General features: G+C 40.5%; 3 protein-coding genes across 3 annotated transcripts; 2 read left to right on the forward strand and 1 right to left on the reverse strand.

Moving 5' to 3' along the window:
* Positions 1-16,167: 16,167 nt before the first annotated feature.
* Positions 16,168-214,238, forward strand: PHEX (phosphate regulating endopeptidase X-linked). Its single transcript, XM_059910108.1, has 22 exons — positions 16,168-16,285; positions 21,372-21,440; positions 27,796-27,957; positions 53,501-53,587; positions 56,265-56,491; positions 64,240-64,308; positions 66,845-66,961; positions 70,135-70,218; positions 71,694-71,839; positions 79,305-79,398; positions 81,563-81,691; positions 108,537-108,638; positions 148,771-148,848; positions 157,906-158,009; positions 167,298-167,356; positions 187,483-187,537; positions 194,908-194,975; positions 197,147-197,277; positions 204,547-204,612; positions 205,643-205,747; positions 209,813-209,889; positions 213,029-214,238. The coding sequence occupies exons 1-22, from the start codon at positions 16,168-16,170 to the stop codon at positions 213,129-213,131; spliced, it is 2,250 nt and encodes a 749-aa protein (XP_059766091.1). The 3' UTR covers positions 213,132-214,238.
* LOC132357684 (small ribosomal subunit protein eS19-like) lies at positions 160,418-160,925 on the reverse strand. Its single transcript, XM_059911352.1, has one exon. It carries the CDS (start codon positions 160,896-160,898, stop codon positions 160,461-160,463), a length of 438 nt encoding a protein of 145 aa, XP_059767335.1. The 5' UTR covers positions 160,899-160,925; the 3' UTR covers positions 160,418-160,460.
* A 20,057-nt stretch (positions 214,239-234,295) lies between the features above and the next one.
* CBLL2 (Cbl proto-oncogene like 2) lies at positions 234,296-235,791 on the forward strand. Its single transcript, XM_059911720.1, is given in 6 exon segments — positions 234,296-234,321; positions 234,392-234,468; positions 234,471-234,670; positions 234,673-234,917; positions 234,919-235,127; positions 235,130-235,791. Coding segments are annotated over 6 exon segments (1,419 nt in total).
* Positions 235,792-288,358: the final 52,567 nt, after the last annotated feature.

The following is a 288,358-nucleotide window of genomic DNA, read 5'->3' on the forward strand; positions in this document are numbered from 1 at the left end:
TTAGGTAAATTTGTTTATTTCTGTGGAGGCTAAAACCAGAACAAATTTTAATTCGTTCTTGGGTCTTTTGCAAGTTTATTCAAAATACAACGAAGAATAAGGGGAAGGATTAGAGGTTACACGATTCAGTCCTGACGTTGTACTGGAACAGCTTTCAGGAGCACTTATTGGCCACTTTTGCCGCAGCCTCCGTGGAGGGAGTCCTGGAACACAATGTTTGGGATATATTTAGGGCAATGTGTAGAGAAAAGAACATGTGGGCACCCTCTTAAGCAGCAAAGAAAAATGAGCAGAAAACAGCAGCTCAAAAGCAACAGGGCACTGTGAGGGCTGCTGGAAATAGAAGCATGAAGGAGTAAGTGTAGACTAAGGTGAAGGCTATAAGGAAAGCACACGTGTTTCAGGTAAGGGATGAGTAGGGATGGAGGTGATTTACTGCAAGTGCTTTATAAAGCACCAAACATTTACAAGAAGACAGCAAAACCTAATACATTTGACCCTTGATAATGTGGGGGCTAGGGGCTCTGACCCCGCACACAGTTGAAAATCCAAGTATGACTTACAGTCGGCCCTCGGTATCTGCAGTTCTGCATCCTCAGATTCAACCAACTCCGGTGTAGTATTGTAGTATTTACCACTGAAAAAATCTGCATACAAGTGGGCCCGTGCAGTTGAAAGGTATTGTTCAAGGGTCAGCTGTACTATTTTTCTCTTCTACAGCTCTATAAAAAGAGAAACTCTTAGATTTTCCATCAACCAAAAGGCCATCAGGCCCCTCCAGTCTTATTGCTCCCCCACCAGAAAGTTATCTGGGATGGTGTTATGGGCTGAGTTGTCCCCCCAAAAGATGTTGAAGTCCTAACCTCCAGTACCTGTGCATGTGACCTTATTTGGAAATAGGGTCTTTGAAGATGATCGAGTTAAGATGAGGTCATTAGGGTGGGCCCTTATCCAATGACTGGTATCCTTATAAAAGGGAAATTTGGACCAAGAAACACGTATGATGTGAAAACACAGGCAGAATACCATTCTACAAGCCAAGGAATGCCTAAGGAGAAAAGCATGGAACCGATTCCCCCTCACAGCCCTCAGAAGGAATCAACCCTGCCAACACCTTGATTTCTTTTCTTTCTTTTTTTTTTATTGAACTATGGTTGCTGTTCAATCTTATATGTTACAGGTGTACAATATAGTGATTCACAATTTTTAAAGGTTGTACTCCATTTATAGTTATTATAATATATTGGCTATATTCACCATGTTGTACAATATATCCTTATATCTTATTTTATACCTAACAGTTTGTACCTCTTACTCCCCTCCCCCTATTTTGCCCCTCCCTCTTCCCTCTCCCCACTGGTAACCACTAGTTTGTTCTCCATATCTATGATTTAGCTTCTGTTTTTGTTATATACATTCATTTGTTGTCTGTTTCTTTTTTATTATATTCACTAGTTTGTTTAATTTTTTAGATTCCAGATATAAGTGATATCATACAGTATTTGTCTCTCTGACTTATTTCACTTAGCATAAAGTCCTCCAGGTCCATCCATGTTGCTGCAAATGGCAAAATTTCCTTCTTTCTTATGGCTCAGTAATATTCCATTGTGTATATATATATACCACATCTTCTTTTCGATTTATCTGTTGATGGACACAGGTTGCTTCCATATCTTGGCAATTATAAATAATGCTGCTATGAATATTGGGGTACATGTATCTTTTTGAATTAGTATTTTTATTTTTTTCAGATATATACCCAGGAGTGGAATTGCTGGGTCATATGGTAATTCTATTTTCAGTTTTTTGAGGAACCTCTATACTGTTTTCCACAGTGGCTGCACAAATTTACATTCCCACCAACACTGTACAAGGATTCCCTTTTCTCCACATCCTCACCAACATTCGTTATTTCCGACACCTTGATTTCTTTTTTTTTAAATTTTATTGAAGTATAGTTGATTTACAATGTTGTGCTAATTTCTGCTGTACAGCAAAGTGACTCAGTTATACATAAATATGCATTCTTTTTTTAATATCCTTTCCATTATGGTTTACCATAGGGTACTAAAGATCGTCTGTGCTATATAGTAGGGCCTTGTTGTTTATCCATCCTATATATAACAGTTTGCATCTGCTAATCCAAAACTCCCATTCCTTCCCTCCCCCCTCCCCCTCCCCCTTGGCAACCACAAATCTGATTTTTATGTCTGTGAGTCTGTTTCTGTTTTGTAGATATGTTGATTTGTGTCATATTTTAGATTCCACATATAAGTGATATCATATGGTATTTTTCTCTTTCTGACTTACTTCACTTAGTATGATCATCTCTAGGTCCATCTATGTTGCTGCAAATGGCATTTTTTTTATGGCTGAGTAGTATTCCATTATGTATATATTCCACATCTTCTTTATCCATTCATCTGTCGATGGACATTTAGGTTGATTCCATGTCTTAGCTATTGCAAATAGTGCTGCTATGAACATAGGGGTGCATGTATCTTTTCAAATTATAGTTTTGTCTGGGTATATGCCCAGGAGTGGGATTGCTGGATCATATGGCAACTCTATTTTTAGTTTTTTGAGGAACCTCCATACTGTTTTCCATAGTAGCTGCACCAATCCGACACCTTGATTTCTGACTTCTGGCCTCTAGAACTGTGAGACAATACATTTCTGTTGTTTAGGTCACCCAGTTTGTGGTACTTTGTTACATTAGCCCCAGGAAAGTAATACAGATGATCTTCAAAATAGATGGCAGAAGGAGGAGTGTTTATGTACTAATCAGCTATTATTGCAGTAATACTGCATAACAAGCAAACTTGACATTTCAACAGCTTATAGCAGCAAGTATTGATTTCTCTCTCACCCATCTGTGGTTGCCTGGGGTTCAGCTGATCCAGGCTGGGCTCTGCTGGGCTCTGCTCTAAGCTGTTAAGTTGGGTCGAGGTCTGCTCCACATGTGTCTCCTCCTCCTTGGACCAGTGGCTATGTTCTCCTGGTGAAAGATGGGGGTGCAAGAGGGCGAGCACCATGATGCAGGCATATTTTCAGCCTCTCTCTGTGCCGTGTCTGTCACTGTCCCATTGGTCAAAGCACATTGCATGGCCAAGCCCAAGGCTGAGAGGCAAGGAAGTATGCTCTGTCAACCACGAAGCCGTGGCCAGGATATGGATGACAGGAGAGTGAGGAATTGAGAACAATAATTTAATCTACCACATTTGACTTAAGAATTTAATGTAAAACCCAAGGAGTGCTTTATGTCTCCTGTTCAGAATTCATGGTGTTTAAGGAAAGAAGAAAATGTCTTATTGAGAGATAGCACAGATTATCCACCTTGACTCTTGACAAATGTGTGGAGACTGAATCTTGTAGCCCTGTATGGCACTTGGAGTGAAGCAGTCAAGAGAAGACCTCCTATTAGCAAAGAGATTACTAAAGCCTTTGAAGCAAATAACCAAAAGCACTAACAGGTACCTCATAAGTAAAATAATACTGTGAATTTCACAGACATCCTACACTGGTATGAGATGTCAAAGTCTGTGCCTTCCTGGAAGGAACGTTGTTCTGGAAACTTAGGAAGGGTGCCATTTGGAGAACATATTCTCCTGGTAATTGGGAAGCCTGAAACAGAAGACTGAATTGTATTTGCTCCTTGGACATGGAAGTCAAGAGTTACAAGCATTCTTCCTTCTCTCCACTCCTTGCTTTTGTAGTAGTATCAAGACTGGCTTGAGAAATCATCCTAATTTTCCAGGCATAAAGTCAGTAGTGCTTCACACATACTTAGTGATGTTACAATTTACTCATCACATTCAGGACAAGCCATGCCGACTCCTGAAAAAAACTATTTACTCATGGGATGCAGGATGTGAAAGTGGGCCCAGACCACTGGATTCATATCCTGGCTCTCCCACATCCTGGCTCTGGGGCCTTGGCCCTCTGTGCATCTGTAAAATAGGGATAATAATGGCTCCTTTGTCTTATTCCGTTTGTGCTGCTATAATAATACCATAGACTGGGTGGCTTATAAATAACAGAAATTTATTTCTCACACTTCTAGAGTGTGGGAAATCCAAGATGTTGTGCTAGCAGATTTGGCATCTGGTGAAGACCCTCTTCCTTATTGATGGCTGTCTTTGTTCTGTGCCCTCACACGGCAGATGGGTCAAGGGAGCTGTCCGGAGTCTCTTTTATAAGGGCACTAATCCTATTCATGAGGGCTTTACCCTCGTGACCTAGTCACCTCCCAAGGGCCTCGCCTCCTAATACCATCTCATTGGGGGTTAGGATTCCAGCATATGAACTTGGGGGACACGTAAATATTCAATCTATAGCAACCTTCTTCTGGACTATTATGAGGATCAAATGAAAGAATCCATGCTTAGAGTGGTGCCTGGCACAGACTAAGTGCTCAAATGTTAGCTTTTATTATTTACCAGCAAGTATCAGCTTTCAAAAATGAAATTTTTGAAAATTTCATTTGTAAATTCAGAATCAGAAATTATACTAATGCAACCAAACTGCCTGCTATGTTAAGCTACTGCTGCTTTTAAGAGAAATCAGGTGATGGAACGTTTGCTTCTCCAGGCTTCAACTTTATTAGATGTTGCCAAATTGCTTTCCAAACTGGGGTAACAATTTACACACTTAAGATCAGGGCATGAGAATTGAAGTCGCTCCATTGCCAACACTTGGCATTGTTAGACTTTAAGTTTTTGCCAGTCTGGAGGTGTGAAATGGTAACTTATTGTGGTTTAAATTTTCATCACCTGATTTTGAATGAGGTTGGGCACATTTTTATAAGTTAATTGGCCAGTCAGTATTCCTCTTTGGAAAAATGCCTGTCTTCTGCCCATTGGCTATTGGGTTTTTACTTTCTCATTGATCTATTGTGTTTACATCTTCAGGATGATAATCCTGTGTTGCTTATATTGTTACAAGTATCTACTCCCAATCTGCCCTTGTCAAATCTTTTTAAGATGCCCTTTGCTTTAATTACATTTTATAATCATCAGGAGACTAGCTTTGGCTATGCTTGGTCTTTTCATTTCTTAATGGTATTTTCTGATGCACACGAGTTTTTTATTTGAGTGTAGTCAAAATTTGTCAGTCTGTTTCCTTTATGGTTTCTGTTTATTGTGTTTTTTTTAAGAAACCTTTCCCTACCTAGTCTGATTTTATCATATATATATATATTTTTTCTTTTTTTTCCAGTATTTTAAACTTTTGCTTTTCATAATTAGGTCTTTCATTTAGCTGGCATTCCCCACCCCATTTTTTTGGTAGCATGTGAGGAAGGTTTTTTGTTTTTGTTTTGTGTTTTTGGTATGCTATGAATTGTAAGGGTATTTTTTTCCATTGTGATCACTACTTATCCCAATACCCTTGATTAAATTGTCCATTCATTCCCCAGTGATTTGAAATGCATTTGTTGTCCTACATTAAGTTACTCATTTATTCATGGGCCTGTTTCTGGGTCCAACACTTTTGAGAAAGTGATAGTTGGTGGGACTATGCCAGAAATGTACTTTTAAAAGATATGCAGATGGCCACAGAATGCCAATGGATTGTATTTCTTTCTAGAATATTAACAAAAAGAAAAATATGTTGAGCACAGTCTAGATGAAATTTCTTTATCATGGCCTACTATACAATTTATTTTTAAACATTAAACATTTAAATGAACAGCTAAGTTACATGGGATCGGTTATAGGCTAAATAATTGCATTATAACAAATTACCGAAGATGCTCTGAATAAAACATTTGATCAAATGTTGTAGTTATACCTGAGATTATTAAGTTTGTGGACAGAACACTTCAGCATATGAAATCTACCAAAAAGAAGCTGTATCTTGGGAACAATTCAAATGCTAGTAAATGTGTTAAGCCAGGCCCCATGCACCATCTTAAAAAAGAAACATGACTTGGTTGGTGATGATCACGAAATTGTGCTTAGCTAAGCAACAAAATCCACGTGGTTATCTGTCTTTTTTTCTTTTTTAATTTTATTTATTTATGGCTGCCTTTGGTCTTTGTTCCTGCACGCGGGCTTTCTCAAGTTGCGGCGAGCGGGGGCTACTACTCATTGCAGTGCGTGGGCTTCTCACTGCGGTGGCTTCTCTTGTTGCGGAGCACAGCCTCTAGGCGCACAGGCTTCAGTAGTTGTGGCACGTGCACTCAGTAGTTGTGGCTCGCGGGCTCTAGAAAGCAGGCTCAGTAGTTGTGGTGCACGGGCTTAGTTGCTCCGTGGCATGTGGGATCTTCCCGGACCAGGGCTCGAACCCGTGTCCCCTGCAATGGCAGGTGGATTCTTAACCACTGCGCCACCAGGGAAGTCCTTATCTGTCTTTGTTCATACTTTATAACCCATCTATTCCCAAAAGTGATCAGAGGCCGCTCACAGTGTTGAAACGCATTTAAAAGAGGAGATGAAAGGCATCAGCTGCCATATTGTGTTGACCACTTATAGCAATGCCATTCAGAATGATTCCCTCCTAAGCATTTCCAGGATCTGATGTCTTTTCAATTTCGCCTCTGAAAAATAACCTTGGATTAAATGCAGTGTTGTACAGTTTCTCAAAGCATAGCCAAAGCTAGTCTCCTGATGATTACAAAATGTAATTAAAACAAAGTGCCTCTTAAAAAAGATTTCACAGGGGCATGCCTCGTCAGTCTTGTCTTTGCCACTAAGTTCTGGGAGTTCTCTGTATGTCAGTCCCTACCTGGTGGGATTTGAATGAAATCATCCAGGATCATCTTATATCTAGACTTTCTAATTTTTAGATTCTAAACTCTATAGTGGTAATGCACTGGGTTAATTCACTTCTGTGGGGAACTGATTCTGATATTCTGTATGCCAGAATAACACTCAATACTGTGTAGTTCATGAGGGCAACAAGGTGATCATTTGTTTATTCAATAACATTATGGGTACTTCCATGGGTCAGGCCCTGGTGGGGTACCGAGCAAACCGAGATGATTGAAGGCCCTCAAAAATGTTCCCCAATCTACTTGGGGAGACTGACTCACAGACATAAAATAACGGGCTGGTGTTTCATGATCCTGCATTGTGTGCCCCGTGGACATTTGAAACAATGCAAGTAACAATCTAAAATGGCCAGAAAGGAACAGAGGAAGGAGGGAGGGAGTGTTTTTCAGCACTGGAACGGAAACTCTGATGGTTAGGTGGATGATACAGTGAAGGGATAGCTGTATATTTTCCAGGTTTCTTTTTTTTTTCTTTTTTTTATTCATCATCATTTCAGATAGAAATGTTTAAGGGAAACAGCAGGGAAGGGCTGCCAGGAACATAGCAATTTGGTTTACCGAGATCATTATATTTAGTACTTTAATGTCTAGCTTTTGAGGTGGGGGTGAGGGGTGTTGAATTTAAGAAAAAGTAAACAGTTGTTCTTAATTATACCATACCACGGGACTTGGTGTGCTAGCTTCAAACAAAAATAATGCAGCCTTTTCACCATTACAGGAACGTCAGTGATTAAACAGAATCGATCGTCTGAGTGGTTATGACTGGGAGTTATTACAGTTAAATAATGCTAAGCCTTTGAGATGAGCAGTAAACTCCAAATGGAATTCATGGCTAATAATATCAGCGAGGCAGTCTATTGTGTAATGTCGTATTTATCACCTCCTTAGGAAGACAAATTATCTTTCCTGTTGGCATAATGTATTACATTTTTGAAATTCATATATCACCTGATGAATTTTATACAATACTGACACAATAAAATGTTCCTGGAATTCGACACGTTGAAAAACACTGTCTCCTTAAACAAATGAACTTGCATAAATTATTTAAGAATGCCTAACTGAGGTCTTTTCCTTTTGCCTTTCACTGTCAAGGCCCTCAGTTGCAGTTGGTAGATCATCCCCAATAGCTGAGGTCTATATGTCTCTTCTTTAAAAAAAAATTCTTGTAGTTTAAATCTATTTGGGTAGGTTGGATGTGAAAGGGTTTAAATTGTAAGCTGTGTGATAAGGACTACAGTTTTGCCCTGAGAACTGGTCAAGAGGGGACCTGCCCTGGGTGCTGGTTTCAAGAGGGCTTCACTCTGGCTCTCCTCCAGCTGTGCCCCTCGCCACCAGGGACGGGTCCGAAGTGCCAAGGGGCTGTGCCTCTGCCCCCTTCTAGAACACAGTTTGTATCCCCGAGACATGAAATGTCCTGTCCAAACTGCTTAGTGCCCATTTCCAGGGCCCGTGGGGGCCTCCTCAGTTTATCATCCCACAGCCTGATGGATGATGGAAGGTTCTGCCCGCACTCGGGGGGCTTCTGGTGGTGGTGGGGGTGGGAGCAGAGAAAAGGGGGTGCCAATGTGTTTTTGCATGGAACTTCACAGAGTCTGTGAATTTTGAATTGGAGCGTGGCTTTCCAGGTGGGTAAGAGGTATATTTACAAGTTAGGAGGACAGAATGTACTTGATTTAACAGTTTGTAGCCTGATTTCCAGCTTTAAATGATATGTGGATGGACCTGCATTTGTACTCTTGTCTCACAATGTAGAAATGAGCTTGAGGAACTGTATTATAATTTTTAAAAAATACGGATAGTGAGTACTCATTATGTTTGGAAGAATAATGGCAAATATTATATTGTGTCAAACGAGCTCTTTTTAGAGTAAACTTTCAAATGCATTACAGAACTGAAAATTATCAGTTGAAATGTCAAAATCTTACCTTAGTTTCCTTCCTCCATTTGTAGAAGATACCCTATTTAATGTGCACCCATCTTTTTTTTTCCTTTCCACTGAGAATTCTATTGGCAGAAAGTTCTAGAGAACAGGGATATGTCTTCATTTGATAAAAACCAGGCTTGCTGCACCCAGAGAGCACTTGACATTAAGGAATCCAACGGTGAGTTATGGCAGAGGAGATGTGAACAAGACGCGTCAGCGAATATCTTGAAAGAAATGATTTCCTTCTTGTCCTTGATCATGTCTAGTAACTTCAGCGAAAGGCTCCGTTCTTTCTCCTCTCTAGTCCTTTCTCTTCATCCGGCTGCAGAATCACATTCTAAATCTCCAGCTTCTGTCATCTCATTGGGATTTCAGCTGCATTCAACCTGCAATGTTAAATGCCTTCTCCCTCCGGTCCCAGAGGTGAAAAGCTGTCCAGACCATGATCCCAGCCCTCAAGCAGCTCAGAGATGAGAGGAAGCAGACAGGTGTATGTTCTCACCTGGCTGTTCTTACTACCAATGGGAACACAACCAACTAGGATTGGAGAACCGCGAGGGTCTGTGGTGAAGAGAAGAGGCCAGAAAAGAGGGACCTTGTTGTGGTTTTCATTTGCATTTCCTTAGTGACTAATGAAGTTGAGCCCTTTTTCATATGTTTATTGGTCCCTTGGATAACCTCCTTTTGAAGTGTCTGTTCAAGTCTTTGGTCCACTTTTTTTCTTGGGTGTTTTTTTTTTTTTTTATAAATTTATTTTATTTTTGGCTGCGTTGGGTCTTCGTTGCTGCACGCGGCTTTCTCTAGTTGCAGCGAGCGGGGGCTACTCTTCATTGCGGTGGGTGGGCTTCTCATTGCGGTGGCTTCTCTTGTTGCAGAGCATGGGCTCTAGGCGCGTGGGCTTCAGTAGTTGTGGTGCATGGGCTCAGTAGTTGTGGCTCACGGGCTCTAGAGCGCAGGCTCAGTAGGTGTGGCGCACGGGCTTAGCTGCTCCATGGCATGTGGGATCTTCCTGGACCAGGGCTCGAACCCGTGTCCCCTGCATTGGCAGGCTGATTCTTAACCACTGCGCCACCAGGGAAGTCCCCTGCCTTGCTTTCTGAAGCATTCACTCTTAGAGCCTAGCGGCCCGTGGGAGCCTTAAACTGATACTCGCCCCTCATACAAGTGCGTGCCCTAGATGACAGCCTGCAGAGACACAAGCAAAGGGAAGTTCCTGATATGACTTCCCCAGCAGCCTTTGTGATTAACAGTCTCCCTGCCTCCCAGGGCCGGCCCCCTTGTTGCCTCTTAGATAAGACCCCTGTGGAGCTCACCACAACCCTGCTCTTTTTGGTTTGAATTGATCAATCTGGCCTTACTCAGGAACCCCAAAGCACTCTACCCGAGGACCCTAAGAGGCACACACCCCAGTGCGGCCCCTCGAGGTGTGCTGTGTACTTCCTCTTGTGGTCTTTTGTTGAACCCTCTGGCACGCTGTGCTCTACCTCACAATTGTTAACAGAGTCATAACAGCCTGCCACAGCAGGGGCCACTGAGACTGGCCCCAGCCGCCTGGTCAGCACCATGCCATACTGGTTGTTAAATATTTTGAATGTCATCCTTGGTTTCAATACCTAAGTTTAATGTTTAGTTTTGTTAGTTCTTGAGTTCACCTTACTATTGATACATTGTAAAGAGATTCAGTGGTTTCTCTAAGCCAGTGGTTCTCAAAATGTGGTCCTCCGACCAATGGTATTAGCATCGCCTGGGAACTCGTTAGAAATGCAGATTTCCAACCATCCTAGACCTACTGGATCAGACACTCTAGGGATAGAGCCCAGCAGTCTGCATTTTAACCAGCCCTCTAGAAGATTCTGGTGCCTGACCATTCACATTTGAGAATTGCTTCTCTATATGCCTCTTGCCTTCATAAACATCTGAGTAAGCCGTCCTTGAGCAGTTGTCTGTAATTAATCAAAGACGTTCAAACTTCTATAGGTTAGTAGTCTAACTGAGGGGTCAGAGTGGGTCTGATCAATTTGAGGATGTAGTATGTAAGCACTAGTTGGATGAATAGTTATTACATTTTAATAGAAGCGTTATGCAGTAGAGTGCTTTGGAAAAAATCTCATGGGTTTTGTAGCTGTTAATCATTTTTTTATTCTCTATATTTTATGATTTTTTGACATCTTGACTCCTTTCAGACCCAGGGAGGGACTGCCCCTCCAAGGGTTAGCTAATTCCTAAACATAGTGAATGACTTGCCTTCTACCATGCCTCTGAAATGCAAACCAACCAATCCCAAGTCCATGCCCCCACCTGCCTCCTTTTATCAGGCTTGTGCAGTATCCAGGACACTGTCCCCCTGCCCTAATTCACCCCAGGGCCGGGTACTGGGCAACTAGAGCCCACTCTTATAGACCAGAGCCTGCTGAAATTATTCCAGTTCTAAACCTGCTCAGTTGCTTACCCTGCCTCGCCCATTTCTTCCCTTGAAAACCACAATAAAGGCTTTTGCTCATACTTTCCCCTCACCCCTTCTGCCGTCTGACCAACCCTGGTGCTTCCTCTTGCAGCCCTCTGTGACGTGGCATGCCACTTCCTCTTGAAAACTGTGAGTAACACTCTTCTTTTGAAGCCTGTCTCCGTGTCCTTCATCTTATCATACGTGTTTAGAAAAAATCCCGGGTACCTCTCAAAACAGGAGCCAGACAGATTTGAGTTCCAGCTGGGCTCTGTCATTTACCCATCAGGTGACCCTGGGAATATTACTTATCTTCTGCCAGCTTCAGTGTCCTTATCTTCAAAACCTGTGAAAAGATTCCTATATCATAGAACTGCCGTAAGGACTGATGATAATATACATAAAAGGAGGGCATACTGAAGAAATAGTAGCTGTATGGTCCAGGAGGTGAGAAAATCAGGGAGTAAAAGTCCCCTTTAGGCTCAGAAGTAAACAAGTACAATTCATGGATAGATACCTTTCAAATTTATATATCTTTCCTAATGTTCAGTTACTAGCAGCAGGAAATCAGGAGATACTTTATGTATTGCTATTTTTGTTCCCCAACTCAAAAAAAAATTTTTCCCCCATATTAAGTTATGCCTGCTGTTCCTGTTAAGGAAATAAAACGTGATAACTAATCTTTTTAACAAGAGAATTAGAGGAAGCATAGTTTATCATCGCTTTTCCTCAGCTCAAGTGTCTTTTTGATATGCTATACCTACCTCTGCTAATTACCTGAGATAGATAAACAAAGTTATCAAGAAACATGGCACAGAGAAAAGAGGTTGGAATTTGAAATCCCGCAGGCCTTAAGACAAATACCTGCTATGTGACCTTGGGCAAATCACTTAATAGCTCCAAACTTGAGTTTCCTCATCTGCAAAAGGACACAGAACACCTAGCTAAGAAAGATGTTTAAAAAGATCAGATATAATGTAAGTAATGAGTCCCTTTAGTGGAAGGCCTGGGACTTGAACCTTCCCTAATCTGAGGGACCTGCCAACGAATAACAGAGCCCTGCCACAGCTCCCAGCTCTGAGTTTTCAGCATTTAGCTTCTCTCTCCCTCTTTTCCCTTCACTCCCTCCCTCCTCCTTCCAGGGGATGGATGAGTACATTTTTCAGGATTTGAATCATTTCCTTCCTTCTCACTGAAATTGTGGCCCACATGGGATTTTACTGCCGGAAACAGAAGACCCCAAACATCCAAGTAATGACCAGATGCACTCATGTCTAGCATAGACTCGTTTTCAGTTGTCCTCCCGGCCACTGGAGTTGGGCTGAGATTGCAGGAATCACTTATCTCTGGATAAATAATCTCACCTGTGAGTCCTGCAGGAAGAGACGTAAATGCCCAGGCAAGTCCCCTCTTGGGGTGGGGTTTGGCCTACCTGGAAGCGTTCCTTTTATTCCTCAAGCTGTCCATTCTTGTTGGTCCTCCTTCTGGAAGTCTTCCCAACAAGTCTACCACCCAGATATTTCTGTTTCTTTGGACATTTACTGACCTTTAGTGTTCTGTAACTAAGTTGCCAAGGCTTTTGCATGTTTTCCTGCCCAAGCCCAGCTTCCCAGTCTGGAATCTCTGGCATGGCTTCTTCATCTTCCCTCACGGGCCTTGCACAGGACCACGTGCCTGAGAAAAGCTTGAGAAACTTCTGTTGATTCATTCATTGATTTCAGTTAAGGCTCCTGAGAGTCCTGGAGCTTCTTAATTGAAACAGTTGGGTGGGTGCAGACCAGACTATTAACAGACTTACCTGCATAGTGACTTTTCATTTAACTCATTTTTACAGCTATTGAGAAATTATAAAAGTTTTTTGACAATGCCCACCCCTTTTTATACCAGAACAATGACTTTTCACTTCAAAACACACTAAGTAATATGCTGTAGTTTCAGAAGCACAGTTTCAGGCAAAGACACGTCGACCAATTTCCTTGACGCAACAGCTTGTATTTAGAGAATATCAAATGGAACAATTTTGAGAAGCAGGTCAAGTGTGGATGACCATTTTGCTTTGTGTATGTGTGCCGTGTGGGTGGTCTGAAGAGGCAGCATCTTTTGTTGCTCCTTAGTCCAGGGATTGGTAAACTTTTCTGGAAAGGGCCAGAGAGTAAATATTCTAAGCTTCACATAATATCTGTGTCACAGACCTACTCAACTTTGACTTTGTAGCATGAAAGCAATCATAGATAGATACATTAACAAATGGGCATGACTTTGTTCCAATAAAACTTTACTTACAAAAACAGGCAGTGGGCCACGTGCCCTAGTTTGCAGATCCCTGCTTTTGTCTCTTGTGAGCACTCATTAATTCTCTGTGCTTTGAACTTCTCTATTTTGCTCTAAAGGGTTTTTTCTGTGCCGCAACTTTATTTTTAAGTGCAGTTTGAGCGCAAAATAATCGTCATCTCTGAAAAGGTTGAAAAATTAACGCAGAAAATGGCACAGAATGAGGAATGCACTTGATGGTGAATGATTCACCTGTACCCTTTCTTCTACCAATCCCCACCCACTCTCAAGTCTTCCTCAGTCCTTTGGTGAGTAAAACAAACCTTCATTACATTAGGTGAACATACTGTATTTATTTTTGACATTTTGAAATAGACTTATTTTCATTGTTCAATTAATACATTTTTCTGTCTGCATTTGCATATCTTCATTTGGGATGGAATGCATCCTAATTTTCCTGTTACAACTAATGGAGGCATTTTTTGGTTTAATGGCTTTTCACTTAGCAGTTGAGTGTTCAGGAATGAATTCACGATGTTAAGTGATGGATAGGTGTGCTTCAGGGTAAGTCCCAATTGCCCTCGTCTCTGGGGAAACTGCCAGTCCAAGGTTTCCAGCCGGCAACCCACGATCACCGCTGCATGTCAGTCTGGACCTGGAAAGGTGTGAGGAGATTTGAAGAAGGAAGGAAAGAGGGAAGAAGTGGGTCCTGGTGTCATGCTTATGTGGATGTCCTTTCCCCTGTGCACAGGGTATGGCAGTGATCCCCCTCGCTATCTTTCCATTTCCTGCTTTTCCTGTGTCACCTGAGGCCAGTCCTTGGGCCTCAGTTTTCTTAGGGGCACAACAGAGATAAAAATACCTTTGCTAGCAAGTATATAGGTTTACCATGAGGTTAAAATGGGATATGAAAGTGCTATACCTGTGTGAAGTGTCATTATCATCTGAGCATTTAGAAGGAATTAGAAGGCTGAAAGACCCCCAGACACTAGCATCTGAGGTTCCTGAAGTTGCTTTTTAAGAGTAAGTGGCTGAGGCTAACTTGTGTAATTTTCATTGCTCCTATTTCTCCCTTCACTGTTGCGGACCATGAACTGTGGCTGATGGGCTGCAGCACTGAACTTGATGGATGTGATTCCTGACCTCATGGAGCTCACAGTCTAAAAAGTAGTATGGAGTCAAGTCCAAAAACTCTTGGGAGGATCCCATCCTAGAAGCCAAAGGCCTGCTAGGATGTGTTATTGGAACAACAATAACAACATCCACAGCTAATGAGCACATAATGTCTACAACATACCGTGATGTCATAATTTGGACAAAGGCTTATTCTTTCTGGTTTGGGGGCAACATGAAATGAGCAGAAGGTAAGGTAGGATGTGTTACAGGCTGTGAGCGTGAGCCCATGTTATACTGGACTCCTCAGTGTCTGCTGAGCCCTGGTGTGATGCCTCCCAAGCCAAAGGCAGAAGTTTTGCATGAGAGAAGTGCTCTCCTGGTTTCTCGATGTAGCTGAATTCTCCAGCTCCACTCCCACTGTCCTGTGACCTCCAGCAAAACAAAAACAGGTGGGTGGTAACTGTGCTGTGAATTAATGATATCTATATCATTGGATCATAAAATCGATATCATTTTAATAACACTGAAATATCAGTTGCCCTGCCCCGTGAAGAAAGCAGATTTTTATAATTTAAATTGTTAGTATCAATATAATCCAAGAAATCAAAGACCCAGTCATTAATCAGTCTTTCCAGTGAGACGGATCACCTCTGAATTCATCCTGGGGAATCTGCTGAGACCGGAGCTTGATGAAAACACAAAAACGTACTAACCAATGGTGGGGCTGGAGGACACAATACACAGGTGCACTTTTCATCAAAACATGCAGGGAAAAACCCTTTTGCCATATCTTTTGTGCTGGCTAATAAGCTTAATTCGAACACTTACTAGCCTTTTGTACAATTCTTAGCACCACGGGAAGGAAGTGCTTTTCCTTCTTCCTTAAAAAAAGTTCCAGTCCAAACCATCAGCCTCTGTAGGTTGTCTTAATTGCTACTTTGCACTGCGCTGGGCTATGACTCTGATTTTTGGCACATGCTGTCATACACAAACTTCCTAAAATAAAATGCTCCAGGATATCCCAGGGACTCTTAGAAGGCTTTAAAAAGGGACTCGCACACTGAAAGACTATCTTTGATGAAGACAGTTCAGGCGAGCAGAATGATTATTGCCAAAGAATTATGTGATTCTTTGAGATCTTGAAGTGGGTCGGAAGAATCCTTGCCACCTAACTTATCATGGTTTGGGGGAGTTTGACAAGAATCCAGTTTTGATAAAGACAATCGTTTTTTCCTCCCCAAGTGACTATACATTTAAATAGCTAAAACATCTGTTCAGTAACATAGTAAAACATGTACACTCGGAACGCCTGAGAGAAGAGCCTGCCGAACAATCGGTTGAGAGGGGGAGCGCCGTGTTGCTGGGGGGAGAGCACCAAGATAAAGCAACCACTGTTTGTTTTGTCTGGTCAGGGGGAAAGCCAAGGCAACCAATATTTTTGGGTTTCTTTTATTTCATTTGTGAAGAAGTATTTGAGAAAGGGTGGCGAGAGGACATATCCTGATGGGCTTTTTTTTAACCTGTCCATTAGTAGAAGAGCATGAGAACCTTGGATGTCAACGCCTAACAGACTCTTGAGACCAGCCACCAAACCCCAAAAAGCGACTTTCTTCTTGCCTGGCCCTTACATCTCTCCCAATGGATGCAGAGACAGGGAGCAGCGTGGAGAGTGGGAAGACGGCCAACAGAGGCACTCGAATCGCCCTGGCCGTGTTCGTTGGTGGCACCCTGGTGCTGGGCACGGTCCTCTTTCTAGGTAAGTGGAACTGGGCTAGTGCAGTGGTTTCCTTGTGCTGTATTCTGGCAAACCTGGTCAGGATGCAGGTGGAGGGCTGTTTGCTTGTGTTAGCAGGTGGTGCATCCTTAGTTTCTATTAAATATGCAAATGAAAGGAAGCTTTTTCTTTAGGAGAGTAAATAAATAAAAACTCCCAAGTACCAAATGCATAGTCCAGAATGTGAAGTGGGTATAAAGTGGATTCGAGTGGCTAGAGGATTTGGTTGCATCGGGCAAACATTTTTTATGCATTACATTTAGCAAAATGAGTGTTTATGAATTCATAGTCAGATACTTTGATTTATTTTGTGAGGAAAGACTTTACATTGTGATCAAACCATGCTGGAATTTCTTTCCATTTGATTTTTGTCAGTGTTTGCCTGAATGAATCATGAAATTTAACTCACAAAATACAAATCAGTCTTTAAAAATGCACCGTTAATGATATTCTTCAATTCCTTTCTAATCCAGTGACTCTGGTGGAATACAAAATTTAACTCTGCCTTTCTCTTAGATTTAAAAACTAATATGAAGGAAAACAGAGGTTTTCCTCCTAAGATTTGAAAGGTATTGTGATTCATTGATTTTAATGACTTTTGGTGAGAATGATGTACCCAGAGAGTATATATGATGTTAAGCATATTCTTATGAGACAGAACAAAATAGAAAGGGGAGAGGAATGTTCTAAAATTTTAGGCATTTTGAATCTTTGACTCTTCGCCTTTGTATTTTTCTCATACGGCCCATACTGTTTCATTAGCTTGAAAGTCATGTAGGACCAAGCCCTATATTTAGGAGAGTCTAGGTGCAGTTTGAAATGTAGCAAGCCTGGGAACATACCTTGGCATAGGCAGGATGCAGGAGGCCATGTTTATCTTGGCAGGGGAAAACCAGTAATTAAACTTTAAAAGAGTTAGGGTTGGGTGGTTGAAAACTCTGCTAAAACGAGCAAACCACCTTTCCATGTTTTCTGTGGCTGAAGATTTAGGGAATTAGATGGGTTTATTGCTTTCTGGTACAGCTAAACCTCCTACTCCTGCAACTGAAATTGAGGCTCTCGAAAACTGGTGTGAGATTTCTTGGCACTTGGGGTTTAGGCAAGTGTCCTATCCTGAAATTCAAAACTGGAGGAAAAATGATATGGGCATGTCAAGGGAGTATGTACTATGTGGGAAGTGACTACAAAGTTAGACTGTTTGTGTTTTGCAAACACTCCCAAACTTAAAAATCCAAATGATTATTGTTTATGTAAAAATATGTGCTCTTTTTAATGACGTTACTGCTGCTTGAAGCTTTTTTGAAATTCCTCTCTTATGATTACATTCTGAGGCTGTAGCATATTATCAGAATGTTCTTGATGGCAGCAAATCTTTTTTTTTTTCTTTGGGCCACACTGATCTTAGTTCCCTGACCAAGGATCGAACCCAGGCCCTCTGCTGTGAAAGTGTGGAGTCCTAACCACTAGGCCACTGGGGAATTCCAAATCTTTGTTCCTTGAGAGAAGATGATTCTTTGGGATCAGCTCTGAAGTTTTTAGAGCACAGTAAAATTCATCAAGCCAGGCGATGCTATTATCGGTAAGGAGGCCTGCCTAAGATAGGAAAAATAACTTTCCAGTGTGCCCAATAACTTGTGGCCTCCCTCAGCCTTCGCTACTCAAAGTGTGGTCTGCGGACCAGCAGTCTTAGCATCACTTGGGAGCCTGAACTCCACCCCAGACCTACTGATTCAGAATCTGCATTTTCACAAGATCCCCAGGTGATTCATTTGCAAATTAAAGTTTGAGAAGTATTGCTTCAGGTGACCATGTCCTTTTGGATGACTACATTCAGAGACATTTGCTTTTAAATAAATGCACACTCTCAAATGAAAAAATAAATGATATTTTTGTCAAATGTCTCTGCACTATTTCTGACTCCCTTCCTTCCCTCCTCTCCTTTTCACTGCCTAGTTCCACAGGCTCTGCCACCCGCCTCCACCCTGCACCTAGCAAAGTCCTTGTCTCAAAATCTCCTGGGACCCGCCAGCCAGTGCTCTTTATGACAGTATTCTGGTTAAGGGCCTCTTCTCTTCAAGGCACTTCCGGGTAAACTTTGTGGTATATTTTTCTGCCTATATAAGTTCAGTCACATGTCTGCAATTTCTGGCATTCCTCCTTCTCTCTTATTTGTATTTTAGGCTCTGGGGTAATCTCTTTTTTAAAACCTTAGTCCTTATACAGTAAGAGTGATAGCCACTGGCCTTGGGGTGGTTTCAGAGAACTCAGAGCCCTAGGATTTAAGACCTTATATGCCTATACCCAGTTTATTTTATTGTATTTCATTTTTTTCTTTTAGATTTATTTTTTATTCAGGTAACATTGGTTTATAACATTATATAAATTTGATGTGTACAATACTTTCAGCTTTCTGGGCCATGCTGTCTCTGTTGTGGCTACCCGACTATGTTGTAGCACAAAAGCAACCATAAACAATATGTACACAAATGGGCATGGCTGTATTCCCGTACAACTCGATTTCTGGACATTGAAATTTAAATTTCGGATCATTTTCACATGCCATGAAATATTCTTCTTATGATTTTTTCCAACCATTAAAAAATGTAAAAAACATTCTTAGCTCACAGACCATTCAGAAAGAGGCAGTGGACTGGACTTGGCCCACAGGTCATAGTTTGCTGACCCCCACTTTATGGTCATTCTCATGCTCGTGTGGATGATGTCACTGCATTCTGAAGTCATTTCTGCTGCTTATAGACTAATCTAAAATGAGAAACCAAAGTGCTCTTTAAGTTTTTTAAAAAGCCCCTAACCAGCAAAAAGTAACATTTTCATTTTTTATAGTAGAAATATTTTTTTGTTGTCTCTGTTTTATTCACTTAAACCTTCACATTGTCTGGGCTTGTTGAACCTTCTTTATTTACAGGGTCTTAAGATAACCCCCCCATGGAAATGATGCTCTTCCTTCAGAGACTGGGTTTGTCTGCGTCCTAATTAATTTAACTTAAACTTTTCTTTTACTCATCATCAGGTAAAGATATTTGATTTTAGTTTTGCTACCTTAGAGGTTTTCGGTCAATAATTATTTTCCATGAAAGAAATAACTCCTTAAAACTTTAAAAAATGAGATATAATTTACATATAACATTATTATATTGGTTTCAGGTGTACAACATAATGATTCAATAGTTGTATATATTGCGAAATGATCACCATGATAAGTCTAGTTAACATCTGTCACCTCACAGTTACGTATTTTTTTTCTTGTGATGAGAACTTTTAAGATCTACTCTCTTATCAACTTCGAAATATACAACGGAGTATTACTAACCATAGTCACCAGGCTGTATGTTACATCCCCATGACCTATTTATTTTAGAACTGGAAGTTTGTATCTTGAAAGGAATGTCTTTAACTATTTTATTATCTTTTTTTCTAAAATAAAATAAGGCTAGTATCAAGAAGGTATTGTCCAGAATCATAAAATATTATTATTTACAATAAAGTTTGTTTTTCCACTGTAAAAAAAGACACATGCTCCTTAAAGAACATTTGGTAACCATATAGAAGTAGACTGAAGGGAAAATTTACTCCATGGTTCTACCACCAAGGCATATTGAAATATTCCATACTAATCTTTATGTTCCACATATATATTTTTACCTTTTTTTTGCTTTCTAAAGGAATCAAAATATAACTTTACGACAAGATACTTCTTTTCTTAAAAATAGGCCTGAGATGTTTGTTCCATAGACAGTTTTCTTGAATCTCTAATGTAACACAGGTAAAAAGACTGTTTGGAGGATGAATGTGGGTTAATAAATAACTCAAGTTGCCACACTGGTAAGTGATGTACAGGTCTTCCATCTCTAGCAGAAATATAGATACCGCCATACTTTCTGATCCTGTTTCTCTATTGAGGGTGCTATGAAAGGCCTTGTCCCCCCTTTACCCGCCACCATCCATCTCCCCATGGCCACATTTCCAAATGATTCCTTATTTCTGCTCACAGAGTACAGCAATAATGAATTCTCCACAATTTCCTTGGCTACCAGAAATATTTTCGAAGTCTAAACTCACATCTGCTAATGCCCAGGTGCTACCTGAAGTTTACAAATAGGACACCCTTCTATAGTTCTGCAGAAATCCATTTAGATAAAGTTACCAGCCAGATGGGGGAAATTAAGCCATTGATGAAAAGCTACTTCTGTCTTACAGGGTTTTTGTTGGGTTTTGTTTTGGTGGAAGTAGTTGGAAGCTTGGTCCACCAAGCTGCATCTGTCTGGTAGATGCATCTGTCTGGCTGGGCCTGGTGGGAGGAGGGTGTGTGGGGTACGGGGCAGGCAGATAATGACTCTCTTGATAGATGACTGAGTTATATACGATATATTTTTACTCTTCCCCCTTTTACGGGCCGTATCTGTATGGGTGGTTTAGATAAGACGCAGAACTTTAAATGCCACCTATGCTAGCTTTTTCCTTCCACTCTGGATTTGGTCCAAATGACACAGTCTATAAGTTTCAATTTTCCCATCACTAAAATGAGAATGTAGTTGTAAACAAAAAGTGAAATTATGAGACTTAAACCACAGATAATCAGAGATAGAAGAGACTTCAGAGATCATTTAACCCAGTGGTTCTCAAACTTGAGCCTGCATCAGAATCACCGGGAGGCCTTGTTAAAACGCAAATGGCTGGGCCCCGCCCACAGAGTTTCTGAGTCAGAAGGTCTGGGTGGGGCTCGGTCATTTGCATTTCTAATTAGCTCCCAGGTGATGTTGCTGTGCTGCCCCTGCCCTGGGGACCCCACTCTAAGAAGCACTGGTCTAGTTGTGTCTTATGTTCAAGAGAACCAAGTTTGAGAGCAACCAAGAGTCTCACCAAGGTTACTTAGCTAGTGACCAGAGTCTGGTTCTGTGACTCTGAACCAAGTGGATTTTTGAATTCGGTGTCAACACAGGGAAGGATGAACTGACAGCAAATGTCTCGCATATGTGCCTGACGGTGGGTTACTTGGTGGTGGTCTGCTGCAAGCCAGTCATCTCTTTATTTTGGTCTGTTTTTTCAGTGAGTCAAGGTTTCTTAAGCCTCCAAGCTAAGCCGGAGTACTGCCTGAAGCCAGAATGCATCGAAGCTGGTAAGTCAGTTTTCCATCCTATGTCAAGTTATGATTATGGTACCTTGGTGAGTGGAAGAGAAAACAGGCGGTATTTTTAGTATTTTGTGTGCTTGAGGTTTACCAGGTATGAAATGCAATTCTGATGAAATTTTAAATTTTCTTTCAGACTTGGTGTGAAGTTGTGGAACGTAGGTTTCCTGTTTTCTTTTTCCTTGCAATGAAACAGCTGTGCGGTATTCCAAATCATTATAAGGAAATCAGGAAGAGGTGTGGAAGGCTGAATGGCCTCTCTTAAGACCTGGAGACCTTGGCCTTCGTATCTCCTTAGGTGGATATAGATTCCCATTTATCTCAAGTAGTCTTTCTGTATCTTCTGGTCAGTGGGTCTGGCCTGTCTGCGTCTAAGCAGGGACCCTCTGTAAACCGATACTTCCACTGTCACCTGGAATCTCTTTGGGTCCTTCTATTTCACGTTACAAGTCAAATTTTTCTTGAGGTGACAGGCTGTGTATCAGTGGGTACCCCAAAGTGAAGACGAGCGGTTAAAGTTGCCTCAGTTTTGCAACATCTATCAGTTTTGCCCTCCATAAACCAGTGTTAGGGCCTAGAGTTGCAGGACCTGGATCCCAGCCCCACTCCCATTTTTAAGTGGCCAGGGACACGAGTGTGTGTTTTCCAAGGGGAAAGTGATGGGATAAGTTAAGCACATGGTCCTTTCACTTTCCTCTTGGCCTTAAGAGAAGAGATTAATGAATTATTGCACCAAATATTTGTTGCACTCCAGGCACTGAGTTAGGTTCTAGGAATATAGCAGTGAGGCTGAATGACCAGGTAAGGGAAGAAAGACAAACACCCAAGGGAATTAATGGACAAGAAAAATATCAGCTGGTGGTACATGTTATGCAGAAAATTTAAAAAAATAGAATAATGTGGTGGCAAGTGACAGGATGGCCAGATTGCAAAGTCTGAGGAAATGACATTGAAGGGGCCCTTTGAATAATGAGAAGGGAGTGCTGTGTGAAGATGGAGGAAAGGGCTTTCCAGGTGGGGGGAACAGCTGGGGCAAAGGTCCCGTAGAGGAAAGAGCTTGGGGGACTTGAGGAATGGGAAGAGCCTCTGGGTAAGGGGCAGGATGCAGGTGATCAGGGTCAGTAGGGAACCCAGGCGCCAGCAAGTTTGAGGTTTTCCTAAGTGCGCTCAGAAGCCTCTGGAGGGATTTAAGAGAGACACAAGATCTTATTAGCCTTCAAAAAGATCTCTCTGTGGAGAGCTCGACGCTGGGGAGTCTTTTGGGGTGGAGGAGAGACCACAGGGAGCAAGAATGGAAGAAGGTTGCTCAGGCAGGTGGTTATTTCGGCAAGCCAGGTGAGAAGTGCTGTCAAGATGCTGTCTTGAATTCAAGATATGGGAAGGGAGACAAGAGGGTTTAGGAGATAGAGAGCTTGCTAAAGGATTGGATGTGGGCTGCAAGAAAATTCAGAGAATCAAAGTGATACTTAGATTTTTGGTGGTGCTTGGGTGGTGGCATTTATTGAGATGGAAAAGACTTAGGTGAAAGGGCTTTTAGACTCTGAGGCCTTATACAAAGGTACTAGCTTAGACAGTTGTGTTATTAGAGTTCTTTTTTTAAAATTTATTTTTTTATTGAAGTATAGTTGAATTACAATGTGTTAGTTACTGCTGTACAGCAAAGTGACTCAATTATACATATATATATATATATTCTTTTTCATAGTCTTTTCTATTATGGTTTATCACAGAATATTGAATATAGTTCCCTGTGCTGTACAGTAGGACCTCGTTGTCCATCCATTCTATATGTACCAGTTTGCATCTGCTAATCCCAAACTTGCATTCCTACCCTCTCCCACCCTCCTCCCCGTTGGCAACCACCAGTCTATTCTAATAGAGTTCTTTTTTAAAAAATATTTATTTATTTATTTGGTTGTGCTGGGTCTTTAGTTGCAGCAGGTGGGCTCCTTAGTTGCGGCACGTGGGCTCCTTAGTTGCAGCATGCATGTGGGATCTAGTTCCCTGACCAGGGATCGAACCTGGGCCCCCTGCATTGGGAGCGCGGAATCTTAACCACTGCGCCACCAGGCAAGTCCCTTGTCCCATTCTTAAGTGATCAACATAGAGATATATATATATATATATATATATATATTTTTTTTTTTTTTTTTAAACCGGGCACTATGTTAAGTGACTTACATGTGCCATCTCATAAAAATCTTCATAAGAACCGCATGAAGTTGGTGCTATCACCCGGCCCAATTGCACATGAGGGAATGTAGGCTTCTAGGAGCTAAATAACTTGCTCCGGGTCACATCCTGAGTTAGCAGCAGGGCTGGGCTTCAAGTTCATGTGTGACTCCTCTCCATCTGTGCCTGTGTGCCAGAGGCCATGCCAGGAAACTCTCTTGGACCCTGGTCCTGTCTTGCTCTTTTTTCATAACATTAGACCTACTAGAGTCTAGGGACTAGACAACTGTTTCAGCTTTTTGATCTCGTCGCAGAAAGGATGAGAAAGATGTGGGAATCCCCAGGTCCTTTCCTGCTCCCAGCGGAGCAGCTGACCTAGGGATTTCTCCAGTGGAGCAAGGGGGACCTGGCGTCGGGTGGGGCACCAGGTGGGACTATCAGAGGACAGGTTTTAGACTTGACGTCACCTTGTGCTTCGTCTGTGGAACAGTTTTTGCAGATGTGTGAAATTAAAAATTTTGAACTCAAACTCAAATTGAAACCCTAAGTCAACTTTTCGTACGGAGTGCCACTTATTTCATGAGTTTTGTCTCTTTATTACGAATCATAATACTGCAAAAGTAAAGCTTGAAGAATGACATTGATTATGTCGCCTCCTGCCAGCTAGTGTTTTCCCTTGCTGCCCTCTTTTTAGTTTTCACCTTGGCGGCTGGCTTTCTAATATTGAAAAAGATACTTCTGCTGTTTCTGCCGCAAAACGCTCACCAGGGCTGCAGTCCTCTTCACTGTAACGTGGGCGCCGCTGTGCGCCGCGTCGGCGCCGCGTGATTGCTGCGTGGGCGCCGCTGTGCGCCGCGTCGGCGCCGCGTGAGTGCTGCGTGGGCGCCGCGTGATTGCTGCGTGGGCGCCGCTGTGCGCCGCGTGAGTGTTGCGTGGGCGCCTCGTGAGTGCTGCGTGGGCGCCGCTGTGCGCTGCGTGGGCGCCGCGTGAGTGCTGCGTGGGCGCCGCTGTGCGCTGCGTGCTGGCAGGATAAAGTTCGGGAGAGCGACGTTCGGGACTTTTTGCGAGCAGGTGCCAATCTTTTCCGAGATGGCTTCTCTCCTTGACTTTCCTTTTCTCCTCTTCTGTATTTCCATCTATCCTAATCCCTCTTTCAGAATAAGGGGTGGAGGAAGAATACAAAGAAACGAGGAAACAAGGAAAGGGCGTGCTAATGATAGTGGATAAGGCCAGAGAAGTTGACGAGTGTGAGACATGATCTATCTGGCCAAGTACAGGCCATGTGATCTGGGCTAAATATATAAACCATCCTAAGCTCAGTTTCACCATCTGTAAAATGGGAATAAGAGCTTTTATTTATCATACTGGTTGTGAGACTAGAAGAAAATAATGTTGGTGGTAGTACTAGTAATCCAGGTCCACAATGCCATATCCTTTACCCTGTACCCAGAGAGCGTTGTAATGCTCAGTTGGCAAGACTGGACCCGAGCTCAGTTCCTGTGATGGCAAAACTGGATCTTAACTCATGTGAGGCTGTTTTAGACTTTGTTCATCCCACTTAAGAGAATAGCATAGTTCCTGGCACAGAAGAAACGCTCAATATTAGTGATTTTATTGTTACCCCCTCCCCCCCAGCCCTGATTAAACTTAAAAAGTCAGGCTGGTATGAGTGGTGTCTCCACTTCTACTAGATAAACACTAGCTGGAGACTGAATAACAATTTACCTTATATGCATTGACTTGAGGGAATACATAGCTTGGCCTTTCACAGATTTCCTTCATTATCATATTTCTTTTATTAAAACAAGACTCTGTGGTTTTTCTCCATGGAGCTGAGTAGGGGGAGAGGAGTTTTGGTGTCTTGACAGCTATGGTCCCTTGCAATTTGAAGTCACAGTTCCCTTGCAGAAAGTGCAGCCCTGTGCCCAGCTGTGAATTGTGAATGCTGAATTGAGAGGCTGAAGCTGGAGTTTTTCCACTTAGTGGGCTCAGTTCCAAATTCAGTGTGAGCGATGTATTCCCCCACTTTATACCAGGGCTGAGGTCAGAGCTGATCTTGCAGTTTAGGTACCTGCAAGAATACTGAGGAGATGGGATACATTTGAGGGTTGGGGGCAGGGGGAGGCTTGGGAAGGTGGCCAGAAAACAACGTGCTTATGTGAATAAAAATGTGTGTGAGGGTTCCTCTATGTGACTCTAAATATTGTGTGGGACTGAAACTTGTATGGTCCATGTTCCTGAGGTGTCCCATAGCAGATTCATTCTGTGGCTGCACAACCAGAATAACCACAAATATAAACTAAAATGAAGATTTTATGTGTCCTAGCAAATTTGCATATTAAATATTAATGATAAAATAGTAGCAGTAAGTAAAATTGTAATTGGAGACAACCTAATTAATTCTGAAAGATGAAAATATTAAGTTAATTTAAAATTTATCAACCTTAGATTCTAAACCAATTTTTTTCTTTTTGGATGTGGAAGGATTGAGCATGATGGGGATTTTTGAAGTTCTATAGAGATTAGGTTGTTTGTATATTATTAGCTTCATCAAAGACAAAAAGCTGTTTGAAATTTTCATAGAAAGTCTAGGCTAGAGAAATATGTAGCCTTACTTTTAAACCTGGAGGAACCACACACATAACCAAACTGTAATATGTGCATCTAAATTTATGCAGATTATATTTTTTTGGCAAGTCATTCAAGTTTAGCTGATAACTCATTGAGTTTTCATTACTTCAAACATAAATGTATTCTGGCATTAATTAATTATGAATATCACCCAGGATGTCATCTTTCCAAGGTCATTAAAATATTGGCCGCCTTTTTAAAAAAAAAATCATTTGGTGCATATCTTTATGCTAGAGTGGTAGCCAGCAGTTGGAAGGGAGTTGGAGTTCAATATTAGGAATTTTGGGACCTTCTCATTTTGTAATGAAAGACTTTTTTTTTTTTTTTGAAAGACTTTTTTTTAAAGCTCATGGATACATATTTAAGTATGAACAAACTTCCTACCGATTGACTATCTTCCATATATAATCGAGTGTGGCCTTAAGAAAGAGGAAAAGATGGCAGATCAGTCTATCGTGTCTTTCTGTTAACTCATACAAATACCCAGTTCTGCCCCTAGACTTGGGCAAGAGGGGCCCCTGCCCTGGGCCCCTCATTTAGAATGTTACACTTTGCTCTGGCCATGCCTCTCCCCTCCTCAACCCAGAATTCCCTGCAAGATGGCCCCAAGCCTCCTTTTAGGGCCTGTTTGGGTCTCTTCCAGGGCTTCATTCCTCTGAGAGCTGCCCTGAATGTCAAGGGGCTCAAGGATCCATACCTGGCCCTCCAGGTCTTTATAAAGGTATATTGTAAATAGATATTGTCAACATTTAGGTATTACATGTGGGCTTCTGTTTCAGTTAGCCTTTGTTGTGGAACAAACCACCCCAAACCTTAAAGGCCTGAAACAAGAGTGATTTAATATTTCTTCTGATGCCTTGGGTTTGGTGGGGTTCCTCTGCTGAGACTGCCTAGGCTCATTCATACAGCTGCATTCAGTTGGAGGGTCGCCTGGCCTGGAAGGTCCATGATAGTTTCAGTCACACGTCTGGCGGTTGGTGGTGGCTTGGTTCTTCTTCACATGGCCTTACCTCCTCCAGGAGATTCTTCAAAGGGCAGTCTCAGGGCTCCAAAGGGATTTAACGTGGAAGGTGAAAGGCCTCCTAAGGCCTAGTTTTGAAACTCATGAAAAGTTACTCTGCCACTTTCTGTTGGTCAAAGCAAGTCACAAGGCCAGCCCAGATTCATGGCAGGGCAAATAGATCCTGGTGGCAAGAGTGGGAAAGTCACCTTGCAGAAGGATGAAAGGAATGGAAGGAAATGTCACACGCGTCCCGGCAAACAATTTACCTGATACTCCATTTGTATTCCTGTTCCAGGTCCCACAGATGTTAGGGGTGCTCCTGCAAAAACCAGTAACAATAATATGACTAAACTTTTATCCACTCACTCTGAATGTAATAGTTTAATATAGTGAAGTTGATTCAGGGCATCATTTGAGGGGAAATGTAAAAGCCAAGGCTTGGGAACCGGTTGATATGAAATCATTGTTTAATTTGGAAGAGACCAGTACACAATGTTCAGTGCTTGTCATTAATCCTATGATTTTCTTTTTAAATAGCTGCTTCCATCTTGAGTAAAGTAAATCTGTCTGTGGACCCTTGTGATAATTTCTTCCGGTTTGCTTGTGATGGCTGGATAAACAGTAATCCAATTCCTGAAGATATGCCAAGCTATGGGATTTATCCTTGGCTGAGACGTAATGTCGACCTCAAGTTGAAGGGTAAGTTTCTACTTGGGTTTGGTGATGCGCTTTACAGAGAGCAGTATTTGACAAGAAAAACATAGTTTTGGATTTGAGGCATGACTGCTCACTCTTTAACTATACTAAATTCACTTCCAAGATTTTTTAAAGTGGAAGATTGAAAGGAAAGTTGTGGAATTTTAATCTTTCAGATCTCAGTGCAAGCCTAGTGTAGCTCATTATGTTCACATTTGATAATAGTAAGTTCTGCTGCTAAAGGATAAATAGCATTTGATTGAGGTTGGGAGCAAAGGAATAGTTAATGAAAACCGCGTTATATTGGTATACTTATTCATCTGTTATGTTCAGAACAAACTTCATCACTTGCTCACTGTGTCCTGGATTTTCATGGTTTACAAAATGTACTTAACACTTCATTGTCTTTTGACATCACTTTTGAGAACTCTGGATGACCTTGTGTTTGTCATGTTGTTCCTGTTAACTTCGAAGTTGGCTCTGGGGAGACTATCCTTCCCCCATGGCCTCTCAAGCAATGACAAGCTCACACACACATACTCACATATGCGTGCATGCACACATACTCTTCAAAAGTTGGAAGTATCTTTTGCTGGGGGATCTTCTGCTCACAATTGGTCTAATTTTTATGCTGAGTTATTGGAGAAAACCACTTCAGAACGCAAGTAGGGAGATTTCAAGGCCAGGTAAGGTGAGTGTTTTGAGAAGGCAAAAATAGTATATATTTTTTTCACTTTCTTATAACTGAGCTATGCCATATAACTTGCATTCCGTAACACACCTAAAAGAATTTCTGAAAATTTTTGAGAATCATCATTTTTCTATCTTCTCCATATCCTTTTCCCCAAGATTTTAAGAATTAAGTTCATTAATTTTAATGAAAATTAAATACGTATCAACTTATATATATGTTATAACATCTGAAACCATTGGCAAAATAGATACCTATTGTCACTGTAAGGAAAAATGTGCTTAAATTTCACAACTAGGTATAAATCATATGGACTTACATTTTCTACTAGAAGGCTGAAACTTAGTCTTCATAAGTTATAAATGAGAATTTGCAAGAATGTCAGAGTTTTCCCATAACCCAACAGGTGAGATTCCTGTTCTGTGGAACTGTAAATAGGACCTTGAAGAATGAATTTACTGAGACTTATTTCCCTGTAGGATATTAACTCGTGTCGGTCCTTTACCTACCATTCTTGCCTGTTTCCTGTTTCTCTTCTCTGGCTTCTTTTCTTCCTAGACAGAGAGGTGTGTGCGTGTGTGCACACGTACACACACACAATTGGAGAAATATCAATGAAGGATAAGAAAAAGTCAATATTTCCAGATAGGTGATCCTTTTATATTAGTTATAGCCCAAAGATTTCTATCTTCAGGGCATGAAGCAGTTATAATAAGTTAAAGGATTTCTGGGAATGTCTTATTGTAAAAACTAAAATCAGTATCGATGGGCTTTGTTTGAGGAAGACATGGTATATGGGCTAAAAATCATAGCAGTAAGAGTAAATTGTTCAGAGCAGCACAAGTTTTTTTTTTTCTACTTTGAAAAATGAAAAAATTTTATTTCCAAGCTCGGTCGTGAAGGTAAAAAGGAGCAAAAATAACATGCAAAAAGTAAAAAGAAAGTCACGCATAAATCCACCCCTAGAAATAACTGCTAATAAAGCAATTGGGTATATATCTTTCCAGGTGTTTTTTTCCATGTGTGGGTGGGTACATATGCATAATCTCATGCACAGCCATATATTTTAAAAAATAAAAAATAGCTGATATTATGCATGCTGCTCTGTCACCTGCTGTAACACGTAATGTATTCCTCATAGACATGGATTATGTCAGTAGATATCTTTCCTTATTATAAGTAACACTATAATAATACCTAAGTTTACACATCTTTATGGCCTTATCTAAATGTATCCTTAGGATAAATTCCCAGATATGAAATTGTTGTGTTGAAAGAGTATTCATCTTTCATTTTTGTTGCATATAGCAGAATCGCCCTTTAGAAAGTTATTTTTAGGTCTTCATATATTTTCTTGCTGTTTTAAATGGTTACTTTTCTCAATCACCTGTTTCTTTTTGTGGTATAAAGTAGGGGTCAGCAAACTGTGGCCCGTGGGCCAAATCCAGCCCACTGCCTATTTTTGTAAATAAAAGTTTTTTTGAAAGACAGCCACATCCATTCATTTATGCATTATCAATGGCTGCTTTTGCACCACAAAGGCAGAGTTGAGTAGTTGCATATAGAGACCATATGACCCATAAAGCCCATATAACCTGCAAAGCCTAAAATATTTACTCTCTGACCTTAATGGAAAAAGTTTGCCAACTCCTGATGCCTGTTGTAAAGCTTTGATATATCTATATTGGATCTAGGTAGAACTATTTTATTAATTGATAGCTATTTGGTGGGTTTTTGGGATTTTTTGATAGGTAATCATAAAATTAAATAATTATAATTTTTGTCTCTCCCTTTTACTATATTGACTAGAGTCTCAGAATAATGTTGAATTATAGCAATGATAATGGGTGTAATTTTCTTTTTTTTTTTTAGTAAATTTATTTTATTTATTTATTTTTGGCTGCATTGGGTCTTCATTGCTGTGTGCGGGCTTTCTCTAGTTGCAGTGAGCGGGGGCTACTCTTTGTTTCGGTGTGCGGGCTTCTCATTTCAGTGGCTTCTCTTGTTGCGGAGCGTGGGCTCTAGGCGCGCAGGCTTCAGTAGCTGTGGCACGTGGGCTCAGTAGTTGTGGCTCGTGGATTCTAGAGCGCAGGCTCGGTAGTTGTGGCACACGGGCTTAGTTGCTCTGCAGCATGTGAGATCTTCCCGGACTGGGGCTCGAACCCATGTCCCCTGCATTGGCAGGCGGACTCTTAACCACTGTGCCACCAGGGAAGCTGGGTATAATTTTCTTATTCCTAACTTGGGTGGTAATGCCTCTAGCATTCCCCCCAATATATTTTTTCTTTGTTTCTAACATTTTTTATTGTGTTCTGTTATTCCTAGTTTGCAAAAAGGTATTGCTCAAGAAAAATCTCTTCACTGTTTATCAGGAGACTCACATGGAGTATCTCTTTTAACTTCTCTAGATTTTCTCATGCTAAATTAACCTTATAATCTTGAAATAAATCCTGCTTATGAATGGTTTATTATTTTAAGACATTGCTTAAGAATTGAATAAGCTAGTATTTTGTTATATTTGTGTCAGTATTTATGATTCATATTGGTCCATGGATTTTTGTGTGCTAGGTTTGTCAAATTCTGTTATCAAGATTGTGCTGGCCTTGTGAAACAAAATGGGAGGCTCCCCATATATTTCTATGCTCTGGGAAAGACGCAGAAAAATAAATCTCAAGTTATTTTGTGACAAGCCCTGTAAAGGATGAATTAAAATATCAGTCATAGGGCTCTTGCTACAAGTGCCAAGAAGGAGAGCAAATGGTGGAGTAGGGTCTCTTTTTAAATTAGTATCATCTTGTTCCAGATGCATGTGCTTGAAATATAAAATATGTATTCTTTAAACTTTTAAATTTTGAGGTAATTCAGACTTAAAAGTTGAAGGAATAGCACAAAGAACTCCCATATACCCTTTACCCAGATTTCCTGATTGTTACTGTTTTGCTGTACTGTATTGGCTTTATCATACTATTCTTTCATTCTCTCTATCTATAAATGTATAGATTAGAAATATGTAAATATATAGATGATACTGATACACAGATTTATAGATACATATCTTTCTGAACTCTGCAAGTATGTTGCACATAATTAGGTATTCTTAAAGTGTATAAATAGAGCTTTTCAAATATCAGGGGTGCTGACAATCTTATTTTTTAAACACTAGACATTTATTTATTTATTTAGCATGCAAGTTGTTTATTTTGGGAAGTGATCCCAGGAAATAGAGGTGGGGGACCGGGAAGAGTGAAAGATGGAAGGGAGGAAAAGTGAATCCAAGAATTAAACACTAGTCTTTAAATTCTATCTATATGTCTTTATTCTATATCTATCTATGTATCTGTGTATCTCTCAGTCTGTCTACTTATCTATCTAACCATCCAGGTGATACAAGCTCATTGTAGATCAGCTATAAATGACTAACGAGGAGAAACATACTTCAGATCCCAATACCTGGTGATAACTTTTTAAATGCAAATATAAATGTAAAATTATATGTATATCTCAAAAGGGATCATATATTCTATTTTTATAATCTGTTATTTTTACTTGACACGTTAACATGTTTTCAGGTCAATAAAATAGATCTATACCATCATTTGCCATGACTACTTTGTATGGATATACTACAGTTTGTTTCATCAATTCATGTATTGCCATTTAGGTGGTTTCCAAATTTTTTCCTCATTGTAAGCCACTCAGAGCCTGAGTTTTGATGCCACAGAGTTGGATTTGAATCCTGGTTCCCTTTCATTTCTCCTCTGTGTCACTTTTGGTCAATTACTTAGCTTACCTAGCTCAGCTTTTTTATCTTTCAAATGGAGATAAGAATACCCATTTCATAGGATTTGTGAGGACTAAAGGACATGACCTATATAAATTACCCAGTCTAGTTCCTGGCATATAGCAGGCCCTCAATTAATATTTGTCCTTTGCTCCTCCATTTTGTCTCAAAGATAGTTCTAAGGCTCATGAAGTAGTGTCTGTCAGATGCTTTACATTTTATTCTGGTCTTATCCTCTGTAAATATCATGTGCTTTCAAAAGTATTGAATACAGTCTAGATATTTTTCCTCACCCTTGATAAAAAAGAGAGAACATCCAAAAATAAAACGCAATACGACCAATCAAAAGAATACCATTTTCTTATGGCTGATAGAGAACACACAGAAACGGCTGTCCAATTTGTGAAATAAAATGGATTTGACAGACCTGGCTGATGAAAAATTGCCCTCTATTGAAGTCAGCAACCTGGCTTCATGAATTTTTTCTTTAAATGGCATATAAGACTCAGATTTCTACTTGGCAAATAAAATTATTTCTTGTTCTCTCCAAGAATTAGGATTTGTTTTTTTAAAAAAGGCTGAATGTAGTCATGTGTTTGAATGTCTTAAAATTTCCCTCCTACAAAACCTCCCAAATTTGTTTTCATGTGACCATGAAGATGACACAGCATGCACTGCTTATGAACGAACAGACGAAAATTTTGCAAATGAGCACTTATGAAACATGAGGCAGTGAGTGAGATAGAACACTTGTGTCAAACAGAAGACAGATGACTCAGGGTAGGGCCAGCTCATCTCTATTATGGAATAGCGATCTTTGCCAATAGTTTATAAAGAAACGCAGTATATTATTATGTTTAAGCACAGACAGCACCAGCAGAACAGTAAGATGAAGTAGGGTCTGTGCATTAATGGGCAGAGAAAGATGATCGTGATTCATAGATTGGTTATTTATTTGTAAATACCTGCTGGCTGAGATTTAAATGATTCTCATAATTAAATAACCCCCCTATAATCTTGTTTTTCCTATTAGTGATCCTAGCCAAATCATCTTTTACAGATATTAAAAAGCTGAAAACTTCAGTTCAGCTCCTGTAAAGTCATTTGATAATTAGAAAGTTCAGATCGTTGAAGACATAGTGAATTGTGTCATTTTCCTCATACAATGAACATGGTATAATGATGTACCAGATTGAGCCTTGACATCATTAAGCTCTTTGAAACAAATGATGTCAGACTAGAAAAAACAAAACAGGGATGTGGTGAGGAAGTGCTAAGGAGCAGCCAGCCACTGTGGTGTGCTTTTTATTCCTGGTGAAAACTCAGCCCCTGTAAGTCTCATTGAATCTGCTATATAGACTGAGTGCGCCCACTCAGAGCAGATTCCTGTTTTTCTGACCATGCTGGCTCTTTTTCACGTGGCCATACAGGACGCAACAAATTGCCAGTTTATACATACATCGTTATCGGTCCTGTGTGCATAGAGGGGTGCTGTGTAAAGACTTGGGCCTGTATCGCAGACTTTTAGAATGTGAAATGAAATGATTTTACCTGAAAAGTTTTGTTGTTGTTCCCATTTTTCCTAATTGCAGTACCCCATTTGAGCCTGGGTAGGATGGGAGTGTGGGTGCGTGAAATGTGAGGAAGGGGAAAGAAGTCACATTTTAAAAAGTTTAGTAATTTCCTGTTAGGAGACATTCACTTCAAATACGGAAATGAATTTCTTCCTGAAGGCTCTGTGAAAAATGTGCATTTAGCTTTAGGACAAGACCTCTTTCTAAATAGCTTAAGGAAGTAAAGAGGCCGTGAGAATGGCCACCATGTGTAAAAGCTTGTGTTCTGGTAGTTCCGACAGTCAGCATTTTAGATTTTCTTCTTGTGTATCCATTTCTACCCCCAGTGCATGTCCTTGTCTTACTTTTTGACTCCTACCTGTTCCAATCTTTTTATTTTATGATCCGATCTTTTCCCCTGTGGCTTTAATGTAGCTTTTAAAACTTTTGTAGTGGTTAATACTAGACATAAGTTGGGTACACTTGATAAGAACCAGATCTTTACATTCATTCTGAGTTGTATACTCTTTAATTTGGGGGAAATGTGCTCGCTTCAAATAGATTGAAATACACAGCATTTTGATTGTATTAGTCTGTGAACACAGGACTATTTTCTGAGCTTTTACATTTTTCCTGGCACCAATTGCTTTTAGTCACAAGTAACAGAAACATCAACTCAGACTGACCCAAACAATAAAGAAGATTTGTTGGCTCGTGTAACCAAAATATCTAGTAATCATGTGGACTTCAGGTAAGGGTTGATCTAGCAGCTGAACCATCCCATTAAAGATCACATTTCTTTCTTTGTCTCTACTCTGACATCCACTGTCTCATGCTTTCTAAGTCTGCTTGGTCATAAGGTTGTTGCCAATAGCAATCAGAATTTAGACTTCCTCATTCACATCCAGCAAGAGGTATTGTGTTAGGCATAGGAGGATGCAGAAGTTAATGAGGCTCCCAAGACTACCATGTGGAAATTAAAAATCTGCACATCACAAACTATTTCAATAGGTACTGTAATCAAGACTCTAGAGGGAATTCTCTGGTGGTCCAGTGGTCAGGACTTGGCACTGGGTTCGATCCCTGGTCTGGGAACTAAGATCCCACAAGCCACGAGGTGCAGCCAAAAAAAAATAAATAAAAGACTCTAGAGCTACACTGTTCAATACCGTAGCCACTAGCCACATGTGGCTTTCGAGCACTTGAAATATGGCTAGCTGGAATTGAGATGTGCTGTAAGTGTGAAATACACACCAAATTTCAGAGACTTCATTTAGAAAACATGTAAAATATCTCACTAATAAACTGATGATTTATTTCATCAATTACATATGGAAATGATATTTTTAAGGTACATTGGGTTAAATAAAATATATTATTAAACATAATCTCACCTGTTTTATTTTACTTATTCAAATATAGCTACAAGGAAATTAACAAGTATGTATTTGGCTCAGATAATATTTCTATCAGACAATGCTGCTCTAGAGGCCTGAATAGGCCATTAGAAAGGTGAGCTATCTGTGAATAAATTCAAATTTATTTCACTGATAGAGAAGGATCAGAGAACACCTTTATTTAATAATTTTAAAAATTATTTATTTATTTATTTTTGGCTGTGTTGGGTCTTCGTTGCCGTGCGCGGGCTTTCTCTAGTTGCGGCGAGTGGGGGCTACTCTTTGTTGCAGCACGCGGGCTTCTCATTGGGGTGGCTTCTGTTGTTGTGGAGCACAGGCTCTAGGCACACAGGCTTCAGTAGTTGTGGTGCGTGGGCTCTAGAGCACAGGCTCAGTAGTTGTGGAGCACGGGCTCAGTTGCTCCGTGGCATGTGGAATCTTCCCGGACCAGGGCTCGAACCCGTGTCCCCTGCATTGGGAGGCGGATTATTAACTACTGCGCCACCAGGGAAGCCTGAGAACACCTTTTTTAAAAATAGTTCTCTACTCCCAAAAAAAAAAAAAAAAAATAGTTCTCTACTCCCATCTCCAGTCCCCCTCTATCCTGTTACCCTATTAGTGTCCTCTGTGGTACTTAAAACCATCTGAAATTATCTCATTTGTATACTTGCTTACTTATTTTTCTCATTATGCTTGCTCCCCTCCCTTCCCCCTCTCCCCCCATGGTAAATTTTCTGAGAGCCAGAATCTTGTCCATTTTGGGCTTCACTGTAACCCAGCACCCAGCATAGTGCCTGGCATATAGTTGTTGCTCAGAAAATACTTATTGAAGAAAAGGATCGTGCCCGCTGTATGTGGCTGGATGCAGGGTGGGCATGGCTGGCGGGCGGGCGGGCGGGGGTGGCTTTGTCTTCTCCTCTTTCTCCCCCCTTCTGAGCCCGGGGCCCTGCATGCTGTCCCAGAAGAGCCGTGAGTTGCAACCAGAGCTTGCCCCTGACAGGAGAGGAAGGGTATTGTCAGTTCTTCATTTGTGTTCTAGGTTTCAGGAAGGCAGGACGGGGGAGTGGACAGTGCAGCAGGCTAGAGCCCTTCTTGGGCCTCCAGGACTCCCTGGCGGTGTGATCTTGTGTAAGTTACAACGAGGAAAATAAGAACTCACAGGATGGCGGTCAAGTTTGGGCTCTGAAAAGAAACTGTGACTCTGCCACTTATTGGCTATATGACCATAGGCAAACCACTTCCTTCTGAGTCTCAGTTTCTTATCTGGCAACACTGTTGGATTAATTCAGTGAGATGCATCGAAAGTCTTCTAACAGGGTTTGATAAGTGACATCTGTTATTACTGCTAATTTCATGAGGATTAAATGAACATTTTAAAAGCACTTGGCCCATAGTGGACGCTTAAGAAATGCTAGTTTCCTAATCAAATAAAAAGTAGAACTTTAATAGATAAGAAAATTTAACAGTATTATTAAAGTAAAATATTGTGATCTAGTTTTTCCCAAAAGTCTCATCATTCCTGTAAACGAGGCAGCTGGTCCTGAAAGAAACAAACCTAGGGGTGAAAACAATAGGTTAGGATATTTGTGTATTCCCAACTTTTATTGCCGGATCTTGGTCATGACCGGAAACCCTGGAAGGTCTTGCTAATCTAACTTGTCAGACAAAACACTCATTGGTGTATGTGAGTTTTAAATCTCTCCTGTAGGGAAAGAGAGAAGAGGAAAGGGGAATTGGTGAAAATAAGAAGTGTCATCTTAGGCTGCTCTAGATCTTCTTTAGATACCACTATTTTTTGTTGTTGTTGTTCTTGTTGTTTATACCAATTTCCCGTCTCTCTTTTCTTTTCCTCATCCCTAGGGGATCTTTAACTTAGACCCATGTCCCCCTCAAGAGAGCTGTCGATAGAATTCAGGGACTTGAATAGGAAAAAAAAAATGCATCTTTATTTTCACTAACCTTTGATGGAACTTTAGCATTTTCTTTAATTCTGACTGTAGGCTACAAACTCTGGTATTATTAGCTGTGACTTTGTTACCAATGGGAATCATCATTTTTAAAAATCTTAATACAGATGTTGCAGGTATCTTGAAATATTATGTACATACATCACCACTTCAAAATCATAGTAGTGGCTAGACTCGATGCTAGATCTGATTTAATGAGTTAATGAAGTAGTGCATATATCATGATGTCAAACAGCAAAACATCTGTTTTGTTAACTGTGTTTTGAAATAACCGGTTTCCATTGTAAACCTATGTTTCTTATCTTATGTTCTTATAGATAATATTTTGAGAATAGCCCATAGGTTGAGAACAGCCCATAGATGTATGGCACAAAAAAGAGTAAGAACCCCTGCCTATGTAAAGATTGCTGGGGCACGCCTCGAGAGGTATAGTTTTATTTCACTTCAGCCTTTCAGTGCATCCTAATTCAGGTGTTTTGAGTGGAGACAGCTATTACATGGACCCACTGGTCCACTCATACCCAAATATTTGAACAGTCCACTGTCTAGAATCCCTGGGTAATGAGCACATTACCAACAGTTAATAGGTGTTTATAATGATATTAGATGAAACCGGAGATAGGTGTTTGGAGATTTGTGCCAGTGCCAAGCCTTGAACTGATTAAGTGCAAGCTTTATGGGATTACCTATGCCACAGAACAAATATATTTATAGATGAAATTATTATCTATTACCACATACCTATTATGAAAGCAGAGAGTTAAAGGTCAGTGCCCAACTAGAGATGATACAGCCTTTGTCATAGTGTAGTTAAAAATATTTATAAACAGTGCAAATGATTGAAAGTAGTAATATACAAAGTAGTGTCTTCATTCATAAGTACATATTATGTGGTGTATGAAAGAGCTCGCTTGTTGTCTGATCTTGAAGACAGGGACTCTTGTTTGAACTTGGAATGGCAGCGGGTGGAGGGGGGCTGTGAATCTGGAGGTGCTGGAGTGAGGTTCCAAGGAGAAGAGCGAATCAGTATAACTTGGCTCTGTTGGAAGGAAGGAATGAGCAGGGCTGTTGGTGAGAGATGACAAGAGTGAGATGGGCGGATGAAGGATGTCAGAATCCATTTGTGAGATTTTTGACTTGGGGCAAGGAAGCTGAGGTTTCTGAAAGGTGGAGCGACAGCCTGGAAATGCTATGCATGGGACTCTAGACTGAAAAAAAAAGAGTGGAAAAACAGATGAGGGGGCATGTTTGTAGTATAAATATTGCAATACATTATGAAAAGTTTCCTGCTAGTTAGCTTGAATGTTGTAGGAAGATAGAAACATTTTACTTTAGAAGATTGTCAACTAAATTTGGGATCTTTTGACTAAATAAAAGTTTTTTGGCATGACTAATGACACAGGATATTTGCATCCTGAGAAAGACATATATATACCTACAGTGACACTTCTCAACCTGCCCACACCCAGGCCCTATTTTGCATGGTTGGTGTGTGTAATGTATTTTACTTTGTAGTTGTTCAAAAGAGTTGCATATTTTTGAAAAGCCACTTCCTGAAAGAGGATGACTGGGAAGGGAAGAAAAATCCTAGCTGGCTTTGGTGGTAACAGTTCGGAGGCGTACCCACGTGAGCTTTGTGGTAGCGATTCCTGAAGCTCCTACACGGCCCCACGTGTTCCTGCTTTTGGTTGCCAGAAGCCGGGATAATAACGGAGCTGAGAATATGGGATTTTTGCAGGAACTTCCAAGGGTCATCCAGATTTCACAGCAGAAGCAGGTGACTCAGATTTCCTGGGCCTTGAAACCTGTGTCTTAGAGAAATGGGACAATCGCTTACCTTTACTATACTCCTAGTTGGTCAGTGGCAAAACTCAGGCACCAGAAAAATTAAAAAGTTGATGGCACACAAATGCATGGCCAAACGGAGTTGAAAATTTCATTCTCGCATTTCCAAACTGCCTGATGAGATGATTTCAGCTGTGCCCTCATCCTCAATTCTGAGAACTTTTCAACTGCAACTTGAAGGTGTGGATGGGTTGAGCATCTTTACAATGTGGAAAAATCCCCATTTCTCCCCTGATTTACTAATAAAGGGGGTATTTCTACTCATTACTGTGAAGTGAGCCTTTGACAGATCCCCCCCCCCCCCCCCGCAAAATTCGTAAGAGTACATCACACAGAGCAGGCCCTAACAGTCTAGGCACTTAATAGAGGTGACCTTATTTAATAATACCCTTGTTACCATTTGTTGAACTCTCTAAACTGAACTCCCAACAAGCCTGTAAGATGGAAGGTTTATCTACATTTTGGGAATGAGGAAATAGAAGTAGCCGAGCAATACAATCAATAACCAGCCCAAGATCACACGGCTAATAGGCGATGGAGCTAGGATTAGAATTCAGCTTATTTTGACCCTTAGCACCTGGTAAAACCCCTGAAAACTAGGAAGGTGGTATTATCCCATTTTACAGTTGTGAAAATTGCAGCTTGGAGAGGTTAAGTAATTCATTCATATTCACACAGCTAGTGACCTAAAAAGTCATCTTCCAGAGCAGTGATGTCCAAAAGAAATGTAATGAGTCACAAATGCAACTCACATGTAATTTTACATTTTCTAATAACTACATTAAAGTAAAAAGGAAACAGGTGAAATTATGTATTTTATCTAACCCAGCATATCCAAAATATTGTCACTTCATGGAATCAATATAAAAAAACTTATCTGTGAGACATTTTACATTTTTTCTTGCCTACTAAGTCCTTGAAATCCAGTACGCATCTTACACTTGCAACATGTGTCCTTGTGGACCAGTCATATTTCAGGTGCTCAACAGCCCCTTGCGACTACCCGTTTCTGAATTGGACAGGGCAGTTCTAGACCAGTGCTTCTCAACCCCAGCTGCACACTGAAATCACAGGGGAGCTTGAAAGACACAGATGCCTGGGTCCCATCCTCAGAGGTTTTGATGTAATTGGTCTGGGGTGGTACAGCCTGGCTTCCGGTTTTTTAACCACCCTTCCCCTGCAGGTGGTTCTAATGTGCGGCCAAGTTTGAGAACCTACTCAAGTGTGATGTCCAGTCTAACTAACCAAATAGAGAACTGTAGCCACTGTCTACTGGAGAAGGTTCTGTGCGTTTTCTGAAACGAGAACCATTCAAAATAACCACTCCGGCAGTATGCTTTGCTAGTGCACATTAAAGACTGTTGGGCAATGCCCTAATTTATTAATTTCTCTCAATTTACATTTCCCAACATTTTGACCAAGTCCTGGAATAATGTAAGGAAAGAGATTTCTTTTTCCCCCCCTTGACTACGCACTGCTCTGGATACACAACAGTGCGAATAAATTAAGACATAAAAATTCAGTTATTTTAATTGAGGTCAAAGGTGTTCGTGTCAGTCTGGAATCTCTGAGCTGTGGAGAAGAGGAATTTGGGATTTGAAAGCTGCAGGTCGTTGCCAGAATGAAACATGTCTGGTGGAGACCGTGTGGGAAGTGCTGGGTGAGGAAAGGAGGCCGTTGTGGCTCCGGCTGAGGTCTGAAGGCTGCACAGCCCACGCTGTGGCAGGACGCCCACGAAGCTGCCCTTGCCAGAGGTCTCACGCCTGCCTCCCCGCTCAGCCAGACTGGTATTCTTGCCCCTGAGACCTGGATGTGAGGCCCAGCATTCAGGAACTAAAATGTCTCATCTCACCGGAGGTTCAGTTGTCCTTAAAATGCTTTTGCAGTCATTTGGAATAATTTTTCTCTTGCCTTCTTTTATTTAAATTGAAACACAGCTTGAATATTCTGGACACATTTATTATTTCCCAGGAGGAAAAATACTGGGTCTTCTGTGGTGGTGATGCTATAGTGACATGCAGTTTTGTTGGTTATATTTATTTGACTTAAAATTAAGCAGGAGAACACACAAACACTGCTGTCTTTCATAACCTCAACTAAATTAGTACCATATTTCATTGAATCAAAAAGACTGTCAACTGCAAGGTGCACCACTATTTCATGTATGCTAAGTAAGACTAAGCTATTACACAGTGGTTTCTTAGCACTTGGATTTTTATTTTATGTTCATTGAAAGTTTTTTACACTTAGACATTAATTTTTATCACATGTTAGTCTTTTGCATTAATTAAAAAGGAAAACGCAAGCAGAAGAGATGGGTTAAGGTATTCCTAAAACTTCCTCACAGTATTTTTGATTTCAAACCATCAGTACTTTTGTTTTCTCACAAAACACTGTCCTCTTTCCATCAATAACGGCAGTGATTCAGCATTTCTTTAAAATGTGTTCCCAGTCATCTCAGGCATTTTCCTCCAAGACTGCCTTTTTGGATATACAGTAAGTTTTAATTTCATAGCCAAACTGTAGTGAAATCTTTCTGAAGATGAGTTAAGCGATAATTTCCTAGCCAGGCAACCAACTCATTTGAAGTGCTGACAATAAGAACTGCTAGATCAAGGTCACACATGGGCAGGCAATGGCATCTACATTGTGACTGTGCCTGGCTGACAGTTTTAAGATGAATTCCAATTTCAGAGATGTTAAGATGTAAAAAAAAAAACGTGCTTCTTAGATTTCATGAAACATGGTATGTAAATTGTATTCCTAATAATCCAGATTCCCCAGCTGCTTGTCACATCCACCTTGTTTATGTACTTTTGAACAATTTCAATGAGATTTGCCTGCTGTTCCCTCCTCAGCACACCTAGGCTTTCATGTGCAATGGTGTATAAGCCAAACTCCCCCACTTCCTTCTACTCCACTTTGCAGCTGGAGTACAGAGTACAAAGCTGTACTTTGATACCATTCTTCTCAACCTTGAATGTGTACATGGATCACCTGGGAATCTTGTTAAAGTGCAGATTCTGTTTCAGTAGGTCTGAGAAGGGACATGAGAGTCTGCATTTCTGGCAAGTTCTTAGGTGAGGCCCACACTGCTGTTCCAGGGACCGCATGTTGAGCAGCCAGGCTTTGCTGCATCTAAGGACATGGTGTGGCATTAAAGAAATGCAGCACCTCTCCAGGGTGCGTGGGTGGTTTGTTTTTCCTTCATTTATATTATTATTTTGTTGAAAACCTGTATAATGCAAATGTCATTGTATTGGGTAAGAACAAAGATTTCTTAGGATGAAAAGAAAACAGGAATTTTATATGTCCTCTCTTATGGTACAGGGAGAGGTATTTCTTCCCCTTAATTTGTTTTCTGAGAGATTTGTTCATTTGGTTTTCCCTTGCCTTTCTCCTCAAAAAACTTGGGCAACTTGAATTTATTAGGAAATCTGCATGTAATTGCAGATTAATAACCTACCCATTAATACCACATTAGTTCATTGTGATTAATAGCATCTGTGTGAATACTTAATGAATTAGTAATGACGGACTATTTGCTTTAAAGTGTCAAGAGAACATTCCATGTAAAAAGGCACTACCCATAACAGGAAAATTAATTATAGGCTGGTTGGATAATAACTTGTCACAAACAAGATATGTTTGTTTGGAAAGCCTTATCGGTGTTGATATTTGCACAGTGAGAGATACTTTTTAAAACATGCATGGACCTTTTAATTTATAAAATGAGAGGGGAATTTTATTTTCAACAACAGTTAAGATAGGTATGGGAGCTTATATTTATGAGAGAGAAACACACACTCACAAATATGTGCTCGTACACTCACAAGTTTGCCTGTGTCACTAACCAGACTTCCTGTAGTGACCTTTTAGATTGAGTTCCAAATTGAACTGCTTCTCCTACCTGCTGTCTATTCTGAATTCATAAATTCACTTCCCCAAGGCCCAAGCGTTTCTTGTTACTAATTTTATTCCTTTAGCAAATCATTTGTTTTCTCTATGGTTCCTCATTCTAATTCTGTGATGTTGCCATCATTGTTTATTTCTGTCTTTGCCCTACATCTGAGGAAGCGAAGGTCAGGAAAATTATGTGAGTTGCCCAAACCAATCCAGCCATATAATTTGTCCCCCACAGATTATGGGTCTAGCATTTCAAATGTCTCCAAATTTAACCCAGGCGGAAAGAGCTGCATGAGCAGAGGCTCTGTCCAGCTGGTGCCTTTGAGGAAACCCAAGAAGCCCAGTGTGACTGGAGCTCAGAGTTGGAAGGGAATGGGGACACGAGACAAAACTGAAGAGAGAGGAGGGACCAGAGCACATAGGCCTTGTAGGCTGTTTAAAGATTTTAGCTTCTGTCCTCGGGCAGTGGGAAGCCGTTTGTAAATGTCATGTCAGGGGGTGCCGATGAGCGATGCATTTTGCCAGAGCGCGCCGGCTGCATGGCTCGGAGGAGGAAGTTGATGTACGGAGATCAGTTCTGAAGGCCCCAGCATGCTGTTCTGTTTTCTAGCTTGGGATCCAGATGAAGGTAGAGTTTGTCTTCCTTGTTACAGAAAACCTCAAGCATTATTGGGTATCCTTTTCTCTCCTTTCTTCTCCTTTCAGCATGAAGGGTCATTGTGTCTTCTCTGTAGCCCCCCTTGTTTTTGAAACACTCCCAGACACCTGGAAGAATCAGCTAGGGGAGCTGCAGCCACAGCCAGTGGGTGCGGAAGTTAACTTTTGTCCCACCAGCCCTCTTGCCCTTTTGGGTCCTCTGCTTGTGCCAAGGATGCTACTGCTTCCTTTTTTTTTTGCAGGAGAGGATTCTGGACAGAGAAAGAAAAGAGAGCCCAGCTCTGAACCCCTCACTGTCAGAAACCCAGTTTTAGAGGGGCAGCTGCCCTTGACCACACACTGTGGTTTGAATAGCCAAGAATAGAACCTCTGCTGCTCTCACCTCCTCATGGAAGGTGGGAGTGAAAACAGGGGTTAGTTGGGAAGTGGCTTTTTAAACCTATGTTTACAGTGTTTTGATGCCGCTGTCATAGATGAGAGAGGAATCATGAAGTCTGGAGCTCAGATTTTTTAGGATTTCAGGGATGCAATATTTATCCCACTCTTCCTCTCCGTAGGGTGTGGTATAAGCAGGAGTTGAAAATAGCTATCCTGTGTTGTTTTTCTCATTTGGAAGTCTTTCTGGCATAGTGCTGATTTTTTTTTTCTTAAACCAGTGAATCGACTCTCACCTCAAACACATATTGCATTTCATCTTTAAGAAAGGAGCTTTTCAAAGCCGGGTTTTTCAGAACTGAGGACTAAGACCTAAATGGGCCAATGCAAGGAGAGTGTTTCCAGGACAAAACAAAGTAACGTTCTCCTTGAAGAATGTTGACGTTGAATTAAAATGGAGCTACAGAGTGAGGAAACCAGCAAAGAAAGGGTAAAGCTTCTGATCTGACATTGGGTCAGGTGGGGAATGGGAGAGGAGGAAATCTGGGCTGGTGATGTCCTGGGGTCACAGGCATCAAGAAGGACTGCTGATAACTGTCAACTATACCTTAGTAAAGCTGTGGGGGAAGGAGGGCTGGTGAGTGCTGTTGGTTGAAAGTAGTGGTTCTCAAAGTACGTTTCTCCACCTGCAGTATAAGCATTACCTGGGAATTTGTTTGAAATGCAAACTCCTGGCCCCCACCCCAGAGCTATTGAATCAGACACTCTGGCAGAAGGACCCAACACTCTGTGTTTTAACAATCCCCTCTGACAAACCCACAGCCAACATAATACTCAATGGTGAAAAGCTGAAAGCCTTCTCGCTAAAATCTGGAACAAGACAAGAATGCCCACTCTTACCACTTCTATTCAACCGAGTATGCCCACTCTCACCACTTCTAGTCAACATAGTATTGGAAGTCCTAGCCACAGCAATCATAGAAGAAAAAGGAATAAAAGGTATCCAAATTGGAAGAGAAGAGGTAAAATTGTCAACATATGCAGATGACATATTATATATAGAAAACCCTAAAGACTCCACACCAAAACTACTAGAACTGATAAATGAATTCAGCAATCTTGTAGAAGGATACAAGATTGACATTTGTTACATTTCTGTTACATTTCTTTACACTAACATTGAAATATCAGAAAGGGAAAGTTAAAAAAAAAATCCCTTTTAAAATCGCATAAAAAAATACTTAGGAATAAACCTGACCAAGGAGGTGGAATACTTATGCTGCGGACTATAAAGCATTGATAAAGGAAATTAAAGATGATTCAAAGAAATGGAAAGCTATCCCATGCTCTTGGGTTGGAATAATTAATATTATTAAAATGGCCACACTACTCAAAGCAATCTACACATTTAATGTGATCCCTATCAAATTACCCATGACGTTTTTCACAGAACTAGAACAAATAATCCTAAAATGTATATGGAACTTTAAAAGACCCAGATTTGCCAAAGCAATCCTGAGGAAAAAGAACAAAGCTGGAGGCATAACCCTTCCGGACTTCAAACAATACTACAAAGCTACGGTAATTAAAACAGCGTGGTATTGGCACAAAAACAGACATATGGATCAATGAAACAGAATAGAGAGCCCAGAAATAAACCCACACATCTACAATCTTTGACAAAGGAGACAAGAATAAACAATGGAGAAAAGACAGTCTTTTCAGCAAGTGGTGTTGGGAAAGCTGGAAAGGTGAAGTTAGAACACCCTCTCACCATACACAAAAATAAATTCAAAATGGCTTAAAGACTTAAATATAAGACATGACACCATAGAACTTCTAGAAGAGAATATAGGCAGAACATTCTCTGACATAAACGTACCAGTGTTTCTTAGGTCAGTCTCCCAAGGCAATAGAAGTAAAAACAGAAGTAAACAAATGGGACCTAATCAAACTTATAAGCTTTTGCACAGCAAAGGAAACCAAAAACAAAAAGACAACCTGCTGGGCGAAAATATTTGCAAATGATGTGACCGACAAGGGCTTAATTTCCCAAATATACAAACAGCTCATACAACTCAATAACAAAAAAAAACCCAATCAAAAAAATGGGCAGAAGACCTAAATAGACATTTCTCCAAAGAAGACATACACATGGCCAACAGGCAGATGAAAAGATGCTCAACATCACTAATTATTAGAGAAATGCAAGTCAAAACTATAATGAGGTACCACCTCACACCAGTCAGAATAGCCATCATTAAAAAGCCTACAAATAACAAATGCTGGAGTGGGTGTGGAGGAAAGGGAACCCTCCTACACTGTTGATGGGAATGTAAATTGGTGCAGGCACTATGGAAAACAGTGTGGAGACTCCTTCAAAAACTAAAATAGAGTTGCCATATGATCCAGCAATCCCACTCCTGGGCCTATATCTGGAGAAAACTCTAACTTGAAAAAGGTACATGCACCCAACGTTCTTAGCACTGTTTACAATAGCCAAGACATGGAAACAAATGTCCATTGACAGATGAATGAATAAAGAAGATGTGGTATATATACACAATGGAATACTACTCAGCCATAAAAAAGGATGAAATAATGCCATTTACAGCAACATGGATGGACCTAGAGGTTATACCAAGTGAAGTAAGTCAGAAAGAGAAAGAGAAATACCATATAATATTACTTATGTGTGGAATCTAAAATATAACACAAATGAACTTATTTATGAAACAGAAACAGACTCACAGACCTAGAAAACAAACTTATGGTTACCAAAGGGGAAAGGGTTGGGGGGGGGGCAGGGATAAACTAGTTTAGGATTAGCAGAAACAAACTACCATATATAAAATAGATAAACAACTAGGTCCAACTGTATAGCACAGGGAACTATATTCAATATCCTGTAATAAGCCATAATGGAAAAGAATATGAAAGAGAATATATATGTGAATAACTGAATCACTTTGCTGTACACCAGAAACTAACAGAACATTGTAAATCAACTATACCTCAATTAAAACAAAAGCGAAAACAAGCCCCTCTGATGATACTGATGCATGCTCAAGTTTGGAAACCACTGGTTTAGACTAGGACATAATGTGAAGTCAAGCTTTAGGGACCAGCTAATTTTGTTTTGATCTAACCTCACCAGGCCTCCTACCTATGACTAGGAGCATCAGGAGTGTGTGTCACTGGTCACAAAGCTGGTTACAGGGCAAAGGGGGTAGATGGCTCAGCACAGGGTCACTCCACCACTGCAAAAACCAGTCTTGATATAACCAGAGAAGGCATTTCTTCCAGTTATGATGGAGAGCTCTGTCAAGAAAGTCCATGAGGACTGCCTCTGGTTTAGCCACCTGGGGGCCTTGTTCTCACATAGGAAAGTGACTTGCGGAATTTTACTGGGTACCTGACGGTCAGATGAGCAGGAGTCAGGGACCTGGGTCCAAATCCAAGCTCTAACTTTTACTAGCTGAGTTTCCTTGGACAAGTTATGACAGTTCTTGCCTGTAGACTAGGGTTAATGATACATGCTGCTTAGGGTTGGTGGGGGATTAATTGAGGTCATGTACAATATACCTGGCACAGAGCAGGTGCTTAATAAATGAATGCTGTCACCAGGGTCCTTGGATGTCTCAGGACTGCTCAGGAAGGACCACTGCGGGGGGTATGTAACCATACATGGCCTTTTCTTGTAATGTTAAGATGGTAGAAATAGGCAGGAAAAATGTAATTAAGATATGTACTATAGGAAAAAAAAACTGAAGATGAATTTTAATGACTCTAAGTTCAGCACAGACCTTACATTGAATTATCTGCTAAGATTCAAATTATCTAAATAGGAAAGCTATTTTTATGAGTTAAAATATTATATTGGCAGATTCATTGTAATGCTATGCTATCAAAGAGTGATGTTAAAATTTAAATTATTTTGAAGTGTGACCCTGGTAAGTGTAATCCTTAAAAATTCACTTATAAGTGCACATAATAAAAGAGTTAGCTTCTGTGAGACTTTTGTAGTGTCTGGCAGTTGTATAAAATTGATTTCATTATGGACAAAGAGGTCTTTTGTGTTAAAAGGGGAATATTTTTATGTTATTTGGTAACCCATGATTTAGATTGACGAGTTAGAGGTTTTTAATGCCCCTAAAATAATCTCTGCCCCTTTTTCTTAAGCTAATGCCAACCAACAATTATCACTTATGAGATGATCATAAAAAATGAACAGAGAAAAGCATTCTGACAGCTTCTCTACCTATGTTTGGGTGGGAGTTTTCCAGAAGAATGAGAAGTATCAGCTCTTATTGTCTTTTCAGTATGTCAAACAGACTCAGTTAATCCCATGCTTGACCGGCTATGGGGCTGAGGAACTGCAAAGTCGAGTGTCACACAATTCGTCTGGAAACATGAGGGTTATGGGATCCACGGACCATGACTTCGTTAACTTGAATTTTATTTTTTAATGAGAATAACAATGAGCTTTGCAAGCTGATTTAGAGTCTCCACATCTAACTGCATTAGAACTTAATACCCATGAAGTGTGAGTTAGAAAAATGAAATTTTTCAGTACGGTAAATAAACTGAGGAGGCTGGAAACCAGATTGAAGTCTGTAGCCTGGAAAATCAACGGAGACTAAAAATAGTAAGATTAGAGGCGACATTCAACCATGGACCAGCCAAAGGTGGTTTTCGTGTACCACCAAAGGAGAAACCAGGCCATTATATGATAGGTTTAAAAAAATATGTGTCTAGAGAACATTCTGTTTCTTATGTAGGTGTGGAAGGGCACACCTTCCCTTAAAATGTAGATTTGGTTTTCCAAAGTTTTGATTTTTCATGTTTTTTCTCTCGCTAGAATTAAGAGGACACTCCCACTGATTTCTAAGGGAAATGCTGGCATAATCTACATGAAATTGAGAATTCACCTTGATGACATTTGACTGAAGGCTTTAGAATGCAGTTGCTGTTTCTAAATATTAAGCAAATCAGGCAAAGAGCTCCAGCGAGCTCTTAGCAAGTAGCCAGAGGATCCCCTTTAGAATAGTCACATAAAAGGATTACAGGGTCCGGAGGAAGAACACAAAGGAGCGTGTTTTGAAATAGTCCTTATGCTCTGGGAGCCATCTTGTTTAAATGGCGTCACCTTAACACTGAGGTTCTTGGTAGGTGTTTGCTCACAGGCCTAAAACTTTGTGCGTGTGGAGTTTTTGAAAACAGTATTAGTTGGGAAAGTCCTAAATATTGCAGAAACTCCAGATGACTGGCCTGAGCTGTGTGTGACTGTCGTGAGCTCTTGACTTACCAGGGGACTGCCACGTCCTTAGGAGTATCGTTTTTCTTTGTTTGGAATTCCCTCTTCTTATTCCAGAGCTCTCAGTAAAGGCCCTGTCTGAGCAGGAGAACGTGGAATGAGTGAGTAGAATTGATAGTCCTGTCTGGCTTCTGCGGTTAAAGGAGGTTGAATGCCAGTAAGTATCCCCTCCCTCCCCCCCCGCCATAGAAGAGCAGGGAAGTGGAAGTGGATGGTCAACCCGAGACCACTGGTGAAACGAGACTTAGGTAGCTTAAAAACCAGTATTCACAAAAACAGATGAAATCTTGGATCTCATTGTATGATATGCGGACTGCAATGTGAGAAAAGGAGATTATGGATGTTAGTATAATCAGGACATTGCTGATTATAAAAAGAAATAAAATAAGTCCAGTTTCTCACATTTCATTTGGGCGAAAAACTCTCTCAGACTTTCCTTGACAGAAATTCAACTCGGCAAACATTGAATACCAACCGTGCCAAGCGCTAAGCCCTGGGTGTTCAAAGATGGATATGACTCAGTCCCTGACCCAGAGAGCACTTAATCTAATGGAGAATAGCCATGGTTAATGCCGATTTTATGCACTAAAAGTATTTTTTGGTGATAATATTTGAGGCCCAATGACCAAAAATACCTTCTTTATTAAAATTCTCACATGATTCGTCCCCTGTGAGGCCAAGCCTGTGTTACAAAGGCATGGGCAAAAGCAATTTCTATGTGGACTGTAGATCCAAATGTGAAACAGTAAAGATTCTAGAGGAGAACATTAGACACTATCTTCATGACCTCAGGGTAGGCAAAGATTTCTTAAATAGCACACAAAATATGCTTACCAAAGATGGAAAAAGTGTCACATTAGACTACATTAAAATAATTTCAGTTCATTACATGATACCATTAAGAAAGTGAAGTCTGGGGAATGGAAGAAGACTTTGCAATACAAATATTCAACAAAGGATTTATGTGTAGAATATATAAAGAACTTCTATAAATTAATAAGAAAAAAGGTAGATTACCAATAGAAATGTGGGAAATAGAGTTGAGTAAGCACTTCACAAAAGCGGATGTTGGTTGTCTTGATTGGAGATAGTGACTGGAAGGGAGCACAAGGGGCTCCAGGGGTTCTGGTCATAATGTTGGTTATGTTGGTTATGTGGGTGGTTATGTGGTTTTACTCTGTGAAAATCCTTCAAATTATGATCGGTGCACTTTTCTGTAGGTATGTTATAATTTCATTGAGAAAGTGTACATAAAGAAAAGGCCTTGTGGTCTAGGATGAGGAATGTGGCAAAGTATTTTCAGACGTTATCTCTTGTTGGAGCATTGCCTCTACTATGGAAGCAGAGGAAATGTTGAGAGCATGGGCTTTTGCTTGGTTGTCAGGGCAGGTCCAGTTTGTGTAAGGGTCCTACACAAGGAGTGCCAATGTCTTGGGTTAGCAGAAGGCCTTTGGCTACCAATATCCTGAGAAGGGAGGAGGAAAAAACATTTATGGAGAAAGCACTAGAAACAAGCTTGATTACAATTTCGTGTAGAGCTAACTCAGCCTGGAAGCCTGTTTAAGCCACCATTGATTGATCACTTACCATGTATTGCGGCATTGAGATAGGGACTTTCTGTGCATTAAAATATTTGATCCTCACCACAACCCTGGAAGGTAGGTGCTATTATTTGTCCAGATTTACAAATGAAGAAACTGGGGCTTAGGGAGAGTAAGTAACTTGCTTAAGTTCCAGCTAGAAAGTAGCAGCAAGCTGCAACTGGAACCCACATCTTTGTGATTGAAAGCTCACCCCCTTGACTCTGTGTATTATTTTGCCTTTTTGGGGGGCAAAACCAATTTTATTTGAGCATAGTGAGAAGAAAAAATAATTACCCTGTATACACACACACACACATATATCAAATTTTGATGATCCATAGGCACTTTGAAACTGATCAAGTCTGAGGTTTGTTGTACTACAGGTTATGAACTGGAGCTTTCCTCTTCTGTTGTAACATGGTTAGGAACACCTGGATGGGGGTGAGAGGAGACTGAGAAATCTTCCAAGAAACAATACAGATTATCATGGGAATACACTTATATGGGTGACCCATGAGCCCTTCTCAGTGCTTTAGGGACATTGTAATAACCTGAGTAATTGCCTTTGATAGGCTTTGTTTTCTGCTCATTAATGACTCTCCAGGTTAGATTTTATACTTCTTACCACTAATTGAAATACAGAGATACATAAAATGGATGCAGCCAACTGATTGTCACAACACTGTCTGCATATCAACGTTCTCCTGCCTGCTTGGGTTTGAAGAGAAGGAGAGGAGAAGGGAAAGGGTATGATAAGGAACCTGTGTTAGCTGAATTTGTTTCAAAAGCCAAATTCTGGTACAGAAGCCAGAATTTTGACACATAAAAATTATTGATATTTGTGCACCGTTAGGGTTTGGGGATTGCCCTACTTAGCATATACATGTCCTTTTTTCCCCTTCTCGTGATACACAGAGCACCTTGGGTACACACTCAGGTACATATTTAGTATTTTGAGTTCTTTTGTTCCATGGCTTATTTTTGTTCCCCAGGATGTTCATGTTTGCAGCCTGTGGAGTGTTTATAGCATCACAATAACATTGCATCCCCAAATGAAATTTGGATTACTTACTTTCAAATGTGTCTCCCCAGCAATCCAATGACTGTGGAAGCAATATGGTGGAAAGGCACATTATCTGATTTGAATAGAAATATATGTGGGTATGATTTTAGAGATTTCTGTTTATTAAAAAAAGAAATCTTCTTTTATCCTTGGGGCTAGTTATCCCACTTTTATTGCTGTGATAATACACAAGAAAGAAACAAGTTGAAATAATTGAAAATGCCCACATCGAGCTCAACTTATTTAGTTTATCTTAGTTATATGTACTTGTTTGATGTACAGATGCTTATAGAAAATTGGACAGAAGCTCTGGGTTCCTTTTTTTTTGAAATGTAGAACTTCTCGTTTAGAAGTAGATTCTGCTTTAGGGACTATGTAATTATTTATTAATTTGATTAGCACTGTACATTATATCTTGAAGCTATTCAAAGTACTGTAGGAGCATCTGTTGTACCATCATTGGGAGGCTGGTAGGTTGTTTCAGAAATAAATACCAAATGCCTTGACAACTGCAGTTTGACATAGCTCGATGTAGGCAGTGCCATGGTGCTGTGTGGAAATTCTTAGTCTTGGCTTCATGTTGGTAAATTGATATTCTCAGGTACATCCAAGGTGTTATTTTGTGGGGAGGGTAGTTTTTGTTGAGTCTTGGCTTTCCTAGTTCCTTATTTAATGAAATAGTGACAGCTGTCATTTTCTACCTTCAAACAGTAGCATCAGTGATTTTATAAACAGAAAATCATTTTCCAGGTGGGCTTGTGTCCATTGCTGGCAACCATTTTATATACATGGCCTCATTTTAAATGGCTAGGACTTTGAATGTGTAAATGGGCAAGTTTTCAGGCAGTTTGGGTAGGCTTTACATTCTTGCTTCTCCATTTCCTGTCTAAACAACGTCTTCCGTGTCCACAGCATGTTTATGCAACATTGAATAAAACTTCTAATGGGAAATTTCTTACAGGTGACCTCCCTGAGAGGCTGGGCTGTGAAGAAATCTTAAGAAACCCGACCCTGATGAAATTGCCTCCGTTGAGAATATTACTCAGTGCAGAAACAAGGAATAGAATTCAGTTATTTTTGGTTCTTGAAAAAATGAATTCTGGGTTTTTTTGTGTGTAGGTGGCAGAAAACATTAACCCCGGCAGAAGGTCCAGTCTCAGTTGGAAATTGAACTTTTGGTTTCTTTGAATTAGGAGAACCTTGGAGAAGAGGATGTTAAAATATTTTTTATTTGAACCTCAAGCAACTTGGAATCGGTTCTGCTGTCTGCATATCTTTTATAGATGTATCTTTTCCAGGGTTGTCTGTCTCTACATGTAATTTTCTGGAGGCTGGGACTGATTATCAAATGACCTCCAACTCAGCATCACCTGTGGCTGGATACTAATGAATCCTTTTTTAACCTTCCTAGCACTTTTGGAGAAATCAATCAGTAGAAGGCGGGACACCGAAGCCATACAGAAAGCCAAAATCCTTTATTCATCTTGCATGAATGAGAGTGAGTAATAAAGAAAATAAATAAAATAATTTACCACCCTTATTTTTCAGAGTTCTATTAATGCTTAAAGATATTGTTTAAGGAAAAAGAGAACTACTAAGAATTCTACTAATATTTAAAGGTGTTGCTTAAAGAAAGGAGCTATTTTCCAAGACTGGATTTTGACTACCCCTGCCTTTTTAAAAAAAATTCATTAATTAATTAAATTTTGGCTGTGTTGGGTCTTTGTTGCTGCGCTGGCTTTCTCTAGTTGCGGTGAGCGGGGGCTACTCTTCGTTGCGGTGCGCGGGCTTCTCATTGTGGTGGCTTCTCTTGTTGCGGAGCACGGGCTCTAGGCACACAGGCTTCAGCAGTTGTGGCTCGCGGGCTCTAGAGCACGGGCTCAGTAGTTGTGGCGCATGGGCTTAGTTGCTCTGCGGCATGTGGGATCTTCCCGGACCAGGGCTCGAACCCGTGTCGCCTGCATTGGCAGGCAGATTCTTAACCACTGCACCACCAGGGAAGTCCCTGACTACCCCTGTCATTTTTTTTTTGGAATTTTATTTTATTTTTAATACAGCAGGTTCTTCTTAGTTATCTATTTTATACATATTAGTATAATATGAGATGGTGAGATGAATTGGGAGATTGGGATTGACATATATATGTATAAAATAGATAACTACCTCACTCTGTATGATAGTCTCTAGGTCCATCCATGTCTCTACAAATGACCCAATTTCGTTCCTTTTTATGGCTGAGTAATATTCCATTGTATATATGTACCACATCTTCTTTATCCGTTCGTTTGTCGATGGGCATTTAGGTTGCTTCCATGACCTGGCTATTGTAAATAGTGCTGCAATGAACATTGGGGTGTATGTGTCTTTTTGAATTATGGTTTTCTCTGGATATATGCCCAGTAGTGGGATTGCTGGGTCATATGGTACTTCTATTTTTAGTTTTTTAAGGAACCTCCATACTGTTCTCCATAGTGGCTGTATCCATTTACATTCCCACCAACAGTGCAAGAGGGTTCCCTTTTCTCCACACCCTCTCCAGCATTTGTTGCTTGTAGATTTTCTGATGATGGCCATTCTGACTGGTGTGAGGTGATACCTCATTGTAGATTGATTTGCATTTCTTTAATGATTAGTGATGTTGAGCATCCTTTCATGTGTTTGTTGGCAATCTGTATGTCTTCTTTGGAGAAATGTCTATTTAGGTCTTCTGCCCATTTTTTGATTGTGTTTTTTTTTTTTTTTTTTAATATTGAGCTGCATGAGCTGTTTATATATTTTGGAGATTAACCCTTTGTCCATTGATTTGTTTGCAAATATTTTCTCCCATTCTGAGGGTTGTCTTTTTGTCTTGTTTATAGTTTCCTTTGCTGTGCAAAGGTTTTTAAGTTTCATTAGGTCCCATTTGTTTATTTTTGGTTTTATTTCCATTATTCTAGGAGGTGGGTCAAAAAAGATCTTGCTGTGATTTATGTCAAAGAGTGTTCTTCCTATGTTTTCCTCTAAGAGTTTTATAGTGTCCGGTCTTACATTTAGGTCTGAAATCCATTTTGAGTTTATTTTTGTGTATGGTGTTAGGGAGTGTTCTAATTTCATTCTTTTACATGTAGCTGTCCAGTTTTCCCAGCACCACTTACTGAAGAGACTGTCTTTTCTCCATTGTATATCCTCACCTCCTTTGTCATAGATTAGTTGACCATAGGTGCGTGGGTTTATCTCTGGGCTTTCTATCCTCTTCCATTGATCTATATTTCTGTTTTTGTGCCAGTACCATATTTTCTTGATTGACTACCTCCATCTTAATGTTTTGTTGATTGATGGAGAAACTAAGAAAATTTTATTTCAGTGGTTGGGTTGGATTCTTTAGGTATCAGTTACTCCATGGGAAACTTGGGTAGGGTCAGAAGGGCAAACCATATTGCATGTGGTACAGAAACCAGAATCTGGAGGCTAGGTCTGGTTTGAGAAGGACATAGTAACACTCCTTCTCAAACCAGACCTATGTCCTTTGGAACCTCCTGGGGCCTAGAGTAATCCAGATTCCCAGGCGGGCCAGGCTCCTTCTGCTTCTCCATCAGCCTAACAGGCATCTTTGTTGAGCACTTTAGGCCCCTCTCAGCATCTTGGGTCTGATTGGAGTTAAAAGAGACACCTGACGTTTTACCTGGTACACTTTCTCAAGGCTATTGCAGGAAGAAGCCAGTGCCTCTGGGAAGTGTGTTAACTTGTTTAGGTTTTGGGGTATTATTTGGTGAGCTGGAAGAGGGCACTAAAAGATGATGAAAGAATCTGAAGCAGTAATTCATTTTTGTTGGGGAGTGATTAGTTTTATTGAGCAGTTTCCTTTAGTTAGGATTGTTTCTTAGTTTTGCAGAGTGTTCTCAGCTTAACATTGCTCATTGGCTTGGGTCAGTATAGTGAACCCATCTTTTATTGTTGGGAATATTGGGCAGGTTCCCTAGTCAGCTCTCCTGGCAAGAACATCAGGTTTAGACAGTCACACTGAAGTATGAGTCATAGGTAGGTCTGTTTCTGTGGTTATGCTCAGTCCACTGCACCTCTCCCTAAAAAGTTAGGTTGGGACTTTACTGGAATTTTCTCTTGAGAAGATACACTTGCTTTCTAGTTTGGTAATCCAGTTTGCAATTCTAACTCTCTTCATATTTGCTCCCTTTCAGAAGCAATCGAAAAAGCGGATGCCAAGCCATTGTTACATATCCTGCGGCACTCACCTTTCCGCTGGCCTGTGCTCGAATCTAATATCGGTCCTGAAGGGGTTTGGTCAGAGAGAAAGTTCAGCCTTCTTCAGACACTTGCGACGTTTCGTGGCCAGTACAGCAATTCTGTGTTCATTCGTTTGTATGTGTCCTCTGATGACAAGGTGTCCAACGAACACGTCTTGAAGGTATAGTGAGGACTCCTTCATCATGCTTGTTTAGTCCAAGGTTAGCCTTTTTGGGTTGCCTTCTCAAGGAGAGAGACTCATACCACCTTAGTGAAATGATAAGGTTAAAAATTCTGTTAAACGTTAGGATCTAGACTGTTCCCTGCCCACCCCCCACCTCCCCACCCCCCCAGATTTGCAGATTGTAAATCATGAACACACTGTTTTTGTCAGCCTTTCAAGAAACCGGTGAGTGAGTTTCAACTGATCTGTGACCTGGCTCTCGAATATCTACCCTGAGCATGTGTAGGGCCCCTTAATTCTGGTGGGGAGAGATGAGCAAAGACTTTCTGAACTCTGCTCTTCCTCTCCCCCTCATTCCCCTGACCAAGGAGCGAACACGTGCTATAGTTCATTGTTTTCCTTCACTAACATCTTGTGTACATGCCTAATATTTCATTGTCAAGTTGTCTTGAATCTCTTGTCCTTCCTTTCAAAAGATAAGGCAAAACTTGTTCTAAGTGCTTGGTTGCATTTTCTGTTGGGAGAGTAAACATCTCTTCCATAAAGGAATGGGCCATGAGGACATACCCTGAGGTGGAGTATTACATTGGTAAAATCAGGAGACTGTCAGAAAACTGCCAACAGTGGAAGATTCATCAGTCACAGAACTTGGCAAGAATGCAAATAGCACTTTTCAAATTGTTTTGTCTTTTGAGTCTATTTTTTTTTTTTTTTTTTTTTTGCTTCTGTGGTTACTTTAGTAATGAAAATTTTGTTGAACCGCTGATTTTTTCCCCCAATTCTGTTCTTTGTTAAACCAGAAAATATTAATGATATATTGATGTTTAAATCATAGAAATTTAAAACCTTTAGAGTGTATTATCCTCTCCTGATATAAGTCAACTTTTAAAACTCTATACCCTGGAGTTTATTTTTTGATTTATACCAAGGGGCTGGCAAATTTTTTTCTGTAAAGGACCAGATAGGAAATATTTTAGGCTGTGTGGGCCATATTATCTCTGTCTCAACTACTCAACTCTGCTGTTATAGCTGGTAAAGCAGCTGTAGGCAGTATGTACATAAATGGGTGTGGCTGTATGGCGTGCTGGCCTGCAGGCTGGAGTTTGTCCCTCTCTAGCTTAGACAATGGCAGTCTCAATAAAAAAATCTTTAGTCACTGAAAGAATTCCCATCTCCTCAAGAGGAAATTCTTAGTTACAGAGACAGCTGTATTTCTGTGCTGGGTGATGGAACAACAACATGACACTGAGATGTATTCTAATGCTTTCAGGATAAGACATGCTCTTCAATGCTCTACAATCATGGTGATGGTCCAGTTGACCTCTGTCCCATGGTGATAGATTACTCGCTTAAAAACAAACAAACAAACCAGGTTTTAAAACTCTCATTCTTAATTTCAGAACTATTATGGTATCCCTTCCAAACACTTTAAATGGTGTTTTGAAGTAAGTTGGAGACTGTCTTTCAAACTTAAGTTTATGTACTCTATTGCATGATAGATCTTGATTTCCACACAGGTTAATTAATTGCAAATGGTAACCATTTCAGTTTTCACCAATTTCTGGATCTAGTGTAAGAACTGAATTCATTTAAACATTTTATTATGGAAAATAATACAAATAAAAGTAAAAAGAATAGTACTACAAACTCCCGTGTACTCATCAACCCACCTTCAACAGCCAGCAACTTTTGGCTGTTCTTGTTTCATCTGACATACCTCCTTTTGGAGAGGAGGCTGGAACATTGTGTAGCAAATCCAAGGTATAATATCATTGCACTGATAAATACATCAGTGTTTATCTAATGGAAAGGACTATTACAACAACCAAAAAAGTAATTGTAATTCCATAGTTAACATCTAATACCTGGCGAATTTTCAGTTTTCCTGATTGTCTCAAACATGTCCTTTAAAAAAATTAAGCAGTTGGTCTTTGATTCAGGTTCCAAATAAGAATCACATGCGCATTTGGTTGACACATCTATTTTAATCTATTGCATACTAGATTTGACTGATTTCAGGGTAACGTAATAGCTAATGAGAGAAAATTCTTGTTTATAGGAGAATCACAGCTTTAAAAATGCAGGAGAAATAATAGAATTTAAAAGTTAGCATTTTTTAAAATCCCTGATGAAAAAAAGAATTAAGGCAACTATCACCAGTAGCTGCTAAAGCTATTAGATGAATGGTTGATGGAGAAATTCAGGATAGAGAGACCAGACTGACATCAAATGAACCCAGATATTAATGGTAGCATTGCTAGAAGTTGGAAAACCAGATTTTGTGTGCCTCCTGATACCATGCAGTGGGAAACATATGCTATCACCAATGATGCCAAAAGAAAAGGAAAAAAAAATGAACTTGGATCTAATCAAGCCCGTAGTTTTTAACACCAGCTTACAGGAAACACGGGGAATAGAGGATCACGGCAATCAATTTTTAACAGCTTGCCTTGCACACTTAATATTCAATTAAACTGATCCTAGAAACACTGAACTGTCAATAACAGAACACTTTCCAAGTGTAAGGAGCCACTCATGTGCTTACTACCGGTCTCTTCTGCCAAGATGGCAGCTTCCTCCAAACTGATGTGTTTGAGCATGGCCTGGCATTTGAGTGCAGTGTGCATTTGCTTTAGTTATGTCCCTGTTTGTACCATTTTATATGAGTGGATATTCACACACCTGAATTAACAAAATAGAGCTACAGTCTTTCTAATCATGACAGAGCTGCTAGAAGTTCAAGCATGTGTCTAGATATTGGTAGGAAAAGCTTTCTTCTGAGATCTGCATAAAACCCAGTGAACCTGATAACAAAAACTAGTGTATCTGTGGCTGCCAATGTTGTAGAATTTGTGGGTGTTGCTTTTGTTAGAAATAGTTAAAACTATAAAAAAATCTAATTGAATATTTGGAGCCCTTGAAGCACCTTTTTAGTTTTGTGGAACATAGTTTGAAAACCACGGCCATAGTGGAGAAAAAAGTATGCTTTGGTGTTAAAGAGATTGAGGTTTGTGGTTTGGCTTTGTGACTTACTCACTGAACGTGTGTGCAGATTGTTTCACTTCTCCCAGTTTCATTGTCCCCATGTGGAATGAAGGGTGAATTAGAATTTACTTTTCACTGTTGCTGTGAGATTTAAATAGGATGAATTTGGTGCCAATTTACAGGATAGATGCTGGTACACAGTAGCACATGACAAAAGGTACCTTTCTCTTAAAGCATGACCAGGCAACTGGTCAGAACCATTTGGGGAATGTTTCTCTTCAATTTCTGTGCCAAACATGTGTCTCAGATCTCAAGTTCAGATGTGCGAGAAATAGGCATTTTCTTTAGTCAGTCAGTCTCATCTCTGACTCTGAGCTCCCACCCCCACCTTTTAGTTGGAAACTGAACCAGTCTGGGCCCTTCCCCACTTCCCGGCTACTCCATTTCTCAGCCTTCTCCTAGGGTATTGGGAGACCCTCTGATCATCAGTTATGTGTTTCTGAAAAGAAACCTGCCATCCCAGCCCAGGTAGCCACTTCAGGTGTTCCTCTCTGCTGCTGGAGCCCTGGGCCTCCCAACTCCCTCTCAATCCTGCCATTTCTAGGGGCATTGATGGGTCCTGCTCATGAGAAACTTCGACTTCTTTGGCTGCCTAGAAGATCCTCTTTCTGCTCTGGGAGAACTCTCTCTTACCCCCAAACTCTTCTCCCTCAATGTATTTAGACTTCCTTTTCCATCACATTCTATTTTCCTCAATGTTCTTGGGTTTTCTAATCCCACAAACCTGTGGGGATAAGAAAAGGGACTCCTTTGGGAAGGCACGGCACTGTGAGCGTACTGCTGGGTGAGCAGGTGGTGCCTTTGGGTGCCTTTCCAACGGGCAGGTGGCAAGCAGGGGTTGCTCAAACCCACACAGTGGTCCTCTGTGAAGTTCCCCTGTGGCAAGATGGCACAGGATTTGCCACAGACTTAAATGGGAGAAAGGAAACAAATACAGGAAACGACAGATTAATGCCTCCGATCATATCTCACTACATGTGTTTGGGTTTATTTTGTGTAAGGAGATATCAAGAATGAGAATTTAAAGGACAATAAAAGACTTTTGAATATACCTGGTCCTGAAAGAGTGTTCGGAAGGCCAGGGTTGTCTCAGTATGTGTTACCAGAACAGTGACCTGAAGTGATCATCACCCAGTGCCTGCATTTGTGTGACTCTTAGCAAAATCCGTAAGGATGATAAGGAGAGACTGTCTTGGAAATGAAGTTGTTTCTAACTTTTTTGTCCTTTTCCTGCATCATACTGTGTGAGATGTTTCTTTTTGTATTACTGTTTTGTTTCCTAACCTGTGGTGTATTGCAGTCAGAGAAAAAATTCGTATTTCCTTTCAATGTATCAGAGTTCCTAAATATATATTATACTTTCTACTTGTAATATTAAGATCAGTTATAAATGCAAGGATTGAAAAACCTCAGACAACATAGTGTCCTAATATTGGCCTCTTGAGAAAGTCTTTTGCCTCAAGAGTTTATCTGGTTCTAATGAGATTTAGTTGACTGACCTTATTCAATCTGTTTGGTGTATTTAAGATGTTCCCTAGAAACTGTAGCAATCTGAAGGTTTAAAACAGGTCCGGTAACTTCACTTGAATCATCTAAACTTTTACAATAAGTGGATTTAACTTCATTTCATCAGAGGGAAGCTTTGGCTTTCTTGATATTGTCTACACAGTTTCCTTCCCTTTGAGACTGAAGCTCAAAAAATTCTCCAAGTGATCTAAATCTAATTGAAACCCAAAGTGTCTTAATCATAATATTATGTTTCATGTTCCTGGCTTACTTAATTTTTGGAAGAAATGGTGGTATATTGGGAATTGGAATAGGATGAAGCCAGGCTGGCTTGTGATTTGGTTGTTTGGGGCCAGTTAGCGAAGAAGATTGAACACAATAATTTGAGGTTTTTAGCAATACACCCAGGCAAGATGGATGTTATGAAAACATCTTTTTCCCCCAATTTACTTAACTTTTTAAATGTGTGAATAAGATTTCAGGTAGAAAATCTGCTGTTGCGTTCAGTTTTATTCAGTCTTTGGGCAGTTGCTGATACTCAAGAAAACAGAAAGAACAACCGTAGATTTAGAGGAGGTTCTGGAACTTAAAAATTTTTTATTTAAAAATTTATATACAGTTAAATTCACTTTTTTTAAAATTCACTTTTTGTGAAGCACAAGTCTGTAAGTTTTTACAAATGCATGGAGTCATGTAATCACCACCATAAGAAAGAGAATAGTCCCATCACTCCCTCAAAATTTACCTCGTGTTGCCCCTTTGTAGTCATCCACTCTCCCCATCCCCAAACCCTGTTCTCCATCCCTACAGTTTTGCCTCTTTTGGAATGTGATTAAAATTTGCCCACGCTGTTGCATGTATCAGTAGTTCATTCCTTTTTATGAGTGAGTAGTAGTCCATTGTGTATCACAGTTTATCCATTTGCCAGTTGAAGAACATTTGGATTGTTTCTAGTTTGGGGCAATAATGAATAAAGTTACATGCAGGTTTTTGCATGAGCATAAGTTTCATTTCTCTTGGGTAAATAGCTAGGAAGTGAGATTGCTGGGTCACATGTAGGTGTATGTTCAATTTTACAAGAAACCGTCAAACCAATTTCCAAAGTGGCTGTCATGTTGCATTCCCAACAACAGTGTGTGAATGATCTAGTTTTTCTACATCCTCACCAGCACTTGGCATTGTAAGTTTTTTGTTTTTGTTTTTTTTGGCCATCCTAGTACATGTATAGTGGTGTTCCATTGTGGGTTTAGTTTACATTTTGCTAATGACTAGTGATGTTCAGCATCTTTTCATGAATTTATTTTCCATTTGAGTATTTTTTTTGGTGAAGTGTTTGTTCAGATCTTTTGTCCAGTTTTAAATTGGGTTGTTTGTTTTCTTATTGAGTTGTGAGGACTCTTTATATATGCTGGATACAAGTCCTTTGTCATATATGTGATTTTCAAATTTTTTCTCCCTGTCTGTAGCTTGTCTTTTTCATTCTCTTAACAGTGTCTTTCACAGAGCAAAAATATTTAATGATGATGAACTCCAATTTATTTTTTCTTTTATGGATCTGATTTTGGTGTCTAAGAACTCTTTGTCTAACCCCAGGTCAAAGATTTTCCCCTATGTTTTCTCCTAGAAGTTTTATAGTGTTAGGTTTTACATGTAGGTCTATGATCCATTTTGTTTTTTTTTTTTTTTAGATTTATTTTTATTTATTTATTTATTTATTTATTTTATTGGCTGCGTTGGGTCTTCCGTTGCTGTGCGCTGGTGTTCTCTAGTTGCAGAGAGCGGGGGTTACTCTTCGTTGTGGTGCGAGGGCTTTTCATTGCAGTGGCTTCTCTTGTTGTGGAGCACAGGCTCTAGGCGCGCGGGCTTCAGTAGTTGTGGCTCACTGGCTCAAGAGCGCAGGCTCAGTAGTTGTGGCACACGGGCTTAGTTGCTCCGTGGCATGTGGGATCTTCCTGGACCAGGGCTCGAACCCGTGTTCCCTGCATTGGCAGGCGGATTCTTAACCACTGCGCCACCAGGGAAGCCCTATGATCCATTTTGAATTAATTTTTGTACAAGTTGTGAGGTGTGGGTTGAGATTCATTTTTTTTTTTTGGCAGATGGATGTCTGATTGTTGTAGCTCATTTTCTGAAAAGACTATTCTTCCCTTTGATCGCCTTTAAGGTGCTGAAAGTTTTTTTTTTAAATTTTTAAAAATATTTATTTTCTTTAATTTTTTGGCTGCATCAGGTCTTAGTGGTGGCACGCAGGATCTTCGTTGTGGCATGCGGGACGTTTTGTTGTGGTGAGGGCTTCTCTTGTTGTGGCATGTGGGTTTTCTCTCTCTAGTTGTGGTGCTCAGGCTCCAGGGCACTTGGGCTCTATAGTTTGCAGCACGCGGGTGCTCTCGTTGAGGCGTGCGAGCTCAGTAGTTGTGGCGCATAGGCTTAGCTGCCCCACAGCATGTGGGATCTTAGTCCCGTGACCAGGGATCAAACCCACATCCCCTGCATTGGAAGGCGAATTCTTTACCACTGGACCACCAGCAAAGTCCCACTGCTGAAAGTTTTAGTTCAAGAAATTATGCTATACTTTTCTATAATAATAATTCTAGATATTTAGTTGTCTGATTATTGTTTGTATTTTTATCACCTATCTTAAACTTTCCAGAGAGGGTTCTAAAGTTTGCAAAGATTTCTCAAAACAAAATCATTATTGATTCCTTTCCAAAAAAAATGGTGCAATACAGTATTTTAGGGAGAGGGAGGTGGACAGTCTGGTTAATCAGCTTTATGTGGATCTGGTGATGGAAGACAATGATTCTCCTCTGAGCTCTGCCTAACTGTGTTACCTTGGGGAAGTCACATGACTTCTTTGGATTTCGTTTCTCCACCCACCAAATAAGGGGGAAAATAAGATAATCTCTAAGACCTATTCCAACTCAAATATTATAGCTTTGATGCTATTCAGTACTGTTAGAAACTCAAAAGGGTTAGAAACCATGAATCAGGGGAGGAGGGGCAGGTCTCTGATACTTTATAATGGTCATTGCTGAAGTGCCTACTTGCATGTAGCTCTGATTGCATTGAATTGTTTTTGTAATGGTAACACATGCTCTAAATATGGCTGGTATGCAGATCTCATGACTCTTGTTAATAACATGGTACTTAAGAATTTACAGTGCAAGCAAATGCTTTGTTTTTTGTTTCAACAGCTGGACCAAGCAGCGCTCTCCCTAGCCGTGAGGGAAGACTACCTTGATAATAGCACAGAAGCCAAGTCTGTAAGTTTTACTCATTCAACTCTGTACCTTGTCAGGCATTGTTGGGTTCATAAGTTGTTCTGAAATTCCCAACTCTTTACTAGAATTGAGCAGTGTGGGTGTTTGATGACCATATTCCCAATGTAGGAAGCAAAGGCCTTTCATTTCGGCAGATAAATGACACTCCCTGTTTTCTGGAAGTCTGAAAATGAAGGCTGTATGAGTTCCTGTGCTCAGTGCCCTCATGACCAAGCTGGGAAGACAGCACACCCAAATTGAGTAACCAAAGAATGAGCTTGCAGCCATTCCTCAGAAGTGCAGAGAGCTCACAGTATATTGCAGAAGCATGGGCATGGACACCCAGTCGACCAGTGGTTCCCAAATTGTGCTGCTTAAGAATCACCTGGGAAGCTTCTATTAAATGTCGATTCTTGGGCCTCAGCAATGGAAAGTCGGATTTAGTAGACTTGAAGTGAGGCCCAGGCATCTTTTTTTAACTGGTGCCCCAGGTTAATTTAAGGTTAATGAGAACCAGATGGGATCAATCTGGTCAGACTTCTTGGGTTGGCTTGGAAACCTAGTAGTTTCCTGGAGGTTGGATTAGAGCTGGTTCATTCCTAACACTTTCAATTCATTTTGGAACCTCTGTTGAACTTCCAAAGGAGCCTCAGACCCAGGGGAACCTTGACCAGGGAGTGCTCGGGTTTCTGGCCTAGCCTGAGGATGCAGGAACTTCGACAGGGAAGTGCTGGCTCTCAGTGGAAGTCCCTGCTCCTTTGCTGATAGGAAAGCCTATATCTAGAAGGCTCTGGAGGGCAGGAAGCTAGCCAAGATCCTAGGCAACTTTCTGGCTGAGGACACTCATGGAAGAAGGTTGGCGAGTTTTCCTTCTTGAAAGTGGACAGAATGAACTTTTGCCAATCTGGGGCACCTCTGTTTCTGCTGGGGTCACCACCCTACAAGCAGCCGTGCTTGAAATCTTGTCCCTGTCCTGTAACCAATCAGTCCTGTAAACTCTGCCTTCAAAGTTATCTCTTCCACCTCGTCCCTCCTTTCTGTCCTTACTGCCCTCGGGCAGATCCCTGTTAAGTCTCCTTTTAGCTGTTCCCTCCCCCCCTCATTCCATTGCCTCCTTTGCACCACCACTTGACAAGTTCTCTTGTCAAAGTACAGCTCCCAGAGTGCTTTTGCTCACAAGCTAGGCTCCAAATTCCTTAGAGGGAGGGAGTTCAAGGCCTCTTCATGACCTGGTCCCAAACCACCTTTGCTGTCTCACCTATTTTTATTCTGCCCCCAACAAAGCAGCTTGCACACCTCACAGGAGGACTCCTCACCGCTTCTGAACCAGTCTCCTTTAACTGCTATGTCCCCGGTTTCTTGAGGCTGGAATTTTCCAGTTCTTGAGTTTCTAAGCACTCAGCAGCTTTTTTAAGGACCTCATTTTGGTCTTGCTAGTGTTACAGTTATTAATGACGTGTTTATCTCCCTCACAGGGTCACAATGAGAACCAGACTCAAGTATTATTTAGTTTTTCGTCTGTACCTCCCATGTGCACAGAAGGCCTAGCGAGACATCGCGCATATGTATTGGTTGAATAAATATTTTTGGAATTGAACCGGGAATTGCAAAACATTTCTAACTAAGACTATTCGTGAAGATTGCTTACTGATTCAACAAATAATTATTAAGGGCCTGCTATATGCCAAGCACAATGCAGGTCTCGAGGTCATAAACATCATAAGAATAGCTATGCAAAATCAAGGTTACGTTAGGAAATCTTATTCCCATAGCATGACTATGAAACAGTTTAATACCCGGTGTATTGAGTTCTCACAAGTATATCTGGAAGGAGAGGTGACCGCCAACAAGATTCCTCAGCTCCCACAAAGTAAGGTCCCCCTCTCCAGTAGTATGTGAATAGCCTGAAAATGGGTTTATGAACATGCAGGGAGGAAATTCTATATTTGCTAGGTTTCTCTTCATCATTCTTCTCTTCTTTCCCTTCTTTTTTCCCTGAGCTAGTGAGGAGAACTCTGTAAAAACCACACAAAACTGAAAAGACATAGGGCCTCGATCACTGGTCTTTGGTTTTTAGTGTGGAGGTGGGTAAATTGAGCTGGAAGAGAGTAAATCACAGTTCCCATTAGTCTTCATGGATCATGCCTCCTGCTTTTAGTGACAGTTCTTTCCCATTATTTTATTAAAGTGTCACTTGCCCGGAAAGAGGAGTCTGACCTTTAACTATCTATTCTGGGCTCATTTGTAGATGTTTCATGTATCCATAATATCGCTAGTTGCCAGAAAACTAATTCTCTTGATCCTTGGTGGCCAGACATTTCTGTCTCTCGTGGAAACAGTACCCAAGTAGCCATCATTCTTCTTTGTCCCAAAGTGGTAGGTGAGTGGTTGGTATTGCATGATGCCTGTACCATACTTCGAGTACAGAGTGAAAATGAAGGGCATTTATTTCCACTTGCTGTTTCTGCTCTTCCGTGTCCCTGAAACATACTTCCTAATAGGCTGATGTCATGGTCACTTGCTTCTTTATCTCTTACAGTATCGGGATGCCCTTTACAAGTTCATGGTGGATACTGCCGTGCTTTTGGGAGCTAATAGCTCCCGAGCAGAGCATGATATGAAGTCGGTGCTTAGGTTGGAAATTAAGATAGCTGAGGTAAATCTTAATCTAAAATCTGTTTTTTTTTTCTTCTCTTTATTTTAAAGGCAATATATCTTGAATGAAAATATATATTAAAAAAATCATTCTGTGGCATTGTTCTTTGGGTTCAAGGTAGAACTTATAGCATCCCCCTCTGGGAAGTAACAGGAAGAAAAACCATGACAGAAAGAAGAGCTCTTCATTCCTTCTACCTCTCTGCTTGAAGCCCATTCAGTGTCCACATGCTGCTCAGCTGTGGCCAAAGAATAGCAGCAGGGAGAGACTCTATGTTTTCCTAGAGGAACTCCTGTTTGGCCTCAACTGAAGAATATATATTTGATAAATCGTTATTGATTTGGCTTGAGTGGAAGCTTATTTTTAGTCTAGTCTACTCTTTACACCATTCCTACTCAGAAGTCAATCTGATCTAAGATACGGGCTTTGGGAAGTCTATCCACCCATACTGGACACATAATTTGATGTAGAAAGTGTATAGGGCAGGCTGGTAAGCATTTATTAGCTTCCTTTCTAGTGCTACTTTGTACCTACCCCTGGTTTTCATTCTTTTCTTGCCCCACTCTAATGAATGTCATTGTGTCATATGCTGTGTTCTGTGTAAGTCACCTTTTAAATTTTTTCAGGCTCATGGTGGAGGCAAAAAGATACAAGAACAAACTTGAGGGAGAATAATCAGAAATCCTAAATGGTTAGCTTTGTTCAAAGAATAACTTTTCTAGGAGAACAAAGAATAAAATCTCTATACATTCCCAGGACTGGAGGGAACAAATATGGTGAAATTTGCTTGTGGAGATACATTGTAGTGAGAAAAAGGATACTTTTGTCAAGGAGTGGTTGCATGTAGGTTGGTAGTCTTCTATAACAGAAGTTGGTAAAAATCCTGAAGTGCATGGGAGTCCAAGTGTTGCTTGGTTTTGTGTTTGGCGCAGTGCGGTGGGGTGTTGAAGTGAGGAGTAGGCTGATAGGGTCAGGAGGAATTGGCCTCTTGGCTGCGGTGGTGTACATGTGTATCTTTCTCTAGACCCCTAGTTGCAGAGCAAAAAGTTCATCCCTGCATGTCACCTTTGAAGACTGCAGAGACTGCTGCAGATGTTCTGGAGTCAAAGACTGTGCTTCTAAACCGGTCTCGAGGCCATCTGGATTCCCTTCCCAGGCAAATAGGAGACACAGCAATCTAATTTGGACCGAAGCTCTGATACAGCGGGAAAGGCCTTGCCTTGAGCCAGGGATCTGGACCAAAAAGGGAACTAAAAACAGCTGGGCTGAGGCAAGACTGGGAATTATCAAGAGGTTAAATGAAGTGACAAATCCATGGGGTGGGGGAGTAGCTGGCAGAGAGCTGAAAACAGCTCTGAGGTCAGAGGGCTCCAGCCTGGGCCTGCAAGGCTGAGTAGAGGGAGGAGGAGAGTGAACGTGCTCTGAGGAATGACTTATTAACAAATCGAGCCAGGAGACTGCTTTTGAGTTATAGGAAGTCTCTCCTGTGGAGGGTGAGGAGGGAGAAGCTGAGGACACTGAAGCATTTAGAAAAGAGGGGGTAGATGTCTGCCACTCAGCCTTCTGTGATTTTGTCTTGACAAATCCATGGTGTGTGGGTTTTTGGCCAGCCGGTAATGCTTATATGTGTCTCTTACATCCCAGGTCACTAGGGACCTTCAGAATTAGTGGGCACATCATCCTAGGGAAACTTCTAAAGCTGGGGAGACAGGACAGCATAGTCAAACCCCCCCAAAAGTTCTTGTAAACACAGCCATGGAAGTGTGCATTCAGCCATTCCCAGCTAGGGATGTGTGCATAAGGGGAGGTCTTGTTGATGGCGTGGCCCTTGGGATTAGAGCCAAGTGGAGTTTTTTTTGCTTTTTGTTTTTTTAAAATTTATTTATTTTATTTATTTATTTTTGGCTGTGTTGGGTCTTCATTGCTGCGCGCAGGCTTTCTCTAGTTGCGGCGAGCGGGGGCTACTCTTTGTTGTGGTGCGCGAGCTTCTCATTGTGGTGGCTTCTCTTGTTGCAGAGGATGGGCTCTAGGCATGTGGGCTTCAGTAGTTGTGGCTCACAGGCTCAGTAGTTGTGGCTTATGGGCTCTAGAGTGCAGGCTCAGTAGTTGTGGCACACGGGCTTAGTTGCTCCGCAGCATGTGGTATCTTCCCGGACCAGGGCTCGAACCCGTGTCCCCTGAATTGGCATTCTTAACTACTGCACCACTGGGGAAGCCCCCAAGTGGAGTTTAATTGGAAAGACTTGAAAAAGAAAACGAATCATAGGCAAAGTGTTGAATTACGGTTCAAACCATGAGGGTGGTGTTGATGGGTAGGGGAGTCCTGTGTGAGTTGGAAGGTGGCAAGTTTAATGCAAGGGAGTCAGATGATGGATGGTCTTAAGGCAAAATCATGATGTGCTCAGGGGCGTGGGGAGCTACTGCCTGTCCACGGAAGTGATTAAGATGGCCCTTGAGGAAGATGATTGTTGTTGCTCTTCTCAGACTAAACATGGCAGAGGCTAGAAGCTTAGATTTGGTGTTGCCAAAATGGCCAAGAGCATAAGTATTGGGAATGGAGGAGTGTGAAGAGTCAGGGCTGTAGATGCAGACTTGGCAATATGTCTGGGTGGTAACTGAACCCATACCCCTAGCACTGGGGCCAGGGGAATCTCAAGGCCAGAGAAACCAGAGGGAAGAGAGGAAGTGAGGGAATGAGCTGTTGACAGAATGGTCACAGGTGGCAGTGGTGTCCAGATAGTCTAGTGCTCTTCAGTGAGAATGTTCCCTTAGGGATGAAGGGGTGGTCTGTAGTCCATGAACTATGGAGGTCATTACCTGGACCCCACAGGTGAAGGTGGGATGTTTGTCTCAATTGCTCAACGTTAGTTTGGCTGTGAAGCCCGAGCCAGTAACAGATTTTGCCCATCCGCATTATAGGAATGGGAGGGATTCGAGTAGTTATTTTTGTACCTAGGACAATGTTTCACACTGAGCGGGACAGCAAAGTTTCTTTTTATTTTCTTAATCTTGCCTGAAGTGATAGCTTTTTTTCCTCTCTCCCAGATTCGGCACCACACCAAAATCTTGAAAAAGTTTATGATACTATGCAGATGTTTTGGCACATGTAGAAAGTAGTCATGCAGTAAGAAATGGTTCATTTGAAAAAAATAACCAAAGTCTCTTTCCAACAGATAATGATTCCACATGAAAACCGAACCAGTGAGGCCATGTACAACAAAATGAACATTTCCCAACTGAGTGCTATGATTCCCCAGGTTGGTGAAAATGATCCAGGAAATTGTATCTTAACTGGTCATTTGACAAGCGATTCTGTTTCACCTGTGTGTAAAATTTTGGCTCGTAAAACCTACCATTGGTCTTCTTGCTCATCATCATCTTTGTCAGTCATCACATAAAATATCCCTTGTCTGTGCATCAGGATGCTTTCTGCTATAGGGAATAGAAAACTTTTCCAAGAGTGGCTTAAAAACTTCAAGCCCGTTTTCTAATATGACAGAAAAGTCTAGACATAGGTGGCTGTTGGTGTTGGTTTAGCTGTTGCACAATGTTGTCAAAGATCCAAGTTCTTTCTTTCCATTCCACTCTTCTTAGTGTGTTGGCTTTTTGACTTCACGTTTGATGACTCAAGGTTGTAAGGTGGCTGCCACAGCTGCATATGTCACATCTGCCATCAGGGCAGGAAGAAGTTGGAAGCACCAGTATGGGCCATGTCTACCTCTTCTACCAGGAAAAACCAAAGCCTTTCTAGGTGTCTTCCCTTTATTTCTTATCAAGTAGGATTGGGGCACGTGGCCATCCCTACCTACAGGCTAGGCTGGGCAAGTGAGTGACTGTTTTTCCTTTTCAATAGTGGAGGCAGGCAAGGGAGGAAAAGAAGAGAAAAAGACTGGGGATGACTTTTGGGGTAGCCAGGTAAGAACGCCAAGATAGTGATGCTATGAAGAGGGGAAACATGTTACTTTTTGTTGCTGCTTGTTTCCCTCTGTGTAAGAAAGGCTATGCCAGAGGGAAGAGCAGAAGTGTAATGGGGCATCTGTGTCTGTGTGGACAGGAGAGTGAATGAGTAGGGAGTAGGGGAGAGTGCAGGGAGAAGGGAGGTGAGGGCTAGCGCAGGAGGGAGGGAGCGTGCAGGGAGAAGGGAGGTGAGGGCTAGCGCAGGAGGGAGGGAGCGTGCAGGGAGAAGGGAGGTGAGGGCTAGCGCAGGAGGGAGGGAGCGTGCGGGGAGAAGGGAGGTGAGGGCTAGCGCAGGAGGGAGGGAGCGTGCAGGGAGAAGGGAGGTGAGGGCTAGCGCAGGAGGGAGGGAGCGTGCGGGGAGAAGGGAGGTGAGGGCTAGCGCAGGAGGGAGGGAGAGTGCAAGAAGGAAGGAGGGAGAGCTCAGGAGAGAAGGGAGAGGAAGGAAGAGAGGGAGGGGGAGAGTAGAGGAGGCAGGGGGAGTGCTGGAGGGGCCAGGGGAGCGAGTGTGCACGTTACCGGGGGAGTGTGTGTGTGCATGTGTGGTGCATACGCAGACGGTACAGAGCACATATTCCATTTACGATTCAGGCAGTAGGTCTGGTCTGGGTGGCAGTGATCAGGAATTTATTTTCTAGATTTGAGCAGTTGAATGTTTAATTATTTGGTCTGAAGTCACAAGCAGTGGATTACGTTCAGCTGACTCTATTTGCCTTTCTCCTTGATTGTTGCCCCCCAGAGGTTTTCTCACTATGTTTTTTTTTCTCTCTCTCCTCAGTTTGACTGGCTGGACTTCATCAAGAAGGTCATCGATGTCAGACTCTACCCCGAACTGAAAGACATTGGCCCCTCAGAGAATGTGGTGGTCCGTGTCCCTCAGTACTTCAAGGATTTGTTTAGGATATTAGGCTCTGAGAGGAAGAAGTAAGAGCTTCCTTGTGCATTTTACTGTGACTTTTATTTTTCCTTTTAAATTATAACGTCTTCCGTCTCATGTCCTTTGAAAACTGTTTTTAAAGAAAGTTACATCAAAAGAGTCTTAGGGAAAGTCGTGGTGCCCTTTGTGACAAATGGGCCGAAACCATCATCTGGGGTAATTTATTTGCTATGATGACAACAAATACGCAGTGTTTTTGCCCCTTATTTCTAGTCTTTCTCCATATTTTCTCTCTAAAAGCCTAAATTGTTTATTAGTTTTGGGAACTAGTCATATAATGATGTTATTTTCTGAACTTTCTATATGAACATCTTTGTTTTCCCCCAGTTCATTCTTGGTCCTTTGCTGTTTTTTTCTGGTTTCTTTTAAGCCATTAAGTCACTTTGTGGCAATAAACCAAAGTACCAGTATTGAAAAGACATAAGATCACTCTGAGAACTGTAGAAAAATTGGACTGATGAAACAACTTCAGGAACTGTCAGGTTTTTCTTTTATTTATTTATTTATTTTTGGCTGCGTTGCGTCTTTGTTGCAGTGCGCAGGCTTCTCATTGCAGTGGTTTCTCTTGTTGCGGGGCATAGGCTTTAGGCGCGCAGGCTTCAGTAGTTGTGGCACATGGGCTTAGTTGCTCTATGGCATGTGGGAGCTTCCCAGACCAGGGCTCGAACCCGTGTCCCCTGCATTGGCAGGTGGATTCTTAACCACTGCACCACCAGGGAAGGCCTTGTCAGGTTTTTCTTAAAGAATGTTTTAGAATTTGTTGCTTTGTTCCTTTAGCACTACAAAACAAGGAAATGCTAAAAATGTCCAAGAAAGAGAATTTTTTTTTATTGAAGTAGAGTTGATTTACAGTGTTGTGTTTTACTCCTGTACAGCAAAGTGGTTCAGTTATACATACATATACATTCTTTTTTTTATATTCTTTCCCATTATGGTTTATCATAGGATACTGAATATAGTTCTCTGTGCTCTACGGTAAGCCCTTGTTGTTTATGCATTCCATGTATAAAAGCTCATGTCTGCTCACCCCAACCCCCCACTCCAGCCCTCCCCCAACCCCCTCCCCCTTGGCAGCCACCAGTCTGTTCTCCACGTCCGTGACTCTGTTTCATAGATGGGTTGACTTGTGTCATATTTTAGATCAGGAAAGAGAATTTTACATCCTCATGAAGCCATTCACATTTGACTACAGAAAATGAAGCACAGGAAGGTCAAATAGTTCACAAAGACAGCTTAATAGGCTAATTGCCGGGCCATGATTAAAAATCATACTTTCTTATTTGGACTTAGACAAGGCTATGTTACCAGGAATTGTGTTGGAAAAAAGGCACCTGCAGAAGTCCTAGGAATAAAATTTAGCATCCATCCCCACCTATGAAAACACTTAGACACTTTTGAAGAGCTGTTCATTTTAAGATGCTATTTTCTTATGATAAAAACAATATGTGTTCATTGAAGAAGGCATACAGAAAAGTAAACATGCAGAAAAGCGAGAGTAGAAATAATAAATTCACTTCAGATTCTTTGTGAGGTAGAGCCTTGCTATTCCAAGTGTGGTCTGTGGACCAGTAATGCCAGCAGCATCACCTTGGGCCCTTGGTAAAAATACAGATTCCAAGGGCCCTCCTCCTTAGAGGCTGATGCAGTAGATCTGGGGTGAGGCCCAGAAATCTGTATTTTAACAAGCACCCCAGGAATCTTATGATTAGTTTTTTGGGAGACTCACTGCTTTAGAAAACTTTTTCATATGTACTTCCTAGCTCTGAAATACTATAAAATATGACCCAAATGATTTTGTACTCCTATGCCATTGAGTTACTTCAGCACATTTTAAATGGTGGTGCTAATTTCTGTTGAAAGATGGAATTTGCCATGCTGTATATGCATCCTTCAGCACCTAGTGAGTTGGTTTCTTCTAGTGTCTGTGTTATCTTCAGTTGTAAATTAGTAGGTACTTTTGGAAATTGTATTAATTTTATTTCCACAAAAGCATAATTTACAATCAGGGGATAGATTGGGCCTTGGTTTACTGTATTAGATAATCTCTTTGGTGGTGATTACACTTTAGAATTGCAGGACCTGTCATGACAAAGGGACCAAGAAAGACCATGATTGGAGGAAGACTTTAATCTGGTTCTTGACAAAATGATAACTTAGACAGATGTAAACATAGTGAACTATAGTGTAAGAAAATATAGATAGAAAAATTAACTGCAGACATTATGTACATAACATAAATGACCTGCAGATGTTATGAAGCTTCAGTTTTAAATAAAGACAAAAACCAAATCTCTGTCACATAGTTTACTCTTCAGCAACCAATTCCTCAAAAACAACTTGTATTCTGTGTATGTTTATGAGATTTCAAAACACTATATGCTTCTTGAGAATTTTGATAACACTTTATTTGCATGGCACAGTATGGTTTTTAGACTGCTAATCATCTTTGATCCTCACTTGTGTTGTGGCACAAGAGTGGTCAAGGAAATGTGCCCTTGGGTTCCCTAGTTACTATATTAGTCAGGACATACCAATCACTGTAATTAGCACCTCTAAACTCTTATTGGCTTGTACAATGAAAATTGTACTCTCTGCTCCTGGAATGTCCAACATGGGTGTCCCTGTAAGGCAGCTTTCCTCCAAGTAGGGACTCGGGAACCCAGGCTCCTTCCATCTTGTGGTTCTGCCTTCCTCTGGCTTTTTGGAATCCTCTCCATTCAGCCAGTGGATGGGGAAAGAGAGAGAATGGAGGATTGCAAGGAGGTTTTGTGGGAAGGCCTAGAAGTGGAATGTGTCACTTCAACCCATATTCCATTGACCAGAACTCAGCCACATGACCCATTTAACTGCAAGAGAAGCTGGGCAATATAGTCTAGCTTCGTGCCCAGGAGCAAAATATCAAAGAACTTACCTAATTTTCTGGTTTGCTCCTCTCCCTCATCTCCACGACTCAGTGAGTATCTGATGGTGGGCACTCCTGTAATTGCTTTTGTAACTTCAAGGCCTAGCATGGTACTTCTCACATAGAAGATACTTCCTAAAAATTTCTAAAAGTTAACCGATGGCCCAATGCCCACTGTGCAGGAGGTGACATAGGAGCAGAACCCCAAAGGATAAGGAGGAATTTTCCAGGTAGGGGAGAGTGGAAAAGGGGGATGTTGAGCATGTTGGGTGATGGGACTAGCATTAACTTGGATGTTGCCTTCAAGGCAACAGTTTCCGGACTTCCCTGGCGGTCCAGTGGTTAAAACTCCGCACGTCCACTGCAGCGGGCATGGGTTCGATCCCTGGTCGGGGAACTAAGATCCCACATGCTGTGCAGTGCATCCAAAAAAAGAAAAAAAAAAAAAAGAGGCAACAGTTTCTGATTCAGTAGATCTTGGGGGAGGCCCAGGAATTTTCTAACAAGTTCTCAGGTGATGGTGAAGCTGCATACCTCTGGGCCGCCTCTAGGATTTAGGAAGGTCTCTTTGGCTTTGAGAACCTTCGAGAGGTACCTGCTTGGCTTACCTCAGGTGGCTTGACTCAGAGGAGCAAATGCAAGCTGTGGAATCTGAAGACCCAAATGTTAGTCCTGGAATTGACCCATACTTATAAGTCCTTTGACCTCTGACCTTTGTTTTATTTATCTGAAAATTGGAATAATAATAATAACCACCCCATAGCATCATCATGAGGATCAAAAAAGGTCTTTATGATCTCTTAAATGCAATACAAATGTAAGCTGTCACTAATTGAAAGCAAGGGGCAGGAAAATCTTCTTAAAAAAAAAAAAATCTTCCTAGTCAGAGGCTTTGGGAAATGATTTCATGCTGCTCTCTTAGTGGTGGATTCTCTCCTGAGATGCTTTGCTTTCCTCTACTTTATTTATTGCCATTTGGGGAAATTACCATACTGCTAAAAATGCTTTTTGAAAAAAAAGATGTGTTATTTTTCAAGGACTGTTGCCGAGTCTTATTTTTGTTTTTTGATACATCTGAGCCTTAAGTGGCAGTAATTCAGTCGTTACGGTCAGATCTGTTCCTGGCGTGGTAATATTAGCACCCCCAAGCTGTGCTCCCCAGCGTTCTGCCGGTGTACTTACAGCACGCTGGGGCAGCGCATCAGCGCCGTTGCCTCACCGTGCCAGCTTCCCCGGTTCCGTCTTCCAGCTCTCAGAGGTCTTTGTGTGCTATCGTCTCGGTCATGCCTTGCTTATGAAGGCCTCACACACTGTTCTTTCTTCATACCCTCAGATTTCTGTGAAGTGTGGTTGTCGGAGTGTTTTGGGGTCTCTGTGACTGGACAGGAAATCTTTGTGGAACTAGAGGTGTTAATCCCTCACTGTGTGGCATGGGGAAAAGCGCAGAGGCTTTAAGAGTCAGACACACGTTGGTCTGGTCTAGCCTCCACTGCTTATTACACCTGTTCTCCAACTTGGTTGCACATTGGACTTAGCTGGGGGGGATTTAAAAACAATATTTATCGTGGGTCTCACCCTAGAGATACTGATTTAATTGGTCTGGAGTGGCCTGGGCATCTGGACTTTTAAAACTCCCCAGGTGATTCTACTAAGTTGGAGACCGACTGATTATGGGATCATGAGGCGTTACTTAATGGTTGTAGGCGTCAAGTTTCCTTTTATGTAAAATGCGTACAATAACATCTCTCCTATAGCAATGCTGTGGGAGTTATAGATAATATGGGATGCCTTAAGCGGTGTGATTTTAAGGGAGCAGGAAACGCCGAAAAATCTAAAACCCCAACATACTTGCATCATGCTGCCTCTTCTACCGCCAGCATCAGGCCACATCCTAACAACTTCCCCAGTTGATCTGGCTCATCACAGACCCCTTGAGGGAATAGCTTCTGAATTCACGTAAGCGTACCTGCTGGCCACGGACCTCCTTTGAATCTCTACTTACGGAGCCAGCATAGCTCTCACAGCCCAAAAGCAGTATTTTAAGGTTGAAGAACATACAGACCTTGTGTTAGGGTTGGGCTCTGCCCCTTTAACATTCTAGATTTTGGACCCTAATTGCAGCCTGTGTGTTCCCTGCTGTAGCTGGCCTTTCTGCCTATAGCTCTGAGTGATGGCCCTCAGCATCCCCTCCAACACAGAAGCTATTCCTGCATTATTCAGCCTGTCCACAGTTCATGTTCCTGCTTCACACCCTGAAGCCTTCATAGCCCAAGCCCCGTCCCTCTCCCGAGGCCTACTCTCACCCCTCAGGTTGAGGTGTGCACTCTCCCCAGCCCAGGGTCTGGCATGCACTTTTGGGTGCTGGGGTCTCCAGATCATTATTTCTGTGCTTGCCTGGTTCCCTGCTTGGCTAAAAGACCCAGGAGATCAGGGGTATAGCTTTCTCCCCTGTCCATCTCCCCAGCACCTAGAACTATTAGTACATATCGGGTGCTCAGGATGTGCTGAATGAGTGAATGAAAGAAGGGTTCCTTATGTACTTACCGTGTATCCCATTCAATTAAAAACCCCATTTTTCACGAACAAGCTGAAATCTGAAGTTCCGTGTCCCCCAGCTACACTCTAAGTTCTCTGAATGTAGGTGCTGAGTTCCTATTTCTTTACATTCCTCATGGCATCTGGGATGATACTTGGCCAACAGTAGGTGCTCAGTGAGCACTTCTTGTCTTTCTCAGGATTAGGGATGTGAACTCAAAAGGTCCAAAGGAATGACCTAAAACTACATGTTTATTATAGTGCCTCAAAAGAGCATGGACAAGGGCTAGATTTTGCTGATGAGAGTGGTGGTCTCCGAGGGGAAGTGTGCGTACCTCAACAAGATCCACTGGGTCTGAGAAGAAACTTTTAGAACTTCTATATCTCTTTATTCTTTCCATTGAAAAAATAACTAGGCTATATTGAGTTTTGCTATATAGATGGCCATGGACCCTTCATTTGATCTGCATGGCACATATGAGGCAAGACAGTGTTACCTTCACTGGTTAGTCTTTATTCCATATATTAAAAATAATCTCAAGTCATTTACATATACCTGTAGATTTATGAATTTTATTATTGGTTTAATCCTCACAAAATGGACAAGTGATTTAAAAAATTCTTGTAGAGAAACAGGAATTGAAGCTATTACTAATTGTATAAGCACAAAGTGAATGGGAAAAAAATGGCAGAAGTGGCCCTTCGCCCACTCTAGTTACGCCATCTTGGTTGGCCAGATGACAAGGTAAAAACAATGGTGTTCTAACCAGATCTGGGAAGGATATGGTCAAAATATTTTGAAATACTCAAGACAACCATATGAGATGTTGATTTACATTGACTGTCATTGTATTAACCTAATCCTATATGGATAATGTGTCTTGAAGAATTAAAAGTGTTTGAAAGATTAACTAAGGAGTTTGGAAAATATCTTCATTTCATTTTATCTTTCAAAATGTCTATTTCTATATTTGTGAAAAACGTTCCTGATATGTTAGTCCTTTAGTATATCTCTATATAAATTAAAATGACTATACATATCTTGGGTGTGTATGCTGAAATACATTTAATTGCTAAGAGTGCATATCCACTGGGTTAGGATGCCACGCAAATGAGAGTGTGGGTTGTTCTTGATGGGCCAGTTGCCATCATCATGTCACACTGCTCTCACATGGCTGGCTGACCGAGAGCCCTCTCAGGAATGTGTGTTATTAGTCACCATGGTAATGGCACAGCTGGGAGGGGATGGGTCATTAAAAATTCATCATCACTATTGAGTTAGAAATTAACTCAGATCACACATCCTTCTAAGGTCAGGGCATGTTTTGCTTATAGAAAAAAGGCAACACTTAAGAAAATGTAACGGATTTTTAAAAATATGTATTATGGACATTACATGAGCGTATGGGGTTGTTCATATATTTGGAAGTGAACAGTAATGAAAACTGGAATTTACTCTGTCAAACATTTTGTTACTTATTTTAACTTCACAATAGCCCTGTAAGGTAGGGATCATTCTCATTGTATGACAGAGATAAAATCAACGAGCTTAAGTGACTTGCCCAAACTCCCACATCTAGTAGGTTTGCAGCCAGGGTGCATATCTACATAATTGGTATTAGCCAATATATTGCATTTTGTTTCCAAAAGGTAAGAATTCATCTGCATTTTATCAAGTCACCTAATAATTGGAAGTTCTTGACAATTTCTAGACATGAAAGGCTGGGTAACAGTGGACTCCATGTCCTGAGTGGGAAAGCAAAATGTTCACGCTAAGGCCTGGGGCTGGAATTTTCATATCATCTATCTGTATTAGGTGGTGAAAAGCAAGCCAATTTTGGTTGAGCTTATTGACACTGTATCATCTTATGTCATTACTCAAGTGAAAGTTCTGCAGTTTTGTATGAGCAAGAGGTCCCTCCATGGAGCTTTGCCAACAGATTTTCCCAGGGTGCTCTGCAGAGCATCAGATATCAAATTCAACACAACAAATGTGCTTCTCTTTCTGTTAACAGGACAGTTGCCAACTATTTGGTGTGGAGGATGGTTTATTCCAGAATTCCAAACCTAAGCAGGCGCTTTCAGTATAGGTGGCTGGAATTCTCACGGGTACGTTTTAAGAAGATTGCAGTGTTACATCACTGGATAACTTCACATGCCGGAACAGTCTGTATATTAACTAATCCAATAAAAATCATCTTCAGGGATTGGATGAAACAATCCAATTGTTTAAACAGAGGGAGTTTTGCAGCTCGAACTCTATTTTTTTTTTTTTGGCTTTATTTCTTTTTATTGAGGTAAACCTTACATACAGTAAGGTACACTCAAGCTCTTCTTTGATGAGGCTATATAGAGATATTGAGGGCAATACTTGGGACCACCATGTTGTTTTCGCTCTCCCCTTATCAGTTTATTCCCCTTTCCCCCAGTGTTTTTAAGTGGGTCACTGTAATTATAATTTTAATATTTCTTAGTGATATATTTGTAACTGTCTTTCATTTTCAGTATTCTGAATATTCAAAATATGCATGATATAAGTATTAGATGGTAAAGTTTCATCTTTAATTTAGGGGTAGAGGTTTGTCTTTAACTCTACCTTGATCTTCAGTCTTTTAGTTTTTCCTAATTCTACTAGGCCAAAGAGGCCTAAATTTAGTCTCCTCTGAGATGTGGCTCAACTGCCTGAAACACTTTTCTTCTCCCCCTCCTCACCCAGCTCTGTGATCTTTGCTCCTCTCCCACTCTTGTTCTCCTCTTAACTTACATAGGTGTTACTCTTTGTTTCAGACGCTTTTGTCTGAGTAATTCTCTTACTAATACAGGACTTAAGGATTTTGTGGCTTTTTTTTTTACATTTAAGAATTTTGTGACTTTAAAAAATATTTTAAGTTAATTTTATCTCAATTTGGAGTTAAGTAATGGCAAATTTTGTAAGCTATACTTTCATTTAACAGACATTTTAGTTACTAGAGAAAGTGATAAGTAGAGAAGTTCTTAGTGGGTCATTACTCTTGAGTAGTAGCACAATTATTTTGGATACATTTTGGCCCTTAAAGTCACTAGAGTATTGAGCTTTATAGAGAACATCATAAAACAACTATATATGTTGAGGTCATATCAAAGGGTTAAGCTACAAAAAAGGTAGATTATATATATGTGTCTGTGTGTATTTTTAACTCCCATGGATCACATAAAAGATGGTACCCAGCTGCTTTCCACCCCCACTGTGAAGAGAATAGAGAGGTGTAAGAAGTAGTGTGTGAAAATTTGAGGTTAGGTATGAAGGGATGTTTCTTGAGCATAACGTGCTAAATATAATACTGAATCGCCAAAGAAGATTGTAGGATCTCTTTCTCTAGAAGTTTTAAAAATAGATTCATTCATTCCTTACCTCTGAGAGTGGTTGTGTTATCAGAAAGTAGAGGAAGAATGGATGAACTTCATTGTTAATCCCATTTGCTCTGAACCAACAACCTGGGTCTAACATCGTTCAAGGGATGCCTCCAGCCACCATTCTCAGAGCCTCCCTCCCTTGCTGTCTGCCTTCACTTTGCATTTTGAGTGCTCCAAACTCCCAACCTGCAAGGGCAACTTAAACGATATTTATTTCTTTGCTTTCATCCCCCAAGAGTAAACCTTTGAGCCTTCCAAGTCCTGCTTTGGAACTTCCTTACTTGTTTGTAAGTGTTTTCTTGAAATGGTTTAATTGGGACAGATGAGAAAAACATTGACATCTATTTTATACTTGGTCACCAGTGTGTTCTGTTATGACACAGTGTAAATATGCTTCCTGGGTTGTTCATGGTGGGCATATTTTCCTGGTCTGTCTTGTGAGTGTACTTCCCAGAGCAAGGAAACCCTCACTGGGTAGGAGCTTGATCACCTACTGATGTTAGACCTTTCTTGGTGGAACCTTAGTTCTCAGTAGATATTAACTACCATCTGGACACTTGGACAGCATCCCCTCACATCCCTGTTAACTGCAGAAAAGCTATGCTATTGTCCAAATCCTTTGTTTAATGGGGAAAATTGGAAGGAAAGGAGGAATACATTATTATCCACTCTTAAAATATTTTCACTTAGTTTTAAATATAATGGGACAAGCAGAATATTTTTCTTCGTCCGATTTTACCTTTGGTTTACTATCTGACACATGTATATGGGTTGGGGCCTGCAGTGTTTTGTAGACTGTTTCCTTCAGGTTGTTTGAACTTTTTTTCAGTCGTTGGTTTTATCCAAGTGAAGCTCAATCTGGATCGATTATCTCCCACAGGTAATCCAGGGTACCACAACTTTGTTGCCTCAGTGGGACAAATGTGTCAACTTTATTGAAAGTACCCTCCCTTATGTTGTTGGAAAAATGTTTGTGGATGTACACTTCCAGGAAGACAAGAAGGAGGTGGTAAGTGCTGCTCCCCAGCTGGTAAAAACAAGGGCGGTTAACCAGATCTGACATGGATATGGTCAGCAGGCCAACATCAGCCTTCTAGCTCTTCAAGTGACGAATCTAGATCACAGTTTTGCTTCAAAGAGGAATTCCTGCAGTACCATATTAATTGAAAGCTCAAACTCAAATGTAGAATGTTATCATGAAAATTAAGAAAATTTAGAAATGAGAAAACAGCATGAAATCATGCCTTAAAGAGTCAGAATTTCTCCTGTAGAGATTAAATGTGTTAGGTCAATGCTTAGGAAAAAAGAGGACCTAAATAATTTTAGGATTGGATATTTGAACTATTGTAATTACAAAAGGTAGAGATTTTGTAGTCAGATTTCTTTGTTTTACAGATGAGGAAGCTGGAGACCCAGTGATGAAGTGGTTTGTAATATATTTAACAACTTTTCTTTTTTTGCCAATTTTATTTATTTATTTTTTGTTCTTCAAAATAAGCAACTTTTTAAAAAATTGAAGTATAGTTGATTTACAACGTTGTGTTAGTTTCTGGTGTACAGCAAAGTGATACAGTTATGTGTATAATAGTTATATATATAATATATATAGTATAATGTAATAATTAGTGATGTTGAGCATCTTTTCATGTGCCTATTGGCCATCTGTGGAGAAATGTCAATTTAGGTCTTCTGCCCATTTTTTGGTTGGGTTGAAAACAAACAATTTTTTTATTGAAGTATAGTTGATTTACAGTGTATTAGTTTTGGGTATACAGCAAAGTGATTCAGTTATACATACATATATATCTATTCTTTTTCAGATTCTTTTCCATCATAGGTTATTACGAGATATTGAGTATAATTCCCTGTGCTATGCAGTAGGACCTTGTTGTTTATCTATTTTATATATATATTAGTGTGTATCTGTTAATCCCAAACTCCTAATTTATCCCTCTCTCCTTTCCCCTTTGGTAAACATAAGTTTGTTTTCTATGTCTGTGAGTCTATTTCTGTTTTGTAAATAAGTTGATTTGTATCATTTTTTTGGAGTTCACATATAAGTGATATCATATGGTATTTGTCTTTCTTCTGTCTTCACTTACTTCACTTAGTATGATAATCTCTAGGTCCATCCATGTTGCTGCAAATGGCATTATTTCATTCTTTTTTATGGCTGAGTAGTATTCCATCATGTGTATGTGTGTGTGTGTGTGTGTGTGTGTGTGTGTGTGTGTGTGTGTGTACACCACATCTTCTTTATTCATTCATCCGTCGATGGACACTAGGGTTGCTTCCATGTCTCGACTATTGTAAATAGTGCTATTATGAACATTGGGTTGCATGTATCTTTTTGAATTAGAGTTTTCTCTGGATATATGCCCAGGAGTGGGATTGCTGGATCATATGGTAGTTCTATTTTTAGTTTTTTAAGGAACCTCCATACTGTTCTCCATAGTGACTGCACTAATTTACATTCCCACCAACAGTGTAGGAGGGTTCCCTTTTCTCCACACCCTCTCATATTTAACAACTATTAAGTAGCTTAGAAACAGAAACAAAATGCAGGGATTTTTTCCCCCTTTCCTTATGCTGTCTTCTAAAAACTAGAGATGTGACATTTATTTCACAGAAAGCACTGTCAATTTTTTTCATAAGCTTAAAAAGAAATCCTTTTATTTTGTAAATTTCTAAACATATATGGAAAGAGCATTGTAATCAACTTCCATGTTGATTACACCCATGATCTGTGGCTATTCGTAATTGTCGTAGTGGTGTTAATGGCCCAACCAGATAAATCCACTAATAAAAGGTGAGGTTTAATTTCATTCATTTACTCAACAAATATTTGTTGAACATCTGTTATATACCAAGCACTGTTCTAGGCACTTGGGATACAGCAGAGAACAAAGATCCCTGACCTCATTGAGAAGACATTCTATTGGTGAGGGTAGACAAAAAAAATCAATACAATGCATACATTAACAAGTGTATTAGAAGATGATAAGGACTCTGGAAGAGAGAAGAATGAGATCAGGGTAAAGACAAATCGGGAGCGCTGGAAGGTATGAATATGTGGGGTGGATTGTAGGGTTAAATAGGATGATCAAGGAAAGCCTCATTGTGAAGATGACATTTGGCAAAGATTTGAAGGAGGTGAGAGAATTAGATATGGCATCTATCTGGGGGAAGAGTGTTCTAAGCAGATGGAACAGTTAGTGCAAAATCCCTGAGGCAGTGATGTGCCTGGAGAGGTCAGGGAAGAGCAGGGAGGTCCACGTGGCTGGAGCAGGGTGAATGAGGGTGAGAGAAGTAGGCACTGAGGTCAGAGCAATAGCAGGGATGGTGTGGCGTTTTATAAGACTTGTAGAACATTGTAAGAATGTTGGCTTTTACGCTGAGTGAAGTGGGGAGCTAATGCAGGCTTTTTAGCAGAGGCCTGATGTGACTTGACTTATGTTGAGAGGATCGCCCTGGCTGCTGTGTTGAGAAGAGATTGTATCAGGTCAAGAATAGAAGCAGGGAGGCCAATTAGGAGACTATCAGAGGGACCAGGCCAGAGATGTTGGTGGCTTGGACCAGATGGTAGCAGTGGAACTTGTGAGAAGGGGTTGTATTCTGAATACATTCTGAAGGATAGAACCGGCGCAGTTTGCTGACAGATTTGTTGAGGGATCTGAGAGTAAGAGTTCTGAGTCTGATTAAATGGAAATACGGAGGTGCTATTAACTGAGAAGAGGAATACTGTGGGGAGGATCAGGTTTGGAAGGGAAGATCAGGAGTTCCGTTTTGGCCATGTTGAATTTGAGATGTTATCAGACTTCAGGTGGAGATGTCATGGAGGCAGTAGGGTATGTGAGTCTTGAGTTTAGGACAGAGGTTGGGGTTGAAGGTTGGAGGAGAGAGGAGGAGTGAAACGGTTGTCCAGGGGAGTGGGAGACTGAGTAAACTGAGGAAATGTAGTATGGCTGCTCTAGGTGAAGTTGGAGGTCATGAATTTTAAAAAGTCTTCTCATTTTGGCTGTGTTCTTCTCCATGTGTTTCAGCTACACTGGAGGAGAGGGTCTATTTTAAAATAGAAATTTCAATTTAGCTAGGTTTTTGGTTTTGTTTGATGTGCATTTTCTTTGTGAAGAATTATATTTTACAAATGGCATGAAGCAGAATATCTAGGTATGACTAACTAACGGAGGGGAGGAAAAATAATTTTTTCTCTACTCTTCTAGGTTCTTGTCTGAGACCGTCCTGTAATAAAAGATCAATAGGAGAAAAACAAACAAGTTTAATAACATGTGTACCTCTTCTACTCAGGAAAACTGAGTAACTCCCAGAAATGGCCCAAGCTACCACCTTAAATTCCAAGTCCAGCTAAAGACGAAATAAGACGTTGAGCACTGGGAGAAGCCAGTTATGGGCACCAGACAAAATGCAGTAAATAAGGGTATGGCTGTTATGAAGATTTAAGTCCTTGCCTTCTCCATTGATAAGAGTTTCTAGAGATTTAGTCATCCTCCTCTTGGTACAGAGAGGGAGACACCCTTACAATGGAGATTACCCTTATAAATGTTAATTTCTCTCACAAAAGGGTGATTTCTACTGTTTTCAGGACAATTCCTGTGTCTGCAGCCTCTCAAAAATAATCAGCCCCAAATAATCGATATGCCAAAGGGGCATATTTTGGGATGGTATATTTTGCTTCCCTTCACTAATAACAATCCATCGTAGTCAGTCAGATATGAATATGTAAGCACCTTGGATGCAGGTGGTCATTAAACATTGAATTTAAAGGCAAAGAAATAAAAAAGTCTGTTAAGCCATGATAATTCCACTGGTTGGTATTATGTGTTGATATGTATTACAACTATGTATTATGTGCTGAGGTTTGCTTTGGAATGCCATACATCTAAGCACATTTACTTGGATTTTTTTTCTGTCTTTTGATACTTTGGAGAATTGTATGCCAAGTTCGAGACTTTATAGTTGAACCTGAAAGTACTCTTCTTGTAAATAATTCCACTGAAGAATTAATGTCTTATTTCAAAAAACTGAATATTCCCATTGTGTTTTCTTTCACTCCTTGGTCGGAGTAAATGGATTGAGAATTTATCAGATAATCACAGTGGTAACATTATAAGCCCTGGGAAGGATATAAAAACAATTAAGGGATAATGGAGGTGTTTTTATATAGCAGGATTTTTTTTTTTGGCAGTAGAAGAATTTTAAGTAATACGAAAGGTATGTGGATTAATTTGTTTGTCTCAGTTTTGGTGTGAAAGTCCCTTTTTCATGTGTCAGGATGTGACAAGTAAAGTTGATTTTGGCACTTCCCCCCTTATTTTGATGTACATGGGGCGTGAAGGTAGTGTGATAGTTACACGGATACTCATTTATTTTACATAAAATTATTTGCCTCCCTTAAGCAGAAGCTATTTGCCTCAGGGAATACTTAAGTTGGAAACTTATAAGAGTAATATCTGGCTTTTTATAGCCGTGTTACAGGGCTCTCATCCAAGAACCACCTGGAACCACTGATTTACTTGAAAAACATTCTTTATTATTAGCTACAATCCAAAGAGAAAAACAAAAATATCCCCAATGGGACAAATTCCAGAGACACTAACTCAGAGGGGTGGCTGCCATTGTTTTATTTTCAAAAACAGTTGTTAAGCAAATGAATGCAGTCAGAAGGTTAAACTTCAGGTACTTCTCAAACTTTAATGTGTACAGGAATCACTGAAGGATCTGGTGGTTAAAATGCAAAATCTCATTGCCTTTTAACTGGGTCTGGGGTAGGACCCAAGAATTTGCATAACAAGCTCCCAAGCAGTGCTGACACTGCTGGTCTAGGGACCACACTTGGAGTAGCAAGGCCTTTGCACCATTCATTTGTTTGCAGTTACCACCAAAAAACAGCTCTGGCGAGAGATTAACCAAGATGGCGGAGTAGAAGGACGTGCTGTCACTCCCTCTTGCGAGAGCACCAGAATCACAACTGACTGCTGGACCATCATTGACAGGAAGACCCTGGACTTCACCAAGGAGGATACCCCACGTCCAAGGACAGAGGAGAAGCCACAGTGAGACGGTAGGAGGGGCGCAAGCAGAGTAAAATCAAACCCCGTAACTGCTGGGTGGGTGACTCACAGACTGGCGAACACTTATACCACAGAAGTCCACCCACTGGAGTAAAGGTTCTGAGCCCCACGTCAGGCTTCCCAACCTGGGGGTCAGGCAACGGGAGGAGGAATTCCTAGAGAATCAGACTTTGAAGCCTAGTGGGAATTGGATTGCAGGACTTTGACGGGACTGGGGGAAACAGAGACCCCACTCTTGGAGGGCACACACAAAGTAATGTGTGCATCAGGACCCAGGGGAAGGAGCAGTGAGCCTGGGGGAGACTGAACCAGACCTACCTGCTGGTGTTGGGGGGTCTCCTGCGGAGGCGAGTGGTGGCTCTGTTTCACCGTGGGGATGGGGACACTGGCAGCAGAGGTTCTGGGAGGTTCTCCTTGGCGTGAGCCCTCCCAGAGTCTGCCATTAACCCCACCAAAGAGCACGGGTAGGCTCCAGTGTTGGGTTGCCTCAGGCAAAACAGCCAACAGGGAGGGAACCCAGCCCCACCCATCAACAGTCAAGTGGATTAAGGTTTTACTGAGCTCTGACCGCCACAGCAACAGGGAGGGAACCCAGCCCCACCCATCAACAGTCAAGTGGATTAAGGTTTTACTGAGCTCTGACCGCCACAGCAACAGTCAGCTCTACCCACCACCAGAGCCTCCCATCAAGCCTCTTAGATAGCCTCAACCACCAGAGGGCAGACAACAGAAGCAAGAAAAACTATAATCCTGCAGCCTGTGGACCAAAAACCACAGTTACAGAAAGATAGAGAAGATGAAAAGGCAGAGGGCTATGTACCAGATGAAGGAACAAGAAAAAACCCCAGAAAAACAACTAAATGAAGTGGAGATAGGCAACCTTCCAGAAAAAGAATTCAGAATAATGATAGTGAAGATGATCCAGGACCTTGGAATAAGAATGGAGGCAAAGATTGAGAAGATGCAAGAAATGATTAACAAAGACCTAGAAGAATTAAAGAACAAACAAACAGAGATGACCAATACAATAACTGAAATGAAAACTACACTAGAAGGAATCAATAGCAGAATAACTGAGGCAGAAGAACGGATAAGTGACCTGGAAGACAGAATGATGGAATTCACTGCTGCGGAACAGACTAAAGAAAAAAGAATGAAAAGAAATGAAGACAGCCTAAGAGACCTCTGGGACAACATTAAACGCAACAACATTCGCATTATAGGGGTCCCAGAAGGAGAAGAGAGAGAGAAAGGACCAGAGAAAATATTTGAAGAGATTATAGTCGAAAACTTCCCTAACATGGGAAAGGAAATAGCCACCCAAGTCCAGGAAGCGCAGAGAGTCCCATACAGGATAAACCCAAGGAGAAACACGCCGAGACACATAGTAATCAAAGTGGCAAAAATTAAAGACAAAGAAAAATTATTGAAAGCAGCAAGGGAAAAACGACAAATAACATACAAGGGAACTCCCATAAGGTTAACAGCTGATTTCTCAGCAGAAACTCTGCAAGCCAGAAGGGAGTGGCATGATATACTTAAAGTGATGAAAGGGAAGAACCTACAACCAAGATTACTCTACCCGGCAAGGATCTCATTTAGATTTGATGGAGAAATCAAAAGCTTTACAGACAAGCAAAAGCTAAGAGAATTCAGCACCACCAAACCAGCTCTACAACAAATGCTAAAGGAACTTCTCTAAGTGGGAAACACAAGAGAAGAAAAGGACCTACAAAAACAAACCCAAAACAATTAAGAAAATGGTCATAGGAACATACATATCGATAATTACCTTAAACGTGAATGGATTAAATGCCCCAACCAAAAGACATAGACTGGCTGAATGGATACAAAAACAAGACCCATATATATGCTGTCTACAAGAGACCCACTTTAGACCTAGGGACACATACAGACTGAAAGTGATGGGATGGAAAAAGATATTCCATGCAAATGGAAATCAAAAGAAAGCTGGAGTAGCTATACTCATATCAGATAAAATAGACTTTAAATTAAAGAATGTTACAAGAGACAAGGAAGGACACTACATAATGATCCAGGGATCAATCCAAGAAGAAGATATAACAATTATAAATATATATGCACCCAACATAGGAGCACCTCAATACATGAGGCAACTGCTAACAGCTATAAAAGAGGAAATCGACAGTAACACAATAATAGTGGGGGACTTTAACACCTCACTTACACCAATGGATAGATCATCCAAAATGAAAATAAATAAGGAAACAGAAGCTTTAAATGACACAATAGACCAGATAGATTTAATTGATATATATCGGACATTCCATCCAAAAACAGCAGATTACACGTTCTTCTCAAGTGCGCACGGAACATTCTCCAAGATAGATCACATCTTGGGTCACAAATCAAGCCTCAGTAAATTTAAGAAAATTGAAATCATATCAAGCATCTTTTCTGACCACAACGCTATGAGATTAGAAATGAATTACAGGGAAAAAAACGTAAAAAGGACAAACACATGGAGGCTAAACAATACGTTACTAAATAACCAAGAGATCACTGAAGAAATCAAAGAGGAAATATCAAAAAATACCTAGAGACAAATGACAATGAAAACACGACGACCCAAAACCTATGGGATGCAGCAAAAGCAGTTCTAAGAGGGAAGTTTATAGCTATACAAGCCTACCTAAAGAAACAAGAAAAAGCTCAAGTAAACAATCTAACCTTACACTTAAAGAAACTAGAGAAAGAAGAACAAACAAAACCCAAAGTTAGCAGAAGGAAAGAAATCATAAAGATCAGAGCAGAAATAAATGAAATAGAAACAAAGAAAACAATAGCAAAGATCAATAAAACTAAAAGTTGGTTCTTTGAGAAGATAAACAAAATTGATAAGCCATTAGCCAGACTCATCAAGAAAAAGAGGGAGAGGACTCAAATCAATAAAATCAGAAATGAAAAAGGAGAAGTTACAACAGACACTGCAGAAATACAAAGCATCCTAAGAGACTACTACAAGCAACTTTATGCCAATAAAATGGACAACCTGGAAGAAATGGACAAATTCTTAGAAAGGTATAACCTTCCAAGACTGAACCAGGAAGAAATAGAAAATATGAACAGACCAATCACAAGTAATGAAATTGAAACTGTGATTAAAAATCTTCCAACAAACAAAAGTCCAGGACCAGATGGCTTCACAGGTGAATTCTATCAAACATTTAGAGAAGAGCTAACACCCATCCTTCTCAAACTCTTCCAAAAAATTGCAGAGGAAGGAACACTCCCAAACTCATTCTATGAGGCCACCATCACCCTGATACCAAAACCAGACAAAGACACTACAAAAAAAGAAAATTACAGACCAATATCACTGATGAATATAGATGCAAAAATCCTCAACAAAATACTAGCAAACAGAATCCAACAACACATTAAAAGGATCATACACCACGATCAAGTGGGATTTATCCCAGGGATGCAAGGATTCTTCAATATACGCAAATCAATCAATGTGATACACCATATTAACAAATTGAAGAATAAAAACCATATGATCATCTCAATAGATGCAGAAAAAGCTTTTGACAAAATTCAACACCCATTTCTGATAAAAACTCTCCAGAAAGTGGGCATAGAGGGAACCTACCTCAACATAATAAAGGCCATATATGACAAACCCACAGCAAACACCATTCTCAATGGTGAAAAACTGAAAGCATTTCCTCTAAGATCAGGAACGAGACAAGGATGTCCACTCTCACCACTATTATTCAACATAGTTTTGGAAGTCCTAGCCACGGCAATCAGAGAAGAAAAAGAAATAAAAGGAATACAAATTGGAAAAGAAGAAGTAAAACTGTCACTGTTTGCGGATGACATGATACTATACATAGAGAATCCTAAAACTGCCACCAGAAAACTGCTAGAGCTAATTAATGAATATGGTAAAGTTGCAGGATACAAAATTAATGCACAGAAATCTCTTGCATTCCTATACACTAATGATGAAAAATCTGAAAGAGAAATTATGGAAACACTCCCATTTACCATTGCAACAAAAAGAATAAAATACCTAGGAATAAACCTACCTAGGGAGACAAAAGACCTGTATGCAGAAAACTATAAGACACTGATGAAAGAAATTAAAGATGATACCAACAGATGGAGAGATATACCATGTTCTTGGATTGGAAGAATCAACATTGTGAAAATGAGTATACTACCCAAAGCAATCTACAGATTCAATGCAATCCCTATCAAATTACCAATGGCATTTTTTACGGAGCTAGAACAAATCATCTTAAAATTTGTATGGAGACACAAAAGACCCCGAATAGCCAAAGCAGTCTTGAGGCAAAAAAATGGAGCTGGAGGAATCAGACTCCCTGACTTCAGACTATACTACAAAGCTACAGTAATCAAGACAATATGGTACTGGCACAAAAACAGAAACATAGATCAATGGAACAAGATAGAAAGCCCAGAGATTAACCCACGCACCTATGGTCAACTAATCTATGACAAAGGAGGCAAAGATATACAATGGAGAAAAGACAGTCTCTTCAATAAGTGGTGCTGGGAAAACTGGACAGCTACATGTAAAAGAATGAAATTAGAATACTCCCTAACACCATACACAAAAATAAACTCAAAATGGATTAGAGACCTAAATATAAGACTGGACACTATAAAACTCTTAGAGGAAAACATAGGAAGAACACTCTTTGACATAAATCACAGCAAGATCTTTTTTGATCCACCTCCTAGAGTAATGGAAATAAAAACAAAAATAAACAAATGGGACCTAATGAAACTTCAAAGCTTTTGCACAGCAAAGGAAACCATAAACAAGACGAAAAGACAACCCTCAGAATGGGAGAAAATATTTGCAAATGAATCAACGGACAAAGGATTAATCTCCAAAATATATAAACAGCTCATTCAGCTCAATATCAAAGAAACAAACACCCCAATCCAAAAATGGGCAGAAGACCTAAATAGACATTTCTCCAAAGAAGACATACAGATGGCCACGAAGCACATGAAAAGATGCTCAACATCACTAATTATTAGAGAAATGCAAATCAAAACTACAATGAGGTATCACCTCACTCCTGTTAGAATGGGCATCAGCAGAAAATCTACAAACAACAAATGCTGGAGAGGGTGTGGTGAAAAGGGAACCCTCTTGCACTGTTGGTGGGAATGTAAATTGATACAGCCACTATGGAGAACAATATGGAGGTTCCTTAAAAAACTAAAAATAGAATTACCATATGACCCAGCAATCCCACTACTGGGCATATACCCAGAGAAAACCGTAATTCAAAAAGACACATGCACCCGAATGTTCATTGCAGCACTATTTACAATAGCCAGGTCATGGAAGCAACCTAAATGCCCATCAACAGATGAATGGATAAAGAAGATGTGGTACATATATACAATGGAATATTACTCAGCCATAAAAAGGAACGAAATTGAGTCATTTGTTGAGACGTGGATGGATCTAGAGACTGTCATACAGAGTGAAGTAAGTCAGAAAGAGAAAAACAAATATCGTATATTAATGCATGTATGCGGAACCTAGAAAAATGGTACAGATGAGCCAGTTTGCAGGGCAGAAGTTGAGACACAGATGTAGAGAATGGACATATGGACACCAAGGGGGGAAAACTGCGGTGGGGTGGGGATGGTGGTGTGCTGAATTGGGCGATTGGGATTGACATGTATACACTGATGTGTATAAAACTGATGCCTAATAAGAACCTGCAGTATAAAAAAACAAACAACTAATACTAAACTTTCATTGGGTTATTTGTATGGAAACATGTTAATATAAATGTTTCAGACATTACATGAAATTTCTAAAAATCTTATATTTGTATTTGTATGGAAATATGTATGGAAATATGTTAATATAAATGTTTCAGACATTAAAAAAAAAAAAAAAAAAAAAAAAAACAGCTCTGGCAATTCACGTGAGCAGGGCAGGCATTTGACTCAGGGCAGCAGTACATCGTTTACTAACGCCTGTTGCATTAGTGCAAGTAATCGCTTCAATTTTCAGATCATAGAAAATTTCCCTGATTCAAATTGCTTTAAGTGGACTGTGCCAAACCCCGTGTGAGGGCCTTCAGGCTACTTTTTAGTTCTGCTTTTTGTTGTTGTTTTTTTCCTCTGAGCTATTTAGTTTTCCTTTGAACAGTGGTACCTGGGTTCCTCTAAGAGACTTTATGCTTCTCAGTATTTCTGTTTTTACAGCCTCTTTTTTTTAAAATAAATTTATTTTTTTGGGCTGCGTCGGGTCTTCGTTGCTGTGTGCAGGCTTTCTCTAGTTGCAGCGAGCGGGCGCTACTCTTCGTTGCGGTGCACGGGCTTCTCCTTGCGGTGGCTTCTCTTGTTGCGGAGCACGGGCTCTAGGTGTGTGGGCTTCAGTAGTTGTGGCTCGTGGGCTCTAGAGCGCAGGCTCAGTAGTTGTGGCACACGGGCTTAGTTGCTCCACGGCATGTGGGATCTTCCCGGACCAGGGCTCGAACCCGTGTCCCCTGCATTGGCAGGCAGATTCTTAACCACTGCGCCACCAGGGAAGCCCCCTGGTTTTTGGTTTTTTGAGAGAAGTCAGAAATATGGACTTGTATGTGAAATATCCTACATTTTAAATCTTGTTCAATACTTTGGAGGCCAAACTGAATATGTCCTTGGAATACCATTTTGTGCCTTTTACACTAACATTTTCTCTCCAGTTTTCAGACCCAAAGTCATGACCGTGTCTGTCAGAGAACTTTTTAAGTTTTGTAATCTTATTTAGAAGATCATGCATAGTTTAAAAATACAGCATATTAGCTAAACATTTAACAAGTTGCTTTTGTGGAAAGTTATATGAAGGGTATGAAAGTAGAACTCTCTCAGAGAATCCATGGTGTATTGTCACTGTAAATAGAGATGATGCTGTCATCCTACTGTGACAAACCCTGATCTGTAGGCTCATGACCTAAATGACAGGAGAGAGATTTAAGGGTATGTGTGTATGTGGCGAGGGATGTCTAAAGTTGTTACTTGTTTTTCTCTTCCATTTTTAAATTATTAATGATAATTTATATCTGTAACGTATGAGTAAATGCCCCAGATAGATATCAGTGTCCACGGTGGGCACATGAAGATCCCAACGATGGCTATATAATGTTTTAAAAATCTGATGATGATAATAAGGTAGCTATCTTTTACTGAGTTTTAGTTGGATGTCTGGTACGCATTCTATAAGAGCTTTCGATGCGTTAACTCATTTAGTCCTCACGGTGGCCCTGTAATTGCTATTACTGCCCTCATGTTTCCAGATGAGGACACTGAGGCTCAAAGAGTTTAAGTAAATTCCCCAAGGTCACACAGCCTGAAAATGCTTTAGGTGGGGTTCAAGTCCAGACAGTCTAGCTTTAAGTCAGTGTTCTGTTCCCTTGCTTCTCTCTGAAAAACACTTGAATCTTCACCATTTTTATGACTGGCATGAGGAGACCAGTCATAATGAAGAGACTTCTTAGTGGCTTGTCCTATGACTGATTCACCCTTATCAGGAAATTACTTATTCATGTATTAAGATCTTACACAAATAAAAGGCACATATTTCCTATTTCTTAGCATTTTAGAGGTAGGGAACAGTTGGAATAGGTTTTGCTTCTAGTAGCATTCTAATATTTTAAAGACAAATAGAGTGAAAGCTTAATCAGTTCAGGTCTAACCAGGTGACATTGCATTTTTTTGTGTTCATAGAATTTTCAGAAGAAACAGGGAAAGAGTAAGAAACAAGCTGATTATCAGAGATTTCATCTAAGAACAACATTTGAGGTTCATCTTTGGCTCAGTCCACACACTGAGCTCAATTTCCAGTATTTTCTACATGTATCATTCTGAGGAGTGATCCCTGGTGCTTGGAATGATGACCTAAGGCTCTGTAAGATTTCTTCATCAAAACAGTCTTTAAAATGTTTACCGTTTTTTGGGAGTTACTAAGGCAGAAACGTAAACATACACGTCAAAGAACAATTCTCTATCGTGTTGATGCAAAGGAGAAAAAGACCTTTCTGCTTTATGCTTTGAATTGTAGTTTCTAGAAAATTCAAGGAAATTGGAATTCCCATTTGAACATTTTGGCTGAGCTGAGTTATTAAACCACATAATTTTATTTCATTATAGATACTCTGTCCCCAAATTACTTATCTTTATTCATATATCTCAGCTCTGCCAATAGGCATTTTATTGCTGTTCTCTCAAATTATCTGTTTTTGTTGTAGGGTGAACCCTATTAAAGAAAAAAATATTCTGATACTTGTTAAAATGATAAGGAAGCCTTTATTCAGGACTATTGCAAAGGGTGTCAAGACTTTCAAAGTAGGAGAGAGAGATCAGGCTCAACTGTGAACATGGCAGAGACAGCCGGGGGTTGGCCAAGGAGCAGGGTGAAGGAGGCAGTGGATGGAAAATGACTTAAGAGGAAATGTTCAAAGGTCAGGGGACTTTTTCTGAAGGCAGGCCAGGGTGCACAGATATCAAGGGTGGGGGATAAGGAATCTGACAGATATGGAGGGTGCTCAGATATCAAGTGTGGAGGGGGTTCTCTCTAAACTGACTTACCGGGATTCTTGCTAAAACTGGGCTGTGCAGGCCTGGCACAGGGCTTAGAGGAACCTGACTAAAGGTTGGTCAGCGAGAGAGTTTTTGTCAACATTCAAATCAAAGATAAAGTCACTGGTCTCCTATTATACATTAAAACATTCTGTATGCAGAAGGTTAATTTAGTTAAAGAGGAACAAATCTTTTATTATACTTTAGATTGAGATTTTATTAAGTGAAGAATTAAAGCTTTATTTACTGTGTAAAACAATTCACTGATTTCTCCTGTACTCTAGTAGCTGATTCCTTTTTCTCTTTATGGTAAGGACATCCTTCATGTCCCCAAGTAATGCCATGGATGACCTAGAGTATCTTCTAATTTTCTGAGTGCTCTGCATGAGCAATTCTGGTAGTAATTCCTATCCCAAGAACGGGTTTCTCCTCCCATCCCATGCTGCTGCAGCTGGTGCCGAAGACTTAAGTACCCACATGGGTCCAATTGCAGTGGTGGAGTTTGAACTTGCAACCTCCATGCACTAGGAGTTCACCTCATTAGTTAGCCAAGATAATTGAATTGATGTACTGCCATTAATATTCAAGTTCTCCAATTCCCTTGCTCACCGTTTTTCTCAGTGGTTGAATAAATGAGATGTAACTCTAACGTTAGTGGCAGAAGTCACTTGAAAGTCAGTGTCATGCATCATAGCAATGCCTTTATACCGAGGGGTTCTTGGTTCCTTACAGATGCTGTTACAAGAGTTGCTCTCAGTATAGCCATTGTACTGATAAAGATAAAGCTCCCTTCAACACAAGTCATGCAAAGTAAAGGATATTCTATCTGGCTATCAAGTGTCTCTGTTTCCGTTTGCCTAGGCAATGGTGTCAGCTATTATATCAATCAGTTTCTCTGGGTCTTTGCAGAAGATCCGTTTGAATTAAGGCAAAACAAACTGATTTGAGTTTTAAAGGGCTTTTAAAATACAGTTATAAAATATTGACCTTATTAAGAAGTTACATCTGATTTTCTGAAAACTTGCATTAGCATCTCATAGCCCAGCTCTGTTCTTATCATCTTGGGCAAATTATCCTCTTTGTTTCTCTACCTTCCTGTTTATGAATGGTACACAAGGTTTTGCTGCTATAGTAATGCTGTGTAACACTCAGCCACAAAACGTCAGTGGCCTTCACCAATTAACAGTTAATGTTGATGCACCTGGAGTTGGTTGGTGGTTCCCCTGGGCAGCTCTGCTTATTTTGGCTTGGTTTGTCTAATGTCTGGGGGTTGGCTGGTCTAGGCTGGCTTCAGCAGAGGTGGCCAGGATGACTTGGCTCTACTCCAAGTATTTTACTTCCTTCAGCCGGCTAGCCTGGGCACGTTCTCATAGCGATGGCAGAGGTGCAAGTGAGCAGGCGGAGACACGTGAGGCTTCCTGAGGCCCAGGCTCAGGACTGGCATAGTGTCATGTCTGCATTCTGTTCACCAAAGCAAGCCACAAGGCCAGTCCAGAATGACAGAGCGGGGAAATAGACTCTGCCTTTTTAGTGAAAGGTCCCACAGCAAAGGGCATGGATAGAGGAATGGGGGTATAGAGTTAAAAGCCATCGTTGCAGTGAATCATAGATAGGGATACAAACAGTACCTACTTCGCTGTTTTGTGATGAGGACTGAGTGAGACAATCCACGTAGAAGGCTTAGCACATGCCTGGTGCATAGTGAGTGCCCAGTGAATGTCAGCTACTGTTATTACTGTGTGCCATGCCTAAGATTAATCATGAAGAGAGAATGCATACTATCAAAGAACTGTGGCAACTCTCCTGCATTGAGATCTCTTCTTTCTGATTTTTCTTCAAAAGAGTGAGCGTGAGGGAGGTACCTGGGTGTTTTGCTGTTCCTAGTCCTGCATATATGCCCAGTGTAGTAGCTTTCAGTTGGGATAAAGATCCTTTTACGGCTAGTGCCCTAGCCACATTCCAGAACCTGCCCTATCATTTAATGCTAAATCTGGCTCATAAGAGAGTCTCATGCAACTATTCAAGGAGCCAAATATAATTTCTATAACAGATCCAGGTTTCACAACTCTCTACGGGCTAAATCTTATTACAGCAAATGTCGTTAAGACCCCAATCCTGACAGCTCTTTTTAAGCAACCTTTGGTAAAATGACATCCAGCAAAACAAGTAATTCAGAAAGGTCATTGGGAATTCTTTTGAAATAAGTGTGGACACTACTCTTGCCCTTGTCCTTGAGTGTGCTGCCACGATGATGACACATTTGGCCCGCCTTTCTTGTTTGTTGTCTCTATCTCTGGATAACATTGGACACTGTTGCCTTTGCCACTTATTATCGGCCACAGTCTTGTCAAGTAGATCTGATCAGGCCTGTGGGCTGCGGGCACCCTGTCCTGGAAATTCATTGGCTGAAAGAAAGCACTTAGGCCCTCCAACAGAGCAGAGTTTTGGATGTGACCAGGGAGAATTCCTTGCTGGAGGGAGTTTACCCACAACCAAAAGCTAGACCATTATGAGACTGGTTAACTTCTAAATATTATTCTGGTTTCTGATCCGTTCCCTCGAAGAGTAGGAAAGTGGGAAACAGAAAAAGATGAGTTAGAAAATCAGAGCACAGTCTCTCTGTTCATATCCAGTAAATAGGATTTTACTCTTATTACCTCCCCCCCAGCCTTATGTTTTTTGATAAGAGGACATGCTAAACTCCTGCCCCAACAGACTAACATGCTTTATAGCATGTCTGGGGCCCAAATAACTTGACATTTTTTTCTTTCGCCAACATTTTAAATAGCTATGCAAGTTTGTTAATCCTGACAAACTGGTATGATTTGTTTTATCATACCAGCTTGCTTGGCTGCCAGAAACTGAGGGTTTTCTAACTATCCTTAGTTTTTCTGGCTTTACCACCTCTCCCACCTTAACATGGGTCTCTTCTTTACTTCTTATTTCAATGCCATTATTTTATATATATATATATATATATATATATATATATATTTTCATTATTATATTTTTATCAGGAGCCAATTCAAAGTTGTTTTCATAAATACAGTATAAATAATGAGTCAGTGGATAGTTAACATTTATTAGTGCATTGATTTATTTAATGTCTGTGTTTCTAGTGAAGTGACAGTTGCCAGAAAGAAAAGTTTTAGGAACTTCCCTTAGGTTTCAGCCTATTTCTTCCAGGTTAACCACATGAATTATTGATAATAATTTTTGTTTTTCACATTCACTCATCAAGTGGTTATAATTTAAGGAACCATGTCTTGCTCTAGACCAATGAGGAGACTGGAGACTTTTTAATCTTATGTTTTATTAAGATATTACTTATAATTTCTGAATATATTAAAGAGGAAAATCTCTTCAACATTATGCTTTTATTTAAGAATTTCATTAAAATTACTTTAAGATTAATGCATATAATAACCTTGAAGATTGTTTTTCTTCTTTAAGAACTCTATCAGCCTATAGCTATTTCTATCAGATATATAATATATATGTATATACATATATATATTTTTAAACCATTCTTAGCCATCTGTTCTGTACCACGTTGGCATCATCAACCTCAGAATGGACTGGGCTAACTTACTGAGTCACTTGAGTTCCACTGAAGTTTATATTTGGAATAACTGCTGGAATAACTGTTATACATTAGCATGTATAAAAGATATTTGATTAAATTTCATTTCTTTGCTAGATACCAACTGGAGGTTTTGAAAACATAAATCAACTTCTATTTATTGAACATCTGCTACATGTATCGTATGAGATATGAAATCATACCATGTGAAAAATCATATCATGTAAGATGTGGAATCATAAAACTAACAGTGGTGAGATATGAAATCATAAAACTAACAACTTTAAATTTGCAGAACACCGTAGGGGAAGAAAAATTATTTTTCCCTTTAACCTCCTAGGTTCTTGGCTAAGATCCCTCTGTAATAAAAAGACAGATTAACAGGAGAAAGAGAGAAGTTTAATAACATGTATACCTCCTGTATACATGAGAGAGACCCAGGAAAACTGAGTAACTCCCCAAAATGGCCCAAGTCATCACCTTAAATACCATCTCCAGCTAAAGTCAAAAGATGTTGTTGTCGGGGGAGGGAAGCCAGTTATGGGAGGTTACCAAAGCACGGTAAACAAGGGTAAGGTTGTTATACAGATTTAAGTTTTGACTTCTCCACTGGTAAGAGTTTCTAGAGATTTAGTCATGACATCTTCCTGGTACAGAGAGGGAGACACCCTTTCAAATGGAGGTTTCCCTTGTAAATGTAAATGTCTCTTACAAAAGGGTAACTTCTCTGTTTTCTGAGCTTTTTCTAATCTGCTGTTCCTTAAAAATAATCAGCCTAAAATATAAAATAATCCTCATGCCAAAGAGGTATGTTTTGGGGTGGCAAATTCTGCTCCCCTTCAACACTTTTTAGTTGCCTTACATATCCATGATCTCATTCGATCTAAATCATGATTCCTGTCTTCGAAGCTTATGGATTTCTTGGGGAGATCAAATAAATATAAATGGCAACTAAACACACACCTATATTGTTCTGAATATAAGCCTAATAGGAACTCAGAGAAGGGACTGAAAGTGTGGGTTTAAGTGTTTTGGATTCATTGGTATGAGGTAGGATCTGAGTTGGCCCTGTAGGATTTCTTTGTCACCAGAGACAAAGCTTTGAAGGAAACTACAACTGACAGTGGGGTGAACTGACCCCTTTTGTTAGCAAGCCGAACTCGATGTGCAGTAAAGTCAGTCTACAGACACTGAGTTGTGGTGAAGGGAAGTGCAGCATTTATTTGCAGGGAGAATGGGCAGCTAATGCTCAAAAGACCTGTACTCCTTGATGGCTTTTGGGCAAGGGTTTTTATTTTACTAATTTATTTATTTATTTATTTACATTTATTGTGCACTTTATTTCTGTTATTATTACATTGTAATATATAATGAAATAATTTTACAACTCACCATAATGCAGAATTGGTGGGAGCCCTGAGCTTGTTCTCCTGCAACTAGATGGTCCCATCTGGGAGTGATGGGAGACAGTGACACCCAAAGTGTGTTGCTTCTGTCCAGTCTACTCCGTAAGATGCAGCTTAACCGTCACTTGCCACTCACTGATAGGGTTTTGATACGAGTCTGCAAGCAGTTGATTTATTATGGTCTCTGTGCAGTCAAACCTCTCTGCTACTGATCATCTGTATTTGCAGCCGCTCCCCAGCACTAGCATCACTGCCTCAGCCCCACCTCAGATCACCAGGCATTAGATTCTCACAAGGAGCGCACAGCCTAGATCCCTCGCATCTGCAGTTCACAGTAGGGTTGGGCAAGGGTTTTTAAATGCAACATTAGGGGTGAGGGCGCTGTGGACATTCTTCTGATTGGTTGTTGGTGAGGTAACAGGGTGATGTTTTGAGAATCTTAAGCATCAGTCTTCTGGTTCCATCCAATCTGAGGTCTGCATGCTTGTGGTCAGCAGTTTCCATCTGGTGGGGTTCTGGTTTCTGTAAACCAACTCAAAGATATGTGTCAGATTGTTATCTGTATCCCTTGAGGAGGAACTAGGAGTCCTTTGACTCTGTTTTATGGCTGAAATATTGTGTAAGCTATCGTAACTTTTTGCTTGATTGCTTTGACTTTGTTTCTGCATTCCCTCACTTTTCTAATTATTAACTGCTTAAATTTGCTCTTTGGAACTCAGGGGAAGGCCAGCAAGACTAAAGCTTTTTTTCCAAACAAGAAGTGGGGGACACGGAGGGGGTCTGTCACCAGGAAGGCCATGCAGGGTCCTGCTTGGTTTCACATCTTCTCAAAGCAGTATTAGCATATGTCCCTTTAAATGCATTAATAGGACCATCTTGACCCATATATATAGAACACAAAGTTCCTATGTCCGTGTGAGGGGAGGGAGGATAAGGAGAGGTCAAAAGAAGAGCAGGTGAGGTAATTTTAATGCACTAAGATAGGAGAATCTCATTTAAGAAAACCTTTCCTGGAAGGGGACCAGGTGTATGCATATGTGTATGTGACTCACCAGTGTCTGATGTCTGATGTAGAATGCTGTGGGCAAAACCCTGGAGTGCAAAGAATGAAAAGGGGAGCCCACTTTTAAATAGCATTGGTTGAGGGAAAGAACTAAAAACTGCCCATATACTGACCAAATAAACTGTATTTTCTCAGTGTGGGTCCATAAAATCTGAGATAAGTAGATGCTTAACAAAATGCTGCTTTACTTGGAGGGCTCTTATTCTGAATGTGGCAGATTTTACCATAATAACATTTGAGTTAATTTTTATATGTCATATTTTGATTTTTAACTCTAAATAAATATTTTCTATGGATAACTTCACCTTATGACTTCAACTTTAAGTGATTTCTATTAATGTTATATGCTGGCTGGTTGGGGCATTAGGTCAAGGTTTGGTGAAGAAATAATATTTCTGTCTTCTTATTTAAAAATCACATCAGGCTTTTGCTGCCTCAGGGAGCATGACTTGACTGAAGGCATTGTTATTATGTGATGCTGTAGAGTAGTCTAAAGATAAAAATCAGAAGTGTTCAGTGATTTATCTTCCTAGTTCCAGCATACTAAAATCATTATTTCTCTTATTTGCATTGACATGCCAACCAATGACATTAATCACCTTCAAAGATTTCCCTTGTTCTTAAAGTCTGCTGGGGTAGTTCAGCATCATTTCACAAAAACTGTTATATATTAAATTTGTAGAGTGGTCAAAAAGAAAGAATTGAGAACCTGTGATGAGGCCTGGGAGGGGAATGGTGGTCTCAGAGGACTAGGGCAGAGACCAGCTGAGGATCACAGGGAAAGAAAAGAGGAAAATGATTACAGTCATCTCTCGGTATCGGCGGGCGATTGGTTCCAGGACTCCCTGCAGATAACCAAAATCCGCGGATGCTCGATTGCCTTATATAAAATGGTGTAGTATTTGCATATAACCTACACACATTAAGTCCTTTAAAATGGACTTAATTTTTCTTTTTACAGCAGTTTTAAGTTTATAACATGGGGAGGAAAAAAAATCTTTCCTCTGTCCTTCTAGGTTCTTGGCTGAGCCCTCCCTATCATAAAAGGACAGAGTAACAGGAGAAAAACAGAAGTTTAATAACATGTATACCTCCTGCATACATGAGAGCAAGCCAGGGAAACTGAGTAACTTTCCAAAATGGCCCAAACCATTGCCTTAAATACCATCTCCAGCTGAAGACAAAAGAAGATGTTGGGGAGTGGGGTGGGGGCTGGGGGGACAGTTGAGGGAGGTTATTGGGAAAAGCACAGTAAACAAAGGTCTGGCTGTTATGCAGACTTAAGTTCATGCCTTCTCCATCAATAAGAGTTTCTAGAGATTTAGTCAACTTGCTCTTCCTGATACAGAAAGGGAGATGCGGAGGTTTCCCTTATAAATGCAAATGTTTCTTCCAAGAGGGTAACCTCTTGGTTTTTAGCGCTTATTTTGTGTGCTGTTTCTTAAAAATAGTCAGTTCGAGATAATCCTTAAGCCAAAGAGACATGTTTTGGGATGGCATATTCTCTCCTTCAACAACAAAATTGAGAGGAAGGTATAGAGATTTCGTGGAATGGCGATTTCCTCGGTTCTTGCCCTTCTCAAGGGAAAGAATTCAGTCAGGAGGCGTAGAGCAGTTTTAAGTAGCAAGAGTTCAGTTAAGCAGAGCAAAAGTACACTCCCGAGAAAGCAGGAGCGCGGGCTGTCTGGAAACCAGAAGCAGCCCCGCAGTGGGGTAGGGCCGTGTTTTGTAGAGTGGTGGTCCCTCCCTGTGTCCTGTGTTATTTGACTGACAAATCGATTGACAGCTTTAGGTTATGTAACTTTCCTGCTAGTAGGCAGGCACTTACCCATAAGCACCCAAGCAGAACCCATGGGGTGGGGCGGGGAAGCAAACGCCGCAATGCTCAGTTATTACAAATGAGGCATAATGAACCCTGGGTTACCTTGAGTCACCTTTTAGGTCTTGGTGCGCCTGCGTCAACCTGTGCTGGCGGTTTTGTCTTGCTTGGTCCTGGTATGGCTGGAAACCTAGCAGTGGTCCTTGACCACGAGAGGGAGGATCTCTGGGCATGCTCCAACCACCGGTGTCCAGGTAGGGGAGGGAAAGACGAACCGTCCAGGATGGGGCAGGACCCTCTCATGTCTGACTAGCTACCTAACACTCCTGCCCCTGACACATGCATAGTTTCTCTCATTAACATCACTCACTTTTTTTTTTTTAAACTGAAGGTGAACCTACATTGACACATCATTATCACCCAAAGTATATAGTTTACCTTAGAGTTCACTCTTGTACATTCTGTGGGTTTGAACAAATGTATGATGACATGAATCTATCATTATAATATCATACAGAGTATTTTCACCGCCCTGAAAATTCTCTGTGCTCTGCCTGCTTCTCTCTCCCCACCCCCACCCCACAACCACTGATCTTTTTATTGCCTCCATAGTTTTGCCTTTTCTGGATGTGGTATCATTGGAATCATACAGCATGTAGCCTTTTCAGATTGGTTTCTTTCAGTTAGTAATATGCACTTCAGGTTTCTCCATGTCTTCTCATGGCTTGATAGCTCATTTCTTTTTAGCACTGAGTAATATTCCATTGTCTGGATGTACCACAGCTTGTTTAGCCGGTCACCTACTGAAGGACACCATAGTTGCTTCCAAGATTTGGCAAGTATCAATAAAGTCGCTATAAACATCTGGGTGCAGGCTTTTGGGTGGACATAAGTTTCCATCTCCTTTGGGTAAATACCAGGGAATGTGATTGCTGGATTGTATGGTGAAAGTATGTTTAGTTTTGTAAAAAAGCTACCAAACTGTCTTCCACAATGGCTCTCCTATTTTTCCTTCCCACCAGCAATGAGTGAGAGCCCCTGTTGCTCCACATCCTCTCCAGCACTTGGTATTGTCAGTGTTGTGGATTTGGGCAGTTCTAATAGGTGTGTAGTGCTATCTCATTGTTTTAGTTTGCATTTCCCTCATGACATGTGATGTGAAACATCTTTTCTTATGTTTCTTTGCCATCTGTATGTCTTCTTTAGTGTGATGTCTGTTAAGGTCTTTGGCTCATTTTTTAATCAGGTTTTTCGTTTTCTTCTTGTTGAATGTCCGTCAGTACATAAACACAGGTAAATCTCTCACATGGGCAACTACCACAACAGCAGCAGCAACAAACAAATGCACACAACCCAAACTCAGAACCCTCAGAACCCTCTCTTAGCCCTGTATCCACTTGTACCCTGTCTTTGCTTTCTCTCTTTCATAGACAGACTCCTCGACTGGGTCGTGCAGACTTGATGTGTCCACTTCCCAGTGAGGTCTGGCCTTTGTCTTCACCTGTCTTCCTCTTCCAACATTCGAAGTCTTAGAAAATGGTGACTATAGTTTGTAATACTCTATTGTATATTTGAAAGTTGCTAAGAGAGTAGATCTTAAAAGTTCTCATCTCAAGGGAAAAAAAATACTCAATGTTTGGTTGAAACGGAGCAAGACTCTGCGGGGCCCTCCCCGGTATAAATCTTTTCCGTGTCCCGCGTTTCTTATTCGCAGGAAAAAGGCTTCAGCCTCCTTGACCTTCCCTGAGTTCCCAAGGGCAGCTTCAAACAGTTGCTAAGCAGGGAAGGGAGGGAATGCAGAAACAAAGGAGGAGCAATAAGGAGACAACAGTGCAGCAGGGTCCTGGTTCCTCCTCAAGGAATATACATAACAATACATCTTTGAGTTCTTCTGCAGGAAATAAGGCCCCCACCCAGGTGGAGGATGATAACTCCAGGCTGAGCACAGGATTCCTGGAGCACCGCCCTGTTACCTCACCACCAACCAGTCAGAAGAAAGCCATACACCCTGGAGCCCTCACCCCAAATTTTGCCTATAAATACTTCTCCCTGAAAACTGTTGGGGAGTTCGGGGTTTTTTGAGCATGAGCCACTCGTTCTCCTTGCTCGGCCCTGCAGTAAACCTTTCTCTGCTCTAGACTCCGATGTTTCAGATTGTTTGGCCTCACTGTGTGTTGGGCACATGAACTTCTGTTTGGTAACATGGTGATGGGTATTAACTAGACTTATTATGGTGATCATTTCATAATATATACAAATATCAAATCATTATGTTGTGTACCTGAAACTAATATATGTCAATTATAACTCAATTTTTTAAAATGCCAAAAAAAAAAAAAAAAAAGAAAAGAAAATGGTGGCAGTATCCCTCTGGTTGCCTGTGCCTGAAGCCTGGGAATTAATCCGACTGTTCCCACCCTTTCCTCACCTCCCCACATAAAATTAATCACCTGGTTCCATTGATTCAGTCACTGAATCTCTCGCAAATTAATGCACCCATTTCTTTCCATCCCTATTGCCCCTCCCTAGTTTGGGAAGATACTGTTTCTCTTTTTATGTGAAGGTGACAGGCTGGCTGATGTGTGTTGCTGCATGATGATGTTGGGGAGGAAGAAATATTCCTCTCCCCTTCTAAATTCTTCTGGCTGATCTAAGAACTTAATTGATGTGATAGAGGGTGACAGCAGAAAATCAAACAAAGTTAAGTAACATATATACATGGGAGAGACCGGGGAAAACTAAGCAACTTGCCAAAATGGCCAAAGCCCTCACCTTATATACCATCTTCAGCTAAAGACAAAAGAAGATGTTGGGGGTGAAGAGAGTCAGTTATGGGGCAATACTAGGAAAAGTGCAGTAAAGGACGGTGATTGTGATGAAGATTTAAGTCGATGACTTCTCCATTGATAGGAGTTTCTGGAGATTTAGTCATCCTCCTCTTCCAGGTACAGAGAGGGAGACACCCTTCAAATGGAGATTTACCTTACAAATGGAGATATTTCTTACAAAAGGGCAACTGCTATTTGCTTTTCAGATCCCTTCCTATGCCTGCTGTTCTCTGAAGATAACCAGCTTAAAACAATTGATATGCCAAAGAGACATATTTTAGGGTGGCAAATTTTGCTCCCCTACAGTGATGTCATAAAGACTTAGGGGTGCTGGTGACTGCAGAGGCAAAAGATCTAGGCCCTGAAGATTTCCTTGTTGTTTTAGCACCCTCCTTCTGTGGGTTTTCTGTTTGAAATGGTCACTGCTGCATCTCTCTCTGTTTTCTTCTACTTTCCTGGCATTTTCCTCTGATTTCTGAGGGACACCTCTGTTGCTCCTGGAAATTCTGACCTCACAACTGTCATTTACCTCTGAGGTCAGGTCCTGGCTCTGACCCTTCCCAGCTGAAAGAGCTGGAAGAGATCATGGACTCTCTATTTCTCTCTCTCTCTTTTCAAAAATATTTATTTATTTGTTTGGCTGCGCCAGGTCTTAGTTGTGGCACGTGGGATCTTCGTTGCGGCGTGTGGGATCTTCGTTGCGGTATGCAGGATCTTTAGTTGTGGCATTTGGGATCTTTTAGTTGCAGCATGAGGAATCTTTAGTTGCGGCATGCAAACTCTGAGTTGCGGCATGCGAACTCTTAGTTGCGGCATGTGGGATCTAGTTCCCTGACCAGGGATCGAACCCAGGCCCCCTGCATTGGGAGTGCAGAGTCTTAGCCACTGGATCGCCAGGAAAGTCCTGATCATGGACTCTCTTGACTCCTAATTTCCTTATGTGTAAAATAAGTGGCTTCCCTACACCAGTGAGTCTTCATCCTGGCTGCACATTAGAATCACCTGGAGGGGCTTTGAAACCTCCCAGTGCTCAGGCCTCACTCTGCCACAATGACATCAGCATTGTTTAAAGCTCCCCCCGCCACCCCCCAACCAGAGACCCCAGTGTACAGACAAGGTTGAGAGAACCAGTGACTTAATGATTTTAAAGGACCTTTGCTCTTCTGTCATTTCATGCCTTTATCATGCCCCAATCTCAAGTTGAGATTTCTTTTCTCTTAATGTTTTTACTAAGTTAGGAAGAAATAGCTGTGAAGTACCCCGGCCTCCATCTGCTGTTTGTTCTTATTTACATACAATGGAACCCAGCCCACTGATTTCCAGCTCTTATTCCCTTACAACTGTTATTGAACTGAAAACATAGCTGAAAACTTATTAAACAGAAAAAAATCTATTTTGAGCTTTGTGCTGACAATTCATTATAGAACCAAGGAAACATCTAAATTTCTTTCCTTCTAGAATTAATGCTAAAAGTGGATTTACAACTCCATAATTTCAAATGAAAATTTTCATTCTGGTGCCAAGCCTAGTATTATATTCTTTCTTGAGTGTCCTATTAGGAAAAATGAAGCATCTGTGTAGGAGAATGGAATTTCGATTGGTTTGCACCCATAGACAAGCAGAGCCTCCCCAGACTGCTCCACGTGGGCTGCTGAAGTTAAGTGTTAGCATCTCTCTCCCCCAGTCCTCTCTGCTGACCCACAGATGCTGGAAGAAAAGCCAGGGCAAACACATCATCACTGTAGGTGTGGTCTTGCTCTTGGAACACTTTGAAACAGGGCTTTCAGAAGACAGTGTTTCTGTAGCAGTCCCCTTGAGACCTAACCATTTTAGACTTGAAATAGCATAAGACTTTTCTGAGCTGTCAGAGGGGAGAGAGGGGAGTAGGAAGATGACAGAGAACAGCCACGCATTTGGTTTAACCACTGGCACTAATTTGGAGATAACTGGGGTCTTGACATAAGTGATTCATATTGAGAAGTGTCTAGGGTGCTGGCTCTCCCTGCCTGTTTCTCTGTTAACAGTATCTTTTTCAACCGTTCACTCACTTTCTTCTGCAATACCTGTCTGAAGTACACAGCCCATGCCTTTGCTTTTTTCTCTCAAGCCCTTATTAACCTATTGAAATTAGTTGCTGCAACCCTGATATGGGTGCACTAATTCAGTAGCTACGGGTAAGTTATTAGTCATAGCCTATGGCGAGTTCCTTTCCTCCTGTAATCCTTTTACAACTGGGCCATCACATTGTTCTCAAGGAAAGAAATGGTTAGTTTTCTTCTAGCAATGGGGGGAAAAGGCTTTTTCCTGGGAAAAGAAATGCTGCCAGAGCATGGAGTCAAGCTTAAAGGAGCCTCTTCCCCACTGTGTTTAGCATTGGACTATTTATCGTGGCCCAGAGAAGCTTGTCTGAAGCTTCTTGGTTTTGACCTGCTTCTTTGGGTATTTCCTTATAGATGGAGGAATTGATTGAGGGTGTTCGATGGGCCTTTATTGACATGCTGGAGAAAGAAAATGAGTGGATGGATGCAGGGACAAAAAGGAAAGCCAAAGAAAAGGTAAGGATTCCTTTTGATGAAAAAAAATGACTTCCGGTTTAATGGATTTTCATGCTCCCCATTGACTGTGTAGTGGATTTTTATATTGACTGAGCTGTTGACTTCAAATGACCCCAGAGTTAGGTGTCTGTTTTGGGATGAATACAGAGATTTTATTACCAGGAGGTAAGAGAAAATAAGATCTGACTTTTTCAAACTGCGTTTTCAAACACCTTGTAATTCAGCCTTTCCTTCTCTCCTAATTGCCGTCTGTAAGAGCCACATGGCTTGCTGCCCAGCGAATTTTGCCATTAAACCATCATTGGCTATGGCAGAATGCAGAGCAGTGGGGAGCCAGGGGGAGCAGCTGGCAGAAGAGCCCTCAAGGCACAAAGAAGAAAAACCCATATTAGCTGTGTGTCCTGCTCCATGCACGATGTGTGCTAATGTCCTCAGGCAAATCCTCTACTGTAACCAAGCAGATCTACTTCCTAACCCATCATTTTGTACAAATGATCCAAATAGCATGCTTATAAACTGTAGACCAATAGTAGACCATTGCGTAGGAATACAAAAACATTTCCTAATAGAAGCGGACACTTGCTAGGCCTTGTAAAACTTTCTGGCAACAAGATAAGGGGATAAGTGAGAAAGTATTAGCAGCCTTGCTGTTTAGAAATAAAGAATGGGACCCATCTTGAATTCTAGGTATTCTGATGGAGCTGGAGCTTGCATGGGTGGGAAACGCCTGCTACATTCTTTTTTTTTTTTTTTTTAACATCTTTATTGGAGTATAATTGCTTTACAATGGTGTGTTAGTTTCGGCTGTATAACGAAGTGAATCAGCTATACATAAACATATATCCCCATATCTCCTCTCTCTTGCATCTCTCTCCCACCCTCCCTATCCCACCCCTCTAGGTGGTCACAAAGCACTGAGCTGATCTCCCTGTGCTATGCGGCTGCTTCCCACTACCTATCTATTTTACATTTGGTAGTGTATATATGTCCATGACACTCTCTCACTTCCTCCCGGCTCACCCTTCCCCCTCCCCGTGTCCTCAAATCCATTTTCTACGTCTGCGTCTTTATTCCTGTCCTGCCCCTAGGTTCTTCAGAACCTTTTTTTTTTTTTTAAGATTCTATATATATGTGTTAGTATACGGTATTTGTTTTTCTCTTTCTGACTTACTTCACTCTGTATGACGGACTCTAGGTCCATCCACCTCACTACAAATAACTCAATTTCGTTTCTTTTTATGGCTGAGTGATATTCCATTGTATATATGTGCCACATCTTCTTTATCCATTCGTCTGTCAGTGGACACTTAGGTTGCTTCCATGTCCTGGCTATTGTAAATAGAGCTGCAATGAACATTTTGGTACATGACTCTTTCTGAATTATGGTTTTCTCAGGGTATATGCCCAGTAGTGGGATTGCTGGGTCGTATGGTAGTTCTATTTTTAGTTTTTTAAGGAACCTCCATACTGTTCTCCATAGTGGCTGTATCAATTTATATTCCCACCAACAGTGCAAGAGGGGGTTCCCTTTTCTCCACACCCTCTCCACCATTTATTGTTTGTAGATTTTTTGATGATGGCCATTCTGACTGGTGTGAGGTGATACCTCATTGTAGTTTTGATTTGCATTTCTCTAACGATTAGTGATGTTGAGCATTCTTTCATGTGTTTGTTGGCAATCTGTATATCTTCTTTGGAGAAATGTCTATTTAGGTCTTCTGCCCATTTTTGGATTGGGTTGGTTTTTTTTTTTTTGATATTGAGCTGCATGAGCTGCCTGTATATTTTGGAGATTAATCCTTTGTCAGTTGCTTTGTTTGCAAATATTTTCTCCCATTCTGAGGGTTGTCTTTTGGTCTTGTTTATGTTTTTCTTTGCTGTGCAAAAGCTTTTAAGTTTCATTCAGTCTATTTTTTTTGTTGTTTTTATTTCCATTTCTCTAGGAGGTGGGTCAAAAAGGATCTTCCTGTGATGAATGTCGTAGAGTGTTCTGCCTATGTTTTCCTCTAAGAGTTTGATAGTGTCTGGCCTTACATTTAGGTCTTTAGTCCATTTTGAGTTTATTTTTGTGTATGGAGTCAGGGAGTGTTCTAATTTCATTCTTTTACATGTAGCTGTCCGGTTTTCCGAGCACCACTTATTGAAGAGGCTGTCTTTTCTCCATTGTATATTCTTGCCTCCTTTTTCAAAGATAAGGCGACCATATGTGTGTGGCTTTATTTCTGGGCTTTCTATCCTGTTCCATTGATCAATATTTCTGTTATTGTGCCAGTACCATACTGTCTTGATTACTGTAGCTTTGTAGTATAGTCTTAAGTCAGGGAGCCTGATTCCTCCAGCTCCCTTTTTCTTTCTCAAGATTGCTTTGGCTATTCAGGGTCTTTTGTGTTTCAATACAAATTGTGAAATTTTTTGTTCTTGTTCTGTGAAAAATGCCATTGGTAGTTTGATAGGGATTGCATTGAATCTGTAGATTGCTTTGGGTAGTAGAGTCATTTTCACAGTGTTGATTCTTCCAATCCAAGAACATGGTATATCTCTCCATCTGTTTGTATCCTCTTTAATTTCTTTCATCAGTGTCTTATAGTTTTCTGCATACAGGTCTTTTGTCTCCCTAGGTAGGTTTATTTCTAGGTATTTTATTCTTTTTGTTGCAGTGGTAAATGGGAGTGTTTCCTTAATTTCTCTTCCAGATTTTCATCATTAGTGTATAGGAATACAAGAGATTTATGTGCCTTAATTTTATATCCTGCTACTTTACCAAATTCCTTGATTAGCTCTAGTAGTTTTAAGGTAGCATCTTTAGGATTCTCTATGTATAGTATCATATCATCTGCAAACAGTGACAGTTTTACTTCTTCTTTTCCGATTTGGATTTCTTTTATTTCTTTTTCTTCTCTGATTGCTGTGGCCTGCTACATTCTTAATGGATGCTGCTCTTCAGCTGGGAGACTGAACTTAGGAGCATTTCTTCTTTAGAGAGGCATTTTTGAAACTTACTGATGATAGCAGTCACCTGGGGTGCCTGGACTGTGTCTAGCTTTCTGGGCTCCTCCCTAGCAAGGTCTGATTTAGTGGATTGAGGGTGCAGTCTGAACATCTGTGATTTTAACCAGTCTCCTTGGTGATTCTTATCCTTAGGCAGGCTTCAGGACCTCTGCTTAGAGTCATACTGAGTCATGCTGAGCACAAAATTTTTTGCATTATGGTCAAGGAACAAAGAAGGAGAGGGTTTTCAGAGCAGGGAAACTACTCTGTATGATACCATAATTGTGGATACATATCATTATACATTTGTCCAAACCTGTAGAACGTGCAGCACTGAGAGTGAACCATAATGTAAACTATGGACTCTGGGTGATAATGATGTGTCAATGCAGGTTCATCGATTGTAACAAATGTCCCACTCTGGTGGGGGATGTTGATAATGGGGGAGGTTGTGTATGAGTGGGGGCCGGGATTATATAGGAACTCTGTACTTTCTGCTCAATTTTGCTGTGACCCTAAAACTGCTCTAAAAAAGTCTATTAAAGAAGAAAAGAGGTCAACATTCTGGCAATGCTTAGCCTTGTTTAATGGAGAATGTGCAGAGGTTTAGCACAGATATTTTCTAGAGCTTTAATACTCCCGAGGTGGATAAGCATTGCCCTCGATATTTTTGTCAGTAGACACGAAAAGACTGTTCAATGTTTCACAGTGAGGAAAGAACTTGGGTGGCAGTGGCAGGGGTGGGGGGGTGGTGTTGGAGGAAGACAGAGGGTAAGTTTGATTTTTTCCCCCTTTGAGAACCTGTCAGAGCTGTCTTAAGTCATGTAAGGCACAAGCTGTTGAAGGCAGGAGCATGCGGGCTGTGATGAGAAGCTCTCCAGATGGTAGGTGAAACTTTGTGCATCAACATACTGTTGTTGTCGTTTGAATGCTTCATTTATTTGCTGGGCTAGCTTATGATATCCGGAACAGAGCATGTCTTGCACTGGGCAGTTGAGAGCCCAGCACACTGGGGACTCTTGATCCTAGCCTGACCCCTTGTGGACTGAGGGCCACCGGTGTGGACGGTGGGGTGGAGTGGTGAGTGGTGTGTGCGTGTTATGAATGGATGGATACCAGGGGAATGCTCTGGGGACCCTAGTCATTTTTTAAAAAATTATGGCTGGTGATTGCCTTAGGGGGATCTTCTGGGTTGCATAAGGGAGTGGGTGCTTTTCAGTTGGGCCTTCTAGGCAAGTAGCCATGGGTCCTTCCTGAAGGAGGATTATTCCCAGTCCTTCTAATATTAGACACATTCTTGTTTGCCCCCTGAGTTGCTCTCCAGTCTTATAAATTTTTTCAAGGAGAGCCCTCACTTTTTCTTCTAAAAGCACTCTTTGAACGCTCCACTGTCTTTGAGCTGAGTTCAACCTGCCAGGAACTCAAACTAGTTCCTCGACAGGTGCAAATATCAAAGGTAGTTGTCCTGCTGGATGTCACCAGGTTCCCTGAGTATATCTTGAATTTCAGACTTCAGAGCAGTTCCTTTTTTTTTTTTTTAAATTTAATTTTTTTTAACATCTTTATTGGAGGATAATTGCTTTACAATGTTGTGTTAGTTTCTGCTGTATAACAAAGTGAATCAGCTATACGTATACATATATCTCCATATCCCCTCCCCCTTGCGTCTCTCTCCCACCCTCCCTATCCCACCCCTCTAGGTGGTCACAAAGCACCGAGCTGATCTCCCTGTGCTATGTGGCTGCTTCACACTAGCTAGCTGTTTTACATTTGGTAGTGTATATATGTCCATGCCACTACTCTCTCACTTCGTCCCAGCTTACCCTTCCCCCTCCCCGTGTCCTCAAGTCCATTCTCTATGTCTGCACCTTTATTCCTGTCCTGCCCCTAGGTTCTTCAGAGCCATTTTTTTTTTTAAGATTCCATATATATGTGTTAGCATATGGTATTTGATTTTCTCTTTCTGACTTACTTCACTCTGTATGACAGGCTCTAGGTCCATCCATCTCACTACAAATAACTCAATTTCGTTTCTTTTTATGGCTGAGTAATGTTCCATTGTATATATGTGCCACATCTTCTTTATCCATTCATCTGTCGATGGATACTTAGGTTGCTTCCACGTCCTGGCTATTGTAAATAGAGCTGCCATGAACACTGTGGTACATGACTCTTTTTGAATTATGGTTTTCTCAGGGTATATGCCCAGTAGTGGGATTGCTGGGTCATATGGTAGTTCTATTTTTAGTTTTCTAAGGAACCTCCATACTGTTCTCCATAGTGGCTGTATCAACTTACATTCCCACCAACAGTGTTGGAGGGTTCCCTTTTCTCCACACCATCTCCAGCATTTGTTGTATGTAGATTTTTTGGTGATGGCCATTCTGACTGGTGTGAGGTGATACCTCATTGTAGCTTTTTTTTCTTTTTTAAAATTAATTAATTTATTTTTGGCTGTGTTGGGTCTTCGTTGCTGTGCGTGGGTTTTCTCTGGTTGGGACGAGCGGGGGCTACTCTTTGTTGCAGTGCGCGGGCTTCTCATTGCGGTGGCTTCTCTCGTTCCAGAGCACGGGCTCTAGGCACGTGGGCTTCAGTAGTTGTGGCACGCAGGCTCTAGGTCTCAGGCTCAGTAGTTGTGGCACACGGGCTTAGTTGTTCCGCGGCATGTGGGATCTTCCTGCACCAGGGCTCGAACCCGTGTCGCCTGCATTGGGAGGCGGATTCTTAACCACTGCGCCACCAGGGAAGTCCCCCACTGTAGTTTTGATTTGCATTTCTCTAATGATTAGTGATGTTGAGCATCCTTTCATGTGTTTGTTGGCAATCTGTATATCTTCTTTGGAGAAATGTCTGTTAAGGTGTTCTGCCCAGTTTTGGATTGGGTTGTTTGTTTTTTTGATGTTGAGCTGCATGAGCAACTTGTATATTTTGGAGATTAATCCTTTGTCAGTGGCTTCGTTTAGAGCAGTTCTTTTAATGAGAGGTGAGAAAGAGGGAGTGTTGTCTAAGAATTTCCGGCAGTTCTCCAAGGCAAGTCGGGCTCTGGACCCCAGAAGATGTGGGTTTTCTTTTTACAAATTAAATGAACATGGAACATATAGGGTAAGATAATCAAAAGACAAAGTACAGACTGGGAAAATATTTGCAATGCATATAATTTACATATCAAAAAAAAATGAACATGGAGATCTGGAAATGACCTCTGGGTGGAGCTCATAGCACTCACAAAGACATTTAGAGAGCTGGAGGCTCTTATGCAGCTTTCTGCTATGGGGCTGTTTTTGAAAAATTATTTTTTTTCTTGCCCTTTTTCTAGGCTGTCCTTGATTTGATTGCCTTTTAGTAGTCAACAAGAAAGGAGAGGCTCTGCCTAATAATTTCTTGAATCTTAGATGGAAACCTCTGACTATCTTAGGGCTTTGTCTTTCTCATACTGAGTAGCCCCTGCGTTAAGACAGGATTTGCCTGCATTTGCAGTGGAGGTGAATGATTTGCCTGCTCTTCTGGTGTGACTTGGCGCTGTTCTTAGGGCATGTGTTGTATGCAGTATATCACCCAGGCGGAAGATTTCTCATCAGTAATAGTGCCCACACTGGGCCAGCGCTGAGTCACTTGGCAACCCATTGGGAAAGCTGGAAAAATGTTGCAATTTGTGAGGGGGAGAAGCTTTCCTTTCTCTCACAGTCAGGCTCTGGTCTGCAGCTAATTACAGTGCCTCCTAAGGGGTATTGACCTCAGCATTCCCTAGTGACCTGCCTCCTGAACAGGGAGGGTCCAGATGCCTGCAGTGGGCTGAGGCCTAACACCCTGGCTTTTGTGGTGGTTACTCCAGTCTCAGAATGGAAGCGTGGGGATGTGGCCTTGTCGTGCTCTTTGCTAAGGGTGATTACTGTAAAAGATAAACAAGGATGCCTCTGCTTCCGTGAATGAAGGGTAGATTTGTTATCTCTATCTCCCTGCCTTTCCCCTCTCATTTCTCAGGAGGTCATGAGTAGTTTTGTGTTGTGAAACCAACAGTGTAGGTTTCGAACTGGAAATTTAGTATGGTCAAATAAGCACCAATTTTTGTTTAGGATTCTATGTTCCCTGCAAGCATATGATCTTATTATAAACAAGCAGCAAAGGACAGGAGGCCTGTTAATTTTTTCTGGCTATCGTAGCTGTTGAATGAGTGTAAGGTGATACAAACTATTTTGGGGGGTATCTTCTAGAAGATTTGCCTTTTCCAGAACAGGGTAGGAGGGTCTCAAGGTCACTACACTACGTAATGATTGTGAGTCCTGGCAGGAAGGGATGCAGCACTGCCTTTGGCTGCCCTGGTGGTGGGAACCAGGCTTATGCTGGTGAGCTCTGTGGCAGATCAGGAGGAACTTGGCTGGTGCCCAGCTGGATTCGATTCTGTAGCCAAAAGCTGGATTCTTTCTAAAATATTTGTTTGTGCTCTTTGCCCCGTGACCTTTGTTTGCCAGGCCACCCCTAGAGAAAAAGACCCTGATGGAACTCCTAGGAAGGCAGTGTCCTCAGGATGCTGTGAGTGCCTTAACCTTAGCCATAGCAGGTACAGAGGGTTCCCAAGAAGTCTGTCTCATGGTCCCATCAACATGAGCATGTGACTCCCAGGCACGTGCTTTGGGCGAGGTGGGAAGAGTTTTCCTACAGAGGGCCAAACAGAAATTTAGCTCACCTCTTTGGCTTTGTCTCTGTTGGGCAGGGAAAATAACCTTTCCTTCCATCCTTCTAAGTTCTTAACTTGGGTCCATGTAAAAAAAGATAGATTAACAAGAGAAAAGCAAACAAGTTCATTAACATGTATATCTCATACACATGTGAGAGAAACTCAGAGAAATGAGTAACTCAGAGAAGTGGCTTAGAACTCCGGCTTATATGTCATCTAAACCAAAGGACAATAAATTTGTAGAGAAAGAAGAAGAAAAAGGGAAAGTAGTTTTAGACTTCCAAAAGTGGCAGATGGTGGGAATGTAAATATATGGGAAACTAGTGGTAGATACAGGCTAGTTAGTTGTTCTGTAGATTCCTCTGCTGCTGTCTCCAGGCCTATAAGGTGTAAAGTTGTCTCAGTGATTCACTTTTGTCCTCCCTCACAGAGAGGGGAGGAGGGACAACTTTGAAAATTTATGTCCTTTTAGGCAAATTGGGGGGAGAGCAGGAGCTTTTCTTGTATCCACTGCTTCTCAATTGCCTTCAGCTCAAAATAATTTTTATGTCAGAGAGGCATATTTTGGGGTGTAATTCTGGTTTCCTTTATCTTTAAGCTCTGCCCAGCCCTAGGTGTTGGATTTGCCCCAGGTATCCAGCATGGACCAACCATGTTGGTGTCCTGCCCACGTCTGAGCCCAGTGGTTCTCGGGGTGTGCTTCTAGACCAGCAGCAGCAGCCTCCCTGGGGACTCATTAGAGATGCAGATTTTCAGGACCACCCCGACCCGGTGAGCGGAGTGGGGGGGCACTAACTGCCCTTGCCATCACCATTTCACTGCACACCTGTCTGACTTCAGCTGCCAGCACCTGCATTTTCCCCAACAGCTTTCTGTTCCCACTGGCGCGTGCTAGGCCACTCACACAGAGGGCCCAAAGGTCCGGGAAGTGAGCACAACCCAGTGATTGCCCTAGCCCCCTCCTCCCTCGAGTGTGTTCTGCCCAGGCTCCCGGAGTTTCCCCAGTGGGGTAAGCTCTAGTCGCTCACACTGACAGCTGGCTCCATAAGATACCCTTTGCTGACTGCCTGTCTTCCTCTGCTCACCTCCCCAGCCCCCTCCCAGTGTTTGGTGTCTCGTTCACGTCCCAGATGAACTGCTTGCACTCCAGTCCTTGTCTCGGATCTGTACCTGGGGGCTCCCCAACTAGGACACAGCCTCTGGGGTGTGACTTTTCCCGTCCTTCCTCTCCTTAAGGTGACAACGCATTTCACTGCATCTCGATGCTAGCACCGCTTCAGCAAATTCAATTCCACAGACTTTTCCAGAACCAACAGCGTGCCAGGTACTGGGCTAGGAGCTGCATGTTCAGAGATGATCAGTTGCAGTCCCTTTTCTACAGGGGTTTTCACACTGCTAGGAGAGCACAGCGGTGATACGGATTCTGAGAAGATGAGGGGAAGTCTTAATGTGATGGAGACACAGACTGGTCCTGGGGTTCTAGAGGAGGAAGCCTGTAAGGAGCCCAGACACCCTGTGTGAGGGCACCCGACTTGGGGTGCCCACTCTGCCACCTCTTCCTTGTCACAGCCCTTGTCCCTGCAGCCTGTGAGCATGGCTTCTTGCTCTTCCTTACTTATTAATCCCAACAACTTTGCATCCAGCTGTCACTTTCCCTTGGTACCTTCACTTCTGCTTCATCTCACGTATTGCTTTTAAATTGCTTTGTAGAAGAAAAGAAAGGGAAGGGCTTGTGTCAAACTGTGTCCTGCCCTTGCCTGTGACAGATTCAAGCCTGTTTGTGTAGGTGCTTAAGAATGCAGTCACCCCAGTTCCTGCATCCACTCCAGCGCTCACCTAGGAACACACAGGGACTGACAAAATAGCATGTGAACCATCTTTCAGGCTCCCCGCCACTCCCTCTGGATCTCTGGCTCACACTTGCCGCCATCTTGAGCTTGCTGGCACTCTCTGGCTCTGTGTCTCTCCGTCTCTCTCACATGCACAGACAGGCCAAGGTAGTGGCCTTCACACTTGTATCTCCTCTCCCTCACTGACCCCAACAGGAAGTACAGTACAGAAGCTTACAGACTCTGGAGAAAGACTGCCTGGGCTCAGAGCCAGTGTCTACCACTTATTAGCTGTATGACCCTTTGGAAATTACTTCACCTTTCTGACCCTCAGTTTTCACATCTGTAAAATGGTGAGATTAGTATGTACCTCAGAGATTTTTTATGAGGAGTTATATACTTCAGGTATTTAGAAGAGCGCCTGGAGCGTGAGAAAGCCTCTCCAAGTGTGTTCAGCTGTTTCTTCCAAACTGTTGTCCTGTGCAGGAGGGGAGACTTTGGCCGCACTGACTGGTGAGAGATGCTAAGTGAGGTTCTGTGTGTCTGGGTCATTGTGTTTTCCTCTGGGCTAGGAAGGTAGATGACATAAGACCACAGTCTCTGAGGTCCCTCTTAGCCCTTAGGTGCTTTGACGCGTTTTGTCAGAACACTGTCCTTCTCCTTATGTATCACCCCCGCCCCACCCCTGCACGGCAGCCCCTCCTGAGAGGGTGATGGGAGGGGGGGGGGACCTTGCTTTTCTCTGTGGAGTTTGGATTTTCTTGTTTTAAGCAAATTCAGTGTTATCTTTGTGATATACCTTTTAAATACAAAAGCAAATATTTGGTGTAAGTAGCAGTTTGCTGCACATAGTTATCAGAGGCATATTATACCTGATACCTTGTTGGAGTGAGGTTACTTTAATCAGGTTTCGGTGTTCTACATAGAGCCTCAAGGAAATGTTGTTTTGGGCAGTGTTATAGGTCATTGGTTCTCATACTCGAGGTGCATTGGCACCATCTGGAGGGCTTGTTAAAACATAGATTGCCAGGCCTTACCCCCCAGAGCTTCTGAGTCAGTAGCTCTGAGGTGGGGCCTGGGAATTTACATATCTGACAAGTTCTTGGCGATGCTGTTGGTCTGAGGCCAACACTTTGAGAGCTCCGGGTTATTAGCGGTGAAAGCTCCCTTACACCAAGGTTGTATTGCTTGAACTAGATGATGTTTATTAAGTGACTACTTCCCTTACCCCTTACAGGAATTCCTTACAGGAACCCCTGTTCACCATCTCTCACGGGGCAGTGCCCTGAGTGAGTGCTGGGACGCCCACAACCCAACCAGGCCACCCACCATTGTTGCTCCAGCTGCTAAAAAGCCCTTCTTGTTACAGATCCAAAGGCTCCTTCTTGGTCACTTCCACCCCTTGACTCCATGTCTGTCCTCAGGAACTATGCAGAATATATCTTCCACATAAAAGTCCTTCCAGTATTTGAAGATGTTTAAATGTTTTTCTATTTCAGACAAAACATCTCTAATGTTCCTCATTAAATTAACAAGCATTATATGCCAGGCTAGATGTTCTAAATGCTTTACAAATATTAACTACATCAATGCCATGATATCTGTGTGAGGTTGGTCAAATCGTTTCATTTGGCAGATGAGAAAACTGTAGCACAGAGAGGGCAAGCAGGCTTGCTCAAGGTCACACAGTCAGTAGGCGGAAGAGCTGGGACTTAATCCCTGGCAGTCTGGTTTCAGAGTCTGTGCTTTCATCCGCAGTGCCAGTGGGTCTCTAAGTGTGGCCCTCAGACCAGCAGCGTCGGCATCACCTAGGAACTAGCTAAAAGTGCAGCTTCTTGGCCCCATCCCAGATCTATAGAATTAGAAACTCTGGGAGGAGACCCAAGAATCTGCATTTTAATAAGCCCTCTGGGTGATTCTGATGCCGCCAAAGTGTGGGAATCACTGCTTTCCTGCTGCGGTTCTGTTGCCTCATCCTGCTGGCTGCTCTCCAGGTTTTCAACATCTTTTTTTAAAGCTCAAGTTCAAAGCTGAACACAGTATTCTAGACATAGGCCAACTCACACAGCACAATGGGAATATTATTACTGCCTTTGTTTTGCATACAAATTATTTTAGAAATCCGAAGTTTATATTATGGCTATCTTTTCTCCTCAGCCATGTCACTGTTGGCTCATAACGAATTTACAGTCAGTTAATTTCTAGGTCTTTTTTTTAATCCCACAGGAACTGTCAGTAAGCCCTGTTGCTCCAGTCGTAAACTTGGCATTTCATTTAAACCCCCATCCCAGAACTTCACATTAATTCTTAATAAAAATCCATTTAGCTTTGGTCATGGCTCTGATTTTAAAAAAGTATATGTTTCTGGATCTCCTGTGTGTTTATTAGTTTTGCTACAAAAATCTATGCTCATTAAAGAAAATCTCCAAGGTAGAGTATAAAAGTAGAAAGAAAAAAAATCATTACTAGTCCCATCACCCAAACATAACCACTGCTAACATTTCGATGTATTACTTTGTTTTTTCCCCTATACGTAGGCTTGAATAATCCTGTATATATAAACTTGATTCCTTCTTTTTTCTCTTTTATATTTTAAACATTTCTCCTCTTACTACATAATCATTTTTTTTTTTAATAAATTTATTTATTTTTTTACTTTTGGCTGCATTAGGTCTTCGTTGCTGCGCGCGGGCTTTCTCTAGTTGCGGCGAGTGGGGGCTACTCTTCATTGCGGTGCGCAGGCTTCTCATTGCGGTGGCTTCTCTTGTTGTGGAGCACCAGCTCTAGGCATGCGGGCTCAGTAATTGTGGCACTCAGGCTCAGTAGTTGTGGCTTGCGGGCTCTAGAGCGCAGGCTCAGTAGTTGTGGCGCACGGGCTTAGTTGCACCGCGGCATTTGGGATCTTCCCGGACCAGGGCTCGTACCCGTGTCCCCTGCATTGGCAGGCGGATTCTTAACCACTGCGCCACCAGGGAAGTCCCTACTACATAGTCTTTATAAAAGAATTTTCACTGTTATTGCGTAGTCTTCCCGTGATTATACAGGAGATTACTTAATCATTTCTCCATAGTTGGGTATTTAGGTTGTGCTATTATTGATATTACTATGATAAACATCTTGTGCATACTGCTTCCCCCCCAAATTTAGGACTAATTCCATAGAATGGCATCTCAAAAGACCTTTAAAAATCTCAAGTCTGTCATTCAGTGTCTCCACCTTTATATCATTCATAATTTGATGAGTCCACTTTTTTTTTTTTGTCCATGCCGCACAGCTTGCAGGATCTTAGTTCCCCAACCAGGAATTGAACCTGGGGCCATGGCAGTGAAAGCACTGAGTCCTAACCACTGGACTTCCCAGGGAAGTCCCAGATAAATCCACTGTTTGGTTTGATTGTTTTTCTGGGTTATTAATGAGCATGCTCACACAGTAGAACTGGAATCTCCCTATTGGCTCATCCTTTGGAGATTCCTTCCAGATTTATCTATTGAGCAGATTCATGGAGAACCTGCCCTGTGACAGGTCTTTTGTTAGATGCCTAGCAATTCACTAACCAGTGGATTTTTAGTCCAGTTATTCTACTTTGAACAACTTCATGGAACTGTCATCCGATTTATCCATTTTGCCTGCAAGGAGATCATGAGACATTTAGCAGTGCCTTGTTATGATCCAGTTACACTATATTTAGGGTGTTCCTTGATTTTCTAATTTATTGTTCTATTTAAAAAGTGGGAACTTGAGGGAATTGAACATTCCTTGGGTTCCCATTCTTTCTAAGGTCCTGTGTTATCCTCACTGGAGATTACATTATTCCATGGGTTATAGCCAGCTATTCAGACTCCCAAACCAGAGATCTCAATTTTACTTCCCAGCCAACTGGAAGCACTCGAATCCTGTTGAGTCTTTCTTCCAAAAAGCTTTCAAATCTTTACCATTTCTGTTTCATAGTTCTTTCCTCCCCTAGCTTCTCCTCCTTTTTTCCTTTTTTTATTGAGGTAGAATTCACATAACATAAAATGAAGCAGTTTAAAATGTACAGTTCAGCGGCGCTGCCTACTTCTACAGTGTTGTGCAGCCGCCACCTTTGTCCAGTCCCAGAGCACTGTCATCATCCTAAAGGAAGCTTCATACCCATTAAGCATCACCCCTCATTCCTTCCTTCCTTCCCCCAGCTTCAGGCAACCACCAGCCTGCCTTCTGTCTGTGAATTCACCTATTCTGGCTGTTTCATATAAATGCAATCATAGACAGTGTGACCTTTTGTGTCTGGCTTCTTTCACTTGGCATGATGTCTTCTAGATTCATCCATGTTGTAATGTACATCCTCTCATTCTTTTTAGTCCATTTCCCCACTTATAGTCTTGGAAAGAGAAAAACAAACCATTTTAGAATTTCTGATAGTGAGGTCTTTCCTGTCTTCTCTGAACTTTTGAAATAGCATCATAGTGTTTATTTATAACTAAAAAACTGTACCCCTAAAATACAGATTACTGCATTGAACTGACCCCTGTAAGGGAAGAACTGTGGTCGCTGGTTCACTCTTGTGTGCTCAGAATCCAACATGGCTTCCCTTCTTTGGCCACTGGGCAGACCTTAGTAAGAATTACGGCTCCACCAAGCACATAGGCAAGATGCACATTTTGGGGGCCTCAGTTTCCTTACCCATGAAATGAGAACAAATATACTACTGTTTTCACAGAGTGTTTGGGAGGATTTAAACAAGTAATGTATGTCCAGTGACTAGCAAAGAGCAAATGCTCAGTATTAGTAAGATGACATGTTCATTTTCCCCAAGTTTCCTCTTATTTCTCCTCACCAAATGACATAATGCTTCATGAAAGTCTCCTAAAATTGGGAGAGAAAAGCTGATGCCAATTACATTAGTTTCTTTGGGGTGGAGGTACAAAATGGACTTTTGTTAACGTTCACTTTGTTCAATTTTTTTTTTTTAACATCTTTATTGGAGTATAATTGCTTTACAATGGTGTGTTAGTTTCTGCTGTATAACAAAGTGAATCAGCTATACATATACATATATCCCCATATCTCTTCCCTCTTGCATCTCCCTCCCTCCCTCCCTATCCCACCCCTCTAGGTGGTCACAAAGCACCGAGCTGATCTCCCTGTGCTATGCGGCTGCTTCCCACTACCTATCTATTTTACATTTGGTAGTGTATATATGTCCATGCCACTCTCTCACTTTGTCCCAGCTTACCCTTCCCCCTCCCCGTGTCCTCAAGTCCATTCTCTAGTAGGTCTGCGTCTTTATTCCCGTCCTGTCCCTAGGTTCTTCATGACCATTTTTTTTTTTTAGATTCCATATATATGTGTTAGCGTATGGTATTTGTTTTCCTCTTTCTGACTTAATTCACTCTGTATGACAGACTCTACGTCCATCCACCTCACTACAAATAACTCAGTTTCGTTTCTTTTTATGGCTGAGTGATATTCCATTGTATATATGTGCCACATCTTCTTTATCCATTCATCTGTCGATGGACACTTAGGTTGCTTCCATGTCCTGGCTATTGTAAATAGAGCTGCAGTGAACATTGTGGTACATGACTCTTTTTGAATTATGGTTTCCTCAGGGTATATGCCCAGTAGTGGGATTGCTGGGTCGTATGGTAGTTCTATTTTTAGTTTTTTAAGGAACCTCCATGCTGTTCTCCATAGCGGCTGTATCAATTTACATTCCCACCAACAGTGCAAGAGGGTTCCCTTTTCTCCACACCCTCTCCAGCATTTATTGTTTGTAGATTTTTTGATGATGGCCATTCTGTTCAATATTTTAAAACATGTTGTTATGGAAATTTTTAAATGTACACAAAAGTGTACGTAACAAACCCACAAGTTCTTATTACCCAGCCTCACCAGTGAGCAATCTTTGCTGTTTTGATTTCATCTTTTCCCCACCCCCCCTGCTTTTATGCTGGAGAATTCTCAAGCTCATGTCAGATATCATTTTTTTTTAATAAATTTATTTTATTTTGTTTATTTTTGGCTGCATTGGGTCTTCGTTGCTGCATGTGGGCTTTCTCTAGTTGCAGCGAGCGGGGGCTACTGTTCGTTGCGGTGCGCAGGCTTCTTCTTGCGGTGGCTTCTCTTTTCGTGGAGCATGGGCTCTAGGCGCACGGGCTTCAGTAGTTGTGGCACGCGGGCTCAGTAGTTGTGGCTCGCGGGCTCTAGGGCGCAGGCTCAGTAGTTGTGGCGCACGGGCTTCATTGCTCCGCGGCATGTGGGATCTTCCCGGACCAGGGCTCTAACCCGTGTCCCCTGCATTGGCAGGTGGATTCTTAACCACTGCGCCACCAGGGAAGTCCCGTCAGATATCATTTTACTATAAACATTTCATTATGTATCTTCAACAGTTAAGGATTAAAAAAAAAAAACCAACTAACCACAGTACCCTTAACATACCCATCAATATTAACAGCAATACCTGTATTCTGTCTGCTTTCTGTAATTATCTGAAAAATGTTTATTTTTTTTAGACAGTTGGTTCAAATTGGTATCCAAACAAGGTGTACATATTGCAGTTAATAGGTCTGTCTTTTAAGGCTTTAAAAGTTTTAAGAGCACCCCTCCCCTTTTATCCATGAAATTTATTTGTTCAAGAAATTGTGCCATTTGTCTGGTAGAATTTTCAGCACTGCTGATTTGGCTGATGATATACTATTGTTGTCTTTTAACATGTTCTTCTGTCCCTCACATTTTCCGTATATTGGTAGTTCAGCCTAGAGGTTTGATTAGATTCAGGTTCAATTTTCTTTTGGCATAAAGATGTCATGGGCAGTGCTGTGTGCTTCCTGTGCAGCCCTCCAAGAGGCACATGGTGCTGTGTTGTCCCACTTCCACTGAAAATGTTGATTAGTGGGTTCAGGTGTTCTCAGACTGATCCTTCCCTTTTAACTTACCCATCAACCTTTCACCATAGGCCGTGGTCCTCTTTCTTGACTGTGCCTTCATATCACCCCCGGGGAGCTTAAAACATCCAAATGCTCCGGCCACACCCCAGACCAATGACATCAGACTTTCTGGGGGTGAGACCCAGGCATCAGTATTTAAAGTTCCCCAGGAGATAGAAATATGCAGCCAGGGTTGAAAACTACTCTTTTAATCGTTTAAGCAGTCATTGATAATATATTGCATAGATACATGAGTTCATTAGGGATTGCAATGGGTGATTTTCTAGTTCTATCATTCTTTCTGCGTATATTAACTGGAATATTTCTATAAAAAAGTATCTTCTCTCATAAACCACTTGATTACGCTGACATACAGCTTATACTGATATAAACTGCTGAAAGGCAGCATAAATGTCTTTTTATTTATTGATTTTCACAATGAGTTGGTGCCCTAGTACTTCCAAAGGTACCAAAGCAGTTTGGTTTTTAAATATCATGATAAACTCAGGGAATTTTATGTATTTGATTTGTTTAGATTCATTACAATCATCATTATTTTTTAGCTCAAATTGTCCCATATTGGCCAACCTGAGGCTCTTCCGTTAGGGAATTTTGACATGACTCTAGTTGTCTCTGACAGCATCTTTGCTCCCTGACACAACAAGATATCCTCTTTAATGTTTGACTTCGATTTAGTCACAGACTGTTTTGAAGAGTTTATAAATCATTCCCTTAATTAGTTCTTCTACCAATGAGCAATATATTGATTTTTGTTGTTGTTGTTGTTGTGGGAGGGGGAGAGGAGAGAGACTCATTACCAACTTGAAATACAGAGTTTTAGTAATAAGCAAATTTGCAGAAGTTTGAGGGGTTTATGTGAATTATCATTTGTAAGGGGCACTAGCTCATGTCAGTGGACATACATGTAATATATTCTATGGTTTTTGAAAATTTTTGCAGTGTTGTATTCTCATCAAGAATATAAAGAAGTATATAACTAGTGTATGACCATGCCATACATTAAAAAAATTAATGCTAGTATCAAGAAGTAGAACTAATTTGAACAATGTGGAACAATGGAACTATGTTAACAGATGAAACTTGCAATAGTAAATATTCAAAAAATTTAACAACATCAACAAGCAGTAATAGTTTAAACATGGTACTGTGAAAGTGTTTAATGTTTAAGTGCTTATTAAGGATTATTTTGGCTTGTGGGATTTGTTGGTTGTAGGACTTTGAAAGAAATTGGGAAATGCTATGATAGCCTCAGAGTGAAATTCCAGAGGCCCAGGGGAGAGAGCTGCTTTTTAAACATTATGAAGACTATTTATTACTTTTATTCATGGGATTGGGGGGAGAGGTTTAATGCCAGTCTTTATTCTTTTTTGGTCCAAATCCAAATTGAGTATGTTAGGAATTCACTTACAAATACATGTTTAGTTTGGTTTGATAAGGAGAATCAGCTTTGATATGTTGATTTTTAATTTCATGGGAAAAGAGTCCATTAGGGATGTTTGAGTTCTCTGTGTATATTTTGTGATGCTTCTTCTCTTTGGCCCAAGATGAAACTAATAGCCACGACGTGTCTGCTTATCTGCTCTCTCTGGGGTTGTGTCTGCTGCTGTCAGCGGCTCCCTTCTTATCTGGCTGCTGGGCCTGCTCAGTCAGTTGTATGGGAATGTCAGTTCCATTAATAACCCAAGGGCCGGACAGGCAGATAGTGGAAAATGGGTGAAGAGAGAGAAATTGTATTTAACCTGGTGTTCTGAGTTGTCATTTTCTAGACCCTAGCATAGCTGGGTAAAGGCAGGCTTGAGGGCGTGATAGCAAATCCACTTCTGACAGAATCTCACTTATGAGCTGGAGAAACAACCTGCTACCTAGAGAAGAAAGAGTGAAAGAAACTGGGAAAAAGGTAAAGGTAATTGGAAAAGTTGGAGGAAGCAGTGCTAGGAAGAAATGGCACGACCAAAGTATTCTGATAGAGGTGCTGACAGCTTTGCAAAGTAAATTTCATTTTGATTTTTTAAAACATTTTAATTTACTAATTTATTATTTAAAAAAATTTTTTTTTTGGCTGTGCCACACAGTTTGCAGGATCTTAGTTTCCTGACCAGGGATTGAACCTCGGCCCTCCGCAGTGAAAGCCCGGAGTCCTAACCACTGGACCGCCAGGGAATTCCCTCATTTTGATTTTAAATAGTATCATTCTTGGCATTTCAAATGAACAAAATTCCTTAAAAAAAAAACAAAACGGATTTTATGGAAGGATTGATTCCTTATAGAGAATTTTGGGGTTTTGTGTTGTTTTGGTTCTGGATCTATCAATTGCCAGAGGGAAGAGAGCAGGTTTTAATTTTCTTCGTGCAGGGAGAATGACTCACCTACTGCAGTGGTCTGTATTTGGGTTATCTATTGCTGTGTAACAAACCACCCCAAAACCTGCTGCCTTAAGGCAGCAAGTATTTTATTATTTCTCATGATTCTCTGGGTTGGTTGGGGCTCAGATGGGTGACTCTTCTGCTGGTCTCGTCTGGAGTGTCTCAGGCATTTGCAGTCAGATGGCAGCTATGGCTGAACACCTGAGGTGGCCTCTTTACTTGTGTCTGACACCTCAGTGTTCCTTATGTGGCTTCTTTCTCCAGAAGGGTAACGTGGTACTCTTACAGGGGAGCTAAGGGCTCCAAGAGGGAGGAAGCAGAAGCTGCCAGCCTTCTTAAGGTCTGGGCTTAGAAGCCCCAGAATGTTTCGTGTGTTACATTCTTTTGGTCAAAGCCAGGGACAAGGCCGGTCCATATTTGAGGGCAGGAGAAAGACTCCATCTCTTGACGTGAAGAAGAGTGTGAGCGCACAGGGAGGGAAGGCATTGTTGGCAGCCATCTTTGGAAACTACCTACCTACAGTCTGTATCCTTTGCCTCTCTCACCTGTGTTCAGTTTTCCATTATTTACAATTGAGAATTTTGAACTATTTTTACCCCCTCTTTAACACCTGACCACCGAGTATCATTAAATTTTCCCCATTTTCCCGTTAGATTGGTTAAGTTGTTTTATATTATTGACTTAGTTTTTTTTCTTAGCTCAAAACCAGTATATACATCGACTTAGAGAACTATTTGAGTAAACCTAATTATTGTTGAACTGTGATGGGGAAGGGACTCAGCCTCAGTCTGTGAGACCTTCCTGCATAGGTATAAGAAATACCTACTGCGTGTTAGGGCCCAGAACTGGACTAAGTCAAAAGGGGCCCAACCCCATCCTAGTAGGCAAATCATTTTTTTCCAGTTTTACATACATTTGAGTTCCTTAGTAAATAAACTTAATTTTCAGTATAGACACCCCGGACACTGACTTCCTGTACTTTTTTTAAAAATTGAAGTGTAGTCGATTTACAATATTGTGTTAGTTTCAGGTGTACAGCAAAGTGATTGTTATACATATTTTTTTTCTTTCCAGATTCTTTTCCATTATAGGTTATTATAAGATACTGATTATCATTCCCTGTGCTATGCAGTAAATCCTTGTTATCTATTTTATATATAGTAGTGTGTATCTGTTAATCTCATACTCCTAATTTATCCTTTCCCCTTCCCCTTTCCCTTTTGGTAACCATAAGTTTGTTTTCTATGGCTGTGAGTCTATTTCTGTTTTGTAAATAAATTCATTTGTATTAATTTTTAGATTCCACATGTAAGTGATATATTTGTCTTTCTCTGTCTTACTTCACTTAGTATGATATTCTCTAGGTCCATCTATATTGCTGCAAATGGCAATATTTCATTCTTTTTTTTATGGCTGAGTAATGTTCCATTGTATATGTATATCACATCTTTTTTTATCTGAATTTTTTATTGAGATAATTTTAGATTCACAAGCAGTTGTAAGAAATAACACAGATCCCATGTACATTTTACCCAGTTTCCTCCAATGGTAACATTTTGAAAAACTACCATGTAAGTCATAACTGGGAAATTGACATTAATATAATCCACAGATCTTCACATTTCCCCAGTTTTACTCTGTGTACATTTTACAGTTTTATCACGTGTAGGTTTATGTACCCACCACCATAGTCAAGACACTAAACAGTTCCGGCACCTTATGCTACCCTTTTATACCCACCTCCCATCCCCACCCCTGAATCACTAAGCTGTTCTCCATTTCTAAAGTTTATTATTTCAAAATATTACATAAAGGAATCACACTGTCTTTATCCTTTTGGGATTAGCTTTTTTTTCTCGGTAGAGTTTTCAGGAGATGCATCCCCAGGTTGTGGTGTGTATTAGTAATTTGTTCCTTTTTATTGTTGAGTGGTATCCCATGAAATGGATGCATGCCAGTTTGTTTAAACCATTCAGCTGTTGAAGGACATCTGAGCAGTTTCCAGTTTGGGACTGTTACAGTAAAGCTGTTAGAACATTCATGTAGGTAGAGGTTTTTGTATGAATATAAATTTTCATTTCTTTAGAGTAAATGCCCAAGAGTGTAATTGCTGGGTCGGATGGTACTTGCATGTTTTGTTTTATAAAAAAACTACCAAACTGCTTACCAGGGTGGCTGTACCATTTTACATTCCCACCAGCAATGTCTGATGAAGCACTTTTTCTGCATCCTCACCAGTATTTGGTATTATCACTGTTTTTTATTTCAGCCATTCTGATAGGTGTGTAGTAATATCTCATTTTTTTTATTATGTAAGTAAATTTATTTTGTTTTTTAAATTTATTTATTTTAATTTTTATTAGAGTATAGTTGCTTTACAACGTTGTGTTAGTTTCTACTGTACAGCAAAATGTATCAGCTATACATATACATATATCATTGTGGGTTTTTTTAATTGAAGTATAGTTGATTTACAGTGTTATGTTTCTGATATACAGCAAAGTGATTCAGATATATATATAGTATACAGTGTATATATATACACATATATATATATTCCTTTTCAGATTCTTTTCCATTATAGGTTATTACAAGGTATTGAATATAGTTCCCTGTGCTATACAGTAGATCCTTGTTGTTTATCTATTTTATATATAATAGTGTGTATCTGTTAACCCCAAACTCCTAATTTATCCCCCTTCCCTTTCCCCCTTTATAATCATAAGTTTTTTTGCTATGTCTATGAGTTTATTTCTGTTTTGTAAGTAAGTTCATTTGCATCATTTTTTTAGATTCCACATATAAGTGATATCATATGGTATTTGTCTTTCTCTGACTTACTTCACTTAGTATGATAATCTCTAAGTTTATCCATGTTGCTGCAGATGGCATTATTTCCTTCTTTTTTATGGCTGAGTAATATTCCATTGTATATATAGACCACATCTTCTTTATCCATTCATCTGTCGATGGACATTTAGGTTGCTTCCATGACCTGGCTATTGTAAATAGTGCTGCTATGAACATTGGGGTGCATGTATCTTTTTGAATTATAGTTTTCTTTGGATATATGCCCAGGAGTGGGATTGCTGGATCATATGGTAGTTCTATTTTTTAGTTTTTGAAGGAACCACCACACTGTTCTCCATAGTGGCTGTACCAGTTTACATTCCCAACAGTGTTGGAGGGTTCCCTTTTCTCCACACCCTCTCCAGGATTTATCATTTGTAGACTTTTTGATGATAGCCATTTTGACTCGTGATAGGTGATACCTCATTGTAGTTTCGATTTGCATTTCTCTAATAATTAGCGATGTTGAGCATCTTTTCATGTGCCTGTTGGCCATCTTTATGTCTTCTTTGGAGAAATGTCTATTTAGGTCTTCTGCCCATTTTTTGATTCGGTTGCTTGTTTTTTTTGATATTGAGTTGTATGAATTGTTTGTATATTTTGGATATTAGCCCCTTGTCAGTTGCATTGTTTGCAGATATTTTCCCCCATTCGTAGATTGTCTTTTTGTTTTGTTGATAGTTTCCTGTGCAAAAGCTTTTAAGTTTGATTAGGTCCCAATTGTGTATTTTTGCTTTTATTTCTTTTGCCTTGGGAGACTGACCTAGGAAAACACTTCCGTGATTTATATTAGAGAATGTTTTGCCTATGTTCTCTTCTACGAGTTTTATGGTGTCATGTCATGTATTTAGGTCTTTAAACCATTTTGAGTTTATTTTTATATAAGGTGTGAGGGAGTGTTTTAACTTCATTGAGGTACATGAGGTTCTGATTTCCTGTACTTTATAGCCAAAAACTCTTGGCATTGGAAAGGGCCATGCTTGCTGACCTAAGGTAAAGGGGACAAATCTGCTGCCTTTGGTATATTCTGGTGTTGCCAGTGCTGAAGTCACTGTGCAGGCTAACAAGAGCCTCCTTGCAGGGGTTTGTAAGCATTAAACTAATGAGCTGAATGGACCTGTCCCAAAGCGGAGCAGAGTCAAGGACAGCACTGAGGTTGTGTCCTTTAGGGCTGCAGAAGAGAGCCTTTGTTTAATTCTCATATTAAGTTATAAAATGAATTTACAGGTGTATGGAATAATTTGGCTTGTTCTTCCAGGCTTTTGAAAATGAAAGTTAAGGTTTGGCAAAGTGATTTGTATAGATCTGTATAAAGTCGTGTTCTAAAGAGGCCCTATGAATTGTCCTAAGTAATTTCTGATTTCCATTAACAATTATTCACAAAAAAGGAGCTTGTTGGAGAGAGCAATTTTTTTTTTTTAAAGTTAATCCCCATGACTCATTATTTTAAAGATGCGGTACCCCTTTTTTTTTTTTTTAAAGATTGATTGATTGATTGACTGATTGCTATGTTGGGCCTTCGTTTCTGTGCTAGGGCCTTCTCTAGTTGCAGCAAGCGGGGGCCACTCTTCACCGCGGTGCGCGGGCCTCTCACTATCACGGCCTCTCTTGTTGCGGAGCACAGGCTCCAGACACGCAGGCTCAGTAGTTGTGGCTCACGGGCCTAGTTGCTCCGCGGCATGTGGGATCTTCCCAGACCAGGGCTCGAACCCGTGTCCCCTGCATTGGCAGGCAGATTCTCAACCACTGTGCCACCAGGGGAGCCCGAGAGCAATTTTAAAATGAGAAAACTTGACAGAGTAGAAGAGGAGCAAATCCTTTCCTTCTGCTCTGCTCTTCCCACTTCCCAAACCCTCCCTAATTGTTGGATGCTTGTTTGAGTGTCCTCTGTCAACATCTAATGAGAATGAGAGCTATGTGAGGAGGAGCTGGAAGCTCTTGCAAACTTTTCAGACTGGAGTTACCTCAGACCCAGGCTGTCAGTATTCAAAACAAAACAAAACGAAATAAAACTCCTCCGGCAATTCCAGTAAGCAGCCAAGTTTGAGAAGCAGAGCCCTATTAGAGCACGGCTGCTCAGACTTGAATGTGCACACCACTCTCCCAGGGACCTTGTTAAAATGCAGATTCTTATTAAGTTTGAAGTAGAGCCTGAGATTCTGCATTTCTAGCAAGCCCCCAGGTGAGATGGATGCACCTGGACCATGGACCACACATTGAGCAGTGAGAGTGTGGAGCAGGAGTTGGCACATTTCTCACTCAGAGGACAAGATAGTAAGTATTTTGCGCTTTGCAGGCCATGTGGTCTCTGCCGCAGCTATTCAGACCTACTGTTGTCCCATGAATGCAGCCATAGACATTATGTGAACAGATGTGCATGACTGTGTGTCAGTAAAACTTTATTTACAAAATCAGGCAGCAGCTGGAATTTGGCTTGCAGGCCATGGCTTGCCAACATGGTATAGCACTTTCCTAGTCTCAAGTTTTTGACCAACACCTTGCTGCTTTTCTCTCTTGTTGGGCTAAAGTTTGAGTAAGAATTAAGTGGTTTTATATAGAGGTTACTCATTGGCTTTGTTGAATGATGAATAATTGATGATGACATTTAGGCTGCTGTTTACCAACAGCGCACGTTGTCCCTTGGCTATGGCTCATTGCTTTGTCTTGAGTATAGGTGGCCTTTCTGATTTCCTTCCCTAGATTGCCTTTTCAGAAGTACAGCAAAAAAAAAAGCTAAGATTTGTTCCAAAATGTAGCCCATGGGCATCCCAGAATAAATAACCAGGTCTGAACTGTGAGGGCAGAAGGTGGCTTTGGGTTGCATTTCCTTTATCTGTCTCTCACCACTCACCCTCTGGAGTTTAGTCTGAACGGGTGGAGGCTGGTACTCTGGCAGAGAGGTAGAGAGCAGCAAGGTACCTGGACCCATGAACGTTGACATATGCCATACCATATGTATGGCTGTTATGGTAGCAGAAAGTTACATGTTACTGATGATATATTCTTACAAGCAGATAATGCACGACCAAGTTGCCAGAGTTTTGGGGAACCCAAAGTTGGAACCAAAAACTCATCGTTCATAAGGCCCATATTCCATCTCATGGGCTTTTGGGGTAAGGTACAAGGTTCCCGGTCTGCTGCTTTTGCTATGTTCCTGCGTTTCCAACCTCAAAACCAGTCAGATTAAGCTTAATTGATTCAAACTGGCTCTCATTTGTCTTTATGACTGTGCTAAGATCCCTGAGGGAGAGACCTTATTCCTCTTTCAAAGTGGGCGGGTGAGGGCCAGAAATCCTTGGACCAGGGATGCTCAGGCTAGACACATTTCTCAGGATAGTTGCCAGTGGATCTTCTCCATGAGGTTGATAACCTTCTCTTCATGGAGCCCCATTCCCTGGAACTTTCCTCCTATTGGTGAAGTCTCATTTACTTCATTACCTTGACTGGTCTGAAAAATAGATGTTCTGATATTTCCAGAATAGAAATACTTTCTTGTCTCTCCTTTTCCATTTTGATCTTCTCTCTTGGCTAAGCCTTGGTCTGCTATGGGCTCTCAAAGTTTAGTCCCACTGGTGTCCAGAACTAAAAGCTCGATGGTATGATTTTTAGGGAAGGATGGAGAACTTCTTAAAAGTGTTCTTACAGCTAAAAATATTATTTTTTTTTAGCATGTTGAATATGGTTACTGATGCAGAGGTGGTCTTTACACATTAATCGGTTCATTTGGATTTATAATTTATATAATAGGATATTACTTTTCATCTCTCAAAAGATGGTGTATGTTGGAAAAACATGGGCGTTTTGAAGTCAGATTAGGGCTAAATTAATCCGGGTTAAAAAGCTGGTTTTGGCCCTTATTGCCTGTAGGACTTGGGGAGAGTTATTTCCCCTTTCTGAGGCTCAGATCCATCAGCTGTGAAATGGGGATAATCTGTACTCACCTGATAGCGTTGAGGTAAAATAAATTTGGATCTGATGAGGAAGTGAAGCACTTAGCCCAGTACCTGATCCACAGTTAAAGTTCAACAAAGAACATTACATTTGTTATTATTAAAAATGTTATTTCTATTGTTGCTGATGATTGTGTTTAGCACTGAGATCTCCTCTTTGAAGATGACCTTTTCACAGGGTCCTTCCCTTTTTTTCCATCCCATCTGAACCCATCCCATCCCATCCCAACCTATCCTCTACATTCTTCTGGGGTTTTTTTGTTTGTTTTGTTTTGTTTTTTTAAATTTTATTTTACTTATTTATTTTTTGTACAGCAGGTTTTTATTAGTTATCTATTTTATACATATTAGCGTATATATGTCAATCCCAATCTCCTAGTTCATCCCCCCCCTCCCCCCGTTTTCCCCCTTGGTGTCCACACGTTTGTTCTCTGCGTCTTGTTTTTGCCTCCCATTCTCCACGTGTCTGACTGTGAACTCCTTGAGGACAGGAGTGCAGTGTATTAAACTATGTATCTCAACTCTTGCTACACACAAAACACAGATGAATTTCTCAGATGTAATGTTGAGATGAAAGAAGCCAGACACAAAAGAGTACACACTTTTTTTTGAAGTTCAAGAGCAGGCAAAACTAAGCTATGGAGATAGAGGTCAGAATAGTGGTTATCTTGAGGGTGGACGGCTTATTAACTGGAAAGGCACCCAAGGGAGCCTTCTGTGTACTAGAAATATTTTAAATCTTGTCTCAGAGTTGCTAGCACAGGTTTGTGTGTATGTGTGTGTGTGTGTTTAAAAACAAATCTTTGATTTGTACACTTATTATTTGTGTACTTTGTGTATGTTACAACTCAAAGAAATTTAAGAAGATATTTTCAAGTCTGTGGTGCTTGTTTGGCAGTTAGTAATCATTCAGTAAAAGATTGAATGTTGAACAGATATTGTGATGAAGAAAGTGGTCAACTTAATCACCACGTGACTAAAGCCACATTTTAAGGAAGATGTAAGATACATTTGAAAAACATGGTGGACATAGTTCATAATCAGAGTTTACACTATTATACACAACACTGCTTAAATCTTCACCTGGCTGTTTCAGAAAATACTGTAAATGGGGATGACAGGACTTGTTATTTAGGACTGTTTGTGCAGGTGGCATGGTAGGGAATGACGTAGAGAGAGGGATACAGTTCCATCAGATTGGTGGAAAACCTCATTTTTGTTTTATTTTTTTTTCATTTTATTTTATTTTTTTAAGTCTTTATTGGAGTGTAATTGCTTTACAATGGTGTGTTAGTTTCTGCTGTATGACAAAGTGAATCAGCTATATGTATACATATATCCCCATATCCCCTCCCTCTTGCGTCTCCCTCCCACCCTCCTTATCCCACCCCTCTAGGTGGTCACGAAGCACCGAGCTGATCTCCCTGTGCTATGCGGCTGCTTCCCACTAGCTATCTATTTTACATTTGGTAGTGTATATATGTCCATGCCACTCTCTCACCCTGTCACATCTCCCCCCTCCCCCTCCCCATATCCTCAAGTCCATTCTCTAGTAGGTCTGTGTCTTTATTCCCGTCTTGCCACTAGGTTCTTCATGACCATTTTTTTTTTTTTTATTTTTTCCTTAGATTCCATATATATGTGTTAGCATACTGTATTTGTTTTTCTCTTTCTGACTTACTTCACTCTGTATGACAGTCTCTAGGTCCATCCACCTCACTACAAATGACTCAATTTTGTTTCTTTTTATGGCTGAGTAATATTCCATTGTATAAATGTGCCACATCTTCTTTATCCATTCATCTGTCGATGGACACTTAGGTTGCTTCCATGTCCTGGCTATTGTAAATAGTGCTGCAGTGAACACTGGGGTGCATGTGTCTTTTGGAATTATGGTTTTCTCAGGGTATATGCCCTGTAGTGGGATTGCTGGGTCATATGGTACTTCTATTTTTAGTTTTTTAAGGAACCTCCATACTGTTCTCCATAGTGGCCGTATCCATTTACATTCCCACCAACAGTGCAAGAGGGTTCCCTTTTCTCCACACCCTCTCCAGCATTTGTTGTTTGTAGATTTTCTGATGATGCCCATTCTAACTGGTGTGAGGTGATACCTCATTGTAGATTGATATACACTTCTCTAATGATTAGTGATGTTGAGCATCCTTTCATGTGTTTTGTTGGCAATCTGTATATCTTCTTTGGAGAAATGTCTATTTAGGTCTTCTGCCCATTTTTGGATTGGGTTGTTTGTTTTTTTGATATTGAGCTGCATGAGCTGCCTGTATATTTTGGAGATTAAATTGAGTCTCTACTGCTTCTACCTCCGTTTTTCCCCCTCTCCCCTTATACTTTTATCAATTCCACTTTGAAATGAAATCTGCAACTCTAATAGATGCTACTGAAACTTGTTTGGCAATTCTACCAGATGGTATTTGAATCTCGGGTGTTGTGTGAAAAATGAAAAGACCAAACACATGCACAAATAAATGAAGGTTGAATTAATCTTTATAATTAAATAGAATATTACCCTGCTATGACTGATTTTAGCTTTCAAAGTGGATTGCACTTTGAAATTGCTAATTTTTCAGTGAACTGTAATTGTATTAACGTGGCTTTTTAGATGCCTCAAAGTACTTAAAAATAGATTTTACCAAGCTACTCAGAGAAAAGTTATTAGAACTTTTAATGTAAATATCTCTGAGATCTTGGGGTATATTTCTGTCATGACTTATAGTTGCAAAGCACTTTCCAGTTGTTAATTCTTTGCCTCTATCATCCTGGGATTTAGGTGGCATTGACCAGAAATTAAATTGAACTGCAATTGCCTGAGGCACATTAAAAAATTGATGGGAGAGAAGATCATGGTGTTTTCTCCATAAAATACTGCTAATGGCATAATAGTGGTGACCATTAATGAAATGCCTAAGGAATATTGAAGGACTGGCCGAGCCCCCTTCTTAGGAATGGGTAATATTGATACAATGTCAGGGGTTCTCCCAAGTGGGTCCAGATGCCTTGACAAGTACCACAGTCTAGGTCAGATTGTGTCTCACACCTGAGCATGCATGAGAATCCCGTACAGCAGTGGTTCTTAACCCAGGGTGATATTGTACCCCCAGGGGACATTTGGCAAGATCTGGAGACATTTTTGGTCACAACTGGGAACGGGGGAGAGTTGACTGGCATCTAGTGGGTAGAGGTCAAGGATGCTGCTAAACATCCCACAATGCACAGGACAGACCCCCAGAAATGAGAATAATTTGGCCTAAATGTCAGTAGTACCAAGGTTGAGAAACTCTGCCTTAAGGTAAGGTTTGTTACAATGCAGATTCCTAGGTTGCAACCCGGAGACATTTGACTTAGTAGGTCCAAGATGGATCCACAAATTTGCATTTTAACGAGCTCCCAAGTGACGCTGATGCTGTTGGTTCAAGGATAGAGGTTTGAGAAGCCCTGAACTAGAAGAGTCCCGTGTCAAAGGAACAAGCATTATATATGGGCATTGGCCCCATGGCATCCTTCTTTTAGGAAAACCGTGTGACAGTTTACATTTACCTAATTTAATAATTCAGCAGCTATCTTATTTGATCTCTCCCCTGTGTTATGAGGGAGGTAGTTTGAAGTTTTTTCAGGCTGGTAAAGAATCGTTCACGTCAGAGGTAAACCTCAATGGAATAAATGAGGACAATTCCGGTTTAGGTGGACTGTTGATGAGAGAACAGGATATGTTATTGAAGTTAATCTCCAGCTTGCCTCCTGTTTAAGTAAGTAATTTAACAACTGGGAGGAGGATTAAGTGGCTGATAAAATTTATCTGAGAAAATGTTAGGTGTTAAGGACTAGGTGTTCAATGTGCATTTCTAAGCCATTTGAATCTTGACATTTGAAAATGGTTTTTAGTAATTTGTATACATTTTTTCTTTTCCTCAAAAAGTGCATTGATTTTTCCATGGTATTCCCATTTCTGGTTAATATTTGTATGCTGGCTCTGTTTTAAAATTCAGGTATTTACCTCAACAAAACATGAAGCATTATTATAAGTTTAATCACATGTTTATATCTGATGAACCTGTCCAAAAAGATTAACCTTTGTCCCTATTTTTCCCTTGCCATCTTTACTATTAGTTTTGAAAAATTTGGGACCTTCTTATGTAGAAGAGGTGTTGGCATAATTTTTATGCAAAGAGCCAGATAGTAAACAGATCGTAAATATTTTAGGCTTTGGGGGCCCTATGGTCTCTCTTGGCAACTACTCAACTCTGCAGCTGTAGTGTGAAAGTGGCCATAGACAATCCATAAACAAATGAACATGGCTATTGTTGGAGAGGAAAAACTTCTACTACCCTTTGAGGTTCAGTGTTTGGGGGTCTGCAAATTAAACTGACAGAAGGTGGATTAGCAGGAGAAAAGACACAGTTTATTCCCTTAGGTAGGTGGGAGCTCACAGAAAATGTAGCTCAAAGAAGCAGTGAGAATTTGGGCCTCATATGCCATCTTTTTTTAAAAAAACACTTTATTATTTTTTTATTGAGGTACAGTTGATTCACAGTACTATATAAGTTTCAGGTGTACAACATAGTGGTTCACAAATTTTAAAGAGTATACTCCATTTATAGTTATTATAAAATATTAGCTATATTCCTTGTGCTGTGCAGTATATCCTTGTAAGTTATTTATTTTATACACAGATTTCAAGAAACAATAAATGGTGGGATATGACTGAGAAATACGTGGGGGAAACTAATGGAAGGTAAGGTTTGATTTAGTAAGGTCTGTGTATGCAATTTCTCATCCTGGCGCTGACTCCTCATTTCTGGTGGTAGGAGTCACTCTTTCCCCCTGGTATGAGAAGCCTCCCTTAACAGGGATTTATGACAGTAGAATTCTTTTGGGAGGCCTGCTTTTAGGCAGATAAGGGGAGTGCAGAGAAGGCCTCTTCCTGTATCTGTTGATTCTCAAATGCCTTCAGCTCAAAATAATTCTTATGCTGCAGTGACATATTTTGGACCCCTTCACCATGTTCCAAAACACAGTGTTTTTTACAAAAATAGGTGGTAGGCTTGGTTTGGCCTGTTGGCTTTTGTTTGCTGACCCGTGACGTAGAGCCCTGCGTGTGGGGCAGAGAAAAATACCACTTACTTTGGCTCATCTAAAAGCCTGACTATAATATAGGATTGTTCTGGCTCTCGGGCTTTTATCATCTTGGCTATGTCTGGACAAATGGATTTGGTTAATTGAAGCTTAGGATATTCATTTAATCAGGTCTAGCAGCTGTTCTATTTGAGAAAACTTTGTGAGCAGTTTACCACATGTAATTGAAGGTAATAAAAAGACGTTGACACTCTCCTATTCAGCTTCAAAGGGGATATGTGAGAGTTGCCACTGTTTTTAAGGTAAAGTTGCCCCTACCATCGGGGAGATGTGTTGTTTTATGGATTAATCATAGGATGGTTTTGGGTTCTTAACTCTGTTGTTACTCCCTGCTCCATCTATGTTCAAAGAAAACCCAAATGTTCTTTTTTTAAAAACTCTGTTGGGTGCAGGGCTCACCCAAGTGAGAGGACTATCACAATGATACCAGGAAACTGTTTAGTGCCGGTGTGGCCAAATTATGATTTACCTGTACCAGAGTACTTCCCTTTTTTGGACTGGAAAAACTGCCCACCTTCAAGATACATGGAGTAGGTATTTTCTTTTTTTAAAAAAAATAATTAATTAATTAATTTTTTGACTGCATTGGGTCTTCGTTGCTGTGTGCGGGCTTTCTCTAGTTGTGGCGAGCAGGGGCTCCTCTTCATTGCGGTGCGCGGGCTTCTCATTGTGGTGGCTTCTCTTGTTGCAGAGCACGGGCTCTAGGCACGCGGGCTTCAGTAGTTGTGGCTCGTGGGCTCCAGACGCGCAGGCTCAGTAGTTGTGGCACACGTGCTTAGTTGCTCCACAGCATGTGGGATCCTCCCGGACCAGGGCTCGAACCCGTGTCCCCTGCATTGGCAGGCGGATTCCCAACCACTGCGCCACCGGGGAAGTCCTGGCGTAGGTATTTTCAAGGGAGGCGATGGATGGGTGGAGCTGCTTTATAATTTGGAACATACCTTCTTAGAATGTTATCCATATCGGAGAGAAATGGGGATTGTCTGCTACACTGGGACATTATTCAGGCAGGGTTAAGGGTGGAAGACCTGAAATCTGAGCATTCCTGTCTTCCAGCTTTCGCAAAATCAGAACTATGACTTGCACTTAAAAAGCCCTGTGATTCATGGGGGGCGCTTATCTCTTCTCCCCCCAGCATGATGCATGAGCCTGTGATCCACACCCGAAAGCAATTTGCAGAATTAAAGTTTTTGAAGACTCATGATAAATCATTGCCATTCTTATCAAGAAGGTGAAATTTGATTTGTCAGATAACTGCATTGTTATTATTTGTGGAATTCAGAAAGCCCCAAAGGATATTAAAGCCTGTTCTCCAGCCTAATTTTCATTAATACCATTAGCTCTGCTTAGGATAATATCTTCAGCCAGGACATCTACACTAGTCAATCATTTGTTTGGCATTATGGAAATTGCTACTGTTTTGAAGGATAGTGTAATTCATGTACAGTCTCCTGAACTTCCAATGCTTAAAGCTCAGAATTTTGATTGATGTTTAATAGTTATTGTAGAACTCATGAGAGAAAACGAGACCTTGGCGTGGTTAAGCCTGACTGACGCTTTCACAGCTGTTGCAAGCGTTAAGAAAGTTGTGCTATAAATTGTTTGTAAAAGGGCAGTTGATCATCAATTGTTCCATTTTTTTCTTAAGTTAGTTAAATTAATAAAAGAGAAAAAATATGCTAAGTGACTTAACTATGTAGAGGAAACACAAAGCTGTTTAATTAAGTGTTTAAAGTGATGCCTTTGATGTAGTACATGTAAGACATTTGAGAATTTTCCTGACTCTCCTAAATAGCCAGGTCAGTGGGGATTAAAACAAATGAGCTTTCTGTCTTGATTTCTGCCAATCAGCTTAATATTAAGTGGCTTTGAAAATTTAGGATAAAGCAGTCAAGCTAACCAATCTTTAAATCAGTTTGGTCATCTGTGTAAAAATTACATGTTGTTTCAGCGCTCACAGCCAAATAAAGCAGAATTATGTTTGGTTCTGTTCTTCCCACCAGCACTATCAAGTTGTAGTGTACCTTGTGGAAAATTCTGGGAAGGAGGGGTGACTTGAGAGTTTAAATCATGTTGTGTTTTAAGTTTTCAGTGTTCCTTGTTTTTCTAGTTCATTTGTGATAGTTTTTCTCTCTCTCTCAAAGTAATAATCTTTACTTCATGAACTGTCTGTTGTCTCCACAGAAATTGTGATTTTTAAAGTTCTAGCCCTAAGACTTTAGGGCAAGGAATAAACCCCCAAGTGACTAAGATTTGTTGCATGTACATGTTAGTAATAGCAAAGAGCGAAATAAAAACAAATATAAAACTTAATAGCTAAGCCATGCACACACACGCACACACCCCAGCCTGTTCAGCGTGGATCACTTTAGCAAGCGCTGTTGAGCACTTACTGTGTGCTAGACCCTGTGCCATTAATTGAGGCAACTCAATGAACAACCTACCCTCAGTGAATTATGTGTCAGCCCAGGAAACTGTGGCTCTTGAGCCATATTTAGCATGCTGCCTGTTTTTGTATGGCCGCCAAGCTAAGCAAGGATTTTACATCTTAAAATTGTTTTAAAAAGTCAAAAGAAGAGGAATATATCATGTTACATAAAAGTGATATGAGATTCAAATCTCAGTAGTGTCTGTAAATAAAGTTTTATTGGCATACAGCCACAGCCATTCATTTACGTGGTGTCCACGGCTGCTCTCCCAGGTACAATGCAGAGTTGAATAGTTGTGACAGAGACCATATGGCCTGCAGAGCTGAAAATATTTACCATCTGGCCCTTTACAGAAAAAGGTTATTAACCCCTGATCTAGGTAATCCAAGTTATCCTTTCCCAATTCCTTTGTTATCCAAATACTTCTTTCAGCTCTCTATTTCACTGCATTGGTATTAGAAGTAATTTTATCCACATTTTACAGATGAGGAAACTGAGGAACAGAGAGGTTCAGATAATTAGGATACTGCTCATACTTTGTAGTAGCGATTATGGCAAGTTGTCCTAGAATGTTTTTCTTCAGTCTTTTAATATAAATACAGTGAGGCCATGGATCGTCTTATATATTTTTATATTTCTTTAGCACTGAGGAGAGTCCTGAGCCTCAAGGTCATTCTCAATAAGTATTTGTTGTTTGATTGAAATAGCTTATATTAAAAAATACAGTTTTGGTTGCTGTCACGAGTCAGTCCCGGGACTTCCCTGGCGGTGCAGTGGTTAAGAATCTGCCTGCCAATGCAGGGGACATGGGTTTGCTACCTGGTCTGGGAAGATCCCACATGCTGTGGAGCAATGAAGCCTGTGTGTCACAACTACTGAGCCTGCACTCTAGAGCCTGCGAGCCACGACTACTGAGCCTGCGCGCCACAACTGCTGAAACCCATGTGCTCTAGGGCCCATGTGCCACAACTACTGAGCCCACGTGCTGCAACTACTGAAGCCCGGGCGCCTAGGGCCTGTGCTCTACAGCAAGAGAAGCCACCGCAATGAGAAGCCTGCGCACCACAACGAAGAGTAGCCCCCGCTCGCAGCAACTAGAGAAAGCCCATGCGCAGCAATGAAGACTCAACACAACAAAGAAAAAAAAAAGTCAGTCCCAATGGATTTTTTAAACAGATTTTATTTATTTATTTATTTATTATTTTTGGCTGTGTCGAATCTTAGTTGTGGCCTGTGGGATCTTTTTGTTGTGGTGCGTGGGCTTCTCTCTAGTTGTGGCCTGCGGGCTCCAGAGTGCTTTGCCTCTGTAGTTGAGGCCCGTGGGCTCTCTAGTTGCTCTCTAGTGTGCGGGCTCGGTAGTTGTGGCTGTCAGGCTTAGTTGCCTCGTAGCATGTAGGATCTTAGTTCCCTGACCAGGGATCCAACCTGTGTCCCCTGCATTGGAACGTGGATTCTTAACCACTGGACCACCAGGGAAGTCCCAGTCCCACTGGATTTTAAACATTGCTCCATTCTCCAGAAAGTTCCCTAGGTTCTCAGAAAGTCTCTCTCTTTTTTCCCTCATGTTATCTCTTTTGGTAAGATCAGTTTATATGGAAATGTGCCTTGACGGGAGCAGCATTGAATGATGTTCTTGGTCATGTGTTAGACTATAACCTTTTATATTTTCTGATACTATTCTTGACATTGATCAGAATGGGTCTATCAAGTAAATTACTCATTACATGAATCAATATTTATTGAGCATTGATCACTTGCTATGTGCCCGGCACTGTATTCCATGTGGGGAACACAATGGGGATTAAGTGGAATAGGCCATTAGCTTGATTTGAGTAGTATCAGAAAGAAGGTTCTGACAGCTACAGAAACCTTCCTTATAATTTGATTTATCCCTTTGGTTAATGAACTACTCTTTTAAATACAGATATTTCTCCAGAGTTAATACATTAGATTGCTATTAGTCACTCACATCTTATAAATTAGTTTGAGGCCCCAATGACAGCTAATAGGTTAGCTGCCGTGAGGGGATAGCAGTTTTGATGGATGAGGAGGGAAGGGGGAGATGACTTTGGGGCACAGTGTATTGCCAAGGAAAGGCCAATTTTGGGTATGATCAGAGAGCAAGTGGTATGAACACACAGGGCCTGCTAGGTACTGGGAGGAACGGATACAGGCAAGAGAAAGGAAGGGAAAGCAGAAACCAAGATGGTGAATGCTAAAGGCAACCTTTTCTTTGATCTTTGCTAAGATCAGCTTTCATAGTGTTTCTTGTGTCCATTTTCTGAGGTGTGCAAACAGCGGCCCTCAGAAGAGTCCTCAGACTTTTGGGGGGAAATGAATAGCCTGGGTTCTCTTGGCTCATGCTTTGAGTCTGGCTTTGCTCAGGAAATCTTCCACCGTGCTCCAAGCATCTCATGGGCACATCTGTCTCCCCACTGATCACAGGGTTGCTTCAACAGCCTTCCTCTCTCACTACGTTGTGTGGCCCCCTGAAACTTGACCTGTGACTAAAAAGAGTGACATTATTCCCCAGGGGAGTTCAGGTATTTGGTTAAGGATGTAATCTGGCCTGGGTTCCCCTAAGAGACCCTCCACGTAGGTACAGAACAGTGTTACTCCAGATCCTTGGAAGAAGTCATGTTTCTACTTTCTCTGTATAATCTACAGCCAACATTTATTCATCATGTACTCTGGACCAAGGCATAAAAAAGTGCTTTGTGTGCAATGTCATCGTGAATCCTTGCAGACAACCCAGTGAAGTATAGGTACTATTTTTTTTTCCCTCAGGCTATATGTGATGAAAAGGAGATCATGTTAGGATTACATTCAGCTACAGCTAGTAGAAAACATTATATATAATGCCTCAGACAAATAGGGATTTATTTTCCTCATGTCATAGAGGGGGAAGGGAGGCAGTTCATGCCTGATATGGTGGGCTCCAGATGGCACCAACTCTTCATTCCACCCTCTTTAGCATGTCGATTTCTTCCTCTTGTTTGTTACCCTGTGATTACAAGATGGCTGCCCTATCTCTGCCATTGCATCAGCATTGCAGGAAGGAGGAAGAGGAAAGACTAAAGTAGTGGTTCTTACCCAGCAGGCAATTTTGCCCCTAGGGGACATTTGGCAATGTCTGAAGACATTTTTGGTTGTCACGAGTTGTGAGGTGGTGTTGCTAGTGGCATCTAGTATGTAGAAACCAAAGATGCTTCTAAACATCCTACAGGCTACAGGACAGCTCCCACAGTAGGAATTACCTGGCCCCAAATGTCAATATTGCTAAGGTTGAGAAACCGTGGACTGCAGGCAGAGGGCACATGCCAGCGGAGTCTTCGTCTTTTAAAACAGATTCCTGGGAGTGCAACAAGGACTTTTGGTTATATGTCATTGGTCAAAATCTCATCCCATAGCCAACTGTAACTGCAAACGAAGTTGGGTGATGCAGCTATTTTTTGTTGGGTCCAGTGTCATCCTGAGAAGAACTGGGGTCTGATAGTAAGGAAGGGAAAAGAATGTGGATATTGGTTATATAATAGGCAGTATTTGCTTCAGAAAAGTTAAGTACTTTGCTCAGGGTCACACAGGTAGTGAAGATCATTTGAGCCTCCTTTATTGAGGAAGAAGGTCCAGCTGTCATGTGCAGCCCTTTCTGGAGGTCTTTGTGAATAAGGGAAAGAAATGCATGTAATGGTTATGGAAAGCTCTGGAGTTTTTGATCAGCCATAAGCAGACTGGGAAATATTTCTTGCAGGATATAGCATGCAGTCTGTTTTTTATTTATCCCACTGTTCTCTCAGTGTTTGCAGTGGAACTTGCCTTTCCTTCTTGTCCTTATAACCCATGGAGTAATTGATTTCAGGCCTGCTTCACTAATGCTTTTCCCTTCACAAGCCATCAAGCTATTGGTGCTTCATTTCTTCCATTCTGAAAAAATTAAAAAGTGATGTGATCATTATTTGCTTTAAAGGGTATATATCAGAGTTTATTCAGGAAAATGGGTGCCCTTCTAAGCGTGTCAAGCGGAAAGATGTTTAATATGGGGATTTGGAGGCTTATGCAATCATCAGGAGGGCTGGGGAGTGAAGGGCAGAGCCTGCCAATGGTCTCTGCTGCCCGCACACGAAAGGGCTCTTCTCAGGAGAATGCTTGGAAGCTGCTGGCAAAGCGCTTTATCTGCTGTCTGCAGATGCCCGTGTGCCTGCCCATAGCTACCAGCAGCGAGTGAATAAATAGTGTCTCCTCCTCTACTTTTCCAGTCTCCTGTGAGTGCTTCTCATTCACAGAGTCTAACCTGCAGTCATGTCCCATGGGGTTTTGGGAGATGTAGTTCTGAGGCTTCTCAGGGAAGAATGTAGAACGGGGTTGGGTGGGATGATGTGGAAGTGACAACAGACTGTCTGGCAGAAGGAGCATTTGGGTTTGAATAGAGGCATAACAACACAGCACATTTTTGGGGAAGAAGAGTATTCTTTCCAGATGTTGGCAGTGTTGCTACTAGTATTATTTATCTTTGTGTTCTTAGATGAATAGAGATTCTTTGTATCACCATTCTGGCTCTCTTCAAGTCATGGTGTTGCTAAATAAATAATAAAGGATTCAGTGACCTGCATATACAGTGCAGAAGGTAATATACTCTGTGCAGCTCTGTAGTGCAGTGGGGGGCCCCAGAGCGTGAGGTTTGAAAAACAATCCATAATTCACCAGCATGCTCTGGAAAGACCAGTGTTCAGAAAACAATTGTGGATGACTCAGCTTGTATATTTCTTTATTTTTTTTGAGACTATCTGGAGCTCTTTATTTGTTATGGTTATGTATATGACTTGTGGTGAGCTGATAAAGTATAGTGAGGAATTAAATACGAGGGAAGTACCAGAACAATCTCGGAACAAGGTAACCTGTAGACATATGATGTATTGTTTGATGTTGGGGGCGAGTTGTAACCTCTGGTTATCTGCTCTCTGGGTCATATCAGGCTTTCAGTGTAACTCACAGGGTTTTGAAGGCAAAATTTGATCTGTGCTATATTTGAGTCTCTGGAACAGCAAAACCCATTATGACTGTGTCCTGCGGCACTTGTAAAATCCTCTCTGAGTCTTGAGTTTCAAGTTTCTGCTGATATTTAATATTTGAATTATCTCAAGGCAGATAAGGAAAACATACTATCTTATTCTATTTATTTCTTGAGTGAAGAAAATTGAAAGGGACTGAAGGAAAAAACTCATTACTAAGAGCAGTGTGCAAAGGTCACTGGTTTTTGCTTTGCTGGAATAAAACCGATGTGTTGGGGGTTGCCTGGTGTCTTATGTTGGGTCTTCTTGAGGCAGAGCTGGAGATGAGGATTCGTGTGCAAGTGATTTATGATTTATTCAGCAAGTGCTCCCAGGAGAAACCAGCAAGGGAATGAGGGAAGCCAGACTGGGAAGGGTGAGAGATGGACCAGGGTGCCGTTTCAGGGGAAGTCTCAGATAGCCTGATCCTGTGGGGAACTCCAGAGGGCAAATTATACCTCACCCTGTGTCCTGAATTGAAGCAAAGGAGCTGGACTTTCATATTCCTGCTACAGGCTGTCATTGGCTAAGGGCTGCTGGGATGGCAGTGGAGATGGGGGCCCAAGGTAGATAAACTCCCAGGAGGAAACTGTTTTGAGTGCAGGCAAGGTGTCCTAGTAGCCCTAGGGCAGGCCTTCAGTCTCAGGTGCTGGCCATTAGAAAGGAAAAAGAACATAGAAGCTGGGGAGGGATATGCTGAGGTGATAAAAGGGATCCCAGGGGATCTGGGCAGAGGCCTGACAGGGTACTTACTCTTTGAGTAAGCTGTTCTTTTGTTTTTGTGAAACCCTGAATCTGGGGAGAGGAGAGAGACAAAATTTCTTGAGAGCAAGGGTTGGCAAACCTTTTCTTTAAAATGCTAGAGAGTAAATATTTGAGGTTTTGTGAGCCAAAGGGTTTCTGTCCCAACTATTTAACTCTGCCATTGTCGTGCAAAAGCAGCCATAGATTACATGTAAATGAGTGGGCGTGGCTGTGTTCCAATGAAACTTTATTTATAGAAACAGATTTGGGGTGGGGAGCCGGGGCAGAGAGTAGCTTTGGCCCATAGGCCATAGTTTGCCAGTCACTGCTGTGGAGGCTCCTTGTATGTGCCTATTTTTCCTTTATCCATTCCCTATAAACTGTAAAACAGGGAATAAGTAGTATGTCTATCAAAAGGATGGTTGTGATGCATCTTAAATTAGTCTGGACTCTCGGCCTCCAATTTTTCTGGCATCCTGGCCATCATTCACGGAGTTGCACAGATAATTTCGCTGGAGGGTAACTCATCTCATTTTATTCCTGCTAAAAATATTTAGTTCTCTCTTGTCTGTAAAACAAAATATAGACTCTTAGCATGGCATTCAGGAATCCCTGTGATCTGGCCAAAGCTGGCTTTCTTGCATGGTTTTCTGTGTCCACCCCTCGTGCTTTCTTCTCCAGCTACAGGAAACTACTCACCATCTCTCTGACGAGCTCTTTGTTTTTCGTCTCCCTGACTTTGCCCCTGCTGTTTGCTCTCCTGGAATGTCCTTCCTCTCAGCTCTGCATTTTGAAATCCCATCCATTCTCTAAGACTCAGTTTGGTCACCTTCTCCATTAAGCATTTTCCCCATGAGGAAATAATCTCTGCTATGGACTTTGATAACAATATTGTCTATAAATAAAATTATTTATAGACAATATTGTCTATATCTAAACCTTTATTTATCTTGTATTATATAGTTATTTGCTACATTCACTATGCTTTTAGTATGCTGAGGGCAGGGACTAACTTAGATTTTTTTTTTTCTTTTTTGCCCTTCACAGTCAGTTACATATAGTAGATATTCAGTAAACAGAGTTTTCAGATGAAGGCTGCATTCCTGTGTCCTTTGATTATTAATGACTTAAGTGCTGAAACTCTGACATCATTTTTCTTTTTCTTTTTTATAGGCAAGAGCTGTTTTGGCAAAAGTTGGCTATCCTGAATTTATAATGAATGATACTCATGTTAATGAAGACCTCAAGGCAGTAAGTGCTAAATTTACTGTATTTTTTTGGGGGGCAAGTTTTACTGGCCTCGGCCTTTCAGCTAACCCAAGTCCAGGCAGTTAAATCTGGTGGTGCCAAAAAGCACCAACTTTTGATTCATTCCTTGGCTAGATATCAGCCTCATTATGCCAGGCATATCACAAGATTTAGAGCAGATTCAAAATAAAGGAAGTGTCAGAAAGAATGTGTAGCTGAGTGGGTACCATAAAGCAAATGGACTTGGATTTGGTCTACTTTGATCATAAAGGAAAGAATTAAGCAAACTGAGTATTTTACAATTAGTGAGCATGTTCTAACGGTGAATGTATGATGTTTGTTGTTAAACAGTCTTTATGTGCTTCATTCATATTAAATGACTAGTAATAAATCTTGCCTGTTGGAAGTTAACTTCATTAAACTTTATGAGTGTTTTGGCAAACTAAGTGCATATACATATGACTCTATAATTTATTGTGAGTTGGATTGTATATTTGCAGTAAGTTACTGATGGAGGAATAGTAATTCTTTTTTATTCCAGTATTTTGGGACATATATTTTCCAGTAGATACATTCATTCCAGGCCTTTCTAATCATAACCACTGTTATTTTCCTTCCTACAGATAGTTCTGGTAAAGAACTTTTCTTCCTCACAAAAACCCCTGTTTTTATCATTCACTAGATTTTCTTGAAAAAGTAGTTTTTTGGAATTCATTAAATAACAGTGGTTCTGAGGTATAGCTCTTTCCTGAAACTGTGATTTAATAAGTTGCATATCTGTAAGCAATCCTAGCTTTATAGATGAACACTGGAATTTTATAAGATTATTCAAAAGTGAGTGAAAGCATTAATTAGAAAGTTTCTCAGTTGGGCTCCAAGATATAGCCTTCCAAAGTATTGATCCAGTTGCTGTGGAGGAAAATAATTGTGCTTCACAGTATCCCAAAGCTCAGACAGCCCATCTCATTATACATTGTTTTGATCCTGAAAAATCTCACTATTAGCATGATAATTAAAGATACTGACACATTTGCCACGTTCACGTACATTACCTTTTAAGCCCCACACTGATCCTGTGAAATAGATGGTGTTTATCCCCATCTCCCAGAAAAGGACATAGAGACTCAAAGAAGTTAGGTGATTTCCTCAGTGCCATGCCAAGCGTCAGAGCCAGGACTGAAATCTGGGCCCAGGAAGCTCTACTTGTAATCAGAGAAGGGGTTTTGTAGGGTTCTTGTCAGGCAGCTCTGCTGGAGGAACAGAGGAGTGAGTCGAAGAGTGGGTGGGAACTGCTTTCCCAGAGCTGGTTGGGATGGGATGAGTGAAGAGAAGGGAGGTCATACTGTTAAGTGACGAAGAAGTGATTCTTCCTCTTCCACTTGCTAGTTGTTTGATCTTGTGCAGGTTATTTTACTTCAGTTAGCATGCCTTTGATTATCTGGATACTGGAGATAATAATAACCAAGTCTTAGTATTTTTGAGAAGATTAAATGAGATTATGTAAATGTAAAAGCACCTAGCATAATGTGTGGCACATAAGTCGTCTCCCCATAAATGATAGCTATAACTTTGTTTATCAGTATGAGAACTATTGCTGCTAAGAAGGGCATCACCAGGGCACAAAGTACCTCAGCAGTAGAACCTGGATAATTACATGTGATTGGCAGATACTTGAAGAATGCAGGCGAGAATTTGAGAGGCAGTTTGGTGTAGTGGTTATGAACATGGACCCTGGAATCAAAGTGTCTGGAATTAAATCCCCATTCTGCCATTTCCTAGCTGTGCAACCTAGGGTAGGTTATGCCACCTCTCTGTGCCTCAGTTTCTTCATATCAAAATGGAGATAGTAATAATCCCTCCCTTATAGGGCTGCTATGAGGATCAGATAAGTTAACATATTTAAAGTATGTAGAATTGACCCTGGCACAGAGTAAGCACACTGTTAAGTGTTAGTTATGGCTTCTTCAGTTTTTCACTTATGATAGTAAATTATTTTGGTTTGGAAAGGTCATTACGAATTAACACATGCAGTATCCATGTGCCTGAAATTGATTTAAGAGGCTCTACAGATGGAACAGTCTCAGGCCTTAATCAAATAAGATAGCATTCAGGGCTCACTCACGGTGTTTAGTTGATCAGGTTTTGTTGGCAGTCTGCTGCTGTTTAAAGTGAATGCCCCAAATTTAAGGATTCAATAAATGTAGTATCTTTTGTGAAAAGAAACCAGACGCCAAACAGGATGCAGTGTTAGGTGTATTTCCTCATGTCTCCAGGGCCTGAACTGAAGCCATTATATACCAAAATTTTTAAGTACTTTTGAGAAGAAATGGCTTTCACCCAACTCATTGCCGAAGCAGACACAATTACACCCAAGAGTTTCTAACAGTTTAAAAAAGACGGTGAAAAAATCCAAATACATGAAGTAAAAATACATTCATGATCAGAAACTGATAGAGGAAACGAATAAAACCCAACTGGAAAATAGGTAAAGGATGCTTGATGTGATAGTAATAGTGTCACCGAGGCTAATAGCAAAAGGACTAAAGTATTGCTGATACACAGTGGGACTGTGTTTTCAGTTTTGAGGAATATGTAGATAAGGACTACTGTTGGGCTTATGAGAAATTTCTGGTAATACAAGCTCTGAACATGACAGGCTGTTGCAAATGAAAAACAGCTTACTTTATTTGATGCAGGTGAAGGTGATTCATCAGGTACAAACACAAAAGGAAAGAGGATAGAGATTGGGAAATGGATTAGATGAAGGTCAAGGGAAAGGCTGAAAACTCAAGTTGGGCTCATATGGAGATAAGAGCAAATGGAAAAGAACTTAGAGGCAGATATAAAGAATTAGAAAAAAAATTTTTTTTTCTCTTCTGAGGATGACAGGGTAAACTGAGATACCCAGCAAAATATTGCTGAACAACAGTCTTTCTGTAGTCCTTGAAAAGAACAAGAAAAAGGATGTGCCCTTTATGTGAGCCCCCAGTAGCATGCAGGAAAGCCTACTAGTTAGCCTAAAAAGATAGGCATCAGTCCACGTTCAGATAAACCTTATAAGGTGTACCTGTACTGCTCTTTGATGGAGACAGATGCAAGAGTGAGTTGATACCAATTTTGGGAAGATTTCTGTATCAGCCAGGAAAGCCAAACCACATCAGGTATTTCAAAGAGAGGAGATATAATACAGGAAATAGGTTGGAATGCAAAAATCAGGAAGGCGAGGTAAACCAGAGATTAATAACTTTTTTAGGAAGCAGTTACCACCCCTGTGTCTAGGGACACAAAAGGGAGGAGGTGGTGGTACCATTGCTTTCGAGAGCAGATGAGGAACTGCCACTCCAGAGCAGAGCTGGGGCTGTGGAAGAGGGACTGAAGATTCTTCCAGAGTCATTGTCGGAAGAAGAAAGAGGAGAGAGAGGGAATGAAAGAGAAAAAACACAGCATCCTTTCCCCTCCTGCCACCTGCTGATTTCCACCAGTGCCTCCTATTGGCAGGAAGCCGACTGCAGTGGAGCCTGGGAAACGTGGTTTTCAGATTCACAGCCTAGCATTACATTAGAGAACGGAGTAAAAGGGTGGGCACGTATCTGAGAGACAGTAGGTAAATACTTGACCCCATTCAGCACGTCTCTCATTGTGAAAACCAATGGAAAATTGCAGTAGGAGCTAAAGTCAGAATCACAGCTGGCCTCCATTTACTTAGGAGAACTGGATGTGGGTAATTTTTCAGAGAAGATCAATGTTTCTGGTGAGTGATACATACATCAACATAAATATGCACGTGGAGATACGTAGATAATATGTGAACCCACATAATATTCTTTGGGGTGGGTCTTGGTCTGCTCTTGCTAGTGGAACACTTGTGTGTTTATGTGTGTATATGATTTTTGTGTGCATAATGACAGAGAGTGCTGCTGCCACTATGCAAGAGTGAGGTGATATTTAGGTGGAATGCTCCAGAAAAACAGGTTGTTAAAATATTGAAATAATTCTGTACTACTTGGTAAAAAAACAAAATGAAACAATGCCGCCAGCTCTCTTAAGTGATCTCTGACCCCCCCATGACCATGGAGAGGCAAGAGTGGGCACTGGAGCGAGGTGCACTGATGCCCACCGGCCTTCTAGCCGGTCCTCCGTAACTCCTGCACACGGGGAGTCCCATCTTCGTGTTCCCCTGGCCGCAGCAGACCAAGACCTCCCCTTACCCCCCGTGGTGGCAGCGGGGCATCTGGTTCCTGGTTGGTGTGCTAGTTGGTGCTCCCTCAGAGTCACCCTTATGTGAATGCCTGTGGGAACTGTATCTTCCACAGTGTCCTGTATACTTAGGTTGTTAAACATTTTGAACACCACCCCGTATGTAGGTGTGTATATATGTATACATACATACTACTTACAGCGAAGCCATCTAAACACAGCAATCTTGCGTATTACTTTGCTATTTATATATTTATTTTATTTAAATACTTTTTTTTTTTTTTTTTTTTAATTTTTGGCTGCGTTGGGTCTTCGCCGCTGCGCACGGGCCCCCTCCAGTTGCAGCCAGCACTGTTCGTTGAGGTGCGCGGGCCTCTCGCCGTGGCAGCGTCACTTGTTGCGGAGCACGAGCTCCAGGCGAGTGGCCCTCAGTAGCTGTGGCTCATGGGCACTAGAGCGCAGGCTCAGTAGTTGTGGCGCACGGGCTCAGCCCCTCCGTGGCACGTGAGATCCTCCTGGACCAGGCCCTAACCCCCCTCCCCCCCCGCGCCCCGCCCCCCCCCACCCCCCCCACCCCACCGCACTGGCAGGCAGACTCCCAGCCACTGAGCCACCAGGGAAGTCCGACTTTGCTATTTAAATAAGGGAAAACATAATTCTAAAATCTGGATTACATTGAGTATTCAGAGTTCTTTGGGTGCCTAAAATAAAATCTTTCTTAGAGGTATTTGGATATATTGCTGAGTATGTTTAAATGGATTTAACTTAAAAAGTGTTCTAGAATCTATACTTCCTATTGGCTTATGTAGTATCTTATCAGCTTGTATTTACTGGTCCTACAGAGAAGCTGAACACATTTCCTTGTTCTGCCCTTATTATGTGTTCCTCACCTTTGGGGAGGGTAATAGCTTTATTCTTCCATTTAGTCTGTTGCATTTGTGCTAGGCATCTAGGATAGGATTTCCACAAAGAGAAAGTCAGATTCCCCTAAATTTTATGATCTGGACAGCTATTCTTAGGAAATGACACGGGAGCCCCAATTAATTCCCCAAAGGTCACTCAATTGAAAAGTCAGGAGGTGGAAGTGATTGAAAGTCATTATCAACTTGACCTAGATTTTCACCAGTAACTGAAAGGACAAGAGACTTTTGAGCCAATTATTGTCGCTTTCAGAGTTTAAACATTTTTTTTTTGAAGATTACAAGTGGTTCTAAAATATTCATGCACATTCATTCTTGTTGCTATCTCTACAACAAGCAGAACTTTCCCAGTGGTTGCTAGGTTTCATAGTTTTTTCTCACTCAAGGCCCTATTGAAATATTTGAAATTATCAAAGTATTATCACATGGTGGAAAATTTGAAAAATAGAGAAAAGGAATGAAAAAGTCCCTGAATATTGGTACTTGAACATAATAGTATGTACTTTTGTTTTAGTGTATTATTTTATCTTTCTATTTTTGTATAGCTGTAATTGATGCTTATATATAATTTTGTATACTGACCTTTACAGTTAACATATTGTTTTGTCCTTGTCTTCCATAGCCTTCATTACCATTATTTTAACAGCTGTCTGATATTAAGTAAACTGTGCCCTGATTTATTTAATCACTGCTTCTCCTCCCACTCGTAATTCTTACCTTCTCCTCCTCCTTCCTTGTACTCTCTCTGTTGAATCACCAGTTTTCTTATTAGGACCAATGAATATAACACTGAAGTGGGAGCCTAATGATTTGGACTGCGTGACTTGGCCAGGTTCCGTAATCTCTCCATCGTTGTTTCCCATCTGTCATATGGGAGTAACAGCGGCTGGCCGTTCCTTACTCCCAAACACTTAACCTGTCTTACAGGAAAAAGTAAAAGTTGTCCCCTATTACCTGTGATGTCCATTAAATAAATGGAATAGATTAACTGAACCAGGCTAAGAAATAGAAAATATGCTCAGTTTAATAATTAAAACAATTTAAAATTTATCCTTCTAAATATAGGTAAGATGTTGGCAAATTTGTAATCACTTGCCTCTGAGTTTTGCTGCCCACGATCATTTTCATGGCTATGGTAGGACCATATTTATGTAAAGTATTTTTAGACTTGGAACTCTTCTTCTTTAGGAAATTTTTGGGTAGTTTTCCATTTAATGTCTGTAGAACAACCTGAATGTCAAGTTTTTGTTTTCGAATGGAACAGGAAAGTAACACTATTAGCAGACTCTTCTAAAAGTAACAACTGACCCCATTGATAGTACAAAAAAAGTTAATATTTTTTTTAACATCTTTATTGGAGTATAATTGCTTTACAATGGTGTGTTAGTTTCTGCTGTATAACAAAGCGAATCAGCTATACATATACATATATCCCCATATCCCCTCCCTCTTGCATCTCCCTCCCACCCTCCCTTATCCCACCCCTCTAGGTGGTCACAAAGCACCGAGCTGATCTCCCTGTGCTATGCAGCTGCTTCCCACTAGCTATCTATTTTACATTTGGTAGTGTATATATGTCCATGCCACTCTCTCATTTCGTCCCAGCTTACCCTTCCCCCTCCCCGTGTCAAGTCCATTCTCTACGTCTGCATCTAAAAAAAGTTAATATTTTTGAAGGAAATTCCTTTGGGAGAACTTTCCGGAGCACGCTCTGAACCCAAGAACGTATCTGAATTTTCTGTCAGTTACAATCATATTCTGAAAGTTCTGGCAGAGCTGTCTTCGGAACAAAAGCTGAAAAAAGGTTGAACACTGGACACATCTTTAAACTGTGTGATCCGGGAACGCATTAGAATTGCTAGTTAGGGTTGCTTCTTAAAACAAGGAGCTTACTCTGTTTCTTCTGAGGCTGAGTATAAACATCTATCTAAAATACAATCGATTGTAAGATTTCTTTTCATTATGAAGCATCTCAGACATTGGAAAAGTATGTAAAATCCTATTTTGAACACCTCTAGCTTTAACAGATATTAAACATATTGCCATATTAGCTGTATACATGTACACACACATTTTAAATGAATAAAGCAGATACATTGGAAATTCTTTGTGTAGTCCTCCTTGACCTAATGTCCTTCTTCCCTGCCTATCTCTTTCCCTAGATACGCTCTCTTGAATTCAGTGTTTCTCATTCCCATGCATTTCTTTATGCTTCTGCTACATAGGTATGTGCCCATAAACAGCATGTAGTATTGTTTTATAAGTTTTAAAATTTTAAATTCTCTAATACGTACAACTTGTCTTATTTACTCAGCATTGCTTTTGAGATTATTTCATGTTCACACATACAGACCATTTGTTTAGACTTCTGTGTGGTTTTCCATTATGTGATTATACCACGATTTATTCATCAGCCACCTCTAAGAGGATTGAGGGAGGGACAGTTTGAAGTCTTATCTCTGTAACTTGTTGGCCAAGTAGAACACCAAACATGCCAGGAATTGATACTTTCATTCCTGCCTTTCTCTCTGTGCCATTAATTATTTTATTCTTTTCTTTATATTTTGGCCTGGTCCCCTGGAAAGATTGCTAAGATGAGTCATTAACAGAAGTTACTCTGCAGACAAAATGAGTACCCATGATATGTTAGGGAAGAGATAAACCTGAGCCAGACACTGGCCAACAAATAGGCTGCTGTCAAGTCTGTAACTGTCAAGTTGTGTATATTCATTCATATCTGTAATGTGATGCCTGTGGGTCTCATAAACCTTCATTTGCCATATTTTAATTTTTGCTTTTAAAAGAGTATCATGGCTTAAATTTACAAAAATATTACAGCTAATAAGAATATGATTACTCTTGGTTACTTGCTTATTCAAATGTGTATTTTTCTTATTTTATTTGTCACAGTAATATATTTTAAAACCAAAGCATTAGGGATCACTACAAACCACTGCTTTTACTGTTACATGGATATTATTTACAATATTTAGGTTAAGTACTGCTACTTTTGTAGGTAGAGTGCCTGTAGAATTAAAACTGTCTGCCATTCTCCTTCCAAAAAAAAGAAAAGGAACTCAAGAATCAATTATGTCTTTCTCCCTATTTTAATAGACAACACTGTTGTGAGCCATCAACTTCCTTTTTTTCCACGCGAGCTATAATCTATGATTTGCCTCTGTAATTTCATGAATCTTTAGTGACCAGAGCATTTTTTGAGCGTTGATAGATAATTTCAATTAATAATCAAACTATTCTAGTGACTCCATTGTGCTTAGGGTAGAAAATAAGTCTGAATCACTTTCATTTTTTTTCCCTTCATGAACAAATACTGATTACAGTAAATTAGATTTTAACATTTGACTAAATCATCATCTGTGAACTAAACGAGGTTTCAGCTGAATAAACTGAAAGTTTATATTCTGAACTTTCTGAACTATTAGAACTATTAGAAGAACTATTCTGAATAGAACTAGTTCTGTTCAGTTCTAGAAAGAACTAGTTCTTTCTATTCTGAAAGAACTATTCTGAACTATTAGAAGAACCTATGTGACAAATAAATAAAGTACACATTTTTAGAAAAGATCAAGGACTCATGTGGGCGAAGAAATTTCAAACCTAAGATAATATGTTCTGTAAAGGCTAAAGTAGATTTTTCAGTTATAAAGCAAATGAAATGCATTGTAAATTACTGCAGCTTCTCGTTTTTTACTGTCATCCAGAAATGACCATATTGATTTTTGAGCTTTTTATTTTACAAGAAAATCACTGAGATTAAATTTCATGGCTTTGTGAAGACTGGGTTAACCGGTGATGGCTGAGAGATGATGTGAGGAGTGCAGCGTCTCTGCTGCTCGCTCATTTGTGCGCTGAAGTCTTTTTTTTTCAGAGCCATCTTTTATCTGCACTTAGAACAGTGATGGTTGTGGTTTGTTTTATTCAGATCAAGTTTTCAGAATCTGACTACTTCGGCAACGTCCTGCAAACCCGCAAGTATTTAGCACAGACTGATTTCTTCTGGCTGAGAAAAGCTGTTCCAAAAACAGAGTGAGTAAGAAAAATAAAAAAAAGAAAGAAAGAAAGAAAAAAAAAAGTGAAATAGATAAATATGTTGGTGGGAAGTGGAGTTTCTTTAGAGCAAACTTTGTAATTCCCCTCAAGTCAGAGTAGCTGGCTCGCCAGTTATTTTTGTTTGGCAAAATTTGTGTTATGTTTTGGCAACTCTTATTTCTGATATTATATGAATCAGTTGTTCAATCTAATTATGACTACCCTACTCCTAGCATCAACACATATAAAAAGAAGGCTTATTAAGATGCAAATGCTCAAATCATTTCTAGATCTTGTTATGAATATATATATAAGCAAATTTCTCTAGAATTTCACACTCAGGCAGAAACTTTTGAATATCTTAAAAACCAAATATTTAAAAAGTAAAGTATGATTACAAATGTAGAAGTAATTGTATACAGGCATACCTCATTTTATTGCACTTGGCTGTATTGAACTTGGCAGACAGTGCGTTTTTTACAAATTGAAGGTTTGTGGCAACACTGTGTTGTCAGATGATGGTTAGCATTTTTTAGAGATAAAGTATTTTAAAATTAAGGTATATACATTTTTTTAGCTATAATGCCATTGCACACTTAACAGACTACCATATAGTATAAACATAACTTTTATATGCCTGGGAAACCAAAAAATTTGTGATATTTGCTTTATTATGGTGGTCTGGAACTGAACCTACAATCTCCGAGGTATGCCTGTGATTATGAAGTAACTATAGGATCTTTGTTGAGGTAATGCGTGTCAAAGAACTGATAGCTCTATTATTTTCCTTCAGTAGCAGTTATGATTTATATCCCTCTTCTCAGCAAGCGGTAAGAACTTTTCCTACAGGTAGGGAAGTTTCACTAGGAACTATTGGGGTCAGGGCCACTCATGATTTTCTTCCCTAGCAAAGTGTGAATGATGATGATGATAGCAACTAAAAATTATTATGTGTTTATAATGTTCCAGGAAGTGACTTACATATTTTAATTCATTTTATCCTCTAGTCAGTTCTGTGAGGTATAGGTACTATTTATTATCCCCGTTTTACAAAATGAACAAGAGGCTTACAACTGAGAAATTCTTCAGCTCAGGTTTAGATTACTTTGTGTTCTGCCTGCTGGTATTACTCTGTTCTGCTATGACCCAATTCTCCAGGGTTGTTTTCTCTCTCTTCTCCGGATTGGATTATTTCTATTGATCCATCTTCAAATTCACCAGTTCTTTCTTCTGTATTCTCAGATTTGCTGGTGACTCATCAATACAATTTTCATTTTGATTATTGCCCTTTTCAACTCCTGAAGTTCCATTTGTTTTTTTGTAATAGTTTCTATTTCTTTGTTACGACTCTTTGTTGTCATCATATTCTCCATTAATTGTTTGAATACAGTTTATTTTAATTCTTTGAACTAATTTACAGTTGCTGCTTTCAAGTCTTTGTCTGTTAAATCCAACATATGGGCTCACTCAGAGTCAGTTTTTATTGATTGCTTTTCTTTACACTTTTTCTTCCAGCATCATTTTTTGTCGTTGTTGAAAATGACATTTAGGATAATGTATTGTAGCAACTGTGGATTCTGGTTTATTTTTCTGAGGCTTTTTTAAAAGTAACTTTCCTGGACTAACACTGTAGAATCTGTCTCTGCTACAGTATGTGGCCATGGATGTCTCTACTCATTTTTTAAATTCTCATTTTTATTTTTTAGCCTCACTTCATGGAGGTTGTCCCTGAGTCTGCATAGCTTAGTCGTCAGCCAGGGATCAGGGCAGAGCTTGTGCTCAGACACTTTGAACCTGTAGGGCTTCTGCCCTCTGCCAGTTGATCTGCGTGGGGCTTGGGTGTGCATTCAAAGTCACCAGCCCTTCCCAGTCACCCTTGGAGTTTACTTTCTACTGGGCTCTCTTGGGTCTCCCCTGTACACATGCCTAGTTTCCCAGTCAGCCAGGGATGTGTGGAGAGCTGATCTCACCCTTCTATGACTCTTTCAGTTCCACTGTCTCCCTTTTAAATTTCTGGCTGATCTGTCACTTTCCCCAATGGGAACTGTAACTTCAGGCTCACAAAGCTGTGGGTTTTCCTCGTTTGTTTTCTACCAGGTTTATCACTTTCAGCTGGCATAGTTGCAGGTTTTTACCCCCACCCCAAGTGAGTTCACCCCCTGTGGCAGCAAAGCTGCTGGTTTTCCAGCCAGCCCTATCCTAATAAAATAAGTTCTTGCTGATTGAGCTGGGAGGGATGCTGGTAGTCCCAGGCAAGAAGGCCACAGACTCCTGTTCTACTTCCTCTTAAGTTGTAGCAGTTTTTCAAAATTAAACATTTTTCAATGTGTTGTTTGCCTTTGATCAATTGCCAGGGCCCTAAGATGGTTGTTTGTTGACAGTTTTGTCCATTTTTATACTTTTTTTTTTTAACGAATGAGGCAGTTTATTAACCCAGCATCTTTTGTTCTAATGCTTCTTGTTGGCAGCTGCCACCTGTCCAGCGATTCTGTCCACATCTCTCTGTCCCTGAGGTGTTAGTTTCTGGCCCCCATCTTGGTCCTTTTCCACCATTTTCAGCCCCTCCAGGGCTTGGAGGACCCGACAGGCCACGCTCTTGGAGCCTCTGCTGAAGTGGCTGGGCGTGACACCATATCTCTGACGCCCCCCATAGATCTTGGTCATGGAACCAACCCCAGCGCCGCCCCGGAGGTACAGGTGCCGTGCTGGGCAGGCAGCTCGTGTGTAGAACCAGTACTCGTCATAGGGAGCGAGCTCTTTGTGCTTGGCCGGCTTGACAGTGTCCACCCATGCAGGGACTTGCAGCTTCCCGGACTTTTTGAGGAAGGCTGCCAGAGCTCTGACGAACTCCCGCTGGTTCACGTCTTTTACCGTAACTCCAGGCATCGTGCGGCCTCCAAGCTGCCAGCCAGGGGAAAGGTATACTTGGCTTTTGTGGAAGGGATTTGTTGACCTTTTCATAGTGTCATAGCTGGAAGCCTGACTTCCATGGCCCATTTTTTTTTTTTCACGGCCCACGTTTTAACCTTGTCTGATATTCTGGTCTCCAGATCTTTGGCTGGCTCTTTTTATGCTCTATGGGTCTCTCGTTACTCCCTCTTCCAACTCCCTCCTCTGTTCTGGCCTCTAGAAAAACTCTAGGCCCTTTACCCTCCCTTGGCTTAAGCTGTGATTACCGCCTCTCCCTCTTAGCCATGGGTCCCATCTAGCCATCCTGCCCTCTGCCCTTCAAATCTTCTTACAATATGCGCCTACAGAGTAAGTTAAAAGTGTTTGATTTTAAGGAGTAGGCCTAAAGCTGAACCATTCCCCTTACCTATCCGTGACTCCCCTCAAAAGCACAAAGGAAGAAAGCAGAAGGCTTTAGAACTTCTTTGGAAATGACAGAGAGCTGATGTGAAGTCATCTGCTCCATTGTCCTTGATTTTCTCCTCTCGTCACAGTATCTCTCAGTCCATCTCGCCTGTTTCATTCCCAGCCTAAATTACTCAATAGAAATTTTAGATTTAGGGTTCTAAAACTAGCTTCTCAAATCTCACGACTTCAAATAGTTTCCAGTATTTCAGTGAACATCTACATGTAATATGTAAATCATCCTACCCTTTCAGGTCTACTTCAGGTAAGTTCAAACTCTTGTCTTTGCAACTTGTGAAAAATTCAAACTTTGCACCAGTATTTTTGTGAACTTTCAGGGTGCTCTCAGGGATTCTTCTATATTGGAGACGCTGCCAAGTTAATTCTTTAATTTCAGAATGTCATTATGCATTTGGGTGTATAGCAAGGCCTGGGTTGCTAATTGAAAAACTCCTAAATGTGTCATTTTTAACATCATCCTAAAATACTGATGGGCTGTAAGATTCTAATGGCCTTGACTACTTCTAATATTTATGCCTTGGAAAAGTGCTGGCTGACTGTGGGCTTAAGCAAACTGTGTGACTTGTGTCTTTTTCTTCTCTGTCAATGAAAACAAATACCTCTTTCACAAGGACATTAAATTGGTTAATATTTCTGGAAAAGTTCTCCTGGAATGAGAATCAGTGCAGTGCTAGTAATTCCTCAGACCATATGTCTATATCAGGGAAAGCAATGTTAGGAAACTTAAGATTCTCTTTGCATGGTAAAGTGATGTGATAAGTCATTTTTTTAGAAGAAATTTCAGGTGGGTCCTTTTTCAGGCACTGTGGGGAATTTTAGCTTTATGATACCCATCGACTTTAATTGACATCTTTTAGGTCTGAAAATTCATGAGTTAATCGAATGAGGATGATTCTGGAGTAGCTCCACTACACTAGTTCACTTTGAACCGCACATCCTGGTTATATTTCCATAAAGCCCTGAAATAACATTTTGCTTCTTTGTGGGTATAGGAGATAAACACCCTTTATGTTTCATTCTCATGGAATCCATTTTAGCTGCACAAATGTGCATTAAGAAGTTTCTAACACGATGGGCAGTGTCAGCAAGAATGAAATTAATTGGGTGGTCATCCCTGAAGGTACATATTTAGGGGTTGGTTCTCAGAATTGTCACTTCATCAGCTTGCTTAAAAATAGAGGATTTACTTCACTGCTCAGCTTGAGTCAAAAGTAATTTCTTTCCCTCAGGATCCTCTTTCTTTGACAGAAATGATTTTAAGCCAGCCTCCCTACTAACTCACTCTCATTCTACTGTGACCAAACATGTCTGGATTTTTTTCTCTATCTTCTGAAAAATATGTAAAAATATATCAAATGTCTATACAAATTATGGTCCTGCCCAGAATTATCTACAGCATGGAATGGGATGGATACAATCTACAGGATATGTGAAATAAAGCAATAAATACTCTATGGTTTTTCCATTCCATATTCCCTAGACTATCTTTAAGAGTTAATAGGTAAAATGTAAAACTTTAGCCTGATGTATATCTATTTTATATGGTCCAAAGAAATCAGGGTATCAGTGTGTTTTGCTTTAGATTATTGCATTTCATCATCACACTCTTTTTATGTATCCATTGTCCAGTATAATTTCATCTCCATATATTTTTGAAATTTATACGAGACCTCTTCCTACCTTATCTACTAAATCCTTCCCGAAACACAGACTGCAGGAACACCCTAAAGACATAATAAAAAGAATTTAAAGCACTTGAATGACACTGTTTGTTTATCTAAGTAGATGTATACATAGCAATACATTCATTTAAATAGATTTAATGAATTTTTGCTCAGCATATAGCACTTGGGCAATAGTCTTAGCCCATAAGGAACTTAAAATCTTGTTGGGAGGTAAGTTGTGCAAACTCATGCCTTCACGGCCCAATCAGGTAACAGATGTTGACCTAGACGAGTGTAAATGATAGGGAGTGGTGGAGACCATGGAGAACTAGTGATTGCACGCCTCATTTAAAGGAATTCCAATTCGGTACTTTTAAAAGCCATTGTGTTGGGCAGATAAAACATTTTCCTGGGAAAATTCAACCCATTGGGTAGGACTTAATCTGTGGACAGCCAGCTTTTCAGTGTTTCAGTTATCTCTTGCTGTAAAATGAACCACCCCCAAAGTTAGAGGATTAAAGCAACAATAATTATTCATTTTTCTCTCGTGGTTCCGGTGGTCACTAGGCCCAGCTGGGTGGTTCTTGCTCATGGTGTTGCATGTGGTTGCAGTCAGGTAGTGGCTGGGCCTGGAGTCACACGGGAGGCCTCCTCGCCTAGTCTAGTGGTTGGTGCTGGCTGCCGCCCGGAAGGCCTGCTATGGCCTCTCCGTGTGTACTGGGCTTCTTTGTGGCGTGCTGGTGGAGCCAGAAACTTTGAAGAGCAAGTTTCCTGAAAAAGAAGCAGGGAGGGCGTACATGTGTTTACCAGGGGGAGCTTGTATTGCCTTTAATTGCCTAGCATTGGAAGTCATGTGGTGTCATTTCCACTGCATTTTATGCTTTAGAAGTGAGTCACCAAGACTAGCCCATAATCAAGGGAAGAGGAATTTAGAGTCCACTTCTTAATGGGAGGAGTGTAAAAAAAATTACAAGCACGTATTAAAACCAGCACAGGTGGGCTTACGTTAGAGAATAGTAAAACTAAATATATAATAAACTCAGATATAATCAGGGAGATGTACAAAATATTTAAGGGCTGGCTTGGTGTGGGAACTGTCCAATCAGAAGAAATAATAGCATCCACAACTGGTAGGCTCTGTTAGTGCAGCTACTTAGTATCAGCTCTGGGCATAATCAGGGCTCCAAACATGTCCTAGAGCCAGCAGGAGCTCTGGGAAGTCAGGAAAGGTGAGATCATGCATCTTGTATAAGATGTTTTAGGAATTCTTGCTGAAGCTTCAGAGGCCCCATCAGGCTCCATCTGGTTGTTTGATTTCTTTGTTTTGTCTGCCTTTGTCCATCAGAAGTTAGAAACATTGTTCCTACATGGCTCTTACCTAATGTTTTGAAAGTTTATTCTTTGCTAAAGGGAGGGGACTTGGGAGGGATGGGAAGAGAAGAGATGAGCTCTAGGAATACACATCATCCTTGGTACATATTGTGGTTCAGTCCAATGTCATTTAGAAGCCATGTTGAGAGGCACCTGGATTCTCCCCTCTTGACCCAGAGAGCAGACATAACAAATGCTGGGTTCTTTGTGTGTTAGTTTTCTGTTACTGCTGTAATGAATCACCACAGCCTTATCGGCAGCTCAGAGCAGCACGAATGTATTCCCTCACGGTTCTGTAGGTCAGAAATGTGGGATGGCTTGGCTGGGCTCTTAGTAGGAGCCTCTGGGAAGAATCCTCTTCGATTCTCATTGTAGAACTGAGGTTCCTACTTCTCTGCTGGCTGTCAGCTGGGAGCCACTCTTAGCTCCTAGAGGACTCTCTCCCACTCCTTGCACATGGCTGCTGCATGCCACAGCCAGCCACAGCGTGTCAAATCCTTCTCACCCTTGGAATCTCTCTGACTTCCCGTTCTGCAGCATCTCTTCTGACTTTCTCCCCTGTTGCATCCCTAGGATTCCAGCCAGAGAAGGATCCCCACTTTTAAGGACTCATGTGATTAGATTGGGCCAACCTGGGATAATCTAGGATAATCGCTCTATTTTAAGCTCCTTGACCTTAATTACATCTGCAAAGTCCTTTTTGCCATGTAATGTAACATATTCACAGGATCCAGGGATTAGGTCATGGACATTTTTTTGGGGGGGGGGCATAATATTACCTACTACACGTAGTGACATTAGGGCAATAAAAGTGCTTTCCCTGTACTTTTCTCCTCAGAAAAGTAAGCCAGCCAGTAAATGTGTGTCAAACATTAGGGTTTATTGAAATACTCATCCTAAATTTGAAGGAAAAGAATATACATTTTATGGAAGTGAGTAGAGGTTTCAGCTTTGACAAGAGGAGGCACTCTTTTTTGATTTCCAGTGATGTCTCTAGTATAATATAATGCTTAAGAGAACTGGTTTGAAGTCAGACAGACTAGACCTTGTGTGAGTATATAATGCTTGTAAGTCTCATTGTCCTTTCCTGTGAGATAGGCTAATAATTCCTGTACTTTCTATGAGGAAAACCTATGACTGGAAAGTGCGTAGGACGTGGTAAGTGCTCCATGAATGTTAGCTGCTGCTGCTACTACTACTAGTGATAATAATAGGGTGACAGTCATGGACTTCTTTATAAGGGGAGAAGGTATGGGTGGACCAACTAGAATCCACACTTGGATTTCCTACCAGTTTCATGTTAGTCTGATATAAATTATTAGTCTGACATAATTATTCTATTAGACATAAATTGGTAAATGATTGTTCTGAAAAGGGATTTATAGAAGTTTATTTTGAGCAGTTTAGCTTAAGACAAATGTTTGGTTTTAATCATAAAGGGCAGTGCCTGAAACTCAACAGGCATCTCAGTCAGGGGTCAGCAAACTATGGCTTGAGGGCTAAATCTTGCCTGCTGCCTGGTTTTGTACAGCCATGAGCTAAGAGTGATCTTTAGAGATAAATGTCTGTGGTTGATTTGACGGTAGGAAGCACTAACTTTGAACCTCAAAGCATAATGTTCTCCTGCCCCTAAGGAATTTCATTCTTCTCATTAATAGGCCTGTATTACCAAAAATTGTACTCGATTATTTTTTTTTTAAAGGGAACTTTATTTTTATTTATTTATTTATTTTTGGCTGCGTTGGGTCTTTGTTGTTGCGCACGGGCTTTCTCAAGTTGCGGCGAGCGGGGGCTACTCTTCGTTGTGGTGTGCGGGCTTCTCATTGCGGTGGCTTCTCTTGTTGCGGAGCACGGGCTCTAGGCGCGCGGGCTCAGTAGTTGTGGTTCGCAGGCTCTAGAGCACAGGCTCAGTAGTTGTGGCACATGGGTTTAGTTGCTCCGTGGCATGTGGGATCTTCCCGGACCAGGGCTCGAACCCGTGTCCCCTGCATTGTCAGGCGGATTCTTAACCACTGCGCCACCAGGGAAGCCCTGTACTAGATTATTATAGTTTGACTTTCATCAATAAAATTTTATAGAAAAGCTTCTCTCACTATAGAAGTACCTATATAATGTCCTTGATTTTTCCTCTTGGCCCATGAAATGACTAAATGTTTACCATCTGTTTACAGAAAAAATTTGCTGAGTCTGATCTAAGTAACTTCCTATGCATTTAAAATGCAGTGTAGACTCTTCATAGCTGGAAGGTACTCCCAAGATATCTTAATGCAATACCTTAGTTTTATAGCTGAAACTGAAGATAGGCCACTTTCCCACCACAACCCGGCTAGTTAGTGATAGAGGCAGGATGAGCCATTAGATCTTTTGGGGCTTAAATCAGTAAACTTTCTACTGGAGCAGGCAGACCCTCTAGGTACCGTGGTTGTGCTTTATTATCTCTCTTTACATGGACTTCTATGTTGCCACCAATCTAAAACCTTTAATGGACAGGTCAGAGGTGATGCAGCATAGAAAACTCAGCTGTCCCATGGACCCATTGAACAGGGCCTGGCAAACATCAGCTTGTTGCTGTGTTTCCATCTGTGGGGAGATCCCTTTAGATTCTAGAATTTTTCATTAAAGCTGTTTCAGAAGCCCTGGTGCTTTTTTACATTATGTTAGTAACAGTGAATAACCAGGCATGTTCAGTTTAGGATGAGATTGTTCATTGAGCAGAGCAATAACCCTAAACTGAGGTGATAATTTCCCTGCGTGTGGCGCTTCCCCATTGTTCCCTGGTTATTTGCTAATAAATCCCGCCACATTGTATGTGTTTCACTGCCCTCCTGCCTGGATAATGATGATCACTTGGCGGTGGTTGTTTCCGTTTCTACAGGTGGTTTACGAATCCAACGACTGTCAATGCCTTCTACAGTGCATCCACCAACCAGATCCGTGAGTAGCGGCTCCTTGTCTCCTTGTTAATGTGCTACAAAATGGACGGAACTTTTCCGTGACTGTGACTTAAGAGTAGGGCGTTCTTTATTTCCTCCCAGAAGTGACCAGGTATGTTGGTGAAGGAAGTTTGTTTCCCTACCCATATGTCCAATTTTCCTCATTCTCTTTACCTTATAAGTTTTTTAAAAAAAGCTTCATATAACCATTAAGTTAAAAAAAAGCAACTACAGTAAATAAAACTGCAGTGATGTTGGCCATGAAAAGGAACAAGCTTCCACTTTTGTTTCATAATGGTCTTACTGATTTTTGTTTTATTTATTACTAGGATTGATGGGAAAAACGAGCAGGTAGCTGGGGAGAATTTAGAAGCTGTTAGAAAAGCTTTGAAATGCTCTAATTAATCCTGGGATGTAGAGTCTTGAGTTTCTTTTATTTACATGTATTAGGTACATAATTATAACTACCATGATAAGTTAAAAAATTATTAAAGGTCAGATTGGCACAAATTAAAAATCTAACAGCACCAGATGTTGGCGACAGGGACACATACTGCTGGTGGAAATGTACATCGGTTCACCCACTTTGCTGCACAATTGGGCAACACCTAGAAAAGCCAACGATGGGCATGCGTGTCTGTGAATGTCACTTGAGCGCTCGACATGTGCACTAGTGCTGTTACTCAATGTGTAGTCCCGTGATTATTAGCAACAGAGTCCCAGGGGAACTTGTTAGAAATGCAAAATCTTGGGCCTCGCCTTAGACCTGTTGTTCACAAACCCTGGACTTGGGGCTCAGAAATCTGTTTTATTAAGCCCTCCAGGTGAGTCTAACACAGTTGGGGAAGCAGTGCCCTAGAGAAGTCGCACATGAGGAGGCCCGCGTGAGAATGCTTATAGCAGTGTTGTTTATAATAGCAGCGAAAGGGGAATAACCTATGTGGCCCTCCAAAGGAGAATGAGTCAAAATGTGTCATGTTCACACAAGGGCATGCCAGACAGTGGCGAACAATGAGTGACCAGAGTGACATGTATTAACATGGATGAAGTTCACAAATAATAGGTTGTGTGTGTGAAAAAAAACAACTTGGAAAAATATGTGGAGTATGATATCATATAAATAGAGTTCAAAAGCATGCAGAACAGTTCTATATATTGTCTAGAGGTACATCCATATGTAGTAAAAGCCTGAAGACATTGACGAGAATGACAGACCCCGAGTGCAGGCTGGCAGTGACCTGTTGTGGGAGGGCGGGCTGCTCCTGCGCGTCTTCTGGTCCCCACCCCCACCCCCTCGCATGGTGAGCACCTCTGATCTCATGGTCTTAAGCATGTCTCTCAGCTGTTTGTTGAGCACGGGGGATGGAATTTATAAGGAGTTGCTACCCTTGATTGTGCCCTCACCATCTCCCCCCGAATCCCTGTTATAGCCTCCTCACTTGCCTCCCTGCTTCTGAACTTATCCCCCTTTGGTCTATTCTAAATATAATATTGCAGCCATTTTAAGATGTCTTACAGTCATCTCATGTCCCTCCTTTGCTCAGAACCCGTTATCAGCGTCCCATCTCACACAGAATAAAAGCCAAATTACTTGAAATGGCCCCGAGGCCTCTTATGATGCTGCCTTTATCTCCCCTCTCTTCCAGCCATGCTCGCCTCCTTCCTGTTCCTAGAGCACGAGACACTCTTCCTTCCAGGCGTTTGTACTCAGGGTTCTCTTTGCCTTGGAAAACTTCTCCAAGTGATCTGCGTGGTTCGCGCTCCCACTTCCTTCAAATCTTTGCCTGAATGCCACCTTCTCAGGGAGGCTTCCTGTCTACCCACTTGTGGTAGGTCCTCTGTGCTGGCCCTCATCCTGACAGGACTCCCTGGCCAGAGGGGACAGCCCACTCCCAGCAGGCACACCTTCTTAGAGTCGCCCTCGTGTGGCCACCTTGGAGAATGGCAGTCTCTGCCGGACTGGTCTGGGAGAGTAGTGAACAGGAAAACAGTTAGCTGGCAGTGCATTATTGTCATAAAAATACCATTGCTTTCTCCACCCACCCCCAGCTTTATTGAGGTATAATTGGCAAATAAAAATTTTATATATTTAAAATATACAACATGATGCTTTGCTATAGCTCTGAGTTGAGAAGTAAGCTGCATGTGTTACATGGGAAATTATGATATTTTAGATATTACTTATAAATACTATTTATAATAATATAGGTTATATTTATATAACACGAATTATACTGATATCAATTGCAATAACTTGCTGGGTGATAGAAAATTCTTTAAATTATCTATTTTAAAAGAAAATGGTTTACTTTGTACATGCGAAAGATTATATATAACATGCTAGAACACATAAAGTTACAAAGTATATAAGAAAACATATGATAAAATAAATATACGTTCATGAACCCACCACCCATCCAAGAACTGGAACATTCCTGATGTCATTGCATCTGTCTGTGCTCCTCCTCATCCTTTTCCTCTTCCTCACCATTGAGGTAACCACTATTCTGATTTTTTTTTTTAAACTTTGGGTTTGTTTGTTTGTTTGTTTGTTTGTTTATTTATTTATTTATGGCTGTGCTGGGTCTTCATTTCTGTGCGAGGGCTTTCTCCAGTTGCGGCAAGTGGGGGCCACTCTTCATCGCGGTGCGCGGGCCTCTCACTATCGCGGCCTCTCTTGTTGCGGAGCACAGGCTCCAGATGCGCAGGCTCAGTAGTTGTGGCTCACGGGCCTAGTCGCTCCGCGGCATGTGGGATCCTCCCAGACCAGGGCTCGAACCCGTGTCCCCTGCATTGGCAGGCAGACTCTCAACCACTGCGCCACCAAGGAAGCCCAACTATTCTGATTTTTGTGATTTTATTATTTTCTTCTTTTTTTAAAAAATAAATTTTAAACCATATGTATCCCTAAGCAATATATTGTTTATTTTTACTTATTTTTAGCATAATAAAAATGGTATTATATTGCATGCAATCTTAAGCAATTGTGCTTTCATTCAACGTGTTTTTAAGATTCATCCAGGTAGCATGTTGCAGTAGGTTTTTCATTTTCACTGCTGTGTAACATTCCATGTGTGACTGTACCCCAGATTACTTATCTGTTCTACAGACCTAAGTGTTCCCCTTTCCCCCGGTTTTTGCTATTATGAACTATGTTGCTCTGAATATTCTCATACATGTCCCCTGAAACAAGTGTTTGGGGTATATACTAGGAGTGGAATTACTGGCTTGTAGAGTATGCAAATATTCAACTTTCAGATGACACCAAATGTTTTCCAGAGTGAGTGTTCCGAAGTACAGAAGTGTTTTCACCAGCTCTCATTTTCATCACTTCTTGGCATTGGTAGACAAAATTTTCACCAATCTGGTGAATGTAATAGATCAGTTCTTATGCTAGGCAAGGCACTGATGTAGACTCTTCAGCAGTGCTTCCACACTGGCTTTCCAATGTCAGTGAATACTCACTGCTCTTGGGGGGTTTAAATCCTGCCTCCAGGATTCACCCCTGCTCAGCCTGTTTCTTTCTGGGAAGAGGTGATCTTATCAGAGGTTTACTGAGGAAGCAACCATTTCAGGGTAGCCCAGTGGTTTCTCGAAAGCTCATGAGCAGAGGGGGTTTGGAATGAACAATTTGAAGCAGTATTTTAATTAAGAGATTCAAGCTGTTTCTGTTTTCCTAATGACCAGTGCTTGCTCTCATTGTAAATTACATTCCCAGGCAAGATGACAAGGAATCCTGTGGGTGACTTTTTTTTCTCCCTCCTTTCTGATTTTCCGGACTATAAATTAAGACAGGTGGAGTTCCTTATACATTTCCCCACTGGGTTTCCTGGGACTCCCCCCAGCCCCCAAGTACCACCTTTCTGCTTCACTGAAGAAGTGAAAAATGGAGGTGATTTTCTAAAATGAACATCTTTATTGATTAGGGGCTGATTCTGACAGCATGTGGCCATCTGTTTAATTGGGTTTCACATCTAAGATGTAACTATACTTAGTAACGTGATTTATGAGAATTTCATTCAGTTCGCATTATCATTTTCTGATTTATGCCATTTAAGTCAGCTTCAGCATGCAGTAGAGACTTGAGTAGAAAATAGAAAAACCTGTAGGGTTTTTGTTTGTTTATTTGTTTGTTTATTTGTTTGTTTTTGCAAATCCATGCCTATATGTGAAACCCTATGATTCGTGGTGATCTTTCAATGTTAGATTTTTGCAGGGCGGTTATAGCTTCTTATTTTTCTACCCTTGTCAAGCTGGATAGCAACGTCTTAAGGCACAGAGTGTAGTGTGAAATAATGATGATTTAAGTCTGCTGTACGGGGAGTTATACTCAGGAGCTGTTGCAGAATTTAATTATATTTGAGCTGATAAGGTAGTTAAACAGGAAAACAAGGAGCTGAGGTTATTGGTGCCTAAGCTTGTGCTTCCCTAACTCTGTGATAAATGCAAAGCTGGTCCTCCTGCTTTTATTTTATTTTATTTTATTTTATTTTTTTTGGCCATGCTGTGTGGCATGTAGGACCTTAGTTCCCCGACCAGGGATCGAGCCCGTGCCCCTTGCAGTGGAAGCGCGGAGTCGTAACTGCTGGACCTCCAGGGAAGTCCCAGGTCTTCCTGCTTTTAGTAGGAAGACAGAAGCTCGATGGGAGACCTTGAGTGCCGCTGATTTAGTTGCATGACCTTGGTCAAGGTGTTTCTCCTTCCTGACCCCTCTTGTCCTCATCTGTCACATGTTGAGGTTACCTAGTCCACAGAGTTTTTGGTAGGGTTTAACAAGATCAATTTGAAAAGTGCCAGCATATTGTCAAGGTCAGGGTTTTGTGTATCAAAAACTGGCACGCCCGCCACTAATGCCTGGGATAGCCAGTCTGTCACAGGATACACAGCGTAATATGAAGTTTGTGGGAGGGGCGTATTTTGAACTCTTGTTCTCAGAAGGTTTTATACATTAAAACAATATTTTTGTACATTAAACAATTGCAACTCATTTGGAAAAGTATTTGTTGATGTCTCCTATCACCCAGAAATTCCACTCTTGATAAGATGAATGGATCCTGATGGCCACCGAGAGACATGTACACAAATGTTCATAGCAGCTTTATTCATAATAGCAAAAATCTGGAAAGAACCTAATTTCCATCAGCAGAAGAGTAGGTAAATAAAATTGTGCTGTATTCATACCATTGAATATTGCACAGCACGGGAAAAGAACAAAGTGCTCCATGCTGCAGTGTGTAAGAAGGCCGCTGACTTAATGGTGAGTGAGACACTGCACGGTCCCGTTCGTATGAAGCTCAGGAACAGGCAAACAAATCTGTGGTCTCAGTGATAAAAGTTAAACTAATGGCTACCTTTGTTTCGGGGGATATTGACTGAGAGGGGGCATAGGAGACATTACCTTGATCTGGGAGGTGGTTGCACAGGCGATACTTGTGTAAAAAACTCACTGTGTCCTACCATGAAAATTTGTTCCTCTACTGTATGTATGTAACACCTCAACGTAAACAGTAATACCCCCATTCTCCCTTAAAAATTTTTAGAATAGCGTGTAGCATGCATAGACATTTGGGCTTATGACAGTTCACCTCAGGCCAAGCTGCCAGAGGTGTAGACGAGGGATCGGCAAATGTTTTCTATAAAAGGCCAGATAGTAAATATTTTTGGCTTTGCAAGCCATATGGTCTCTGTTGCAGATTCTCACCTTTGCCATTGCAGCCATAGATAATTCATAAACAAATGAGCGCGGCTGTGCTCCAGTGAAACTGTTTACATGGCTGTAGTTTGCCAATCCGTGGTGTAGAGCACTGTGAGAGGATGGGATCTAGGGAGCCTCGTGGCGTGTTTCTGACCCAGCTTCCAAAGTACTTTGGATCTAATCAGGTGGTCGTATGGGAGGCGGGAGGGTGAGCCTAAGGGGGCAGCCGCTTACATTTGGTTCTCATTTCCGCTAATATAGACTGGTCTTTAGAATAAAATTCATTTCATGTATTCAGTATCAATGTGTATCTGCATAGTGCCTTATTTCAATATTAGTTTTTTCTCTTCGTAGGTCTCGAATCATATTAAGGAATTATTTTAAGCAAACAAAACCTTGGCTTGAAAACAAGCAAGGCCTAAGGGCTAAAACCAATGATTTTTTATTATCTTTGCTCTTATACACAAGGGATTTAGTTGCCTCAGTTTAATCACAGATACTCTGTGAAAGAAGATAAGCCTTTGTGCAGAGGCTGGGCTAACGCTGGCATCAAACTATAGAATTAATCCTGAAATCAAACATAGATTTGTTTTGCTGTTAAGGAAATAACTGTGTTTCAGACTGGTAGAATTTCTCATACTTTGCTGACTCTGCCTAAAACCATAAAGTAGAAGCCAAGTTAGCAAATACTCACCTGTGGCCTCTACTGGACCTTAATGAAATTAAATCCCTGAATCCACTTGACAATCTATTTGGGGAGAATTGGAAAATAATCTCCCGTAGTTTTGGAGCTACAAGGAAGGAAACTTAAGTGGCCACCTAATCCAGACTTCTCATTATCTAGAAGAGGTCCTGGCAGAGCAATTCTTAGTAATTTTTTCGCCTTATTCACTTAATATTTATAGAGCCCCCAGTGATTCTCACTTCCTGTGTATTCACACCCCTGTGTAGTCTCTCCAACACTGAATAAGGCTGACGTCTGTAACTAATAGGATACTGTGGAAATGACAGGGTGTGACTTCTGAGGCTAGGTCATAAAAGACATCTGGCTTCTGCCTTGCTCTCTTGGATTGATCGCTCTGGGGGAAGCCAGCAACCATGTCATGAGGGCCCTCAGGAAGCTGGTGGAGAGGGCCACGTGTGAAGGACCCGAGGCCTCCTGCCCATGCCCAGCACCGTGTGCGCATGCCATCTTGGAAGCGTATCCTCCAGTCCGGCCAAGCCTTCAGATGATTGCAGCCCACGCTGACATCTTGACAGCAACCGCTTGAGAGACCCTGAGACAGACCACACAAATAAGCTGTTTCCGAATTCTTGACCCAGAGAAACTGTGAGATAGTAAATGTTTATTGTTTTGAGCCACTATGTTTTGGGATACTTTGTTATATAGCAAGAAATAAGTAATACAGACATTACAACTTCCCAGGTACTGAGTTCAGTGCTAGGTTTTTAATATGGTATGGTGTAGTGGTTAAGAGTGTGGGCTTTGATTTTGAATCCTGGCTTGGCCGCTGATAACTTGCAACCTTGGGCACGTTAGTTAACTTCTTTAAGCCTCAGTTTAATTATCTATAAAATGGAGATAATAGTAGTGACTATCCTATAGGGTTGTCGTGAAGATTAAAGGTGATAATATATACAAAATGCTTGGAAGAGAAACTGGCTTATAGTAGGTAGTCAATAAATCTTAGCTGTCAGGATTCCTTGCTTTTGAGAAGCGGGGAGGGGCAGACTTGTTACCAGTCATTTATAAGACATCGTGGTGAGTGTGCGGCACATCCCGGGAGCCACAGAGCAGTGCTAATCATCTAGGGGAGTGAAGGTTGGCTTCACAGGGAAAATGGCACTTGAGTGGGCTTTGAAAGGAGGAAAATTCTGTAGGCAAAGTAGGCAGGTTGGGACATGCAGAAGTACTGGCTGGTGCAAAGGCAACACACGCGGAGCGTGGAGCAGGAACGGGCGGTGAGATGGTCACAATTGCTGGGACACAGACTGCATGTGGTAGACGGGGGATGGGGCGAGAAGGCAGGATGGGAGATGAAATGTAGAAGAAGTAGACGAGGACCTTGTAAGCCATATTGAGGAACAGGCCATAGGGAACTGGTATAGTTTTCTTTGAGAGGCAAGAAACTTCATTTTTGGTTCCTTGGTCTTAGTCTTACAGATCATGGCTTGGAGAGGGGAAAGATTGAGGCCCCCTACGCCCGCTAGGAGTTTGGCAGGTGGTTCAAGAGAAGGATGGGGAGGGTCTAAACCTAGGCAATGGCAGTGGTGAGGGGAAATAGGGAGTGGGTAAGTTAAATCCCAAAAGATTGTTCTCAAATAATTGTGTAGTGACGATACAGGTAGTTTCCCAACTTTTCCGCTGATGCTTTGAAGGACTCCCATAAAATGGAGAGTATAATTGTTCTGTGCAGCTCTTCTTCACTGAGAACCATTAATGTGCCAAGCATTGTGCTGGATACTTTAACATATATTATCTCTAATCTTCACAGTAGGTCTCTAAGCTTGGTATTGTGGGCCATTTTACAGAAGAGGAAACTGAAGCTCAGGGAGGCCAAGTAACATGCGAAAGAGCACACAACTAGTAAGTTGCGGAGATGGGAGTGTAACCCAGCTTCTCTGATTACATGCTCTTAGTCTTCAGCCTACACTGTTCAATGCCAGATAAGAAATGCGAGAATTACATGAAATGACACATGTGAACACACTGTGAAAAAGTTGAAAGCATGGTATAATTGTATGTTAGAGTAATCATTATATTCTGCCCTCACCCATGTGGTGGGGGATTGTTTGTTTGGTGTGGAAACAAGATATTATAGGATGTGGGGACAGCCGGGGATGAGGATCAGAAGGTCAGGTGGTCTCCAGGTCGTGGTGATTTCACGTCTTAGAGGGCTGTCGCATCAAGCAGCAGTTGATTATTGCCGTCTCTAAGAGTGCTGTTCTCTGCAAGCCCTTTGGCTATGCCCATGATCTTCTTCCATCCTTGGATTCCGATGGGGTGGGGATGTTATTTGAGAGATTTCATAAGCTACCTTAACAAGAATATTCTGAGCTACTCTCCCAAAACGTTTTCCTTCACAAAATTTACTCTGAAATTTAAAAAAATTTTGTTAAGTGAGTTGAAGTTAAGTCATGAGCAAAGTTCACGTAGTTTGCAGAATTGCCACATGATGCACTTAGCAAGGTTGTGGGACACCTGCTACAACTATTTTCAGATGTTCTTGTCCTGGTCTAGTCAAGGACTCTGGACGTCCTAATACAGCCCCATGTCTCTGAGGCCTGAGCAAGGAGGCGGCTGAGAATGACATTCTGGGTAGTGCCACCGTGAGACAAGCTGCCTTTAAGTGGGAAGCCCTGCAATCTCATGGCATTCCTGTAACTGGTGAGTCCCAGGACCGATGCCTGGAGGGACGCATTTACCACCTGCTGTGCACTTGTGAAAACACTCTCGTGGGGCAGGACGCATGCTGTTTCCAGACAGAGGACTGGGCAGGTTCGCTGCAGGGCTGGTAGCAGAAAGCACAGAATGGTTTTCAGGGTCAGTTTGATTCAAGAGGTGGGGTGTGAGTGGGACACACACTGGGAGCGACCTGGATGTGAGCCCGAGTGAGGAGAGCATCAGGAAGCTGGAAAAGAGCCGTGGCCAGGGAGTCAGGGAACAATCTCACTGATTTGTCTTGAAGGTCACAGTGTCACTTGTCCTCCCTTGAAAAAAATCAATTGTCTTTAACCCTTATTACAAAAGTAGTTCATATTTATTGTGGAAAATCTAGAAAATTTTAGATAAGCTAAAAATATTTTTAAAGTTAATCATAATTTATAAAAATAGCTACAGTTAATAATTTTGTTGAATCTCTCTCAAACTTATGTTTATCTACATACTTAAAAATTGAAATTAACTATGGACTCGTCCAGTTAAACTGTTTTTTCCCACTGAAAGTTGTAACAAGTATTTTTTTCATTTGTTACATATTCTTCTAAGTTACCATGCAGAGTATTCCACCAAATAAAAGCACCTTAATTTCTTTAATTTCCTACCGAAAGACATTAAGGCTGTTCCACTATTGTTAAAAAACCCCCAAAACTCTGTGATGAGTTTTGCGGCTAAGTCTTTGTGCAAATCTGAGACTATCCTTTAGGGTAGATTCCTAGATGTGGAGGGGATTGCTGAGTCAAATGGTATGCTCAATTTAAGAGATTTAAAAATACATATTATGCCACTTCTCTTGAGAAAAGTGGTACCAATTTATATTTTCACTAACAACAGATGAGATGGTTTTCTTTTACCATCGTAAAAGATACTGTTGGGCATCGTAAAGATACTGTTGGAGGAGATGAATAAAGAGACTCAGTTTTTTTCTTTTTGTTTTTTGGTCTAATTGATAAGGGGAAAATGTTAGTCACATTTTCATTCTTGAGACCATTATCTCACCCCAGATATGGCTCAGTGACCCCACACAGGCATTTGTTGAGCATCTGCTGTTTTCCCAGGCCTGGATTGAACATCACTTCCTCTAATGTCAGTTTTTAACACCTGGGACAGCAATTGTGTGCATGAAAGGACTTGCTGGTACGCAAGTAGAATATGAGATACTGAGCTGCACAGTGGTTCCCAGAGTGTGGCCCCCGGATCAGCAGCATCCCCTGTGATAAATGGGCTTTACCTGGTCCCACCCCTGGCCTACCAAATCAGAAACTCCGGGGGTGCGCCCAGCAATTGATGTTTTAAGAAGATTTTAACCATCAAACCTCCACTAGATGCTGAAATTCGAGAACTGCTGAGCTATAAAATTGCAGTTCAAATGCAAAAGAGGTCAAACTTGGTTGGGTAAAGGTAAGGAGGCTAACTTGTCCTGGTTTGCCTGGGACTGTCCCAATTTTAGCACTGAAAGCTCCACATCCCAGGAGCCCTTCAGGCCTGGGCAGACAGGGATGGTTGATTACGCTGGTAAAGAAGAAGAGGTTCTCTTTGTTGCAGCCTGGAGGTAATTCTGGCAGGAAAAGAATAGAAGAGCCAGAAGAGAAGATTTCAAGATGGAGGGCAGATTTTAGAAGCTGCTTTCAGCTTGTCAGTTCTAGGCTGATAGATATGGTGGCAGGAGGTTACCTGCAGGAAGCCGGCAGATGGCTAGGGCATCTTGCTGGATCCCTTGACATGAGTCACAGCTGTTAGAACTTGATATTTTCTGGAAAGGGGAGGGTTGGCATTCACCAAATTACTGCAAGATGCCAAATTGAAAAAAAAGCCACTATTAATCTTAGCAGTGAGATGACAATGAAATCCCTTTACAGCAAAAAACATAACCAAAAGTGCTTTGTAATTGCAGCAATTTCCATGTCCCTACTGATGGCCCCCTAGATTCTAGAAGAATGGTATCCGGCTTATCTGATTATAAGAACTAATCCTGAATAAGATGTAACACTCGTTCTCTCTTAGAGTGAGGATTCATCCTGGATTTTCCAAAGCAGTTGCAATTAAAACTATTTTTGTCCTTTTGTACAATCATAATTTATAAGCCGTGTAAAATTTCAGTTTTGAAAGAATAGTCTGCAAAATTATAATAAAAATATCATACGTTACAAGCACAGTGTTGAGGAGCAGTGAAGAGAGGAGAATGAGACAGGAGGGCTGATGTATATACATCAGTTATTTTTCCTAAACCAAGATTTCTGAACTTGTTTGCATATTAGAATCATCTGGGGAAATTTTAAAACATACTGCTGCTCGGGGCTCCATCCCAGACATTGTGACTTGATAGGTCTGGGACAGGGGCTTGGACATGGGTATATTTTTAAAAACCTCCCCAAGGGATTCTAATGTACAGTTGGGGTTGAGAATCCTTATTCTGATCTTAGCCAGTGGGTCTCAACTAGGATGCACCAAAGTAACTGGGGGCCTGTTGAAAACTCTGGACCCTACTGATCTTACGAATTTTTTACCCATTAGCGTACACATGTGTACAGCTAACCCCTTTCCCAAAACACGCCTATGCATCTACTCCCATGTATCCAGTCTTTCTTTACTGACTTTAAAAGACATTTCAATTAAAAATACACTTTTAGAGAGCTTTGGTATCAGTTCACCTTCCTGTTTAGATTTTGCAAAATGAAATTTTTTTCTAGTTACGTCCTTTCCCCCTCACTGGATTGTAGGTTCTTTGAGGACATTTGTATGTTCAAAACTTACCTGTGTGGCTTGGAACATCATAGGTGCTCAGTAAATGTTAGTGGTCACTGGTTATTTATGGAAGTTGCCTCATCATAACCAAACCAAACTTCTCCCAGTAGTTTTTATGATGGTATTTAAATATATTAACATCTCCAAAATTAGGGTCATAAACTATATTCACGTAGTGAACTATAGAACTTGGAGCTATTAGGCAGGATAAGTAAAATAAACAAGTCAGCAGAATTAACTACAAGTGAATCTCACCAAGAAGTATAATAATGTTGCTAAGATGGTACATCAGCAGTAAGCCTTGGAATGTAGATTGATACATGGATTAGTTCAGTAATATAAGCATATACTTAAGGCTTTTGAAAATAACTGTCATGACATGTACTAGAATAAAGTCACATTAATACACCAATAAATCCATGCAAAAGACCAAGCATTCTGTTATTTGACAAGACTAATAATATAATACAATGTATTGATACAGTCAGCCCCTCAATAAAAGTATCACAAACACCCATAGTGATACACACTTAATGGAAAACCCAAGTACCTCTCTGGGGAAAGCACCTACAGCAAATATGGAAACAGATTTAATTAAACAGTTGAGTGTGCACATTGGCCTACACATTCTCAAGCCCATTGGATTCTCCTTTAGAACCTCACCCCTGTCAACTTCTTTTGGACTGAACTTACTTTGTCATTGGCCCCTGGCTGTGCCAATTCTGCCCCCGAGGCCGCTGGAGAGATCCTAACTGAACAAATTCAAATAATGCCACTTCCTTCAAAGGAGTCAAAAGAAAGACTGAATTTAAGAGTGAACTGCTCCCAAATTTAGATGGAGTTCGAGTTGCCTTGCACCATACAGTTGGCCCTCCATATCTACAGGTTTCATCCGAAGGTTCAACCAACCGAGGATTGAATTCCACCCTTGGATATGGAGGGTGTTAGTAAGTTTTCAAAAGTTTGATGGAGAGAAAGGGAAGAAGCAGGTGCTCTGGGTTTTGAAGACTGGTATTGAAAGTTGGAGGCCTCCCATCTTGTTAAATCTGACCAAACACGGAAACAACATGTTTCCAGTCTGACTACAGTTGTCTTAAGATAATCACCATTTGTAAGGTCAATATATAAAAAACAAAACCCAAAACTTACAAATGACAAAACGTTGGAAGAAAATGCTTTCAAAATACTTGCCACACGATAACTTTCTTGAACCATACACTTATGGATATGGAACTTAAAATTAACGTGGCAGGGCTTCCCTGGTGGCGCAGTGGTTGAGAATCTGCCTGCCAGTGCAGGGCACACGGGTTCGAGCCCTGGTCTGGGAAGATCCCACATGCCGCGGAGCAACTAGGCCCATGAGCCACAATTACTGAGCCTGCGCGTCTGGAGCCTGTGCCCCGCAACAAGAGAGGCCGCGATAGTGAGAGGCCCGCGCACCGCGATGAAGAGCGGCCCCCGCTCGCCGCAACTGGAGAAAGCCCTCGCACAGAAACGAAGACCCAACACAGCCATAAATAAATAATTAAAAAAAAATTAATGTGGCAATTATGTGAAAGCATACAAAGAATGTAGGGAAAAGAGATTATCTGCATTCAGTATTGTTAGGACCAAAGGACTCTGATCTAAATCAGTATTTTGTGTGATTTTCTCTTTGTAGCATATGCCATAAAACCATAAAAGGGAAAATACCCTACTTTTATTCCTTGGTGGTATGGAGGGCTAAGAGGACATAGGGTGATGGAATTTGCATGGAGCTGGGCAGAGCTTTTCATCTTGTTAATATTTGCATTCTGATTAAGAGTTTATTGAAAAAAATGTGCAAACTTCAAAACTGCACTAGCTCGGCCATGATTGTAAGGGAATGACACCAACAGAGTACCTAATCTAGAAGGTAAAGGAAAACCGGAACTTGAATAATGGAACATAGCCCTATTCTGGTATTGAATATGGAAACTTCAAGAAGTAGCGCATTGGTAGTACTAATAGTGTCGTGTAATGTTTTAGACTCTGGCTAACACGCACTCATAGTTATAGGTAACGTTTAACCCCAGTCACCGTTTAGAGTTTCACAAAGTGCAGATTCCATTCAGTCAGCAAATATTTATTGAGTGCTTACCACGTGCCAGGCATTGTTCTGGAGATATTGCAGTGAGAGAACGGTAAAAATAAAAGTCCTTTTGTTATGGAGCTTGCATTCCAGTTGGGGAAAGACAGACGATACTTTATAAAGGATAAGTAAAATTTAGAGTATCATAGATGGTGGTATTATGATGAGATATAAAGCAAGAAAGGGGGGTAGAATAATACTTTCCTCCTTTAAAAAGCACTAGGGAAGGCCTTAATGAGAAGGAGGTGACATTTGAGTAAATATCTGAAGCTAGTTTTGTACATAGTAGTGGGAAGTTCTGGGCTGGTGGGAGAGGGGTGGGAAAAAAGGGAAATTATTAATTTTTTTCCCATCTCTCCATACAGTTTGAACTCTATCCCTGAGGATATATGTTTGTTTTCTTAGGTATGAGCTGTGGGACAATGGGCTAATTTTGTTTTTTTTTCTCTATATTTGCCTTTACTAAAAACCCTAATTAATGTGATTTTACACTAGTAAAATGGACGCTGAAACCCAGACACACTGAAGCATTTAACTTTTCCTGGAAAGATACACCTACAGTTAGGATATAACTTTATGACTTTAAAGGCCAACTAGTTGAACCTGGCCCACTGAATGTGATCAGTTGTTTCGTAGTTGTGTCCTAAACAAAAGCACTCTATGGTCACCATTTTGCGAAGATTCCAACTAGGTTAGTCAATATTCATTGATAGAGTTATGAGAAATGCCAGTAAAAACAAAAGGCTGACCCAAGTAGAAAGCCTAAAGCAGGCCTTGTGATTTTCCTACATGCAGATTTGAGAAAGAGAATTTTTTGCTACCAAATAGTGAGGTTGTTACAACATATAGATACTAATATTTTCTTTTGTCAGAATTTTAGTGTTTGGAATTATTTAACCACAGTCTGTATTTTTGCTTGAAATAGGAATTTGCTTGTGTTGACAAATGTATGAGCAAAAAACTACTATGTAAGCTTAGTTAACTATAAACTGTTTTGGGATAACCTTTAGGAGAAATTTCTGTAATACACACACCTGTTTATCTCTAAAAGAGTTCATTTTATTTTTAAAAATATTTATTTATTTATTTATTTATTTTTGGCTGTGTTGGGGTCTTAGTTGCGGCATGTGGGGTCTTTCTTTGTTGCGGTGCACGGGCTTCTCTCTACTTGTGGTGCACAGCCTCCAGAGCGCACAGGCTCAGTAGTTGTGGCGCGCGGGCTTAGTTGCCCCACGGCATGTGGGATCTTAGTTTCCCGACCAGGGATCAGACCCGCGTCCCCTGCATTGGAAGGTGGATTCTTAACCACTGGACCACCAGGGAAGTCCCTAAAAGAGTTCATTTTAATTATACAAGTTGATTACCTTTGATTAATTAATATTTAAAACATTACATTTATGTCCAAAGCCCCTTTAACCACCCACCACCCCAAATCCCATTTATCTCCAAGAGGTAAGTAACCACTATGACCACTTTGATGTGTATTTTACAGACCTTTTCTGTGAATTTTCATACATATACTCAAACTGATAGGATAGTTATTTTAAATATATAAATGGCATTTATATATCTATATCTATGCCTTGCTTTATTCCAACAGCATTTCTTAGAGAGTTTCCCATGCTAGAATATGGAGACCTGCCTCTTTCTTTTCATTTGCTGCACAGCAGTCCATAATATGGTTATACCATCATTAACTCATTCCCCTCCTGTTGAACATCTAGGTTGTTGCACACTTTTCTCAGTTACAGCAATGCAGCAATAAAGATATTTAGCCATGACACCACAGTGCATGCGAGCCAGTGATTGGGCAGTGGTTCTTGAAGTGTGGTTCCCAAACCATCAGCATCACATCACAGGGGAACTTGTTAGTGATGCAAATTCCTAGCCACCTCTCTGGACCTACTGACTCAGAAACTCTGAGGGTGAGGCCCAGCAATCTGTATTTCAGTAAGTCAGTCCTCCAGGTGATTCTGATGCATGACAAAATTTGAGAACCGCTGGTGGGAATATATATGTGTACATATACACATAGATGTGTACATACGTAGTCAGTTCTGCTATAATGCGACATGTGGTCCTAAATATCACTGCACTATGCAAAACTGTGCAATAAAAGCCACGAGGCTTATGGGACAAATGGCGTTGGGGCACAACAATCAAAAACTTATCAGTGACGTGTGAAAACAAAAGCTAGGAGCCTAATAAAAACGACAGCACAGTTTTACACATGTTAAATGGGTAAATACATAAATGCTACAGTAAATATGGTGCTTTCCCTTAAAAAAAAGACCTGAAGTTTGCTTGGGGAAGTTGGCATTGGAGGGCTTACAGCTTGTGAGTTACTGTGTAGTGGTGGAAGGAGGTTTATCTGAAAAGTTTTAACACCAGATGTGGATGGGTAGGGCTTCTAACACATGGGGGACAGAGGTAGCTGGTCCATGTTGGGATGTGTGCATTTTGTGTACTCTTAAGCAGCTCAGTTCATTTGGGTGCAATTTTCTGCTTTCATCTAGCATTTCTCATGGACAAAATTGCACATAAGAAAATGTGAAATTGGAGTTATGTTCCAGTCTTTTCCCTGATATTTCAATCATGTTGGAACAAATTTACCTTTTCAATACAAGCGTTATAGCAGACCTGACTCTATATACCTATGCATACATTTACACATGTAGTACACATAAAAGGACTCATACATGACAGAATGCTGTATTTACACTTAATTTTTTTTTGCTTAATAACATCTCTTAGAGCCTTTTCCTTATCAGCATGCAGTTACTCGTTTTTTAAAATGGCATTTAAAGCATTAAGAGATGACTAAATTGCTTTCCAAAATGCTTGCAAGAATTTATATTCCCACCAACATGCTTCCTACACCCTGGCCAGTATGACGTATTATTAAATTTATGAAATTTTGCCAGTCCGATAGTTAAATTTCTCTTTCCTCCCTCTCCTTCCCTCTCTCCTATCTCTCATGTTCATATGTATGCGTACATATATACACACACACACACTTACATTGTGAGGAATGTCTCCCATAATATACTGATAGAAAGAGGAGCTTGAAAAGTGTGAAATAGGTGGTGAGGCAGTGCTGAAACGGGAAGAAGAGGAGATAAAATGGATATGCAAGAAAAGATAAGAAAAGCCTATTAAAAAGGGAGAGGAAAAGAAAGAGAATTCAGTTTCCATTTATTTAATTATTTTTCGCTTCTACCTTTGCTAAATAGAACTCATTCGCTTTATGAGATAAGATATTGAGTTGGCCCTGTTGGGATTTGATCTATCACTCTCGCCAGTTGACATCTCCAAAAATGCAGCTTAAACAGTTAATCCATTCACTTCAGCAAAATGGTCCTAAGGGCATCAGATTCTTCTGTTGATCAGTGTTGGGTTCCATGGCCCTGACAAGCTGCGAAGATACAGCTGATCAGGGGAGTGTGATGGCTGCGGTCTGCGAGTCTGGGGCCTCTAACAGCAACAGCGGCAGAAAGGAGGCTCATGCAGGTGTCAGATGTTTTCCTGTAAAGGGGTTGGCAATGGGCATAAATGCTTCCAGCTGGGCACATTACCAAGCAGGAAAGCCATAATGATTTAATAATTAAGTCACATTGGTCTATGATCATTGTTCTTATTAGGAAATATCATTGCTTTTTGATGATATATTATGTGAGACAGAATTTTCATATAAACACTGTGATTTGCATATATATGTAATATATATTTGCATATATATATTCAAGTCAGAATGACTTACTGAAAGTAATCACCAAAAAGATGATGGAATATGGATGTAAAGATGCCAAAGATATTTAAGAAAATGTGGAAATTATGAAGATTAATATGACATTGCTCCTCCAGAGTCAGATGCATTTTCCTTTATGTGAAAGCAGCAGGAAGAGAGAGGACTACTAGCTGGATCCAGCTCTGTTTTACAATTAGGTTTTTGCACCCTGAAATCTCAAACTATGATATTATTTAAAAAATATAAATAGTATATGTATATGAATTACATAGAATTAATATTTCACTTCTAAATTAAGAATGTGCTTTCCTACTGTCACTTCTCGTAGTGTCCTGTCTTGGAGGAGAGGTAGACAGATTGTTGAGAGGGAGAGAGGGAAGAGAAAACATTTGAACTCATAAAAGAGCTTTTAGTCTCCAGGGGCTTTGAGCAGTGGCTCTGGAGCAGGCAAGGATGTTGCAGAAGGTATCTCTCTCTCTCTCTCTCATTTTTTTTGTTACTATTCTTTGCATTCCCAGTTGTGATGGCTTGTAAGTGCAGCTCCTAGGATCAACCCCAGGGTACAAAATTTAGTGGCGAGTTGGAAAGGCAAAGCAAAGCAAGGCATTTCTCCCACTCATCTGCACCCAGGGCCAGCTACATAGTTTGTGGGGCTTAGTACAAAATGAAAATATGGGGACCTCTTTTTCAGAAAGCAGGAAAAAGTGCTGTAAAGGGGCTAAAATATATAGCCTTGTCCTGTCTTCTACGGCCTCTCTTTCTCTAGACTTGTCACAGTAGTTTTTGTTTGCTATTTAATACCATTGTAAGTTGTAAGAAAAATTAAAAATTTAAATCATCAGCGTAATTTTACCATTCATCTTTATATTGTGCAATGCCAAAACAAATACAGATATAAGAACTTTTTTTAAAACAATATTTATTTATTTATTTATTTGGTTGCTCTGGGTCTTAGTTGCGTCAGATGGGCTCCTTAGTTGTGGCTCGAGGGCTTCTTAGTTGTGGCTCGCCAGCTCCTTAGTTGCAGCACGTGGGTGCCTTAGTTGTGGCAGGCGGGCTCCTTAGTTGTGGCTCGCAGGCTTCTTAGTTGCAGCTCGAGGGCTCCTTAACTGTGGCTCACCAGCTCGTTAGTTGCAGCATGTGGGCTCCTTAGTTGTGGCACGCAGCCTCCTTAGTTGAGGCATGCGAACTCTTAGTTGCAGCATGCCTGTGGGATCTAGTTCCCTGACCAGGGATCGAACCCAGGCCCCCTGCATTGGGAGCATGGAGTCTTATCCACTGTGCCACCAGGGGAGTTCCCAGATATAAGAACTTTTAACTGAGATGTGGAATTGACGAAATTGTAGTTTGTATTTTCTAGCTTGTACATGGGTATGTATTTTCTTCTTGCCAGAACAGTGGAAACACTGCATAAAACTAACTCAGTTGGTTTTACTTCATTTCTTATATACATGTACATTCTACCAACACTCTCTGCCTTTGGCTTACTGATGAGTAAGAAAGGACTGAAAGGAAAAGAAACTATGGGTCGTCCTGTCTTTCCCTTTCCTTCTACATCATCATTTCGGTATATGTGGTTGACCGATACAGGAGTAAGAAAGAGTATGACAGAGTTCCTTGGCCATTCATGTTTCTTAGAATGCCACTGCTGCCCTTTGGTGATCAAAGCAAATTCTGCTTCCAACAGAAAGAGCCCCAAGAGGGCTGTCAGAGCTCCCACATACTCAGCCCTAGATGTAACATGCTTACCTTGTACTCGTTTTGAGTCTTGCTGAATTCGCACATATTGTGGGTCTACTGGAGTTCTGCGCTCCCAGGGAGCATCTTGGATGCTGCGTGCAAATGGAGCATAAAAGGAACCGTGGACAGGAATATTTTGCATGGCTGCTTTGCTCACATGCATGCTTTCTTGTCCCCTTGGTCTCCACTTCCAAAATCACACTCAAACATAAATTTATTAAGCATTTCATACAGTGACAGCAGAGCATTAATTCCATTGCAGGGTCCTTCTGCACGGCGGCCCTGTGTGACTGCACTGGTTGTGTGCCCATGAAGCTGGCCCTTTCTGTATCAGGGGAAGCCACAAGAAAGCTGGAAGCCTCTTGCATGTGCTGTTTATGAAGGAACCCAGTTCACAGCAGCTTGGACACTGCCAATAGTGTATCCATGCAAAATAAGTTTCCTTGAAACTGATGGAATGCACTGATTGCAAACTCAGTTGAATTAATATCATCTTAGAGATAGTTGGATCTCTTAGAGGGGTCCCAGCTCCATGAGGAGTACCTTTAAGATGGGCCTTTGGAACTTCAGTGCCAAAGCTAGAACCAGATACTCATCATTAAATCAATCCCTACATCCCTTACAATTTTGTTTGTTTGTCTTTCTCCCAGGATTTCCAGCAGGAGAGCTCCAGAAGCCTTTCTTTTGGGGAACAGAATATCCTCGGTAAGTAAACTAATAAAGAAACCAGTTACTGACAAGTAACGAAGAACGTGATGTTTTGGCAGAGCATAGAATATAAAGTCAAAGAAACAAAGCCAGTGGTTGTTCAGCAAAAGGAAGGCATGGAACCTGGCATGGGTCGGCCCTACTCTCGCCATGTTAGGTATTTGTTTACTGATTCTTGTTTCCGGAGTGTATGACTGGGTAGGAAAGCCAACCTATACACAGGTAGCTTTCATTTTTTATGCATTTGTTCACTTATGCATTGACTCATACTAGAAAAATGTGGACCTTGAAGGATTGTTAGGATTCGAATTGATGGTGATGGGTCCAATACAATTCCAGATGGAAGAAACAATGTGAGAAAAGGAAAGAAAATTGCTTTTCAAATAGCAAAGAGTCTGGTTTGGCTGGTCCAAGTGTGATTCCTCCATCTCCAAATGAGCAAAGTCGCATTTCTTTGACCATTCATCCATAGTCACATCTCCTCCTTTTTTTTTTTTTTTTTTTGAATTTTATTTTATTTATTTTTTTATACAGCAGGTTCTTATTAGTTATCCATTTTATACATATTAGTGTATATATGTCAATCCCAATCTCCCAGTTCATCACACCACCACCACCCCCTGGCCACTTTCCCCCCTTGGTGTCCATACGTTTGTTCTCTACATCTGTGTCTCTATTTCTGCCCTGCAGACCGGTTCATCTGTACCATTTTTCTAGGTTCCACATATATGCGTTAATATATGATATTTGTTTTTCTCTTTCTGACTTCACTCTGTATAACAGTCTCTAGATCCATCCATGTCTCTACAAATGACCCAGTTTCGTTCCTTTTTATGGCTGAGTAATATTCCATTGTATATATGTACCACAACTTCTTTATCCATTCGTCTGTCGATGGGCATTTAGATTGCTTCCATGACCTGGCTATTGTAAATAGTGCTGCAATGAACATTGGGGTGCATGTGTCTTTTTGAATTATGGTTTTCTCTGGGTATATGCCCAGTAGTGGGATTGCTGGGTCATATGGTAATTCTATTTTTAGTTTTGTAAGGAACCTCCATACTGTTCTCCATAGTGGCTGTATCAATTTACATTCCCACCAGCAGTGCAAGAGGGTTCCCTTTCCTCCACACCCTCTCCAGCATTTGTTGTTTGTAGATTTTCTGATGATGCCCATTCTAACAGGAGTGAGGTGATACCTCATTGTAGTTTTGATTTGCATTTATCTAATAATTAGTGATGTTGAGCAGCTTTTCATGTGCTTCTTGGCCATCTGTATGTCTTCTTTGGAGAAATGTCTATTTAGGTCTTCTACCCATTTTTGGATTGGGTTGTTTGTTTTTTTAATATTGAGCTGCATGAGCTGTTTATATATTTTGGAGATTAATCCTTTGTCCGTTGATTCGTTTGCAAATATTTTCTCCCATTCTGAGGGTTGTCTTTTCGTCTTGTTTATGGTTTCCTTTGCTTTGCAAAAGCTTTTAAGTTTCATTAGGTCCCATTTGTTTATTTTTGTTTTTATTTCCATTACTCTAGGAGGTGGATCAAAAAAGATTTTGCTGTGATTTATGTCAAAGAGTGTTATTCCTATGTTTTCCTCTAAGAGTTTTATAGTGTGCAGTCTTACATTTAGGTCTTTAACCCATTTTGAGGTTTTTTTTGTGGATGGTGTTAGGGAGTGTTCTAATTTCATTCTTTTACATGTAGCTGTCCAGTTTTCCCAGCACCACTTATTGAAGAGACTGTCTTTTCTCCATTGTATATCCTTGCCTCCTTTGTCATAGATTAGTTGACCATAGGTGCGTGGGTTTATCTCTGGGCTTTCTATCCTGTTGCATTGATCTATATTTCTGTTTTTGTGCCAGTCCCATCCTGTCTTGATTACTGTAGCTTTGTAGTACAGTCTGAAGTCGGGCAGTCTGCTTCCTCCAGCTCTGTTTTTTTCCCTCAAACTGCTTCGGCTCTTCCGGGTTTTTTGTGTCTCCGTACAAATTTTAAGATTTTTTTGTTCTAGTTCTGGAAAAAATGCCATTGGTAATTTGAGAGGGATTGCATTGAATGTGTAGATTGCTTTGGGTAGTATAGTCATTTTCACAACATTGATTCTTCCAATCCAAGAACATGGTATATCTCTCCATCTGTTGGTATCATCTTTAATTTCTTTCATCAGTGTCTTATAGTTTTCTGCATACAGGTCTTTTGTCTCCCCAGGTAGGTTTATTCCTAGATATTTTATTCTTTTTGTTGCAGTGGTGAATGGGGGTGTTTCCTTAATTTCTCTTTCAGGTTTTTCATCATTAGTGTATAGGAATGCAAGAGATTTCTGTGCATTAATTTTGTATCCTGCAGCTTTACCAAATTCATTGATTAGCTCTAGTAGTTTTCTGGTGGCATCTTTAGGATTCTCTATGTATAGTATCATGTCATCTGCAAACAGTGACAGTTTTACTTCTTCTTTTCCAATTTGTATTCCTTTTATTTCTTTTTCTTCTCTGACTGCTGTGGCTAAAACTTCCAACACTATGTTGAATAATAGTGGCGAGAGTGGACATCCTTGTCTTGTTCCTGATCTTAGAGGAAATGCTTTCAGTTTTTCATCATTGAGAATGATGTTTGCTGTGGGTTTGTCATATATGGCCTGTATTATGTTGAGGTGGGTTCCCTCTATGCCCACTTTCTGGAGAGTTTTTATCATAAATGGGTGTTGAATTTTGTCAAAAGCTTTTTCTGCATCTGTTGAGATGATCATATGGTTTTTATTCTTCAATTTGTTAATACGGTGTATCACATTGATTTGTGTATATTGAAGAATCCTTGCATCCCTGGGATAAATCCCACTTGATCATGGTGTATGATCCTTTTAATGTGTTGTTGGATTCTGTTTGCTAGTAGTTTGTTGAGGATTTTTGCATCTATATTCATCAGTGATATTGGTCTGTAATTTTCTTTTTTTTGTAGTATCTTTGTCTGGTTTTGGTATCAGGGTGATGGTGGCCTCATAGAATGAGTTTGGGAGTGTTCCTCCCTCTGCTATATTTTGGAAGAGTTTGAGAAGGATGGGTGTTAGGTCTTCTCTAAATGTTTGATAGAGTTCACCTGTGAAGCCATGTGGTCCTGGACTTTTGTTTGTTGGAAGATTTTTAATCACAGTTTCAATTTCATTACTTGAGTCACATCTCCTTCTGACTCTCCTCTTCTGCCTTCTCCGCCACTTTTTTTTTTTTTTTTTTTACAGCCAGTTATTACTGTGGGCAACTGGGGCTCGTTTTGCTGGGGAACTGTAGAATATGCTTCAGCATGATTCCATCTCAGGAGCAAAAGAGCTGGGGTATTTGTCATCCAACTCACTTTCCATCATTGATTGAGGACTGCCACCAGGTGTATTAACTCCCCGGCGTTGCCCAGCATAGGCCTAGAGGGCTCTGGTGGCCAGAGAAAGCCCTGGGGCGACTAGTTTCAGGTGCTGGCAGTTGGAAGCTGTCAGATTGGTGTGCTTGAAAATGGTGAGTGCCCAGGGACAGCAGCAGGCATCGATAAAGCCTGCTATAGGGAAGCACTATCATTAGTTAGCATAAATGAAAATTATCCGTGTGTATTGACCAAATCCATTAATATCATCCCAGGTCTCAGCTGCATAGTTTCATCAGTATTCAGGTATTTGGAATCATTTTTCTCTATTGTTAAGTTTAGAAATTTATGTATATTTCCATAAAATTAAAGGTTTAGGCTAAATATTTGCTAAGCTTGCTTCCAACTAAAAAAGTCCTAGAGGTCTTTGATCCTGCTTATCATCAGCGATTTAGCTGATCTTCTGTGGTTATATACCTGGACGCTTGGACATAGTCTGGTTGGGTTTTGAACTTATTGATCAATGTATTTGTTTATTGGGTCCACGAGATGATATTCTGATATAGAAGTCAAAATCATAGAAACTTAGGAAATGTTAGTGTTCAACCTTATGCTGAGTGGGAGAGAGATTTTTATTTTTTTCCTAAGTGTTCTATGTTTGCATTGAAGCCATTCATCCTCTATTAACATACCCATTCAATGAATAATTATTAAGCATCGTTTGGGCACTCAACATTGGAAATGTGGAGATGCTGGAGAGGTGGAAATCACAGTCTGGTGAGATGGGTTCCCGTACATCCATCTGTTCTAGATGGATTTCCTCCAGAACCAACGAGTGGGTATTCTTTCTGCTCACACTGGTCACCTTAGCCCTCCCATGAGTGTTGGGTCTAATTGTGGCGACATCAACAAGCTGAATTATTTCCAGAGGAAAGAATCAGGATTTAAATGGCCTAAGACAAAATATCCCAAAGTATGTGTTCCGTGAAGTAGTAATAGAGGTGAGTTGTCCTCCCCTCCCCTTTGTTTTGTAGACTCACAGTACTTAGCAGCATAAAAATTCCCAAGAAGTCCTGCCAGAAGTCCCTAAACTCCCCTTCTTCCTGTGTTTTGGGAACTGCTGGTCTAGAATTTATGACTGAAGAGAAAAGAGTTGAAAGAACTTGAGAAGAGAACACTTGAGGGATAAACTCGTAACTGTTTTCACATTTTTGAAGGAAAGTTAAGGTAGCAGAATCATTTACTAAATTTGGGGAGGTCAGAGGGGTGTTTAGAATACCTTAGACCACTACACTAGACCAATAGATAGAAGAGAGATTCCAGATCAACATTAGGAGCACCGTTTTGTTTAGAACTACTCGAAGAGGGAATGGGCCACCTCAGAAGGGGATGAGCTCCTGGTTATTGAACATGCCTAAGGGGAGAAGTCTTAGGGCCATTTGAATGGGTTTTTGTAGACCTCTGCTAAGGAATTGAACTAAGTGACCTTAAAGCTGCCTGTAACTCTGAGATTTTTATGCATTTCCACTTCAGGCATAGAATAGCCTCTACCTGATGACAGCATGGGCTCATGGTTGCTCCAGACAGCAGTATGGTGGTTTTGTTGTTGACAGCAAATCCTGTGCTTATGTTAAACCCCTCGGGTAGAAAGAACAAAAGAGAAACTGAGTAGGTGGAAAAATTGTCATCTTCCCCATTTTATTTTTGGAAGGCTAGATTTTCTCTGCAGGAGTCTTCTTGTTTCTGGCCAGCAAGTCACATTTTAAAAGGCATACAAGTTTATTTATTTATTTTTATGACATGCTAATTTAAATAACGTCCATTGATAAAACGAAGGTGTGAATTTAGTATTAAGAAACATTATCATTGTCAGGCTTAGTCATCTAAAATTACTTTTTCTTTGGCTCTTGTCCAAAAGATTGTGATTATGTAACTGAGAATTGGAACTTGCAATGATTCAATCATTTTCTGAATTCTCTATTACCCTTTGCAAATAGGAAGCTCTTTGGAGCAGTCCCTCTTAAGGGACATTTATTGCAGAGCAGTTGCTATAAGCTTCCATTGTTCATCCCTTAAATTCATCCAGTCAACAGCATTGACCGAGGCTTGTAGAGGACCGAGTACTATTCTCAGCTGAGAGTCCTGGAAAAAATGAAATGTTACAGGCTGCATAGTGATAGCTACTGCTGCAAAAATTAGCGCTATGTAAAATTACAAGTTTGTCCCACACTGCTCTGATAGGTCTATGATTGAAATGCATAATTTTACTCTTACTTCTTTAATGAAGGTTTGCAATGATGGAAAAACAGTAGGAAAGCATTTTTTCAAATGCAAATTACCTTGCTGGAAAGAAATAACAAAGGAAGGAACTGCCACCAAAGGGAAAAACTAAATCTTACAGCACTTCCTTGGGTATAGTTGAGACAAACAATTAACATGTTAAGGATCATTATGTCCTGTAATAACATGTTGCTTCAAAAATTTTTGTTCCTTCCACTTATAGGTCCTATCTATTGGCTGGGTGACTTTGATGTTGCATCAGGAACCAACTGTGAAATATTTTTAGTATAATTACAAATCTTAGGAAGAATCCTTATAACAAGGATTTTAAGTTGTCTGTAATCCTCATGCACATGTTAAATGACTAAAATAAGTTACATATTGATCTGTCACTTGCAAGAAATGGTAAAGTTAATTAATCAATTAGTTAAATCATTATTACTTTCTTACTGTGTACTAGGTACGGAGAATTTAGCAGCAATCAAGTAGATAAGGGTTTGGCCTTCAGGGAACTTTTAGTTGAGAGAGAAGATCCCAGACACACATATAGGGAAGCCCCCCTATTGATTTCCTGATATATGATTTATATGTTCTCTTTCAGTTACCTATTGCTCCGTAACAAAGCGCCACCACTGTTGGCTCATGATTCTGCAATTTGGGCGGGACTCAGCTGAGACAGCTTGTTTCTGCTCTGTGTAATATTTGGCTGGGACAGCTCGACGGGGGCCATAGGATCTAAGATGATTTTGCTCACATGTCTGGTGCCTCAGTTGGGCTGGCTCTAATGGCTGGGGCCTGGCTGGGCCTCTCTCTTTCTTTAGAGGTCTCTTGACGTTTGGCATCTCTCACTTGCTTCACTTGGCTTCTCTCTCCAGCTCATTACCCCAACTTCTTTACACTGCAGCTGACTTCCAAGGGGGCACAAAAATGGAAGTTATAAGGCCTCAGCCCAGAAGTCACACCCGGCCCCTTCCACTGCATTCTGTTGGCCACAACAAGTCCCAAGGCTCATCCAGATTCAAGGGGGGAGGAAATAGCTTTCCTCTTGGTGGGAGGAGGAGCACATGCATTCAGGGTGGGTGGCATTGTCGGTGGTCACCTTCGTAGGTGATCTACCACATGGTTCTTTAGAGGTGAAGAGAAATAATATAACGCCTTTTCCAGATCTGGTTCAGGCTTCACAATCTTTGCTGTTCAGTTGTGAATTTGTCTGTCACAGAAGCAGAGGAACGTGACTACCTTTGAAAGCAGAGTGATCCCTTTTAATCTCTGCTCTATTCCTGTTTCATGACTCCGTTTGGAAAACAATTTAACTTCTAAGTCTATAGTGATTTTTCAACAGGTTCTCAGATAAAAAATAAACAGTATGTTTACTGACAGGATCTTTACAAACCCTGCTGCTGCTTTGGGTGTTTATAAATATAAACTACAGCTAGACCGGATATAGAACCATAGAAGCCTTAGGGCTGGAAGGGACTTCAAAAACCATCTCTGTCACATCCCTAATTTCACAGGGTAGGAACTAAGGCCCATAAATGCTCATAATGACAATGTTAGAAATTATATTTTCTTTGTCTATTTCAATGAGAAGGATGTGTTTACTTTTTTTTTTTTTTTAACAATTTTGTGAGTGTGGTTAGTAAACAGATTATCTTGGCTTTTTGTTGAGAAAATATTGAAGGATTATGCTCTGACGTTCATGCTTATAATTTTCTCCCAATTATACATTTATGCTGTAGATCTCTGAGTTATGGCGCTATAGGAGTAATTGTTGGACATGAATTTACACATGGATTTGATAATAATGGTAAGTACTGGTTCAGTGTATAAGCTGATGCTTTTATGGTCATGTTGACCATATGGATGTTAATTGTTGCTATTATCTTTGCATAGTGGTATCATCATAGATTGAAGATTATCCAAAGCAGTATGATTGCTGATTGAAAACTTTCCCCCGTGTCTTGCTGTGATAGCTTGCAATAAATAAATAATTGTTCCCATTGGAGATGGGGTAGAATGAAAAAAAAAAGACCTTGTAACTTCAAGGAAATTAGCTTTGCATTTAGATCTGGATTGCTGTAGCTGCCGCAGTAGTTACAGGAATTACGTTATAGCTTCTCTTCCTTTCATTTCTTTATTCACCGTTTTGAGATGCTCTCCCTGGAGGTGTGAGCTCTGCTCTGAAGATGATTATACATGCTGCCGAGTTAGGGCTCAGCGAGTTAGGACTCTGAAGCTTGGCTGACTAGTTCCTTTATACTATTTCAAGGATTATGCAATGCTTAATCTCTGTTTTTCTCTATGCTGTCATATATTCAGATTTTTTTTAGAAAGGCTATGCTTTCCTAATAATGAATAATATAGAGTATGCTATGTATCCTGATGACATTTAAGCAAAAGGAAAGAGCAGAATATGGCATAAACTAAAGAAATGATTGCCCTTTGAGAGTCATCATTTTTAATGAGAACTCCTTTCTCCTTTAACTTTGGAGTTTTATTGGAAAGACACATGAAATCTCCGAAACTTAGGAATTAGCAGCAAATCGCGATCACATCCACATCCACACAGTGATTTACAGGGCAGACTCAAGAACTGCCTGGCCCAAGGCCACACTGTATAGAGGGACCTCTTTCTTCCATGTCTGTGATGTCTCCAACATCCTTTCCTGGATGCCTACCCCAGGGCCAGAGACCCTTTTGATTCCTCTCCTTCTGGATAATTCTTCTTGTACTCCCACCAGCCTTTCCTTAATCACCTAAGTTTTTTGCCTCCCTGGCCTCCCCTCCCTGTTCAAATGTAGCTGCCTTGTAGTCATCTGAATCCCCAGAGCTACACTTTCTGAATTGCATGTTTGGGTTATCTGAGAGGAGAGTCTTAGCCAAGAAACAAAAGCCAGTAGTGGTCTCTTGGTTCTGGGCCTTTCTTCATGGGAAACTTAAGTGTAGTTCTCCCTCAGAATCTTCTGGAAGCCTTTTGGATTCTCTCTCAAAGGACAGAATCTAAAGATGGCATTTCACTCTGTAACCAATACTTAGAACAGTGCATTGCACGGTAACTGTTTCATGATCGCTTGGCTCGTGGGTGGGGACAGTGCCTCTCTGCTCTGCCAGGGGTTGGTTGGCAGTGGCACCCAGCCTTGCTGAAGAGCTTTGGATTGTTTCAGTTAACAGCTTTGCTTAGGGGACTTTCTCGTAAGCCCAGTGAAGAGTTCTCTGCATAATTAAATTTAAACCAATAGTAACCTTGAGTGTAAAAGATAGTCCAGATACACCCAGACTTCTTTTTGAGGGATGTAGAGAAAATGAAGAGTGAGCCTGTAGCAAAAAAGCATGTATAACTAATCTTTTTTTCTGTTATGTTTTGGAGATTTCCATTCTTGTTCCAAGTTCTCTTTTTAGAGCAACCTTCCCTGTCAAAGCAGGACAGATGGGCCTTCCATCTACACTGATGGCTGTGGAATGATTCATAACAGAGGTTTTATGTGTCTCTTGGCTCCTGGCAACTTGGAGGAAACACGGTCCTTTAGAGCTGAGTCAGGGGCTGTGGTCGCAGGGTGTGAGTGACTCACCGAGGCTGTTCCTGTGGATTGCTTGGAATTTCACTGGTAGTGGCGCTTTGACTCCTTCCATGGGCTTTCTGAAAGCCATTTCATTTCAAAATTTAGAGAATATTTTGGGTCAGAGCAGGTGAAAACAAAGAATCTAAGATTGGTCAAGAACGGTACATGCCATAAGTTGATAAATCTTAAAGTATTCTTTGTTGCTTAGAAGGAAAGAACTTCCTCAGACCTTTCTCCTTTCCTTGCTTTTTACAATTAACCTGTGACACTGGAGAGAAGGCAGGAATTGCTTCCAGGAGTGGTCCCTGCTGCTGGAACTGTCTTTTCAAGGCTTGTTGAAGTGAGGGAAAGGGAAGATGAAGAAATGAATTTGTTTCCATAAATAATACGAGTATCTTTTAACTTTCCTTTTTGCCAGGTAGAAAATATGATAAAAATGGAAACCTGGATCCTTGGTGGTCTGTTGACTCAGAAGAAAAGTTTAAGGAAAAAACAAAGTGCATGATTAGCCAGTATAGCAACTATTATTGGAAGAAAGCTGGCTTAAATGTGAGTACAGCTGCGGCGAAGGGGGCATCTTGTGAGTCCTTCTTCCTCACGTAGACACTAGCTTGCTTTAGACTATCGGTTTTCAAAGTGCGGTTCCCAGGCCAACAGCATCAGCCTCCCTGGGGAACTTGTCAGGGATGTAAATTCTTTAGTCTTAATCCATACCTACTGACTGAGAATCTCGGGGGTGGGGAGTGGGGAGCGGCGGTGGGTGGGAGCGTGGGGTCTGGCAGTCTGGCAGTCTGTCTTTTCATCAGCCCTCAGGTGATTCTGATATAAGCTAAAGTTTGAAAATCACAGGCCTAAACATTAGTCTGTTCTCCTAGATTCAGATTAGTACAGAAAACTCTGTAGCAAAGATAAACAATAAAATTCTCACAAATCTACACTCTATATCATTAAAAAGATTTCCTTCCAAACTACTGGTTAGGTTTAACTCATTGAAATAAAACGTCACTCATTTGAATTAATGACTCTGAATTGGTTAAGAGTTCTTAAAGAATTTTGAACAAAAGAAATGACTTTTAAAATGCTGATTTTCTATTATATATACATATATACATTCCTATAAAGGCACGAATGTAATTTTAGTAGTTTTTGTTTGTTTGTTTTTTGTTTTTTAATTTTTATTTATTTATTTATTTATTTATTTATTTATGGCTGTGTTGGGTCTTCGTTTCTGTGCGAGGGCTTTCTATAGTTGTGGCAAGCGGGGGCCACTCTTCATCGCGGTGCGCAGGCCTCTCACTATCGCGGCCTCTCTTGTTGCGGAGCACAGACTCCAGACGCGCAGGCTCAGTAGTTGTGGCTCACGGGCCCAGCTGCTCTGCGGCATGTGGGATCTTCCCAGACCAGGGCTCGAACCCGCGTCCTCTGCATTGACAGGCAGACTCTCAACCACTGTGCCACCAGGGAAGCCCCACGAATGTAATTTTATACATGCTTTTTCTGTGTGGAATGTTGTTCCTTTCCTTTTTTGTCTTCACCTCTACCTCCTTCCCCTTTCCCTCTCATCACTTTTATCTTCTCCACCTGTAATCCATCTCAATAACCCTGATATACTTTTTCCCATGCTCACGTAGAGTTACACACATACATACACACGCACGTGTGTATGCACACACGTGCTTTTACTTCACTGTTTTCAGTGGCTGCCTGAAAGTCCACGGTGTGAATGTACTCTAACACAGCTGACTAATGTCTTGTTGAGGGTTACACTGTGTCTCCAATTATTTCTCCACAATAAATGCTGCTGCACTAAATACTCTTATTAGGTATATATTCTTTTTTTCCGTAGAGGATAGATTCCTACTGTTACTAAGAAGTTATAATATTTCATATTCCCACCAGTGATGGATGGAGGAGCATTTATGTATTGAGTTATTTACTTGTCAATTTATGAGACCTTAAAAAATATTATAGATGTTAAAAATTTTATTTGTCATTCATATTATACTACTTTCTCCTCAATATATTTCTCATCCATTGTACTTTGTATATGGTATCTTTTGACAAACAAAATTTCAATATTTCCATATAGTCAAAGATACCTATCTCTCTTAAAAAATTGTTTCTGCATTTCCATTCTATATCATATGTGTAGTCTCCTAGCTTTTCTGGGAAGGTTTTTATTGTTTTGTTATTTTACATTTAAATATTGAAGCGTGTGAAACTTATTTTGCTGTGGAGTTTAATACGAGAGTTCACTTTTATCTTCTTCCAAGAGGATAGTCAATTGATCCAGCATCAGTGACTAAAAGACGTTTTTTTCTTACTTAATTGAATGTTTGTCAAATATTAGAATCTCATATATACTGAGATAAATTTCTGGATTATATATTCTATTCCACTGATCTATTTGTTGATTTCTATACCAATGCATTATTACTATGGCTATGTGGATTTTTCTGGTATCTGCCAATACAAGCTCTCCCTCACTGTTCTTCTTTTATATACTTGGCCATTCTCAGGCAAATATACTTCTGTATACACTCCAAGATCATTTTACCCATTCTCCACCCACTCCCCAAGAGAATCCCATTGAGATTCTAAGTTAAATCACATTAAATGTATGGAATTGACATTTTTGTCATAGTCTTCTTGTTCAAGAACGTGGTATGCCTTCCCATCTGTTTGGTATTTGTTTTAGGTTTTCAAATACGACTTTATAGTTTTCTCTATATAGTTTATCTCCTGTACATTGTTTTTACTTCTTTTTTCTTTTCTTATTTTGCTGGTTTGATCAGGTTAGCTTTCATTCCCTTCCCCCACTGTTAGTTTTTTCTTGTAGTTTTCCATTGTATTTTCTGTCCCTGCTTTCATAGTTACAAGACACAGATTTCTCTCACTGTATTTGACAATGAGACCAATAATGAAGAATTGTTGGTAGGTATGGATCTGCATGAAGATCTTCCTGTAAAACACACATGCAAACTGTGTCCTCCTAATTCATCTAGTCAAGGGCACAACACCTAAGAGAAGCAGGGGACCACACAGAACTGGGGTAGGTCATTGTATTTACACGTAGTTTCCCCAGAGTCTCTTGGTCTGTTAGTCAGGCATGTGCTCCATCCTGACAACTTGGGCTGGAAAAGCACCTGAAACCTCACTATGCCTCAAGTCTGTTATACTGGGGTTTATTTCACCATTCCAGAAGAATTTAGGTAAAAGTCTGTGCACTTTTAAAGGGAACATTTATGAACACTGAGTTGGTTCTGCTGGTTCTTAAAGCGTATGCAGCACAGGGAGACCATCCCTTATCCAGGAGGAGAAACCAGACTCTGTATCCTTGAATAGTATCTCTAGCTCCTTGGTCAGTGTCCTGGAAAGCCATTTCTCTGCCCATATATTTTTAAAATATCTACAACTGTGTCATGGGAAGACCTAAAAAGGGCGCTTCTGTGTATCTGTTTTCAATTCAGGGGTTATCACATTGTGAAAATCCATCTAGAATATATGTTGCTTCAAGAAAAGCATAGGGTTCTTCCCAGATGATGATTGAGAAGCTAATAAAAAAAATGGTGCCAGGTACCACAACAGTAACAGAACATTGCTGTTTTCCGGGGTTTTGTTTTTTACCTTTTTTTTTTTTTTTTATAGCATGTGCTAGATGTCTCTATAATTTTGTTCAGATGACTGCAGAACCTGGATAAGCTGTTGCTGCTACTGATGCATAACATACTACTATTGGTCTTTTCTATAAATCTATCTATCTGTCTGTATACCTCTCTCTATATATACACACATATATATAATTTGAATATTTGGAAACTTTAGCTGTGCTGTCAACTTTGGAGAAAGTATCCCAGTTGTACCGTGTTGGGTTGGCATTGTATAGAAATTAACAGCCATATTGGTCTAGAAGCATTAAACATAATTTTTCCATTTGGACAGGGGTAGCACACTGTATTAAGTTTGTAAGGTCTTATCTGCATGGGTTTGATTACAGAAACTAGCAAAGTATCTCTAAATAAAAAAAAAAAAACATAGGGGAGGGATTCTAGAGTCAGACACAGCTCCAAATTTTGGTTCAACCAGTTGCAGGTTGTAAGTTTTTTTTGAACTTGGGTGAGTTATTTAACATTCCTGTGTCTCAGAGTCTTCATCTGTGAAATGGGCAGCTATTTTTGAACTCGTTAGTTTGTCTTAAGAATTAAATGACTGAGATAATGTAAAGCACCGGCATGATGCCTGCTATGCAATAAGTGCTCAATAAATTGTAGTTAATATTCCTAATACTTTGTGACATACTCATAAGTATGCCATCCCAGGAGAGAACAATACAATAGGGGCTAAAAAACCAAAAAACAATAGAAGAGCAGTTTTCTTGGAGGAAGGGGAATGCATATTTCCTGGTGATTATTATATGCAGGCATGGGAGTTAGACTTTACACTTAATTGAAACATATTTAATCCTCATACTGGTTCTGAGAGGTGTGCATATTACTAGCCTGTTTTACATATGAGGAAACTGAGGCTCAGAGAGATTAAAACCCATGGTAGAATCTACATTAGAGCTTAGATTGGTATGACTCCAACATCACTACTCTTCCCCCCATATCATGCTCGTGTTCTCTTATTTTAAGTTCATTTTAAACCTGGGTGATGTATTGGGTGGAGACTATTCTACAACATCCATTTTGGCCAAAGTGTCAGATACTGAAACTGAATTCTGACAAATGTGTACCTTTGCAACAAGGACGATAGAAAGGGCATGCCTGTCTCAGCATAAATCCATTCAACCATCAGAAAACAGCTTCAGTCTTATTCCCCAAGGAGAAGGGGAGGCTTCCTTTGTGGATATAAAAGGCCATGCTTTATTTTTCTGGCTCCATTTGTGGAGGCCAGTCCTCTGTACCTGAATCATTCTTTGCGTTGGACTGGGGGGAGCTCCAATGGAACATCAGAGAAACGGGCTGTTAGCAGCTGTTGAGTCCTGAGAGGCAAACCTAGGGCCATGGGGCTTCCCTGGTGGCACAGTGGTTAAGAATCTGCCTGCCAATGCAGGGTACACGGGTTCCAGCCCTGGTCCGGGAAGATCCCACATGCCGCAGAGCAACTAAGCCCGTGCGCCACAACTACTGAGCCTGTGCTCTAGAGCCCGCGAGCCACAACTACTGAGCCTGTGTGCCACAACTACTGAAGCCTGCGCACCTAGAGCCCGTGCTCCGCAACAAGAGAAGCCACTGCAATAAGCCCACGCACTGCAACGAAGAGTAGCCCCCGCTCGCTGCAACCAGAGAAAAAGCCTGCGCACAGCAATGAAGACCCAACGCAGCCAAAAATAAAATAAATTAAATAAATAAATTAAAAAAAACAGAAACATAATTCTCAACTTTAAAAAAAAAATACTGATGATAAAGGAAAAATACTGAAATAAAAAGATGTAGGGCCATATGGTCTACTGAGGTGGTCCAGAGTGGGAGGGGCCTGAGGGGTGAAGCTAGTCCTCAAACCTCTAAAAGAAAAGCTTAGGGGAACAAGGAAGGAGATTAAATTTGAGCATGAGTGGTTATAAATGGAAGCACTAGAGTCAAGAGGAGTTAAGACTTGAGAAGGTAACATATTATGGAGCAAAGGCTCTGGACAGAGACTTGCTTGGGTTCGAATCCTTGTGAAATATGGGCAGTTAAGTTAATCACTCTTAGGTCGGGTCCATTAGAAGCAGAACCCAAGATAGGGGTTTCTTAGATAAAAAGGTTCATTGCAGAAGTAGTTTCAGGAGAAACCTGTAAGGTGGCGAGGAAGACCTGTTGGTTTCAGAAGTTTAGCCTCAGTCTGATCCCATAGAGGATTCTGGAGCATGAATTGCATCACAGAAATTGTTCAGCCTGGGATAGGGGGCTGGGCTATTCTAACTGCACATCAGTCAGTTACTGAGAGGTGGGGGTATCACCTCCCAGCAAGCTCCAGGTGAGGGGATTCCCCTAGGCTAAGCTTAATCTTCCTGAGCCACTAGCAGTTGCAGGACTGGGTTCACAGTCCCGGTAGAAAAGGGGATCTGGTGCAGCACCAATGACATCTGCGACACACTCTCAGCTTTAGATTCCTCATTTGTTAAGCAAGGATGGTGATAATAGCACTTACCTCGTAGGACTGTAATAAAAGAAAGAAGGTATGTAAAGCAGGAGTGGTAACTTTTGGAGACTGAAGCTAGGAGGCTCCTGGGTGATTACAGAGATTAGTATTTTCTGAAGATTTGTTTTTATTCATTGGTATTGCTTGATACCTGGGGGATTGGGCTAGCTTAAAAATAAAGAGTTGGTAGCATCTGTGGCTTGCAAGTTTAGAACAATGTGTATTAGTTTCCTGTTGCTGCTATAACAAATCACCACAAACTTAGTGACTTGAAACAACACAAATTTATTATTTTACAGTTCTGTATTTCCGACTCAGGTCTCAGTGAGCTAGAGTCAAGGTGTCACCAGGGCCGCTTTCCTTTCTAGCTGCTGTAGGAGAGAATCTCTTTCCTTGCCTTTTCTAGCTTTTAGAGGCTGCCCACATTCCTTGACTCCTGGCCCCTTTCTTTTTCAAAGCCAGCAATGATTGGTCAAGTCTCCTCATGTTGCATCACTCTGACACACTCACTCTCCTAACTTCCTTTTCCTCTATTTGTACAGACCCTTGTAATTACATTGAACTCACCTGGATAATGTAGGCTAATGTCTCCAGCTCAGGATCCTTAATTTAATCATATTTTAAATGTCCCTTTTGCCACATAAAGTAATATTTTCACAGTAATTTTTTTTTATGACATAGACATCTTTATTATTATAGGGCATTATTTTGTCTCTGATGCAGGGATTGGCAAACTTTTTCTGTAAAGGGCCAGGTAGTAAATAATTTAGGCTTTGTGAGTTGTAAGGTCTCTGTTGCAGCTACTCAACTCTGCCACTGTAGGAAGGAAACAGCCACAGACAATACATACGTGAATGAATGTGCCTGTGTTCCAATAAAACTTGAATTATGGACACTGAAATTTGAACTTTGTATAATTTTCACATGCCACAAGATATTATCCTTCTTTCTATTTTCTCCCCAATTGCTGAAAATTGTTAAATCCAGGCTTACCTTGCAGCCTGTAGAAAAACAAGCAGGAGGTTGGATTTTGGCTTGTGGGCCATCTTGGTTTAGAATATTTTTTTGTCCTAGCCTATTTAAGGGTTTTAGAAACAATCTTCAAATGTTTGGAAGAATTTCTTCGCTGTGCTTGGCTGGTTGTCATACATATTGCAAGCCTTGACCTTGTGGTCTGCACTACTTCTATTGGATTTTTGTTCCCCATGAGAACTATCCTCTTTTTAATTTTTCATGGAATTTGCTGAAGGTAAAATGGTAATGGTTGGTCTTAAAACCTTGCTCCTGTGTGGATGGTAGATTTTTGGAAACATAAAGCCCACTGAAAAGAATACTCAAATTAGGTGAGTTAATCAGAGAAAGTAATCTGTATGTTGATATTTCTATTTTTTCCCCATTTAACCAGAGTCACTCAGAACATGTTAACATTTTATTAGAGCTGGCTAAATTGGTGAGAATAGAGAGGTGGGTGAGAAAGAAATGTGTAGCATAATAAAACAGAAATTATGTTCAGGAGCACCTTGCTGGGGTTAGTTTGCCATCTCACAATATGTTATGACTACCTCTGATTTATTGAATGCAATTTTCTCTTTAAAATATGGCACTTTCTCTTGCTATCATATTTATGCCTCTTGCTGAATGACAGTTGGCTGTCAAACACTCTTTTTTTCCTTTTCTTTTTCTTTTTGTTAGGTGAAGGGGAAGAGGACCCTGGGAGAAAATATTGCTGATAATGGAGGTCTGCGACAAGCTTTTAGGGTACGCACTGCAACATTTGCTGTGATTTTAAAAATTAAACTATAAAATACCATACGGGTGCACCTCAATTTACACCACAGACATTTTCTTGAGGAGTTAGAGTTCTGTAAATTCTGTGAATTTCTGTAATTTGAATTATATTTCCCCATTGACTCTATTATATTCTATTATATGAATAGAGCTGCATTTCTTTCTTTTTCCTTTTTGGGGAGTAAAGTCACCCTAAAAGTAATATTTGTTATTAAGAATCATGTATTTAAAGGATAGTTTTCAGAAGGTACATTCAGTGTAATATTAAAACATGCTACAGAAATCTCAGGGCTAGGTTCGTAGGTGTTTTCTTGAGTACAGTCTCTGTAGCCCTCCTTATAATTTTCTCTTAAAATACCAAACTTCTAAATTACGGTCAGAGGCTAGGGGTTCTCATATAGTGGGCCAGGTAAGAGTCCATAATAATGTTTTTATCATCCACTGGTCCATGGTTAAACAAGACACATGAGGATGATGTAGAAAGACATTCATAAAGCTAAATGCATTCAGTGTAAAGACCAAACTGTTATTTTGAGGTTATATCTTTCCTCTATTCTAGTGAAAATATACTTTATTTTATAAAATGATGATGATTGAAGATTATAGTTTTCCCTCTTACCTGGCAAAATTAAAAAAGATTGCCCATAGATTGGCCCCAAAATTTATTTCCATACGGCTTGCCATTGTGTTAGATTTGTTTGTTCCCTGGTAGGAATAGAAAGAAAAGCTTTTTGGGGGAAGGGGGCGTTATTTAACATGTGCCCACTTTGGCCCAGCTGCTTTGGTATCTATTGAGTGAAAGGTCTTTTTGCAGGTGAACCTGCTTCACTGTTAAGCAATACAACGTTGACTTGCATTTCCAGGTGTTTGTTTTCTTAAAGGAAAACTTGATAGGATACATTTTGCACATGGTGGAGGATATATTTAATATCTCTGCACTGGCTGAGAAAAGAGAAAAGCCATTATTGCAGCAGATCATCTCTTCTACTTCTCTCCCCAGGCTTACAGGAAATGGATAAATGACCAAAGGCAGGGGGTTGAGGAGCCTCTCCTACCCGGCATTGAATTCACGAACAACCAGCTTTTCTTCCTGAGTTATGCTCAAGTGAGTAAGACCAAGGAAGGGGCATCAAAGATGAAATGTGGGACTTTGGCTTGCTCCCTAGATCAAAGGTTTGGAACAAAAGTTTAACGGCATAACTTTGATTTCAGCTGAAATCTTATCTTGCTGCTTATTTTCTGGACAAATTTCACCTTCATGTTCTGTGAGACATAATTAATTAACTGATTGAATCAAGATTTATTGGTATTTTTTATCAAGTGGGTTACCAGCCTTGTGGTAACTCACTTGATTTTTAGTATACCCTGACTTCTTAATGTATTTGATACTATTTGTAACCATTTCTAGTGACTCATTCTTTGGCTTTCTTGGCCCTGTGGTTTCCTGCATTTCTCCTCCTTTACCTCATTTGCTGACTTTACCCCATCACTCTCAACCTGTGGGGGACCCTCAAGGCTATGTTCCCAACTGCCAAATGAACATGTGAAGACTACTAGAGCTGAAAACAACAACAACAAAGGCAAGGAGAGTCATGTCACCCTTTTGTGAGTTTAATGGGCTCTCTGAGCAGAAATTGAAAGATGTGCCCTAAATAAGGCACAATTCTGAGTTTGAGTATCTGGCCAATGAGGCAAGTGCCAGTTGTTCTCTGTTATTCGGTTATTGCACTGGTTTATGTCACAATATGTAGGCCTCATTTTCAAACAAGTCTGGGATGGGTTGATGACGGTTCTGATGCATGGCCTCACAGTGGGCAAATCTGTATCTGTATGCTCAAAACTAGGCAAAAGTTTTCATCAGTACAACTTCCTGTTCCTCTTTTCGTTCACTCCTCAGTACGCTCATTCATTTCCATGTCTTCTTCGGTTGACTCTGGCTAAAGAATTCTCATCTGTCTGGGGTCTTTATTTCTTAAAGCTGACATGACAACACTAAATAAATGATCATTTATCAACCTGACATCAGCAAAAGTGGAGTCAACAACAAAGTGACTTTCCTTTTTAGTTTTCTCACTTCTATCAGCACACCCTCACCCTCAGTCTTTGGGTCTTCCTGGTTAGGAAACCTGGATTCTTAGGTCTTATTTGATTTACCTATCCTCATTTTTGTGACATGTGTCCCAAAAGCTGATGTTTCATCCTTTTAACTGCTCTTCAGATTCAGCCTCCCTTTCTCCCCATTACCCTATCTCGTCATCTATAGACTGTCGGCCTCGATCTCGTCTACTCTGGATTATCCCAACAGCCTTATGGCATGTTTTCCTGACTTCGGCATCTTTCTACCACTGTCTGTCTTACATGCCACTGAAATAGCATTTTTATTTCATTACTGACCTGCCGAAGGAACTGCAGTGGCTCCCAAGTGCCCACCACATTGAGACCGAACACCTTTCAAAGTTCTCCTCGGTCTTATCCAACTCTACCCAACCAGCTCTAAGTTCCCATAGCTCCACCAGACTCACACTTAGCCGGCAGGTGTCCTCATTTCCACCGCGCAATGTCATGCTCATTATTGTCCCTGTGGTTTTGCTTTTGATTTTCCTTCTACAGAGTGACGACCCCCTTCGTACTCCTCCCTCTCAGATTATTGAATTCCATCTTTACCTTTCAGGATCCATGTCAAGTTCCACCTCCTCCACATCTTCCACAAACTTCCCCAAGGACTCCAGTTCTCGTTAAAAAGAAATCTCCAACTCCTTTGCACTTATTTTCATTACCATGCAGTTGAATACTTAATTGTTATCAAAATGTAAAGGACTTTTACTTTTATCTTCATAGCTAGTGTATCTTCATACACTTCTTACTTATCTCCGTAGCATCCAGCAAAGAGGCTGGGTATATTGAAGACACTTGACATTTTTAGATAAATTGCTTGAAAAGGCTGAGATTAACACAGTTCAATTAAGGAGACTTTCTTTTGGGTCAGTACTGGGTCAGATATCTAAAATAAGCACACAGATATAGTTAGAACTTTCTAGAGCAGGGATTCGCAAACTAGAACCCGTGAGCCATATGTTGCCTGCTGTCTATTTTTGTAAATAATGTTTTATTGGAAAACAGCCATGCTCTATACTTTACACATTGTCTATGGCTGTTTTTGTGCTACAGTGGCAGAGTTGAGTAGTTAAAACAGAGACTTATGATCTGCAAAGCCTAAAATATTTATTATCTGTCCCTTACAGAAAATGTTTGCTGTCCTCTACTCTAGAGGACAAACTACAAGGTCTGTCAGTTCTTATTTAGGTTCTTACTTACTAACTTAAGGTCCATCTTAGTAGATGAAGTAAATTAACTGATATCAACGTTACAGTCATAGTTTTGAAATATCTCCAAATAAAATTTCAAACTATATATGACTTACTTTAAAGAGATTAAGAAAAAAATGACAAGATATTTTATATTACTAATGAGAAACTTATCTTGGAGCTTTTCCTACTGGCGGATTGAGGAGATTTTCAACCTTTTGTACATTGAAATAAGTCTGCTTATAAGGAGTAAAATTATTTTCTCTCCTGAGAAGATACTAGGAAAACAGTAAGAACAAAAATGTGTTTTTAGAAATCTCATAAATGATATATGAAGCAAAGACAATACTATATAATAATGTAAGAATGTAAGAGGAAATAACATACGAAAAAGTGAGGTAAAATTGTGAGAAACAACTTCACCTTAGCTAGCTTCTGAGGAAGTTAAGTGCTCCCATTATAAAAACATCTTCAAAGTCAAATTCAGAACCACAGTGACGGATGGTTTATCTTCATCAAAAGCAATAAAGCAATAGCATTGTATCACCTTTGCTGCTTCCTGTATCCCTGTAGTTTCTGTGACCTGTCAGTTTTTCCTCAGATATTCTTCTTATCCTTCTTCTCTCTCTTCTCATTGCTACTTATTTAGTAGACATTCATGGGGAACCTTCCTGGGGCCCGTAAATAATCTTCAAACTACTCTCTCATTTCCTCCTACTACTATACCCCTGCCAGATAAATCTTTTAAAAATATATTTTTTTATCACCTTTGTGCTCAAAACCAATGTTTAAATATAGTCTAAACACTAGCCTCTTGCTCAGGACTTCGGATATCTGGCCCTATCCTCACCCTCCCCTGGTCTCCCCTTGCTGCCCACAGGCACCACACGGTCCAGCCAAGCTGACTGTCTTGCTTTCTCTTCTCTCAGATATGTCTTTGTTTCCATTTTCTCCTCCACTTGGAATTCCCCCCATCATATTCATGTTTCCTAATTCTATTCATACTTCAAGCTATATCATATTTCAAGACAGTTCAAATCAGGACTAAGTAGGTTAGGGTACACGAACAGACAGTGCAAGGAAAAGTTTTTTTTCTTGTTCATGCTCCATGTCCAACATGGGTCAGCAGTGGGGCTCTGCTCATAGTTACTACGCAAGGACCTGGGTTTGGGGGTCTTTATCTCCACATGTGCTTCCGTGGTCACAACAGGAATAGGGAAGAAATATGAGGAAATGTGCACTGGCCCTTAATTGTAGCATCTTAAATTATTCTTAATACTCTTAAAACTTCTGCCAGATTTTTAAAGCTTCTGCCAGGAAGTGACATATATCACTTCTGCTTACGTTTCATTGGTCAGAGCAAGTCATATAGCCATGCCTAACTTCAAAGGAGATGCAGCAGTGTCCTCCTATCCGAGGCCTGAACCAGGATGAAACAGACAAAGCACCCAGGGTGCAAAATACTTACTTCTCATGACCATATTCAGTAATGGATGATTGATTCATTTTATTGATTCAAACGAATGTGGTTAAATTTGATAAGGGCTATTCCAAGCATTATGTTAACTGAATGAGCACATTGGTTGATTCCTGGACACATATGCTATTCTCTTGATTTAAAGCATTTGTTTGGAAACCTCTCTTAATTTACTCAAATTCTGGAAGTATTCACAGTGATAAAACTTTCTACTCTGGGGATTGGAATAATAGATGTTACTACTGATGAAGGTTTTATCTGATCTACTAAAACTGCTCGTCATCCGTTGAGTCTAAAATTACTCTTCAGTATACTTTGGAGCAGTTAAGGCAGTAGAAAATGTGTAATTGAAATGGAAACATAATTATCGGGATGTTTTCTCTTCTAGGTGAGGTGCAATTCCTACAGACCAGAAGCTGCCCGAGAACAAATCCAAGTTGGTGCTCACAGCCCCCCTCAGTTTAGGTAAACAGGCACATGGGTGGCACTAGTTTTTAACTGTGCATCTCCATCTCCTCCCCTACCCAGCCATCCCAGGGCTCTAAAATAGGTGATCTGACCAAAGCCTGCATTGTGAACAGTGATAGCTCCATTTCACAGACCAAAACAAAAATCTGGCCAAACAGAAACTAAGCATCTTTTCTTTAATTAGTAGCAAGCTGGTTTAGTCAGCATTCTCTCACCTAAATTTCTGTAGTAGGCTTTTGTACACACCTCTAGTATCAAGAGATCTATGAGATTATACAAGACTCCAAAGGTAATTTAGAATCCAAATCATAGCTTTAGTATTAATTCCCATTTATTATCTTCCAGTTTTTGAAAGGCAGCAATCCATGGGTGCCATGAGCACACCACAGGTGCTCAGTAAACGGGCATGTTTGATTTATCCAACTGCCTACTTTTTAGAAACATGAGCCAAAAAAGTCTCTTTTCTTAGATAAGGATGAGATCTTATGCACTGTGGCTTAAAACACCTAGAGCTCTGGTTTAATCTGTGTTGTAGAATATCCTATTTAATGCCTCTCGTTCTTTCATGCAGCCAACCAACAGACATGAATGAGTGCCCACTTTCTGAATAGCTCTGAACACAAAGGAGGATATATGGTGATATTTAGCTATTGTAATTCATATCTAGAGGCAAAAGCTCTACATTTTGGCTTTTAGTTTGAGTCATATTTTGAAACAATTGCTTATATATGAAGGGAAAAGAATTATGAATTACAATCTTATTTAATTGTCAGAATGTATAAAATATTAAGTAAAAATAAAATTAAGGTTAATATTATTTAACCCATGCTAGGTTTCTAGCATAGTTTGAGGGAAATTTTCTATAGTAGGGGACAGAGTTATAATAGTAAATGCAAGAAACTGTAATAATTTGTATTTATTTGTTCTTTGCTTAGAAAATATTACATCTGGATATCTTTATATTTAATGTTTAAATGAATCCATTAGCATATTGCAGGAAAGTCTTCTAAAATTTCTCCTATGTTTTAAAGTCTTATTCCCAAAGCCTTGCCTTAGAAATGCTTCAGAAATTGACTATAAATTACCCAATAGCATAAAAATCTAATCATTGTGTTAGAAATTCTCCCCCACTGGGCTAAACTGTCAAGAATGCTGACAGTCTCTAATGGACTAAAATTTGATACCACTGACAAATGGTGCAGATGAAACCACACAGTGGATTAATTACTCAACAGATAAGTTTTTAAAAACTAATTTCCTTTTACTAACTAGTTGCCTGTAATGTTGGATTTTAGCTGATAATTTGCAGGGTATACTTACTGATTGTCAGCTAAATTCTATCCTTAACACTTGCCCAGGGTGAATCATACTATGAAACCTGCATCCCTCCCCCATACATCCCAGCTAAAACACAAGAGGTTATGGGAATTTGGGGATACAGGCCATTATATTCATTCAAATGCCCATAGGGAACAAAGTCATTAGGGAAGAAACAGTCAGTGGCCGAGAATGCTGTCTCTTAGTCAGCCTTTTGAACATGGAGTCGGGTAAGAAATAGATGAGGGGGGAGGTTTTTTCCTGGCTTGTTAGTGATCTCTGCGGTAACTGTAGATTTTGAGTGCAGCAGAAATCACACAATGGAAATACCACTTCCAAAAGGCAGTTAGAATCAAAGTGCTGAGTAGGAATCCGCAGTCTTTACTGCAGTCAGGGAACTTGCAAGAACACCATATTTTGGAGCTAACTCCAGTAAAGCATTACTCATCAATAACAGCTAGACACCATTCATTAGTTTACGATTGCATAAACCAAATTCTAGGTAAATATGAGCCTTCAAACATAATAGGAGTTTATAGAAAGTGTTTTTGTAGATTGAAAGAGTTCTTTAAAGATAATTTAGGGACTTCCCTGGTGGTCCAGTGGCTAAGACTCCGTGCTCCCAATGCAGGGGGCCCGGGTTTGATCCCTGGTCAGGGAACTAGCTCCCACATGCCGCAGCTAAGAGTTCGCATGCGACAACTAAAGATCCCGCATGCCGCAACTGAAGATCCTGCACGCGGCAGTGAAGATCCCGTGTGCTGTAACTAAGACCCTGAGCAGCCAAATAAATAAATTAAAAAAATGTTTTTTTTAAAAAAAGGTAATTTAAAGATAGCAACAACATGGATGAATCTTAGCAGACATAATACTGAATGAAAGAAGTCAGAGGCAAAAGAGTGCATACTATGTGATCCACTCATGTGAAGTTAAAAAACAGGCAGAACTAATCTGTGGTCAGACTAGTAGTTATGCTTGGAGGTGCTACTGTTAGGGCACACAAGGGCGCCTTCTAGGTGCTGGAAATATCCCATGTCTTGATCTGGGTGGTAGTAACATGGGTGTATACATGTGAACTCAATGAGCTTTACATTTTAAATGCGTATACTCTCTATCAGTTATATCTTCCTTAAAAAGTTAAATTAAAAAATAGTTTGAGGGGCTTCCCTGGTGGCGCAGTGGTTGAGAATCTGCCTGCTAATGCAGGGGACACGGGTTCGAGCCCTGGTCTGGGAAGATCCCACATGCCGCGGAGCAGCTAGGCCCGTGAGCCACAACTACTGAGCGTGCGCATCTGGAGCCTGTGCTCCGCAACAAGAGAGGCCGCGATAGTGAGAGGCCCGCGCACCGCGATGAAGAGTGGCCCCCGCTTGCCGCAGCTGGAGGAAGCCCTCGCACAGAAGCGAGGACCCAACACAGCCAAATAAATAAATAAATAAATAAATAAATAATTAAAGGTGCTAATAATTTAAAAAAAAAAAATAGTTTGAAAAGCTAAGTATTGGTAAATCTTATAGTTTGTAGGAATTTGTAAATTTATAGGAATATACGACCCTATATACAATTTATAGGAATTGTAGATCCTACAGTTTATAGAAATTTGAAGATATTTTGAAGATTAATAGCATTTGTCTGGTTCTAGTCTCGGCTCTGTTAATTTCTTTGGAAATTTACTTAACCGTTTTGGGCTTCAGTTATCTCCCTGTAAACAGATTAAATGAATGCAACATCATATCAAGCAATATATTGATACAGTTTTATCCAGAACCTGTTGATTTGTAAGAATTAAATGACATGGACTTTGACATATCTTTTTCAGGGTCAATGGTGCAGTTAGCAACTTTGAAGAATTCCAGAAGGCTTTTAACTGTCCATCCAATTCCACGATGAACAGAGGCACGGACTCCTGCCGACTCTGGTAGCTGGACTGTTGGTTTATGCCATCCTGAGAGAGTTGTGCCGTGCTCATCACCTACTGCTTTAGGCCTGTGTTCCCCTGAGGATGTTTACTTTTGACGCATCTTCATTACTTGGGTATTGCTTAGATCTAAACAGTATCTATTCAGAGTTGTAAGGCTTAAAAAAATGGAATATAAAAAATCGAATCAAGTATGTTTCTTTAGAAAACCAAACCAACAAAAATAAGTCCCTAGGCTGCTTTTGTTAAAATGCTGTCTGCTGAATTGTTGCTGTTGTCCATTTTAGTGTGTAAGCCACAGCTAAGTGGTCCGTATCATTTTAATCTACAGCTTTGCAGGGGCCCTAAGTAGAACGTATCCAGAAGAAAATTCAGCCTATTACACTTGCAACCCTCAGTGATGTGGACATGTGCGAGGATACCCGGGAGGTCTTTCTGCACTGTGGAGCGCACTGTGAGATTTCACACATCGTCATTACGTAGCATTGATTAACTCTAAGGTAGTTAGATTAGAAATATGTTGAATCCTCATTTTACAATATTTGATGAAGTTCTTGCCTTCAGCTTTGGAGTCTCTTGGCATGGAAACATGCCTCACGGCTTGTATCTGGTGTAGCTTATTGCCCTGTTCAAGTCAGCATGAGCAAAGCTGGCAGAAAGGCTGCTTGGTAAAGGTTTGAGTTCATCAAATAGAAAGACAAGGTTGTATCTGTAAGTCCCAGAAGAAGCCAAAACGCCTAGTCACGCAACAGCGGGGACACTAAGAAATGACATCTCCAAAATTTGATCTAGTCTGCCCACACCTTGGCGATTATGTCGTCTGCTGGATACTTCTCTTCAGTCCAATTCCTGGTGGTCTTGTTATCTTCATATATGTGCATTCTCCTGTTTCTGAAATGAGTAGGCATCGAGAAAATGATTTTCTAATTCCCCATTAGGAATGTATGGCTTTCCTTCCCCTTTAGTGCAAAGGGACAAACCCCACATTGAGGAGGGCGCGAAGTGGCTCAGTTCAAGTTACCTCTCTTTTAAAAAACCTTTTTGAAAAATTTCTTGATTAAAGACATTTTAGAATCTGTTGATTGAATTGAAAACTCCCTTCATAGTCCAAAGAAACATAACTTTTACTCTTCAAGTCTTCTTCTGAAGAGTCTGTAAGAAAGAGCAGCGTTACGTTTGTGATCGTCAGAGCTCTGTCCTTTCGAGTGAACTGCTCCGTCTCTCATTAGAGAGCGTGTGTGGAGGATAAAATTGTAACGGCCTTCAAGTGGTTACCTGGCATTTTCGGTTTCTTAAAATAGCCATCCCCCCTTCACATTATTCCTTGTACATGTGGTTCTAGGTTAAGTAGGCCAATAGGAAAATCTCGGAAGCAAAATGACAAATTCAGGCTAACCACAGGAAGCCATTTTACATCCCTGGGATTTGTCATTTAAAAAATAAAATTATATATATATATATATATATATATAAAAGTGTGTGCCATGTCCTTTTGTAACCATGGGAACTTAAGAAGGGAGAAAACTGCAGGGGCACCGTCATGAGGAAAACAATTACACTGCGTCAGTCAGAGGAGAGTGATTTTCCCCTTGACTTCCTCCTCTCTGAATAGATAGACTCCTGAAGAGCAGCTACCTTTTCCTCCTTAACCATGGCTTAATGTGACCTTAGTTTGTATTTTGAAAACAAGCAGTTACTGTGTCTTTTCTCCAGAGGAATCATTCTGATTTGGTTTAGACTTAGAAGATTCTCCTTGTTTTTTTCCTGTATCTGGACATGTAAAATCAGCTGAGATTTTTAAGGCCTATATGAATAGCATTTTCCTTCTAGATTTCTCTTTTTAAATTCCAAATAAACACATTCCTGCAGGTCAGAGAAAGTGTTTGATAAAAGCATAGAATTATGAGTTTGGAAATGGGACTCGTTCAGTCACTTAATGGTTTAGGAAAACTGGTTGGGGAACAGTTGGGGCCCTCACAGTTTCTGAATGATGTGGCTACTTTGTCCTGACTAACTTTACCTGATGTAACTCAACTACACTGAAAGCTGTAGATAGGATGGCTGTTATTAAAACAAACTCAGAGCAGCCCAAATCATCACTACTAGCTGGAACAATATTCTAGTAGATTGAATTTCCAAATACATGCTCATATTTAAATTTTCAGAGTACATTCTTATTGTCCCTTCTCTTCAATACAGATTAGTATAAAAGAATCAGACACTGATTAAGTGGTAGAGGGAGGAAGGTAAAATGCAACTGGAAGGGAGGGGAAAAAGTAGGGAGAAGCTGGCCTAAGAATGTGACTCTGAAGAGAGCACAGGATTTTGGCAGTCCTTGCCAAGCACATCCACTGGAGTAGAGCCATAAAGTTTTACAAAAATAATTATGCTAAATTAAAAGGAAATTAGATATTGGATCTCAGACTAGGACTGCCAGAACAAACTTCTCTGATTCATATACCAGATGTTCTGCCAGTGAACTATTGTCTGGGCAATGGAAGGAATTAGGTTTTTTTGGGAGATTCTCCTGGATTAGTCAAGGGTCTTATGTATATAAAATGATCTTGTTTGGGCTTATCATCGTTGCCCAAAGTTTCCTGAGTTTTTTAACCAACCACACAGCATTGGCCTCCTATTTCCATTTTTTTTCCTTTTATGAGATGGACTTGGAAGTGACTACTGCAAGCTCAGGATTCATAAATTATCCTTGAGTTTATTCAGTGCCTTTCCTCAATGGAGCTGAAAGCACAGCACATAAATTTTATCTCATTTAGCCTTGGAGCATCACTAAGAAGCAACTAGGAACTATGGCTTGCCGCACAGGTTATTCTTGTGCCAGAGCAGTGGAGAGGTTTGAAATTGCTTCTCAAGTATCCCAGAGTCAGGAAAGGCAGGGCCTTTGTTCTTTGGGCTGCTGACCTTTGCATTAATCTTCATCCCGTAGATTACCCTATTTCTGAATACATTTATTCCATCAGTATTTCTGTAATCACTTAGCATTTGATAGGCTTCTTCCTTGATATTTTTAACATAATGTCTCAGTTGCATGTTAAATTATGGAAGAATGTATGATTATTTCAAGCAACAACATTCTCATTGCCAGTGGCAGTGCCCCACTGGTTTGAAGAAAGGTGTTCTTGGATTATGCATTTCTTATCTAAATGGTCATTGTATTTTCTTCCCCTACTTGTGAAACAACGTGAGCAATCATTTTAAGGACAATAAAAAGTTGAAGATATTGTTTCCTCTCTTTTTAAAAATAATATTAAAATCTGTTACATTGATTAACATATTCAGTTCTGTTTTAGACCATATTTGCCTAAAAAGTACACAAAGCACTGTAGAGGACTAGGTTTCTTGGTTTAGGAAAGTGGGATTTGAATGCAGTAACTTTCTCTGTAGACAATGAGAGATTTGCGAGGTGGTCATTGTATTTTCTTCCAGAATATAAGCAGATGTGGTTTATTGCTTATGTAATAATATTCCTATTGAGGACAAGAGAGGTTTCTGAGGAAATTATCAACCACAGTACGGCTGGTCTTGCAAAAGTGACAATGAACATTACAGTTACTGTCGAACCAAAGAATCTCTATGTGCTATCCCCTTTCTTTAACAATCGAGTCGATTTATGGTCACTTATTCAGTACATAGTAACTGACCACCATTATATTTAAATCACTGAACTAGCTGTATTTAGGCAGACCATATGCAGTCTCAGGGCCTCAGTGAACAGTCTGGTCTAACATGGGAAACAGATATGTAAACTGCTACAGTCACCCTATTTCATGACAAGTGTGATGAAATGCAAGGACATCAGGTTGTGGTTTGGTGCACAGAGAAGGAATTATTCAATTCTCCTCCGGTGGATGCTGTCGGAGTTCTCTCTGCCGAGATCCCAGTCCTTTTACCAGGCACCTAACCTCACCTTCTGTGTGCTTTGCTTCCTCATTGGCTGTAGATCTCTAGGATGGCTGCCCTCATACTACTGGAGCCTCTGTGCCCCATGTACTTCCAGAGAACTGGACGTGCCTGGAGTTTATATTTCCTGGCGACCTTCGGACAACGAGTGAGTGGTGCAGGACAATGAAAGCCTGACTGCTTTGCCTGGATCTAGACAAATCCAGAGGCATATCATAGAATTCATACTAAGTTCTCTGGGGGGCATTTTGGGATTAGTTTGGCAGCGCAAGTAGAGTCCCCTGTTGATTATTTTAAACATCTTTCTGACACTGATATGTTCTGAGATGTGGAAAAGTACTCGTTTGTAGTAGGTGTGCCATAGTGTCCATGTACAGGTGATAGACATCAGACAGACTGTGGAGCTGGTAGGTAGTAAGTGTCTGAGTATGGCCTGTTAGTGCCCCTCTTAGAGAGTCTACTCTAGTTTCTGAGCTGATCCTTGAAATAAGAAGCTGGTGGAGGGGAAGAGGCTATGGAAGGTATTGAGTGGAAGGTTTGGTCTAGTCCAAGGAGTTATCTACGTCACTTTTGCTCATATTCCATTGGCTAGAGCTCAGTCATATGGCCAAACCTAACTGCAGGGGAGGCTGCGACATATAGTCTAGCTGTGTGCCCAGAAAGAAGAGGAAATGGGTTTGGCTATTACCTAGCGATACCAGCCACACCTTCTAAAGTAAAATACCGGCCAGTATCTTGGAGCTCTTCTGAATTTAGGAAATTGTTTTTGAGCACAGCACAATGAAAATTTTAAATGCCACTGGTAGCCTGGAGTTTATTCTGTAGGAGTCTTTTTAATTAACAGTTTAATTGGATAATTTAATCCCCTTTAGAATTGGAAATATGAAAATGAAAATGAGATAGTCCCTGTGATCTGACAATACTGTGCTTTAATAAACACACCAAAGTGAGCCCGGAAATGAGCACCACAAAAGCATTACCGTAATTTGTGATCAGTGAAAGAAAACCTGATCTATAATTTTAATTATTTATAAATGGTTTAGCTACATGTTTCATTTGAATGTATATTTTGTTTTGTTACTTGTCTCAATTAGGAAGGTAACTGAATATAAGATTATGTGGCTATGCCATGGATTTACAATATGTTCTAAGCTTTTAAAATATATCCCACTGAGAGGGGAAATAAAATATTTTTTATGAAATAACATGTGCTATGTCTTCTAGGATTTTTAGAGGATTTATATGAAAATTATGGGAATTCCCTGGCAGTCCAGTGGTTAGGACTCTGCACTCTCACTGCTGAGGGCCTGGGTTCAATCCCTGGTCGGGGAACTAAGATCCCACAAGCCATGCGGGGCAGCCAAAAAAAAAAAAAAAAAGACCTTTAAAAAAGAAGAAAATTATTTTTACTTCTCCATTGATTAGAGCTGAGAAATGCTATTCTTTATATTCATGTTTTTTTTTAATTTAAAAAAATTTTTTTAATTTATTTATTTTAGGCTGCGTTGGGTCTTTGTTGCTGTGTGCGGGCTTTCTCTAGTTGTGGTGAGTGGGGGCTACTCTTCGTTGCGGTGCGCGGGCTTCTTATTGCGGTGGCTTCTCTTGTTTTGGAGCACGGGCTCTAGGCGCACAGGCTTCAGTAGTTGTGGCACGTGGGCTCTAGAGCACAGGCTCAGTAGTTGTGGCGCACGGGCTTAGTTGCTCCGCGGCATGTGGGATCTTCCCGGACCAGGGCTTGAACCCGTGTCCCCTGCCTTGGCAGGCGGATTCTTAACCACTGCGCCACCAGGGAAGCCCTATATTCATGTTTTATGCTTTCTCCACTTAAAAGAAAAATCGAGGCTCAGAGTCCAAGAAACAAAGATGAGTGTCCATGTGCAAGCCACAAAAGTACTGTTCGAATTAATTCTGGCTTGAGATGCCACTTTACAGAGGAAGAAGCACTAAGTGATTAAGTTAAAATCCCCAATGTAAAAGCTACCTAAAATATTAGGTATCACTTATGCTGCCAGTTAGGCTGAAATGTCTGCATATGTCCTGAGCAAAAAGAGCAGTATAGTTTACCATTTAGAACTGAACTCCATCAATTTCCAAACTGATTTAGAAGAGAAGTCAGTGGAATCTGTACGCTGGTAACGGTCACATGACTCTCCAACCCCAGTGACATTTGACGAATGAAGAAAATAACCCAGAGAAAATTTACTCCAAGATTGTTCGGGCATTTATAAATGATTGTTTTTTTGCCTAAAAAATGATCATGATGAAAACAGCGAACATTTCTTGACACCTACCATGTCGTAGGCACTCAACTAGGGTCTTGCATGCCTTATAGCCAGTCCTCACAATAACCTTGCAGATACTTGTTACTGTTTCCACTTCACAGCTGTGCAATACTTGTGTGACTTGCCAAGACCACATTAGTAATTGGAGGAGCCAGGAATAAAGTCATTTTTGTCTGATTTCAAAGCCCATTCTCTAATGCTCTACTGGGCAATTGGAACAACGTTCCAAACCTGCTTTTGACCTGTGAGTTACTGAAGATTTCAGGCTGTGTTCTGTAGTCATCTGTTAGAAAAATGTGAAGGAGTCAGTTTACAGGTGTTTGTACCTGATGATAGTTCCATCTTGAGTCCTTCAGAAAGCTCTCCAGAAGCTGCTCTTCACTGATAATGCTAGCTACCATTTAGTGAGCATGGACCATCGGCCCGACATCCACTAGATGTTTTATGTATATTATCTAATTTAATCATTAGGATAACTCAGACACCTATTGTTATCCCCACTTATAGGTAAGGGAACAAAGGCTTGGAGAGATGAATAACTTGCCCATGATTATTTAGCTAGCAAGCAACAGGGCCAGATTTGAATCCATTTTTAATCCATGTGGTCCCTTAGGCAAACATATAGCTGTGGGGACCCCAAGTCCTAGATTTCTGGGCTGGGATGTCCCAGTTTAGTTGGTAGACTCCCCCTCAGTTTACCTGTGTTCAGCCCTGTGATTGCCTGTGCCCTCTGTGTTCGGTCTTCTGAAACCAGATTGTCTCCAGGTCACTTTCTCCAGAGAAAACCTTTGTGACTCTGCCTGTGGGTAGCTGAGAGCCTGTGAAAGTTAAAGACTTCCAAGCAATCACCTTGTTCATAACCCCATCATGCATACTGACATTCACTGCTACCTACAGCTTCCAAGGCCTGAGGCCTTCTGGTAGTCTGCAGGGCACTTCAGCTTGCTTCTAATAGAGGGTCTATTATTTTTGCCCATGTGGCCTTTTTTATATTTTTAGTATCCTTTTTGTGAGAGGGAAAGTAGATCCATATCTGAGTAACTGGAAGTCTATGTTTTGTTTTCTAAAGGGAAAATGCACCAAAAATTTATTTTTTTATTTTTTTTTTATTTTTGGCTGTGTTGGGTCTTCGTTTCTGTGCGAGGGCTTTTCTCTAGTTGTGGCAAGCGGGGGCCACTCCTCATCATGGTGCGCGGGCCCCTCACTGTCGCGGCCTCTCTCGTTACGGAGCACAGGCTCCAGACGCACAGGCTCAGTAATTGTGGCTCACGGGCCCATTCGCTCCGTGGCATATGGGATCTTCCCGGACCAGGGCCCGAACCCGTGTCCCCCGCATTGGCAGGCAGACTCTCAACCACTGCACCACCAGGGAAGCCCCAAAAATTTATTTTGAAAGAAATGCTGCTATAGATACAGTTCTACTGAATTATTGCCTTCACCCAGCAATATCTGTAACTAAAGAGTCTAAAGCTTCCTTTAAACTGCTGAATATTTGGAGGTTTCATTTTATGCAGAAGCCAATCCTATTTTTTCTTAGTCATTTTAATAAAACAAGCATGCATGAGCATTTGGTATTTTCCATTTCTCCTAAAGCCATATAACTCAGTCTTTGGAGAATTCGTTTGAGGTGAAAGGAATGTATCTCTGTCCACCTTCCAGAGTTGCCTGGGAATGTGTCTAGGAGAATGCTAGGGTGGATTTGTTACGAAAGCTCCAGAGGAAATTTTTACTTATCAACAAGGGCCAAGCACAGTCCTTGGAGATTCACATTTCAACTCTCATTTGCACACACACAACAGGCTCCGGCGCAGATTGAGTTTGAGTTAGTGCACATAGCTTGTTGGGAGGAAATCAATCAAAAGCCTTTTTAAGCATAAATGGTTCTTTAGGAACTGAAAGCTGAGTGCCTCAATTTTATTGTAAGCATTGAATAAAAACCATCTTAAAGCATTCAGCATGTTAAAACTACAAACACGAGTAATAATGAAGGTACTCCCTCACCTAGGTATGTTGGTGATATGTACGAAGTAATATTTGTTATAGAATAAGAAAATTCGACTGTCATTTAAGATCTGCCTACAATACATGAGGCAGAGTGCTAGCTGTCATACTGGATTTTGATTAATCCAGGACTTTGGTGACTTTAACCCCAGAGTTCACAAGCAATATTATAATAACAGAATTGTCATTCCAGTGTTTTAAAACCCTTCAGTGATCTTTCCATTGCAGTTACAATAAATCCCAACAACTTACCCTGACCTAAAGGCCCTGCATAACCTGGCTCTCCACTTTTCCATTGCCATGTCTCCATTGCATTTTTTCCTAGTTACACTGGTCTTCTTTTTGTTTCTCCAATTTACTAAGCTTTTTCCTCTCTTCTTAGTCTCAGAGACTTTACAGCTTTGCCTGAAATAGTTTTGCGCGTCTTTCATATAAGCCTGTTGAAGTTAGGGCCCTTTACTTTAGAGTCCGTCCGCTCACCTAGCTTACACCTCCCTAGATCTAACCACAGTTACCAGTGTTCTTTTCCCTCCCCTCCTCATCTTTTTTGGCCCCTGTTGATAAGTAAAAATTTCTTCCGGAGCATTCATGACAAATCCACCCTAGCATTCTCCTAGACGCATTCACAGGCAGCTCTGGAAGGGACACAGAGATACATTCCTTTCAACTGAATTGTCCAAGACTAAGTTATATGGCTTTAGGAGAAATGGAAAATACCAAATGCTCATGCATGCTTGTTTTATTAAGATAACGAAAAAAAAACTATGATTGGCTTCTGCATAAAATAAAACTTTCCAGTATTCAGGTAGGAGTGTCCCTAGGATGTTGAGGAAGAGCAAGGAGGCTAGTGAGGCAAGGAAGAGTTAGGGACAAGGTCATGTCAGAATGCAAAGTGGCATTCCGATAGTTGATGGTCATGTAGACCATTGTAAGGATTCTTGTTTTCACTCTGTGTGAGATGGGAAGCCGTTGGAGACTTTTGAGTGGGAAAGTGACAAGATCTGCCTGCTGATTTCCAGGATGGTTCTGGCTGTGTTGAGACTAGACTGTGGGTGAACAAGGGAAGAGGTAGGAAGACCAGTTAGAGGCTGTGGCACTCATCCGGGTGAGAGATCATAGTGGCTGTGTCTAGGAGAGTAGCTGGGGAGGTAATGAACGAATGCACAGTAACAACATTTAAAAAAGAAACTCTTTTATAGTCCGGAACCTTAAACTCTCCAAGTATTTCTTTTTCATTTGTCATTTTCCATGTTGCTCCCTGGATCCATGCACGATTATATGGTATAATCTTAGAGCATTATATGATTTTGCATGATTTTTTTTCATTTAATAGTATTGGCATGCATCCATGGTATTTAATAATCTTCCATTTTAATGGCAGCATAATAATATTCTTTAGAGTTTCAGTGACATTTTATTCAACCATTTCTTTATTGTTAGAAGTTTATTATTGATTTCATTTGTAACTATTGTAAATAATACAGAGATAAATATCTTAATGTGTAGAGTTTTTTCCTTTCCTCTTGATTGTTTCCTTTAGAATAAATACTTGAGAGTGAATTTACTTGACCAAAGGGAGCATGTTTAAGCTTTTGAAATATAGTGACAAATTGCTTTTTAGCACGGTTGTATATATGAGGGTACATACTTCATTTTACAACAGAACTGGAGCAGGAAAGGGTCCTATCCATAAGAAAGTTATGGTATACTGGAGGAAGTAGATGTGTAAGCCAAAAACTGTAATAACAAGCATAATGAAGAACAGTATAAGAAGGTGCCACGTTTAGTAAAACCTGGTAAGTTCTAGGTGTTATTAATTTCAACTTTACTAATACTTTGCATCTATTAAATATATAAAAGTGTGACTGGTTGTTTAATTTTAGTAATTAGCTTTTTGGTTTTTACTTCTCTTGATGTAAATTACCTGCACATCAATGCCTTTTGCCCTTTAAGCTATTAAGATCTTGTTTTTTTCTTTTCAATTATATGAGATTTTTATTGCTTATTATTTTTAGTCATTAATTGAAACAGAAAAGTTCTATTGCTATGCTCTGATCATTGTTTTGTACTTTTGCAACTAGTATTCTTTTTTTCAGTGCTAGAAACTTTTTAAAAATTTTATTTAAAAAAATTTTTATTGGAGTATAGTTGATTTACAGTGTTGTGTTTCAGGCATACAGCAATAGTGTTCTTTTGTCAAGTAGTGGAGAAAGGGCAGAGTGCTCTGCTTCACACGGTTTGCCTTGTTGGAATAAGCTTTAGACAAAGGAGTATAAAGATACTTAATACAAATTTAGGAAGAATACTATGTTAAATGCATATCAGTTAACTGAACAAATATTTATTGAACCACTTGCTAGATATTATTCTAGGGCTGGGAATACAATGATGAATAAGAGCTCTAACTCCTAATTATTTAGTGATTTAAAAATTACTTAACAATTCATAAGGAAAAGTAGATATGTAAATAACAATTTCAGCAGTGTAGTATATCATAGAACAGAGTTGAATGCAGGGTTCTTTGGGCATAGGACTGGATAAAAACATTTCTAGAGCTAAGCAATGAAAGAATTACAATGTCCTCAGCTGTGAAATCTAAATAATAATAAATTAATAAGGCAGACAACTCAATAGGAAATTGGGCATATGACTTGAACTTGTACACAAAAGAGGATATCTGAATTGCCAACAAATATATGAAAAAGTGCTTAAACTTCACTAATCATTGAAACCATAATGTGACTCATTTGTATACCCCTCCCTGCAGAGTGGCTAAAATAAAAATGGATTTAGACAAACAGAACTCTCATATAATACTGATGAGATTATAAATTGGTATGGCCACTGTAGAAAACTATTAGGCCAGTATTTTCTAAATGTAAATATGCGTGTAACCGATGACCCAGCAATTCCACTTCTAGGTAGTAATAAGTTGCCATCTTAGTAGGTCGAAAATGGTTGAATATTGGCAATTTCATATTGTTCAACCTAATGTTTACCCAACAGAAATGCACGCATATGTTAACCAGAAGACATTGTAGAAGATGTTCACAGAAGCACTAATATTTGTAATAGTTCAAAACTGGAAACTACCCAGATGCCCATCAACAGTAGAGTAAGTAAATACTTGAATATTAGTCTACAATAACAATGAAGAAACTACAGCTACATACATATGTTTATCACAAGCATGATATTGAATGAAAGAAGCTGAATTTTATGATTCTATTTATATGAAACAAAAGTATGCAAAACTAATCTATGCTATTAGAAGTCAGGGGGAATGGTTGCCCTTTGAGTGTTAGTGACTGGAAGGTCCCACAAGGGGGCTTTTGAGCTACTGGTAATATTAGGTTTCTTGATCTGGAAGGTATTTACATTAACAATTTGTACACTTTTATATATGTATATTTCACTATAAAGTTTTTTAAATAACAGTAAAATAAATACAAGGAAGTCCATGTAAGTTCTGATTTTTTTCCCCATGATAACTACTTTGATGCTTTTTGAGGGAAATAATGAATATCAGATGTTTTCAAAAATCTTTTCTTTGCTTGTTTTTTGAACGCTTGCTTTGCTGGCACTCTTGGGCAATCCTGCAGTTGTCATAGGAATGTACGTAAGAGACGAGACTGGGTGTGGGGTCTCTTGGAAGAGATGAAGCTGGACCTGAGTTTTGTAGCATCCATTGGAGACAGCCAGGGGAGCAAGCAGAGAGCAGAGAGTTCCAGGCAGAAAGGCCAGGCTGCTGGAAAACAAGATGAGGGAGAAAAAACCTGTTGGGAGGGACTGGAAATGGCTTATTAGAGCTGGAGCTTGAAGAGTGGCTGAGGAGGGGTTAGCGTTAGGCAAGATAGTTTGGCAGAGACCAGATGGAGAAAGGCCTTGAAGGACTAGGCTGCTGAGTCTGGACTTGATCCTGTAGGCATCTGGGAGCCACTGAACAATTTAAATCAAATCATTGGCACAAATAGATTTCTGATTAATGAAGAGTAAGCTGGTGATGGTGTGGAGAACACTCGGAGAGGGGTAAGACTGAAGCCTGGGGGACCAGTTAAGAGGCCACTGCAGTAATCGAAGGGAGATATGACGTGCTGGTGGCATGGGATGGAGACGTAGGGATAGATATGAGAGCTCTTGAGGAGACAGAATTGTTCTGACGGGACTTGGTAAATTGATGGGTTTGGAGTTGATATGTAGGCATGGTGCTACATACATAAAAAGGTAAAACCTTTCATTCAATAAATAGTGAAACACATACAGCCTTCTTCCTGTCTTTTTTTCCCCCTTTAACACCTTCCTACAGTTACATAGGTCAAAGGATGTTGCCGTGACAAGGAAGAGAAAGCTTACCAGCTACTTACCATTGCTTCTTAGAATGAAGACTCAATGAAACATTTCATATTTTTTCAGTGGAGAATCAGGTAGGTCATCTTGTGCACTAGCACACAAACTTCTTGATTTTGCCAAATAAGCCAGTCAAGAGGGAAATGGTAATTTATCTGAGAAGCCCTGTGTTAATGCCCTTCTGGAAATAGAAAAAAAGTGGTACCTATATACATTGTCATATACTATTGTAAACAAAAAACAATTTGTGCATGTATTTATATGATTATATAGGTAGAAAAATATGTATACACATATGAATAAACATACCCATATGTATATATACACACAAACATATGCACACTAGGAATTTATACAACTATGTAATACCCTTGAGATATTAGATACAGAGATTATCTAGGTATATAAAGAATAACAAAGTTTTATTTAATTTTCTCTTTATTTTTTAAATTTTTTAATTTATTATTTATTTATTATTTTTATTTTTGGCTGTGTTGGGTCTTTGTTTCTGTGAGGGCTTTCTCCAGTTGCGGCGAGTGGGGGCCACTCTTCATCGCGGTGCGCGGGCCTCTCACTATCGCAGCCTCTCTTGTTGCGGAGCAGAGGCTCCAGACGCTCAGGCTCAGTTGTTGTGGCTCACGGGCCCAGCTGCTCCGCGGCATGTGGGATCTTCCCAGACCAGGGCTCGAACCCGTGTCCCCTGCATTGGCAGGCAGATTCTCAACCACTGCGCCACCAGGGAAGCCCTCTGTCTTTTTAAGCATAATATTTGGGTGGGAGAGGATCTGGAGGATATTTTCCTTACTTTAATTACCTCATTGCAATTCCTTCCTTTCAATTTTGGTTTTTATAAATGGGAACACTATATTAATCCATTCTAATTAAAAGCCAGTCATGCAACCCTTCAGTTAAAGAAACAATTTTTAGTCTGCCTTTGATATCATTTAGTCAGAAATTGCCTGTATGGCTTTTGGAATTATCACCACTACAGTGCTCTGGTGACCACTGGGGCAACAGCTTTACTTGCTGATTTTATTCTAAAAATATCAGGCATTGGCCAAGTGCTTTTGCTCTGGAGAAAGGTTCAGAGCTCTTCCAAGGGTGCCTGACAGAGTGCAGAAATTTCTATTCCTGCAGTAAAAGAAGAGGGAGAGTTATGCGGCAAGAAAAGCCCCAAGTTCACCTTCTGCTTGGCCACATAACACCTCTTCACCTTCCGGCTGCCAGAGGAGCTATGCTATTCTTAGCCATCTCCTGCGAAGGTAATTACACAAAACCCCTCTGAAACCCATTTCCGTATTTGTCCAAGAAATGTTTGTGTCTTCTGTAAATCCCCGGTGCTGTAACTAAGCCCTTGGCTGGGTGGGAGGGCAGCCAGGCTTCCTTTCCCCAACAGAGCCCTTCCTGTACCCGAAGACAGTTAGCTCATCATCAGGCCACCCTCCTTCCCCTTCTCCAGACTGAAAGTGTTCATCTTTAGCTTTTTCTTGTCTTTCTCCTTCTTGGTATTTCTACGATCCCTTTCCTTTTCACTATTGCCAAGCACTTTTCAGAACTGGACCTCCTGCTATGCAAAAAGCCCAGTTGACCTTGCTCTCCAATTGGTGGGGAAAAGATAGAGTTAAACAGGGTCTGGGGGAGCAACAGAGAAAGTCAAGGCAGGTGCCTCTTGCCCGCAGCTGTGGAGTACAGTTGAGTCATGGATCAGAAAGCCCAGATGTCAGTACAAAATCAAGGCCCCCAATCCGAGGTAGCATCCTCAAAAAACAAAGCCAAGTCCAAAGGTATTGCTGATCCAAAAACCCAGGGAAAATCCAGCAGAATTGCTCAGTGAGGGGAGCAGCCTGGACGTGGGCTGGGGTAGTGAGTGGGTAGCTGCAGCCTTAAAATTCAAGTCTTAACTGTCATGGGGTGGGGAGGGGTGGGTATCTCCCAAACGGTTGAAGAATTGATCAGTAGTGAGGTCAGGATACTGTTCTGATTACCTTTTCAGACCAAGACAGAATTCCTCCACGTCACTAAACATAGGCCTCAGACCCTCTGGTGGACCAGGGCCAAACTTATGAGGATGTTGACGAAGCAGATGTGGTCCATGCCAAATGGTTCCTTCCTAATTGGATCATGTGATAGTCTTTTGGGCTTGAAAAGTTGGAGTCATTTCCCTCTCCCTCCTCTCCATTGCCAGTTAGTCCCATTAAGTTAGTCGCCAAACTCTGGCCTTTCAGCGTCTCCCACATGCTCGTTTCCTTTGGTCTCTATTTCCCACTCAGACCTGAACAACCTCAGTCCTGAACTGTGAATTGCTTCCTCATAGGACTGTCTGATTCCTGTCCCAGTTTGCCAATCTACACTATGCTCTGTTCCCTTTCTTTTAAATCTTTATTTGATGATTTTGAATTGCCTAGAGGGATAAGTTTATACTCCTCGTTATTCCATCCAGACCCTTCAACATTTAGTCCTCAACTCCCTTTCCCAACTGTATCTCCCATCTCTTCCGTATGTGAGCCCTCGATTGAGTCAAGCGTATTGCCCTTGAACAATCTGCTTTCCGCATCTGTCTTTGTCCATGTGGTTCCCTAGTCCCTGTCTTCTATGCCCATTTAAATTCTATCTTTAAGGATGCAGATCTAGTCTTAGTTCATCCAAGAGCATCTTGGCCAGAAGTTCTCTACGTCCCCAGAATTCGTATAGCACTTCATGTCCGTTTCCCTCATCCAACCCTGTACGGTACCAGGCTGTTAGCTGGCCTTTCACATGTGTGTATTGACTTCCCTGTCTAGAGTTTTAAATACTTTGATGGCAAAAGTGGGCTTTTGGTGGTAAGGATATCACTCTAAACAGCTTAGCGTTGTCCTGAAGGTTGTGCTTTCGCTGCGGATTCAGTGTAGTTACAGTGCTACAGTGCAGTGACTCTCAATATTTTTCAAAGGCGAGGGTCACTTTGTTCCCTTCTCATTGTCAAAAAAATTTTTATCTCCCACATTTACGTCCTGATTCATTGATTGAAATTTTTAAAAAAATAATGATCAAAGCTTTTGTGCATTTGATGATGCTTTACAATGGAATTTTGGGTATAGCAACACCCACATGTATTTGAAAATAAGTAGTGTGGTATTTGTAAGATGTTTTTATTTATTTGGTCTATAGATAATTCTTAGTGAGCACGTGGTTTTGCTGACCCTAGCAATAAGAGCGGCTCCCCTTGTGTCCTGCTGCCCCGTTATTTGGTCACGTCATCACTATCATTATCTCGCAGGGCTGCTGTGAGGATTAGACGAGATACCGTGTATTAGGTGCATGGCACGATGCTTGGTGTTTAAGTGATCCCGACCTTTCTTTCCCTTCTCCTTGTCACCATCAGCTAATTTTGAAGGTGAGGAAGTTCTGGGACCTTCTGGGCAATTTGATTTGGATGGGACTGAGTTTGGGGGAGTGAATGTGGGGAAGGCAGTGTCTCTCAGAGGAAAGGTGAAAGAGCATTAAAGATCACCTAGAGGAGCAGTTCTTAAACATTTTACTCTCAGGACTCCCTTCCCCTCTTAAATATTATTGAGGACCTCAAAGAGCCTTTGTTTATGTGGAATATCGAGAAACTTAAAATATTTATTATTTCATTTAAAAATAATAAGCCATTACACACTAATATAAATTACACATTCTTATGAAAAATATATTTTCCAAAAGAAAAAAAAGTCAGTGAGAAGAGTGGCATTGTTTTAAATTTTTACAAATCTCTTTAAGATCTAGGTTAATAGAAGGCAGCTGTATTCTTACACCTGCTTCTGAGTTCAATTTGTGTGATATTTGGTTCTGGTGAAATTAAGGAAGAAAATCTAGGTTCATACAGATGTATTGTTGGAAAAGGGAGGGGTATTAGAATAGCCTTTCAGATAATTGTGAATATTCTTTGAAATGAAACCAAACTCAACAAATGGTAGTTTCTTTTTTTTTTTTTTAATAAATTTATTTATTTATTTATCTTGGTTGCATTGGGTCTTAGTTGCTGTGCGGGCTTTCTCTAGTTGCGGCGAGCGGGGGCTACTCTTCATTGTGGTGCGCGGGCTTCTCATTGCAGTGGCTTCTCTCGTTGCGGAGCACGGGCTCTAGGTGTGCGGGCTTCAGTAGTTGTGGTTCGCAGGCTCTAGAGCGCAGGCTCAGTAGTTGTGGCGCACGGGCTTAGTTGCTCCACAGCATGTGGGATCTTCCCGGACCAGGGCTCGAACCCGTGTCCCCTGCATTGGCAGGCAGATTCTTAACTACTGTGCCACCAGGGAATTCCCTACAAATGGTAGTTTCTTAAAGGTTAGTTGCAATATGGAATCTGAAACAGCAATGAAGTTTCATACACTGTTAACACTAACATCTACTTCTGTCTTGATTTTAAATGGGTCTTTTAATTATGTATGATTTTGTAACATCAACCATTGGTCATTTGGAAAATATTGGTTCACTGAGTTATGCAGAACTCCCAAGTGTTGACACATTTCATTATACAGTTTCAAAAAATTACATTCATTATTAATTACCACTGATCTCATCAGATAAGTCTTTAGTACTGGGAAGCTGCCAGGATCGTGGCAGATACAAGATTTTCAAAATTTTAATTTTCATTCAAAAGCTTGAATTTTATAATTGGCAACAAATACTGTCAGTTGTTTTTCTTGAAGTGACAGGCTAACTCTGTTCAGTTTTGAGAAAATGTCTGCCACATACCCAAGTTTGAATAGTCATAGTTTGTCAGTTGTTCTTTCAAATGAAAATAATGTTCCACACAAAAAAGCAGATAGTTTACCTTCCAAGTCAGATGATGACATAAATGCTTTTCCTTGAGATAGCCACTGTACTTTGGTATGCCCCCAAAGTACTTCGGTGTACTTTCTTTCCGTTTTGTCACACAAAATATGAAAAAGATGTGTACTCAAGGGTTGAGATTTAATAAAATTAATATTTTTTAGAGCTTCATCACGTACATTCTTAAATGAAACTAGCATTTTCTCTTTACTGTGTGGCAGTAAAAAATACAGTGACTACTAGGATAGTTTGATACCACTGCCTTGCTTCGTGCTAAGAAGCCAGCAGTTTTATCCCCCATTGCTTTTCATGACAAATGTCAAATGGTGGAAAAGCAAATAACATCTTAGTATTATTATGGAAATAGTTTTGACCTCCAGGACCCTCAGAAAGGGCCTTGGGAATCCCTAGGGGTCTGTGGACCACATTTTGAGAAACACTGCTCTAAACTTTTGCAAATGGCTGGCCCTCCCAGGATGTAAAATATAGCTACCGGCACACGTGGGAGGAGAGCTGAAGTCTTTTTCACACAGGGCAGTTTGCCTTACTTTTTGGAACCTGAGATGGACTTTTTATTTGTTTGCAGAACTGAAGGCATCTGGCTTGGGAACATGATTATTCTCCACTCACCTTTAAACTGCCTCAGCTCTTACTAAGTCTCTGGCAGTGATATGTTGATTATGTGAATTTAAAGCCCGCAGGAGCCAGGGGAATGACAGATCAGATTCCCTTAAATGAGAAATAAAATCCAGGAGCCTGGCAGCGGGACTTAAGGCTCCTGCTCCTGCCGACCTTTGGTATCATTCTGGTAGAATGACTGCTTCTGGGCCAGATGGCATGTGGCTTAAGCGGAGATGTCTCAACCTGTTTACTAGCATTAATTGTGCACGTTGATACTTCTTCATTGTGCAGTCCATAATTCTTCATCGTCACCCTCACTTAGATTTTTTTTGAGGCAGCCGAATTCTAACAAACAGGCCTCCATGAATCCAAGCAATTTCAACAGGTCCAATTTCTCTTAAATCTCCAAACTCAAACCTTTTTATATCCAATCATTGTTACAGGCAGACAGACACCGAATCTCTCTTTTGTCAATCGAATTTAAGTCTAGCAACTTTTAAGAGCAGTGAGATTGAAGGACAGAGTCTCTATGCCCTGAAGGAGGTGGCTGAATGGAAGCCCATTTAACTTTTTGTTTAAAGGCACTAAACTAAGGATCAGTTTGTAAAGGCAGCTTTTCTAGTGTGGCAAAGTTAGCTTCTCAAATCTGATGTGGATAAATGGAGGGTCAATACCCTTTATCTTATCAACAATTTCACCAAAAAATATTTATTAAGGGCTTTCAGGTCAGGCTTCTCAGCTATAAACAAGCAAATACTCCTAGCAGAGCTGTCGGAACCCACTTCTGAGGGTTGTTGCTCATTAGGTCAACTTCAAATTATTTTAGAGATAAATTCTGAGCTCCGCTTTTGAGTCCCGTTAACTTCTAGACAGCTTGCACCCAGGAGCTGCTTTGGTTCACCACTTTGAAGTTGACCTAATGAGCAACAAAAGTAAACTTAGCCAACTAGGAAAGAGAGCTGGCTTTTTTTCACCCAGGGTTATGTGTAAGGACAGCATTCTGTCATATGAGAATGTCACAGTTCAGACAGAAGAACACTAGTTCCAGGGAAGAAGAGAAAATAAGTTTGGGATATTTTATTTGACAGGCTTTTTCCCCTTTATATTCATTGTTTTTGAATTATATGCATACCACTAACCCACACCTCGCCATACAACCTTCTTAAAGAGCCTGCAAACAAGTCATTGTAATTGTAAAACAGGAACATTTGCATATGCCTTCATGCTCTAAATTTTAGGTTTTACTTAGAATTTTGGTTTATTGCTTACAATAGGGGCAGAACATCCATGGCTTAGTAAATAAGAACCACTTTGACTTATTAAAATGTACTGCTTTTTTTAAAAGCCAACAAAATTTCAAATTACCTAAAATTTAAATCAACATGTAATAGGAGGCTTGGTTTGAGAGAATAAAGCGTGTTGTCTTTAGAGTTTAGGCAGGTTAGGAGACTCCAGGAGATGGGCCCATAAGAAATTTATTTGCATGAGGAATGAAGTTGCCTCCTGGGAGTGAATGAATCCTAAGAGAAGATAGCATTGCTGGAATACTGAAACGTTTCCAGAACTAGGGGAGAGTGTCAGAGGTGAGTGGCATTGTATATTCAAATTTAAACCAGCTACCATGAGCTAGCACTGCCTCAGTCCTTACTAGGGGAGTGATAATTAAGAGCAAGTAAAAACTAACAGAGCAATTTCAGGAAAATCTCTTTAACACATTGGCAAGTGTTAATCTGAAGTGCTTTGTCGCCCATGTAATAGAGTGAAAGAAAGGAGGGCAAGGAAGTCCATTTATCTTCTTAGACTACACAGCACCTTCAATGTTTCCTTGTTCCCTTGCTGGCGCAGCAGTGACTTTGGGCATTAGTGAGCACTGGTACCTTTGGTGGGTATCTGGGCATTGTTGTGTTTTCACCATTGGTGTAGCCAAGAAGCAACACCCCAACAAGCCAGGGAAAAGGAAACCAACATAATTCCCTGTCACCATGTAAAATGATAATTGGACTGGGGATAGTTTTCTGTTATGTTAAGAACTTCTGGGAATAAGCAAACTTACCTACTTGTTCCAGGAAGTACTTTTTCCTGAAAGATAAAATTGTGAGCCAGCCAAAAGAGTTTACTTAACAAGAATAACATATTGCCCATTAATACTCATGTCAATATTCTCAATTCCCTGTGCCTGCCAATCTTTAGGTGTCATGTTATAAAATCTGCGCAATTCTCTTTGCAAGACCTGCCCTAAAATCACCCAGCCCAGCCCCTAATATCCTATCCTGCCATCCCTCTTCTGAGACACCATTTAGACTCTGTTAAGGTAATATTCTCCTATGTTGCACTAAGTCTAAAAAACTTCGATTGATCAATGTTTTTTGTTTAGTGTTTTTTGGGGAGACTTGACAGTCAACATAGCCAAAAGGGTGAAGGTCTACACATTCAGGAGAGACCCCCCCCGCCCCCACCTAAGGTGCAGAGGAGCCACAATTATGGGTGGGGTGGAGCCAAGTAAATACCATTTGTTGCTATTTTTGTGGTCCAGTTTCTACTTGCGGGAAGGTGAGACCTGGGGAAATTTGGCTTAAATACCCATAATCATTCTTTAAGCACGAACAGCAAATGTCTAGCACTGTCAAATTACCATGTTCACTACTTTTTACATGATTTTTCCTTGATAAGATACATACAGTGCTCCCTTCCTCCAAAGGTGATTTTACATTCATTATATCATGACAAAATCTTAGAGGTGTGTGTATGCCTGACTACATACATATATGTACACACACACACACACACACACACACACACACACACCATGAGCAATTTAAGGCAGGTTACAAAAATGCAGTGGGATAAAAATAAAGCTGCCCCAGAAGGCAGCGCTCTAATAAGCTGGGAACGTATTCTTTTGGCTGCTGCTGCGCTCCCCTTCCCCATTCCCATCAGTCTCTTTTTCCACAGGTAAAGGCCACTTTCATGGCACATGAAGAGCAGCCTTAGCAACCTCAACAGTGAAGCTCTTTCCCCCTTGTCCAAACTATATCTGACTCCCTCACCCAAGTAGTGAGATCGGGTAGGGAAAAGGAGAAGAAACCCCTCGGAAGTCAAAGCTACAGAGAGGGGGTTGGGATCTGATCTAATCTGATCTAACTCTCGCCTCCTGGGCTCGGCGAAGCTCGGGGAAGCTCGGGGAAGCTCGGGGAAGCTCGTGCTGCGCATGCGGACTCTGATTTCCGCGCCCAGGTGCCTTCCTAGCCGAATAGCCGAACACGGATCCCGCTGACGCTGACTGTGGGCCACCACGCGCTCAGAGTTCTGGATTGTCCGGTGGCCTTGAGGGTCGAAGACGAATTCCTTTAAAGCTCATTTCTAAGCAGGTGAATAAAAGCAGTCTGTGTCTCATATTCCTAGGACTATGAGTGGGTCGCCTGCTGGTGAGAAAGAATTTGAACGTAATGGAGGAGGGTGGTATGATTGTAAAGGGGGTGAGCTATTGGGAAGAAAGAAAACATTTCCTGAATGCATTTGGGAGGACTTTAAGATAAACATCATAGGTGCAAAGTTTGATTTACCAGTTCATTTCTGTGACAAATGTGTGATTTGCCTATTAAAATCTATGGGCGTATAATTCTGTTCAAGTATGCTTTTTGCTATGACTGTGCTAATTTATATGAAAGAAAAGGAGATAAGATATGACCAGGCTGTAGTATTCCTGTGCTGCGAATTGAGGAGCATACACGAGGTTCTGTCTTCATGTGTAGCGCTGGCCAAGAGTGCAGGAAAACTTATTTGTCTCAGAGAGAGTTAGAAGCTCATATCAGCTACCGCCATAAGACAGCTAAAAAACTTTAAGTGTGCTCCGCTTAAAAAAGTTCACCCTCGTATTGCTTCACCAACAACTGAAATCCCTGAAATGCTGCTAGACCAGGACCATATGAGCCATATTCCCCCAGAGTTGCCCAGCATTATGTCCCCATCTCCTGTGCAGCGTGTATCACACAAGCGCAGTATCCAGCCACGCGAGGATCTTTATGCTCCTCCAGCAGAATTATTGCCACCCCACCTCCTTTGCTCCATCAGGAAATCGTTAGTATTTCAACAAGAGAATACAGCAATTTAATAATCACCCCTATTCAGGCTGACTCAACTTCTGATGCCAAAGAACTATCACCTCCTGCCCCAGCACCGGCTCACCATCATCCTGAATATCAAAGTCAACAAGTGGTATTGCCCCCTTATATTATGCCTCCCGAGGAACATGCACTACCCCCATCTACTCCACCACCAGTAAGCCATCCAGTGTCATATTCTCTCCCGGATTCAGGTGCTCCTCAGCTGGTCTGTAGTCAAGTGCCACCTCCACTCATGACTTCTGGTCCATCACCAGTAACTTCTTCCCCTGGATGTATTATTGCCCTGGTGCCACCTTATATGAATCCTTCTCCGCCAGGATCTCCTCTATCTCATAATGGTGGTCCACCTGTAAGTGAATTCCCTTCTAACAATCAGAATCCTAACTCTTTACCCCAGTTCACTGAAGAACAAGAAACTCTGAGCCCTCCGTTTATACAACGGTATGGAACAAATCCTGGTATGTGACCTCTGTCGAAAGGACTTTCACCTCTTTCACCAGCGCAAGGTCCACCTTCCCCAACCCCACTTTTTGGATCTCATTGCTCAGATCAGACAAGATATAGACCATATTCACATTGACAGTAGTGTTTTGAACTGAAGAGCTGATGAGGAAAAAAACCTTAAATGTAGCCAACTTTTCAATTAAACTGTGTTTTGGGAAGGAAAAGCACCTCTTACAGAGATAGTAAAACACTTAGGATCTTGACTCTTAAAATGATTTTAAACCTTGGCTTTAGGATTTATTTCAAGTTTTATACTACAGAGTGGATAAATGGCTCAGTGGAGCATATCTGTATTTTAACAACTTTGTTCCTTTAGTGTGGTAAATTGACTCAGAGGTGACCTTTTATAATTTGAGTTCCTGAAATAAATTTGCATTGTTCCCCTTGCAAAAGTTTTGTTTTTGTTTAGGTTTTTTCTGTGACATATTTCTTTAACCTGTGTAAAAGGATTAAATTTCAGTATGGTTGTAAAAATGCTATTTTTATTTGAATTTAAGCACAGTCACACAGTTTTTTTCCTTCCAGTTTTATTGAGATATAATTGACATATAGCACTGTATAAATTTAAGGTGTACAGTGTAATGATTTGACATACTGTTTTTTTTTTTTAACATCTTTATTGGAGTATAATTGCTTTACAATGGTGTGTTAGTTTCTGCTTTATAACAAAGTGAATCAGTTATACATGTACATATGTCCCCATATCTCTTCCCTCTTACGTCTCCCTCCCTCCTACCCTCCCTATCCCACCCCTCTAGGTGGTCACAAAGCACCGAGCTGATCTCCCTGTGCTATGCGGCTGCTTCCCACTAGCTAGCTATTTTACATTTCGTAGTGTATATATGTCCATGTCACTCTCTCACCCTGTCACATCTTACCCCTCCCCCTCCCCATATCTTCAAGTCCATTCTCTAGTAGGTCTGTGTCTTTATTCCCGTCTTGCCACTAGGTTCTTCATGACCTTTTTTTTTTCCCCTTAGATTCCATATATATGTGTTAGCATACGGTATTTGTTTTTCTCTTTCTGACTTACTTCACTCTGTATGACAGTCTCTAGGTCCATCCACCTCACTACAAATGACTCAATTTTGTTTCTTTTTATGGCTGAGTAATATTCCATTGTATATATGTGCCACATCTTCTTTATCCATTCATCCGATGATGGACACTTAGGTTGCTTCCATGTCCTGCCTATTGTAAATAGAGCTGCAATGAACGTTTTGGTACATGACTCTTTTTGAATTATGGTTTTCTCAGGGTATATGCCCAGTAGTGGGATTGCTGGGTTGTATGGTAGTTCTATTTTTAGTTTTTTTGTTGTTGTTGTTGTTTATTTATTTATTTATTTATTTTTATCAGTCATCAATTTTATACACATCACTTTATACATGTCAATCCCAATCGCCCAATTCAGCACACCACCATCCCCGCCCCACCGCAGTTTTCCCCCCTTGGTGTCCATACGTTTGTTCTCTACATCTGTGTCTCAACTTCTGCCCTGCAACCCAGTTCATCTGTACCATTTTTCTAGGTTCCACATACATGCCTTAATATATGATATTTGTTTTTCCCTTTCTGACTTACTTCACTCTGTATGACAGTCTCTAGATCCATCCACGTCTCAACAAATGACTCAATTTCGTTCCTTTTTATGGCTGAGTAATATTCCATTGTATATATGTACCACAACTTCTTTATCCATTCGTCTGTTGATGGGCATTTAGGTGGCTTCCATGACCTGGCTATTGTAAATAGTGCTGCAATGAACATTCGGGTGCATGTGTCTTTTTGAATTATGGTTTTCTCTGGATATATGCCCAGTAGTGGGATTGCTGGGTCATATGGTAATTCTATTTTTAGTTTTTTAAGGAACCTCCATATTGTTCTCCATAGTGGCTGTATCAATTTACATTCCCACCAACAGTGCAAGAGGGTTCCCTTTTCTCCACACCCTCTCCAGCATTTATTGTTTCTAGATTTTTTGATGATGGCCATTCTGACCAGTGTGAGATGATATCTCATTGTAGTTTTGATTTGCATTTCTCCAATAATTAATGATGCTGAGCATCTTTTCATGTGCTTCTTGGCCATCTGTATGTCTTCTTTGGAGAAATGTCTATTTAGGTCTTCTGCCCATTTTTGGATTGGGTTGTTTGTTGTTTTGTTATTGAGCTGCATGAGCTGCTTGTAAATCTTGGAGATTAATCCTTTGTCAGTTTCTTCATTTACAAGTATTTTCTCCCATTCTGAGGGTTGTCTTTTGGTCTTGTTTATGGTTTCCTTTGCTGTGCAAAAGCTTTGAAGTTCCATTACGTCCCATTTGTTTATTTGTGTTTTTATTTCCATTTCTCTAGGAGTTGGGTCAAAAAGGATCTTGCTGTGATTTATGTCATAGAGTGTTCTGCCTATGTTTTCCTCTAAGAGTTTGATAGTGTCTGGCCTTACATTTAGGTCTTTAATCCAGTTTGAGTTTATTTTTGTGTATGGTGTTAGGGAGTGTTCTAACTTCATACTTTTACATGTACCTGTCCAGTTTTCCCAGCACCACTTATTGAAGAGGCCGTCTTTTCTCCACTGTATATGCTTGCCTCCTTTATCAAAGATAAGGTAACCATATGTGCGTGGGTTTATCTCTGGGCTTTCTATCCTGTTCCATTGATCTATATTTCTGTTTCTGTGCCAGTACCAAACTGTCTTGATTACTGTAGCTTTGTAATGTAGTCTGAAGTCAGGGAGCCTGATTCCTCCAGCTCCATTTTTCGTTCTCAAGATTGCTTTGGCTATTCGGGGTCTTTTGTGTTTCCATACAAATTGTGAAATTTTTTGTTGTAGTTCTGTGAAAAATGCTATTGGTAGTTTGATAGGGATTGCATTGCATCTGTAGATTGCTTTGGGTAGTGGAGTCATTTTCACAATGTTGATCCTTCCAATCCAAGAACATGGTATATCTCTTCATCTATTTGTATCATCTTTAATTTCTTTCATCAGTGTCTTATAATTTTCTGCATACAGGTCTTTTGTCTCCTTAGGTAGATTTATTCCTAGATATTTTATTCTTTTTGCTGCAATGGTAAACGGGAGTGTTTTCTTAATTTCACTTTCAGATTTTTCATCACTAGTGTATAGGAATGCAAGAGATTCCTGTGCATTAATTTTGTATCCTGCTACTTTACCAAATTCATTGATTAGTTCTAGTAGTTTTCTGGTAGCATCTTTAGGATTCTCTATGTATAGTATCATGTCATCTGCAAACAGTGACAGCTTTACTTCTTCTTTTCCAATTTGGATTCCTTTTATTTCTTTTTCTTCTCTGATTGCTGTGGCTAACACTTCCAAAACTATGTTGAATAATAGTGGTGAGAGTGGGCAACCTTGTCTTGTTCCTGATCCTAGTGGAAATGGTTTCAGTTTTTCACCATTGAGGACAGTGTTGGCTGTGGGTTTGTCATATATGGCCTTTATTATGTTGAGGAAAGTTCCCTCTATGCCTACTTTCTGCAGGGCTTTTATCATAAATGGGTGTTGAATTTTGTTGAAAGCTTTCTCTGCATCTATTGAGATGATCATATGGTTTTTCTCCTTCAGTTTGTTAATATGATGTATCACGTTGATTGATTTGCGTATATTGAAGAATCCTTGCATTCCTGGAATAAACCCCACTTGATCATGGTGTATGATCCTTTTAATGTGCTGTTGGATTCTGTTTGCTAGTATTTTGTTGAGGATTTTTGCATCTATGTTCATCAGTGATATTGGCCTGTAGTTTTCTTTCTTTGTGACATCTTTGTCTGGTTTTGGTATCAGGGTGATGGTGGCCTGGTAGAATGAGTTTGGGAGTGTTCCTCCCTCTGCAATATTTTGGAAGAGTTTGAGAAGGATAGGTGTTAGCTCTTCTCTAAATGTTTGATAGAATTCGCCTGTGAAGCCATCTGGTCCTGGGCTTTTGTTTGTTGGAAGATTTTTAATCACAGTTTCAATTTCAGTGCTTGTGATTGGTCTGTTCATATTTTCTGTTTCTTCCTGGTTCAGTCTCGGCAGGTTGTGCATTTCTAAGAATCTGTCCATTTCTTCCAGGTTGTCCATTTTATTGGCATAGAGTTGCTTGTAGTAATCTCTCATGATCCTTTGTATTTCTGCAGTGTCAGTTGTTACTTCTCCTTTTTCATTTCTAATTCTATTGATTTGAGTCTTCTCCCTTTTTCTCTTGATGAGTCTGGCTAATGGTTTATCAATTTTGTTTATCTTCTCAAAGAACCAGCTTTTAGTTTTATTGATCTTTGCTATTGTCTCCTTCATTTCTTTTTCATTTATTTCTGATCTGATCTTTATGATTTCTTTCCTTCTGCTAGCTTTGGGGTTTTTATGTTCTTCTTTCTCTAATTGCTTTAGGTGCAAGGTTAGGTTGTTTATTCGAGATGTTTCCTGTTTCTTGATGTAGGCTTGTATTGCTATAAACTTCCCTCTTAGAGCTGCTTTTGCTGCATACCATAGGTTTTGGGTCGTCGTGTCTCCATTGTCATTTGTTTCTAGGTATTTTTTGATTTCCCCTTTGATTTCTTCAGTGATCGCTTCGTTATTAAGTAGTGTATTGTGTAGCCTCCATGTGTTTGTATTTTTTACAGATCTTTTCCTGTAATTGATATCTAGTCTCATAGCGTTGTGGTCGGAAAAGATACTTGATACGATTTCAATTTTCTTAAATTTACCCAGGCTTGATTTGTGACCCAAGATATGATCTATCCTGGAGAATGTTCCATGAGCACTTGAGAAAAATGTGTATTCTGTTGTTTTTGGGTGGAATGTCCTATAAATATCAATTAAGTCCATCTTGTTTAATGTATCATTTAAAGCTTGTGTTTCCTTATTTATTTTCATTTTGGATGATTTGTCCATTGGTGAAAGTGGGGTGTTAAAGTCCCCTACTATGATTGTGTTACTGTCTATTTCCCCTTTTATGGCTGTTAGTATTTGCCTTATGTATTGAGGTGCTCCTAGGTTGGGTGCATAAATATTTACAATTGTTATACCTTCTTCTTGGGTTGATCCCTTGATCATTATGTAGTGTCCTTCTTTGTCTCTTGTAACAGTCTTTATTTTAAAGTCTATTGTGTCTGATACAAGAATTGCTACTCCAGCTTTCTTTTGATTTCCATTTGCATGGAATATCTTTTTCCATCCCCTCACTTTCAATCTGTATGTGTCCCTAGGTCTGAAGTGGTTCTCTTGTAGACAGCATATATATGGGTATTGTTTTTGTATCCGTTCAGCCAGTCTGTGTCTTTTGGTGGGAGCATTTAATCCATTTACATTTAAGGTAATTATCGATATGTATGTTCCTATTCCCATTTTCTTAAATGTTCTGGGTTTGTTATTGCAGGTGTTTTCCTTCTCTTGTGTTTCTTGTCTAGAGAAGTTCCTTTAGCATTTGCTGTAAAGCTGGTTTGGTGGTACTGAACTCTCTCAGCTTTTGCTTGTCTGTAAAGGTTTTAATTTCTCCATCAAATCTGAATGAGATCCTTGCTGGGTAGAGTAATCTTGGTTATAGGTTTTTCTCCTTCATCACTTTAAGTATATCCTGCCACTCCCTTCTGGCTTGCAGAGTTTCTGCTGAAAGATCAGCTGTTAACCTTATGGGGATTCCCTTGTGTGTTATTTGTTGTTTTTCCCTTGCTGCTTTTAATATTTTTCCTTTGTATTTAATTTTTGATAGTTTGCTTAATATGTGTCTTGGCGTGTTTCTCCTTGGATTTATCGTGTATGGGACTCTGTGTGCTTCCAGGACTTGATTAACTATTTCCTTTCCCATATTAGGGAAGTTTTCAACTGTAATCTCTGAAAATATTTTCTCAGTCCCTTTCTTTTTCTCTTCTTCTTCTGGGACCCCTATAATTCGAATGTTGGTGCATTTAATGTTGTCCCAGAAGTCTCTGAGACTGTCCTTGGTTCTTTTCATTCTTTTTTCTTTGTTCTGCTCTGCAGTAGTTATTTCCACTATTTTATCTTCCAGGTCCCTTATCCGTTCTTCTGCCTCAGTTATTCTGCTGTTGATCCCTTCTAGAGTATTTTTAATTTCATTTATTGTGTTTTTCATCGTTGCTTGGTTCCTCTTTAGTTCTTCTACGTCCTTGTTAAATGTTTCTTGCATTTTTTCTATTCTATTTCCACGATTTTGGATCATCTTTACTATCATTATTCTGAATTCTTTTTCAGGTAGACTGCCTATTTCCTCTTCATTTGTTAGGTCTGGTGTGTTTTGACCCTGCTCCTTCATCTGCTGTGTGTTTTTCTGTCTTCTCATTTTGCTTATCTTACTGTGTTTGGGGTCTCCTTTTCACAGGCTGCAGGTTCGTAGTTCCCGTTGTTTTTGGTATCTGTCCCCAGTGGCTAAGGTTGGTTCAGTGGGTTGTGTAGGCTTCCTGGTGGAGGGGACTAGTGCCTGTGTTCTGGTGGATGAGGCTGGATCTTGTCTTTCTGGTGGGCACATCCACGTCTGGTGGTGTATTTTGGGGTGTCTGTGGCCTTATTATGATTTTAGGCAGCCTCTCTGCTAATGGATGGGGCTGTGTTCCTGTCTTGCTAGTTGTTTGGCATAGGTTGTCCAGCACTGTAGCTTGCTGGTCATTGAGTGAAGCTGGGCCTTGATGTTGAGATGGACATCTCTGAGAGATTTTCGCCGTTTGGTATTACGTGGAGCTGGGAGGTCTCTTGTGGACCAGTGTCCTGAAGTTGGCTCTCCCACCTCAGAGGCACAGCCCTGATGCCTGGCTGGAGCACCAAGAGCCTTTCATCCACACAGCTCAGAATAAAAGGGAGAAAAAATAGAAAGAGAGAAAGAAAGAGGATAAAATAAAATAAAATAAAATAAAGCTATTATAATAAAAAATAAGAAAAAAATTATTAAGAAAAAATTTATTAAGAAAATTTTTTTTTATTTTTTAAAAATAAATTTATTAATTTTTTATAATAAAAAATAAGAAAAAAATTATTAAGAAAAAATTTATTAAGAAAAAAAATTTTTTTAAGTAAAAAAAACCCAGAAAACAAACAAAACAAACAAACAAACAAACAAAACAGACAGACCGAACCCTAGGACAAATGGTGAAAGCAAAGCTATACAGACAAAATGTCATCCAAAAGCATACAAATATACACTCACAAAAAAAGGAAAAGGAGAAAAATTAATATATCCTGCTCCCAAAGTCCACCTCCTGAATTTGGGATGATTTGTTGTCTATTCAGGTATTCAACAGATGCAGGTACATCAAGTTGTTTGTCGAGCTTTAATCCGCTGCTTCTGAGGCTGCTGGGAGAGATTTCCCTTTCTCTTCTTTGTTCGTACAGCTCCCGGGGTTCAGCTTTGGATTTGGACCCGCCTCTGCGTGTAGGTCACCTGAGGGCGTCTGTTCTTCGCTCACACTGGACGGGGTTAAAGGAGCAGCTGCTTTGGGGGCTCTGGCTCACTCAGGCTGGGGGGAGGGAGGGGTACGGATGCGGGGCGAGCCTGCGGCGGCAGAGGCCGGCATGACGTTGCAACAGCCTGAGGCGCGCCGTGCGTTCTCCCGGGGAAGTTGTCCCTGGATCACGGAAGCCTGGCAGTGGAGGGCTGCACAGGCTCCCGCGAGGGGCGGTGTGGATAGTGACCTGTGCTCGCACACAGGCTTCTTGGTGGCAGCAGCAGCAGCCTTAGCGTCTCATGCCTGTCTCAGGGGTCCGCACTGATAGCCGCGGCTCGCGCCCGTCTCTGGAGCTCATTTAGGTGGCGCTCTGAATCCCCTCTCCTTTTGGGAGGTCTGACGTCTTCTGCCAGCGTTCAGTGGGTGTTCTGTAGGAGCAGTTCGACGTGTAGATGTATTTCTAATGTATCTGTGGGAAGGAAAGTGATCTCCACGTCTTACTCTTCCGCCATCTTGCCTAGAAAAAACGACATACTGTTTTTTTAAAACCATGTTTTACCTCTGATTTCCCAAAGTGCAATAAAAATCCTGGCAGTAAAAATCTAGAATATAGTGTAAGGCAGACAGCTAAATGGTAGAGAATTATTTCACATTTTTAGGCACTGAGATTTTGTGGTATTGTATAATAACTGTATAATGAGTTTCACTTGGATACCTTCTCGTTTTTAGGCAGCTCTAGAAGCACCAAAATACATCAGAATTCCAGTACTGTGATAGATTTATGTTTGTAATGTTAAAAGGCATTACTAAATCATTTGGAAAGATATGGCCAAAGTAATTGATTCTGTAGGCTCCAAGCTGGTGGGGATGCTGTTACTTGTTACTACGTTTTTTTCAGAATGCTTGGAATCACATAATGCACCACACTGGTTAGTCTTAAGTGACATTATATTATAGCACTGTTTAAATGGTGTCATTTAGATGAAGTGTGTGCTACTCTGTTCATTGTCTTAAAGTCTATTCAGCCCTAAATATTTAGTTTATTATAATTCCTCATTTCATAGTAGAGTTTGGTCCTATTCTTATGGTTTCTTGTTTATTGGGTTTTAAACTACAGTTTAAGTGCCATGGAGGAATTTGAATAATATCTTAATGATAGGCATTCGTATAGTCACCAACTCGCCATTTGTTTGGGTTTTATTATTGTGTGATAAGTGTTTTCCCTCTAACCTGAAATTTTAAAAAAACTATTATTTCTTGCCTGTTTATTTTATTGGTAAAGGTTCTAAACTTGGAACGTTTTAGCATGAAGTTAAATGAAGACTACCAGATGACTTTGTATTAGAGAAGAGAAAAGTAAATTATATGAATGAATATGACTAAGTTTTATGAATTTCATCACTTTATAAAGTGTGTTTAGAATTAATTTTTGCATTATAGGGACTTGTTATGTTTCTGCTATGGTGACCACTTACACTTTATACAGAATTCATACATATAAATTGACATTCTTGGTGTATTATAATATGTCATTTGAATAAACCCTCATGAAGTTTTTCTTCCAGTAAATGGTGCATAATGTAAATATGAAATGTGTATTATGTGGATATGATTTATTATACAGTTTATGATATATAAATTTAGAACATATTTCTTTTTGGTAAAGGACAAACTTATTGCTAATTTATCACTTTATTCTGTTGGATACAAGGAGAACAAATTCTTTTTGGCTGATCAGCTGCAAACACATCTCTGAGGTTAGAGCTGAAATTAGAAATAATATAAGAGGCCATTTTAACCTTGACCAGCCTAAAATAATTAGCACTTAAAAAAAAACAAAAGTAAGTGATTTTCACACCTGGCAATTTGAGTCCAGTGCTAATACTTCTAGTGAGAAAGCTTTGCTATTAGAAGTACAGACTGAGGTAGTGTGATATGGTGGTGGTGAATGCTTCTATCATATTATTGTAGGTACTTGGACTGGTCCAAACTTGATTCCCTTTTTTGCCCGACTTTAGGAGCTGTTAAAATATTTCTCTTAAGATACAATACCATTCTTTGTTTCCTATAATAAGAAAATAGTCAAATTCACTAAAGTCTTCTCAACTATCTATGATGAGCTCTCCTGCTTTTATTGAAATTCACTACGGTTGAATGTAGTATGAAACCACTTGAATAATATATTGGACAAAAAAAAAAGAGTATCATGATAAAATGCCCGCATGTTAAAAGAGATAGACTTAAAAATGATTTATTTTTAGTTAGGTTTAGGAAATATATGTTATGCAGCAAAGCAGATCAGATGAATGTGTTGTAGCAGACAAAAATTTTAAATGGCATCAGGTGTGAACTCATCCAGTTATTGTTTGAGTGACTGTGGTGGGTAGAAAGATAACAAAATTAATGTTTCCTTCTCTAAGGAAAAAAATGATGTGAATTGCACTTTGTATCAGAGAAGGCTTTGAAGCTGGAATAGGCACAAGTCTAAATTACCTGTATGCACAATTCATTATAGTACTCTGAAGATTGCTGAAATGGCAGTTTAATTCTTAAAAACAATAAAATGGATACATAAATACTAAAAATCAGTATTTATAAAAAATAAAAATAAGTATCAGGGAAAGGGGAAATGAAGATAGAATAAATAGTAAAATCAAGCCCAAGTTAAAGTTGGAACCAAAAAAAACTGAACCAGAAAATGCTGCACAGTTGTTAATGATGGATGAAATGTGTTTAAAGCAAAGAGGCAAGATCAAAACATGTACATTTCAGAGAGCCTAAGCCAGACACCGAGCAAAAGTTCTTTTGTGGGTTTTCATAAAATGGCCACTGCATAATGTAGGGTAGTGATTCCTGATTCTGACAGCAGGAGAGAATCTCTTGGAGGATCCACTAAAAATAGCAGCCTTTACCTTATTCCCACAAGATTCTGGTTCAGTATGTTCGGGGAATGGATGGGGCTTAGTAATATGTCCTTTCAGTAAATATGCTAGATGATATGGAAGTTGCTGCGTGACAAATTTAGTCACTGGTCACTAGTCTCCATTCTCTCAACTAGTCTCCATTCTCTCGGCATCCTACCATCCTTTCTGCACACAGCAACAAGGGTAACCATTGGAGGATGGAACTCGGCCCTCAGATGGTTTCGCATTGCACTTCAGGGCCAATTCCTTCTTCATGACAGCATACAATTAGACTGCTGGTGGATTTCCCAAACTCATGACCTACCATTCTTGCCTCATTCCCTCTATTCTAGCCACACAGGCTTTTCTTTGATCGTCAGACCACCAAGCTCATTCCTGCTTCCGCAGTTTGCACTTACTGTTTTTTCTGCCAGGGCCATCTTCCCACAGATCTTCATATGGCTGGCTTTCTCACTCATGTTCTGTTCAGATGCCTTCCTTGCTACTCTGTGGAAAACAGCACCCCGCCTCCCAAATATCTCTTCATATCTCCTCACCCTGCTCTGTTTTTCTTCATGGCACTGTCACTAATAATTATTTAACTAACTGCTTTCTTATTTTTGTTCCCTCCATGAGGATGTCACTTAAGAGAGGTGGCTCTTCAGAAGGGAGTGGCATAATATACTTAAAGTGAAGAAAGGGAAGAACCTACAACCAAGATTACTCTACCCGGCAAGGATGTCATTCAGATTCGATAGAGAAATCAAAAGCTTTACAGACAAGCAAAAGCTAAGAGAATTCAGCACCACCAAACCAGCTCTACAACAAATGCTAAAGGAACTTCTCTAAGTGGGAAACACAAGAGGAGAAAAGGACCTACAAAAACAAACCCAAAACAATTAAGAAAAGGGGCCCAGGAACATACATATCAATCATTACCTTAAACATGAATGGATTAAATGCTCCAGCCAAAAGACACAGGCTTGCTGAATGGATACAAAAACAAGACCCATATATATGCTGTCTACAAGAGACCCACTTCAGACCTAGGGACACATACAGACTGAAAGTGAGGGGATGGAAAAAGATATTCCATGCAAATGGAAATCAAAAGAAAGCTGGAGTAGCAATTCTCGTATCAGACAAAATAGACTTTAAAATAAAGAATGTTACAAGAGACAAGGAAGTACACTACATAATGATCAAGGGATCAATGCAAGAAGAAGATATAACAATTATAAATATATATGCACCCAACATAGGAGCACCTCAATACATAAGGCAACTGCTAACAGCTATAAAAGAGGAAATCGACAGTAACACAATAATAGTGGGGGACTTTAACACCTCACTTACACCAATGGACAGATCATCCGAAATGAAAATAGATAAGGAAACAGAAGCTTTAAATGACACAATAGACCAGATAGATTTAATTGATATTTATAGGACATTCCATCCAAAAACAGCAGATTACACTTTCTTCTCAAGTGCGCACGGAACATTCTCCAGGATAGATCACACCTTGGGTCACAAATCAAGCCTCAGTAAATTTAAGAAAATTGAAATCATATCAAGCATCTTTTCTGACCACAACGCTATGAGATTAGAAATGAATTACAGGGGAAAAAAAACGTAAAAAACACAAACACATGGAAGCTAAACAATACGTTACTAAATAACCAAGAGATCACTGAAGAAATCAAAGAGGAAATCAAAAAATACCTAGAGACAAATGACAATGAAAACACGACAATCCAAAACCTATGGGATGCAGCAAAAGCAGTTCTAAGATGGAAGTTTATAGCAACACAATCCTACCTCAAGAAACAACAAACATTTCAAATAAACAACCTAACCTTACACCTAAAGGAACTAGAGAAAGAAGAACAAACAAAACCCAAAGTTAGCAGAAGGAAAGAAATCATAAAGATCAGAGTGGAAATAAATAAAATAGAAACAAAGAAAACAATAGCAAAGATCAATAAAACTGAAAGCTGGTGCTTTGAGAAGATAAAATTGATAAGCCATTAGCCAGACTCATCAAGAAAAAGAGGGAGAGGACTCAAATCGATAAAATTAGAAACGAAAAAGGAGAAGTTACAACAGACACCGCAGAAATACAAAGCATCCTAAGAGACTACTACCAGCAACTCTATGCCAATAAAGTGGACAACCTGGAAGAAATGGACAAATTCTTAGAAAGGTATAACCTTCCAAGACTGAACCAGGAAGAAATAGAAAATATGAACAGACCAATCACAAGTAATGAAATTGAAACTGTGATTAAAAATCTTCCAACAAACAAAAGTCCAGGACCAGATGGCTTCACAGGTGAAGTCTATCAAACATTTAGAGAAGCGCTAACACCCATCTTTCTGAAACTCTTCCAAAAAACTGCAGAGGAAGGAACACTCCCAAACTCATTCTATGAGGCCACCATCACCCTGATACCAAAACCAGACAAAGATACTACAAAAAAAGAAAATTACAGACCAATATTGATGAATATAGATGCAAAACTCCTCAACAAAATACTAGCAAACAGAATCCAACAACACATTAAAAGGATCATACACCACGATCAAGTGGGATTTATCCCAGGGATGCAAGGATTCTTCGATATACGCAAATCAATCAATATGATACACCATATTAACAAATTGAAGAATAAAAACCATATGGTCATCTTAATAGATGCAGAAAAAGCTTTTGACAAAATTCAACACCCATTTATAAAAACTCTCCAGAAAGTGGGCATAGAGGGAACCTACCTCAACATAATAAAGGCCATATACGACAAACCCACAGCAAACATCATTCTCAATGGTGAAAAACTGAAAGCATTTCCTCTAAGATCAGGAATGAGACAAGGATGTCCACTCTCATCACTGTTATTCAATATAGTTTTGAAAGTCCTAGCCACGGCAATCAGGGAAGAAAAAGAAATAAAAGGAATACAAATTGGAAAAGAAGAAGTAAAACTGTCACTGTTTGCAGATGACATGATACTATACATAGAGAATTCTAAAATTCCCACCAGAAAACTACTAGAGCTAATCAATGAATTTGGTAAAGTTGCAGGATACAAAATTAATGCACAGAAATCTCTTGCATTCCTATACACTAATGATGAAAAATCTGAAAGAGAATTTAAGGGAACACTCCCATTTACCACTGCAACAAAAAGAATAAAATACCTAGGAATAAACCTACCTAGGGAGACAAAAGACCTGTCTGCAGAAAACTATAAGACACTGATGAAAGAAATTAAAGGTGATACCAGCAGATGGAGAGATATTCCATGTTCTTGGATTGGAAGAATCAATATTGTGAAAATGACTCTACTACCCAAAGCAATCTACAGATTCAGTGCAATCCCTATCAAATTACCAATGGCATTTTTTACGGAACTAGAACAAATCATCTCAAAATTTGTATGGAGACAAATAAGACCCCGAATAGCCAAAGCAGTCTTGAGGGAAACAAACGGAGCTGGAGGAATCAGACTCCCTGACTTCAGACTATACTACAAAGCTACAGTAATCAAGACAATATGGTACTGGCACAAAAACAGAAACAAAAATCAATGGAACAAGATAGAAAGCCCAGAGATAAACCCACGCACCTATGGTCAACTAATCTATGACAAAGGAGGCAAAGATATACAGTGGAGGAAAGACAGCCTCTTCAGTAAGTGGTGCTGGGAAAACTGGACAGCTACATGTAAAAGAATGAAATTAGAATACTCCCTAACACCATACACAAAAATAAACTCAAAATGGATCGAGACCTAAATCTAAGACTGGACACTATCAAACTCTTAGAGGAAAACACAGGAAGAACACTCTTTGACATAAATCACAGCAAGATCTTTTTTGATCCACCTCCTAGAGTAATGGAAATAAAAACAAAACTAAACAAATGGGACCTAATGAAACTTGACAGCTTTTGCACAGCAAAGGAAACCATAAACAAGACGAAAAGACAACCCTCAGAATGGGAGAAAATATTTGCAAACGAATCAACGGACAAAGGATTAGTCTCCAAAATATATAAACAGCTCATTCAGCTCCATATTAAAGAAACAACCCAATCCAAAAATGGGCAGAAGACCTAAATAGACATTTCTCCAAAGAAGACATACAGATGGCCAAGAAGCACATGAAAAGATGCTCAACATCACTAATTATTGGAGAAATGCAAATCAAAACTACAATGAGATATCATCTCACACCGGTCAGAATGGCCATCATCAAAAAATCTAGAAACAATAAATGCTGGAGAGGGTGTGGAGAAAAGGGAACCCTCTTGCACTGTTGGTGGGAATGTAAATTGATACAGCCACTATGGAGAACAATATGGAGGTTCCTTAAAAAGCTAAAAATAGAATTACCATATGACCCAGCAATCCCACTACTGGGCATATACCCTGAGAAAACCATAATTCAAAAAGAGACATGCACCCGAATGTTCATTGCAGCACTATTTACAATAGCCATGTCATGGAAGCAACCTAAATGCCCATCGAATGGATAAAGAAGATGTGGCCCATATATACAATGGAATATTACTCAGCCATAAAAAGGAACGAAATTGAGTCATTTGTTGAGACGTGGATGGATCTAGAGACTGTCATACAGAGTGAAGTAAGTCAGAAAGAGAAAAACAAATATCGTATATTAACGCATGTATGTGGAACCTAGAAAAATGGTATAGATGAACCAGTTTGCAGGGCAGAAGTTGAGACACAGATGAAGAGAACAAACGTATGGACACCAAGGGGGGAAAACTGCGGTGGGGTGGGGATGGTGGTGTGCTGAATTGGGCGATTGGGATTGACATGTATACACTGACGTGTATAAAACTGATGACTGATTAATAATAAAAAAAAAAAAGAGGTAGCTCTTTGTACTGGTCCATCAGAGAAAGACAAAGAGTGATGCATAATTATAAAACAATTTAATTTTTGTTTCCTGCTTATTTTTTCATTTTAATTTTTAATTTTCTTATTTTTTGGCCACACAGCATGGCTCATGGGATCTTAGTTCCCCCACTAGGGGTCGAACCCATGCCCTTGGCAATGAAAGCGTGGAGTCTTCACTACTGGACCACCAGGGAATTCCCTCCTGCTTTTTGCATTTTATTTTGTCCCAGGTGAAAATTGGGGCCCTCTCATGACTTTTGTCTATACTCCTAAATGGTAGAAAGCTCTGTGGTCAGTAATTAAAATGTCCAGTCCAATGTGATGGTCAAACTTTGGAACTGACTTATGAACGAGGCCTTTCCCCACTTCCCCAGCTGTGGCTGGTGGAAAACTAGCAGTTGGGGGAGAACGTTGTGGTCAACTTTTTACTCACATTTGCTTTTACTTCTTTTCCCCTAGTTCACTAAGTAGAGGTCTTGGTCCTCCAGAGTTGGAGTGCAAGGGATTGGGGGAGGGGAGATGAGGGAAGTAGGAAGGGTCTTACTTGATTGGTACTATATGAAACTGGGTTAGTGCTTTCTGGGCCTGACTACAGGTTTTAAGAATTGATTCTTTCTTTCACAGGCACTTTTGTAGTTGATAAGAATTGCTCTCTTTGCTCTGGATCTCTCCCTGTAGTTCCTTTGATGAAGATGAATGCATCTCTTTTCCAGTTAGTTTCTTATTTCTTCTTCAGCCCCTGAGAATCTGGCAGTTCCTACAGCTTCCCTCCACTGAGTTGTATTCATCCCTCCAGGTGCTCCTCTGGAACAGGACATAAGAGGACCTCCGCAGTAGCTCCCTCTAGCGAGGGGCAGTGTCTGGCCCATGAGAAATACATTCTTTTCCCTAATAAACTCTGGCAGTGCTGTCCAGTCCCAAACTTGTCAGCTCCCTCTTCCTCAGCTGTCAGAGAAGTTAGTCAGCTTGTCTCCTGCAACTTAGATTTCCCAGACAACAGTCTAGAGTGTCCCTAATGCTCCAGAGAACACATATGTCGCCATTGCAAGGGTCTCATTAAAGTGTCTCTCTCCTGGGAGGTGAAGTAGGAGGCATCTTTCATCCCTTCTTGCAAGCAGAGAGGAGGGGGTGGGACTCACAGCAGAGCAAAAGCCTGTGCCAGCCTATGTTCTGATTGGTCAGTGCCCAGGCTATACTGTTTGTTAAATTTTTTTTTTTAATTATTACTCTGGATCCAGCTATTCTTGATTTTCAAATGGCTCAGGAACCACAGATGGGAAAATGCAGCCTGCTTGGATTGTGTCTCTAAAACTAAGGAAGGGGAAGAAGTAGGTAATTAATTGGATAATTTAGGGAAAAATGCCTCAGGTATTGGAATTTTCCTGGCAAAGTTTTATCTGAGTCATTCTGCAAAGTGTCAGTATTTGGCACACCTCATATTCCAACAACGTTATGTTGAATAAAATAATACATTATTTTCTTTAAAAAAATAGTCAATAGATATATTTCATTTCCAATAGGAAGAACTCAATTATATTTTAAGCATCTTTCAAGGTCAGACCTAGTAAAAATGTGATATAAATGGAGTTCCTATTTGGCTGGGATAAAGTGGAGATACAGAACCCTTTTTCCTCTGATGAATGAAACTGGTGGTGTTTTTTTTTTTTTCATCAGGTCATCATGCATTAGGAAAGAGATGGATTGCTTACTTCATTGACCATCACTTGCTGTGTTTTAACTTTTTCCCGAATATTTGACTTGGATTATCTTTTTGGTTTATGCGTGTCATAGACTGATTGCAAAATTGGCATCAATTCTTCACCCCTTCCTGTAGTCTTCACAGTTCTTCTTACCAAGGGATGGAGTCTATTTTCTCACCCCCTTGAATATGGGCTGGGCTTGTGTTTACTTTGGCCAGTAGAATATGGTAGAAGTGTCGATGTGCCAGTTCTGAGCCTAGAGACCTTATGTCCTTTCTATTCTCTCTCAGAGCTCTGTCACCATGAGAACAAACTTGGCCAACCTTGCTAGAAGATGAGAGAACACACTGAGGAGAGCTCATTTTTCCCATTCAAAGCCATACTAGACCAGCCTAAAGTCAGCCAACCTCAAAACATGTGGGAGTGTGTAGCCAAAACCAGCAGAGCTACCACCCCAACCCACACCTGACTGCAGAACCACGCAGGAGCTCATCTGAGGCCAGAGGAACCACCCAGATTACCTGTAGTTTTGTGAGCGATAATAGAAATGCTTATTGTTTTAAGTCACTGAGTTTTGGGATGCTTTGTTGCGCGGTGATCGCTAACTCACACTGGCCATTTTTGCCCTCACTTTCCCTCTGTGGTCAGAGAATTCCACACTGTCCAGTTTTACAAGTAAAATTTGCTCTAATGTAAGGTATTTTTAAAAACATGAATTACAAATATCTGATATTAAGACATGGGGAGAGTTCACCTTTGAAAGGGTTTAATATACTAAATATTTCAGGTTTTATCATCTTCACATATTCATTTCTAGTTTTCTCATTAATATCCAAGTTATAAGGATGATTAGCCTTCAGTAAACTGTGTAGTAACATTGGACACATTGTGGAGGATTTAGCTTAAGCAGATATTACATATGCAGCTGGTGTTTCCTAGAGTCTTGGTGATCAAATTACTGAGGACTATATGTGAAGTCTTGTGCTTATTGGCATAAATCCTTATTCCAGATTTTCTCTTCTGAATTGGTATCTTGGGCTCTCCTAAGTCGTGGGAGCCATTTGTGCAATAGCTGAGCTATGGTGGCCTGCTCTTATCTTGATGATTTCTCTCTGCTCTATGGCCAACAGATCTGTATTCAGGGAGTATATAGAGCCATAGTCACCCTGGTGCATATTCTTTATCTTTGCATCTCAGGAGGCTCAAGTTAGCATGGGCTACCTTGGAGAAAACTCCTCCTTTTAACCCCATCCTTTCATGGTTCCCAACAATCTGAAATGGCTTTTTAAAATTGATGTCCGAAAACTTTCTTCTCCCTGTTTAGGCCAGATTTCCCATCTCTCTCTGTTATATTGCAGTCACATATGAGCAAGCTGTTAGCCCCCCAGCTCTGCATAAGTCCAATGTTTGTCACCAAGACCGACATCACTTTGGATGCCACTTGGCTGCATTTTAGACAGCGAGGAGGCAGTTGGGCAAACATCTGTTTTGGGGACAGATGTCTGCACAATCTTAGGTTTTCAGTTCAGAATATACTTAAAAATGTATTTTAAAATGCTTTTATTTTTTATTCGGGAAAGTAGCCTTAACATTTTTAACGCTTTAGTTTAAAAAAGCAATACATGCTCATTATTTAATAGTTATACAATATAGGAAAGGATAAATAAAAGTAAAAATCTGTAATTCTATAGCTGATTTTTTGGGTATATTTCATGTGCATTTATATGGTACTCTGTAAAAAAATAGTTTTCAAGTTTCTACCTTTTCTATAATCTCTCTCTTTTATTACTTAATCATTTAAATTAAATTTGCTAGAGTCAACTTTGTTTTTATCTTTTAAAACCCACATGACTTATTTGAACTTTAACATATAATAGCATTTGATATGTTTTAGTTAGTGCTCAATATAGATAAATTACTTAGGTTCTTAATGTAATATACCTGTGTGGTTGCTTAAAATTGAAAACATTAACTCTCGTTTGCTCCACACTTTGCCTATGTTTCACTGCAGTCACAAACCTGGTTCTCTCTTGAGGGTAAAGATAGAACATATTCACAAGTCCATGTATATTTGTAGAGGAGAAGGAGCAAAGTAGTAGCCAACTCTAAAACAGGTGCTTTGAGAAAGAGCACCTACCTCAGTCAGTATAATTATCATTAGGTGTATTTTATCACAATTTTATTTATTTATTTATTTATTTATTTATTTATTTATTTGGCTGCATTGGGTCTTAGTTGTGGTGCGCGGGCTTCTCTCTAGTTGTGGTACACGGGCTCAGTAGTTGCAGCCTGCGGGCTGTCTAATTGTGGCGAGCGGGCTCTGTAGCCCATGGCACATGGGATCTTAGGTCCCCCACCAGGGATCGAACCTGCGTCCCCTGCATTGGAAGGTGGATTCTTAACTACTGGACCTCCAGGGAAGTCCCTATCACAAATAATGTTAACTTAGTGTCCCTTCCTATTCTCCTTTTTCTTTTCCGTTGCTGTTGACTCTGAAAGGGGCTGGCCACACATCATTAGGCCAGGGAGGAGTGGGAGGATGCCATGCACTGTTCTACGAAAAGTAGCTGATGAAACTAAAACTACTTTTGTTATTTTTAAAAAGTCTAAAAGTAAACAGCTTTATTTAATTTGAACATTGTTTCATTTTGTGCTTTGATATACTAGCAACTCATAGCTGTTCACAACTATTATCTGGCCAACTTCCCTTGGATATAATCCAGGCACCTCAATCCCCACGAATACATCATCACCTCCGGCCAGCAGACTCCTCGTGGAGTGTTTCCTCTCTGGATGAATGGTTCCCTTAGCCAACTCAACGTACAGTCCAGAATGCTAGCGCTCATCCTTTAGTCCTCCACACTCCTCCCTCACTTCCTCATATTTCATTGGTAACCAAGGTCTGTAGATTCTACTTTTGTGCTTCTCTCACAGCTATGCCGTCAGAGCCATCGCCTTTACCGTAGCGCACGCATGTGTCGCTTCTCTGGGAACTGCTGGAAGTGCCTTCTTATCGCTTCTCCTCCTTCTGGTCTCACCATCAGCCTCACTCACCCAACAGCTGCTAAGGAAGACCTCTAACATGTAAGTCTGTTTATGGACACTAACATACAGCTCTAGAATTTGGGATAAAGTCAGATTCCTTTGCTTAGCACAGAAAGGCCTTCATATCTGGCCTGTCTCCCTCTCTGGCCTTATTTCCCACCACTTGCCTGTGGACATCCTTTTGTCCAGTTGTATATTTTCAGTGTCTTCCTAAAAAAAAAGTAGTTTCCCCCCATGTCTTCCCATATACATTTCCCTCTGCCAGATATTTCATTCCTTGTTTTTCCCCCATCCACTTGTCCTTGTCTTTTCTGTTTTTTTTAAATTACATTCTTCAAGCCTCAGCAAAACTATCACTTCTTTCTAAAACCTTTCTCCAACCAAGTCCATGATTTTGATGCTTCTGCACTGTGATTACTGTACCATTTGTATGACTACATCATGTCAGTTAGCACACTGTATTTTAATTGTTTGTTTACATGCCTTTCTATTCCACTAGACTAGTGGGTCTCAAAGTGTGGTCCCCTGACCAACAGCATCAGCTTTGCCTGGGAGTTTGTTAGAAATGCAAATTTTCAGGCCTCACTCCAGATCAGAAACTCTGGGGGTGGAGCCCAGCAACTTGTGTTGGGGGCAAATCATTTACTGTCTTATGATAGGGGAAGACTGGCTGGCCATAGCAGCATGCTAAGAAACATGGCAATTATGGAGAAGATGCATGAATACTGACAAATACTGTCCTCCATGCCAGCTTTTCTTAAAAGTGGCAACATCAAGGAAGTCCAGCATGCCCCAAAGCATCTCAACACTTATATTAATTTGCTGCTGTAACAGATTACCACAAATTTAGCAGCTTAAAACAACAAAGGCTGGGCTTTCCTGGTGATGCAGTGGTTAAGAATCCGCCTGCCAATGCAGGGGACACAGGTTTGAGTCCTGGTCCGGGAAGATCCCACATGCCGCGGAGCAACTAAGCCTGTGCGCCACAACTACTGAGCCTGCGCTCTAGAGCCCGGGAGCCACAACTACTGAGCCTGTGTGCTACAACTACTGAAGCCCGCGCGACTAGAGCCTGTGCTCTGCAACAAGAGAAGCCACCGCAATGAGAAGCCCGCGCACCGCAATGAAGAGTAGCCCCCCCTCGCTGCGACTAGAGAAAGCCCGTGCAGCAACGAAGACCCAACGCAGCCAGAAATAAATAAATAAAATAAATAAATTAAACAACAACAACAAAGACTTATTATCTTACAGTTTGGAAGGCCAGAAGTCTGAAATGGGTCTCACTTGGCTAAAATCAGGGTATTGGCAGGGCTGAGTTCCTTCTGGAGGCTCTAGGGGAGAATCCATTTCCTCATATTTTCTAGATTTCGAAGCTACCTGCATTCCTTGGCTTGCGACCTCTTCCTCCATCTTCAAAGCTAGCAATGGCTGATTGAATCTTTCTCATGATGCCATCTCTCTGCTTCTGATCTTCTGCCTTCCTCTTTCCCACTTAAGGACCTGTGTGATTATATTGGGTTCACCTGGATAATCCAAGCTGATCTTATTTTAAGGTCAGCTGATTAGCCACCTTAATTCCATCTTGCTAAGTAACATAACATATTCAGAGATTCTAGGGATTAGGACCTGGACATTTTGGGGGTGGAGGCGTTATTCTGCCTACCATGACATTTGTTCTTGGCTTCTGGAGATTTAAATAAGATTAATATTGCCTTTTACCTTAATGCACGGGCTCTTTGGAGAAATCTAGGATTTCCTTTTTTCATTGTCATTTCTTGTGAAGAAAGTGGTTTGAACATTCCTTGATGATTTAGAACATTTTATTGAAAAGAGACCCCTCTCCCCATGATTTATAGTTGTAAACGTAAACTATGAACTTAACTCAAGGTTAACCAGGAAAACATGTCCCAGGTGGCAATTAGAGACTGTGAGATCTATGAAAATAAGTGTGTCAATATGTTAAAAATAAATCAGATTCAAATATTTTAAAAAGAGGAATAATGTGTTACAAAATAATATATCTTTGGAGAAGGGGCAGGCAAATGCTTTTTTTTTTTTAAATACATCTTTATTGGAGTATAATTGCTTCACAATATGATGTTAGTTTCTGTTGCACAACAAAGCAAATCAGCCATAGGCATACACATGTCCCCATATCCCCTCCCTCTTGAGCCTCCCTCCCACGCTCCCTATCCCACCCCTCTAGGTCATCGCAAAGCACCGAGCTGATCTCCCTGTGTTATGCTGCTGCTTCCCACTAGCTAACTATTTTACATTCGGTAGTGTATATACGTCGATGCTACTCTCACTTCGCCCCAGCTTCGCCCTCCCACCCCATGTCATCAAGTCCATTCTCTATGTCTACCTCTTTATTCCTGCCCTGCAACTAGGTTCATCAGTACCATTTTTTTTCTTTTTTAGATTCCATATATATGTGTTAGCATACTGTATTTGTTTTTCTCTTTCTGACTTCACTCTGTATGACAGACTCTAGGTCCATCCACTTCACTGCAAATAACTCAATTTCGTTTCTTTTTATGGCTGAGTAATATTCCATTGTGTATATGTGCCACATCTTCTTTGTCCATTCATCTGTCGATGGACACTAGGTTGCTTCGATGTCCTGGCTACTGTAAATAGTGCTGCATTGAACATTGTGGTGCATGTCTCTTTTTGAATTATGGTTTTCTCAGGGTATATGCCCAGTAGTGGGATTGCTGGGTCATATGGTAGTTCTATTTGTAGTTTTTTAAGGAACCTCCATACTGTTCTCCATAGCGGCTGTATCAATTTACATTCCCACCAACAGTGCAAGAGGGCCCTTTTCTCCACACCCTCTCTAGCATTTATTGTTTGTAGATTTTTTGATGATGGCCATTCTGACTGGTATGAGGTGATATCTCCTTGTAGTTTTGATTTGCATTTCTCTAATGACTAGTGATGTTGAGCATCCTTTCATGTGTCTGTTGGCCATCTGTATATCTTCTTTGGAGAAACATCTATTTCGGTCTTCTGCCCATTTTTGGATTGGGTTGTTTGTTTTCTTGATATTGAGCTGCATGAGCTGTTTGTATATTTTGGAGATTAATCCTTTGCCTGTTGTTTCATTTGCAAATATTTTCTCCCATTCTGAGTGATGTCTTTTGTCTTGTTTATAGTTTCCTTTGCTGTGCAAAAGCTTTTAAGTTTAATTAAGTCCCATTTGTTTATTTTTGTTTTTATTTCCGTTACTCTAGGAGTTGGGTCAAAAAAGATCTTGCTGTGGATTATCTCAAAGAGTGTTTTTCCTATGTTTTCCTCTAAAAGTTTTATAGTGTCTGGTCTTACATTTAGGTCTTTAATCCATTTGGAGTTTATTTTTGTGTATGGTGTTAGGGAGTGTTCTAATTTCATTCTTTTACATGTAGCTGTCCAGTTTTCCCAGCACCACTTATTTAGGAGGCTGTCTTTTCTCCATTGCATGTTCTTGCCTCCTTTGTCGTAAATTAGGTGCCCATATGTGTGTGGGTTTATCTCTAGGCATTCTGTCCTGTACCATTGATCTATATTTCTGTTTTCGTGCCAGTACCATACTGTCTTGATTACTGTAGCTTTGTGGTATAGTTTGAAGTCGGGGAGCCTGATTCCTCCAGCTCCGTTTTTCTTTCTCAGGATTGCTTTGGCTGTTCAGGGTCTTTTGTGTTTCCATACAAATTTTAAGATTTTTTTGTTCTAGTTCTGTGAAAAATGCCATTGGTAGTTTGATAGGGATTGCATTGAATCTGTAGATTGCTTTAGGTAGTATAGTCATTTTCACAATATTGATTCTTCCCATGTAAGAACATGGTATATTTCTCCATCTGTTTATGTCATCTTTGATTTCCTTCATCAGTGTTTTATAGTTTTCTGAGTACAAGTCTTTTGCCTCCTTAGGCAGGTTTATTCCTAGGTATTTTATTCTTTTTGTTGCAGTGGTAAATGGGAGTGTTTCCTTAATTTCTCCTTCTGATTTTTCGTTGTTGGTGTATAGGAATGCCAGAGATTTCTGTGCATTAATTTTGTATCCTGCAACCTTACCAAGTTCATTGATTAGTTCTAGTAGTTTTCTGGTGGCATCTTTAGGATTTTCTCTGTATAGTGTCATGTCATCAGCAAATAATGACAGTTTTACTTCTTCTTCTCTGCTTTGGATTCCTTTTATTTCTTTTTCTTCTCTGATTGCCGTGGCTAGGACTTCCAAAGCTATGTTGAATAAGAGTGGCGAGAGTGGACATCCTTGTCTTGTTCCTGATCCTAGTGGAAATGGTTTCAGTTTTTCACCATTGAGTATGATGCTTGCTGTGGGTTTGTCATATATGGCCTTTATTATGTTGAGGTAGGTTCCATCTGTGCCCATTTTCTGGAGAGTTTTTGTCATAAATGGGTGTTGAGTTTTGTCAGTAGCTTTTTCTGCATCTATTGAGATGATCATATGGTTCTTATTCCTTAATTTGTTAATGTGGTGTATCACATTGATTGATTTGCGTATATTGAAGAATCATTGCATCCCTGGGATAAATCCCACTTGATCATGGTGTTTGATCCTTTTAATGTGCTGTTGGATTCTGTTTGCTAGTATTTTATTCAGGATTTTTGCATCTATGTTCATCAGTGATATTGGTTTATAATTTTCTTTTTCTGTGATATCTTTTTCTGGTTTTGGTGTCAGGGTGATGATGGCTTCGTAGAATGAATTTGGGAGTGTTTCTCCCTCTGCAATTTTTTGGAAGAGTTTGAGAAGGATTGGTGTTCGCTCTTCTCTAAGTGTTTGATAGAATTCGCTTGTGAAGCCATTTGGTCCTGGAGTTTTCTTTGTTGGAAGATTTTAAATTATGGTTTCAATTTTATTACTTATGATATGTCTGTTTATATTTTCTAATTCTTCCTGGTTCAGTCTTGGAAAATTGTACCTTTCCAAGAATTTGTCCGTTTTTTCGGGGTTGTCCATTTTAGTGGCATATAGTTGTTTGTAGTAGTCTCTTATAATCCTTTGTATTTCTGCAGTGTCAGTTGTGATTTCTCCTTTCTAATTTTATTGATTTGCATCCTCTCCCGTTTTTCTTGATGAGTCTAGCTAAGGGTTTGTCAATTTTGTTTATCTTCTCAAAGAACCAGCTTTTAGTTTCATTGATCTTTGCTATTGTTTTCTTTGTTTTATTTCATTTAATTCTGCTCTGATCTTTATGATTTCTTTCCTTCTACTGACTTTGGGTTTTCTTTGTTCTTCTTTCTCTAGTTTTTTTAAGTGTAGGGTTAGATTGTTTATTTGAGATTTTTCTTGTTTCTTGAGGTGAGATTGAATTGCTATAAACTTCCCTCTTCGAACTGCTTTTGCTGCATCCCATAGGTTTTGGGTCGTCGTGTTTTCGTTGTCATTTGTTTCCATGTATTTTTTAATTTCTTCTTTGATTTCTTCAGTGATCTCTTGGTTATTTAGCAGCACACTGTTTAGCCTCCATGTATTTGTGTTTTTTACAGTTTTTTTCCTATAATTGATTTCCAGTCTCATAGCGTTGTGGTCAGAAAAGATGCTTGATACGATTTTAATTTTCTTAAATTTTCTCAGGCTTGATTTGTGAACCAAGATGTGATCTATCCTGGAGAATGTTCCATGTGCACTTGAGAAGAAAGTGTATTCTGCCACTTTTGGGTGGAATGTTCTATAAATATCAAGTAGATCTATCTGGTCTATTGTGTCATTTAATGCTTGTGTTTCCTTATTTATTTTCTGTTCGGATGATCTGTCCATTGTTGTAAGTGGGGTGTTAAAGTCCCCTATTATTATCGTGTTACTGTCGATTTCTCTTTTCATGGTTGTTAGCATTTGCCTTATGTATTGAGGTGCTCCTATGTTGGGTGCATAAATATTTATAATTGTTATATCTTCTTCTTGGGTTGATCCCTTGTTCATTATGTAGTGTCCCTCCTTATCTCTTATAAAAGGCTTTATTTTAAAGTCTATTTTATCTGATATGAGTATTGCTACTCCAGCTTTCTTTTGATTTCCATATGCATGGAATATCTTTTTCCATCCCTTCACTTTCAGTCTGTATGTGTCGCTAGGTCTGAAGTGGGTTTCTTGTAGACAGCATATACATGAGTCTTGTTTTTGTATCCATTCAGCCAGTCTGGGTCTTTTGGTTGGGGCATTTAATCCATTTACATTCAAGGTTATTATCGAAATGTATGTTCCTCTTACCATTTTCTTAATTGTTTTGGGTTTGTTTTTGTAGGTCTTTTCCTTCTCTTGTGTTTCCTGCCTAGAGAAGCTCCTTTAGCATTTGTTGTAAAGCTGGTTCGGTGGTGCTGAATTCTCTTAACTTTTGCTTGTCTGTAAAGATTTTAATTTATCCGTTGAATCTGAATGAGATCCTTGCTGGGTAGAGTAATCTTGGTTGTAGGTTTTTCTCTTTTATCATTTTAAGTATATGCTGCCACTCTTTTCTGGCCTGCAGAGTTTACACTCAAAAATCAGCTGATAACCTTACGGGGATTCCTTTGTATGTTATTTGTTGTTGTTCCCTTGCTGCTTTTAATATTTTTCTTTGAATTTAATTTTTGTTAGTTTGATTAATATGTGTCTTGGTGTGTTTTTCCTACGGTTTATCCTGTATGGGACTCTCTGTGCTTCCTGGACTTGGGTGACTATTTCCTTTCCCATGTTAGGGAAGTTTTCCACTATAATCTTTTCAAATATTTTCTCAGACCCTTTCTTTTTCTCTTCTTCTTCTGGGACCCCTATAATTCGAATGTTGGTGCGTTTAGTGTTGTCCCAGAGGTCTCTGAGATTGTCTTCAATTCTTTTCATTCTTTTTTCTTTATTCTGCTCTTTGGCAGTTATTTCCACCATTTTGTCTTCCAGCTCACTTATTCGTTCTTCTGCCTCCGTTATTCTGTTATTGATTCGTTCTAGTGTATTTTTCATTTCAGTTATTGTGTTGTTCATCTCTGTTTGTTTGTTCTTTAGTTCTTCTAGATGTTTGTTAAACATTCCTTGTATTTTCTCAATCCATGCTTCCATTCTGAGAGTCTGGATCATCTTTACTATCATTACTCTGAATTCATTTTCAGGTAGATTGCCTATTTCCTCTTCATTTATTTGGTCTTGTAGGTTTTTACCTTGCTCCTTCATCTGTGACATAATTCTTTTATGTCTCATTTTTTTTTTTTTTTTTAGTGGCATTGTGTTCCTGTTTTACTGGTTGTGTGGCCTGAGGATTCCAACACTGGAGTTTGTTGTAGGCTCTTGGGTAAAGCTGGGTCTTGGTGCTGAGATGAGGAACTCTGAGACTTCACTCCGATGAATATTCCCTGGGGTCTGAGGTTCTCTGTTAGTCCAGTGGTTTGGACTCGGAGCTCCCACCACAGGAGCTTCCGCCCGACCCCGGGCTCGCCAATCAAGATCCCGCAAACTGCGTGGGGCAGCAAAAAAAAAGGACAATAACAAAGTAAAAAATAAAATTAGACTAGGAAACTAACAGATAGGTTAGAAAGAATGTAAAAATAAAAATATAGATGAATCAACAACCGGAAGGTACATCAGTACCACAATAGTAAAAAAGAGGAGGGAAAAGAAAAAAAAAAGGGCGGTGGGGGAGGGGAGGCCTTGGCTGTGGAGAGCGGGGGCCTAAGCAAGGGCGAGGTTTGGGTGGTGGGCGGGGCCAGTGCTCAGGACCCACAGGGCTGGAAAAGGCCCTGGGGCTTTGGGTGGGTGGGGCTTAGGCTCAAGGAACAGAAGGGGCCCAGGTGTGCCCCCCACCCCTGGTCTCAGGGGCAGGGGACCTCACCTGGGAGCCCAGCAGGCTTCCTGGGCTTGAATGGGCGGGGCAAATGCCCTCCTGTCCTCTCCTGCTCCTCGGTCTGGGGTCTGGGAGAGCCGGTCCCGCCTGCCTCTCCTGATCTGGGCCTCCAGCCTATGCCTCCAGGACCAATGCGGGTGGTGGGGGGGGGAAGGGGGGGCCTTGGAGGGCAGGGGACCAGCCTGGGAGCTCAGCAGGCTCCCGGTGCCTGAGTGGATGGGGCAGTCACCCTCTGCTCCTCTACTGCTCCTCCTGCAGGGCCCCTCCCACCTGCCACTCCTGATCTCCCCGGCCTCCCTCCTATACCCCCAGGACTCATGCGGCCTGGGGCTTTGGAGGTCGGGGAACCGGCTTGGGAGCTCAGTGAGCTCCCTAGCTCAAGTGGGCCAGGTGATAGCCCTCCGCTCCTCTCCCGCTCTTCCTGGAGCATCCCTCCCACCTGCCTCTCCTGATCTCCCTGGCCTCAGGGGCCCCGATCTTGTCTGGCCTCCACTTTTCCTCCCCCCTCGGTCCCCCTACGTCCTACTGGTTCACTCTGGGGTTCCTCCCTTCTCCTTGGGGGTCACAGTTCCCCACCAGCGGCCAGCAGGCGCCCTAGTTTGGCAAATGCTTTTTAAAATTTTTCTTAAGACCTGGTTTTAAATCAAACTTTCAAGTCTTTTTCTTTTCCTGCCTGAAGATAGGTCTACAGAACCCCTGCAGACACAATTGTAGGATGCTTTGTCTTGCAGGCACTTGGCAGAGGGTATTATAGAACTCATTTATACTGCAGAATAGTTATAACCTTCATGTCTTTCACTTGGACAGATCTGTGCACTAGCAAATAACGATGGAAACGGAGCAGTAGAAATGTATTTGATGAAGGCTGTGAATTTTAAATATTGAACTTTGATAAGTTACTATTTGGAAAGTGAGAATACTTTTCAAATGCAATATGTATCACCTCTGACATAAGGGCGGGACCAGTCTGACATGGACCAGTTTGGACCAGCATTGGGCAGTACAGAAATGTATTTGTGGACAATGCACCAGTAACATGGTGATAGAGGAAGTGAATTGCAGAAGCAGATGGGAAGTGTTTTCATCCGTTTCCTTGTGAGAAAGGATTGGTAGTTAAACCAGAATCCCTCTGAACCTCTCTGTGACTATTCACACCCAATAGCTGTAGTTGCTTGTTTATAGGATACGATTAACTGTTAACCAAGCTGAGTTTATCCTGTATTGTGAATTCAGTACTTAATTTTTAAAATCTTTACAAATCCTGAATTGAAAGCCACCCCCCCCCCAATATTGTTATGAGAACAATGTGTACTAGGTAGGACCCACCTGACATTTCTAGTCACCGCCTTACATGAAAATGGAAAGACCTGGGAAACAGCACCTTGAGCCATTGAAATCGTCCAGAGCAAAATTTCCCTCAGTTTAAGTATGGTGGCGGTAGCAAGGATTGTGATTCTTTAGCCAATGAAAGAGAAGTTGTGAGAAATTACCTGGGCAATCTAAGTATAAAACCACCAATTTTTTGCTCATGTGTGTTTTATTTTAGGACAATATGTTGTTTTGTTATGATCTTGGATAACCTTTTGGCTTGGCTTCGCATTTATTGTTAGAACCACACACAACCACCCAGACCATTATAATTGCAGACATTTAGGAGCCATGGTTATGGATTCACTCTGGAAGTGGAATGCGTCTGTAGTAACGCACCCAACAACTACCTGGCCACCTAAGAGGTGTTACCTTGAATTATACCCTTGGGACTCCCGGTTATTCAGGAACATAGATCAGGAGAGCAGTGTAGGAGGACACTGATAGTCAACATTCCTTAGTCCTTTAATAAAGGGAATTTGTAGGATGTGTTGTCTTTTTAGAGACCAGCTTTCATCCCCTTTGTTCATGACTGGGCCTTAGAGAAGTTCACACTTTTAAGAAATGACGTTGTTCCCTCCCAGGCTCCAAATGGAAACTTTTCAAGGCCATATTTGCTATGAGGGATATTTATCATGGAAGTTAAGTAACTTACACTTTAATTCAAGTGTCCTCTGGGCATTGAGAATAGGTTTTTTTCTCCAGGAGGCCCGGGCAGGTTCCTGTTTTAAAGAAATTGAAAAGAAATATATTGCTTTCAGCAGCCCCAAAATCAATACAGTTTCAAATATAGATGGGACCAAGTTTCTTGTGCTTCTTATATGGGCTGAAGGATGGTGCTGACATGAAGTCCTTTGTGATCATAATACATAGACGGAAGCCATTGTGCTGTGGGGAATGAATGATTGTGGCACATCTCTCGCCATTCCAGATTCAGGTGATCAGCCCTTGTACACACCACGGTAATGATGGCCTCCCATCCATCCATCTTTAGAAACTTCCCCACAGAATATATTTAGGACCAGACCATTTAAACATCAAAACGTATTCCTTTCTCTTTACCTTTAGAAAAACAAAATAGAGCCTCAAGGCATTGCCAGTCAGTGCTGTTTTGAATAGAATAACATGTATGATAAATAAATCCAGCCATAAGCTATAAAGTCGTTTGATAGCAGGGTACCAGTGTTTTATTTATCTTCCTATCTCCCTCAGCATCTAACGGTGGCTTATACAGAAAACTAGCTCAATATACGCCTGTTAAATAAGTGAATCAAAAATTTTATATACCAGTGCTACAAAGAATGTCCACTTGTTTTTGGATTTAACATGTAGATTTTTCATGCTGGGAGAAGGACCTTGATTCTTTTGTATAGTTTCTATTTCTCTGCTGCAGTTGCTTTTTATCTCTTTGAATTTGGTGAGCATGTTTATTTAAAGTGTTTGTCTGGTAACTCTAACATCCTCCCTTGTTATTCTATTTTTATTTATTTTTTCCTGCTGCTCTTAATTCACATTGTCTTGTCTCCAGCCTGTCTGCTTTTGTTTGCATTTTAGACATTGTATTTGAAAAATTGTTTGTAGAAATAGTTTGAGGCCCAAGATGATGCTATTTTCCTCCAGAGAGGATTCCCATTTGTTTCTGCCAGATGCCCAGAGGCACTAGCAGTTTTGATCACCTCTGTCCAATTTCAGGGATTGCAGGGATTAGAAGATGACCTGCAGTTCCCGCTGCAGTCCATGTACTTTCTGGTCACACTGATTTTAGGGTACAGACCTTTGGAGATCCAACCCAAAGTAAGGAAGAATGACCAATGCCTCCCCCTGCCCCAGACTTTTTTGGTGGCTCCCAGACACCAGTATCTGTTCCTTTAGCTCCACCAGGTTGACTGAATTATTGCTTAACCTCTCAGCCCCTCACTTGTCCCTCCAGGACCATCAAGCATTCCCAGGAGTAGAGACTCTACACACAGGGTTCAGGGTTCATTTCTACCTTGTTAACATTGTGAGGCCTTTGGGCAGATTAAAAAAATATTTTGTTATAATTTTCTAGTGGTTCTTAGTGGGAGAGTGTGTCCAAAAATTACCTAATCTGTTATTAGCAGAAGCAGAAGTCCATCCATCTTATTTTTGGTCATAGTTGCTTGTCTTTATATCTTTAAAATATCCTTTATTGTTTGGTCAGTTTTATTTCTTGTTTTTTTCGTGTGAGTCTATTCTGATAATTGGAAATGAAATGTTCATATATTTGTTTTGGTGGCTAGCTTTATAATTATAACTTCACATAATGCTTTTAAGCCTCCCTTTTTTCAGAAAATATCTATTAATCTTTTATTTTGAGAATTGATAAAATTAGAACACTTCCTTCTCACCCCATTCTACCACTTGATTTGAGTTGACTGCATCATACTTCTTAGTGTTTATCATGACACTTAAATGTATTTCTGTTATTTAATTTTTCAGTTTAAAGCAGTAGTATTTGGCATACAGCTATTAAAAAGGGTAGAATATAAGTAATACATATATAGAGTCAAAGAAAAAGAACAGACTGGGAAAATGTTTTAAGCAAAATATTACTTTTGAAGGTCTCATTTTTATACTGCATAAATGGCCAATTACATTTAATTCTCTTAATATGATTATGGATCTATCTACTTCTGCTTTTAGTTCTGTCAATTTTTAGTTTCCATATTTTGAAACTATGTTATTGGGTTCATATGGCTATAGACTTTTGATATCTTCCTGGTCATTAAACCCTTTATTGTTAGAAAATATCTTTCTTAATCTCAAATATTGCTTTTTGCCTTAAAATCTATTTTTCTGATATTAGTATAGCAATACTGACTTTCTTTTGGTTATTGTTTGCATGGTATATCTTTTTAAAATAATTTTAATTTTAAACTTTATGTGTCCTTATATTCAAGATGTTTCTCTTATAGGCATCATATACTTGGCATTTGAGTTTTTAATCCACTAAGACCAATTACATTTAATGCAATTACTGATATATTTGAGTTTATATTCTCCCATATTACTATATGTTTTCTAATTGATCTACCTGTTCTTGTGATCCTTTTTCTCTCCTTTCTTACCTTCCTTTGGGTAATCAATATTTTTTTATTACTCAATTTCCCCCCCTTGATTGTCTTGTTAGTTACATATCTTTTGGCTATTCATTTAATGGTTTCTGTAGAGACTGTGGCATGCTTTGATTTATTAGTTTAATGTACCTTTTTACTTTTTCCACTTCCCTGACAATGCTAGATCTTAGATGAGTTGAACTTTATTTCTTCCCTTTCTGCCTTTTGTGATATTATTGTCATGCAACATAATTATACATATATTTTAAACTCCACAAGAAAATCTTTTGATTATTTTACATATTTAGTACTCATTTATTTACCTTCATGTTTACCTTGTTTTTGTTCTTCACTCCTTTCTGTATTTCCATGTTTCTCTCTGAGATGATTTTCTTCCTTTCAGAAAAACTGGTTTTAGTATTTCTTGTACTGCAGGCCTGCTGGTGATGAATTCTCTCAGTGTTTGCTGTAAGAACATCTTTATTTCACTTACATTTTTTGAGGAATATTTTACTGCATATAGAATTCTAGGTTGGCAGTTATTTTCTTTCAGTACTTTAAAAGTGTCACTTCCATTGCCTTCTGGGTTCCATCACTTCTTTAGAGAAGCCAGCTATAGATCTTAATGTTTTACCTTAACCTCTGATTTTAAAGTTTTGTCTTTATCTTTGATTTTTACAAGTTTTACTATTATGTGCCTAGCTTTGGTTTTCTTTGTGTTTATCTTGTCTAGGGTGTATGAAGCTTCTTGAATCTGTGGGTTGGTGCTTTTCATCAATTGGGAAGAGTCTCAGACATTACCTTTTCAAATATTGTTTCTGCCCCATTCTGTCTTTCCTTTTTTTTTTTTTTTTTAAATTTTATTTATTTATTTATTTTTATATTTATGGCTGTGTTGGGTCTTCGTTTCTGTGCGAGGGCTTTCTCCAGTTGTGGCAAGTGGGGGCCACTCTTCATCGCGGTGCGCAGGCCCCTCACTATCGCGGCCTCTCCCGTTGCGGAGCACAGGCTCCAGACGCGCAGGCTCAGTAGTTGTGGCTCACGGGCCTAGTTGCTCCGCGGCATGTGGGATCCTCCCAGACCAGGGCTCGAACCCATGTCCCCTGCACTGGCAGGCAGACTCTCAACCACTGCGCCACCAGGGAAGCCCTGTCTTTCCTTTTCTCTGCAACTGTGTGTTAGGTATTTTACTTTTCCCATATGTGTCTTATATTCCTTTTAGTATTTTCCATTCTTTTCTTCTCTCTGTGCTTCGGTCTGTATATTTTCTATTGACCTGTCCTCTGATCTATGAATCCTCTTTTTTGCTATGTCTTTTCTCTTGCTAAATGTAATTGTTTAGTTCTTAGTTTCAAATACTGTATTTTTAAGTTTTAGGATTTTCATTTGATTCCTTTTTATAGATGCCATTTCTCTGATGATATTTTCCATCTTTTCATCCATTCTCTCTCTTTTCTGCTATTTTTCTAGAAGTTATTAATCTTAGGTATTTTAAAGTTCTTGCTTGATAATTCTTAAATCTGGATAATCTGTGGGTGTCAATGAATATTATCCATTTTCCTCTTGATTTTGGGCCTCTTCTGATAGTATTTGATTAAATGTCAGATACTGTATGAAAAGTTTTAGAGGGGCCGGATGTTGTCATTTTTCCCCAGAGAGGTTTTATCTTTTTCTCTTCAATGCAGATGGGGGTGGGGGCGGCGACTGATTATCCTAATTTAATCAGAGAAGAGGCTTCAAGATTGTGTTGCTTTTTCTCAAGTGTCTACCAGGTGTTTCCTTCATGCTCCTCAGGTATAGCCCCCAAGGGTTCTCACTGAGAACCTGAGGTATTCTGTGAGGTGCCTCTACTGTTGTTGATCCCAAGCTCTTAGTCTCTTCCACATAGAAAAACTGTTAAGTACAAGCCTTTGCTTTTTAGAGGCTTTCTGCTTAGCTTCTTGCCTCCTGTCTTGTGCAGCTTCAGAATTCAGCAGATATTTTGAGGGGAAAATTGGTCAAGTGTACAACTCAGATCTCTGTTCCTTCCTTCTCACTGGGATCCTAGACCATCAAAACTCTGATTGTTTCTCTGCCTTTTAGTAGAAGTCGTTTCTCTGGGAAGAGCCTGTATTCTCAGCCTATTGTCCTATGGCTAGAATTGTCAATTGCCCTCAGGAAAAAGCAGCTCAGTTTTCTGCAGCTTTCCCTTTTTTAGAGTTTTGCTTGCCTTAGCATCTCTGGTGCTTTCAAACAGACCTTCCTTCCTTCCTCCCTCCATTCCTCTTTCCTTCCTTTCATTTCTTCCTCTTTCAAATAAACTTATTTATTTATTAATTATTCAACAAATATTTGATAAGACACTAGTATAATACACAACAGATACAAAGATGAAAAAGATAAAATCTCTGCTCTTAGTAGCTCATCTGTGATTATAATTATTGAAATATGAATATCTTGTACTTTATGCCCTGCATTATTTTTTATTTTGTTTTATCTTTAAGAAATAGATTTGCTAATGTTCCAAAGACTGAGTCTTTTTCTTCCAGCTTTGAGATATAATTGACATATAACACTGTGTAAGTTTAAGGTGTACAACTGTGATGATTTGATACATGTATATATTATGAAATGATTACCACAAAAAGGTTAGTTAACACTTCCATCACCTTACATAATTAACTTTTTTTGTACTGAGAACGTTTAAGATCTATTCTCAGCAACTTTTCAAGTATATAATACACTGTGTTTTTTTTTAAACACCCTTCCTTTATTTATTTATTTTGTAATTTATTTATTTTTGGCTGTGCTGGGTCTTCGTTGCTGAGCGCGGGCTTTCTCTAGTTGCAGTGAGTGGGGGCTACTCTTCGTTGTGGTGCGTGGACTTCTCATTGTGGTGGCTTCTCTTGTTGCGGAGCACAGGCTCTAGGCACATGGGCTTCAGTAGTTGTGGCACGCTGGCTCAGTAGTTGTGGCTTGTGGGCTTTAGAGCGCAGGCTCGGTAGTTGTGGTGCACAGGCTTAGTTGCTCCGCGGCATGTGGGATCTTCCCGGATCAGGGCTCGAACCTGTGTCCCCTGCATTGGCAGGCAGATTCTTAACCACTGTGCCACCAGGGAAGTCCTATAATACAGTATTGTTAACGATAATCACCTTGCTGTACATTAGATCCCTATTCATCTTATAACTGAAAGTTTGTATTGTTTGACCAAAATCTCCCCATTTTCCCCAACCCCCCAACTCCTGGAAAACCACTATTCTACTCTCTGTTTCTATATGTTTGGTTTTTTTAAGGTTCCACATATATGTAAGATCATGCAGTATTTGTCTTTCTCTGTCTGACTTATTTCACTTAGCGTAATGCCCTCAGAGTTCATACTTGTTGTCACAAAAGGCTGATTTTCTTCTTTGGATTTGTATATATGCACCACATTTTTTTTTATCCATTCTTCTTTTGATGGACACTTAGCTTGTTTCCATATCTTGGCTATTTATTGTGAATAATGCTGTGACGAACATGGGGTGCAGATACCTCTTTGAGACAGTGATTCCATTTCCTTCATATATGTACCCCAGAAGTGAGATTGCTAGATCATATGTTAGTTATATTTTTAATTTTTTGAGGAACCTTCATACTGTTTTCCATAGTGCCTGTACCAATTTACATTCCCACCAACAGAGCACAAGGGTTCCCTTTTGTCCACATCCTCACCAACACTTGTTATCCAAGAACTAAGTCTTGAATGGATCAGTTCTGATAATGACATTTTCAAGTTTGTTTTCTATATGTCTCCTTTATTTCAACTTTTTTCTTTCCTTTAGTTTTTCATGGAGTTATTTTTGCCTTTTTCTTAAGATGGAACTGATGTGACACATTTGATTTATTTATCTCATTGTGTACTTCCTGTATTATAATCACTTTCATTCCTACTAAATGGTAACAACCTACACCATAACTATGCCATTAATTATTCTAAGTACTTCACATACATTAACTCAGTTAATCACCACAACATAATTTATGAGGTAAGTACGATTATTATCCCTATTTTATAGCTGAGGGAACTTGGGCACAGAAGTATTACACAAATTGTCCAAAGTTACATAGCTAATAAGTGGCAGGGTTGGGATTCAGACTTCAGCAGTCTAGCTTCAGAGGCCGAGCAGTTAATCTTGCTGATACCACTTTACCTCTTCCAATGATTCCTACTATCAAATTCTTCTCTCTGACTGCAGTATCCTAACTTTACACCCCAAGCACCAAGATTTTGTTTTCAGCCCCTTCATCTGGTATAAGTCTAGTTACTTTCCCCAAGGTCCTCTCACCTCCTAAACCAGCCTGAATCTTAGGTTATCTTATGTTATGAATCAGTTTTCTGGGTTCCTTGATCATCAGCCCTCTCAAAGCCCAACCCTTTGCCCAAACTGCTTTATGTGTATTTTTTCGTAATCCTGGGCCTCTGGGCCCCTGGGCCCCATTGGAGGTAATTGCAAGTGTACCTAGGTGAACCTCATTGCAAATGATGCTTATCAACCCCAGGTAGGTCCTTCTTACTCTAACCATTCTTTATGTTTTCCTCTGTGTACTCACTTTCCCATTTCCCCACTGTGACTTTCTAAACATTTGTTCCTCTCATTGAATTTTCGGCCCAACTCTGCCACCTACCATTTTAGCAGATAACCTGAGCATCTATGCCCTGAAGGGAAAAAGTCAGAACTGAACTTTCTAAACTCCTTTTCCTCCTCCAGAAAACTTATCTGTAGTGTCATCCATTTCTTCTTCTTCTTCTCTCCTGTATTTATTCATTTTCTTGCTCCCTCCCTTCCTTTTTTTAAAAAAAATTATTTATTTATTTATTTTGGCTGTGTTGGGTCTTCGTTGCTGCGTGCGGGCTTTCTCTAGTTGTGACGAGCAGGGGCTACTCTTCGTTGAGGTGCACGGGCTTGTCATTGCGGTGGCTTCTCTTGTTGTGGAGCATGGGCTCTAGGCGTGCGGGCTTCGGTAGTTGTGACATGTGGGCTCAGTAGTTGTGGCTCGCAGGCTCTAGAGCGCAGGCTGAGTAGCTGTGGCACACGGGCTTAGTGGCTCCGTGACACGTGGGATCTTCCCGGACCAGGGCTGGAACCCATGTCCTCTGCATTGGCAGGCGGATTCTTAACCACTGCGCCACCAGGGAAGTCCTCCTTTCTTTCCTCCCTTCCACGAATATCTGTTAAATATCTACTATATGCCAGGCACTGTTCTAGTTTCTGTGGATGCCACAGAGAATATGACAGAATTCCTGCTCTCTTGTAGCCCACCTTCTAGTGGGGGAGACAAGTGAGAAACAAGTCAATGTATATCATGTCAGATAATGATCAACACTTTGAAAATAAATGAAATGGAGTAAAGGAGCTAGAGAATTGTGGAGGGAGGGTGCTTCATTTTTATATTTGATAATCAGGGAGAGCCTTCTCTGAGTAAGTCCTAAAGGTAGGGTTGCCAGATTTAACAAATACAATTACAGGGTGTCCAGTTAAATTCGAATATCAGATAAACAATAATTTTTTAGTATGAGTATGTCTCATGCAGTACTGCAACTTATCGTTTATCCATAATTAAAGTGTAACTGGACGTCCTGAATTTTATCTGGCAACCCTATGAAGGAACTATGGTGATAAACCATGTACGTATCTGGAGGAAGAGGTTTCAGGCAGAGGGAATGTCTTCGGGATATTAATTTTATGTCCGTAATGTCTCAGGCACTGGGGATACAAAAAAATCATTAAGACAGTGTTTTGCCTCCTAACTGGTCTAGCTGTGTCATTCACCTCTCTCCTCTAGTCTACCCTACATAAGGCAGCCAGAGTGAGCCTTTTAAAATATAAATCATGTCCTTTCTCTGCTCAAAACCCTCCAATGGCTTTCCTTCTCAGAGTAAAAGCCAGAGTTTGTAAAATTGCCTTCAAAGACCTAGGTCAGTGGTTCTTGTATTTTGCCACACATCAGTTACCTGGGGATCTGATGCCTGGGTTCCACCCCCAGATTTGGATTAAACTTGTTTGTGATGCAGGCTGGCATTCAGGATTTTTCAAAGCATCCCATGCGATTGTATTGTGCATTGGACTTTGAGATCCCCTCCCACCCCACTCCCCCACGCCCTCCACCCCTGCGTTACATGACCTCACCATTCTGCTACCTGTCGGACCTTAGCTCAGACAGCTCCCCACTTGCTCTTTCCAGTCCAGCCCCACTGGCCACCCCACTGGCCTCCACTCTCTTCCTCACACTCTTCAGTGATGCTCCTACTGCCTCAAGGCTTTTATTTTCGCTATCTCCTCTGTCTGGAGTGCTCCTTCCAGGATATCCATATGACCCCTTCCTCCACTTTCATCAGGTCTCTCCTCAAGTGTCAGATTATCAGCACAGCCTTCCCCGATCATCGTCATCCTCCACTCTGGTGCCCTCATCCTCTTGTTTCCTGCTCTCATGGCTGCCTTTCCTCTTATGTATGTCTTTATTTATGCCTGTCTCCCCCCAGCTCCGCTATAAGCTCTGTGAGGGCACTTGGTTCACGACTTTAGTGCCTAGAGCAGTGTCTGACATGTAGGTTGAACTCAACAAGTATAGGTTCATGGAGGAGTTGAGTCTCATGGGGAAATTTAGACCCATAAACAACTGGGGTTTTTGGGGGGTTTTTTGCCGCACCACGTGGCGTGCGGGATCTTAGTTCCCTGGCCAGGGATGGAACCCACGCCCCCTGAAGTGGAAGCGGAGTCCCAACCACTGGACCACCAGGGAAGTCCCATAAACAGCTAATTATAATACAATAGGATAAATTATTACTAGTTTTAAACAGAATTCCCTAGTGAATATAATGCTATTGATTCCTGACTCCATCCCCTTTCTCTCCCTTGAGGATGTCATTTTCCAGTTTATCATTAAACATCTCACTTTCCACAGTCTCCATACCCTTAGTCTACAAACCCACTCAAGCCCTCCTCTTCCTCCAACTCCCCATTTAGTGACTGCTTAGGGTGCGCTAGGCATTATATTAAGCACATTATAAAGACCATCTCATTTAACTCTCACAACAATCCCAGTGTAGGAATTAGTATTAACCATATTTTACAGATGAGGAGACTGAAGCACAGAGAAGTTAGGAAAATTCCTGAAAATGCCTGGGAGTTCGTGCATGGGAGCGACCCTCAACTAAGACAGCAAGGGGTGGGGGGATAAATACCTCAGCTTCCTTGCCATCATTCAGACGATTCTGAATTGTGTTCCATACTCTTTCTAGAGGGTTTCCAGTGGGATTGTGCCCCAGTTTCCCATAGCAATAACTGGTTCATTAATCTATTGTTGGCTCCTTTCCCTTTTCTGCCTACCTGGAATCCTCTCCCAAAAAATCTACTCATACCCAAATCCTTGACTCAGGATCTGCTTCTGGGAGATCCCAAATGGATAGAACATCATGCATTTTCCTCTAAGGAACAGAACAAAGTCCCCAGACAACCTCCAGCACCTTCTCAGTTGCTACTTGAATTGGGGAGACTAAGCTGACCTGTAGAGACCTTCTCCTTATGCCTTGCAACTGCCTAAACACTTCCCCACGCACATCAACCTTGCTTTTGACCACTGAGATTCTAGCTGTTTTTACAAACTTCCTTTTATAACTGTTTGAAAATCACTTTCGGTATATTTGATCATATTAAGCACCCGTTTGATTCACAGAGATGGATGGAAATTTTGGCTTGACCGATCTGTGATCCAGGAATATTGTTGCCTAGGTAACAACCCATGTGGGTGTGGAATTAAGGATAATAAGGCCTAATGCTACATATGAAAATAGAACAAATTGCCTGGTAGAAGGAGGTGCATTAGATTTCTCAAGCAACTTGAGATGCCATTTTGTTCACTGGAAGAGGCCATTTTCTAGGCAGTTAGAGGAGTAAATGACTCAGTAAGAGATGCTGTTGACAGTAGGAATTTCTGTAAGGGGATCTTCCATCACCTCATTCCAACTTCTTTCAGTTCAATGTAGTCATGAGGGAAGCTATGATATATATATACACATATATAGGATATGTGTTTAGGGAACACATATGTGTATAGGGAAAATACAAATATCTGAGACGGAAAGATAAACACAACCAGGCCCTGCTTGTGTAGGTCATTCCTTCATGCCCCATTGCATGGAAAGGATTTCTGTACAAAGGCAGATAGATGAAATCTTAATTCTGTCTCTCTGCCCAGGGATAGCAGTCGAATCAATATTCTGTGCCTCTAGGAGGAAATAAAGAGCGTTTACACTGTGGACTCAGCTAAATGTGTATACATATTAGAATTTGTTGAGTTTCCTGGCCCTGGTGGCACAAAACAAGCACCATATTGCTTCCTGCTTCTCAGCCAGCTTGAAGTGTGAAGTAAGAAGATTCGTTCAGCCAAGTCCGCACCCCAGAACTCTTCTGGCTGTTTCATTTGCTCACCTACCTTTAAAGGTGCTGGTGTAACAGCAAGCACCCCACGTGGGATTCCTTCACACTGAAACAGCATGGAACTGGATTTTGTGGAAGATTGCTGTCTTCCAGAGACTTTCAAGCATCCCTTGAGAACCTAGGTGTTGGTTCTGCAATCTCAAGAAATCATAAGCAAACAGGTCCAGGGATTTAAGTTTTAGAGATAGCATCTCTTTATATATAATAAGGGTTTTGATTATGACTTCAGAGCTTTGATAATGTTCTCATCACTTCAGGGCTTTTGTATCTAAAGTCATCGTTTATGACCTTCTTAATCACATTCAGCCTCTCCATTAACCTTGCCTAGAGAGAAAACTGTAAAACCTATCTCTGTATCTTTTCTGACTGTCTTAATTTTCATGCTGTTGCCTTACATGCAAGTTCTTACTGTGGTGCATTGCAAAGATTCTTCAGGATAATCACCAATAAATGTGCTGACATTATAAGGAAATGATATGGTCCAGTTAAAGAAACTTTCCATTTAGAGGAAAATTGTATGCATGTCAGCATTTTATTTGTGTTAATTGTTTGATGGAAATTTTTAATAAAGTATTTCTCTCCTTTTTGATTCCTTCACTTGAGAATTCTGAACATGGTCCAAATGTTTTGGATGAGTTAGGGTCACCATGACTAGCCGTGGTGGTGCTGAGTCTTCAGGCCCTACTAATGTCATTAAGGGTCTTTGATCCCTTAAATGGCCTGCCATTACTGTATCTTTTGAATACTACCTTGGGTTTCCCTTTTTAAGTTATTGTGTCTTTTCTCTCCCAGTCAGTGTGTCTCTTTCTACCAGTCTCCCCTTCAAACTTGCAGCCATTCTTCTTCTTCTTCTTCTCCTTCTCCTCCTTCTTTTTTTTTTTTAATATGGCATCCAGATAACTAAGTTTGTGGGAACAGCAATGTCAAGTTAGAATACACAAATTCTGAATGAGGACCTGAATGAGGCTCTTTTCTATGAGTAAAGTGTATGAGCTTTACGCATGAACTTGACACCATCTATTTTGATTGCTCAGGGTTTTTCTTTCCTTGTAATTTCCTATTTCTGTGTAGTTGAATTAGCTAGATAGGTAATTAAAAGAGATAAGAGAATATTCTTTGTGTGTGTGTGTTTGTACCTCCCTCATACATTATTTACTTTGAATTTAGCGACTGCAGCAGCATTTCTTTCTGGTGCTCCAGTTGTTGGCTCTCGATTACATTTCCCTCTCTCTCAAGCATTAATGCTCACTAAGCCCTCCATGTCTAGCTCACTAAGTGGGTAGCTTCTATGCTTCTGACTGGAATGTTAGAGAGTGTAGCTGACAGGGTATTGTATAGTAGGGTAGGCTAACATTTTTTAAAAATTGAAGTATAGTTGATTTACAATGTTGTGTTAGTTTCTGGTGTACAGCACAGTGATTCAATTATATATATATATATATATACACACATATTCTTTTCCATTATGGTTTATTACAGGATATTGAATATAGTTCCCTGTGCTATACAATAGGACCTAGTTGTTTCTGTATTTTATATATGGTAGTTTGTAGCTAGTTATCCCAAACTCCTAATTTATCCCTCCCCCCTTTCTCTTTTGGTAACCATAAGTTTGTTTTCTATGTCTGTGAATCTGTTTCTGTTTCTGTTTTGTAAATAAGTTCATTTGTGTCGTATTTTAGATTCCACACATAAGTGATACCATATGATGTTTGTCTTTCTCTTTCTGACTTATTTCACTGAGCGTGATCATCTCTAGGTCCATCCATGTTGCTGCAAATGGCATTATTTCATTCTTTTTTATGGCTGAGTAGTATTCCATTGTGTATATATACCACATCTTCTTTATTCATTCATCTGTCAATGGACATTCAGGTTGCTTCCATGTCTTGCCTATTGTATATAGTTAGGCTAACATTTTGCAGATGTTCGTTGTCTTACTGGCAGACTCACCTGAGAGTAGGACATGAATGTAATGGACTTTCTGGTTGAGTTTTCAGGCCCTGTTTGTCTTCAGGATCCAAGCAATTTTGGGGGTTTCTCTTGGGCAAGGAACTCCCCCCAAAAAGGTTGAGGCCTGGAGGCAAACATGGCCCTAAAACCCAACTGGAGAGTCCGTACTTGCTCTTATGTGTACATTTCTACTTTTCAGTTTCTTTGTTTGCTTAAGTCAAGCCTGTGTCTTTAGAGCAGTGGAATTTTATATAAAAGGCTTCAGAGTTCTTTTCCAATGAGCATTATATAGATGGTGACACAGGAGCTCTGAGATTAATGATCCAATGAAGTTGTAACCCCTAGTTAGTAGTGATGGAGATGTGACAGAACTGGGTCCCCAGATTAGTTTTGTTATCTAGTGTTTTTAGTACTTTAGTCACACTGGCTCTTCCTTGTGAACTTTAGGTATTGCAGAGGCAGAAACACACTTGCAGAGTGAAGGCCGGCTTTATTGTGATGAGTTCCTCATCAGCTCTGGAATGGTGGGAAGCCTCACATTCACCACAGTGTGAATTCCTAATTTATTTAGTCAAGGATGGGAAACTTCACAGAAGAGAGAGGGCTTCAGGGGTAGAAAGGAGACCTCAGCAGAGCATCCTTTGATACTTTTGATCTTAAGATAAGGTTTGGTCTTGCTGGCCTGGGAGAGCTTCATTTTGTGCTATGGCTACGTATTTTATAATCGGCTAACGTGAGAATTCAGGAAGAACTTCCACAGGTAGCGTCTGTATACCGTTAACAGGAAGTACTGATGAGTATCTGGGACTCTCCTGAATCTTGAATCAAACTCAGCGTCAGCAGGCTGCATCCTCACTGTGGGGGAAAGAGGATTCCAGGTCCAGGCAATGTGCGTAGTGGTTAAACACCCACACTCAAGGGCTGAACTCTGAGTTTGGGACTCTTAGCTGTCACTCAGATGCTGAGAGATCTCAGGAAAGTTATTTTTAACCTCTCAGCACCTCAGTTTCCCCATCTATAAGATGAAGACGGTAATAGTACCTACTCAGAGGGTTGTTAGGAGGATTAAATGCATTGCTATTTATCAAGTACTTAGAACAGTGCAGAACAGGAGCTTGGAATAATGTAAGGAGAGTATTAAGTATTAGTTGTTACTATCATGTTTCCTTCTCTTCCAGCATCTTATTTCCCTATAGGCTTTACTTAAGGAAGATGCTCAAATTTAAATCAATAATTAGCTTTGGGAATGGATGTGTAAAAGTGCAAGTTATGAATTTGACAAATGTTTTCTTCTCTTCTGGATGTATCTCCAATTTTGCTATGAACAAATGCATAAATTAAGTACAATAAATTTATATTTCTCTAGAATTGTTATTGAAAGGGTTATGCTGATAAATTTTATATTCTACATAGCCTTTAGAGCATGAAAAACAAAACTGAACAATTTTATGGAGTTTAGAATTTCCAAAGTACTCTTGCATATATTATTTCATTTGATTTATGAGACTTTGCTATGATACTGTTATTAGCTCCATTTTACAGGTGAGGATTTTTGAAGCTCAGAAGGTTTAAATGAATTATCTCGAAGTGAACTGCCAGCGGGTCTGGTCTTGAACTCAGGTTTTCAGTCCCTGAAGCCCATGGAAAATTCATCTACAGATAGACAATTTTCAAAGAATCTTAATATATTCCCTTCAAACCAGAAAACTGTCCTTCTATCATAATTCAGAGGCTACTTCAGGATATGTTAACACTTCAACCACCATTGTGAGCTTTTGTTATTGTGGAACATTACTGCGAAACAGTTCTGGCCATTAGAATTTTACTGGTGATGTGCAGGCTGAATAAATGGAAGCTTTACCAGGCTAAATAATAATCTGTGCTGAGAGACTAGAAACAAAGCTGATTTTATTACTTAACCAGCCTAGTATATTATGAGGGAGAAATGCTTCTGTAATGTGCGTGTGTGTGGCTCTGTTGTAAACTTGCTGTTAGAACTGATACAGGAGATGAACGGCGGGAGAGGGTCAGAGAAGGGAAGCATGTGTTTGTTTAATGGAAAACTTCAAAGTCCGTAAGTCTTGTTTTTGTTTCAGAAATTGTCACACGAACCCAGTTGCTGACCCACATGTATAAGCCGTCTGCAAGCACAGGCTGCAAGTTGATGCTTTCAGAATACCTCTTCATAAGATTACTGGATAAACATATGATTTTCGTTTCTATTACAAGATATTTCCAGCCGTCCTCTCCCTCCCTGATTGCAATAACAGAGCTTACTTTATCTTATTTGGGGCTCTTAGAAATGCTTCCCATACCTGTATCACTTCATAGATTATTCCAGAGAGAGAGAAATTTAATTCCTGTTAGCTGAGCTCTACGAGTCATTCTGGTTACTGGCAGCACCCACCACTTCCCCACCAGACTGGCCTTTGCCGGAGGGCTCTAAATTTAGAAACGGAATGAGATTGCCTCGGGGTTACATAAGGAGGCGAGGCAGTTATTTTTAGCACACCGTGATACCTAGAGAGCCCTGGGCTGCGATCTGATTTGTTAACCACCAGCTGCGGGAAAACGTGGTTACTGATTCTCTCCACATGCTCTTTGGGCGCTGCACCCCTCAGGACCAAATGACATTTGCAGTTTTGTTTACTTGCAGTTCCTCCTGTTTTTTATTCCTATGCTATAAACACACTGGAAATCAATTGTGTTCCAACGCAATGGCAGTATGTTTTACTGCCCCCTTTATTTGAGGAAACTTCCCCAGTATGCATTATCATTATAATTTTATCTTTCCTTCCTCTCTCTCTCTGTCTCTAAGAATGGAAAGAAGTCATTCTGGCTCCTTCCTTTCTAAGGCTGCTGTCAGAGCTGATGACGGCACATGTCTGTCTAGACCGATGAAGCTTTGTGTTTTCCTTACCAGGCACTTGTTTTTACTTTCTTTTGCAAGGGGGTTGCTGCAGCTGATTGGGAAAAATAAAAGTGGCAAAGCAAGCATTAGGAGGCATGCTGTCATCTGGGCAGAAAATGAATGGATGCAGCAGTGGCTAGAGAGAGACTCTGGACAGAGGCAGCGTTTTGCTTGTCAGTTTATCCCCATTGTTTCCCAGCCGATGTTGAAAGTCAGCATTAGCGCCTTCCCATTCTTCTAGATTGTGTCTTAGTAGTGCAGTATATGTAGTTTGGAATTTTAGTGCAATGATAATCTCTCTTATTTATTTATTTATTTATCTTTTTGATTGTTTGTTATTTTTGAAGGGATTGGATGGTCATATGGCTAGTTGCCTAGGAAATCTGTCTACTTAGAGTCACATTCTTTTCTGTAATCAGTGTACGTAGCTGAGGTCTTTAGCTGGTGTATATGTGCAGAGTAAGGAAAATGTAAGAAAAAGAAGTGAATGGTGCACACGAATGTGAGGGCGTTTCTAGCAATAAAATTAGAACTGCCAGCTGAAAGAGTTCACTGAGACATTGCTAAGACATGAGTATTTTGCGGTGGTTCTGCAAAGTATTTTGCAAGGAGCTGGATTGTGCAACAGTGACCCAGGTGGCTCACTCTGGGTGGCCTGGGCAATGAGCTGGCTGGACTGGGGCCCCTCTTTCTCCCAGCAGGAGTGTCTGGGTACCCAGTAGCTACTGATCATCCTTTTTCTAGCTTTGCTCATGAAATTATTTTCTCAAAGATAAATCTGATCATGTCTCATTTGTTAAAAAGCAAATGGGCTATAAGTCCCTAAATAAAGAAGATAACTAAGTGGCAACCAAATGAAAAGCAACTTACCTGTTTCTTATTAATAGGATTTACATAAATGTGGAAACACGCTGTATAATATATGAAATGAGTCATTATGTTTCTCAGAAATGGGGAGAGAGAGTTCTGACAGTATTACATTTCTAACTGTAATACTCAATTCAGCCTAGTCAGTGCTCTCTCCCAGTGGGATTGGCTGCTGCCAAGCTCAGCTTCCCATGAAACTAGTGGTTCCCATACCTGGACAAAGGTGGCTGTAGCTTCCCATGGGCCCCCAGAAGCTCCAGATACCTGCCTGTTGATGGTTCCAGGCAACTCCTGCAAATAATTGGACCCAAATCGAGACAGCTTGGTGCCCAGGAGTGTGCTCGTGTTCTCTCTCTCGTATTTGCTCTCAGATTGAGGGTGAATGGGCCAGAGGCGCTTTCCTGGAATGCAAACCCATGCCCTGTCCCTGGGATACCTCTCCACTTATGCCCTCTCTTCTCTTGTGACCCTGGCCTTGTAAGTTTCCACTTTCTCTCTATGTTATTCTCAGTCTTTTAACACAACAGATGATTACCACAAATGGACCCACGTGGCACATCAGGTGAAGAGAATTTCTGTTTTCCAGCAGGAAAGGGTCCAGTGGGTCACCCTGGAAGAAGGAGATACTCCTCCTGAGGGTGCAGACAGGGTATTTGGAGGGCTGGCGAGCAGGGTCATTTGGGATGAGGGAAGGCCACTGGATGACCAGGGTCATCTTGAGTCACCACAGCCCCCGAGAGGGCAGGCCAGGCTGCTCAGCCCGGGAATGGCCAGGGCTTCAGTAGCTTCAGTGTCCATCCGAAGTTGATGGGGACTTGTAGAAGCTGGCCACTTGGAAATCCTGGAGGGGTGGACTCACTGTGAGAGCGGAATCCTGGGTGCTGAAGGGTGGCATCAGGTGGCTGAAGCAGCCTCCCCTCCTCCCTCAAGAGTCTGAACACCCTGAGCCCTAGGGACGGAGGATGGAGAAAAAAGCCTCACCCAGGGCACTCGCTGGGCATCCTAAGCATACTACTGAGGAGGTGTTTGGAAAAAAGCGCAGTACAGATAGAAATGGAACGTTACCAGGAAGGAGATCCGGCTCCCTCCAGGCTAGCGCCTCACTCTGGGCTAGAAAAATTGCCAGAGGCTTGATGGCTTGTGTCTCTCTGTAAAGCTGAATGGTGGGCAGTAGGCAGGGCCCCCTACTGCAAAATAAATTGCCGCACTGAGTGTATTGGACGTATCTTGTGCCCAGCCTCGTATCCTCTTGGCCCACATACCTTCCCGAGGTGGCGAGCAGCTCTCTGCAGATGGAACCTGACAACGTCTTGCCTCAGTGAGCTGACCCAAGGCTTCCCTGCAGCCTCTGTGTTCTGAGGGTATGCGCAGACCTCAAGGGAGTTAACTCCCCTGGGAAAATCCTTGACCGCTGTATGGAATGGCAGCCAGTAGATGAATATTAGTCCCTCGGGCAGACGATCCTGAGGTGCATTCTACATGGCCCCTCGGGGAATCTCCAGAAAGACTGAGCTCCAGTCGCTCACGGTGATGACAGCTTAGTAATGTGCCCTTAGATTGGCTTTCCATCCTCCCCATTTCACTCTTCCCAGTATCCTCATTTCTATTCCTTGGGATCACTTTCTAAAATAAACTATTTATATGCAAGCCATGTCATGAGAGCCTTGTCTCAGGTTCTGCTTTTGAGGAGAACTAAAATCAGAAGGTAGGAGTGTGCCTATCTTACTGTAGGATGCAAGATTAGCAGAGCAGATTTTTTGGAATTCTGAATCTACTTGGAGAGAGACCAGCATATTGGCAGAGTCCCTTTTGTGCGGGGTTTATCAGCATCAGCACTACTGACACAGACCCGGGGGCAGACCGGTCTGTTGTAGGATGATTAACAGCATCTCTGGCATTTAGCCACTAGGTGCTAGAAGCACCCCTTCCAGTTGTAACAATCAAAACTGTCTCTAGACACTACCAAATGACCCCGAGCCGCAGTTCATTCCTGGTTGAGAACCCCTGCTCTAGGGGAACACAAACCCATGCTGCATGTCTGGCAGACTGTCCAAGTCTCAGCATGTCTCTCAGTGGAATAACAGGAGGATGGGGACTTGTGGATTCCCGTTTTCCTGACCCTGGCTTGTAAATTTCCCCTTATTCCCCCAGTAAAGCCTATTCCTTAACTCACAGCATGTGACATTGTGGAATTCATGCTGCACTCTGGTCCATGACTGACAGTGGTTCAGGAAGTGGTTTCAGCAGCTTGTATGAAAGTTGGTGACCATGAAGGGGTGTGTATGTATATACATGCATATATACACATACACGCATTTGCATACTAGCTCAGGGAATGTATAGACCCCCTGAAGACGATCTTTGGACATCCTAGGGTCCACAAGTCCCAGGTTAATAATAATGTGTGGGGAGAGTCTTTTTTTTTCCTAGGAAGACTTAATGAATAGTAAATTTGGATCATGAAGTAGTCTGTTCCACTTGCTCAAATGAGTACATACATCTGGATTTTGAATCCCTAGATAGTGCTCCACTCAAGCAGGAGGTGCTAATCTCCTCCAACAGTTTTACTTTCATTATCAGGTGGGAAAACGTCTTTCTCGCCAAAGAAAACTCTTGGCCTGCCCTAGATCACCTGCCATGGAAGCCCTGTACAGCCTCAAGTCATTCTCCTGCCCTTCCTCTCTAGCTTGGGCCTTCTCCCAAAAGATGACTGATTCATTCTGAAGTGGCCTGGAAGAGTTTACTTTCATTACTAAATACTTAACAGACTATTGAGAATTAAGTGCATTATTTGAAATGAGGAATTCAAAGATCACAGTGTATGGCGGTGTGGGGCATGGGAGAGGGGTGGCAGGAGGGATACCTGGCAATAATCTGACATAGTGGAGGTAGGTTGCTTCGTGAGATGGAGTTTTAACCTCTCCTTAATTTTTTTCAGTTTCTGGTGCAAGGAAGAAAAATCCCAGTCTTTGCCATTATGAATATAATTAACATACACATACTACTATATATAAAATAGATAACCAACAAGGACCTACTGTATAGCACAGGGAACTCTACTCAGTATTCTGTAATAACCTATATGGGAAAAGAATCTGAAAAAAGGATATATATATGTATACGTATAACTGAATCACTTTGCCGTACACCTGAAACTAACACAACGTTGTAAATCAGCTATACTCCAAAAAAAAAAAAAAAAAAGGCTAACACTTATTGAGCACCAAGGTAAATACATTATTAGCTGTCCACCAAATATTTGTGCTTTTCCTTCCATAGTGTCATAATGTTGCTGGAAATCAGCTGCCCAGCCAGAGACTACATTTCCCAGACCCCTTTGCATCTAGAGGGGCCATGTGATTGAGTTCTGGCTAATTGAATGTAAATGGAATTGATCTATACCATATCCAGACCTAATCCTTAGAAGCTTCTCAAGAATTCCTCCACTCTGTCTCTTCTCCCATCTAATAGCTGCATGGCAACACCCAAGGTGATCTTGGAAGCCACTTGTTGAAGAAGGCAGAAGCACCTCTCTTCCGCTTGAACCTTGAATGACTACCGGGAGCAGGGTGTCATCCTTTCCTACCTTCAACCTCCGACTGGACTTCTCATTAATGAGAAATTAACCTCTCCTGTGTAAAGCCAGTGAAACTTTGGGGCTTATCTGTAACAGCAGCTAGTGTTATTTCAACTAAATGAAGCACTTAAAATGTGCTCCACTACGTTTTCACAGGCACTGTTTTCGTTCTCATCACATCCCTATCATATGTATATTCATGAATATCTATGCCTACATTTATAGATAAGACACGAGACATAGAGAGCTTTCTCAGCTTTCCTAATGTCACACAGCAAGTAAACGGCTGAACTTGGATTCAAACCTGGGTTGCCCATCTGCAGAACCTGTGTTTCTAAGCACACGCTCATACTGTCCCAGTAGAAGTACAACTGTTACTTAGGTTTCGTAACATCTTAAAGTGAGTTCACGTGTCATATTGTTTCATATTCCAAAACAGTTATAATTTTCCTCTCTCTGGGATATTGGAACATTCTGTGAAGATTTTATTTTGAGACACCAAAGGTGGGGGGGCACAGTGCTATAGGATAGAGACTTATCTGCTGCATCCTCCACAAGACTATGCTGGTTTGTGCTTTTCATAGTACGTACAGATACAAGTCAACAGAATCCTCTCAATTCAAATGAGTGTGATAATGACTTAATTTCTTCAAAATTAAGAAAATTACTAGTTTTTAATTTTAATATATTTTATTTCTTTTTTATAATTGACAGATAAAAATTATATATAAGGTCTACAATGTGATGATTTGACATACCTATACATTGTGAAATGATTACCACATCAAGCTAATTAACACATCCATCACCTTACATAGTTAACTTTTATGTGCGTGTGTGTTGAGAACACTTTAAGATCTACTCTCTTAGGCAAATTTTAAATATCTAATACAGTATTATTAATTATAGTCATCATGCTGTACATTAGATCTCCAGAACTTACTAGTCTTATAACTGGAAGTTTGTACCCTTTGAGCAACATCTCCCCATTTCTCCCACACCCCAGCCCCTGGCAATGTCCATTCTACTCTCTGCTTCTGTGGTTAGACATTTTTAGATTCTACATATAAGTGAGATCGTACAGTATTTGGAAGACTTTCAGTTTCTGAGTGAAACTTTACAAGGTGGCAAATTTTTAGGGAGTGGAATGTATTATATCCCGTTTATCACAGGTTAACTATGGTTACAAATTATTTGATATTTTTTCTATCAAAAGGTGAGCTCTGTGTCCTCTCTCCTTGAATATGGGCAAGTTCTGTGACTGATTTGAGCACGAGAATATCGTGGAAGTGACACTGTGGTAGTTTCTGGACTGAGGCCAGAAGAGACTGGCAAGTGCCTCATCCTGTCCCTTAGAACATCCTTAGAGCCCAGAGCTGTGCAAGAAGAAGTCTGGTCATCCTTAGATTGCCATGCTGCGAGAAGCACATGCCACAGGGGAAGCCTTGGAGGATGATATGTGGAGAGAGAGAGAGAGAAACCATGAAGCCCCAGATATCTGACTAAAGAAGTTATCTCGGAAGGGGAGCCTCCAGCCCTCTTCCTCTGTTGATACCACGTGGATCAGAGATGAACTGCCCTCCTTTCCTGAATTCCTCCAAAATCATGAGGAAAATAAGACCTTTGTTTTGAGCCACTACATTTTGGGGAAATTTGTTATACAGCAATTGATAACTAAAACACTAATGATGGCTATAAGTTATTTAAGACCATAGTAAGCTTAAGATTGAATCACCAAAAGGAAAAAGAACTTTATCTATGTAAGATTTTAAAAACCTCACAGTATCTGAAAAGCAAGGAATCTGATTTTATTTTAAAAGTGAGAGTTTTAAAAAATTTTTAAATTTTATATTGGAGTATAGTTGATTAACAATGTTGTGTTAGTTTCAGGTGTACAGCAGAGTGATCCAGTTATACATATACATGTATCTATTCTTTTTCAAGTTCTTTTCCCATTTAGATTATCACAGAGTTTTCAGCAGAGTTCCCTGTGCTATGCACTAGGTCCTTGTTGGTTGGTTATCGATTTTAAATATAGCAGCATGTACATGTCAGTCCGAAACTCGCAATCTATACCTCCCCCAACCCTTCCCCTCTGGTAACCATAAGTTCCTTCTCTAAGTCTGTGAGTCTGTTTCTGTTTTGTAAATAAGTTCATTTGTATCATAAAAGTGAGAGTTTGAACAGACAAATCCAGACCCAGATCCCAGCCCTGAGAGAGGATAGAACAAGAGAAAACATGACCCCCAAAGACCTGTGGAAACAGTAGTCAAATCCACAGAATTCTAATAGAAAACAAAAGGCAGGACTTTGCTTTGCCCAATTTAGTTTGCTCCCTAGGAAAAGATTTAAAACATGAACACCTAAGGACAGGATCTCTTAGCTCACATCTTGTGGGCATTTCATTACTATGGGTCCACTCTTCTTCTGTTTTGTAATGATGGTCCCCCCAGAGGAGTTTCTTACTCCTAAATTCACATTTTCTGCCAAGTAGTCTTTGGGATTCTTGAAATTTTTTTTACTGAGGTTCCCAACATCTCAGAGATTGTTTTCAGGCACCATAAAACTCATCCTGTAATTACCACATTTTCAGTTTGAATCATTATTATCCCATTTATAATAAATGTAGTGATAAACCATTTATCTCT

This window comes from Balaenoptera ricei, chromosome X (genome assembly GCF_028023285.1).
Source record: "Balaenoptera ricei isolate mBalRic1 chromosome X, mBalRic1.hap2, whole genome shotgun sequence".
Lineage (NCBI taxonomy): Eukaryota > Metazoa > Chordata > Mammalia > Artiodactyla > Balaenopteridae > Balaenoptera > Balaenoptera ricei.

What these genes read in the sequence shown, in the direction of transcription:
- PHEX (XM_059910108.1), top strand. Translation starts at nt 16,168, where the DNA reads ATGGATGCAGAGACAGGGAGCAGCGTGGAGAGTGGGAAGACGGCCAAC. An exon ending in TGGAAATTAAGATAGCTGAG is followed by an intron (nt 66,962 to 70,134) that starts GTAAATCTTAAT and finishes TCTTTCCAACAG; the next exon opens with ATAATGATTCCACATGAAAA. An exon ending in GGTGGCTGGAATTCTCACGG is followed by an intron (nt 79,399 to 81,562) that starts GTACGTTTTAAG and finishes TATCTCCCACAG; the next exon opens with GTAATCCAGGGTACCACAAC.
- LOC132357684 (XM_059911352.1), bottom strand. Translation starts at nt 160,898, where the DNA reads ATGCCTGGAGTTACGGTAAAAGACGTGAACCAGCGGGAGTTCGTCAGA.